General features: G+C 34.9%; 3 protein-coding genes across 3 annotated transcripts; 2 read left to right on the top strand and 1 right to left on the bottom strand.

The window, feature by feature from the left end:
- The first annotated feature begins 59,261 nt into the window (after positions 1-59,261).
- On the top strand, positions 59,262-59,885 carry LOC149530837 (histone H4). Its single transcript, XM_089810781.1, has one exon. It carries the CDS (start codon positions 59,333-59,335, stop codon positions 59,642-59,644), a length of 312 nt encoding a protein of 103 aa, XP_089666907.1. The 5' UTR covers positions 59,262-59,332; the 3' UTR covers positions 59,645-59,885.
- Positions 59,886-82,975: 23,090 nt separating this feature from the next.
- Positions 82,976-83,540, top strand: LOC149530836 (histone H4). Its single transcript, XM_089810602.1, has one exon. It carries the CDS (start codon positions 83,053-83,055, stop codon positions 83,362-83,364), a length of 312 nt encoding a protein of 103 aa, XP_089666728.1. The 5' UTR covers positions 82,976-83,052; the 3' UTR covers positions 83,365-83,540.
- Positions 83,541-146,373: 62,833 nt separating this feature from the next.
- Positions 146,374-275,934, bottom strand: LOC149530835 (uncharacterized). Its single transcript, XM_089809285.1, has 4 exons — positions 275,240-275,934; positions 206,842-207,327; positions 147,306-147,821; positions 146,374-147,125 (listed from the first exon to the last, which is right to left on the bottom strand). Exons 1-4 carry the CDS (start codon positions 275,684-275,686, stop codon positions 147,042-147,044), a joined length of 1,533 nt encoding a protein of 510 aa, XP_089665411.1. The 5' UTR covers positions 275,687-275,934; the 3' UTR covers positions 146,374-147,041.
- Positions 275,935-276,604: the final 670 nt, after the last annotated feature.

Genomic DNA, 276,604 nt, shown 5'->3' with positions numbered 1-276,604 from the left:
AATTCTGTTGATTGTATATTTTACATATTTTGTTTTATTATTAAACACAAATCTTCCTATTTTTGCATATTTAAGATTTGATTAAAATTCAGTAGGGATAAATAAGAATCTGAACATTCAATATCACTTTGAGAAGTAGATCAAACACATGTTCTGCTAAAATATTGGATGAATAGAACAGAAGATTGTTGTAGGTGACTTTTATTTAGAGGAAACATGGATCAAAAACAACCACTCCTAGTCCATAAACCATGTTTGCGTGCTTAATTGCATGTCTCATCTATGTTAAGTTTATACATGTAACGTTTGGTTGAATGTTTGTAATTTGAGTTGAGGTTCTGTAAAATCTTTCTACTAAATTATAAATGTTCTAACACTAAAACATTGTATTTCATGAAATAACAATCAATCATATCATATTGTTCCATTGGTGCAAGACAACTACAAGCATAGAGGAGTGTTGTGGGCATCTTGGTGTCCTTAAAAATATTTTGTTATGTAATAAGGTCCTATATAGACGATCTCATAGTTTATGGGACGTAATAAGGTCTATTGAATCAATTCTTTTGATTATAATGCATTAGGACCCTCGAGATCAAACTTGGTCAAAGATCATTCAAGGTGCGTAGAAGAGGGTCAAGCTTTGTTAGATGCTCAATTAGACCATTTGCAACTTGTCTCTCATGTCCCTAGTCAAGTTTGCACAAGGAGTTGCATAATTGACGCAATTTTGAAATATTGTCAACATTGTCAATGTTACGGTGCAAGGCACCTAAAAGCATAGAGGGGTGTTGCGGACATCTCAATCTCCCTAAAAATGTCTTGTGATGTAATAAGGTTCTATAGAGACCATATCATAGTTGTCATGATGTAATAAGGCCTATTGAGCCAATTCTCTTGATTGTAATGCATTAGGACCCTTATGCCCAACCTGAGTCAAAGACAATCCAAAGGTATGTAGAAGAGGGTTAAGCATTGTTAGATGCTCAAGTGGGTCATTTATAATTTGTCTCTTATGTTCCTAGTCTAGTTTGTACAAGGAGTTGCATAATTGATGCAATGTTGCAATGTTGTCAGCATTGACAAAAAGTGTAATCAAGCAACCAATAGCTAACTGATTTGAATTTCTATAAGAACTAGTTACGATAGTTAAAATAGGATGTTATAAGACCAAAAAAATTATTGAAGGTAAATGTAACTCGAATATTTTTATATCTCTTGCAATTTGATCATTGAGTTTCCAATGACAATTTTATATTTCTTGTACTTTGTACAGATTAAATACTAATTGGTAGAACAAATCCATCATCATGTTATTTATTCCTATCTATTACCTCTCATTTACAATTAATTTGACCCCATTTGGTGAAGAAATAAGGGAGATTAGTCCATCTTGGTAAAAATAATTTGCAAACCCTAAGGTCTTGGAGGAAAATATCTTTTTTCTAGCATTCCACTGTTGGATTTGGCCAATTCTCTATGGAATGTTAGGGTTTCCCATGTATTTTAGGATGCAATTGGTTTAAATTCGGACCTTGAATTTTGATGTCATGCCCTAGACTTGGCATTTGAAAGTGACAAGGTAGGAAGAATAGAAAAGAGAGTTGCAGAGGGTTCAAATTGATTAGTTGATGTGATCTAATTGTTGTTTTTGTGTCCTTAGGCATGAGAAGACATGAAACAATGAGTTGTTACATTGGAGAATTTTATTAGTGAAGGAAACTATTAGAACTGATATAATCTAGCCTTGTAGGCTTAATTTGGGTACAATTGTGTTGATTGGGTCAACAACAAAACCCAAATTCTATTTTGTCATATTTTGTAAAGAAGCCAAAAGGGTATCCGTATATGCTCTTAGTTTGGGCCCCTATTTGGTGTATTTGCACATTAGAGGCAAAAAAGGTGAATTGGAGGAGTGATTTCTACTAGGTGATCTCCTAGTAGGGCATGTTTTATAGGTGATGCTTTAGGAAACTTTTGTTCATGCCAAAGGGTTAGGATGTGTTGGATGGAATGTTGGAACTATAGGGAACACCCACACAAGACTTTACAAGTATGGCGATGAGATCTTGATATGTTAAGCGGTTGTAACAACCCACCAAGGAACCCAAAAAAATTAACCTAAAGTTTCACCAAGTTTGCCAAACAATTTTTTTTTTAAGATAACAATTAAACAACAACAAATAAAATATAGTGGAAGCATTAACCCACATACATAACAACCATTATAAAATAGATTACATCTCTCAAGAGTCCCATGACATTGAATTACATTTAAGTTTAATTAATACTAAATCCAATATATAGCAAATCCACACCAAAGAATAATTACAAGCACAAATCCAATTATATAACATGCGATTACAAAGGATGCCACTTGGCATAATCAGAATAATTAATCATCCACCATACAAGTCATAGGGTATGAAAAGCTCAAAGAATATATACATCATCAATTATATACAACATCTCATAAGATCTTTGATAATCAAGTACAATACAACAGAATATATCAGAAATACAAGATCAAAAAGAAAGGTACATCTGCACAAGCACATCTAGTAATGACATCCAGTGATCAGATCTCAATGGTATAAGAAAAATGCACTACCACCCGACCTCATGGAACCTAAATGGCCCACTCCCACCATGTTGAGGAGATAAACTCAAGTCCCATACGAATATCAAAACACAAGTCCAAACCAACGTCTAGGTCAAGGAAACAATTGAAAGAAAACTATCTCAAAGGGCACCAAGACACAAGTATCAACTAATCCTAGAGGCAACAAAGACACATGGGAAATCTACTATGTAAGTGGGCAAGTGTCATTGCATGAGCTGACTCTAAGGTTATCCTGGCAACCTCTCTGGACTTTGGCCCCCTAGTGTCTCTATGCAACACCAGTATCCTTTCATACAGACAAGGCATACTAACAAAGTAAGGTTGCAACCAAGCATCCTCTCTACTCCCATCCTAGCCTCTACTAGCACTCAAGGCACATGCGAGGAACAAACACTAACTCTTTTTAATTCATTTTAAACCCATTTAATGAAATGTTATCACTTATTAAAACAACTTACAAAGGGTTACTGTTGGAAATGATTGAAAAGATCATGAGGAAAATTGTTGGAATGATCATATGGAACTGGTAAAGAATGTTCTCAATCATTGTTTTGTCATTGATGTCAAACTTGCTACTTGCAGGAATGACAAATTGCTTTAGTGATCCAAACACTATCAATTGGTTGATTGACAAGGAGGAGGCAATCAATAAGATGTAACTAAAACACCTAGAGAAAGGTTGAAGTTATGATATTGTAATGAAGTCCAAGGATCAGCTAAGTCATTGATGAAAAAGTGTATTGATGACATACTCTAAGACACAGAGAATAGGCACATTGAAACATATCAAAGATTTAAGGTTTTAGCTAAGTCATTTGTGAAGACTAACTAAGATCATTAAGGAGCCGAATAGATTCCTAGTTGAAGCCGAGCAAGTGTCGAGTGAACTTCAGATGACGAGCAGAATCAAGTGCCGAGTGCCGAACAAAATCAAGTGCCGAGCAGAATCAAGTGCCAAGTAGAATCAAGTGCCGAGTGCCGAGAAAAATCAAGTGCCGAGCATATACAAGTGTCGAGTTACACTGATGCAGCAGCATCCAGAGGTATAAGGGCAATCCTGTGTCACCCAAAAAAAAAAAAGTACTTAGACTTAGTTTCTGTTTCATGTGTTTTCATTTCTAGATACCCATTTGGGTCAAATAAAAGTTTCAACTCTCACAATTCCACTATCAGTGTTCTAAGATAGAGTATTCGAACACCTTGGGATACGTGTAAATGCAAAAAAATAGGAGTATGTAATTGAGCCATCATTTTGGTGAACTAGGAGGTGTAAATTGGCCAGATGGATGTAATTGCAATTTAGAGCATTCCAGAAAAAGAATCAGGTCAAAACGCCCCACGGTTTGAAAGTTATCGCAATTTTTTGATTTTTGGAGACCTCCTAAGAATGCTTCAAAGTCAGGTTAGAGGCATTAAATGACCTCAAAAGGGGCCCAAAATGGGGAACAAGTGAAGCTTGTCCATAGGGCTATAGAGCGCTTTGAGAGCTTTTCAAAAATGTAAACGATTCGTCAATCGGAGCTACGGTTCAAAAGTTATGCCTCCCGGAAGTTTGGTTACCATTTTTGGATTTTTCTAGATTTGCACCAACTTCTAACATGGCTTCTGGAGCCTTCTACTTGGTCGGTGGATGCCTACTAGCACTTTCTAGAATGTACTCCTAGTCCTTAACCCTCCGGGGTCTATTTAAGGACATTTTTGGCATTGTAAAAGGCAGTTCAGAGTGGAAATTGAGAGGAGGTACCAAAAGGAGAAATTATCTCCAGTTTTGTGCTATTGTAAGCCCTTAAATGACCTCGAAAAGGGCCCAAAAATGGGGAACGAGTGAAGCTTGTCCATAGGGCTATAGAGCGCTTCGAGAGCTTTTCAAAAATGTAAACGATTCGTCAATCGGAGCTACGGTTCAAAAGTTATGCCTCCCAAAAGTTCGGTTACCGTTTTTGGATTTTTCTAAATTTGCACCAACTTCTAACATGGCTTCTGGAGCCTTCTACTTGGTCGGTGGATGCCTACTAGCACTTTCTAGAATGTACTCCTAGTCCTTAACCCTCTGGGGTCTATTTAAGGACATTTTTGGCATTGTAAAAGGCAATTCAGAGTGGAAATTGAGAGGAGGTACCAAAAGGAGAAATTATCTCCAATTTTGTGCTATTGTAAGCCCTTAGGGCATGTTTTGAAGTCTATTTTCTCTGTACTGAATGTACTAGCTTATTTTCACAGTTAATACAATTTCCCTTTTCCTGTTGTGTCCATTCTATGCTTGGGTTGTGTCCCCATCAAGTGGTATCAGAGCTGGTTTTCCTGAGTGTGTAGACAGAGCATCGACTGTGAGGCAGTTTGCACCAGGACTGTGTGGTTGTGGGTTTGAGTTAAGAAGATGCCTCCATGAAGAGAGTGTGGTGGAAGGGTCAGAGATGTTAATCCTAAGGAGGTTAGAGCCCTCCAAAGGTAGGTACAAGCATTGCAGGAGGAGCTCCGTAGAGGAACAAATGTTGTTGCAGGTGACGATAGTGAGAATGACAATGAAGAAGAAGAAATTGGACCAGAAGGGGAATTTGATGGGGAAGTTCTGAATCAGGTGGAGGAAAGGCTTTTTAGGGCCATTACTAAATTTGGGAAAAGACCTACAATTGATGTGGGTGTATTTTTAGGAAATCTGAAACTAGATGAGTTGATCGACTGGATCAATGAACTGGAAGAATACTTTGAGTATGAGGATATCAGGGACCCAAATAGGGTTAAGTTTGCAATTGCCAAACTGAAAGGCCATGCCAAAATTTGGTGGCAAGAGGTTCAATTGGAAAGAAATAGAAGAGGAAAGGAGAATATCACAAGTTGGGATCGCATGGTGGACAAATTAAAGAAGCAGTTCATTCCTGTGGACTACGAGCTTGATTTGTTTAAGAAGATGCATGGGCTAAAGCAAGCAGAAAGATCAGTCAAAGAATATACAGAGGAGTTTTATCGACTTTTGATTAGAGCAGGGCATGCAGAAGCAAATAAGGAGAAGGTTGCTCGTTATATCAGTGGGTTGCGACCTAGTATCCAGGAGGAATTAAGTCTGGTAAGAATGATTAGCATTGAAGAGGCATACCAATTTTCCCTACGAGTTGAAGAGAAGCTGAATAAGAGGTTTGAAGGGAGATAAAGAGGGCATGGTCAAGGAGGAAGGGGAAGCGGTAAGTCATCTGGAGGTCAAATGAAACCCAAAAGAAAAATGAAGATGTGGGTACTAGCAGGAACCAAAGGAATGAGGGTTTCAACCGCTCCCATGATCAAGACTTTGGAAATTAGAGAGGAAGAGGTAGAGGATGTGGACAAGGAAGAGGAGGCTTCCGTGGTACCTGTTTCCATTGCAATGAAGAAGGTCATCGTGCCTTTGAATGCCCTCAACGATAAGGAAGGACAGATAGGAGAGCTGAGGGTCAAGCTAGGGTTGCTCATGTGGATGAGGATGCACAGTCATCACATTCAGAGGATGCAAAAAGAGGAGAGAGCTCGGTAAATGAAAGAGTTCTATTAAGTGGTGAGATTGAACCAGGACAAAGGAGGAGTTTGTTTCATACCAGGTGCAAATGTGAGAAAAAATGTTGTTATGTGATCATTGATGGTGGTAGCACTGACAACTTGGTGTCAGAGGAGATGGTCTCTAAGTTGAAGCTCAAGAGGGAGAAACATCCCTAGCCCTATCGAATTGCTTGGGTGAAAGATGAGCATAAGGTCCTGGTAAGTGAAAAATGTCTCGTGAAATTCAAAATTGGGAGTTACCATGATGAAGTTCTCTGTGATGTTATTCCAATGGATGTTTGCCATCTATTGTTGGGTAGACCATGGTAGTTTGATAGACATGCAGTACATGATGGTCATGCAAACACATACTCTCTAACAAAGGATGGAGTTCGCCACAAACTGAAGCCCATGAAAAAGGAAGGTGAAAAGGTATGTAGCAGTGCTAGGATTTGTCTTGTTGATGGAAGAAAGTTTTTAGATGGAATGAAACATCAGCGTATGTGTTATGCTTTGATTCCTAGGAAAGAAAAAGAAGGTAGTAGTGAAATACCACTTGAAGTTTTAGATTTACTAGGTGAGTTTGGAGATATTATCTCTGATAATGTTCCAGAAGGATTGCCACCAGTAAGGCAAATCAGTCATCAGATATATCTAATTCCAAGAGCTAGTTTTCCTAACAAGGCTGCTCACAGGATGACTCCTACTAAAACAGAGGAGCTAAATCGACAGGTTCAGGAGCTATTGAGGAAGGGCTTGATTCGGGAGAGCCTAAGTCCATGTGCAGTACCTATAGTATTGGCACCAAAGAAGGATGGAGAGTGGAGGATGTGTACAGACTCTCGAGCTATAAATAGGATAACCATCAAATATCGGTTTCCTTTGCCAAGAATGGATGATCTTATGGACTGCTTGAGTGGAGCTCAGTACTTCACAAAGATAGATCTCAAGAGTGGTTATCACCAGATATGGATTCGAGAAGGAGATGAGTGGAAAATGGCCTTCAAGACCAAGGAGGGTCTTTATGAGTGGTTAGTCATGCCCTTTGGATTGATGAATGCCCCAAGCACCTTCATGCGGCTTATGAATGAGGTACTTAAGAAGTTCTTGGGAAAATTTTTTATTGTCTATTTGGATGATATTTTAATTTTCAGCAAGACTTTGGAAGAACATTTATTGCATATTCGTAGTGTCCTTGAAAGGTTAAGGGAAGAGAAACTGTTAATTAATTTGAAGAAGTGTATCTTTGCAAAAAGGGAGTTAGTCTATTTGGGGTTTGTTATATCACCTGAAGGTCTCAAAATGGATCCAGAGAAGGTAAAAGCCATCTTGGAATGGCCTACTCCAAGGTCTGCTACTGAGGTAAGATCATTTCATGGTCTGGTTAGTTTTTACAGGAAGTTTATTAAGAATTTTAGTGGCATATGTGCACCCCTAACTGACACAACAAGAGGGGATAGGAAAGAGTTCAAATGGACTACAGTAGCTGTGAGAAGTTTTGAATTACTGAAGAAGGTGGTGACAGAAAAACCTGTGTTGGCACTTCCAGATTTTAGAAAGGTGTTCCAGGTGGATTGTGATGCTAGTGGCAGCACTATTGGGGCTGTATTGAGCCAAGAAGGTAAGCCTATTGCATATTTTAGTGAAAAATTGAATGATGCAAAGAAGAAGTATTATGTTTATGATCAAGAGTTCTATGCAATAGTTCAGGCCTTAAAGAAATGGAGGCATTATTTATTGCCAAAGGAATTTGTTTTGTATACTGATCACCAGGCATTACAATGCCTAAATAGCCAAGGTAAATTGAATCAAAGGCATATGAAATGGGTAGAGTTCTTGCAGAGCTATACATTTGTGTTGAAACATAGAAGTGGAAAATCTAACAGGGTTGCAGATGCACTAAGCAGGAGACAGTTGTTTCTTACAGTAATGTAGGTTGAAGTAGTTGGGTTTGATGAACTTAAGAATCTGTACCCTGAAGATCCTGATTTTGTTGAAGCATGGAAAGCTTGTAAAGAGCCTGTTGCTATAGATAGAACTAGGTGGTTAGACTATCTGATTCAGGATGGTATGTTATTCAAGGGCAGCCAATTGTGCATTCCAAGGAGTTCCATGAGGGAAAATCTAATTAAAGAGAAACATAGTGGAGGGATGGCAGGACATTTTGGTCAAGATAAGATGATTGCCATTCTTAGAGAACATTATTTTTGGCCTCAGATTTCACAAGATGTGAAGAAGTTTGTACAGAGTTGCCAGCTTTGTCAAGTTGCCAAGGGATTTAGCCACAATACTAGACTATATCAGCCATTGCCCGTTCTATCAAAGCCATGGGAGGACAAAAGTATGGATTTTGTTCTTGGATTGCCGAGGACACCAAGGGGTAATGACTCAGTATTTGTGGTGGTTGATAGGTTCTCCAAAATGGCACATTTCATTCCATGCCACAAAACTCATGATGTTGTCCATATTGCAGACTTGTTTTTCAGAGAAGTGGTAAGACTACATGGTCTTCCAAGGAGTATAGTTTATGACATAGACACTAAATTTGTGGGGTATTTCTGGAGAACATTATGGAAAAAGTTGAGAACAGACTTGAAATTTAGTTCCACACATCACCCACAGACTAACGGCCAAACAGAAGTGGTAAACAGAAGTCTGGGCAATTTGCTGAGATGTGTAGTTGGGGATAAGCCCAAGGGGTGGGATTTGATTCTACCACAAGCCGAGTTTTCTTACAATAACCCTGTAGATAGGAGTACTGGTAGATCACTATTCCACATTGTATATGGAAGTAGCCCAAGGACTGCGCCAGAATTGAGGAATATAGAGCAAGGGGAAAGGACAAGTGCTAAAGTTGAAGAATTTGCTGAACATATCAAGCGTCTACATGAGGAGGTTCAAGCACACATTACCAAGATGAATCAAGAGTATAAAGCTAGGGCTGATCAAAGGAGAAGACATAAGGAATTCCAAGTAGGGGATCTAGTCATGGTACACTTACAAAAAGAAAGATTTCCAGTCGGTACTTACAACAAGCTGAAAATGAAGAAATTTGGCCCCTGCAAAATTCTGAAGAAACATGACTTAGGAAATGCATATGAGGTGGAGTTGCCAGATGGTATTCACATTTCTCCTATTTTCAACATTGTAGACTTAACAGAGTATCATGATGATGGTGTAGATGAGGAACTGATGTTAGAGCCATGTCCAATTATTGCTTCTAAGAAGGAGGAGATAGAAGACATTCTAGATCATCATGTGGGTAGGAGCACCAGAAATAGGCATTATGAAGAGTACTTGGTCAAGTGGAAAGGATGGCCGATAGAGGACTCAACCTGGATTTCAGCAGCTAAGGTTTCCCATTTGGGATTTCTTCTACCATTCATAAAGTGACAGGGTCACTTTTCAATCTACCTTGGGTGTCTGATGCAGGAGCATCCAGAGGTATAAGGGCAATCCTGTGTCACCCAAAAAAAAAATGTACTTAGACTTAGTTTCTGTTTCATGTGTTTTCATTTCTGGATACCTATTTGGGTCAAATAAAGGTTTCAACTCTCACAGTTCCACTATCAGTGTTCTAGGATACAGTATTTGAACACCTTGGGATACGTGTAAATGCAAAAAAATAGGAGTATGTAATTGAGCTATCATTTTGGTGAACTAGGAGGTGTAAATTGGCCAGATGAATGTAATTGCAATTTAGACCATTCTAGAAAAAGAATCAGGTCAAAAGGCCCCACGGTTTGAAAGTTATCACAGTTTTTCAATTTTTGGAGACCTCCTAAGAATGCTTCAAAGTCAGGTTAGGGGCATTAAATGACCTCAAAAAGGGCCAAAAAATGGGGGACAAGTGAAGCTGGTCTATAGGGCTATAGAGCGCTTTGAGAGCTTTTTGAAAATGTAAACGATTCGTCAATCGAAGCTACGGTTCAAAAGTTATGCCTCCCGAAAGTTTGGTTACCGTTTTTGGATTCTTCTAGATTTGCACCAACTTCTAACATGGCTTCTGGAGCCTTCTACTTGGTCAGTGGATGCCTACTAGCACTTTCTAGAATGTACTCCTAGTCCTTAACCCTCCGGGGTCTATTTAAGGACATTTTTGGCATTGTAAAAGGCAGTTCGGAGTGGAAATTGAGAGGAGGTACCAAAAGGAGAAATTATCTCCAATTTTGTGCTATTGTAAGCCCTTAGGGCATGTTTTGAAGTCTATTTTCTCTGTACTGAATGTACTAGCTTATTTTCACAGTTAATACAATTTCCCTTTTCCTGTTGTGTCCATTCTGTGCTTGGGTTGTGTCCCCATCAAACACAGAGATGTTGAGCATTAGTAAACCAATAGTGCTGAGTTGATGCATTATTTTGAAAATCGAAGATTCGCCAGATCTAAGCCAACAAGGTTGTTATCTAGAAATCTGTGAATTAAATGGAAGATAAGAATGATGAGCTAGTGGCACAGAACACCATGTAGAACGTTTTTGGAGAATACAACTGGACTCTAGACTAAGTTTTCTAGATAAGAGCAAGATATGGGGTAGATACATTGTATCCTACCTAATCCATTTGAAACCCTAAAGTTGGAAAGGGAGAATCGAGCGGCAAAGGCAAACCAGATTTCTATTTAAGGAATCATAAGGTCATGAAGAGACAGAGAAGAGGTCAGGCATGAAAGCATAAAGTGCTGAAGGAGGTGCTAAGGAGGAAGAAAGTACAGTTACTCTGCTTCAACAGATGACCACAGATATGGATGCATTGGTATGATGAGTAAGAAGACTCAAGGAGACGAAGCTTGAGATGACAAGCTGTAAGAATTGAAGTGGTTAAAAGCCAAGTTAAAGGACTAAACTGAAGAGTGATATGAAATTTGCAAAGTATGTTGTAAGTTGTATCAGATCAACAATCCATTATTGTTACTCTCTAGCAATTGTAACAGATAGTTTAAATCCTATGGACTTAGGTTGGTTTAATAGCCATGTTGTAAATCTTTTAACAGGGTGACATTCCAAGTGAATGTTCTAAAGTCCTTTGATCAGGCCCATTCCTAACAGTATGGTGAAATCCTCTAACAAGGTCACATTTAACAGTGTGTTGTAAGCCTTTAACAGGGCATCACTTTAGAAGAGTGAAAATCAAGCAGCATGTTACTGGTGGTTTTTCCCAAATTGGGTTTCCACGTAAATCACTGTGTCATGTGTTGATCTTGCATGTTTTATTCCTGCATGTTGATTTGTCGTAACTTGCTAAGATGGTTGATTTAAATTTGGATGGATGAAAAGTTTATAGACTCATTATAAGTTGTGAAAAAGTATTATTAGGGCATTTGGACCTTGAATAACTGATTCACCCCCCCCCCCCCTCTCAGTTATTCTAAAGAATTCTAACAATACCAAGGCAATCACTCTGGGCTCTGGCCTCCATTGCAAGCCACCTCCCAACATACACATAGATTAACTACCTTAGGCTCATAAAAGTATAACTCATAAAATCATAGTTTTCACCTCAGTCCCTTACAAGCGATTGGAAAACACCTATAGAAAAATCTCAACATCACCTCAGTCCTATACAAGCAACTAGAAAATACCAAAGGATAAAACACAATAATCACCTTCAGTCATATACAAGCAACTAGAAAGCATCAAAAGGTAATTGATCAAAGACTCAAAGGTTACACCAGAAAAGTCACACCATTCGCCTCAATTCTATACAAGAAAATGGAAAGCATCAAAAAGACAACTGAACACATCTCATCATAGAAACACGTGACACATCACTATGGTCGGGTATAAAAGATCGTATACATAACATCATCACAGAACAAACCCCCAAGCCTTTGGTAAACATTCTGATTTGGTCAAAGTACTAAGTCAAACCCAAAACCAACAACTGTAAACCACACATCATATAAGTCACAAAACAATGCAACTTTCATAACTCGTTTGGTTTTGAAAATACTAAAGTTCAATTTTTTACTAAAGGTTTTCAAGTTTTCATTCTTGTTTTCAGGTATTACAGATTCACTAGAGTTCTCGAGTCTACAGGAGTTTCAACACTCAACAAATCATAAAAAGTTGTTTAAACATAGTTTTCATAGTTCACTTCGTTTTTAAAAACACATGATTTGATATACAAGTAGGATTTTAGTTTTCGTTACCAAAGTATCAAAATTACTAAGATCTTTGAATTATCAAAAGATGTAAAAAGGTTCCCCTAGTAAGACGAAAAATATTTTCATACAAAATTGAACCGTCGAGTAAAACCCAATTTTATGAAAACATCTCATTCTCTAAGTTGAATTATGAATTATCAATTGCTTTGCAAATATATTTTAAAGCACAAGGTAATCAATAAATTTTTTGAAGAAGATATTATTAAAATTTCAACATTAATATTATATTATTAAAGATAATAATGATTAGTTATTAATAAAATAAATAATATTAAATTATTAATAACAAAACAATTACTAAATCTTATTTAATAAAATAATACTAATTGTAAATAATAATAATACTTAATAACAATTAATATTTAATATATAAAATCATTTATATAAAATAACATATATTAAATATTAATATAAATTATTTAAAATAATAAATAATAAATAAATAAAACATATCACTCACCTTCTCTCGTGGGTTGCACTAGTAACTAACTGCCTTGGGCAACCACGTACAACAAAGTCGTCGGCAACATGGAGAAAGGAGGAAGGTGGGTGGAGTGGAGTGGTGGCCCCCACCCACTATTTCATTTTATCTTATCTATAAAAAAATCAAAACAACAGCTCCTCCCCCCCTCGGTCCATAGAAAATCACAGGTTTTAACCATTATTCATTTTAAATTTTTAATAAATTTTGTTTTATGTTCATGATAACTTTGCAAATTTCGTTTATATATATATATATATATATATATATAAAAACCCTTCCTGTATTTAAATTTATCAAATTACGAAACTGTAAAATCTACTAAACAAGGTTTCAATCATTCCATTCAATTACAGATGCTTTTGAGCACAAACAACAATAAAAACACAATCAAGAGTTTCAACCCAAATAAACTCTGAATACAAATTCATCTAGACACGAAGAATACAGAGAATTCAAAGAACAAGAAAACTACTACATCACTCCATAAGATCCTACCTGGATCTAATGCTAAACAACAGATGCACTGAGCTATTTGATGCCAGACAATGAACACACTGAGCTCACAAGCAATTTCCTCCTTTTTCCTAAAAAACCCTCTTCTCTAAAAATTCGCTCCTCCAAATCTCGGTATGGAGAAATGAACTCTACTTTCCCAATAAAGAGTTTTTCCCCAAATTAGGGCTTCGATTATGCAATCATGCAAAACCCTTTTCCTTTATTGTTTTTACTATATTTTAATTTTCATGCACCAACTTTTGCAATTTAATTCAAATAAACTTTATTAAATCAATTTTTCTCTGTTATTAAATTACGAGACATTTTAAATCAAATATTTCTTAATTTTTTGTTTTTTTGATAGGTAATCAGTCAAAGCATAGATTATTTATTATTGTTGTTGAGATTAATTATTATTATTATGTGTTAATAACAAGTAGATTCAAACCCAAGATCTCCTAGATGAGAGGCTCGCAAATTACCAGTATGTTGTAGGCTCTTGCCGAAATATTTATTAATTTAACTAATACTATTATTTAGAGTTTATTATTAAAATGAAACTCTTAAACATTATTATTAAATATAATTACGCCACAATTCAAACTTTAATTAATTCTTTAAATTTAATTTATTTATTTAATTAATTTCTCAATTAAATTAGTATAATTAAATATTAAATTTTCTTTATAAAATTTCCATTAAATTAAATCATTAAAAATTCTTTTAATTAGATTTAACTATAGCAGAAAATCATCACAAACCCACAAGACTAAATATGAAAACCCATTATAAAGTACAAAATACTAGACCAAACTCAAGGGTCAAAATCATGAATTTATGTCACTTGACAAATTCAAAAGGGTAGACAACTCAGATACTTGTCCTACTTTCTAGGACAATTGGCTTAAGGTTAGGATTTGGACTCAAGCATTATCTCCCCACTTATACCTTTGAGATATTGTAATAGGGCACGCTCATCTTGGCAATTCAGGGAAGTCGATGCCCAATACCTACAATCTGCATAAAATCCACGCATGTACATACACATATAATCTAAACTAAATAGGAAATGATAGGGAGTGGTGCATCATGTAGATCCCGACTAGTAGGTAACTAGAACTCCCTCCCTCAACCGCATTAGAAACATCAAACATAAAGTAAAACAAACAAGTACACCATACACATGAAGTATAGGGTAAGTAACCATAGAAACTGCATATAAATCATTCATCTAACTAACATCATGAATAATTAAAATTCACTTAACTAAACATGCATATATCATTATCGAAAGGATAAACATAAACACATGAAATAACTAATAGTTCATCACATAAATCAACTAAGTATGAAATAACATCTAATCAATCTAGTAACCAAGTACCAATAATCAAAAAACATAATCATCAAACTGGCCTAAAAGAATCAACAATACAATCTAAAAAGTAAACTAGGGGTAGGTATTACAAGGGTAGGTTATAATTGAAGCCTTCAAGAGGAGAAAGGGTGTTGGGAGAAGTTGCAAATCTGAAGGCATTGGAATTGCTTGAGAGAACATCAAAGAGTATTGAAGCCTTTTGAGAAGGTTATATGAGTGGACCATTAGATGGTTCTACATTGAACCAAAGATAAAGGAGAAACCTAAATGATCTTAAGAACTAACTTGGGTCCTCTACATCATATTGGTATCAGTGATAATTTCTAGTGCTTGGTTATTGTATGCCAAAAGAAGAGTGTGAAGGTGAGGTTTACATTGTTGGTCCATGCACAGGTGAATATATCAAGAGGTGGGGAGGACTTCAAAATATTTCACCATTCTTCCTTCACATCGGTTTGTTGTTAGCGATGACTATAACTCAACTAGTTCTAATTAATCAAAATTAATTAACACGAAGATAACATCATGCAACACAAGTATTTATCTTGTGGAGATCCAACTAGGGTGAAAACCATGGTGTGTGAGATGATCCTCACAAATTATTCATTCTCCTAAAGTGCACACAATCAAGAGCTTACCTATGTTAAAGGACTACAAGAACACTTTCATGTCTCACCCAATTAAGGGATTTAGCAATGACATGCGATAGTCTTGCCCAATTAAGAGCAACCTGGCTAAAGAACTTTGGAACCCAAACTAATTTGTCACCCTATTAAGGGATTTGAATACAAAGAACTTGTTAAAGTTCACCCTCAATGGGATGTGTTATAGTTATAAATCAACAAAGATCTTGGCCTAAACAAAGTAGCTACTATATTTAGCTAGATATAGACCACCTGGATACACTTGAACCTGTATGTACCTTGCTCTTCTCTCTCTTGGCTCTACAACTTAGACATAGTCACTTTGTTTCTTGGCTCTACTAGCTTTACCACTCTTCGTTCATAATGTTGTTTGGCACATTGGCTCTTCTTAACACAATATCTTCTAACACCCTATTTTTTAATCTTTTTTGTCAACCTTCTCCTTTCAAGATTACAATTCTCAACTGTGTGGCTTCTTTCTTTTACACTCTACAATCTTAGTTGTTATTTCAAACTAAAAGTCTTATATATGATCCTTGATCGTTCAATGTTGAACCCTACTCTGATAATTCAAAATTTGAATTCTCTAGCTATGTCTAGCTTGAATTATTGTCTCTGTCATGCATTATTCTTGTTAGATGTACCTTGTACAAACATAATTCATAGATTTTAAATGACTTTGATAGCTTTCTCTATTGGAAAAATTCATTTTATTATTATTTTGGTTGTCCTTGATGTGACAATACCATTCCTATTAAATGTAATGTCAAGTGAGATGATCCACCTACTTTGTGACGTGGCAATCATGGGCATCTTTCCGATGCACTTCATCCCAATGGTGTGACTCATCCTTTCTTCGTGTTGGCTAGTCATACCAACTGGTCTACTTGCTTGACAACACCCTTCATATCCATACATACTTAGCATGATTTTGTCTAAGTGTATTTTTTTGTCATTGCCTTGGCTTGGCTTGTCCTTCTTACTTTTTTGGTCACATTTGTGGACTAGAGTCACACTTATGTTCTCACAAAGCTTCACTAGTAATGAATTCATAATAGTCAATTTTATGTCTTGACCTTGACATCTAACACTAGGTAGGATGATGACTAGGGCCAAAGGCTTACCCAATTACCATGCAACCTCATTGAGTTAACATAAAAGAAGAAAAATAACCAAGAAGCAATGCCATAAGGAGAGAGAACAGTAAATCTTTATTAATTCATCAATTTAATCCATACATGTCAAGTTGTAAGGCCTTTCCCATTGTGGCCAAATAAAAAGATTCAATTTCATAATAGATTCTCACATATCACGTACGATTTATGATCATCTAGACTCCAAAGTCTAACTCTACCCACCTCTAAGTGTTCTCTCTGCATACTAAACCTAATACTCAACCCCTTTATTTATACTTTCCAAAATAGGTCCACACACTTCGTAATGATCGATCTCATACATTGAATTCAAACACTAAATTAAATACACAAGCCAACTCTCAAAGAATAACCAAATAAACAACTCGGTGAATAAAGGAACAAGACATCACTGAATAGACTCAAATAAGTCACTGAGCACACTTGATGAATGAAGGAATAATCACTCGATGAATGAAGCAATGGATCAATCAGTGAACATGTGCACCAAGCCAAATCAGGACAACTCAGTGAAAGAAGACAAATAGAATCCACCGAGCCAATTGTAATAACAACTATCGAGCAAGTCCAACAATGTAACTGAGAAACTCAAGACAAATAAGTAGGATAACCAAGCATACCAAGATGCTTTTGCATCAACATCAATGATAACCATATCATAACTGGTCATGTTGGTACCTTCATTAGTCTAGTTCCTTAGAATTTTGATGGTTATGCCAACAATCTCCCCCTATGGCATTGATGAAAATACTTGACATTGACACTTGGTCACTTCAATAAATTTGGATAATATCTATGGACTACTTCATACTTAGTAGGTAATATAATGACTTTACCTTGTTCTCTTCTTATTCAAAATCTCCCTCCGAGCTGATGCCTCATGCTACAAGTGCCCTGCTTGCTTGTTTTCCCCTATCCGCTCCTCTTTTGACTTCTCCTTTCTTCTACCTTACATTGCCTTTCTTTCTTCTCCACTATTTCCTTCATGCTTATTCTCCCCTATGACTCCTCCTCCCCTTTACTTTTTTTTTCTTCTCTCAATCTTCTTCTCCCCCTTTGACGGTAATGCCAAAGGCGCACATAATGTTTATGTGACAACTCCCCGTGTGGAGCAGTCCTACGTGTTCTTCAATCCATAATATGATTAGTCATTTACAATTCATTAACTGATGCATCCCCTTAGTGTTCTATTTTAGGATTTTGATGGGAGTAGTACCCCTAACCTTCCCCTAATATACTTAAAGATATCCTTTTGAAGAGGTTTTGTGAATATATCAGTCAGTTGTTATTTAGTTGGCATATATTCCACCCTTACCCCTTTCTCTTGCACTTGCTCTCTTGGGAAATAATATTTTATTGATATGTGTTATGTCTCTGAGTGCGTAACTAGGTTCTTTGATATGTTTATTACACCTATGTTATTGTAGTTAATAACCACTAGTTCATCTACTTTCTCGTTACATCAAGTAGTTGTTTAATCCAAACAACTTGTGAGCAATTCATTATTGTTGCTACATACTTTGCTTATGGAGTTGACTAAGATATGTAGTTTTTCTTATTGTTGTCCCATGGCACCAGTCTTCCTCCAAGAAAGAATGCAACACTAGTTGTGCTCTTTATGTCATCCCTTTACATAACAACTTGCAATGTCCAGTCTATTGTGCACCACAACATACCTTAGGATCCTTTCCACAACAATCATGTGTAATCCCTTTGGACTGGCTAAGAATCTAACCACTATTTGAACATCTTGTAATGTCTAGTCTATTGTGCACCTAATATTATGACTTACTAATCATAGATCAATACAGACTTCATTTACTTCTAGACTCTCATCTTCCTTTGATAATTTATAACTATTCACCATTAGTGTGCCTACCAATTTGGCCTCTTCCAGACCAAAAATTTTCAGAATCTCCTTCACATATTTTATCTATCCAATGAGGATTCCTCCATTTAGCTAGGACACTTGCAATCCAATGAGGAACTTGATTTCTCCAATCATGAACATCTCAAATTCCTTCATTATTTCTTATACCAACTTTGTGCTCATCTTGTCATCTCCTCCAAAGATGATGTCATCTATGAATATTTATGCAATCAAAAAACCAACTTCTATCTCATTATTTAATGGATGTTGTTATTGTCACTAGTTCTTACAAATCCAATCTTGATCAGGGATGAATGCAGTCTTTCATACCAAGATTTTGGCACCTTATTTAGTTTGTATAGGGCTTTTTGTAGTCTACATACTTGATTATTTCCTTCTTCAGTCTCAAACCCTTTTGTTTGTTCTATGCATAACTCTTCCTCCAGAACTCCATTTAGGAATGCAAATTTCACATCCATCCACTTTGAAATTCTTGTATATTATGAAGGCTAAGAGTATCCTAACTCCCTCTAGTCTTGTCATTGGTGCAACTTTTTCTCCATAGCTTATGCCTTCCTCATGTGCATACCCTTTGCAGATAAGTTTACCCTTGTTCATGATCACATCTCCATTTTCATTCATTTTATTTTTAAACGCCCCATTTGTGCTTATGACATTCTTGTCCTTGGGTTGAGTCACCAAGGTCCATGTATATTTTTTTACTATTTGATTTATTTATTCTTTCATATCTTTTCTCCATTCTTCATGCATTAGATATTCTCTTGTAACTTTGGGCTCCATGTGTGAGAGTGCATAGATTGTCTCTCTCACCTTCCTTCTAGTCATCACTCTAGCATCCTTGTCTTGGATGATTTGATTTGTTGAGTCATTTCTCTGGACATACTTAGCTAGCATTGTTTCTCCTTCAAGTGATTCTTCTCTTTAGGTAGAATAGATTACCTTTGCTTTGTTCACATGTACCCAATAGCCTACTTGTCTTGTTAGGAATTCTACAATACCCTTTTTTAAACTCAAACTTATAACCCTTATTGCTTAGTTGAGCTACACTTAATAGGTTATAGTTGAGACCTTCTACTAGATAAACATCTTCACAATAGTGACGTCATTTAGGGATATAATGTCATTACCTACTATTGTGCACGAAGAGTTGTTATTGAATCTTACCATTCCTCCATCGTACTCTTCCACTTCATGGAACTTGCTCATATCACCATTCATGTAGTGAGTGAAACCACCATCTATGATCTAGTCCTTGCTATGGATGTTGTTTGATACTAGGGCTCTTTTCACCCTTTTTATGTTATAGAAATGAATGTTATTTCATCATCATCATCATCCTTGTGTAAACTGGTTGACCCCTCATGAGTCATGCCTTCTTCAGTGATTTAGTAATGCTTCTTTTCTTTACCTTTGAAGCTTGTCCATGTTTTGCTCTTCTCTTTCTTGATAGGCTTAGGACATGTAACGCCTTGCCAAGGAACCCACAAGAAATTAACCTAAAGTTTCACCAAGTTTGTTAAAAAATTTTTTTGAAAGATAATAACTAACAACAACAAATATAAATATAATAACATATACATGAGCACATACCATAAAACAGATTACAATTCTTAAGGGTCCCATGATCTTGAATCACATTTAAGTTCAATTAATACTAAAACCAATATATAACACATCCACATTAAAGAATAAATACAAGTACAAATCTATTTAAATAATATACAATTATTTTGAATTCCACTTGGAAATTGTCGGAATGCAAAATCATCCACTATATAGCTCACAAGGTATGAAAGGATGAAAGAATATACATCATAAAATAGATTACATCATCTCTTTAAGACCCATGAAATAAAATACAATACAATAGGTATAACCATCCATCATAGAACACAACAATAGAATGAAAGAAAATGCAGAACAAGGAACTTCGACCATGACATCAAACTGACTAATCTCAATGGTAAAGTAAAAAGCACTACCACCCGACCTTGTGAAACCCAAAAAGGTCCACTTCCACCATGTTGAGGAGATACTCTCAAGTCCCAAATAGGATAACAAAATCACAAGGAAAATCCAACATCTAGGTCAAGGAAATCCTAAAAGTAATCTATCTCAAAGGTACCAAGACACAAAAGAACATCTAAACCCAGAGGCAAACAAAGACATGTAGGAATCTACTATGTAAGTGGGAAAGTGTCATCACATGAGCCAACTCTAAGGTTATCTAGGTAGTCTTTTAATACTTTGGCTCCCTAGTGTCTCTATGCAACATTAGTATCCTTTCGTATAGACACTTAGGCATAACTAACAAAGCAAGGTCACAACCAAGCATCCTCCATACTCCCATCCTAGCCTATACTAGCACTAGAGGCATGGGCGAGGAAAAACAATGACTCTTAGTAATTCATTTTACTCTCATTTAATGTAGTGTTATCACTTATTAAAACAACCTACAATGGGTTACTTGTCAACCTCTTTAGGGCCTTGGCCTCCATTGCAAACCACTTCCCAACATGACATACAAATAACCTACCCTAAGCTTAGTAAAAGCAATAGGTCTCATATGACCATAAATCATTCATCAGTTCTTAAATAAGCAACTGGAAAAAAAATTTGACATTATTACTGATCATAATCACATATTCCACCAACACGATCATCCTAACAGGACTAATCCAAAATCAAATCCATCTCATAACACGACATCACCAAACAAACAAATCACCTTAGTCCTATACAAGCAAGTAGGAAGCAATCAAAGATAATTGATTGAAGACTCAAAGGTTATATTAGAAAGTCACACCATTCAACTCAGTCTCACACATGAAACTGGAAAGCACATCAAAACATCTTATCAAACTTATCATAGCAGACACATGACACATCCCCCTAGTCAGTATAAAAGATCGTAATCAAAACATCATCATGACATCACAAAACAAAACTCCCAAGCCTGTGGTAAACATCCTGACTGGTCAAAGCCAAGTCAACCCCAAAACCCAACATTAGTAAACCACACATCACATACAATGCATACAAAATTCATTTTCATAATTCATTAGGTTTTGGAACACACATAAGTTTAATTTTCACTATGGTTTCAAGCTTTCATTTTCCATTTCAAAGTATAATAAATTCGCTAAAGTTCTCAAATCCATACGAGTCTCAACACTCAACAAAGCATAACAAGTTGTTTAAACATAGTTTTCATAGTTCAATTTGTTATCAAAAATACAAGATTCCATATACAAGTAGGGTTTTAGTTTTCATAGTTCAATTCATTATCAAAACATAAGAGTTTGGTAACCATACACATTACATTTTTTGTCTTTTTAAAGTATGTTAATTACTAAGGTTTCAAGTTTTCATTTTCTAAAGAAAACACAAGATTTGATATACAATTAGGTTTCCAGTTCTCATATTTTCAAAGTATTATACTTGTTAAGGTTTTTTGAATAATCAAAAGATATAATAAATTTCCCTTAATAATAGAAATTATTTTCATATTTTAAATAAAACCATCAAGTTTTCTCGAGTTCACAATAAGATTCCTATTGGATTCAAATATTCATAATAATTGAATCCCTTCTAGAATAACATTTGTCATGAAAGTATCCTTAATTACCAAAGAAGAACATCTATTCATTTATTTTAACATATATTTATTTAGATAAAATAAATAAATAATAAAAATATTTATTTAAACAAAATTATTATCAAAATATGATAATAATTAATCATTAACTGTAATATTTATAAACTTATTAATAAAATAATATTTAAATATATTAAATTATTAATAATATTAATTTAATAAAATAACAATTATATAAAAAATATAATAAAGAATTAAATCACAACCTATCATGCTTGGAAAACGTGAATTTCAACCTGTGATGTAAGATCGCATAAGCCCTGATGGGGAAATAAGATGACTTGGTTGCCAAGGGTAGTCGCTGCCTTAGCAATGTGCACTACCTTGGCAGCATGTGCTGCTACAACAATTGTTGCTCTTGTAGCTGGTGGGGGGGGAGTTCACAGCCCCTCTCCCATTATATATATATTGCCCCCTTCCTTATCGAATTTACATAGTTGAAAAAATTGCAGTATTAAAACCAGCAACATGAAATTTAATGTATTCATATGTATAAAATTATTAGTTTATATAATACATATTTTTTAATCAATATTCAAAGAAGATCTAATAGGAAGATTGTGAACAACCAAACAAATTTGTATATTAAATTCTGATTCTTTTCCAAACCCAGTCACATTAAAATCAATTTAAAAACATAGATCTTTAAACTTTACAAGATGAGAGTTTTAAATCATCAAATTGTTTCCAAAGGTTTCCTAAAACGAAAAAATGATAAATTTGCAAACCAAGGGTTCAACTGAGAGGAATTTTGAAAAATGAAACACAATAGACACGGAGAAGACATGAATTTGAAGAACGAGCAACTACTGCACAAACTCACAAGATCCTACCTAGATTTGATGCTAAAACGATGAACACACAAAATATGCAAGAACCTCCTTCCTTTGGAAAACCCTTTTCCTCCAAAATTGCTCCTCCAAAACCCCGGTTATTGCAAAATGAACTCTAGATCTCTAATAAAGAGTTCTCCCCTAAATTTAGGGTTTTGATTGTGCAATCATACGAGAAGACTTGTTGATCTTTATCTTTTATTATTTTATAATATTTAAAATTTCATGCACAACCTTTTTGCCATTGAATTAAAATATTTTTACCAAATTAATTTATTTCTCTCTTTAATTAAATCATGAGATATTTTTTATATAATATTTATTAATTTAACTAATAATATTATTTAGAGTTTATTATTTAAAATAAATTATTAGTAAATTAAATAAATATAAATACGCCAAAATTAGAACTTTAATAAAATCTTTTAATTTTAATTAGTTTATTTAATTAATTTATCAATTAAGTAAATATAATTAAATATCAAATTTATTTATAGATTTCTATTAAATTAAATCATTAAATTATCCTTTAATTTGAATTAATTACAACTAAAAATCACAATAGACTCGCAAAACCAAATATGACAACTCAACTAAAGACAAAGAACATAGTCAAACTCTAGGGTCAAAATCATGAATTCATGTCACTTGACGAATTCAGATAGGTAAGCAACTTAAATACTTGTCCTAATTTCTAGGAAAATTGGCTTAGGTTAGGACTTGGACTCAAGAGTTATCTCCCCACTTATATTTTTGAGATATTGTGATAAGGTATGCTCATCCTGGCAATTCAGGGAAGTCAATACCTGGTACCTATGATCTGCATAAAATCCATGCATTTACATACACATATTCTAAACTAAATAGACAATGTTAGGGAGTGGTACATCGTGTAGATCCCAAGTAGCAGGTAACTATGACTCCCTCCCTCAACCACATCAGGAATGCCAATCATAAAGTTAAACATACGCGTACACCATACACATGCAAGAATGGGGCAAGTAACCATAGAAACTGCATATAAATCATTCCTCTAACTAAGATCATGAAATAACTAAAAGTGATTAAATGAACATACATATATCATCATTGAAATAATCAGAAACACCTGAAATAACTAAGTGACTTATCACATATATAAATTGAGTATGAAATACATCTAATCTAATTTGGTAACCAAGTACCGATAATTATAACCATAAACATTAAACATGTCTAAACGAATCTGACAATACAATAAAAAAATTCAACTAGGAGTAGGCATTACATCATTTGGAAGAAAAGTGTCCTGCCTTTTTGCAGTTGAAACATTTGAAAGGGAGCTTACCCTTGTACTTATTTTTCCTCTTAGTGATTTTTTGGCTAATAGAGCCTCTAGATCTTCTTGGTTGGCTTCTTCAACACAAAGAATCTCAAGGTCTCTTCGATATCTAGAAGTAATTTCCACCTTCTTTCCTTTCTGAGGTGCAATAGGTACAAGTGAAGCTTTGAATACAACTTCATCAATTGATTTTTGTCACAATCGCACAACTCAAATGGAGTCAACTTTCTCATCAAGGCATTGAGAGATACCTCGACCTTTTCTATATATCATAATTATGAATGGTTGAGACTCTTATGGCATACTTGGGTATCAAGGTTCTCAATAACTTTCTCACTGCATCATCTTCTTGAAGTGTGCTTCGAATGGATTTTATTGCTAGCATCACATCCTTTGCCCTCTTTTCATATTTTTTGATGTCTTCTCCTTCTTGCATTCTCATCTGATTGTACTTCCTCTTAGGCTATTAACTTTAGCCTTCTAGAAATGCATGTCTCCACCATAGATGATCTTAAGCTTTTTCCACATCTCATGATTAGTCTCAAGATTCTCTACATCTGCATACTCAACATATGATAGGGTGTTAGCCAAAGTATATACGATATCTAGGTGAATATCCTTTTCCTTTATTTGATTAGCATTGAGTAGAGCAACTGGTTCAACATAATTGGTCTCAATGTGATTCCATTACCCTTCTCCAAGATTTCTTAGATGCAGTCTCATCTTTCTGGACCACATGCTATAATTTTCTTTTGAAAAATTGTGTGCTTCTCTTTTCATCATCTTGATCTTTTACCTCGAGTTGTTAGACTCTTCTTCCTTCAGAGGTCCTAAACTGTGATACCAATGTTTGTTCCACACATAAGTGAATATACTTGGGGGGCGGGGTAGTCTATACATTGTAGATAAGTTTAAAATATTTCATGTCATTTTTTTGTTAGCGATGACTATAACTCAACCGGTCAGGATTAAGCAAAAATAATTAACACTAAGATAACATCACATTTAACACAAGTATTTAGCTCATGAAAACCTAGCTAGGGTGAAAAATATAGTGTGTGAGATAATCCTCACAAAGTTTTCACTCTCTTGAATGAGCCTAGTTAAGAGCTTATCTATATTAGTAGATTGCAAGGACATTGTCAAGTGCCACTTGGCTATGGGATTTAGTAAAGACCTGTGAGAGTTTTGTGTAGTTAACAAAAGCTCGGTTAAAGGACTTTGGAACATAAAGTAATGTGTCATCCTGTCAGGGGATTTGAATACAAAGAACTTGTTAAAGTTCACCCTCAACATGATTTTTTTATTGTAGTGATTATAAAACAATAGATATCTTGATTTAAACAAAGTAGGTACTATATTGAGCTAGATGTAGATCAACTTGATACACTTCAACCTTCCTATACCTTTCTCTTCTCTCACTTGGCTTTGCAACGACACAATCACTTTGGTGCTTGGTTCTACTAGCTTCAACACTCTTCATTCATAGTGTTGTTTGACACATTGGTTCTCATCAACACACTATTTTCTCACACCCTATTTTTTACTCTTTTTGTCAACCTTATCCTTTCAAGATTATGGTTAGCTTAGCTTTGGGAATTCTTGCTTTTACACTCTATGATCTTAGTGGTTATTTCAATTTGCAAGTCTTTGATATAGTCCTTGATCGCTCAACTCTAAACCCTAGCTTGAGAATTCAAAATTTGAATTCTCTAGATATGTCTAGCTTGAATCCTAATTTCAATCATGCATCATTCTTGTTAGATGTACCTTGTACAGATAGAAGTCACAAATGTTCAATGACTTCAATAGCTTTCTCTATTGGTAAGAATTCAAATTTGAATTCTTCTATCCATCCTTGATGTGGTAGTACCATTCATATTAAATGTAATATCATGTAAGATCTACATGCTTTGTGACTTGGGAGTCATAAGTATCTTGCCTTTGCACTTCATCCTATTATTGTGACTCGTTCTTTCTTCATGTTGGCTAGTCATACCAACCTATCTTCTTACTTGAAAACACCCTTCATATCCATGTTTACTTAGCATGATTTTCTCTGTGTGATTGCTCTTTTCACTACCTCATCTTGGCTTGTCATTACTTGTTTGATCATACATGTGGACTGCAGTAGGACTTATGTGCTCACAAAGCTTCATTGGTTGTGACTTCATACCAATCAATGTTCTATGTTGACCTTGACATAAATGACAATTGGATCATAATTGGTCATGCTAGTACCTTTGTTGGTCTAGACCCTTACACTTTTGATAGTTATGCTAACATATACAATACCTCCAAAGAAGGAAGATCATTCTAAAGAACTCTTAGAGATAGAGAAAATGATAAGAGAGAACTGGAAGGTTGCTATGACAGAGGAAATAAAAAAAAGTTGAAGTGTAAAGAAAAGAAAGAGGGAAAAAAAGACACTAAAGATAAGGATGAAGAGGTGAGAGGGATGAGGACTACTATCCTAGAGTTGGCCCCATATTAGAAGTATTTCATGGATGTGTTGAAGGTAGTATAAACTAAACCTAAGATAAACATCCCTACCTTTAGTGGAAAATTGAATGGTAATGAAGTAGTAGAGTGGATAGATGCCATGGAGATTTTTTTTAATACAGATAAATCACAAAAGACAAAAAGGTAAAGATTTTTGAAACAAAGTTGAACTTATATGCACTAGTATAATGGAACTATATCTAAAATGAAAGGATTGGGATGTTCAATTCATGGAGTAGGATTATATCCTTTAAAAAAATGCCAGTAGACTATAAAGTCCAAGGAGATTACATAATCTAAGACAAAAAGAGATAGACGTGGTTACTTATGAAGAGGAGTTCCACAAACTAATTTTAAAAGATAATCATTAAGAGGATGAAAAGGAGATAATTTCTAGGTACACGAATTACCTTAGATTCAACATTCAAGATGAGATGAACATGGTGATTCATATAAATCTAGATGAATGCTTTCAATTGGTCTGAAGGCTTGAGGAGAAGTTGAAGAGAAAGGGAGAAAAAATCCAAACATGTTTTCTTTGTTGTGCTCACCATTATTTATGAAAAAGATAAAATTCAACAGAGGCCTTCACTTGCTGAAAATAGAGAAATTACTCCAAACAAATCCCTTGTTGAGGAAATCGAATCCTAAGATGCACAAATTTTAATAGAAGATAATGATGAATGAAGAATTTGTAAAGAAAGACATATGAATTTAGAGCAATGCATTGACAAAGGAAAGCATGTTTCTAGTCCAAAAGTCCAATCAAATGTTGTGATACAAATCCCAATTTGGCCAATAAAGAGTATGCATTAAAAATTTGCTTGTAGCACTTATAGATCGTGGCTAGATTTATAGGCCAAAAGTCCAATCAAGTATTATGGCACAAAATCAATTTTGCTAAGCACATGTACAACTTATATTCTAATTAAATAATATCTAGCTTCTACAAATGATGATGTAGGAAAATAATCTTTAGCTTGTATAAATGCATATTACTAAGTGAATGGTGAGATTGGAAATGTGAATAATAATTATGACATCATCTTAGGAAATTGTCTAGCATCTCAAGTCAACCATGCAATACAAACAACAATATCTAGAAAGCTATGGGAGCTTCAAAAGAAAGTGAATAGTTTCACTTGAATGAAATTAGCTTGTGCCTGCTAAGTATATGTGTTTCTCTCATGAGAGCTGAAATCTGTCAAGAAACACAAAGTTTTTGAAAAGGGAGTGAACTCATTTATAAGGCTTGAGTAAATGCGATTGAAATAAACTTGAAGAAAATATGTATTGTTTACGAGTGATCATCATGGAGATGTGATTGAAGTTTGGGATCATCATCAAATACATCCCTTCCAAATTTCCTAGAATTTAATGATAGTAAGTTGCAAATAAATAATTTCATGCTAACACATCTTCTCACATTTTTATTTTCAAGTTATGTCTCTTTTCACTTTGATGGTGTAATGCTCACTCCTATGTTGCTTTTCTATTCAGTTTGCCAAACTCTTTTAGGCCTATTTCATGCATGTGTTAGTTTCAAATATATTTGATTTATAGTTATATGGCATTATTTCATGACTTCAATTACATATATATCAATAAAGAATTACATAGTTGATTATTGTTTGCATGTTATTTGATGATTATGATTACTTGCACAGTAATGATGCTTTAATGATTCTTAATTAGTAAATATGGTTTCTTTCATGACGATGTCGTAAGCTATGTTTATAAATGATAAATTGTTATATGTGAGCATGTGCTGATTTGTATACAAAATTTATTATAGTACTTACCCCATACTTGCATGTGTATGGTGTGCATGTCTATTTAATTTTCTATCTGATGTGGTTGAGACAAGGAGTTGTAGTCACTTGCTAGTATGGATCTACATGATGTACCACTCCTCGTTAGTGCCTATTTAGATTATGTGTGTGTACATACTCATATTTTATGCAGGTTGCAGGTATTAGGCATCAAGTTCCATGAATTGCCAAAATGAGTGTGCCCTATTGCAATAACTAAGGTAAGCTAATGATTTGATTATGATAGCTAATTTTGATATTTTGCTTCTTAAACATCAATGTTGATGTTAGGGTTATGTTAGATTCATCAAATCCTTCCATCCTTTTTGTTCTCCTTCTTCCTCTAGAAATTTCTAATCAAATCCTTGTCTTTGATCGTGTAACAAACTCTCCTCATGCATTGAATATGCCAACTCATCAATCCTTGTCTTCCACACACTTTGAATAATTCACAATTCCCATTGTGTTAGCCTCAAAATCAAATCTTTCTCAAACTTTAACTTTTGTTGTCACTTAGAAATCAATGTGCTCTTTAACTTTGTCATCATTGTGCAACTCAACACACAGTATACGTTTTCACTCGGCATCAACATTCTTTCTCAATCATTACTACACTTGATCATTACTACATTCCTTCATACATTTTCTTGGTAATAACTAACACTAAACTTGAATTGTTTCACTCAACTTCTACTTAAGTTCCTTAATCTTCTACTTCAACTCCTTCATTGACTGTGCAATATTGATACTTAGTCAAGCTTTTCCTCTTGACTTGTTTCAACTCTTAGCTTCATCCAACTATCTTCTACACTTCTTGTATTGATTGAACAACACATTATCTTATCAAAGACTAACTATTCAAGTGCCCATTGTATTTTCATGATACTTAACACATCTCAACTCAATCTTTCACTAGGTCATCTCATGATCTCTTCTTTTCAAATTATCTTCATCAATCAAATGATATGGCACTCTACATTGTTACTAAATGTCTCTCTAATTGGTTTGACACTTTGTCTTACCAATAGGTTTGACATCAATGACTATACAAAAATTGCTCCAATTGTAGTTTCCAACAATATCCCTCTTTGGCATTGATGGAAACACCTCATATAATTCACTTAATGTACTAGTTACCCTACAATATAAATAACTTCAATATTGCATTATTTTTTTTCCTCTTAGTTTGTGTTCTCTCTTTCTTAGTTTCATTCTTATTCTCATCCAAGTAATCTCAGGATGCTTCCTCTATCAGTTCAGTACATACTCTTCTATGTAGAAACCTATGTTTTCCTCTTGAAAAAAATCATTCTCTCCCTTAGATATATGAATGGTGACTTTGATGTAGTAATCTTCTCAATAATACTCTCCCTCTTTGATCTTATCAATGTTGTATGGTAAGTCAATCATGATAATCTCTCCCTCTTTGACAACAATGCCAAAGACATACCATACACACATCATGTCGCTACTCTGACTAATATAACAATTTCATCTCAACATTAACTCCTTATAGTTTCAACTACTGATATGTTAGTTCCTTGCTTCTCTTTTTCACAACTTTCAGTAGCTCCTAAAGTGTAACCTCCTACATCAATTTGTAAAATATTATGCTCGTAACAATTGATGCAATGCAACATCTCTGCTTGATTTACTTTAGGTGGGGGAATAACCCCTAACTCCCCTCTCGAATACTCCAAAGCATTCTTAGGTAGTGCCTTAGTAAATATGTTAGCTAACTGCCCCTTTGTGTTTAATATTCTAGTCTCACTTCTTTATCTTGTACCATCTCTCTCAACTAATGATACTTGATCTCAATATGCTTAGTCTTTGTACGCATCACAGGGTTCTTTGATATGTTTATAGCACTTGTGTTATCACAATAAGTCACAACAGGTTCAATAACCTCTTCCTTCATGCCTTCAACAATTTTTTGATCCATACAATATTTGAACAATTCAATACTCTAGTAACATATTCAGCCTATGTCGTAGATTGTGAAGTATATTTTTGCTTCTTGCTTGTCCATGAAAACAATCTTCTACCCAAGAAGAAACTTGTGCTCTTATACCATAGGCCATAGAATTATGTTCCTTTCAAATATCTCAGTATTCTCTATACTATCATCATATGATTTTCTATGGGATTAGCTAAGAATATAGCAACAATTCCAATAGCTAATGCAATGTCATGCCTTTTATGTATAATATATTGTAGTTTCCCAATCATTGACCTGTACAATGTTTGATCCAACTTAGTAGAATCATTTTTGTTTGAAAATTTATGTCCTGTCACCATTGTTGTCCCAACTGGTCTCGAGACTTCCATACAAAAAGTCTTCAAAATTTATACGATATACTCTGATTGAGTGATGAAAATACCTTTGTTCATCTAAAAAACTTGTAAACCAACAAAGAATTTAATCTTTCCAAACATTGACATTTCAAACTCCTTTTTCATTCAGTCAGCAAATGACTTGCTCAATGAGTCTTTTCCTCCAAATATGATGTCATCAACACAAAATTTAGCTAGCAATATCTTGTGTTCAACTTCACTTTTCAGATACAAATTGCTATTGTCATTAGTTATTGTAAAACCAACTTTCACTAATTAATTGTGTAAACTTTCATACCATGCTCTAGGGGCTTGCTTCAAACCATATAGAGCTTTGTGTAACTGAAATGCCATATTCCTTTTTTCTTGGATCAACAAATCCTTTAGGTTGTTCAATATAGACTTCTTCCTCTAGAATTCCATTAAAAAATGTACATTTTACATCTATTTGGTACACTTTGAATCCTTTGTTAGCATCATATGCAAGCAAAGTCCTCACTCCCTCCAACCTTGCAAGTGGGGAAAAAGTCTTACAATAATCAACCCCTTTTGATGCAAGAGCATCTTTCATGGGAAAATTATTGAAAAAAAATTATGGAGGAGAGCGAAAGTGACGAAAATTAGAGGAAATAAATAAAAAGGGCAAAAGGAGAAAAAGAAAAAAAGGAGGAATTTCTATTTTCGAGGTGCATAGGTGGCATAAAATAAAAAAATAAGAAATTAGTTGTCATTCCATTAATCAAGGTGTGTAGGTGGCATCTTAGAAGCTTGTGGAAAGTTTCTTAAAACTTGCATTTAATATTTGTTGTGATCCATAAAGGAAATGTAATTTTCTAATTGGGCCACATGGTGGTGCTTAGTTGTAATTCTAGAAGGTTATGGAAGTTGTAGAAGGTTGTGGATATTGTGTAGGAGGAAATTCTAGAAGGTTGTGGATAAGTCATGCATGGGGTGGTAAGTGCCTATTTAAGAAAGGCATATGAGCATTTCTAATCAAGCTTGAGAAGTGGAAGCTCGAGAAGGAGAAGCTTGAGAAGGAGAAGCTCGAAAAGTAGAAGCTTTGGAAGGAAAGCTTGGAAAGGTGAAAGTTGTGGAAGGTGAAGCTTGGAAAGCTTGGAAGGCTTCAAGGTGTGAAAGAGAAGGAGGAAGTGAAGAGTGAGTTTTCCTGAGTCTGTGGATAGAGCACCGAATGTGAGGCATTTTACAGCGGGATTGTAGTAGAGTTGTGAGTGTACACAGAGCGCCGAATGTGAGGCAGTTTACACTTGGATCTTGGATAAAGTTGGAGAAGAGCTAGTGACTGCGGTTTAGAAACAAGGAGGTTGCTTGGTGGCTTGTGAGCACAAGTTGAGATCTTGGAGGTTTCTACCAGAGTGTGGATCTGGGCTAGCTTGGGTTTGGATTGGATCTTGAGAGATCTTGCAAAAATGTTATTGTAATTGCTAAGGATTTTCAAATTTAATAAAATTTCTTGGGAAGCATTTTATCTCTCTTTTTCTTCATATTGTTGCATTCTTGGTTATGAGTTGGTAGGGTGGCGTGGCCCTTCATCAGTGGTATCAGAGCATACCATCATCAGTGGTATCAGAGCATATCGTCATCACCTTCTTCTTGTGCATATACCTTATAAGCTAGTCTTTCCTTATTCCTTGTGACTTCACCTTTCTCATTCAGCTTGTTTTTTAGCACCCACTTAGTACCATTCACATTTTTAACTTTTGGTCTGGGTACCAATGTTCATGTTTTATTCTTCTCGAATTGTTTAATTTCTTCATTCATTAGCTTGATCCAATCTTTATTCTCCAAATAATATTTTACAGATTTAGGCTCAAATTCACACAATAAGCATTTGTCATTCTTCAATCCTCTTCTTGTCACGAATCCTAAATCTTTATCTCTAATAATTTGTTTTGGTACATGATGTCTTCTCACATGCTTTGTCAATATAGGTTCACAGCTTGGTTCCTCTTGTTGTTGTTCACTAGATTCTGCATGTTCAATATCTTCTATTGTTTGTGGCTATACCTCAGCTTTCTCTGTTTGTCGATCGGCAGTCACAGTCAGTGACTTGGCTCTTATAGCTTGATACTTTGCAGACTACTAATGCTCAACAAAGCTCTTCTATAGAACCTCACAGTGCCTGGTTGATGATGCTTGGTGGTCACCTTTTCAAGTTCAAGGTGCTAGGTTCACCTTCATAGATATAGACAAACTCTCTATAATCTTCGAGTTTTTTTTTACATTCTTCTTTATTTTTCTCCTTTTCAGTATCTTTCAATATGTAGAATTTTCTTCCAAAGACTTTAAAATAATTTACATTTAGTTCATACCCATACCAGAGTTCAAAAGGTGTTTTGTTTGTTCCTTTCTTTACTTGAACTTAGTTCAAAGTGTAGGCTATAGTGCTAACTGCTTCTCTCAAGTACTTTGTGAAACATCATTCTCCATAATCAATGTTCTTGCACAATCCATAGTTGATCTATTTCTTCTCTGTGTTATACCATTTTGTGGTGGTGTCCTTGGTGTATTCATTTGCCTCTTAATTCCTTTGTCATTACAAAATATGTTTAACTTATCTAAAATGAATTCACCGTCTCTGTCTAATCTCAAACATTTTAGAGTCTTTCTTGTTTCTTTCCCAAATCTAGCAAGATACCACTCAAACATTTGAAATGTGTTAGATTTTTCCTTAAGAGTCATCAAAGTCATCATTCTATAAAGGTCATAAAAATAAAAATAAAAAATTATCACCATAATAGCTCTGTATTCAAATAGGACCACATAAGTTAGTATGAACCAACTCCAAAGTACCACCAAAAGAATAGATCTTGCTCTTGAAACTAAACTTTGTCATTTTACCCATTTGACATTGTTTACATGTCACTTTATCATGTTTGCTTAATCGTGGTAACCCTCTAACTCTTTTAATTTTACTAATGCTTACCAATTTGTCAAAGTTCGCATGACATAACCTCTTATGTCATAATCAAACATCTTCACATTATACAAATAGACAAGTATCTTCATATAGGTTTAGATATAGAAAGTTACCTCTTCTTTTCTCTCCAGTTCCAACTAGTTCACTAGTAGTACGATAAATCTTTTTCATCTTGTTCTAGAAATGAACTTTGTAACCTGAACTTATCAACTGTGCTACACTAAATAGTTTATACTTCAAACCATCAACCTGATATGTATTGTCACATTTGATTTTCATTCAGTTTAATTGATTTTTAACCTTTCACATAAAAAATTGCATCATTACCAAACTTAGCACTACTTCCATTATAATGTTCCAGCTTATCAAACTTACTTGTATCACCAATCATATGATATGAGCAACCACTATCAATTATCCATCTATCATTCTTACTCACATGTGAGATCAATGTATTTTTCTCATCTTCATTAGAATCATATTTCATTGCAACATAAACAACTTCCTCATCATGATCATTAGAATTACTATCAAAACCATCCTCTTCAACAATATAGCAAGATTTCTTACCTTTGTCTTTATAAACTCTTTTGTCTTTTTTGCTTATGTCATCTCTTCTTCCTTTGTAGTTGAAATTTTTCCTATCCTCTTTGTCATCACTATCAACGCAACTCGCAATAATATGACCAAATTTGTTACATGTAAAATAGATAATAGGAAGTTTACCTTTGTATTTGCCTTTTGCTCTAGGAAGTCTTCACTCCAAAAATTATTCAAGTTCATCAAGGTCTTCATCAGATCTAGTGTCACTTTCTACATTCTAGCTTTTCATCTTTTTTTTTAGATCTATCAAGGGTTAGTTGGGATTTAAATGTGGATTCAACACAAGTAGGGGAATACTTATCAAAATTTGATGATTCAAATGCAGTAAGTCTACCAATTGGACTATCCAAGGTTAGATCATTACCAAGTGTATATCTCAGTACTTGAATTACAAATACTCTGATTGGATAGATAGGAAGTAAAGTCCTCAATACCTTACTTATCACAGTCTCATCAGTTATATGTTTTCCAAATCCTTTGATAGCATTCACCACTTCTTTGATTTAGCTACAATACTGTGCAATATTCTCACCTTCCTACATTCTCATGTCATCAGACTTTCCTCTTAAGATTTATGCCTTAGCTCTTAAAAATTTATTGTTTCCCCTATGGATTTTTTCCAACTTGTCACACATTTTCTTAGCAGTAGTGCATTCCTTCACATCATCAAATTTTTCATAACTGAGGGTTGTTGAAAGTTCAATCATCATTTGGTTGTGCTCCTACTTCTCTTTCATTTGTTCAATTGTCATAGGTTTGGGCACCTCAATGTATTCATTGTCCAAGTAGTAAGATGTGGAATCTCCAATAATAGATAAGTGCAATCTCATCAACCTTTTCCATGTTGGAAAGTTCTCACTTGTTCCGCTTAGGTATCTCTCTCCTGAACATCTTGATCTTTGAATTTAGTCCTTTCAAACTTTCCTAACAAGCACTAATGCTCTAAGACCAATTGTTATAACGATTTAGAATCTTCAAGTCCAGATTTACCAATTCAACTTTTAACAACTTCAAACATATTAATCAAACTCATATACCCACTTGGTCTCTATAGAATATCATCAGCAATATCTTAACTTTCTATCCCTATATGTGTCGACTGCTAGTAAATAAACTACTGTAAAATATAAAATGTGTAACAATAACATCCATGCATGAAAATAACACTTTGACGCTAGGATTTAATGTGGAAATCCAAATTGGGAAAAACCATCGAGTAACATGCTATCAATTTTTACTCTTTTGAAGTGAGCTTGGTTAGGAGCCAACCCTATTAAATGTTAAACAACACAGTGTTAAATATGACCCTATTAAAGGGTTTAATCATCCTATTGGGAGTGGCCTGGTTATAGGACTTTAGAACATTCCATAAGAATGTCACCTTGATTAAAGGATTTACAAAATGATTATTAGGTCAACCTTGATTAAAGGATTTTGAACTAATAGAATGGTTAGAATGTAATAGTAGGTGTGATCTATAAATTACAACTCCCTTTGCAAATTAAGATCTCCATTCACTCATTTTCTATTTCATTGAGTGGCCTCTATTGACATATCCATCACTGATCTGTTTGGCATCTCCTCAAGCAATCACACTTCTCATATGTTGTTCTCCTCTTCACAATTTTTCATTAAGATAGCCAATCAACAATGAACCAATCTTAAAATTCATTCCTTATGCCTCCTTAAATAGGCAATTTTGATCTTTTTCAGCTTAAACATCATTGTTGATCTTAGGGTGGTCACATTCATCAAATCCTTTCATCCTTTTTGTACTCCTTCTAGAAACTTCTAATCAAATCCTTGCCTTTGATTATGTAATAAACCCTCCTCATGCATGAAATATGCCAACTCATTAATTCTTTTCTTCTAGGGACTTTAACTAATTCAAAATTCTTATTATGTTAGCCTCAAAATCAAATCTTTCTCAAACTATAAATTTTATTGTCACTCGGCAATCATTGTGTTCTTTAGCTTAGTCATTGTGTGTACAAAAATTATCACATTAATATAAACCATTATTCTTGATAATTCCCATGTGAGAGAGCATCTCAAGAGGTGGCTTATAGCTCTTTATCTATGATGTGCAAAGGCTATGAGATGGTGGCTCTAAAATGAACCAAGCTATGCAACCCTTGCAAGGTGCGTCATAGAATTAGAGATTCAAATACGAGAGCAATAGTGCTAGCATCCAAGAATTAAAATGAATGCAAGATCTAAACTAAATGAAATACAAGAGCTAACAAAAGAACTAAGCTAAAGCATGAAGGAAAATAATCTAAAAAGTATGCCATAATGCAAGTAGAATGAGAGCTAAGCTAAAATGCCAAAATGAAAGAATGCTCCAACTCTCCAAAAGCTCCAAAATCAACTATAAATCCTATAACATAGCATTAACTTGAGAGACCTAGAGTAAAGAATGAAGACAGAGCACCCCTTTTTAAAGAAAAATGGACGGTTGAGATTAAAATCCAAGAGGAGCTTAATCAAGGGAGGAGAATGAATCTTGAGTGATCCATGTGCACAAGCATCTCCACCAATTACAATCAATAGTTGACTTTTTAAAGGGTTTGAAATATGTGGAAGAGAATTAAAGTTATTTTTAAAATAGAATATTCCTCTCACATAGAAAATTGTGCATTCATGTGTAGACAAAAATGTCTTTTATTTTATTCTGAAAATAGGAATAATGCTTTATGTGTGCACACTTAGGATAAGTGGGAAGTGGGGAATTTTATTTAGTTAAAAGGGAACATGTTCTTTTAATTAAATAAGAGACTTAGGATATAGTGGTCAAACCATAGGTTAAAATCGAATAATTTTTTTTTAAAATGATTTGATCAAGAATAAGTGATAGATAAATTATGCAAAATGGCTAGAAAGGGAGCTCATAGCCTAGATGACCATTTTTGGGTGATTAAATTTTCCCCTCTTTAAATAATTTGTGATTAATCTAGGAATACATTATGTCAAATAATGAAGAAGCCAAACAAGTAACAGAGATATCTGACTCCGAAGAACAAAGTGCAGAGAGAGATAGCAAATCATGAATGCACAACCTGTTAGCAACAAACATTAGAACCCAAGATGAGAACTAATATGACAAGAAAAGCAAGTAGAAAGATTAAGATAAAATGGAAGGGTCGAGAATAGGCTCATGAGAACTATATAGCCATGAAAATAATCAAATCCAGAAAACTTAGTATTTTATATAGCCATGACAGAAAATAATTTTGCAACAATGATAGAATATTCCCACCCCCTCAAGATTGAAATCAAAATGAGATAGAGGAGATGTAGGAATGAGATAGATATAATCAAAACAAGATTAATGCCCATGATGATAGAAAGCAATTAAGACCAAGGATAATGACCACCAAGTAGTGATATTATGCCCCAATTTGACTAATTTTGACCAGAAAGATAAAACATAAGAATTAGGTCAAAACAAGAAGATAGGTCAAATTAAATGAAAGAGAAGAGAGGAAGAGGGTAGAAATGATGAAGTAATGAAGAAATGATGGTTGTCGTAGCAAGATTTGAAGATTAAGCTTCAATTAACTACATTGAAGAAGGAATAATTTTGACAATCAAGATGAACCCAAAATTTGATTTTGATCCTGAAAATGGATCCAGAATGTCAAAATTATGTAAGAGGTTCAAAAGGGCAGATAAATGTGATGATAAGATTAACCCTTTTGATCATAGGATAACAAAAAAGTTGAATGAAAGCCAAGAGAAGAATACAAGTTCAATAGAGATGAAGACATGGTCGAAAGAATCAAGAAGATGAATGTACTTAGCCAACGTGTCCATGAAAGATAAGAGGACTCTCTCGACATTTAAAATGAAAAGCTAAGCTAAAATGAACCCTAAATTGAGAGCTAATATGCAAAGGTTCAATTGCAAGGGTTATATAAGTAGGTCCTAGTTTTTTATCATCGAGCCTTGTTTGGAACATTAGAAGATCATACAACCATCACTAGGATGACCTATGAAGATATGAAATAATGATCTATATTGGATTGAAATGTGGGAACCCAACCTATGCATCAAAGATATATAGGTCAAGATGACTACACAATTAAATTACATAGTCTTAATGTAATGAGATTGTGCTTTTATCGAGACACAAGAAAGTCGAGTTGACCATAAGTACCTACGGGCAAAAAAATAGACAAGGATGATACATTGTAGATCTTAAGTGTCAAGTGGGACAAGCAAGATGATTAAGACACCTAAGGTCGACAAGGTATACCCATAGGCAGAAAACATGCTTCATGCCCCTAATCCTCTAGTCCATGACATCCTTGAGAGATTATTAGGGAGGGAACACTCAACAAGGAAATTTTCATAGACAACACACAGAGAAAATAAAGTTCAACATGTCTCAACAAGTTTAAAGTTGAAGTGTGTGTGCGTAAGTTACATGGCCATTTCTTTAAGACTCGCATATGATAGTGAGAAATATCGTAGCATCCTAGATTGAAGGCAAGATATTCGAAAAGTGACGAGTAACACTCGATGTTAAGGGGGAAGTGTTGAGAAATACTATTTTAGATGAGTTGTTAGAGGAATCCTAATGCACATGAAGACCATGATAAGTGAAGCATTCGTGCCCTCTAGACAAGGACAAGAGTCAATTTCAAGTTAGGAAATGTAATGAGTGTGAAGTGAGACCAATAGACACAGGTGCAAGGGTCTTAAATAGTGTCTATTTCCAAGTTTTCACCACTTGGAAGATGTTTTCAGGATTTTTTTATTTTTTTGTATTTTTTAAAGAATTTTTTTGGTAATACATCAAATTGCCTATTGCGAGGTTTTCACTAAGTTGATCATTTTTTTAGGACTTTTTTTTTAAAGGATTTTTTCAACATCATACAAATATTTTTAATTTAAAGAATGAATTAGAGATTACTCGCTCTCAAGCAAGATCACATCAATTTGTTCCATTGTCGAGCAAGGTGTAGGACATGATGGAGTAGCAAGCTAGTGGATGAGCATAGATGGATAAGAAAGGAATACAAAGTAAGTGAAAGTGATCCTCAAGGATTGGCTCCTCAAGAGTACCCAAGCCAGGGAAAGATAGCCATATGAAGCAAGTTTTGGATAAGCAATATAATAAATGAGCAAGATAACATATAGGATAAGCAGTGGAAGCTACTAAGTGAGATAACATATAAGATAGTCAGTGGAAACAAATAAGTGAGATAGTATGAAAGTGTATATCCCAAAAGAGTGGATATGCCAAGAGGCTTATGACAACCATGTTTTTCTTTATATGATCAAGACCAAGGAGTGAATTGGATAGGATAGTGATAGGATAGAGCAATAAGAATGAGGGTTAATATGTAGGCTACAATTGAATGAGAAAGATAATAGAGAGGTTGGTGGATAAGACAACCAATATGCAAGGATAGCTCAACATTGTCAAGATCAAAGAGAGAAGATTGAAGATGGAAGTGTTGGAAATAATCAAGACTAACAAGGTTACTAAGAGGGGAGGGGTGAATCAGTAACCCTAAAACTTTAATTCAATTTTTGCATAATAATATTTTTACCATTCATCCATCTAATCTACTGTATGCATGAAAAGATAAACATTTGTAACACATGAACACACAGATTTGGTGACCCAGAAACCTTCCAATTAGAAAGTAAAACTAGGGTGGGGATGATACCCACAAAACTTCAATACTGCAGCATAAAGTTGGTCGGTTAAGGCTTACAATGATCACTTCTGATGATCTGCCCTATTAGGAGCAAGTAGGATTGCTAGATCCACCTTGTTAAAGGATTTACAAACATACAATGAAGTATGCACTCTGTTAGGAGATTTACAAAAGATTGTTAAGTCTACCTTGTTAAAGGATTTAGAAAACTGATTCACCTATTAGGATGAAGCAGTGGATCTGATTGCAACTGATTGCTGATAAGATCCTTTGTGCTCTGATCACCTGATGTGACAGATATATCCTTTCTGCATCAATGTTGACCTTGTTGTATTCCTTTGTTCTACTAGTGATTCACTTTCCCTCTTCTCAAATTATTGCAACACATCATAACCATCCATATTCAACATCTCATCATTTCAAATGATATATACCATTCCAATATTTACACTGGCAAGGTCGGCCAAACACAAGTGAACAAATATTATTGAGTCGACCAGATGGTAGAAAACTCGGGTTCCACAAACTGACTCGGTGACCTTCTGATACTCGGCATCCACTATAATACTCTGCATTATCATGCACTCGGTAAGAGTAGAGGCACGGTCCATACTAATCATTCTAAGTAGCTTAGAACTCGATAACCATTGGTGACTCGATGAATATTGTGCCACTCGATAGAAACTGAATCCATTGATAACCTTCTTCACTTGGTAAACACTGATTTCTTCATTTAATTTGTTTACTCAGTAATCATTGATTCCTTTGTTTACCTTGGTCACTCGGTAAACACTAAGTTCTTTGTTTACCTTGATCACTCGGTAAAAACTAAGTTCTTTGTTTACCTTGATCACTCGGTAAACACTAAGTTCTTTTGATGACTCGGTGAGCACTGACTGCTTGGGGAACATTGTTCTGCTCGGTAACCACTAACTGCTTGGAGAACACTGTTCTGCTCGGTAACCACTGTTCTGCACGGTAACCACTGTGAACTTGGTAAATACTGCTGAGCTGCCCATATGCTCAGTTTCCAAAGGAATGCTTGGTATCAACTGTTTACCTGCGAAATTTATAAGGTAACCACTGAATGCTCAATGTGAATTGTAGACTAGGTGATGAGCTCGGTAATCATTCATAATCGAATAAGTGTTGTGACTAATGACAAATATATCATAATTCCAACAATCTCCCCCTTTGGCATTAGTGACAAAAACACTTATGAGCCAAAACTTATATACAATATCTGACATACTGACAACTGATTCTGCTGAATTTACATGGCTTCCTTACATATGACTCTCCCATACAATATACACGAGCTATATGACTTTTATTAACAGTATCTCTTTGTCTGTTTTGTACATTTATCTCACCAATAACTCTTTCTGAGTATCTCTTTCTCCCCCTTTTTGACAATAATGCCAAAAAATAAAATAAAAATGTATTTACATAGAAACACCAAAATGTGAGATAAACTTTGAATGTACCTGAAGAATGAGTGCAGAGTCTTGTCCCAATTCTCTTGCAGGATTTTGCATGTGGATAGAGCTATTTGAACTTCTGCAGAGAGTTCAATCACATGGTTTGCAATGGAGAAATTGTTGTCATGGATCAATGTTTTTGAATGGGCAATGTGCTTTTGCATTGTGTCCATGATGGGAAGGATCATATTCTGAATATCTAACAATGTAGATCGGATCCTTGACTCTTCTCTCAGCAATTTTGCTTATTTTTCTAACAAAAATTTGATTCTGAGGTGATGAGATGAGGTTGAACTGGAGTCAAGCTTCAGGTTTTGTGCGCTTGCCTTCAGATCCTCATCTATCTTATTCAATTGTTCTCTTATCTCCTTAGTATAATCAGTAACATCACAAAGCTTAGCAAAAAGAGATGTTACATTATTAAAAGAATTTTCAATGTTGGCCAAAATTGTGGTTAATTCAACCTGTTTTATTGCTATGCGTTGAGCAATGTGCTCAAGCACCTTATTATCAAATTTATTTTCTACCTTCTCCATCAATTTTTCTTGACCGGAGGTATCCTCATTGAATTTATTGACTGCCTCTTCTAATTGTAGCAAAATGTGTTGAGTAGAATCTACATCAATACCTATAGCCTCTGTAATTATATTTTTCGCTTCATCAATAATTTTAAACTCTCTATCTCTCTCATTCCTTAATTGTTTCTGCTTTGCCTTTAGTTCTATGCGCTGACTGAGCAGTCTTAGTTCATCAACTGAAGCAGTATCCGTATCTATCTTTGGAATGACAATTTCAGTATCCAAGTCTACATCCTCATCAATTGTCTTGCCTGTAAGCAGAAGTTTTAATGGAGTCTTTGGTTTTTCTGCTGTACTAACATCTTTGTCTTTGAAAACAGAGACAATGGTTGATGAGGTTGGACTGTCTGTCAAAACTGGAATAGGACCAACTAAAGGAAGACTGAGAGAGGGGCTAAATGTATCCAAAATTGATATACTTCCTAGAATTGATGTGCATACCGAAATATTTACAATTGAAGAGCTTACTGGTGCAAAAATTGGTGCTAATGTAGCTGAAGTTGACAAAATTGGAGAGCAAACTAGAAAACTTATTGTACATACTGCAGGAGTAATAGATACTTCTGATGTGGTGACTGCTGCAGTGGATGACTCAGTAACTGAAGAAGTTGCCTGCAGCTCGGTAGATGAAGTTGAGGTATGCAGCTCGGTAGATGAAGTGGTAGACACTTCCATTGATGATACCTAGAGCTGAGATGTGGCAGGTGCAGATGATATATCTGATGTAGATGCCAAACCTGCTGAAGCTGACTCCAACCTTGATGATATCACAGTTTTAGGTGGAGAGTGAGGAAGGGATGCAATAATTACTGCTGCAATTTTCACCGGATCATCTTCCTCCTTATCTGCCTCTTCAGCTTCTTCCTCCTTGTCTTCTTCCTCTTTATCTTCCATCAGTGCATGCAGCTCTCCTGGTGAGACTGTGACGGATGGAGTGCTATCAAGCTCATCATCCTTGATTTCTACTGGGTCTACATTGGGCTTATGTAGATGATAGATGTTTTTCCACATGTTTGTAGCATCATTTACAACATGTTCAATGTCTTTAATCAAAATCAAACAAGTGTGGAATCTGATCATCATTTTACCTTCATGGTTTTTCATTTCAGCTTTTACTTTTGCTCCAGTGAGACTTGGTCGGAGATTCTTCAGAGATTGCTCATAAATATCTTTTACCGTTTGGGTGGCTAATTCCCATCTCGGTTGCAATCTCTCCAATAGTTCTTTTGAGATTTGAGGGGCAATCTGGTCTGGGGAGTATTTCCATTTACCCATCTTGCTGAGTACCAGTTTCTCAATCTACATTTTCTCAGCATCAGTTCTAGTTTCAAATTTCAATGCTTTGAAATTTGTGATGCTAGCTCCTTCCTCCAATTGTTTGAGCCTTTGCTCGAATGTGGGTGCAGGCCTAACTAGTATAGGTTCCTGCTTACCTTTCTTGGTTCTTCTGGTGAATATTGCAGTAGGCTTCTTCTTGGGTTTGGTAATGATTACCTTACCTTTCTTCTTTGGATGTTCCTCTGTAGATTCTTCTTCTCCTTCTTCTTCACCTTCTTCTTCTTCTCCTCCTCCTTCTTCTTCTCCTTCTTCATCTTCACCTTTTCCCTCAGTGAGCATAAGAGGACCGGTAGAAGTTTTCAATTTGGCTATTTTCCTCTTACCCTTACTTATGGCCTGTGGTAGCTTGATTTCAAGCTCAATTCTAGCCTTAGCTTCTTCATAGGTTCCAAAAATTTGTTGCCTAGGGTCTACTGGCTCATTTACCAGTGCTTCTATAATGTCTCTGGCTTCATCAATAATTACCTCATAAGGAAGAGGTTTTACCCATGCAACTCGGGGTCTGACTGCTTGAATGTATACCTTGTCACAGTCAACCATGAAGCACACATCATCTTTGCAGTCCTCAACAAGCTTAGGAGATATTCTAAATCTGTTATTCATCCTTTCTTTGAAGTTTTCAAAATAATTATCCATAATACTATCAAAATTTTTACCCATCTCTGCTACAAACTCATTTATTTGATACAAAACTGGAATATCTTTTCTCCATACAATTGTACCTTTTGAAGGGAAAAACTTTTGTACATAGAAAAATAAACAAACTAACAAAGAACCAAATTTACAAGAGTTGGTTTTTGAGGTCCTTATATTGTCCATGTTTTTATTAAGTTGTTTTAGCAGCACATCTGCTAGATCAAACTCCATATTTTTCTTTACAACCTTATAGGCTAAATCTACGGCCTCACAGGGCACGCTATTCAATCTACTGGAACTATACATCTCAATTAAATAAATTCTGAATCTTAACTTTGCATCAAATACATTGTTAGGTTTTAATCCTCTGCCATCCCATTCGGCTAGGGTTAACTTCTGAAGTTCATCCCAACTTAGGGTTTTAGTTGATTTTGATTTGCTTAACATTGGCAAACCCGTGATCTTATGTATCATCTTCTTTGTTATTAAGACGGGTTGCTCTAACCACAACTGACCATTATGCACATAGCTTAAAATGTATCTTATCCATTTCATTTGGAAGTTCCTTGGCATGTGTGGGATATGGGTCAAACCTTTGGTTTCCAGATGTTTGAACTCGGGTTTGAGGGTTCCATCCACACACAACTCGGCTAGGGCATTATCCATATCTAGTGTCCCTATTTCTTGAATAGTGCATTTGAAATGAGTACGAATGTCGTTTATAAGTAGTACCTTTGGTGGAATTTTTGATTGGGCTCCACGTGGGTCGAGCGATTCAGCTATGGCGGGAACGAGCTTGAAACTAGGTGCTTTCCATTCTACTCCCTTCACAAGCATTTCAGAGCCTCTCTTTGCCTTGCAGATGCCATTGCTGCTCGGTGAGTGAATGATTTTGTTAAACAAATTCTTCGCTGGAAAATCACTTCAAATCGCTTGAACTCACTTTCGCACTCTTGGAAACTCTTCTCTCTGTATATTCTAAATTCGCGGTGAAAAATGAGATCAAACTCTGCCTTTTTGATGAAAAATTTGCCATTAATGCTCGGGTACGAAGGTAGATGAGATGACCTAGGGTTTGTCAGACAGTCACCAACTTGCTCGGTAAACCTTGCAATTTGGTAAACAAACAAAACCTTTCACATTATCGACCTAACTCGGTTAAGTCTGAAACCAACCTTGCTCGGTAGATGCACCACAGTGAACTATGTCTTGTATCTGAAATACTGATTTGTCATTTGCACTTCTACATTCTAGAACTGCTTAGGATATTGATTGAAGATGCAGTCCCTGATCCCCTTTTGATGAGTCTAATTAGAAATGGTGGAGTCACCCATTTTTTAAGTGACATAGCCATTATTTGAATTTTTTGGCTCGGTAGATTTTGGTATCCACTATTGTCTCATCTATTTTCGAATGTTGTCAGCTCTGGCTTTCTTTTCATCTTCAATTCTTCCTATATTCATGCAATTCTTGGATATATGACCAAGTTCGGTACATGTATAACATCTTATAGTAGTATTTTTTTTCTCTTAGGTGATGCCTTGCACAGTTTATTCCAATGTGTCCATATTCTCCACAATAGTGACATCTACACCAAGTATTGTAGTCCCAACCAAATAATGCATTGACAATTTGTTCTGCTGGATTGAATGATTTAGATCTACATTCAGATGCCTTATGACCTTGTTTCTTGCATTTGTGACATTTGCCCTCAAACTTTGGTTTCTCTTTGCATTCATTTGCTTTGTGACCATGTTGATTGCAATTGTAGCATTTACCATTGAATTTTCTTTTACCATTGCTCCAACATCTGTTAGATGTATGACCTAACTTACCACAGTGATTGCAAGTAGGTTTTTGATTCTTTTGGGTGCCCTGTTTGGAAGATTCACTTTCTTCATTGTAACCAAGGCCTGCTTTACCTTTTTGTCTATGAAGATTCTGCTCACTTTGCAAATTCAATTGATCCATATTTGCTTGAGATTTTATCATCCTTTCATTGACTTGTTTTTCAACATTTAAGTCATTTTTCAAACTTTCATTGATTTGTCTTTCAGATCTCAAATCACGTTGTAAGCTTGCATTGATTTGTCTTTCAGTGATTAAATCATTTCTCAAACTTTCATTCTCAAATCTTAGATTCATAATTTCTTCATTTGCATTAGATAGTTGTCCTATAAGATCTTCATGTTGAAGGGATAGATTATTTCTTACCTCTAAGTCTTCATTTGCCTTGTTTCTCTGTTCCAAAACTTCACATAACCTGATGGATTGGACTTCTTGTTCTCTTTTGAGCTTTCTTACTTCTTCCTGCAGAGAACCATTCTTTGCTAGGAGTTCCTTGATTGCTTCATTAGCTTCATTTGAACTGCTTGATGGTAAAAGGTCTTCAATCCTTTCTTCAATATACTGATGATCATTCATTTGTCTTGCAAGTTCCTTCCTTCTTTTCAGAGATTGAGAAAGATGCTCCTTTGCTTCATTGAATTGAGTCATGGCCAATTCCAGATCTAGCTTTTCATTCTCAATAGATTTGTCAAGTCTAAATATCTCCATTGTCCTTGATCTTTGCTCAAGCTGTCAAACTTTTATCCTAAGAACCACAATGCTCTGATACCAATTGTTGGAAATAATCAAGACTAACAAGGTTACTAAGAGGGGAGGGGTGAATCAGTAACCCTAAAACTTTAATTCATTTTTTGCATAATAATATTTTTACCATTCATCCATCTAATCTACTGTATGCATGAAAAGATAAACATTTGTAACACATGAACACAAAGATTTGGTGACCCAGAAACCTTCCAATTAGAAAGTAAAACTAGGGTGGGGATGATACCCACAAAACTTCAATACTGCAGCATAAAGTTGGTCGGTTAAGGCTTACAATGATCACTTCTGATGATCTGCCCTATTAGGAGCAAGTAGGATTGCTAGATCCACCTTGTTAAAGGATTTACAAACATACAATGAAGTATGCACTCTGTTAGGAGATTTACAAAAGATTGTTAAGTCTACCTTGTTAAAGGATTTAGAAAACTGATTCACCTATTAGGATGAAGCAGTGGATCTGATTGCAACTGATTGCTGATAAGATCCTTTGTGCTCTGATCACCTGATGTGACAGATATATCCTTTCTGCATCAATGTTGACCTTGTTGTATTCCTTTGTTCTACTAGTGATTCACTTTCCCTCTTCTCAAATTATTGCAACACATCATAACCATCCATATTCAACATCTCATCATTTCAAATGATATATACCATTCCAATATTTACACTGGCAAGGTCGGCCAAACACAAGTGAACAAATATTATTGAGTCGACCAGATGGTAGAAAACTCGGGTTCCACAAACTGACTCGGTGACCTTCTGATACTCGGCATCCACTATAATACTCTGCATTATCATGCACTCGGTAAGAGTAGAGGCACGGTCCATACTAATCATTCTAAGTAGCTTAGAACTCGATAACCATTGGTGACTCGATGAATATTGTGCCACTCGATAGAAACTGAATCCATTGATAACCTTCTTCACTTGGTAAACACTGATTTCTTCATTTAATTTGTTTACTCAGTAATCATTGATTCCTTTGTTTACCCTGGTCACTCGGTAAACACTAAGTTCTTTGTTTACCTTGATCACTCAGTAAAAACTAAGTTCTTTGTTTACCTTGATCACTTGGTAAACACTAAGTTCTTTGTTTACCTTGATCACTCGGTAAACACTAAGTTCTTTGTTTACCTTGATCACTCGGTAAACACTAAGTTCTTTTGATGACTCGGTGAGCACTGACTGCTTGGGGAACATTGTTCTGCTCGGTAACCACTAACTGCTTGGAGAACACTGTTCTGCTCGGTAACCACTGTTCTGCACGGTAACCACTGTGAACTTGGTAAATACTGCTAAGCTACCCATATGCTCGATTTCCAAAGGAATGCTCAGTATCAACTATTTACCTGTGAAATTTATAAGGTAACCGCCGAATGCTCAGTGTGAACTATAGACTAGGTGATGAGCTCGGTAAGCATTCAGAATCGAATAAGTGTTGTGACTAATGACAAATATATCATAATTCCAACAGGAAGAATTACACACGATGCTTGTTTACCAGGTTTTCATCAAGGTACTTATGCAAGGTGCCACAAGAAGTGGTTTTCACTATAGGATAAATTTATTTATCTTTACGTTGCTACCAAGGTTCCTATTACCGAGTTTTCACCAAAGCACTTATCCTTTTTTTTTGTCCTTTTTAATTTATTTTTTATTTTTTTGAAATAGGTCAAGCTTTTTCAAGTTAGATAGTGCTCCTATAGGAAAGATAAGTCATGATAAGCCAAGACCATAGATAAGTATGCTCAAAGATGTTTATAGGGTTAAGGAAGAGAGATGGGAGTAGGATAAGTATATGGAGGATAAGAGAGCATACCTTGGAAAGCTAGAAGGAATATGGATAGTAGAAAAGAATAGGTTTGAAAATATTGCATAAGGGTAGGTGAAAAAGTGACAAAGATCAACATCAACACACACCTTGAAGGGTGATGGAGTGACGAAGAGAGCATGGAGGAAATAGTTTGAGGTTTAGACGTATGAGGTAGCAGAATAATTTTGGAGGAAGATGGAGTGGAAGCCTTCAAAAGCTTTTGAGGAATATGTTTGGAAGGAAATGGAGTGGAAGCCTTTAGAAGCTTGAATGTCAACTTAGATTATGTCTAATATTCAAGTCTTTCAAGAGAGACTTGGGAATCCATATAGCTTTAGATTTTTCTTTGGATGCTTTAGAAAACATTTCTTCAATAATGGGTTTAAGAACCCATAGTTGCTTTGATTTAGCTCTTTGGGTGGTGGACGTTTGTGGTCTCTTGAATAATTGTTCTTTCTTTGTATTCACATGTTGATTAGATAGGACATAGTGATCTTCATTTGTAAATGGATTCTTGTGTTTGTTCTTAAGTTGATTCCAAAAGACTTGGGATTTTTGGATGAATAAGGAAGGTATGATTGGTTTAGATGGATAGATTGATGTGAAAATTTCAAGGATGTGTATCTTTTTTTATCTCGGGGTATAATATGAGAAGTAGGGGATGAGCTAGGAGTGAAAGTAGGAGATGGAGCAACTTATGGTCCCGATATGGATGAAAGCTTGGAAGGCTTTAATTTGGATGGATAAGGACCAAGGATAGATTTGAGAGATGCAAATGGATAGTGAGTAGGTATATCAACATCTTTAGAGTGAGCAATGTGACCATGGCTATCAATAGACTCATGAGTAGCTATGATAGGAGCAACACCTTTGATAGGAGCATTTGAAGCTTGAACATGGTTTTGAAGTGGATATGGAGATGTAAAATATGAGGGGACACTTTGATCTTGACAAGTTTCTTTGGATAGTATAGGCATGGTGATTTTTTCTTGATCTTCAATAAGCTCAATGGAAGTAGTGGAAGTGGTATCTTTGTCGTACTTAGGATGTGGGTAAGGCATATAATATGGAAATATGACATTATTAAGGAAATGAAAGGGTGCTTGATCTTGATCTATCTTGAAAATTATAGCTTTAGCCTTTCAAGAGTTCTCTTGACATGGAGCCGCTTCTAAGGACAGGGGAGAATGTGAGGTGTGCATGGTAGAATATTGAAGAGATAGTGAATGATTAGTTGAAGTGGGAATAGTAGGCATAGAATCACATAAAGGTTGATGATCTTTAGTATTAGTAGCATGGAAAAGGTCTGCAACCAAGTGTAGATTACCTTGAGTTTCTTTTAGAGGTAGCCCTTGAGGATACACGTAGTGAATATGGAGAGCATTAGGTTCTTTATTTGATGGAGGCATGTTAGAAATATTTGAAGTTTTAATAGGTTCATGAGTGTTGAAAGAAGTAGGGGTGTCAAGGAGACCACTATTAGACATAGGTTCATCAACACGATCTTGCTCAAGAGAACTATCCTCATCACATGAGTCATTAAAGATATCAACAATTTTTTCATCAATAAGATCTTGGATTTTATGTTTCAGCTCAATGAAATATAAAGTACTATTCTCATTATGTTGATGATGAGCACAATAGATATCCAAGAATGGGTTTCCATATGAGCTAGACTTAGGCAATGTGACGAGCTTATTGCCAATAAGTGTTTGCAAAATGTCATCATAAGAATCTTCCAAGAGAGTAATATTCCTTTCGAAAGCATGTCTATAATAATTTTATTGGTTCTCAAGTGAAAAACACACATCCATGTCTTCATCATATTGGTCAAATATATTCTTGTCATGAAAGTTTGGCATATGCTCCAAGGAGCTATTACTTGCTTGTTTTGCAAATAGGTCTTTATATCCAATAGATGAAGACAATTGATGTCTCAGAGAAGATAATGTAGACCTAGAAGGATATGACCTAGGTGTATATTGAGAGCTTAAGGGAAGCTCATATGATGATTCCATTCTTTCCTCTAACCTTTTCTCAATTTTGGACTTTATTTCTATCATGCACCTAATGAGATGAAGGTAAGCAAGATCGTCTATTTCTTCTATTTCCTTGTATTGAGTGTACAAGTATTGAAACTCTTTAGTGGCATGGAATAAATCGTGATCATTTAGACTTAGTTGAGGTTTGGTAGCACAAGGCTTGAATCCCATAATAGTAGATATAAAATAAAGCACGAAGGAGACTAGATGAAGCTAATAAGGTGACATGAGATAACTTGATGCCCAAACTAGAGAGGTAGAGTGTTCACTTGTCAAAGAAAGGTACCAACGAATGAGTGACTTGTCAAGATAAGTGTCCAAGAAGCTTACGACACTAGTGACTCAAGTAAAGAGCTAGACAAGAAGCCAAATAGCCAAGTAGATAGATAATGAAAAACAAGTGAACAAATCTCCCAATCAAGGAGTGTAGTCAAGAGATCAAGGTGACCTTTTCAGCAAGAAGAAATTCTTAGTATGCTAGCATAGGCCACGAAGATAGAAAAGAACAAGAATGGAAAGACTAAGAACCATTTTAATCAAGTTCAAGCACTAGAGACATAGAAAAACAAAGTCAAATGATGGAACTCCCCTTGGCCAGCAATGCAAAAAAATGTTTGCACTTGATGTTTTGACTTGGTTCACAAAGTTTGACAACAATTGATAGCATGGCGAGTTTGATGTTCAAAAGAAAGTTTTTTCCAACCAAGATAGTGATACATAGAGTAATCTTCAAACAATAAAGCAAGGGACAAAGCAATCTTGCATGATACAAACATATGCGAGGTCTAAAAAGGAAAACCCTAGAGCTATCATCATGTGTATGTTCAAAAGAATTTCACGGGTCTAGCACATATGAAAACACATCAAGCAATAGCTACCTTAAGGACATAACTTAATACTTAATACCTTGGCCCACAACTTGATGTTCCCTTGACTCACAAATTGTAGTTATCCACATGAATAGATATTGGATTTGTCATGGATGGGTTACCCACATCTAAAGGAACACACATGGTGAGTCAAATCTTGGGGTGATCTAGGTAGTCTACTAGGATCGATCCTTGCACCAAGATATTGAGTGACAAATAAAGGCAACATCTATCTTAGGTTCTTAGTAAGGGATTTCATTCATAGCACTCCTCTTGCTCCTGATACAGGACACCTTATCATATGATAAGTAACAGACCTTGCGAACATAAGAGTACCTTGAACATTCTCTCCTAGTGATTTCCTCATGGTCATAATCCCACAAGGAATTTCATTAGATAAAGACAAGTACTACTTGTATGAAGGTTTTGTGTCCTTGATAGCCTTGAGTTTATAGTGGGTTGGAAGAGCCAGGTTTGCTTGTTCCCAATTAGGTCATTCCTCTTGATCTCTCAAGAGCAGGCCCGCTAAAGAATTCTAAACTAAAAAAAGACAAGTAACACCAAAAACCAAAGTTACAAGGGTTTGCACCAATGAAATACAAGCTTCTAATGCTTTCTCAAGACATTCCAAGCAATTTCATGTGCCCCTTACTCCACCTTGGCATAACAAATGGGTCAAGATTTATGATTCACTTAAAGCTGAAGAGCATACTCTCCTACCAAGTGACAAGCTTTAGTAAAGAAAGTAATTATGTACCTATGCAAAAATGAAATCTAATTTAAAATAGCCAAGCACAATAGACACATGAAAGCATGAAATGAAAAATGAACTTTAAAAAAAAAGGTTAGGGTAGCCCTACAAACACATTAGTAGCCCTTTAATCTTTGACAAGTGTTCTTTTCTTTTGTGTTGGCAAGTAAGTGTGCAACCCCTACAAAAAAACAAGATTAGGGCATACAAATTAAGTAAGACCTGCAACACAAAGTGGTTAGTTTCCTCAAAAATCCAAGTTGTCTTCCAACCAAGCACATGAAAAAAAAGTGCAAACTACTCACAAATGCTCTCTTTTTTACTTTTTGCTTTTGACCTAGTAAAAAAAAATTGATTTGTTTTCTATTAATTCGGCTCCAAAAATAGAAATAAAAAGAAGAGACCCCTACTAAAAACCAGAGAGCTTTCCAAAAAATGCAAGAAATTCAGCAATATCTCTTCATTTATGCCCTAGGGACCCATTTTCCCAAAATAGACCAATTTGTTCAAATCAAGTTATTGAGATCTAATATGACCTCTAAATTCAAAATACAAAGAACTAACCCCCTGCAGAATTTAAAGACCTTTCCAAATATGTAATTTAAAAAAAAAAAAACTTTGATTTGCAATTAGAATTTTTTTTCATGAAAACAAAGAAAAAATCATAACTAACACAAACCAAATCAAATGATCTAAAAACTGGACTAAGAAATGAGTAATCCATTCCCAACCTTAAAATAAATAAAAATTAGAGTAAAACTCCAATTAGTTTAGAAGATATGATCGAATCTTTAAAACCTAGGGTTTTGGCCTTCAAATCAATCTGCACAAGGGTTAGCCTTATAACCAAAGTGAGAACCCTGCAAAATCACTTGATTAGATACAATACGTTGTTGTAAAAAATAAAAAATGAGAAATGAAACTAAAATGAAAGTAAATGGAGCTAGAAACTTGATTCAAGCCCCATAGTGGGTGCCAAAAATATGTGTACAAAAAGTGTCACACTCCTATAAACCATTATTCTTGAGAATGCCCATGAAAGGGAGCATCTCAAGAGGTGACTCATAGCTCTCTATCTATGATGTGAAAAGGCTATGAGAGCAAGAGTGCTAGCATCCAAGAATCACAATGAATGCAAGATCTAAACTAAATGAAATGCAAGAGCTAACAAAAAGAGCTAAGCTAAAGCATAAAGGAAACTAATCTAAAATGTATGTCATAATGCAAGTAGAATGAGAGCTAAGATAAAATGCAAGAATGCTCCAAGTCTCCAAAAGCTCCAAAAGCACCTAGAAATTCCACAACATAACATTAGCTTAGCTTGAGAGACCTAGAATAAAGAATGAAGAGAGAGCCCTCCCTTTTAAAAAAAATGGACGATTGAGATTAAAAGCCAAGAGGGGTTTAATCAAGGGAGGAGAATGAATCTTGAGTGATCCATGTACACAAGAATCTCCACCAATTACAATCAATAGTTAACTTTTGAGAGGGTTTGAAATGTGTGGAGGAGAATTAAAATTATTTTTAAAATAGAAGATTCCTCTCACATAGAAAATTGTGCATTCGTGTGTAGACAAAAATGTCTTTTATATTATTTTAAAATTAAGAAATGATTTATGTGCACGCACTTAGGATAAGTGGGAGTTTTTATTTAATTAAAAGGGAGCATGTTTTTTTAATTAAATAAGAGACTTAGGATATAGTGGTCAAACCGTGGGTTAAAATCAAATAAATAATTTTTTGATGATTTGATGAAGAATAAGCAATAGATAAATAATGCAAAATTGCTATAAAGGGGGCTCATAGTCTAGACGATCATTTTTGGGTGATTACAGTAATCATTGTACAACTTGACACACACTATACTTTCTCACTTATTACTATGCTCAATCATAACTACATTCTTTCATACATTTTCTCGACAATTACTAATACTTAACTTGAACTATTTTGCTTGGCTTCTACTTACATTCCTTAATCTTCTGCTTCAACTCCTTCATTGACCGTGCAATACTAATACTCGGTTAAGCTTATCCATTTGACTTGTTTCAACTCTTAGCTTCATCCATCTATTTTCTACACTTCATGTATTGATTGAACAACCCATTATCTTGTCAAGGACCGACTATTCAAGTGCCCATTGCATTTCCATGATACTTAACACATCTCAACTCAACCTTGTTAGAGAAAAAGGTTAATTTCATTTCATTTATTAAATTACCTTTTCTCTCTTCTTAAGATTTCTCCTTTATGATTTTTTGCATTCAAATTTGATAATTAATTAGTAATTACTAAATGAATTTTACCTCTTAGGCCTTCCCTTTTAGGGTTTTGATCTCCTTCACAAGGATTGATCAATTGTAATTTCATTCATTCTATTTTGCACAAGTAAATTCAATCTTCTTGTTTATCGAGAAAATCCTTCTCTCTTTGCCTTTCTTTCTTCTTTGTAATAGGTTATTTGCATACAAGATATCCAAGGATCTATGAATTTGTTCATCATCAAATTCTACATGGTATCAGAGCCTTGCTTATGACTGTCTGTTCTTGTTTGAAGAAAAAGAAGAACGAGGGTTTGACAAAATAGATCAGGCTTTATTTTTATTTCAATTTTTTTTTTTTTTTTTTGTTTGTGTAGATAGGGGGTCTCTGACAATCAGAGCTCTTTGTGTCCAACCAAACATCACAGTTGGATTTAGAAGATGTCAAAACCCCTATTTTGATATAAAATTTGTCCAATTTGGACATAGTTGATTGGTAAGGCAAAAAAATTGCTCACAAATCTAGACATGCTTCTTGAGGCAATGATTTATTTTTTTATAAAAAGAAATAAATCAAAAAATAAATTAATTTTTTCTCTAACACCCCCCCTCCCCCCTGAAAAGAGAAACATTGATATTCCTTCTACTTCTCACAGATCTTCTTCATCATCATCCTTTTAGTTAGACGATAAAGATACAAAAAAGGGTCATGCACTGTGTGCAACTATTATTCCTCATTCTTCTAGATGGGTACTAAATTTAGATGCTTCACACCATATGACATCTTCTCAGGATTTGTTCTCTTCTTTTGAGGCTTCTCCTACTCCACACATTTTTATGGGGAACAACATTGTTATGACTGTATGTGGGAAAGGTTCTATTGACATTGATGATGGTACATTTCATGATTTACTTTGTGTTCCATCTCTATCCTCTAACCTTCTCTCTATTTATTAGATTAGACATAGTGGGACAGGGAAGACAATTGAGTTTGCACTGGATTTAGTGCATGTCAGAGATAGTGAGACATGTAATATTATTGCTACAAGGATTGTTGATCATGCTTCTCTTCTATATTCCTTCTCACATTTTGGTCCACCATCTCCACTATTGGAGACTCACTTTTTTTTCACTAGATTCCATTGAGGTGAAGTTAGGTTACTTGAACTTATGTGTTGTTTCTGAGACGAGTGTTGTGACTTCTACACCTCTACCTCCTGTTCAAATTCCATCTCTTGCAAAGGTATACTCTTCAACATTGCCTATTGTTGCAGTTCCAATCATCAAGCCACCTATTGCAGTTGTTGAGGATATATTAGAGGACACACATCTCCTCTCAGATGGTAGATTCAACTCACTTGTTATTTCACCTCCATTAAATACATGAGTTTTATCATCCTTGTCCACTACCTTTGTTTCCTTTAGATTGTAGCCACATTGGTGTGTTCATTGACACAAGAGTTCTTCCATTATTGGGGGGGCTATGGAGTCTCAAGCTTCTATCATGGAGTCTTTCATTGTACTTATGGTCTTGAGAGATTCTCTTGAGACATTTCATTTGTGCATCCTTTTTCTATCTCTTTTTGGAGTGAGTTTTTCCCACTGGGTTTTCTCTATTTCTCCATTTCATAGAGATTTGATTATGATTGGGTACCTCATAAGGCCTTGTTGTCGGGACCCAAGTTTGCTTTTTGCATTGCATTGTAGTTTCCTTGCTCTTTCTGCATTGTCTGTAGCTACATTGTTGCTCATCTTAAGGGGGGGTGTCAGAGAAAAATGTTAATTAAATTAATTTTTTAAATTACATTTTCTCCTTTCTTAAGATTTATCTTTTGTGTTTTTTTGCATTCACATTTGATAATTAATCAGTAATTATTAAATGACTTATACTACTCAGGGCTTCCCTTTTAGGTTTTGATCTCCTTCATAAGGGTTGATCGGTTGTAATTTTATTCATTATGTTTTGCACAAGTAAATTCAATCTTCTTGTTTGTCGAGCAAATCCTTCTCTCTCTACCTTTCTTTCTTCCTTGTAATAGGTTATTTGAATACAAGATATCCAAGGATCTATGAATTTGTTCATCATAAAATTCTACAAACCTTTCATTGGGTTCTTCTTTTCAATTCCTCTTCATCAATCAAATGATATGGCACTCTATGTTGTTTGTAAATGTCTCTTTAGTGGGTTTGAAACCCTGTCTTACCAATAGGTTTGACATCAATGATAACACACTAATTGCTCCAATTGTAGTTTCCAACAATCATTAGAAAAAACATAACTAAGAAGGTGTTTAGTTTTACACCAATCTTACATTTACTATAACAACTCTTATTTTTCATTAACTTAAATAATTACCTATTATACGTACATACATATTGTTAACTTGTTAAATCAATTTGACAATAGTTTATATATATATATATATATATATATATATATATATATATATATATATATATATATATATATATATATATATATGAATGATAGGTCATGGGTCGAAGCCTAGATTAATTATTATTTGTTAAAGTTAATTATTATTATGTGTTCAACTCAAACTGAAGACCTCCTGCATGAGATGTCACAAGTTACTATTGTGTTGTAGACTCTTGCTTACTTAAATTATTTATAAGTCCTTGACTATACATGTACGCAAGGAACTAATATTTTGGTTGCCCTTGTCAATTAATTTTCATAACCCAAATTATTGCACTTCTAAAGTTTGAAAGCAAATTTGTTTTAAAATTAATTTATAATCAATGATTTATCATTTTATATTGGTTGATCTTCATTTCCTTGAGGTTTTATTATTTTTTCAATTAAAAAAAGTCAAAAAAGTCAAAAATCTCACATCCTCTAGAAATTTTGGTGAAGCTCTAGAACTAATCAGCCAAGCTCCTTTCTGACAGACACAACGGGTGTTGTAGAATGAAAATTTCAGAGCAATTACTGCAAAATGTAAATTCCACTTTCTGTAGGTCAAACCACCAAAAATGAGAGATTCATTTTTTTGGCAAAGTTGGGACATGAAGAACTCCTATGAAAATTCATGTGTGCTCAATATATGCAAGAAGAAGAAATAAAAATCCCTTTTTGAAGCTTTTGGCATTGACTTATGTCATGCTTCTGATTCTTGCTTTGGTTTTTATTTTAGGTTCAAATGAGGTTGTATATTATAATTAGTAGTCATTCCATCCTAGGAACTCTCAGGCTTTCCTTTTATAGGTTTGTGGTTAGGGTTTATTCTCGTGTTCTAACAGGGAAAGCTAAATGACATTCTTTTTCACTTCCTTGACATATAATATATCATTGCATTAATATAATTTGGTCTCTATTTAATATCTTGGGAAACCTAAGGGAGGCAAATGGTTGAGAGCCGAATTTTAACGCTCTTGATTCACTGCTTCACCTATTGTAGTCAAGCGAGAATTGAGAAATGGGATGGGAAAACTCAACAAGCAAAATGCCTACTAGAGCCATTTTTAAGAAATGAGACTCAAGCCATCCTCCATTAAAATAAGTTGTTGCAACAAAAACCAAAATATCCCTAGTGAAAGAATTCTCAGAAACATAATCAAAATTAGATCTGGTTTGATATTCGTCTAACTCCTTTTACTACTAGTAGATGAAGACCCTTTGTATGCAAGAGAGAAAACCTAATAATACTTTGAACCCCACTCTTGGACATTGCTGGGAAAGTACAAATTTTCTTCATTTTGTTCTAACAATTGCAACAATGTCTCTCCAAAAGATGGGCACAAAACCAATCACCTTAAAACATAATGTAGTGTACTTTTTCTATGACAATCTAAAATTATTAATTTTAATTTAATTTAAATTCTATTTACATTATATTTTAATTCTAATCTTTTAAAACTTTTTATTATATTCGATTTTTATATAAGAATGAAAATATCATCTTTGAAAATATTTTTAATTCTAAAAGGATTTCTTTTTTTAAAGTTTTTTATTTATTATATTTTTACTAATGATTAACTATACATGAACTTTTTATTATAGATAAATGACCTAAGCTTTCATGCATCGTAAATACATAGATACATTTGATAATCAACTTTTCATTCCAAGTTACATTTTTCCACCTTCCTTCTACATGGTTCCCTTCTTGCACTTATGTTAACAATAATCATGAAACATAAATACAAAGAAGACGTACAAATGAAATTTGAACTATATATAAACTTTTTTATTAATATTTAATATGTAATTTTAATTTAATTTATTACAATAATGTAATATATAATTTATTGAGTTTAGAATTATATTATCAAAATGTGATTATTTAACTCCTAAATGTATAATAACTTTGAAATTATATATTTAATATTTTAACAATAGATATATATCTAATTTCTTAAAATAATTCTTAAATGTATTAATAAATAATATATGATGATATATATAATCTAATTTAATAATTCAAAATATGGGTTTTATAAAAAAATAAAAAATTCAAACTAACAAATCATATTTTTAAAGTTTAATTTTCAATTGATAAATATATTATCTTAAAAACATAAAAAATTGATTCAAATGAAATCAAAATTAAGGAAAACATATAATATATAAATTTTGATCTTTATTCTATAGTCATATAAAATTAACAATCTCATATTTAATCGATCCTAAATCAATTTCACATTCATCACTTCTAAAAGACAAGGCAGTTGCCGTTCCAGTTTGATCCTTCCAGCTTCCTACACCCAATCACCTTTTAGATTTGAAAATCCAATGGCTGAAAACTCATCGTGACTTTTGCCACGGATCATGGGGAACGGACGGATCCGACGGTTCAAACAGATTTGGATTACTTACTATAAAATAGTGAAGCGTCATTTGAACTTTATTCTCATCAATTACGTTTTGACCAATCCAATTTCGACCGAGAAAACAGATTTCCGGAAGGAAGAAGCAAAAATGTCAGGAAGGGGAAAGGGCGGCAAGGGTTTGGGAAAGGGAGGCGCAAAGAGACACAGGAAAGTTCTTCGCGATAACATCCAGGGCATCACCAAGCCTGCCATCAGGCGTCTTGCCAGGAGAGGAGGCGTCAAGCGTATCAGTGGATTGATCTATGAAGAAACCAGGGGTGTTCTTAAAATCTTCTTGGAAAATGTGATCAGAGATGCCGTCACATACACTGAGCACGCGCGGCGCAAGACTGTGACGGCCATGGATGTTGTTTATGCTCTCAAGAGGCAGGGCAGAACTCTGTACGGCTTCGGTGGTTAAATGGGGTTGGATCGGAGGGTTTATGGTGTACTTGGAGCAACAATTTTGCGATGGATTCCAATTTGATACCCTCAGATTGTTAAACTATATTTGTCTTTTGTTGGATGCGTGACATTTAAAGTAATGTTTGTCTTATCTGATCATAATGTGTCGAATACTCAGAGGCTTAACGGCGATATTGGGACATATTTATTAATGAATCAAATATAATGCTAGCAGAGATGTGAAGATTGTTATTAAACTATGTCTACCTTCTGCTATTTTTGGAACATCTTTGTAAATGAATTCAATGTAATGCTAGCAGAGCTGTGAAGATTGTTATTAATTTAAATCCACCTTTTGCTAATTTTCATTTGGTGTAAATGAAATGTTTGCTTATCTGATCATGATATTGAAAAGTAGTAAGCTCATTTCTTCGATCGACGGTTCCAATCATCTGACAGGCGTGGAAGAACATCGCAGTCATTTACACAGTTAGATTTTAAAACCATTGTTCATTCTGCCGACCTCGACATCTCAACTCGTGTTGACGATCTGCATTTAGTGGACAAGATTTACCAATACGACTGTGAGCGTGATCGTTAATTTTCCACTTTCTTTTGGACTGTTTCAGAGGGCATTGAAATGCTATGTTTTTCTTTTCTTAAATTTTTATATTGGTAAAGTCAGTGTAGCGAAAACCAACATTTTAGCCAATTTGCAGAGATTAGAGTGTGAACCAACATTTAAGTTTAGTTAGCATCTGACAAGAATTTTACCTTTACATTGCCATGAATGCATAGACTACAATTCATATAAGTCTGTAATTGTTCAATCTGTATACTTCTGTTAGGGTTGCATTTTTCTTGTTAAATTGTCGATCTCTTTTCCTTTTCTAATTAATCTAATGGTGCTGGTCGCAACTGCATCAGAGGCTATGGCCAAGGTGCTTCTATCCCGTCCAATTCACAAGGGACTTGATTGAGGCTTATCCAAGTTTTCTGCTATATGCAGAACATTTAGGTCTTCAAATCAACACTATTTCTTTTCTTGCATGATCTCTATTGGATTGAAGTGAAAACAAATTGTTGAATGCTTGTATATGATAAGGTTTTCAATCTCTTCAATGTTAAGTGCTATTGCTGGCCGTGGGAAGAGAATGAGAGTGTTCTAACGTGGGCGAATAACAAGTGCATGCTGTATCACACAAATGTAGTTTAAAGCCATTGTAGCACAAAGAAGTAGACTAAATTTTCACAACAATCGCACACAATCAATAAGCTATTTTTCTTGATTGCACTTTGTAAACGATTAAATCATTTTATCTATTTAATTTATATTAAAGAAAAGAATGGAATACATTTTAGGATGTTGTATGAAATTGACCTGTACTGTGTTTAAAGATATTAGACTTGTATGAAATTGTTGGATACATCTACTAATTACTAAAGCCATCTACATGAGATTACAACAATTCATACCACACATTCTATCTTCAGATCAAGGTGCATTTGTTCTAGGTAGAGAAACAATGGAAGGTGCATTAGTGGCCTGTGATCAAGTTTGTTGGCAGTTCCATTTCAAAGTCTTGTGTAAATTTGAATTCTTAGAAGCACGGTGTAAATGGTTAAGAGTTTGCATATTTGGAGCTTGGTTTTCAATAATTATTAATGGGGTATTTGTGGACTTTTTTCAATCCTTGTAGGGACTAAGGCAAGGTGACCCTCTTTCCCCATTTCTATTTATTATAATGCTTGAGGCTTTAAGTGGAAATATTCAGTACAAACATAATATTGGTCTTTGAAAGGGTGTTCAAATCATAGGTAGATGACACATCACTTTGTGGGGAAGCATCTATTCAAGAGGTATAGCAAATTAAGGACACTTTGGATTCATATACAACTTTTTTAGGGTAGAAAGTTAATTTGTAGAAATCTAAGATTTTCTTATTTAAAGTTGAAGATAGGGTTGCTAGCAAGATTATCAACATTCTAAACTTTCTAGTTGAGCAGCTACCTTTATCATATCTAGGCCTCCCTCTCTTTATGGGATCTAATAAAGTGTGTTATTGGTCTTCTATTATTGAAAGAATTAAGAGAAGAATTCTAGAATGGAAAGCTTGATGGTTGTTGGTTGCGGGTAGGATACTATTAGTTAAAGTGGTTTTTATCTTTGATTCCAAATTATTACATTGCAATTGTCAAGGCTCCGGCTACAATTGTCAAACAAATTGAGAATTTGATTAAGGACTTCTTGTGGAAAGGAAATTTGACGGAAGATAATTTTTTTTTGTTAGTCTCATTACAAGATGTGGCACAAACTAAAGCTATTGGAGGGGTAGGTATTGATGACTTGCATCTTAGGAATAAGGCTTTGGGACAGAAATTGATTTGGCAAATGTATACAAATCCAAACAAAAAATGGTGTAGGATTATGCAACAAAAATATCTTGACAATGAGGATTCAAAAAGAGTACTATCTTAGATCCTCCCAAAGGCTCCGTTGTTTGGAACTTCATGATGCACTCTAGAGATATAGTATAACAATACATTTCATGGAAAGTACAGAAAGGAGAGGATATAGACTTTTGGAATGACTCATGGCATGGCCTTCTTGCTCTTGCTAGCTCTCAACAGGATGTTGAATTAATCAATATTTGCTTTGTTTGGTGGGGAAACAAACTTATTGATTTTGTAGATTTGGTCGACAGATTTTCAAGAAAAGTTACATGGAAATATCCTACTAAGTTACCACTATATGAAAATCAAATAGGAATTCTTTAGACAATATTTAAGGATAGGGAAATATATTTATTTGAAAGGGAAGACTCATTAATTTGGGTTCCTACTAAAGATGGAAAGTACTCAATCAAAGAGGGCTATAAAGTATTATAGCAAATTCATAATGTGAAACCTCTGCAACGAGCTTTCTCCCTTTGTTGAAATAAGTATGTCCTTTCTAAGGTTGGGTGTTTTGCATGGTTGGCCTTGAAGAAGAGAATTCTCACAAGTGATAGACTCCATAAATTATCTATAGCTTTACCTTTCAGCTGTGTGCTCTATAATGAAGTGGTTGAAAACATTGATCGCTTGTTATTGAATTGCTCCTTTGCAAATGAATGCTGGTCTTTTGTTCTCAACAAGTTGAACTATAGCACGCTCTTACCATAGTCATCGTGGGACCTCTTCTAATCATGGTCGTTTCTTCACGTGACATCTTTATTTAGTTGCATTTGGAAATGTATTCTGACCATTGTTGTATGGGCGATTTGGTGGGAGAGAAATAAGCGCATCTTTTGTAAAGAGAAAAACAACATTAGCGAAGTGGTTAATGCAAATTTATCATTAGTCAAATGCAACTTTTCTTCTCTTCTTGGGATAGACAAATTGTGAAACAATGTAAGGGGATCATTATACCTTTTGAATCAATACCACAATGGAATGTTATTGCTTCTATAGATAGAAAAAAAGTAAAATGGTTTCCTCTAGCTCAAGAGTTTGTTAAAATAAAATTTGATGATGTCTCAAGAGGTAATTTGGGTCCCTCGGGTATTGGTATTTGCATTCGTGATCAGGAAGGCAGCGTGTGTGCAATTAAATCTTCTCCCATTCCTCAAGGAACTAATAATAATGTGGAAGTGCAAGCATTATTACATGGATTACTATTAGCTAAACAAGGGGGTTTTAATAGGGTGCACATTGAAGGTGACTTCATGTTCATAGTTAATGCGTGCATCAAAAGAGATATGCCTAATTGGAAATTAACTTATATTTAAAATCAAGTATGAAAATTGATAGACTCTTTTCAAGAGGTTCACATATCCCACATAATGCGTGAAGGCAATCAAGTTGCAGACTTATTAGCAAATTGGGGATGTGATAGGCTGCACACAAGTTGTAGACTTATTAGCAAATTGGGGATGTGACGGGCTGCACAAGACTCATTATGCCCCAAAGATTATATTGATTTACAAGAGCAGCCGGTTATGCTGTTGACAAAGATATTGCTACTACGATTTAGGAGCTTGGGAATTAGTTAAGCAATGTCAAATTTTGGTTGTCTCCAAATGTAGAAAGCGATTGGGTATTCAGATTTTTCAATTATGGTTTGTGATTTCCAAGGATGCCTAGTTGTACCATTTAAATAGTTGGCTATGCTTGTAGCTTTTATTTTTATTTTCTCTTTGTAAAGGGATGAGGAAGCAGGGTTTTCTTTCTAGTTCTTTCCCTGTGGAGTTTTTCTAACTAGTTATTAATAATATTAAATCTCAATGGCTTTGTCCATTCTTTTTTTAATAAAGAGAACTGTAAATAACCGAGGTAGTAAATTATATGCAACGTCACTATTTAAAGTTAATTTTCCACTCTCTTTTGAACTACTTGCTAAATTAATTGGTTGATTGGTTAAATTAGTTTAGTGTTATAAGACCCAGAGGCTATTTACTACCTCAATTATTTACAATTTTCTTATAGTAGATGTATCCAACAATTATATAATTTTAAATAGTGAGGTAGTAAATAACTTAACTAGTAAATTAGTAAATTATATCTTCTAGTCCATTAAGCCAAACTCTATAGGAACAAGCGCTTCAGAGGAGTAGGAGTCGCTGCCTTCTAGTTGATTTAAACTGGTGTAATTGTCTCCAAGCATGTGCTGGAGCGTAAGCATAGTTAAGTATGTCCTTAATTATTAAATTTGTGCCTGTCCAACAATTGAATTTACAGAAGCAAAGGCATGAAGTGCTTGTATTGTATTGTAAAAACCTTTTATCTGTCACATTAGTGTTGTAAAGTTTAGATGAGTAACTGGTAGTAAGCCCCTCTTTATATCAGAGTAGCTTTGCACATAAATTTTAATAATGTTATGGGTCTAACTTGAATAATGACATAGCCATGATTTTTCCAATTTTTTTTGGAGAAACATCGCATGCTCTACTAGTGAGAATATGGTCATCGTACTAGTTACATGGTAGTTGCATTGACAAGGAAAAGAAATTTATTTTGTTATGGCTTTGTTTTCTCTAATTTCTCCATTTAAAAAAAAAAATTCTTGGCTAAAATATTTATGCTAGGGATATTACAAAGATAATCAGACTCCAGAACAATGACCAATGGAATGCTTTCAATAGCCGAGGACAAGGATTCGATGTTGGGTTCAACAGGGAGTCTTGAAGAAGGTTGGGAAATGGCTTTTTGTTTTAGCTTGCGTAATCTACTTGTTCCAACTATGAGTCAAAATTCTGGTCTACAACAACGGTGTTATTCATGAGGGTTACCAGATGCACTTGATTTGCATTTCCACGTTGATGCGAAAAGCCTTCGACTTTCTTGGAAGGAAGGGGGCTCTTTGTAGCTATAACGTCCAGTCAGGGATTATAATAACATGAGATAATATGCCTAGGGCTTGTTTGTTTGTCGACTTAGGAATAGAAAATTAGAACGAAAAATTAGAATAGGAATGGAAATGTGGAATGAAAATGGAAAAGAGCAATCCCATTCTTGTTTGGTTAACTTGGTATTTGATTGGGAATATGTTATTCCCTTGTTTGGTTGTACAAAAATGAAATAGGAATAAGGTGAAGTTTTGTATTTTTAAAAATAGATATAATAATAAAAATAAATAAATTTAAATTAAAAAAATAAAAATAAAAATTTAACCATTTTAAAAAATTTAAAAATAAAAATTTTAGACTGGGAATAGGAATGACTCATTCCAATAACAAATATTTTTTGGAATGGACATATGCTCATTTTAAGGGCAAAATTGGAATATGTTTGCCAATTCCCTATTTCGATTTGGGGTACCATACAGACAATACATTTCCTATTCCCATTCCAGCAAACAAACGGGCCCTTATTTTCTTCTTCTAATACATACACCCCATGCTTATCCAAGCTTTGAAGAAAATCTGTGCAGAAATAGTATGTCTACCCCTTGTAAGGACAAAACATTCTGTGCAAAATTGATCAAAACCTAGGTCCACTATTAATAGAAATAAACCCTGTTGATGATATTCGTTTGTAAAGCACAAAAAAATGGTAGAAAAGGGGAAACGTCCAAACTTCCGTGTCAAAAGTTTGGCAAACTATTGTACGAGACACTATTTTACATGCATTGGTGCCACAAATTATGGCACTCAAATGGGACAAGGGTTACAATATACTTACTTTGTGTTCCCATGTGGCTATTTCAGTGCATTTTGTACTTATATTTAAGCAGTTTAGTGTTCTCATGAAAATTTAAAAGTGTCTATAAAGGATTATTTAGAATTCTAGCTATTTAGTGGAGCGACTATTATTTAGCAATTGAAAATAATCTATGTGAAAAGAGGAGGGGCTGAAAAGAAGTAGTCATTGCTTATTGCAAAAAATGCCACGTGATTCCACAAACCTTTTTTTCCCTCTTAAAAAATATTTTATTTCTAATTTCATCTTTGTAAAAGTATTATCTAATTAATTAATTCAGACTTTAAGTTTCCTACTTAAAAATAAATAGCAAAATATATGTTCATGGGTCACAAGCTCCACAATTATTTCCTATAATTGTTGAGCAGCCACTGCTTATCAGCGGCATGGGAACATGCTCTTAGCGCATAATTGGTGGTATTTTTCGATAGATTTCTTTTGATGGTTTCAGGAGAACAACATAGTATTCCTGCATAGGTTTCCATTTCAACCCTTGTAATGTTTGAGTGCATTTTGTACTTATATTTAAGCATTTTGGTGTTCTCATGGAAATTTAGAAGTGTCTATGAAGGATAATTTAGAATTCTAGCTAGTTTAGTGGAGCAACTATTATTTAGCAATTGAAAATAATCTATGTGAAAATAGGAGGGGTTGAAAAGAAGCAATCATTGCTTGTTGCCAAAAACACCACGTGATTCCGCAAACTTTTTTCCCTCCTTTTAAAAAATATATTATTTCTAATTTCATCTTTGTAAAAGTATTATCTAATTAATTAATTAATACTTTAAGTTTCCTACTTAAAAATAAATAGCAAAATATATGTTCATGGGTCACAAGCTCCACAATTATTTCCTATAATTGTTGAGTAGCCATTGCTTATCAACAACATGGGAACATGCTCTTAGCACATAATTGATGGTATTTTTCAATAGATTTTTTTCAATGGTTTCAGGAGAACAACATAGTATTCCTGCACAAGTTTCTATTTCAACCCTTGTAAAGCAGAAGGCAAAGAGAAGGAGAGAAGAAGGAGACGATAAATCTAGTATCTAACCTCCAGATTCTGAAATCTTAAATTATTTAATCATAAGTCCAAAAGGTTGAATTAATTAGGACAAACGGTCTGCAAGAACATCAGAGTTGAAAAACTAAACCTAAGTTCCAGATACAAACAAGAGGAAGGATCATGGCTGCGTGAAAACAACAGACTTCTGCGAAGGGGCAAAACGAATTTTGAAAACAAGAAAACTTTAAACAATATTGAAGGGAAAACCTAATGATTTGATCACTTGATATCACCCTTTGTTGAAGCACTTTGTGCAATGAACTTACCCAACCTGGATCAAGCAACCAACTAATGCCATGGAGATAGGTTGATTGTAAGGTTGTCCATGCGAATATGCATTTATTTCATAGATTCCTTTCCCTATCCAATTATTCGTATGTGTTATAGCTGTCAAAAGTTGAGATTTTTATTTATTAGTTTCATTTATAAATAGACAAAAAAAAGCCCAGCAAATTCATGTCATTCAATCACAAAATAGGAAAACATGCTCAAATTAATATTTATTAAATAATTGAATACTGAACATTAGCATTTTTAATCAGGTCAAGTCAAAAAATTAATTGAGTGTGAATTCGAGAAAATTAGTTATGACTAAAAATGTTCCTTGTGTTTAACAACTGCTCACTTAAATCACAACAAATTAAATTAATACTTATCGACACATGTCTCAATAATAGTTTACAAATTTTTTACTATGGTGCACAAATAGACAAATTGAGAATATTAACTTATTAAATATGATTAAATATGTAGTTATTTGTAATCCAATTTAGCATATTATATTCACATCAAAATTTTAGGTAAATATTTTGAATGATCAATTGGATTAAACTAATTGTAAGAATTATAAAATAATAAATTATATAATTTAAATTTAATTTTAAATAAAAAATAAAAATAATATAGACTATAGTGAATTGTGATATTGCATTCAGGATTTAACTATGTAATTTTTGAGTCAAACTCATTGACCTATCATGAGCAGTGATTCACATGAGTCCATCTTTCATGAGAATAAATTGAACACTTAACATTCATTATATTTAGGTGATGGTCACATAGTATCGAACCTCTTGGGAGGTCACCCATCCTAGTACTACTCTAGCTCGAGCGTGCTTATAGAGTTCCCTCCATAGTTAAACTCACTTTGCTTGCAAACCCATTTGCTTGATCCAATAAATTGATATCCATTTGCTATACATAGAGAACTTATATCCAAATCTAAATATAATTTTAATTTTGTTTGATCTAATGAAATTTTGAGAGATTATAAATGATTAAAGTGTTGTTAAGAATATTACACTAATTACAATCAATGTTTTTATTAATTTGATTGAACTAAATTAGAGTTAATTTAAAATGTACTGGTAATTAATAAATAGACTAAAATATATTAATGTCTCAATTAATAGATTGCCTACAAAAGTAAACATTTTTAAATCACTATGACAAGTTTTTTATATATATTTAGTGAATCTTGACATAAACATATCACAGATATTGTTAGAAAGTGATTATACATATCGAAATTGATCAATGTTCATTTCATACTTTCTATTAATATACTAAAAGTGAAAATATTGTCATTTATAGAACTAAATATTTAGATCTAAAATTTATTTATTTTTTATGCATAGTATTTCATCAACTAATTAAGATTGAGGAGAAACAAGATTGTAAAATATCAATTGATATAGTTAAAATTCATTAATATCCATTTATTGCATTCCATTAATTCAAAAAATGAAATTATTTACATTTGATACTTACATTTAAATTGAATTATAAACTTGTTTGTGAATTGAATTTTTCATAAACTGAAGTGAAGATTGAGGAGAAATAAAATGACTATTAAAAATATTTTAAAAATACAAATCATAAATTGAATATTTATTTGTTAATCTTAAATATTTAGTTTTAAATACAGACATATAAAACTTGCTTTAACAAACCTAGTTTTCAAAGAGTAATTTTTGTTGTTGTTGAAATTTTAACATTCAAAATGATAATTAAAATTACAATATAAAAAAATATTAACTAAAAATTAAATTATTTCACATTTTTTGAAACTAGTGAACATGGAGATCCAACTCTCTATTCTCCCCCAAGATTGCTAACTTTGAAATATTTTTTAAAACCTCACTAATAGTTCTTTAAAAGTTTTAAAAAAATTATTTTAAAAGTTAATGTGCATTCTCAAAATCTTGGTTTAAAAAATGTAATATGAAAATAGCCTTTCGGGTCTTATAACACTAAACTAATCTAACCTATCATGTTTGAGATAAATATTTTTTATAACATATGAATTGCACAAATAAATATTAAAACTATAGATATGTGTCAATTACAAAAAAAAATTATGACTTTGATTGTTGGAAACTAATTTAGTTTTGAGTGACAGTGAATACAATTATATATTGTCTATGGTAAATACGATAATAAATGATAAACAAAAGAGTTAATAATTTAGCACTAAAGGCTTGAAGGTTTGATTCGAGTTAATTGTTATGAAGTACAAGCACCAATTTGCTTTAAAAACATATTTTTAACATAAAAAAAGAATTGTTTTTAATAAAAATGTCCCTTAAAAATATAATTTGTGAATCAAGAAAAGGTTGAAAAATAGATCCAATTTCTGCCATAATTTGAAGCAAAATATGGGCAAAACTAGTGGCAATTTTTATAAAACATAATAAAAAAGGGTAAAAATGCACTCTACTCTTGCTTTAGCATATTAGGGGAATTCTTGCCTAAATGCGCAGTGTTTTCAAAGACATAGTGAACACTTCTGGAGAACAAAATATGCTCTCCCTTTTTATAAATCTGTGCTTCAAATTCAGGTGGGAGAAGATGCAAATGATGGATAAACTATGGTCCGATTACACAGGTCAAGAAAGAGATAGAGCATATCCAAAATAGATCATAAACATTTTGTCCTTACAAAATCTAAGCATCAATAGAGGGAACTACGGTCTTCAAACCCCTTTGGCTCTCTTTGGAAGGAAACAAAGGAAGTAAGGAAGATCAGTTCCACATTGTCGTGACAATCTGAAAACAAGGAGGATGCCCTAACTCTAGGACCTACAAATATTCTCAAATGCTAAAAGAAAGTATTGCAACATGACTGAAAGGCAATCCATTTATCAAGCCATATGGTGGAATACGCCCAGAGGAGGTGTCAAGATCAAGGCCTTTACGCTTGCTGGATTGGTCAAGGGATGGAGGCATGCCATGAGATAAATTAGTTTAAAAATATGTAATACCTACCCCTAGTTAACTTTTCTGATTTTATTGTTGAACTCTTTTAGGCTAGCTTTGTGTTTATGCTTGATAATCAGTGACATTGTTTTCCAGATAGTTGGATATCGTTTCATATTCAATTGATATAAATATATAGAGTTACTTAGTTATTTCAGTTATCTCATGATTGTTCCATGATGATATATATGTTCATGTAGTGACTTTTAGTTATTTAATGATGTTAGTTAGATGAATGATTTTTATGTGGTTTCTATGGCTACTTACCCCATACTTGCATGTGTATGGTGTTCGTGTATGTTTTCTTTATGTTTGACGTTTTTGGTGTGGTTGAGGAAGGGAGTCGTAGTCACCTGCTAGTTGAGATCTACACGATGCACCACTTCCTGACATTGCTTGTTTAGGTTAGAATATTGTGTTTGTACATGCGTGAATTTTATGGAGATTGCAGGTATGGGGTATTGACTTCCTTGAATTGTCAGGATGAGTGTACCCTATCACAATATATCAATGGTAAGAGAGGGGAGATAAATCTTGAGTCTAAATCCCATCCTTAAACCATTTGTCCATATTAAATCAAGTTAAAAGAATAATTGAATGATTTAATTTAATGGAAATTTTATAAAGAAAATTTGATATTTGATTATATTAAATTAATTGAGAAATTAATTAAATAAATGAATTAAATTTAAAAGATTATATTAAAGTTCTATTTTTGATGTGTTTATATTTATTTAATTTAATGATAATTATTTAGGAGTTTTATTTTAATAATAAACTCTAAATAATATTATTAATTAAGTTAATAAATATATTATTAAAAAATGTCTCGTGAATTAATTAAATAAAAGAATGAAATTTAAAGATAAAGTTATAGTTCTAAATTTGGAGTGTATTAATATTTATTTAATTTAATAATAATATATTTAGGAGATCATTTTTAAATAAATGCTAAATATTATTATTACTTATGTTAATAAATATTTTTATTAAAACTGCTTCAAAAATTAAACAAAGAGAGAAAGCTAATTATTTAAATAAAGATATTTTATAATTAAATATCTAAAAGTTGGTGCACGAAAATGTAAAAGATAATTAAATATTAAAACTAATTGATCAACGAGTTTTCTCATGTGATTGCACAATTAGAGCCCCAAAATTAAGGGATAACTCTTTATCAGAGATCTAGAGCTCATTTTGTGATTACACAGGTTTTGGATGAGCGATTTTAGAGAGGAGGGATTTCAGAGAAGACAGATTTCAGAGAAAAGGGATTGTTTTGTGTTCTTCATGCGATTGTTGTTTTAGAATCAGACCCAGGTAGGATCTCATGGTTTATTGGTAGAGTGGTTTTTTGTCCTTCGAATTCCTATCTTCTCTGTGTCTATTGTGTTTTTTTTTTCAAAATTCTTCTCAGTTGAAACCCTTGTTTGCATATTTATTGTTCTTCAATTTTAGGAACTTCTGTAAGCAATTTAATGATTGAAAACCTTGTGTGTGGATTTGGTTATTCATCATTATCAGGAAACATCTGTTTACAAATTGGAAATTAGAAAACCCTTGTGTTAAAACTTATTGTTCTCTACTCTTGAATACATCTGAGAAATAAATTAAATTGAAACCCTTGTTTGATTATTTTGGTATTTCGTAATTGGATGTTGAAATCAAGATTTTGGTTTTGAAAAGAAAACAAATTTTATTTTATAGATTTGAACTGTTTGGTCTGGGTTTCTTTACTAGATTCCTATTGGAAAAAATATATCATATATATAATTACATAGTAATTTATAATTCCTATGTAATTATATTATTAAACATATTAAAATGAACTGAGGGGGAGCGTTTGGTTTTATTTTAAAATAATAAATAAAATTTAAATTTGTTTGGGCGGACGGGGGCCACCAACCCCCCACCCCCCTTTCTCCCTCCTCGTTCCTCTTTTCCGTTGACAACGGTACTGCCGTTGCATGGTAGGTACTGCTGCAACAGCAACTTGCTACGACAACATTGCCATTAGGTCGACGTGCCTTTAAAAATGTTAGGAGTTATTTTAATTTGATTTAATTTTTTAATAAAATATATTTATTAACAATTTTTAATTAATAAATATTTTTATATATAGTTTTTAATATATTTAAAATTATTAAATTTTAAATAATTTTAAAAATGTTTTATTATATATAATGTTTTAAATTGTTATTAATAAATTAAATTATTATTAGACATAAGGTGTAATAATATTAATTAATTAATTAATTATGTTATTATGACTTTAGATTATATGTTAGATTTAAATGACTAGTTTGGGGATGGTTTTGTTTTAAAACTAATAAGGTTATTCGTGAATTAATATAATTGTGAATTAATTATTTTAAATCTAATAATGATTTAATTAAATAATTATTGTTTTGTGAATTGGGAAAGATTGGTAAACTCAGGTTGTGCTTGATAATTCAGTTTAGTCATGAAAATGATTTTTATCACTAGGGTAATTTTATGAATCGAAAACTTTAGTAATTATTATACTTTGAAAAGACAGAAACTGAACTCTAATTGTAATCAAGAACTTTAGTGAATCTGTGACTTAAATGAAATGAAAACATAAACCTTTTATTGTAATCGAAAACCTTAGTCATTATAATACTATGAAGCTAAGTTTAAGCAACTTTACATGATTTGTTGAACCGTCCAGGATTCTGGTAAACTTGGGAAACCTTAGTGAATTTGGTAACTAGAGCAATGTAAATTGAAACTATATTCTTGTATATCTAAATCTTGTGCTTGAAAGAAAAACTAAAAACCTAAAATCAATAAGTGAGAATTAAACCATTGCATTTTCAAAACGTAATGAATTGAGAAAATGACTTTTGTATGTACTCTTTTTATATGATTTGTGATTTTATTGTTGGGTGTTGGGTTGACTTAATACTTTGACCAAATTAGGATGTTTACAAGAGGCTCAAGAGTTTTGTTTTGTGATGTCATGATGATGTTTTGATCATGATCTTTTATACTCAACCATGGTAATGTGTCTTGTATGCTTTATGAAGTGTTCTGATCTATTGATTGTTATTGGTTTCCAGTGTTCTTGTGTGTAACTAAGGTGAATGGTGTGACCTATCTGATATAACCTTTGAGTCTTCGATCAGTTGTATTTGGATTGCTTTTCAGTCGCTTGTATAGGACTGAGGTGTTTGTATGATTTGTTCTTGGTGATGTCATGTTGACATGGATTTGGTTTATGTGTACTTGATTTTGGGATTAGTCCAGTTAGGATGATCGTATTGGTGGAATTCATGATTATGATCAGTGATTTTTAGTACTTGTCAGTTGTTTGTTTAAGAACTAATGTATGGTATGTGGTCTTTTAAGATCCAATAGTTCAATGTCACGGCTGGGGTTCCCTATTCTGTATCTCTTTCATCCTATTCTTGTGTACTATGATGGATAATTATATATATTGTATTGTATTTGATTCCATGGATCTTATGAGATGTTGTAACCTATTTTTTTATGATGTATATTCTTTCAGCCCTTCATACCCTGTGACTTGTACAGTGGATGATGGTGCATTATGATTATTGCAAAGTGGCATTTGAGATGATTATATATTATTTAAATGGAATCATACTTGTATATTATTATTTGATGTGGATTTATATTATATTGGATTTAGTGTTAATTACAATTAAAGGCGATTCATTGTAATAGTACCCTTAAGAGTTGTAACCTATTTATGTGTTGTTGATGTATGAGTGTATGTTATTGCTTCTGCTATTCTATTACTGTTGTTGTATGTTATTATCTTGAAAAAAAAATGTTTGTTAAACTTAGTAAGACTTAGGTTAACTTCTTTTGGGTTCCTTGGCGGGGTGTTACAAAACATTCTAGGTAAGCATGTTAACATAAAATTAATGGAAAATAAATTTATTTATTTAGCTTGTGATAAAATAGATGTTAAGGATGAAATTTTGTATGGAAATACTTTAGCTTTCAATGGTTATCTTGTTAAATTCCTAGTTTGGAGTCCCATTTTAAACCCACAAAAATTGGCTAAATTTGAGGTAGAAAAAGCTATCTTATTGCCAAATTTGCCAATTGAATTTTTGTAAGAGGACATACTCAAATTAATCGGATATATTTTTGGAACTTATGTAGGTTTGGTAGAACCATATTTGGCTGTGTCCATGATTCCAATTATTATAGTGAAAATAGATGTTAACACTATTGAATTTAAAACCTTAGATACTAATGTTGATGATATAATTATGTCTCTTACCATGATTAGTTGTAAACCTCTTCAATAGTTATTAGGATTTAGCTTTGTCTCAAACCCATCTTGGGGGTAATCAAAGGAAGGCAGAAAACACTCAAACTATAAGGAGTGATGAAGAGGAGAGACTCTTGTTTCACCAAGATGATAGGGAAGAAGAAGGGAAAATTGGAGACTATCATCACCACCTCAAATCAATCATCATTGTTTCAAATCAAGATGATGTAATTGACCCTCTAGAGGTTCCACCCCAATTACTAGTAAGCCAAAGTAACTAGAATGTTATGTAAAGCAAATATTTATTAAGTCAGGCAACTCAATCTCAAGGAGATCAAAGTGAAACCCCAAAAAGAAAGGAAGAAGAAGTTAACATCTTGATAGAAGTCCTAAATAATATGGTAGTTGAAGATCTTATGAATCAGTTCATTCATGAGATTTGTGATGAGAAGGAACTCAAGTTGTAAAAATCTATTTTGATCTCTAAAATCCAGGATTTAGAGGACATGGAAAGGGAGACAAGCCCTGGCATTTTTGTCAAAGAAGGGTTAGTAGAGTTGGTTGAGGATTTGACAGGTACTTGAGGATTAGGGGTCATCCTCCTAAGTAGGGGAGGTCCTGATTGAGCAAAGTGTTAAGAAAGTGAGGGCATAAATCCTTGCAAGAATTGTGTATAAAAGATGAGGAAGCTAAGGGTCAGATTAAATTAATGCTAGGAAGGGGAAATTCCTTCCCCATGTGCCATTAATGTCTTAACTTGGAATGTTAGGGGCCTTAGTGCCCCTAACAAGGAACAACTCCTAAAATGTTGCATTACTAACACTAAAGCTGATATAATTATTCTTTTGGAAACACAAATTAATAGTGAAGAAATGAATAAGTTCACAAGATCATTAGGCTAGAGAGAGATAAAAGATTCCCCTATTGAAGGGACTTTTGGAGGTCTTTCCATAGTATGGGATCCTAGAAATGTATCGATTTCATCTAGAGAAATTCATAAAAATTGGATGAGTGGTAAGGTGAAAGGAATCAAATCTAAATTTTTCTATAGGTTGTTTAATGTCTATGGTCTAATGCATAATGAAGACAAAGTTAGGCTATGGAAAGAGCTGGAAGATAGACTAATGTTAGAAGAGGAAGGTCTATCTATTCTAAGAGGAGATTTTAATGCTATTCTTTGATCTTTAGGAAAGAAAGGAGGCAACAAAAGCCTCTCATTAGCATGCTTTTTAAAAAAATGGGTAAACATGTTAGGTATTTTGGAGTTGGCTAGATCGAACGATGCCTTCACTTGGAACAATAGAAGGAAGGGGTTCAATAATATTGCAAAAAGATTAGACAAGTTTTTTTTCTGTCATAGAGATTTTTCAACAGTATCAGTTTCATTTCAATTTGATGTTAAACCAATGTCATGATTGGATCACTATCCTGTGGAGCTTAAAATTTTGGAAAATAAATGGCCTAGAAATTGTCCTTTCAAATTCAAGCATAAGTGGCTCAAAAGCGATAATTGTATTAATCTTATTAGGAGATGGTGGGAGAAACAAAAGTCTTGGGATCCAAGATGTTCCAAGTAGTTAGTAAATTGAAAGTAATCAAATGCAAGTTATAAACTTTTTGGAAATTATAATTCTTTGAAAATATATTTGAGGATAAAATAACTCTGGAAGACAAATTGGAATCATTAAACAAGGAAGTTATGGTAAATGGAATGGGAGAGGCTCAATTCCTTGAAGAAAGAAAGCTTATGCAACAATATGAAGAAGTTATGGCTAAAGAAGAACTTTTCTGAAGGAAATTTTTGAGAGAAACATGGTTAGAAGTTGAGGATAATAACACCAGATATTTTCATAATATCTCTAAGTAGAGAATATATATTAACCAAATTACTTCCGTTAAAGGAATGTGTGGTAATTTAAAGAGCTCAGTTGAGGATATCAACTTAGAAGTCATTTCTTACTTTGAAGGTATTTATAATAATGGTGTAAGTTCTAGTCTAACAACTCAGAGGAGTGTTCTCTTTAACATCCCAAGACTAGTCTTTGCAAAACAAAACAAAATCTTGTTGCAAAAGATCACCAAACAAGAGGTTGAGAAGTCCTCACAAAAATGAATCCAGACAAGTCTCTAGGTCTTGATGGTTTTCCAACCTTTTTCTTTCAGAAATGTTGGGACTTCGTAGGAGAAGATGTAACGAAAACCTTGGAAGGAGTAAGAAACTACAACAAATTGCTGAGAGAAGTCAATAATACTTTTATAGCCCTTATTCCTATAAAGGATAAGGTATAATCTTTCAATGATTTTAGATCCATTGCTTTATGTAATACTCTTTATAAGATCTTTACTAAAATCTTGGCCAACAGACTTCAAAATATGATGTCTAGTCTTATAAGTGAGGAACAAATAGGTTTTGTTCCAAGAAGATCGATAAATTTTGGCTTCATTCTAGCCCAGGAGGCTATTCATTCGGTTTAAAATATAAGTTACCCAGTATGTTCATCAAATGGAATATTATAAAAGCATGTGACAAGGTAGACTTGCACTTTTATGCAAATGTCTTGAGGCTTATGGTCTCTCTAAATAATGGATAGAGTTAATATTTGAATGTATATTTACTCTAGAAATGTCTATTTTAATTAATAGCACCCCAGTAGGCTTTTTTAGTATTGCTCGTGGACTAAGATAGGATAACCCTATTTTCCCCTTTCTATTTATTCTAATGGTTGATGTGTTAGGGAGGTCAATTATGCAAGTAAGAATGGAAGGAGTCATATAAGGTATCTCAATAACCAACAAGGAGGATTGATCTGCACATCAACATTTTGTAGACAATACAATTTTTTTTGGAGAAGGATCGAATAGAGAGGCCTATGCTTGGAAGGATATTTTGGGTAATTATACCAAGGTGTTAGGTCAGGAGATTAATAGAGATAAATCAGAGATCTTTTTCCTCAACATTTATACCAATTTGGAAGCTCAAATTTGTGCCATTTTAAACTTCAATAAAGGTATCTTGCCTTGTAGATACTTGGGTCTTCCTCTCAATTTGGGTCACAATGTTTCTAAACTATGGGATCCCCTTAGCAGAAAAATTAAAAGTAAAAATGGCTGGTTGGAAAGGTAAGTGGCTTTCCTCAATTGGTAGGAAGACTATGGTTTCAACTATTTTATTACTGCAACCTACTTACCAGCTTTTATGTTTGGATCTCCCAAATAATAAAGTGTTTGAAATTGAAGGTCTGTTAAGAACCTTTTCTGGAAGGGTAATGCAAATCAACATAAATTTTCCCTTCTTTCTTGGGACCAAATCTGTAGGTCTAAAAGTCTAGATGGAGTTGGTATCAAGAATATCAAACGTCAAGGAATGGCCTTAGGAGCAAGGTTATTATGGAGGATGGTTAGGTTCCCTAACCTCAAATGGGTTAGGATTATTTCCCACAAATACCTTTCATAACCTAATCCAGTCAATATCTTTATGGAGGTCAACCCTCCCAAAGGTTCAAGATTTTGGAATTTTCTCTTGAAATGCAAAAATATTATTCAAAATAAGCTCTCATGAAATTTAGGGGATGTAAAGGAGGCTTGTTTTGGGAAGACTCTTGGGGTGGCTATAAGCCCCTTGTTCATTATCCTTCCTTGCTAAAAGCCAGATCATATTTGGCAGAGAGATGGCAAATGAAGGTGAAGGACTATGTGATTTTTGGAGAAGATGGATTGCATTGGAAATGGAGAAATCTTTATGTTGAAGACATTCCCTTGGAAGAGAAATTTCTTCTTCATTCAATTCTAAGACCTAGAGTGATCTCCTTTGACGGAGAGGATGATAAACTCATTGGGGATGGGAGCAAAAATGGAGAGTATATTTTAAAAAATGGGCTATTTGTATTTTGAATCTCTTCAAGGATTCCCTCCATCTCCTTTCCCTCTTTGTTTGTGTTGGAATAAGTTATGCCTTCCCAAGGCAAGATTTTTCTTATGGATTTTCCTTCATCAAAGGGCCCTTACAACATAAAGGCTTTATTTTTTTGGGATTTAGTTGCCTAGAAGATGCCTGTTATGTGAATCTCATGAGGAATTTGTTGACCACCTCTTTCTTAACTACCCTTACTCAAGCTCATGTTGGCATTAACTATGTTCGCAACTGGGAGTTATGTTGGCTTTTTGAAATTTGATCAAGAGTATGTTGACTTCTTGACCTCTACTGAGAACGAATAGTATATATAATAGTCTTTCAATTACGTCTCCTTCCATAACCTTCCATAATTCTATGAGAAATATAGAAGGAGAGAAACTGTAGAATCTTCCAGGATAAGAAGATATTTGTTGATCAATTAAAGTAAAATACTGAAGTCTCTATCATTGAATTAACTAACAACAAATTGCTTAATTATCTCCCCAAATGCGCTAAGATGACTCATTGGGATGAAAGGATGAGAGGTAGATGTGTTGGTTTGAAAAATCCTTCCTTTCTGGGTGATGGAGAGACTCTAGGTAAATTAAAGAGATTAGAATGTGTTTCAAAGGCTCCGTAGGATGACTAATTCAAGCTCAATTTCGATAGAGCCTCTAGAGGAAATCTAGGTCAAGCAGGTATAGGGTGTTGCACATTGATCAAGATTGAAGCAACTAATTTTTCCAAATACATAGGTGAAGCTACTAACAACTAGACAGAGATTTCTATTATAGTGGAGGGCCTTTGGTTGCGTAAATCCTTAAATATTAAAGTTTTAAAAGTTGAGGGGGATTCCGCCATCATAATTAATTCCCTTAAAAAAGGTTCCCTTCCTAAGTGGCTAATAGATGCAAAAATAGCTATAGCTTTTAAAATTTACAAATATTTTAACAAAATTATTTTCAATGATATCTATTGGGAAGGTAATAAGTGGGCAAATGAGTTAGCTAATATGGGGATTCATGCCTTTCTAGCATCAAATGTTTAATTATTGCCTCATCTTCCTTATTAATTTTAGTTACAAGGCTCAAAAAATATGGTAAGTACAAGTTGTCTATTGAGTAGGGAAAAAGAGATATCATTAGTTTTTGCACTCTCCCCTTATTGAATCATGATTATATTTGCAAGCTCTAAATCTTTGCGAACTTGGATATATGAGGTCATAAGAGAGACTTTTATTACTCCCTTTAAGTAATTGGTAGAAGCCTCCCCTCTTTCAAGCTTCTTGCCTTTCTTACTCTCTGTTGATCAGATTTTGAGATGTATCAGTTTGATTGATTTGTAGAAGTATTTAAAAAAATTTGTTTTGTGATGTTATTTATCATCTTAGGGTGTTTTGATGTTTATTAAGTTCGATGTCTTTCTTTTATGTTTAAATGCTCCTTTAAGATTTTATGGGTTTATGATCCTCAATCTCTGGTTGATGGCCTTCTCGAGTTTCTTGTTTTTATCTTTTTAATAGTATCTTTATTTAAGTTTTCTAACCCCTAACAAAGAAATATAGAGTGTGTCTATTTTGGTTAGTGTTTCTCTGAGATTCTAGGTAATTTAAAACACAAGAGCGGAGGCCACAACTAAACCGAAGTCAGTGGGGTTGAAAACAAAGTCGTCAAAGAGCACAAGGTTCATTCGACAAACTGGGCATGACGTGCTTGAGAAGAGCCAGATGTGTTTGAGAAGAGCCAGCTGTCAATACACTCTGGATGGAAGGCGTGGCCACACTCAGGAAGCAACCACAACATCTCATCTTCCTAGAAGTCTATCAGACAAGCTGCGCAATCAGAACTAGGGTGTAACTGAAAATGGGGGAACTCTCGATGACCGCACGATCTAGACCTCGAGCGGCTTGCTAGTTGAGGATCACAAGGTATTACTTATAAGATCAAACATAATCACCTAGGTAAGGGAAAGAAATGGACCTCTTGACTTTCATTTTGGGCAAACAATTTTAATAGGAGTTCTTGCCCACAATACCATGCCAAGCAAATACTGTAGAGGATACATGTGCATTACAAAGCTGTCAATACATTCCTCATCCCTCCTCGCAGATAAACAACTTGTCAGCATTTGTCCAACAAGAAATCTCCTTCTTAAGTGGAATCATTAAATGTCCCTTTATTTATTTATTTATTAATATTCTCGTTACTTAGTTTTGTCTTTCATCCATTGGTTTTCTTATATAATAAAAAAATTAAATTGGCAAGAATCAAATAAGTATATCTATATTCAACAATATGCATAATAGAAATGGTTTAAGAACCTCACTTTAGTTATTTATTAATATTTGAATAAATTAGTTTTGTCCTTCATCCATTTATTTATTTCATCAAAATAATAATAATTATTAAATTATATATATAAATATTTTGGATCTTGTGGCCCTTTAGTTATTTAAATAAAAGTATATCATTGTTTTAATGGAGTACACATTTTTTTATTTTATTTTGTAAATGAGTGAGTTGTGCAGATTCATAATTTTCAAATGTGTTTATTGTGGGATAATAAGATATCTGTTATAGATTACTTAAACATAAATTAATTATTTTAGACTAGACATTTCAATACTGATAATGATTTTTAAGGGATGATCAATTATGGGAAAGAATAAAATGGAACTCCTGACATTTCAAAGAGCAATGACTTCCATAGGGAGGTTGAATGGCTATTAAGGAGTTACTTACAAATTGGAACAAAGGAAATTAGATGCTGTGAACATCAATAGAAAAACACATAGACATATAATAAATGCCTTGGGCAACCCTTCTTATTTGTTCTAACTACCCTATTTCACTAAATTGCAAAATAGAACCTATAACATTCCATTCTAGAATGTTATAATTGCTTAGCTATCGTCTAAGTAGGGGATTGGATGGAAAATCATTATCAATCAATGAAAGTGAGGAGTTTTCATGCACATCTTGGAGACTAGATCAACAAACAACATTCTAATCGTACACAAAATATTGCTTACAAGGGAAGGAAATGAGTTTTGTATTAATCATTTAGAGTCTTTCTTCAATGTCTATTAGATGAAGTGATAGGTGAATATTGTCATACATGAAAACACTAAGGTTGAATGGTGTCTCGATTTAAACAAAGAATGATAAAGAAGATAAATGTAGATCTTTTGATGCTTGTTTGGGTGGAAATTTGTAAAATTTAAGGGATTCCAATTGGAACATTAGTTCTACAACATTACAAGGAAACTGGAATTATGGATTTACCTTATCAAGGTTACTTTATATTTAAATGTTGTATTGTTGATCCATTCAATCGATTAAGGGAAGCTTTGGGAAATAGGGGATGAATGTCAATCAAATGATTGTGAGGGGAGTTAAATTTTTTTAGAAGAAACAAGAAGGGGATAATGGTTTAAGAAAACCAGTAGACGGATTTCAAGGTATAGACCACTAGAGTTTTTAATTGCTAGTTGTCCACCATTATTACAAAAAATAAATTGAAAACATCTAGAGGATGGGATAATATCTACTACATCAAAAAAAAAGTGCACAATATGCTTATCTGTTGGGCTCAAACCAAGATAATTATTATATCATAGATCAAAAGTGTGCAAAGAAAGTAAGGATCAAAAGGAACTAGCGAATTAAGACAATTATAACCATGTTTATGGAGGATTTGAACTAGAACATGATGCTCAAGCAACAACTTCTCACAACTTCCATGTGCCTTGTTTGTTCTTCAAACTAAACCACACTCTAAAAGAATTGGTCATCATCATAGTCACTTAAGTCTGGTACCACATCTCTAATTTCCACTTTGGTTGCTTTCCTATTTACATATTGCATGACATGTATCTTTATTTTCTACCTTTTATATAAGTAATGTCAATGCTACCCTTTCTTGGTCTATGGGTAATTATTTGAATGCTATAGTATCTTTCATTTATATTCATTTGACAACTCCTCATTTCATTACAAATTTTCACTTGAATTCAACCTATATTATTTTCTTCAAGTCAATTGTTATTTACCTTGGAGGAAATGTGCCAAATAGTTCTAACATGGTTTTTTGTTATGACTGAGATTATAAGTCACTTCTAATCCTTTGGTCAACCAACACTATAAGAATCACAGTCATCAATTTAAACCATTACCTTCACGATCTTGACCTTATAATTACCATATTACTTCTAATTTCTTAGATTATTAGTTTACATATCATCCTCTATAATAATAATAATGAAATTTATCTGATTTTCCATATGTACGGTAAATAACCTTATGTACACAAATCTAAAAATATAAGACCAAGAATTCTTACTCAACATTCCACACCTCACTCATTGCACTTACCGTTGCTTAGTTCACACTTGCTAAATCCATTTGACACTACTTCATGTTTTAATTGAATTATTTTTGAATAAGAGGGTACATTAAGCTACGTCGTCTTTGGGGTAGCAAACAAGACTAAAATAAAATAAAAAGATACTGAAAGATGTCCGTTCCCGTTCGATCCTTTAAGCTCGCTAGAACCAATCAGCTTTTAGGTCTCGAAATCCAATGGCTGAAAACTCATCGCGACTTTTCGCACGGATCATGGGTAACGGACGGTCCAAATAGGGGCAGATCAACAAACCAATTTGCTATAAAACGAGGAATTACTCCCAGAAAGATCATTTGCGGGCAGTTGTTCTCAATTTCTTCGACATCGAATCATAATTTGAAGTGAGAAGGAAAGATGTCTGGAAGGGGAAAGGGCGGCAAGGGTTTGGGGAAGGGAGGCGCAAAGAGGCACAGGAAAGTTCTTCGCGATAACATCCAGGGCATCACCAAGCCTGCCATCAGACGTCTTGCCAGAAGAGGAGGCGTCAAGCGTATCAGTGGATTGATCTATGAAGAAACCAGGGGTGTTCTTAAAATCTTCTTGGAAAATGTGATCAGAGATGCCGTCACATACACTGAACACGCACGGCGCAAGACTGTGACGGCCATGGATGTTGTTTATGCTCTCAAGAGGCAGGGCAGAACTCTGTACGGCTTCGGCGGTTAAATAGGGTTTGGATCGGAGGGTTAACGGTGTTTTGGTAAACAGTAGCTTTGCAACGGAATCCAATTTGAAGCACTCAAATCTGTGAAGATTGTTAATCCGTGTCTGCCTTTTTTTGGCTGCATGGAGTTTAATGTAATGTTTGTTTATTTGACTATAATATGTCGAATTCTTTTGAATCTGAGTTATTTTGAGTCTAGTGATGTGTAAGGATGATTCTTGTGGAATGTTGCTGAAAAAACAATGTATTCGAAGCCATTATAAGGCATTCGGTGGCCTAATGTATCGTCAAGTTTCAGAGCAGGCATAAAATTACTGTTTTCATTTCACCTGTAGATCAGATAGTCTGTGAAACCATTCGCGAGGTTGTCAAAATTAGATCATTACTATTTTAATTTTCGCAAAATGTTGTCTTGTTTTATTGGAAAGGATACTTTTTTAGGAGGCGATCACAAGAGTTGTAAGCGGTAGCAAGCTCCAAATTATTTTGGAGAGCTAGTGAAGTAATGCACATGAGGCAGTGAGGTTAAGGTTACTTTCGAAATAAGAGATGCAACTATCCAATGCATAATGGTTGTAGAGGTGTCATAGTTATTATTTAATGCATAATGGTTGTAGAGGTGTCCTAGTTATTATTTAATGCATAATGGTTGTAGAGGTGTAGATAAGTGAGAATAAGGTTAAATAGTTCTTGCTTAATGCATAATGGTTGTAGAGGTGTATCATAATTATTACTTAATGCATAATGGTTGTAGAGGTGTAGAGGAGTGAGAATAAGGTTAAATAGTTATAAAGTAACATTGTGAATGCATTAATTTTTGTTTAGAAATGTATTTGTGATTTGATAGGATGGTTCATGTTTTGTTGTCAAATTTTTGTTTTAAAAATGCATTTGTGACTTGATAGGATGATTTATATTTTGTTGTTAAGTTCTCGTGTTATATTATTATATCTTTGGGCATTTAAGTTCAAAAATAAGAGGTTAAAATTTCCAATATAGCACTAAGTATTTAATATCATACTATGACCAATACATATGCTTTAGACAAATTTGAATATTTTATATTGACAACTTAAAATATGTGCAACGAGGAAAGATATTTATATCAATATTTGAGTTATAGAACTTGAAGAAGTGATGAAGCATTTGGAGTATCACATTATATGTTTAAGCATACCATGCATGCTACTAGAAAACTATTAGTAGTTGGAAAAACTCCTCTAATTATGTATTATTCTCATCTTGATTATCAAATGGAACTCACATTATTTTTAATCATTAGCATTGAATAAAAATCAGAATAGAGATATAAATAGAGATAAATAGTAGTATAAAACAATAACAACATAAACATATATGTAGAGAAAAAAAAGATAAAGAATATAGAGGAGAAAGATGAAGAGAGAGTAAATAGTAAGATAGAGTGATACTAACACAAGTTGTGTGTGAGAGAGAGAGAGAGAGTGAAAGAATTAAATATATATATATATATTTTTTAATAAAATAAATAGTTAAAATAAAACCATGGTTATAATAAAAAATTAAAATATATTATATTTTAATTAATGAAGCTAAGAATTTAATTTTTATATTAAAACTCACATTTTTTATAAATAAGAAATAGAACATAACTATTTAATTTTAATACATAGTTTAAAAAACTTAATAATAATTTATATATCTTTTAGAATTGAATTTTTTTTTGTGGTTTTTTTTAGTATGTGTTTTATATATATAACATAATTATTTATTAAATATTAAAATATATATTTAAATTTTAAATATATTTAAATTGAATGATAGTGTTTAAATAAAAAATATGAATAATAATAAATGATATAATTTATAAATTGTAACACTTATCAATTATACATATTACAAACAATATTATAAAATATAATTAAAAATAATATTGTTTAATTTATTTTTATAAAAGTAAAATAATAGTAATAATTTAACTACTTTTATTCAAAAAATAAAGTTTTAAAAAAATTAGAAATTCAAATATAAAGATATAACATATTGAAATTATATTAAAATAATATATTTATTCATTTTATATATATAGTGAAGTATAATTCAAATTTATGCATTACATGAAGTTTTATGAATGAGTCATATCAAATTGTAAAAAATAGACATCAATGTAAAATTAATAATATATATATTTAAAATAAAAAATAAAAAATATTTAGCTTTATATTTGAATTTGGTATGAAAAATATATTGTGATAATTAATACTGATTAGACATGTTGTGTGAGGTGGAAGATAAAATGATTGAAAAAAATAAATTTTATCAATTTGTCACAAATGTAGAAAAGATAAAATTGTAATTAATGCATTCATTAATGTATGATGAAGTTGTTAGAAAATATTTGTATTTTTGTTAAAGAAAATTAATTTTCGCCCCCACCAAAAATAGTATGGACCAATAGAATGAATGAAAAATGTGATTTATAAAATAATGAAAAATTAGAGAAAGATATAAACATTTGAAATTTCATATAATCTTTTAAATTTTTTGATTTGATTGGTCAGTGTTAATGTCAAATTAAGTATTCTGCTCATGACAGGAACTAATAATAAATGTGTTTAAAATAAGAAATATATACATCAACTAATATTGTTTTTTTTTGTTAAAAAGTTTATCCACTTGTCACAAATGTGGAAAAGATAAACTTGCAATTAATGCATTCATTAATAGAGGTGGTAGAAAAATGATTATTTATTTTTAAAGTTTATCCACTTGTCACCAAATGTGGAAAAGATAAAGTTGCAATTAATGCATTCATTAATAGAGGAGTTGGAAAAAATATTTATATTTTTGCTGAAGAAAATTGAATTTTTTCATTGCCTTTTTCATTATCAACTAATACAATTTTTCAAAAATTGTAATTTTCAATTTTAAAAAAAATGCAAATTAATATAGCTTTTGCAAACATTAGTACATCTTGAAATTTTTAGATTATGTAACTAATATGCAACCTCATGATTCCATTAGTTTTGTGTCAAAGGTAGAAACTAATAAATGGACAAAAACACCACATAGGGGAGAGGACTCACTATTTGAATGTGTTTCAATAGTTGTGATAGGAGTTGTTCACTTGATATTGATACTTATTGACTTAATGCCCATTTTTTTTAAAACAACATTGTGCTAATAGTAGTACAATGCTAATTACCTATAATTGAATAAAACATACCTTTAATTATAAAAATTAACCAATGATGTGATGTTATATTTGTTGTTCAACTATGGGTGCCCTCTATGGGTGCCTTTTATGTATGACCATCGGTGTCACTTTTACTTGGGCTGTTTTGGACAACTTAACAAAAAGCATGTTGATGTGGCATCATAATGGGTGATTTGGACTTGAAACCTTAGTTATAAGTAGGTGACTCACCAAATAAGCTCTTGTAAAAAAATGGGAGCAATTTGAAATTTTTATGTAGGGTTTTGGTAAGTGTAAAGTTAGGGTGTTCAAGTACTAGGCCCTCTCTCTTATAGAGTATTGATAATTATGTTGACAATGTCATAGTGAGTTTTCATTTTGATTATTTAGGTTTTATTCATTTGTGCAATGAATGTGAGGTTTACAATTTGCTTGTTGGTGGGTAAAAAAGCTAAGTGGAATATTGAATATTGTAAATAAATGGTTGTAGCTATTGAATGCTGTAAATAAATGGTTTTAGTGATTGATGAGTTTGAACATAGATCTTGAGAGTTTCTCAAATACATGCATTGGGTTTGGGTAGATGACACTTTTAAGATTCCATAAATTTGATAAGTATTGAATGGTTCAATGGGCCCTTGGTTTATTGGTGAAGTTCAATGACTCCCAAAGAGTTCACCACAGAGAGTATTGTTGAGTGCAAGGTTTGAAGACATCATATGGGATGAGATCTTGCCCACTAGGGATCAAGTCTTGTTGAGTGTAACGTTCAAAGACATTATAAGGGATGAGACTTTGCCCACTAGGGATCAAGTTTTGTTGAGTACAAGGTTCAAAAACATCATAAGGGATGAGGTTAGGGTCATGCTTCAGGTGAATTTGGTAGTGTGGATGATGTAATCTATTTTATAAATGTATATTCTTTCAACCTTTCATACCTAGTGACATGTATAGTGGATGATTGTGCATTTTGAATTTTATTGCCAAGTGACATTTGGAACAAATGTATATTATTTAAATGGACTTGGACTTGTAATTATTCTTTCATGTGGATGTGTTATTTATTTGACTTAGTATTAATTAAATTTAAATGTGATTCAACATCTTGGGATCCTTAAGGAATGTAATATGTTATGTTTTCTTATGTATGATTGTATGTTATTGCTTCCGCTACTTTGTTGTACATGTTATTCTTTAAAAAAAAAAAAAAAAGATTGGCAAACTTAGTAAAACTTTAGGTTAGTTCTTTTGGATCCCTTGGTGGGGCGTTACATACATCAATGGTTAACATGCAATGACATCAATGTGTACATCAATGGTTAACATGTTGAAGGATCCCCATCTTGAACATACACATTGACCATACATATTGAAAGTATCCAATGCATGTTGAAAATACAATGACATCAATGGTTAACATGCAATGACATCAATGTGTACATCAATGGTTAACATGTTGAAGGATCCCCATCTTGAAGGATGCTCGTCTTGAACATACACATTGACCATACATATTGAAAGTATCCAATGCATGTTGAAGTAGATGATAAAATTATCATACTTAATCTCGAAGGATGCCTATCTTGAACATACACATTGACCATACATATTGAAAGTTTCCAATGCATAAAGTAGATGATAAAATCATCATACTTAATCTTGAAGGATGCCCATCTTGAATATACATATTGAAAGTATCCAATACATGTTGAAGTTACTTAAGCTATAAATCAAATTACAACTCAAACATGTTTAGAACATGTTGAATTTACACATCTCAAAATTGTAAATAAGAGGGGATGTTATATGTGCACTAAAATAATGAACCTATAAATGACAACTGGCTTAATATATTTCAGTTATCAAAATTGGACCTTGTTTAACATAATGATTTCATAACCACTTCTCACAATAGAGATTCAAATCATAGACCTACTATAGAGTTTCATTTCATAGACTTAAAAAAATCATTTTTTAAATTTTATCTATGATTACTAATATTAGTATCGCTAGAATGCAAGATATATAACAAAAGCTAAGGAGAGAAATAGTTCATGAATCCATTGTGTAGCTAAATTTTATTTTGATATGTAGAAAAGTATATCAAGTATTTCTTGTAGGTTATAAGGTACTAATACTAATATAGATTGTTGAGTTTGATTAGTTAGTGATGCTATTTTTCTATTAGTGTTAGCAAAATATGTAGAGTTGTTATATTATTAAATTCAATTAGAAAAATGTAAATTATACAATTAGAACTTCATATGGTTTTCAAAGTAAATAATTAACATGTTAAATTGAATAAAAAAATTTCAATAAAATGAGTTCTTTTGATTGGAGCTATGTACCACTAAGGTCACATTGAACTCTACCTTTTAATATGTACTCTCTCTCTCTCTCTCTCTCTCTCTCTCTATATATATATATATATATATATGGTTGAGATCGCTAATTGCTTGTTCCTTAGCCATTGAATAAAGGGACAAACTATTGAGCAACATCGTTCTCACTATCCCTTGCCAACATTCATCTTTCTATATCTCCACACTTTGTGTTGTATCTTCCTTACAATGCATGTTGGCAACAAGGAGTGACCTTTAAGACATTGCAATGGTTTTTGGGAAAAGAACAACACCATCTACGCACAAATAGTCTTGGGGATCCCAATCAAAGTTGAGCTATGCAACTTGTACTATGTCAAGAACCCCAAATAACACATAATATATGGAATTCCTTTCAACATCAATGATTTCCAATAATTATTTGAATTAGATCTTTTGGAATTTTAATTCGAACCCTATGAATATTTGAATAGTATTATTTATAACTATGACACACTATAGGTAAAAACACAGTGTGCACTTTTGTACCATTTTAACTTTACTTTTACTCCAACTTGGACATATTCTTTGTTGTCTTTTTCTAGTACTTAGCCTACCAATCTACCTTCTTTCTTGAGTGTTTTCTATACCCTTTTCCAAGTCTCACTAAATGCATTTTTTAATTTAGTATCAAAATGTAATATTAGTTTTATCCTTAGTTAATCAAATAATAGTAGAAGGTCTAATAGATCAAATGTTAAAGTTAAGGGGTTCACCACTTAGTATGTTGGTTAAGTGGTGGTGTTGTCTCCACCTAGGTTCATTGGGCCATTGTGAACATGAGCTTTTGACTTTGCTAATGCAATGTGTTTGTGGGTTTGGGCTTTAGCTTTGTAATAAGGTGATGATGTCCCCCGCTTGTGGTTTCATTGGGTCATAGCTATAGATTAAAAATGCCAGTGGCACCTATATCACATTACAAAGTTGACTCAACACTTCAAAAAAAAAAAGTTAAGATGATTTACAGAATGTAATGTTATTAAAATAGATATAATAGAGCCCATGCAAACTATACATATGATAGTTTATAAGAATTCCCACCTAAATAAGTACAACCCATTATATTATGTTTAATTTTTCTATATAATATTTCTACTTTTAACATCAATCAGTTTCTAAGAAATACATAAATTAGAAAAATTCTCTCTCTAGGATGATTTCCTTAGTATTAGTTCTCATAGCTATGACACACCTCTAGAGGACTTGTGCAAAAATATAGTGTATGCTTATGTACGAAGAAAATATCAAGTATATTATATAATTTGAATTGGAGAAATTCTCTACACCCTCTTTTGCAGTGCTTATAACTTAACAAACTACCTTGTCCTTGAGTGATCTCATGCATGTTTCCAAGTTCTACATAAATGTTTTGTATAAGTTTTAAGGGATGATTTTCAACATCACCCCTTTCACAAAGATTTCCTCTCATTTTTTTTGGGATAAGTGTTGTCAAAGGGGACAAATCCCATTACAACATAACTCCTTAACCAACATATCTACCAATCTCACTTGACATTGGCCAAGAAGGATATCTTTGACCAACACATCATACCCAAAACAGTCAGTTCTCAACCAATACTTCCCTATATTGTGAGTTCTATGTTAGAATATCATCCCTAATGAAAACCACTCCTTTCATTTATTTTTAAATAAATACTATGATTACTTTTTAAAAGAGTTTACATCAATATTCTCCATTAGTTCTCATTTTAACAAAAGGATGATAGTATTATTTATTTTCTATCTCCTTTTAATGCTTTCGTAAATTTATTTTAATGAGGAAAAAATTCCATAACAAAAAGTAGGCTCATTTATTGTAAAATAGTTAATAAATCATAAGATTTTTTTATTATCAATGGTAATACATAAAGTGTATAATAAACTTACAAGTTTCATATCCTAAGCTTTTTTCAACTGCATATGCATTAAGAAAGATCAATTTCAACCACTTTAATCAATATGACTATGTTTCAAATTAGATCATTTTACCAAATAGTAATGAATGCATCTTGTAACTAAATCATTTTTATTTTGGTATAAATAAAAGATTAAAACTATGATTTTTATATGTTATATTCATTTATATTGATAAAAGATTGTTGAATTCAACTTGACATATTTGCCTATTTCTCTACTAGTATGCATACATGCCTATTATGTATTGTGTATGGTAGTCACATAATAAAATCATCTCTATTAAATATGTTACAATAAGTGAAATTGAGTTGATGAATTCAAGAAATATTATCTCCTACTTATCAATTGATGAGCTTAAGGGGCTTTCTAATGAATGGTTCATAAGGCACACTACTTGGTGAAGGTTTTGCAAATGGGGTTGCAAGCTTTGGGTTTAACCATGGAGGAAACTCTATAGTTAAGCACACTCAGGCTGGAGTAGTATTGGGATGGGTGACCTCCTAGGAAGTCTCGGTGCTTCACCCCTGTAAGCATCACCTAGATCCAATGAGTGCTAAGTGTTCTATTTATTCTCATGAGAGATGGATTTATGTTTAATCACTACTCATGAAACACAAGTCAATCAGTTTGACTCAAAATCACATAGTTAGCTTCTAATAGCAATATCACAATTTGACTTGTTGTGGAAATTATCTCCTACTTATTAATTGATGAGCTTAAGGGGGTTTCCAATGAATGGTTCATAAGGCACAACACTTGGTGAAGGTTTTGAAAATGGGGTTGCAAGCTTTGCATTTAACCAGGGAGGAAACTCTGTAGTTAAGCGGGCTCAAGGTGGAGTAGTATTGGGATGGGTGACCTCCTAGGATGTCCCGGTGCTTCACCCCTATGAGCATCACCTAGATCCAATGAGTGCTAAGTGTTCCACTTAGTAGCACAAGAGATGGATTCATGTTGAATCACTACTCATGAAACATGGGTCAATGAGTTTGACTCAAAATCACAAAGTTAAATCCTGATAGCAATATCACAATTTGACTTGTGGAAATTATCTCCTACTTATCAATATTAGTTCATTCATTAAAATGTTACCTACGGTATTTGAAAAATAAAATGGAGAATTTAAATGTCCAATATAATATTATTTTATAATTTAGTTTTGTACAAAATTTAAGTGGTTCTTATTTATTTATTAGGTTTTGGTTGATTTTATATATTAAACTTAGTTTAGTTTAAAAGTTACTTTCAAAATTATATATTATCAGGGTTCTTTTTGACACTAAAATTGGACCATTTATAAGTTTCATCATGTCCTTTCATTCTTCGAATCTAATTGTTAATTTAATTGATGTAAATTTCTTCAAGAGTTGCTAAGGTAGATTGTTGATTATCTTGAAGCAAATGTTTGATGGTTGTTGGATCAGTTATTGTGTTGCTGTTGATGTAAACTTGATGGTTGGCTATGAACTATTTTCCAAGAAGGTAAGTTCTTTACTACATAGGTGAAAAATCAAGTGTGCTATTGATTTGTTTGATGAGTTGGCATGCATGGTGGATATGTAAGACTCATCGATGTTTCTAGTTGTTTTATATGTGATTTTATGTATTGCACACAAGTATTAAGGGAATTATGATTAATAGAAGTGTGACAATACAATTGGGTTGATCAGTTTATGATATACATTGAATGATTTTATTGATTTATCAAATCTATGATATCTCAGGAGGCGAGATTCATGATTTATGATAATTACACAATTGTTTGATCATGGTTTGAGTTTTGTATGATTTTTTTTTATAGGAAGGCATGTTTTGAGTTGATTAATGATAATATAGGAAGGAAAATAAAGAACAAGTTGAATGTTTGTGTTTGATCTTGAACCGACAACACATAGGCCATTCTAGTAGATCTTTCACAATGAAAAGTTGGTTAATGACATAGAACCAATAAGTTTTAAAAGTTTGGTTATACATTGGTAGCTGCGAGTTTATTTATTAGAAAATATAATATTGCTAGATTTTCATTATTGGATTAATGTGCGATTCAAGTGGTTGATCATGTGGTACTAGCTAATGATGGATTAGGGTTTAGCAATATATTTTGGTTAAGATATGACTTATTTTAGGTGTAAATAATTTAGGTTAAGGCAATAGAGTGACCTAACATTGAAAAGTATATTTACATGGAAGAATGTTATTTTGCAAGTGTGAGAGTGGATAGTAAGATCAACAAGGGTTGTGCGATGAAGATGGTAGTTGAATATTTTCTAAGAGATGTCGATGGTGAAATGAAAAGGATATTTAAAAGTAGTATAGAAGTGCTATTTAGAGATTACTCTAATTGGTTAATCCAAAGAGGCTATCAAGTTTAAATCCTCTAACAAGGTCACTCGTAACACGATGAGCAAGACCTTAATAGTTCTGAAGTTAATTCCTTTAATATAGTGGCTCATTAATTTGAGTTAGAAAATCCTTTAAAAAAGTTAATCCTATTAGGGTACATATATTAACAACTATGAGGTTAATCCACTAATCAGGTGACTTCTAACATGGTCTTCTCTTAACCAACATCATTGTAAGCTCCTAACAAGGTCAAGCCTTTAACAAGGTGCATTTCAAAAGAGTGCAAAATACTTGTGGGTATTAATTCTCCTTGTGGGTTTTCCCTTTGACTTATTGTTAGTTTCACAAGTTAATATGGAATGAATGAATGAATAGATAGATATTAGATTTGATATTGGTTAATCAATTTTGTGAAGCCATAGTTAAAGTTAGAATTTAGTTTATCAATGATTCACCCCCTCTCATACATCTTGGACCTTAAGTATATTAACAATCACTTCATATATTTTACTTGATTATAGATTATCATTATTGACACTCTTTACAACCCTTATTTTTCCAATGTTGTCACCAATTTGAGATATATGTAGTAGGTATTTCAATCATGTATACTTCCATTATGGGTTCCCCTTATGCTACCTGATCATTTGATCTTATTCCATCCTACAAAGTTAGCACTTATAATTAGATGCCGAGTTATGCCTTATTTTGGTGTTCTTAATATTTCATGCTCGTTATGTTTGATCCAACAACCCATCTCATCAAAATTTTTGATATATTTTCATCTTTACTAACCCCATTCAAATTTTAGTGCATTTTCTCAAGTACAAAATGCCTTGGTGATGTGTGCCTCAATATAGAATTCCTCGGGTGGTGTGCACCCAAGTACAAAATTCCTTGACTAGTTTGTACCCTAAGATTTGGGCCTAGATTCAAATGGGTGACCCATTGTGACGTTTTAGTAGAATATTAGATCCCATGTCAACCTCCTCTAATTTTTGAATCCTAACAATTTGTGAGAGGTATATAAGTGAAAATCAAGTGAGATCCTACAATTCTACATCCAAACAATCAATATAAAGTTTTCAAGAACCCAACACATATTTGAAGGCAATTTACTACATTGTAGTTAACTTCTCTCCCATGGTGCCTAATTAGAGGAGTTTCCAATCAAGAAAGAAAATCCCTCAACCATCCACATACATTCTTCTTTAGAAGCGACTACTTATCAAGCATAACTGAAGGATTTGATCAAAACAAATCCACAAAGCCTTCGAATACCTACATGCAGAAAACCTATCACAAAAGAAAAAGACGAGAGGAAGCAAGGGTTTTGCTCTAAAAAATATGCTAATGTATTCTTAGAAATGGCAGAAGAGAAAAATAATTACCAGAGTTCAACCTTAAAGGTGAACGAAACCCTAAAGCCTAAGAAAGCTAGGTTGCACATTAATAATTAATAAAAGAATTAATTATTAATGCACCTAAGAGAAAGCTTAAGCACTAAAGAGTAATAAATTGACTAATTAAATCAAAATGATTTTAAGTAGCAAGGAAACAAAATATTACTCTAACACCCCCCATTAAGCTAAGTGAAGGGAAAAAGTTAACCTAACACAACTATGAAAGCAGGAAATGGGTCCCAACAACAAGGCCTGATCAGGTACCCAATAAAAGGAAATCTCTGTAAATTGAAGACAAAGGAGAAAACCCAGTGGGAAGAACTCCTCTCCAAAAAGAGATATTAAAAAAAAAAAAAAAAAAAAAAAAAGAGGCTCAAGAGACTCTCTCAAAACCATAAGTACAACCAACCCCCCATGAGAGAGATGAGACACCAAAGCCCCCCCAGAATGATGGAGCCCTTGTAGAAATGAACAAACCAATGGAACTCCAATGCGGAAGAAACAAGGGCACAAAACAAGGAAACCACTAAATGACTAGAAGGCCTAGCTAATGCTCAAAGGAGAAAACATGAGGATCCTGAAAAGGAATCCCCAATGTAGGTGTGCCGACACTGTCATGAAAGAGGAGATGAATGTCCTATGTAGAATTTGCAACAAGTGCACCTAGAGGCTCGATGAATGGAGCTGGAAGGTCCGACAGAGTAGAAGTAGAATCCTACTGAAGAGAAAAAACCTCAACTAGATGTGGTGTGGTAGTCAAAACAGTGATCTCAGGAACAATATAAAGGTTCAAGTGTCCTGACCGCACCACATGATGCTCTTGCGAAAGAGAACAACTGCGCTCTAACAATGGAGATGGTGGACCAAAGTGCGAGAAGGTGTAGAGACGGGTGGTATGATCAATTATCCCTGTAGCAATAAGGCCTCCTTTGTACTATCCTGAATGTAGACTGAATCTGCAGTGAACTCAATTGTCTTCCTTGATCCACTGTGTGTAATCTGATACATCAAGAGAAGGTTAGCAGATAGAGATGGAACATACAATACATCATTGAATGTTCCATCCTGAATACGAACTGAACCTTTTCCGCAAACTGTTAGGGTAGTTTTATTCTCCATGAGAATATGAGGAATGGGAGAAGCCTCAATAGAGGAGAAGACCCCTTGAGAAGATGCCATATGGTGAGAAGCACCTGAATCCAGTATCTAAGGGACCTGGGAAGGGGATGCAATGGATGCCTGTAATGCATGACCCTGTCCAAAATTTGGTGTAGATGTCGAAGAGATGGAAGAAGATTGAAAGGCAGACCCATGTGAGGTAGAAGAGGATGGAGATGAAACAATGCTCTTTCGAAGAAGAGCTTGCAAATCTGCAATCTGTTTCTCATAGCCCATCAAATGTCTTTTGAAAACAATGTGACTCATCATGAGGTCCCTTCTGATAAAAGGAACAAGTAGGAGTCCCAGTCTTCTTTTTCTCCTTCTTTGAAGAAGATGATGAACTAGTAGAGTGTTGAGAAGAGAAATCTGATATCTGCTTCGGCTTTTGCTTCTATGTATCCTGAGGTGACTTGGTAAGCAATGCCTGTGACTGTGAAACTATAAGTGAATCCATCTGAGTGAGCTTGGAATTCTCACGAGTTAACCTATCATAGATTGTCTCAAAAGAGGGCATAACCTGTCGTGCACCTAAAGCATCCATAGTGGAGTAGAAGGTAGAAGTGAAAATCTAATAAGGACCTCAAAGCTTTGAGAGAATCATAAAGATACACTCATCATCTGACTTTGTCTTTCCAACAACCTATAACATAGATCAAAGAGACTTGAATTTCATCAAGAAGTCCTCAATGCTGGTGAATGATTTAGGAACCAAGGAGGTAAACTCTGCATCTATTTGTAGAACCCTAAACTAATTCATTGTGCCAAACAAGGTGGAAAACTTGTCCCACATAGCCCTGGGTGTAGCAAACCATCTAGGTGAAACAATAACCCATCTGAAATATTCATTGCAAAGAGGCCCATTGCCTCATCCATCTTATTGCACTGCATAAGAACCTCATAAGGCCTCTGTAGGACTGGCTGAGCCGCATCGAGGCATGACCATAACCCCTTTTCCATAAGCAATTTGGTCATCTGTCCTTTCCAAGTATGGTAGTTGTGAGGTGTAAGGTAGGCGATATAAGAGTTCGCCATTGAGAGAAGAAGACAAAAGTAGAAGGGTCAATTCTGAAGTAAATTACAGAAAGGAAAATGCACCCCCCACAATGTAATAAATTGATCTCCAACTTACAAATTGATTTCATAAAGGAGAGAAGAGGATAAAGTTTCAGATATGAATAAAAAATACCTAGTACCAAACATTGATGAAAATACTAAGAATCTGGAAAGTGCTCGAGAAGAGATTTTTGACACTTTTTTTGAAACGAAAAATGAAGCTATAATGAAGAAGTTATGCCCCCTGGAAGATAGAATCCATCAACAGACTTTAGGCACCAAAATAGGTATTAATCTGGAAAAAAATCCCAAAAATTTCTTCTCCATTATCTCTATCTTGGAACCAGCTCTTTGACACTTCTTTCGGATCGAAAAAAACCCCTATATGCTCAAGATATTGCAAAAAAACTGATAGGGCCCTCGGAAGAAGAGAAATTATATTAAAAAATAAAAAATAAAAAATAAAGAAATCACCATCAGAGCGGCGACAGAGTGGAGCAAGGGTGGTGGGGAGGCAGAGCTCAGCCTACACAACACCACAACACTAGAGTGGAGCAGGGGTGAGCGGCGCTCGAGCGGCTTGACAACGGAGGATTGCGACAAAGATCGGCAACTGGCGTTGAAAAAAAAAAGGGCATTGAAAATAGAAAATCACCGGGAGTTGATAGCCTTTTTGGAAAACACAAAAGTGGCTAGAAAATGGCCTATGGCCATTTTTAATTTTAATTTTTTTGAAAAATTGCTTCTTAGAGGGTGCTGGAGGTCGTAGGACCTTCTAGACAATTTGTTTTTTGCCTCCCGGACCAACGTTGTCCAAAATGGACAAACTTTATATGGAAACAGGGGTTTTGACTCCTTTTGGATCCATCCATAACATTTGTTTGGCCTCAAGTAGATCCAAAAATCAGTAACCCCCCTTATTTATCAAAAAATACCCAAAAACCTCTAGATCTGTTCTGTCAAACCCTCATTCTCCTTTTTCTCCAAATAACAAACAAGTTGTAGTAGATTTGGCTCTAATAGTATGAAGGATTTGATCAAAACAAATCCACAAAGCCTTTAAATACTTGCATGCAAAAAACCTGTCACAGAAGAAAAAGATGAGAGGAGACAAGGGTTTTTCTTCGAAAAATATGCTAATGTATTCTCAGAAATGGCAGAAGAGAAAAACAATTGCCAGAGTTCAACCTTAAAGGTGAACGAAACCCTAAAGCTTAAGAAAGCTAGGTTGCACTTTAATAATTAATAAAAGAATTAATTATTAATGCACCTAAGAGAAAGCTTAAGCACTAAAGAGTAATAACTTAACTAATTAAATCAAAATGATTTAAGTAGCAAGGAAACAAAATATTACTTTAAAACATAACAACATTGAATATCTATGAGGAGTATTTGTATATCTACGTATTTGTGGAAGCATCTTTAATTCCTTTCTACATTCTAAGGTTTGATAACTAAAATTAAAACAAAATACAAGCATGTTTATAAATATGTCTGATCTCAATATCTATTTATGAAGGCATACACATTTACAAGGTACATCTACCATTTACCTTTACATTGACATACTTTCCTTCAATGTAATTTTATTTCAATTTCAAGGTTGATTCCTCAAACGGGGTTTGACCAAGGTAAATCTCTTTCCAGAACACTTTTCTTATTTTTTGTGTTCATGAACAAGTGACAAACCTATGAGGACTTAATTTGGACAACACAGGATCTAATAGATCATCCATGGAATAAAACACCCAGGGAAATCTATACCCCGTTAGTTAACTTCATATTAAAACCACAAGTCATTAAATAGTCTTATGATTACTATTTTAGATACTTAAATGCTATTTGTAAAATTTTATATCAATATGTATTTGATGTAATTTGTCACATTTTCTTATTTAGCCTTCTAACCCGCATCTCCCTATTATATTTCTCCAAATCCAACTCATCTTATATATTATCATGAAGGGTAATTGCATTGACTTAGAACTCAAGTCCTACTTGAGCCTATTAGGTTATCTTCCTTCTAACTATGCATCATAAAAAGGTGGATCAACCCTATCTACTTTATTTCACCCCTCTATATTTTTCTTATCATATATTTTGGTGAACCAACTAATAACATTTTCATTCTAATTTTTGTGTTACATATCTTTTGTACACATGATCATTTTATGGTTAGACTAATAATTTTTTGATCATTAGATATCTTTTGATCCTTAGAATAATCACTTTTGGATCTTTAAATTAATCACTTTTTTGTGGATCGATACAAAGACTATTTTTCATGGTATTGATCCCACAAGCTACCCTATGTGAAATATCTCATAAGCTGCTCCATGCACATAATTTCATAAGCCACCCCATGCACAAAACTTTGTAAGTTTCTCCATGTGCAAAAAAATTGTAAGCTACCCTATGCACATAATTTTGTAAACCTCCCCATGTACAAAAAATTTATAAGACACATTATGCAAAAAAAATTCAAGGTAGAATTGAACAACATAATACAACTTGCTAGACTTTAAACATTCTCTATCTCTGTCTCTCTCTCTCTCTGTCTCTCTGTCTCTGTCTCTCTCTCTCTCTCTCTCTCTCTCTCTCTCTCTCTCTCTCTCAGATGAATAGAAATAACATAACATAGATTGCTATCATTTTTACTCTAAATTGTCTATCCTCTCCCACAGATCACCTAAAATATGTAATATCCCCTCCTTTGAAGATACAATCTAAATAATAAGTTATAATAATAAAATGAAAATAAGAAATAACTATTTATATCATCATAAATCAAAGATAAATATATATAATAGAACCCACCAATTATTGACGATATCATTCTATAGATGGATATTGCCAAGCATTAATATTATTATGAAATATATATATAAAACCAATAAGGAAATGCCTCTAACTAAGAATATATATAAATTTCTTTTAACTTGGTCTAATATATACATTATATGGGGACCAATCCTTACTAAACATGCATCGTGGATAGGGCACCACCTTTCTTAGAAGGCAGAACCACTCTATTTAAGTGGTTAGGCCAATGGGATAAAGACACGAGGAGTGAGAAATATAAAATATAGAACTTGCATAATACAGGTCACCGATCAATTATTAACCACCACTTGCAATAACATTTGGTCAAGCATGGAATAATGAATAAATTATCCATGATTATTATAAAGGAGATCATGACAATAATCCTATTTATCACCAAAAATATAAGAGAAAATATGAAGATAATATAGGGAGATCGAATCCTAGTTAGCACTGGGGTCTAATAGCCTAAAGAGAGGTGGAGCATGATAATTACATTGAGCAAGGGATATGCAATATTTTGGAAGGGAGATTTAGTCAAAACCATTCAATAAGATGTTATGGTACACAAAGTAAAAAGGATAGGCCACGTAGGTAGAGGATTGTAGTTACAAACACTGTCCAATAAAGATGATGGTACACCATAGTAGAGGATGCTAAGAACCCAAGACACCGATAGAGTTTAAAGGTAAGTATCCATTGTTTATTATTAAGTGTCTTTTCATTATATTATGAAGTGTATTTATAGTATGTATTCAAATAAACATGAAAACATGTAGAAATTTAGAAAGGTAATGATATGTGAGAATATGGTGTAGCAAAGATAACATCTAATAATAAAAAAGAATTAATGGATATGTAGCAAGTTAGTAATGTAAGTTCTTGTAATTAATTTCCATATTGCTAGTGTAGAGATTGTGCTCATCTCTATATGAATGGTTACGTGCCAATGTAGAGTGTGAGGTCATTTTTGTTAAAGTATGTAGCTTCGATCAGACAAACACTATGAATAACAAATCTGAACTATATGCATATATACATATCAATAGGACTTACATATTGATATCTATATACACATATTGTCAATACATAAGTTCGATGCTATTTTGATATTATTTTTTGAATACAACTGATGCACTCATATATATATTTCATTGATAAAAGTTCACATGTTCATATGATTATCGGTTTGACTAGAAATATCGATCCTTATTTGGCATTATCATTCATGCAAGTATTATGTGTGAGTTATACACTAATAAATTGGTGTAATATTTGTTGGAGTTGATGAAAGCCAACTCCAAAGACGCCCAAGATCACCTGCATGCAAAAACCTGTCAAAGAGAAGCCAAGGAGAGGAAGAGCATGGAGCAAGGGAAAAACCCTACACGGACATGAGAGACCACAAGATATTGAAACACAATGAAAATGTATTTACAATGTACAATGAAAAGTGATGTTGTGATAATAATACAATGAGGGAGCCCGAATATAAAGAGCTCCAGGAATCTTCTAGAACAAGCTAGAAGATGCTAGGAGATAAGTGTGACAACTAAGCATACATCCACTTGAGGTGGAAAGTCCTTGAACAATGTGAGAGGATAAGTATGACTTAGGAGATAAAAAACTCCCGTATTGTCAACAACTTATAACAAACTCCTAGACTACAACTAATAAATAAATGCATTTACCTAAGTAAGCTTAAGTTAATAGAATAAATAATTAATAAATTAATTATTTACTCTAACAATATTAACCAATCTGCATTAGCAATTGTTATTGTTAACTAATCTATGTTAAGATATAAGGGTGAATAGTCACGACCATTCAACTGCATACCCTATCATAGATTATTTATATCAAATCAATTCATTCTTGTAAGTATCAAAACCAATAAATACAAAGCAAGATCTGGAGAACAATAAGAATTTTGTGATTGAAACATTCCTTATCTTTAGCAGTGTAAATACATTTGCAACAATCCTTTGCAATTCAACATGGTATCAAAGACAAGTTAAGAAATCACCTTAAAAGAGGAAGGCTACCAACTATGAAATCAATACCATATGCCTCATAGATTGTGCCCGAGATGGTGTGAGATTATAGGTCCTCATGTTTGCCCTCTTTGATGTCTGCAACAAAAGAGTATTTGTAAATCTGTAGGATGTTTTGCATAGATTTAGTTTCGATAACACTTGCTGAGTAGCATTTGGCCTAGATGCTTCTTTTCACAAGAGAGAATGATATGTTCGTGCTCTACATTCATAGTATGTGGTTGCATTACTTTCATTGATTTCTAATGTGTGGAAAAATCAAAGTCTATAATTTGAAGCTTCTAATGAGATTATACTCTAATATTCTTAGAGTTTTGAAGGTTTGATCATAGAGAAGCCTGCTATCAAATTGATTATTTAGAAATGAGATGCATAAGTCACAACTGAATAAGGTCGCTAGTCTATGATATACAACTAGGAAATATTTGACATAAGAGTATAATGTCAAGGTGAGATATTATTAATATAATAAAAAGGCTATAGAGATTTAGGTTGCACAATATTTCTAGCATTAATACACGACATGTTTGAGAACTGACTTAATTTCCAAAGAGAGAGTTGCAGATTGATTGCCTTCTTTAAAATCTCAATGGTAGACATGATTTATTAAGAGCAACATGAGACTTCAAAATTTTTTGAATAAATAAAATATATACTACCATAACATTGGTTCCTATTGAAGGGAGTTTGGACAAGAATATATATTTGTATATATCTTTCTATAGGGAGTAGCTAGAGCATTTGATTAAATTGATCTTCAAGGATAGATGGATACTTAAATTCCTACATTCATGTGACTAAGTTGATGGATGAAACATTTATTTTGAAGAAGAAAATAACATTACATTAGAAGAAACCTTGGACAAGGAGGTCAGAAGGCTGATGAATGTAGCTAGGGCTTTAGAAGGAAGCCAAATTAACATTAATGCCTGATGTAGCCAAATTAGGGGATAAGTCCACAGTTAATTATAGTCACTCATGCTACTAGGGAATCATACTAGTACATTTGTGTATGGAAAGTTTCTCTTGTGAACAATGTGGTATTTATTAAAACTAATAAATGTGCCTAATGATGAGTCCTTTGGAACAAGATATTTTCAATGATTAGAGTATTTGAGTAGATCATGAATCTATGACAAATGAAGTAGCTTAAGGATCTACATCTATTAGAATCCAATGATATTGATTTAGAGGGAGTAGACCATGATGAGATGGTTTTTCTAACTTTCAATTGAGGTACATTATCACTGAAGAACAGATGGCCAACATTCTCAGCAAGCCTCATGCTAGAGAGAAGTTTTGTGTACTTTTGGTACAAGCTTAATATGTTGGAGAATGAAGCCTTAGCTGAAAAGGAACTTCAACATCAATGATCTATTACATTTATCTGTGTATATTATTTCTTTTGAGAGAGAAGTTTGAGGAGAAAGTCATTATTTTTCACCCAATAGATTGAGTCATAGCAGATCCACCCTCTAATATGGTTCATGGTGGATGTCATGTGTGTGATGACATGGCAACACCACATGAGATAATCTATGGTAATTCTATGTAAAATCTTTTATTGTCATGTGTGTGACTCCATGACTTTATGGGCCCCCAGTGTACATTTTTGAAAGGTGACAATCTCTTTGAAAATGTACACTTGTATTCAACATTGTAAGGTGACGACTTTACAATGTCTACTATCACTACGAATATCATGTTGACTTGATATTCATGGAAATGTCTTGATAGTTAATATCCCATGGACTCATTGATAGATATTGTGCTAACTTGATATAGTTTGTGTATCAATATGTTCTTTATGAGATAATCATGGTAGATATTATGTGCCATAATATCTATGGATATGTAATGATAAGTTATGGTAGACATCATGCGACATGATGTCAATGCACATACCATAACCAAGATATATGAATATCATGCTGACTTGATGTTCAATATACTCCCTGATATCATGAGTGAGGTGATATCTAAATATGCCATACTTAGTATCTCTTGAGTATTTTGATGGATATCATGAGACGTGATACCTATTGTAGATCATTATGTTCTCTCTGATATAACACAATGAGACACCATGATGTGTTATGGTAGACATCATGAGACTTGATGTCTAATCACATACCATAACCTAGATATACATGTAAGAAGAATATCATGTGACTTTACGTTCTTAAGAATATTATATTTTTTATGTCACAAGATAGGTGATATCACTCTTCCAAATAAGGTGAACTTATTGAAATATATATTTTGTCTTCCCTAGCTAATTAGAGGGAGTGTTAAAGTATCTAGCTTTGATCAGACAAACACTATGAATAAAAAATCTGATCTGTATGCATATATACATATCAATATGACTTACATATTGATATGTATATACATATATTTTCAATACATAAGTTCGATGCTATTCTAATATTATTTTTTGAATACAACTGATGCACTGATATACATATTTCATTGATAAAAGTTCACATGTTCATAAGATTATTGGTTTGACTAGAAATGTTGATTCTTATTTGGCATTATCATTCATGTAAATATGATGTGTGAGTTATACACAATAATGAATTGGTGTAATATTAACCAATCTACATTAGCTATTGTTATTGTTAACTAATCTATGTTAAGGTATAAGGTTGAATAGTCATGACTATTCACCCACATAACCTATCATAGATTATTTATATCAAATGAATTCATTCTTACAAGTATCAAAATCAATAAATACAAAGCAAGATATGGAGAAAAATAATCATTTTGTGATTGAAACATTCCTTATCTTTAGCTGTGCAAATACATTTTCAATGATCCTTTGCAATTCAACAATGTCTATATGAATGACTAAGATGGAATCTCATAGTGCCAGTGTAGAAAGTGAGATCCTCATATAAATAGCTATCGTACCAGTGTGAGAGATGAGTAACCTTGTATGAATGGATAGATGAGGAATGGATAATATTGTGTTAGTCCATTGGACTAACACCATGGAGATTAAGGGAATCTTTATCACAGGGTAGGTGAGGCATTAAGGTCTCCATCTGACAACCACAACTAAGATTATAGACCATCCCCATGTGCCAAGATATTATGATAATGTCAACATATGCATATGTGATTGGCCTTGGATAGAGGATGTCTTTTCCAAGAAGAACCTTAATTGGAGCACTCCATGAGAAGACGAGAGAATAGATAAGGGTTAGGAATCCTAATATGGAGACGCCATCAAGGTTGGGGTTAAATTAGAGGGTAGAATAGTATGATTATATTTTTTCTTGTTATTTTTCTAACAATTTTTTTAGGCATTACTTATCCCAAGATAAACCTAATAGTGGTGACATTACAACATAACGTAACTCTCTAGACTATTAGATTCAGGTCTCTCTGTCTTCTTTCCATGCTGTAGCAACCTTTTTAGTGGTATGGATCATGGACTGTAGTTCATCCTTGGTGTATTCTCTCTTTATTTTTCCAAGTGAACGCTTATTCCCTTGAAATATATTCTTGAATATAATTCTAGTGCATGAAACATTTTCCTCTTTGACTAGTTGATTTGGGGTTTAATTTTTAGAACTAACTCATTTTGTTTGTGTACTTTATCTTTTCCCCGCATTGTCCATGGTTGTTTGAGTTGAGATCCTTCATTTGGGGGTTCATTTCCTTAAACTTAGTGATATCTTCACTCTTTGTAATTTTCCCATAATCATCACCCCTTCTCTCTTATTTCCTTTACCATGAGCATGAGGTTGTTTCATCCTCATGCTGAAGTGGAGGTTAAATGTATAATCATAAAGTGTAAAATCCTAACATTTGTATACAATTTTATGACTTTTTAGCACCAAACTTAGTGTTTTTTCCATAGTAGGACTTCATTTAACATTAAATGGACACATAAATTCAAAATTGAGTCCTCTTTCATTTCAATATTCTTTAAAGTTGAGTCAGGTCATTATTGCTAAGTGTTCTCTATTGTCCTCCAATCAAATAATCTAGTCATCACCTAAGCCCTATGTTACCATTTGTGACCTTCACGTTTTTCCCCAATCTCAGACTATCTATACTCTATAATATAATATCCCTTAATTATCTAGGACCCATGGTCTTGATTTTGGCTCTGATTGAGTGGAACATAACACCTAAGGTGCTATTTTCGTAGGAACATAGTGCCCAAAACTATTTTTTTCCTTGAATATTAGACCCAAATTGGATATGAAGTCATGTCTTGGTGGTTTAATGAGATATTTGAATCTATAGTCAACCTACTTGAGTTTTAATCCCTAAGATGTTGCAAGAGGTATGTAAACACATTATCTCTCCTTATTTTGGGTAACCATGATCAAGATTATCAAGCATTCACATTCGTGATAAATAAATTGAGTTCAAACAATCAAGGAAAGCATCCAAGGTGTTCTTCTCCATGAATGAAGCTTCTTTCTCTCATTGCATGCCTATTTAAGGAGTGTTATATCAAGGAAGAGGATAAACCTTCATCTAATTCTTCTACCTTCTCAATAAAACATTGTGGAAAATTGTTACATCCATTATATAATGTTTTATCTTTCATGATTTTATTTTAGGTTTTTGTGCTAAGTCAACGATATTGAATCAATATATTTGATCACATTCCAAGAAATATTTTTTTATCATCAAGGTATGATACAATTTCTTCTTCAGATCTAGCCTATGCTATATGAAAAAGTACTTTACTGGTTTTTATTTTATTTTGAAGGTTGATTCCTAACATAGGCTTGAATAAGGAAATCTCCTCTATCCACCCTTATTACTTATTTTTTTTTATACAGGTATAAGTATCATAACTATCTGGATATCATCTAATATGTATAGGATATGTCAAGAGGTTTTTAATCACATTCATACAAAACTCATGGTAACCAAACACCCAAGGAATATTATTTTTGGGAAGAAAATAACTAATGAATTTTGTACCTAGATTATCACCTTCATATTCAATCTTCAAATCAAATGGTTCTTAATAATAATTTGGTTTTATACCAACTTGCTTATTCTAATGATTAGGTTGGCGGGTCACAATTTGTGATGAAGGTTTATGACATGTGATGCTTAATGTTACATTTTTATATGTTATAATATACTTGATCAACCCTCTTGCATGTTAACAAAACATAATTTATATATTTGAAGTTGTTCTTATGGGTTTGGGTTGTCACATATCTATTTGTAGTACACTTCCTTTGTCTTGGAATTTAATGATCGAATAAGCCAACTTGTGGTTGGCAATCTTCTATAAGTAGGGTGTAGGCCTTATTTGAGAAGTGCTAGGTGGTTGACAGAGAAGGATTAGAAAATGATAAACAAATTAGTAGAAGCAATTCAGATAAATAGAGAAGTATCATAATTTTGAGTAATGATCAACTATAGACAGGTTGACGAAGGTTGAGAATGTATCTGTCTTGTTTGTAGCAATGAAACTGGCAATGGTGATGTTATAGCTTCACTTGTAAGCCAACTTGGTGATAGTATAGTTATACTTATTCCTTTTATATTCATTCTTTTCTATTTGTTTGGGAAATTCAAAAGTGCCATAATCCCACTGCAAGTTTAGACATCCCTTCTAGGGAATCTCTTCCCTTGACTGTGTTAAGTGGTATCAGAGCCAATTTATACATCAAAGAAGAACAAACACTTGGGATCCAATGTCTCTAACTTGCATGCCTTATTTTTATGGAGTGACAGAAGCTAATGTCCCAATCTACATCAAATGAGGGTTAGTGAAAGGTAGCTAGAGAAGGACACATTACTTGGAGGAATCAGAGATCATACTTTTGTACCTGGTTGTGGAGTAGTAGAAGAATCGATATGGCCTATACTTGTGGAAGGTCACACAAGGAGGGTTGTTTGGTTGAAAATTTTGATAGTTTCCTAGTTACCAAATAGACCTAATTGCTTGAGGTAGATTGCTAGCATTGATCAGATTAGGGAAATCACACTTGTAATCAGATCATTAAACTTGAAAAATTTGAAGATTAATACCCTTTTAAACATGTCACCTAGAAGGAGGATTCCTAGAAGACAAGAGAAAATGATGGATGGTTTTAGAAATCATATAAGGTCTGAGATCTAGAATGCATTGGATAGGGATAGGAGAAATCCTGAGTTTGAAGATGAATTTAAAGAAGTTATTGAAGATATTAAGGTAGTTGAAGTTGAGATTCATGTCAAGGAAGAAAGATTTTTGAGAGTAATGGAAAAAATGGGTAAGATTCACAAATTTGACATTGTATGATTTTATAGTTCTTTATATCTATAGGAATTGATAGATTGGATTAATAAACTAGATGATTACTTTGATCTTGAATATGTGAGAGATCCACCAAGATTTAGGTTAGTACTAACTAAGTTGAAGGGTCATATTGCCTTATGGTAGAAAGAATTTCAGAAAGATAAGGAAGATAATGTAGAATCTAAGATCACTACATGAATATTGATGAAGGGTGGTCCCCTTAGTAACACATATACATACAACAAAATGGAGAAATAACAACAATTTGCAAGAACATAAAATGAGCTTCTTATCATCTCTAATAAAATAGAATTAAAATATTCATAAATATAATATGCAAAGCTACATGGACATTTTCCTAACAATATTTTGTAGGCCAAAGCCACCATATTATATCTAGAACTGTCCTAGACAATCCTACATGCCTTCTTCATATAGGCAAATTTTTACCACCCAAGAAGGTGCTAGAAATTTAGTACCAAAATTTGAGGTTGACCAACCCTAAGATATTATTATTCATATTTTATTATATTAGAGTAGATCCCAAAAAATTTCAAAACTCAAAAGAAATTTTAAAAAGAATTTTATTTTCTTTGATTTCATGTGGCACAACTTCTGGAGATCATAACTTATTGCTAGTTGCTCTAATTGGATTGTTACCCCATTTTAGAAATTCCACAAATAGTTCTATAATTATTAAATTATATAAGCTCCATCTAATCAAGGTCTAACACCTTTTTAGAGCCTCTAAATCCCTCAAAACCAACTTGAAAGTTTTATATCCTACTGCCAATAACAATTTTTTTCAATACCTTCACAAATAAATATGATCTTACAATAAAAATTTACTGGCAGTCTGATATATCTAAAATTAACCTCTAGGAAAAAAATTAGAACATTATGAGCTCAAGAAACTTTGCATTGAGGTACCTCTTTTTTAAAAAGACAAAGCAAAAATATATTTTGGTGATGCAAGATTGCCCTTACATCCAAGATGCTCGTGCATAAGACACCTAGGGAAATTTGAGAAGTGACCCTGTCATGTCATAGGTGTTTAGAGGAAAACCAAGATATGTCCCCTTCCATTTAACCAAATATTCTTCATATGTCTTGTTTCTTGTATTTCTTCCAACACACGTCTAAAATGTCTCCAATCTCTTTTGTAATTGAAGTAGTTGCTAGTGTTGAAAACATAAGAGGAGTAACTGAGAGGGGGAGGGGTGAATACACATAACATAAACACTATTGAAAATATTGATGCTCGAAAAACATACAAACACTTTGTTAATATTGATATTATGCTGTAACTCGGTAACCATTGAAATAACAACTGTAACTCGACAAATGCTTAACAAGAAAAAATTAAGATATTATTTGTAATTAACCTTAATTAACTTAGTTGCATACATATGAAAGAAATATCATGAACACAAGTGACACCAAGATTTAACATGGAAACCCAGTTTGGAAAAAATCACTAATTGCAACTAGTTACTGATTTTCACTCTTATAAAGTGAGCCTTGTTAGGAGCCAACCCTGTTAAAGGTTACAAAACACACTGTTAGGTGTGACCATGATAGAGGATTTAATCACCCTATTAGGAGTGGCCTTGTTAGAGGTCTTTAGACACTTCATTCTAGAAATGCCACCTTGTTAGAGGATTTACAAATAGCTGTTAAGCCAACTCTATTAAGAGATTTAGATCACTGCTACAATGGTTAGAGAGTAACAATGAGATGACCTAATTTATGATGCAACTAGATTCCTGATTACAAATCTCAATTCTGGCTTGAATACTTGATCCTTCCTGATCAAATGTATCTTTGTAGCTCCTCAAGGATATTTTGATTATCCTTCTAATTTTCTTCCTCTAAGCATCTTCTATTCTTCCATACACTTGCACACGTTCAATCCTCAACTTTACCTTATACTTATATCATATCCATTATCAAGTTGACTTAAATACAACTTAGAATAATTAATATTCATCTTCTCAGTTAGCTAGAACCAACAAACAAATCCATTAAATTCAATATGCCAAAATAAGAAAATCCTTCGTTAGCCAACCCTACTTAGTAGACACTAACTCAAAATATTTTCTTGCAGTAACCGAGTGAACTCAGTTAACACTGCATCTTTACAAAGTTCCTTTGGTAACCAAGTGATCTTGGTTAACACTAGTTCTGTTCAATAATTCCTTTGTTATTCGAGTGAGCTCGGTTAACACTCAACTTCTGCGAACTTCTCTTCGATGCCTGAGTGAACTCACTGGAATGCTCGACAGACACAGGAAACTTTCTTCATCACTTGAGTGAGCTCGACATACATTGACTGGTAAAGATAGGACATTTTGTGTAACATCAAAGACAATACACAATTAACCAATTATTTTCAACAATCTCCCTTGTTGGCATTGATAAAAATTCTCCCTCTTCATAGAACTTCTCCTTATAAAATTTCTACGAATATGACATCAAAATCTCCCTCTCTGACATCTTATTCCAAGGACAATATTCAGTGAATAGCAATGTACCTCATGTACTGATTCATATGCAATCTGCCCTTTTTAATATTGCATCAATTGACTGATCTTCAACATGCACTAGTTGATGCATCACTAAACTTCATTTAGTGAGCTTCAGATAGGGGAATAATCCCTAACTTATCTCTTAGATTAAAAAAATGTATCTTTAGGTAATGACTTAGTGAATATGTCTGCAATTTGTTCTTTAGTATTCACATATTCCACTCTTACCTCTTTATCTTGTGCCAATTATCTCAGAAAATGATATTTTATAGCAATGTGCTTGGTCTTGGTATGCATCACAGGATTCTTTGATATATTAATTGCACTAGTGTTATCGTAGAAGATAACCACTAGATCCTTGATTTCTACCTTCATACTTGCCAACAATTGCTTGAACCAAACAACATTGGAATAATTAACTGCTGCTACAACATACTCCGCCTCTGCTGTAGACTAAGAAATACAATTATGCTTCTTACTTGTCCAAGATACTAGTCTTTTACCAAGAAAGAACACTTCACCACTGATGCTCTTCTTGTCATCAACACTTCTTGCCCAATTTGCATCAATGAAGGCTTTCAAATCTAAATTGCCTCCTTTCTTGTACCATAATCCACAGTCTTTAGTACCCTTTAGATACCTCATGATTCTCTTGATTGCCATCATATGATTTTCTTTAAAATTTGCTGAGAATCTTGCCACCATACCAACTGCTAATGCAATATCTGGCCATGTATGCGCTGCATATTGCAATTGACCAATCCTTGATTTGTATGTAGTCTGATCTACCTCCTTGGAATCGTCATTCTTGGAAAGCTTATGTCCAATAGAAATAGGTGTTCCGACTAGTCTTGAATCTTCCATTCCAAAATTCTTTATTATCTCCTTGATATATTGGATTGAGTAATGTAGATACTATCTTTCTTCTACTGAATTTGTAATCAAACAATCTTTTTTATCTCTCCAAACACAGACATTTCAAATTCTTTACTCATCTCTTCTGAAAATGCTTTACACAAGTTATCATTTCTAGTAAACAATGTGTCATCCACAAATATTTTTGCCAACACAATCTTCTTGTTTGGTCCTTCTTTGATATATAGGCTGCTATTATCATTTGTTCTTTGAAAACTAATCTTTATCAAGTAGTTATGAAGTCTTTCATACCAAGCTCTAGGAGCTTGCTTGAAACCATACAATGTTTTGTGTAGTTTACAAACCATATCCTTTTTGCTAGGATCTACAAAACCTTCTAGTTGTTCTATGTAAACTTCCTCTTTAAGAATTCCATTCAAGAATGCAAATTTCACATCCATTTGATAAACTTTAAATCCTTTCTGTGCAACATAAGCAAGTAAGGTCCTTACACCTTCTAATCTTGCAACAAGAGTAAAAGTTTCACCATAATCAATACCTTCTTCTTGAGAATAACCTTTTCATACTAACCTTGCTTTATTTCTGGAAGCTTCTCCATCTTCATTCAACTTATTTATGAAAATTCACTTTGTGCCTATTACATTTTTATCCGTGGGTCTAGGAACAAGAGCCCAAGTCTTATTCCTTTCTATCTGTTCTATCTCTTCATTCATTTTTTGAATCCATCTTTTATTATCCAAAGTATCTTTAACCGATCTAGGCTCAAATTCAGTAAGCAAATATGTACCTTTCAATTTTCTTTTTGTCATTGTTCCACTAGACTTGTCTCCAATGATATGATTAGGTGCATGGTGCCTTTTGACATTTCTTGCTAACACAGGTACTTTGGATTTAGAAATTTTTCCACTAGCCTCGCCATGACTTTTGTATCAAGCTCGGGTCCCACTATCTATGACTCGGGTCCTTCAGACTGAATTTGTTTTGGCAACAACTTGGTAGCTTTTGATTACGACTTGGGTCCTTTAAACTATGAATCAAGTTGCACTGGATGCAACTCGGTAGCTTCTGGAGATTTTGGGGACTTGGGAGGTGAAGTCTCATGAATTCCAATTAGATTTGACAAAGTATCAGGTTCATAGAAGATAAAATTTCTGTAATCTTTAGGTTCTTTGCTGCTCTCTTCTTCACTCTTTTATGCAAACTCATCAATTCTTACATGTTCACTTTCTATGATCTTATGAGTGGATAAATTCAAACATTTATATGCTTTACTTTTGCAAGAATATTCTTCGAATATGTCTTCATCACCTTTGACATCAAATTTACCTTTCCTAGATTCCTTCAAGATATAACATTTGCTACCAAATACTTTCAAGTAAATTACATTAGGTTTGTAGCCACACCATAGTTTATAAGGAGTTTGATTTGAGTCTTTCTTTAGCTATACTCTATTCAAGGTATGCACTACAATATTGATTGCTTCCTTCCAGTATTTTATTGCAAAATTCTTTTCTATCATTAAAGTTTTTGCACAATCCATGATGGATCTGTTCCTTCTTTCAGCTATACCATTCTGTTGTGGTGTACTAGGGGCTGATATTTGTCTTTTGATTCCTCTTTCAGTGTAGAATTCATTGAATTCCTTAGAAATGAGTTCACCACCTCTATCTGACCTCAAACACTTTAGTTTCTTTCCAGTTTCCTTCTCTACTCTTGGCAGATACCACTTAAACTTTTGAAATGCTTTAGACTTATCTTCCAAATACATTACAATCATCATTCTAGAATAATCATCAACAAAAAGAATAAAATACTTATCTCCACTATAACTTTCAATTCCAATAGGTCCGCATAAGTCTGTATGAACCAACTCCAAGACTTCTTCAGAATGATAGTTTTTACTTTTAAAACTTGTCTTGCCCATTTTACCAATTTGACAATTTTTGCATAGGCCCATATCAGGTTTCCTCAAACTAGGAATACCTCTCACTCTTTTGTTTTTGCTTATCTTGATTAGGTTATCAAAGTTCACATGACATAACCTTTTATGCCATAACCAACTTTCTTCTACTTGAGCAATGAAACATGAATTTTCACTAAGATCTAGGTAGAATAAGTTACCTTTTGTTTGGTTACTAGACCCAACTAGATTCCCTTTTCCATCTAGTAGCTTGGCCTTCCTATTCATGAATTCTACCTTAAATCCAATGTTATTCAATTGTACCACACTCAGTAGATTATGTTTTAGTCCTTCAAACCAATAAGAAATATCACATCTAAGTTCATTGGTTAGTGATATAAAACCTTTTCCCTTTATGCAACATGGTTCATTGTTTCCAAATATCACACTTCCACCATTATAGTATTCCATATGTTCAAACTTTGTTTTGTCACCAGTCATATGATGTGAACAACCACTATCAATAATCCATGTATCATTTTTGCTAACATGAGAAATAAGTGCCATTTTATCTTCTTCATCACCAGATTAATCTTTTATAGCAATATAAACCATCTCATCATCATCACTACTATCTAAATCTTTAGCCATAAAACAAGATTTCTTATCTTTATCCTTGTAGTCCTTGAAGTTCTTGAAATCCTTCTTTCCTTTGAACTTGCTATGTGTCTTTTCATCTTTGTCTTCTCTGTTTGGACACCTTGCAACAATGTGACCAACTTCTTCACAAGAAAATCAAATTAATTTTTTTAACCTTTATACTTTCCTTTGCCTTTGGGATACCTTCTTGCAAGTAATGCTTCAATAGTTTCAAGATCACTGTTAGAACTATATTCTTCTTCACTTTTAGATTATTTTCCTTTTAAACTTTTAGCTTTCTTCTTGAGTGACAACTTGGCTTCAAATGCAGACTCAAGATCGCTAGAACTAGGAACATAATTATCATAGTTATCTAGCTCAAATGTTGTCAATCTTCCAACTACTACATCCAATGTTATATCATTCTTTGGATTGGATCTCATTTCTTGAATTGTTGATACTTTGATTGCATATATAGGAAGAAGTGTTCTGAGAAACTTACTTACTACTGTCTCATCTTCAATCTTTCCTCCTGAAGCTTTGATTGCACAAACACTAGCTTTGATTTTGTCACTGCAATTTGCAATATTCTCATCTTCTCTCATATTTATTTGATCAAATTGTCCTATGAGACTTTCAAGTTTATCTCTTCTTACATTGTCATCTCCTCCATAGATGGCTTTTAGCTTGATCCACATCTCATAAGCAGTTCCACAGTCATTTACTTCATCAAATTTGACATAGTTGAGAGATGAAGCAATATCAATAATCATGATGTTATGACTCTTCTTCTTTGCAATTTCTTCAATAGTCATAGTTCCACCAGGTGTTGCATATTTGGTGTCTAGTTATTTTAGGCCTGAATCTACAATGGTTGCCAAATGTAGTCTCATGAGTTCCTGCCATGCCTTGAAGTTATATTTGTTAAGCTTAGGGATCTCCCTTCTGTAAGACATCCTGATCTTTAGCTTAGGTCCTTGAAACCTTCTCTACAAGAACTAAAAGCTTTGATACCAATTGTTGGAAATATAAGAGGAGTAACTAAGAGGAGGGGTGAATCAATTACCACTAAAATAAATCCTAGATCTCTTAGATGCCAACACAGGACATTAATACTACTAATAATATTGATGCTCAACAAACATACATGCACTCAGTTAATATTGAAAATATGTTGTAACTTGGTGTGCTGAAATAACAATTGTAACTCAACAAATGCTTAACAAATAAATCTTAATTTGGGTAAGCACAAGAAGTTGGGTCTCACTGAAGGCATAAATATACCATCAGGGCACATTTTCAAAGAGAAGAGATTGGAGGTTTTGACTTTGGGCGAATGCCACCATCTATCACTATCACAGATCACACTCCATCCTATTCCAATGATGATGAGGTTCTTGTTGACCATGATTCATAAGTTGAAAACCTTAGGAATCCTACTCCACACATCCTCAAAATTCCAAACAATCCTCCAAATTATTCCAAATAGCCTCCATGCATACCCACCAATACTCCTTATCATACCTCTGACAAGGGAAATCCATTTTTGTATTCTTCCTTACCTCTTTCCTATATCACATCCACATATCCCCCACATACATCATTTATGTCTCCATCTTCCTCCATAGTCATATCCCAATCTCCACCTTTCCATAGGAATTCCACTAGCTACATCCCTTGTCCAAATCCACCACCCTCATATCCTCCACCCCATTTTCAAAATCCTCAACTCAATCATAGTTATGCAATGCATCAAACTAACTTTCCTACTCTTTCCAATCCAATTCCATCCACTCCATCCTTCATTACTCCTCCACCTCAAAATATAACACCCAAATCTCCAAGGAATTTTACAAAGAATCTAATAGAAATTGCATCTCCTAAATTTGATAAGTCAACTCATCTAATTCCATCATGTGAATTTGTTAGTGATAAATCCTTTCCATCTTCCACGCCCATCATTCTTCTTCCATCTCCCCTAGCTATCATCCCTCTTTCATCCACCCCACTTATATATTCCCTTCTATCTCCTACCATCATTGAAACACTCCCATCCATTGAATCCCTCCAATTCCTATCCACATATGCTCCTCCTAACATTATCCAAACCCCATCTAATGAACCTCATGAGTCCATCCTCTATCTACGCATCCCTATTGAATAAAATCCCATCCATCCATCGACCCCATATGAAGAGTTCATCCATACATCTCCTATGACACCATCCACTCTCAACTAATTTTGTTAAGATCATGTCCAAAATATCCATTGGCATAAATTATCAAGATCCTACCATTATACACACTCCATCTCACAATCCTACCATCCCACTTATTCTCCCATATGATCCATTTTTACCATGTACTCCATCTAAAGAGTAGGTACCATCTCCTCCATATCAAGATCCATTTCCATCCACCCATTCAAAGAAATATAATAAAACCCCATACTCTCCACTTCATGATCATACATCTCCTATAATCCATGGAAATACATATACAAAAGAAAAAATAACTATCATACCCAAAAATTCTACTCCTCCACCTACTAATGGACTCACATCTTGTGTTCTAACTAATGAACATCATGTTGAAAAAAAGAAATAAAAGTGTATCTATAGATGTTCGTATCCCTTCTACCTCTTCACGGTTCCAAGCCATTTTATTTTCACTCCAAAGTTACCATCCATCTTATTCCACATCCATTTTGGGTCCTTATCCCACTACTACTTTCCATCCCTCCATTTTGGGTCGCTATATCACTTATCTAAATCCTTCACCCGTTCCATCCATTTTGGATCCTTATATACCTAATCCAAATCCTTTATCTCCTTCATCTATTTGTGGTCCTACTCCTTCCTCTCTTCCATATTTTTTTGGTCCTTATCCTTCATTCCTTTCATCTATTTTGGGTAATTACATGCATCCATATCTTGTATTCCAATTCATCTGTACATCCTCAAATTCACAAGCTAGATCATCAAAGGCACTGATCCTTGAATTCCTTCCAATCTTCAATCTCTATCATTCCATCCATAATCTCTCCGCATCCTCCATGCTCTTGTTCCCATACCATGGCTAATAGAAGCAAATTGAATGCCAAAATAAAAAAGCATAAATCCAAAAATACACAAAAATCCAAGTATCAACATGTCCCATCTAAAATGCATGTTCAAGAAGAGAAACATCTGACCCAAAAGAAAGAAAATTTTAAAAGGCCACAAAGACCCAAAATGAAAAATTCAAAAATCATGTGGATACCCAAGAAACTCATACAATAAATGCATCTTAAAGAAAAATCTCAATTGGCATCCATTTCTACTGCTCAAAAATATCACCCGTTCATAATTTATTTGAATCTCCATATAAACATCCTCCATCCCCCCAACTCATTCTTAGTCCTTGTGCTTCTCATCCTCCATTGCCAATCCTCCATCTTCCAACTTTACTTTTGGTCCTTATATTCCTTCTACTCCATTTTCTCTTTAATCTTGTTCAACATCATCTTTCCCACTACTTCATCACCCTTCAAGGTGTGTGCCAATGATTATCTATCCAATTCCCTCATCTATTTATCCACAAGTCTTACGTATGCCCATCTATTATTTGCCAACTCCCACCCACCATTCCACTCATTTAATCCAATCTTTTTCATGCTTCCTTATTCACCCATCCTACCAACATCTATGAGTAAAAATCCAACAAAAAAGAGTCAAAATAAAATAAAATTGTCCAATGGTGAAAACTTGGCAAACAAGCTCCTTGGACAAGTCCCATGATAAAAACTTGGCAAACAATCATTATGCGTAATCCTTCCATCCAAATGCTTTGCACACCCAGGGCCAAGTTCTTCTACCCACCATACACATCCCATCTTCCTACCATACCTACCACATATTATCCATTTCACCTCCTCCATCCTATGGATCTTGATAAAAAAAAGGCCACCACCACATATATATGCTTTTGGTCACCTTTTGACTCTTATTCTCCCATAACAATTTCTATCCACCTATCCTTTATCCACCCATTCTTCCTTACATATAACCCATTCCCCTCTTTTCATTTAGCTCCATCCATCTCTATTTACCTCCCTCACTTTGTTGTTTCCCTATCTTCCATCCTATCATACCTCTCTTAAGTCATTGTCATGCATGACATATTATAACTGGGGGCATTGTATTCCTTGGAGACCCTATCCTATCCACCTTCCATCTTATTCTTGTTCCATTCCCATCTTTATCTTCCAATCTCTATCTTCTCGCATTCCTCTACCCAAATCTTCCTATCCACCATACCTTTTGCTTCCATCCTTATGCCTCTCAACATCTCCTCCATCCTTTCACCACCTGGCATATCCCTTGTCATTATTATCTATCTCTATGCTATCCCCATGCAACCCAATACCATCCATTCATATACTAAATCTCCTATTAGTCTACCATCACATGCCCCATCCCATTCTTCCCCTCTAGCTATCTAAAATGTGCATCAATAAACCCATCTAGTCATACCCTTATCTTGTTTCTAGCCTTGTTGAAAGCCTTGGTCAAAATGCAATCATCATTGTTGGGATGCATCCTTCCCAATCCTTACCATTTTTTGAGGTATACCATTTTAATTATTGACATCACCCTATCCACTATTAGTTTATCTTGGCTTTTTAACTTGACTGAAACATCACCATGAATATCCTTTCACCGCAAAAGATCCATCCCGTTCAACCTTCCACCTCTGTATATAGCACCAACATATCCTCACCACTCTAAATAATTCTTGTACAGTGTCATCCTTCTAAATATCTCAGTCAGTTTCATTATACATAGACCAATTTCATGTCATCTCATATTAGATCAAGTCCTCTAGTTCTAATTGCTCTGCACTTCAAAAAAGTCCTTTTGTGAGATCCTCTATCACTAAATTGTTGTCCTTAGAAATTCTAGTTTCTATTGAATCTAAGTGCTAGGTTCTACCCTCCTTGTAGGATACATCTTTCCTCTTGTTAGACTTGGGTTCCTCAGTGTTGAGTCCTATTGATCTCTTTAGCACATGGTTATTCTTTGTCAATTTACTCTTTCTTTTGATGTTGGATTTCAATTTCGGTTTTTGATTATCTTTTTAGAAAAATTTGGTTATCTCATCCTCAAAGTCACCACGATCATTCATATCATGGTGTGTTGTGAATGGGGCAATCAAAGTGCAAAGTCTTGATTAGTCTTTCATCAGTCCCATCATATATAGCCTAGTCTCATGTCAGTTCATGTTAGATCAGGTCCTTTAGTTCTCACTACTCCACACTTCAAAGAGTCCTTATGCACAATCTCCTATCACAAAAGTATTGTCCTTATAATTTCTAGTTTCTTTTTGAGTCTAGGAGGTAGGTGCTATCGATAAGTCCTTGCAGGATACAACTTTCTTCTCGTCAAACTTGGGTCCACCAATTTTGAGTCGTACCAATCTCTTTGGCACATGATTATCTTTTGTTGATTTACTCTTTCTTTCAATGTTGAATTTAAAATTTGGTTCTTGAATATCTTTTCTGAGAAATTTGGTTATCCCCTCCTCAAGGTTGCCACGAGCATTCATATCATGGTATGCTACAAATGGGGCAATCAATGAGCAAGGTCTTGATCTGTCTTTCATTTTTTCTTTTTTGCCTATGAGTCAGTTGGGTATAACCCTTGCATATCCAAACATATGATCACTTATGCTTACATGGTGCACTTGGGAAATATTGCTTGTTTGTGGGTTACCCAATGTCATTTTCACTCTAATTCCTATTGGTTTTCATGTGTGATGCTGGGGCAATCCTTGTGTATTTTTTTGAGTTAGTCCTATGCAAAATGACAAAAAGGCCTTGATGTTCTTGGTTGCTAGTCACCGATATTGCTATTAAATTAAGTTCTCAACTACATGATGATTCTCCTCAGAAGAATCCCACTCTCAAAGCTTCAAATGGATTCCATCTTATTCCCCCATTTCACAACAAGGAAACAACAAAAGAGTCATTTTTTATCCTTATCAAAATCATCCTATCAACATCTATCTTACATCCTTGTCCCATTTTGAAACCTATCCAAAAACTCTAGAAAAATCCTCCAAAGTTTTAAAAATCTCATCCATTCATTCACCGCATCCTAAGGATTCAATTTCAAAAGAAAAATCTCTCATGTCCTCCATCCTACCTCACAATTTTTTCTAATTTGTACAACTGATCTCCCCTTGTCTTGTACTCCCATAGTGAGAGCATGAGCCGCTTTTAAACCTCTTTCATCCTTTGTGCATCCTCCATCTCACCCCAATTTTTTAACTTTTTGAGATGTCGTCTCATCTCGTTTTCTCTCCTATTCGGCTTCTCAAGGCGCATCACACATTACAGTCTTTTATCAAGAGTAGGGCAACATAGCTGCTATAAAACCTTCTTCGTGTCATCTATTATTTAAAAACATCTTCAAAATAGTCTTGTACCAACACTACATTGAAGAGGGGCAAAATGTAGATACCTAAATTTGATCACATAAATTTGTAATAAAATTTAGTCATCTTCTAAAGAATATCTTAATTAAATATTAAATATTAAATTATTTTAGTGCTATCGCCTAATTAATTAATATTATTAATTAATTAATTATAGACAAATTAATAAATTAATAGACAACCAATAGTCAAATTTATTAATAAAATCCCCTTTCCTCTATTAAATAAAATAAATGCAAAACTGATTTAATTTAATAGTCAACAACCCCTCTCTATTTAATTAATTTAATTAATTAGATCCCTCCATCCACAAACTAACCCTTCAACCTAACAATTACCCAAACTCAACTCATGTGCCAAATACTCCTCTTTTAATTAAATAGTTTATTTATTTAATTAAATCCCATGCACCAAATATTTCTCTTTTAATTAAAAATTCATTTATATAATTAAATCTCATGCACCAATAATTCCCCTTTTAATTAAATAATTCATTTATTTAATTAAGCTCACCCACCAACATTTTCTCTAACAAATCCATCCACCTCCCATATCATCCAGTCAACTGCGCCACCTTACCCACCTTAACTGAAACACATCACCTCCTCTTCCATGTCTAAAATCCCTCTTTAGATCACTTGCATAAACTAAGGCATGATTTATTCCCTCTAACTCAAGCCCAAGTCCACTCTCACGCCACATCTCCCTCATCCATCTCTAAACACAGAAGTTCATCTTCTCCACCTATAACAGTCAATTAAAGCCTATCTCACACCTCACTTAGTTAACTATCCATCATGAATTCTTATCTCCTCCTCACCCAATTTCCTATAAATTGAACCCTTTGCTCCTTACAAATCATCCACCTTCTGAGTAATACTATTATACCGTTTTGAGATCTAGTTACTTTTAAAATGTTGGTTGGTGATACTAAAATTTCCATGCATTTGGCAAATCCATCGATTATTGAGCTTGAGCATCGGATTTGAGCACACATCCACGATCACGATCACATCTACATATCAAGGAGGCTACACAGAGACACAAGTTTGCATGTTTTGTTATTTAGTTTCCTTATTGGTTTATCATATATGTTTGTTAATTGATTTAGTTTGTTATATATTTGGCTTTGGCTTTATATCTTTTGCATCCTAACTCTAAAACGTACAAATTCTGGCAAGGGAAAACAAAACTCAGTGGTACATGGAGCAAGTGAGAAAGACGAGCTTACTGAAAGATACTTTGCACCTAAATGGGATAATCTCTAATGTTTAGGAGAGTTATACTAAGAAAAATGAATCAAAGCCTATGTAGAGAGGGAATTTTTTAAAAATTGTTTTAAAATCAAGAGGTAAATATTGTAAAGTGACAATATATGAATTATTGATAGCCTTGTATAAAAGGAAATGATATAGAAGTTAGGATTGAGGGACCCAAACATCATTGTTGTTATGAAATAAGTTGGTTTCAAGATGATCATATGGTGGAAGTAAAAGAAAAATGTTGGGTTAATTTCAATATTGGACCATACCGAGATGAAGTATTGTGTGATGTAGTTAACATGCGTTCTTGCCATGTTTTTTGGGTAGACCTTGGAAATATGATGTTGGTTCTATTCATGATTTTTGAAGGAATGTTGTTTCTATCATCAAAGATGGAAGAATATTTTTTTCACTTCCTTTAAAGGAAGAAGCAATGAAAGCTAAGAATCCAAAGCTAAGAATCCAAGTATGATGAAAACTTACACCTTAGAAGACTAGGTTGCTTTAGATTAGAAGGTGATGAATTTGCAGGAGATGACTAGAAATGTTACTAAGGTGGTACAGTTGTTGAAGAATCAGATGAGTGTACATGAACTAGTGAATTTAAAAATTGGTAAAAAATATAAAATATTACAATAGGTTACTAGTGATATGTTACCAGATGAGCAAAAGAACCATGCGAGTAGATTGGAGAACTCAAACTTGTTGAACAATAATAGAGGTGGAATCCAACAAAAAAAGTTTAAGTAGGCATTAGTTTGTGATTGTAAAACTAATAAAGACCAAAAAACTATACTCATAGCAAGATTTATTAGAAGAGAGGTTTTGGAAGTAGTAGGATTAAGATACTTGATGATGGAGTGCATTCTTAAGGATTTGTGGATTTGTAGTGTTGACACAATAATTTCATTCCTAATGAAGAGGATATGTGGGTCAAGAATGAATACGAGATTCATGTTTTAAATCCTTTTGGATGTTCATAATCTCCTCTTATGGAACATATTATATTCACCTAGGGTTTCTAATGAAGGAGCATGCTTGGGTCATTGGAAATCTTGCATCACTCAAAAATACATCCTTTTGGTTTATTTGTTCAATATTCATTTTCTCTTTTTTGGTTTGTGACCGATCTAGTTATGTCATTTTCTTATGTGATCCTTATAGCATGGTTTAGGAATCATGGAGATCCTACATCTAGCTTTACATCTTGTTCTAATATTTCTAGATGAATTTATCATAAGATTCATTTGGTCCTATATCAACTTTCTTGTTCTAACTGTCAGGGTGGCGAGTTGCATCTTGCGTTGAGGATTTATGACATGTGATGCTTAATAACACATTGTTATAGGTTTTAATAAATTTGATCAAGCCTCTTATATTTTTCATGGCATGATGTATTCATTTGGGGTTGTTCTTATGGATTTGGATCCTAACAAATATGTTTGTAATACATTTCCTTTGTCTTGAAATTTTATCATTAAATAAGCCAACTGGTGGCTAGCAATTTTGTATCTAAGTAGAGTAGTAGTCCTTGTTTGAGCAATAATAGGTGGTCAAGAGAGAAGAATTAGAGAATGATAGAGGAATCGATAGAAGCCACTAAGATAACTAGGGTATGTTGAAGTATCATAATTTTGAGGAATGATTAGTTGCCAATATGTTGATCAAGTTTGAGAATGTATTTGTCTTGTTTGCAGTCGTGCATTGTCAATGGTGATGTAATATATGCTTTACATACCAAGTTTGATGCAATGAGCACCACAAAGAGTGGTTTAGGCCCACAAGCCTCTATTACCCCCTTATGATCATCTTCAAAGCTTCACAAGTTCTCACACCCTTCTAAAGTATCCCAAAAACATGTTCATGGGTTCAAACAAATTAGAAGATTATCTCTGACCCCAAAGATCCACCTAGGCTTGATTTTGGGTTTAGGGCCAAGTTCCCTATTTTGAGGCAAAAATGGAAATGGGCTCTAAAATCCATAGCTATGAAAATTAATGATTTATTAATATTCACATGGACATAAGAACAATAATCAATCATTGAGTGAGTTTCCAAAGATTCACAATGTTATTTTCTACAATTGACCTAGTAAGTAAACCCATTAGAAATTATGTCAACCTAATGAGTTTTTGGACCTTAACTGTGAAACTTTTCACACAATGATACAAAATAATGGGGATTAATGATACACATTTGGATGTTCTATTAAACTTGAAGAGATTTGTTCCTGATGTTGAAAGCGTGAATGCTGATGATACTTCTATGGGGGAGTATTGTAGAAACATGATTGGATCATTATCATGATGATATGTTACATTCATGACTCTGTTTGTCATTGATGTCAACATAGTAGTTTTATGTGGTATCAGATAGAAGAACAATAGAAATCTCAAGTTGGTACAGACAGATAGTTGAGTATTTTCATTAAGCGAGGTTAAAGAGAGATAATACTAAGTGTCTAGTATATGTAGTTAACGTCAAAAGCATAAGATATTAAGTCTAGAAGAAGTTATGCAAGTTTGAATGAAGACTATTCTGAGATAGAGTTTATAGAAGCATATTTTGGTAAACTTATTATATCTCTTAGCAAAGTTTTTATCCTAAGAATCTGAAGTTACAAATGTGTAGAAGATATGTTGGAGATGACATGGCTAAGCTCGCTTGTTATAATGTTACACGTACAGAAAGTTATTCAAGTTACAAGGTGAAAGATTAATGTTATTGCTAAGTGTAACATGTTCGTAATATGGTCCTATAATAATTAATTGAGGTGTAATAGCCAACTTAGAGAATTGTTTTATGGATTCAGTATAAAGGAAGGGCATTTTTCTTTATCATGTATGGAAGCAAGTGAATGATTATAAGCAACGCAAAGAGTAGAATGCAAAGATAAGCAAAGCAAAGCAAAGTTGGAGAAAACTTCATTGCCGAGGTTTTATTGTGAGATTCGAGGTTTGATATTTGGATCCAAGGTTCCTGACCTAGTCTACAAGGTCTGACAGTGATTGGTTTGGTTGATAGGACATAGGAAATAAGTTTAAAAATAGTACAAACAATTATTTTGTAAAGAATAGTTGAAATATCAGTTGGACAATGAGTTCAGTGGTCTTGCCCCAGAAGCTATTTGGACATTGGGTCCTTTTGCCTTCTACAACTCCTAATAGGGTTGGCACAACTACTAACAGGGTTGGAATCTCCTGACAAGGATTTAAAGTCTCCTAACATGGACTCATATGCACTAAATGTTGTAATATACTCCTATCAAGGTCCATCCTCTAACAAAGAATATTTATATTAGTACATCATCTTGTGGGTATCATTCCCACCAAGGTTTTCCCTTTGATGAAGGGTTTCCCTAGTTAACATATTTTGTGTAATTGTGTATGTGCATATTAGTATGGTCATTGTTTACTTTGATCGAACAGTTAAGATTATTTAAGGTTAATAAATGTTTTACATTATTGGATAACTGATTCACCACTCCCCCCTCTCATTTATCTTGGTGGACTATTGTTTCTAACAATTGGGATCAGAGCATCAGATCCTTGAAGATAAAGTTTAACAACTTTGGGAGATCCATGGAAAACATATTCAGAAAGGATAGTTCGAAGTTTGATGGAACAAATTATGACAGCTGGAAGGAAAAGATGAAGACACATCTATTGTGTATGGGTCTAGGATATTGGATCTGAACAAAATCAGAAAAGATAATTATTGCTAAAATTTTGTTGGAGACTTGTAGTGAGGATGAGAGAGAACTTTTCATGTGTGGCATGAGAGCTAGAGAAGCACTATTGTCTACACTTCTTGAAATTGAGTACAACTAGGTAAAATCACTTGATATTTCTCATAAGATTTGGAAAGCTTTGGAAAATAGTTTTGAAGGTGATGAACATTCTAAGAAATTGAGGCTACAAAGTTGGATTTGTGCATTTCAAGATGTTAAAATGATGGAAGATGATTCTATAAGAACATATGTAGGCAGGATATTAGAAATTACAACAGGTATCAGATCTCAAGGAGGAACTAAGGTAGATAATGAGGTGATATGGAAGATATTGAAGAGCTTAATACCACCATTTAAGAAAGAAGTTCAAATGATACAATTGTTGATCTCTTGTACCAAAGATTTCATAAAGGAAAAATTACTTGGGAGACTTGAAGCAGTTGAGAATGAGCTTAGATAGTCCGAAGAATTGACTAGAACAGAAACAACTTTCAGTGCCCTAAATATTTGACCTAGCATATCAAGGAGCACAAGTGCTCTAGGAGACTTTTCAAGTAGTAGTAGATTTGACGAGGACAAAAAGATACAAGGAGTAGCCCTTCTGGTAAGAAGAGAAAAAGGATGGTAAGATTTTTTTGAAATGTTGGACTTCTAATGAGTTTGGTCATTATGCATCTAAGTGTTTGTATGCAAATGAAGAAGATGATTCTAATGAACAAGCAATAAGTGCTAGTGATGCTGAAATAGGATTTGTAGCAATTAAAGAAGAAAGTCTAGAGAAAATGGCTTTGGTATCACATGTTGAAAAGAAACCTGATTGGATAATTGACAATGGTTGTTCAAATTATATGACTAGTGATATGAACAAGTTTGATGACTTCAAAAGTCATGATGGAGGCATTGTTAGAGTTGGAAACAATGAACGTGCTATGTTAAAGATATTGGATCTATAACTCTAGATGGTAAAACTAATACTGAGGATGTATATTTTGTTGATAAAGGTTATTAATTACAGTTCATAGTGAAGACGTGCATGATTAGAGACAAAGATGGAAAGGTAATTGGAATAGGAACCAGATCTACAGGTAATTTATTTCAGCTGAATCCAACTGAAATGACATGTTTGGTTGCTGAGGTAGATGATAGTTGGTTATGGCATAAGAGATTTTGTCATATAAACTTTGATAACATTGTGAAATCTAGTAGTATGTTTGTAGTTAGAGATTTGCCTGTATTTCCAACAAGTGGTATCAGAGCCTTGGTTCTCTGGAAAGGAAAGCTTTGCAACTTTGAAGAAAGATCTTGAAGATGGAAGTCTAAAAGTTGGGAAAGACTATTGAGAATCAAAATATTGAAACCCAACTTTCCCTACATCAGCTGAATGAAGCAATAGATGAATTGAAGCGATCATTGGAGAGAAGGAAAGAGATAGCTATTGAAGAGAATGACACACAATACCAAGTGATTGACACTACTGAATTATTTGCAGATGGAAACACAAGTAAATTTGATGCAACAATTGCAAATCTGATGGAAAAGAATGGAGCCCTAATTGAAGAGGTTAGAAATCTAAAGATAGAACAGGAAGTCCAATCAATATTGCTATGTGACGTGACCGAGCAGAAAAAGAAAGTTGAAGAGGACAAAGTCATGATTGAAAATGACAAAGGATACTAACCAGTAGACTGGAAGCGAAGACATTAGAGGTGAATAGGATTGCTCACATGCAACTAGAAACGTTGAATCAAATGATGATTGCCAATCATGAATTGAATGGAAACGATATTGAAATCACAACAGTGAAGTTGCAAAATGAACAACTGAGGAATGATCTAAAAAGAGAAAAAAAAATTGTTGAAAGTTTCAACAGACCTAGTGAAGCCATCAAGTATTTTGAGCAATTGATGAGATCTCCTAGATCCAACAATGATACTACTAGATTGGGTTACAAAAATATTGAATAAGGAGAATCATCCAAAAGTGGTGAACAAAGGAGCAACAAAGGTAAGAACTCCAAACCTACTTGTCATAATGTGAAAAATTAGGACATACTGCTAATGTTTGTAGGAACAAGGCTTCAAATCAGAATCCTAAGTAGAAGTTCATGGGTCACTACCACAAGTGAAACAAACAAGGACATCAAGCACATGAATGCAAGACCAAGACACTGAGCAAAAAAATATTTGAAGGATACTGCTATAACTATCAAAAGTACAAACATAAAGCATATGAGTGCATATCCAAGCCCGAGTGGTCATCAAACAAGCAGACAAAGGTAAAACACAATGACAATTCTTATAATTGGGATTATAATACTAGGTATAGTTGTCACTACTGTCAAGGCTATGGACATGTTCCTGAGAATTGCATAAAGACACATTTGAAAAGTGATTACAGTAGATGGTTAAGTCAGACTACATGTTTTAGTTGCTTAAAGACTGGTCACATAAGCAAACATTGTCCAACAAAGTCAAAGGCACCAAGCAGTGAGTTCAACAAAGGCAAAGGAAAGATATATGTTTAGGAAGTTAGAGTGCAGGTGAACAAAACATGGAAGAAGGAAGATTGCAATACATCAAGTTCATATAGGATCACTTCACCCAATGGGTCAGGTGATCACACCATCCCCAATTAAGAAATCAAGAGGTATGTGTGGGATTAATATTTAAATGATATACCATACATCAGTTCCAAGGATTTAGTTATGAAAATATTACATATGCATGAAGAAAGTTGTAAAGTGTTGTTTAGAACTTGGAAAAAATCTTTAAGTTTTGTTGGTTTTCATGTTATTGCTAAGCATGAAAAGTTTGACTTAAGTTGCCTAGTGAAATCTAGTTGATGCTGAGCTATTGTAGGTGATAGTGTTGGTCGAGCTTGTAGTGTTTTTTGAGTGTAGAAGGAATTTCATGGAAGCTGAGTGAGTCAGAATTGCTATTATAGCCGAGCTTACAACTGTGTAAGCATTGATCATTAATTGTGAAGTTTTAAGGGCTATATGGTCAATTTTTGATTCATTTGACACCATTCGAATTTGGAGAGAGCACAAAGAGCTTAAGGTGAATTGAAGAGATCGTTCCAAGCATTTTTAGACTCGATTCAACCACTATTTAACACTATTCAATAGAATTGTGAAGGTATTTATCGTGTGTCGAGCTACGCTATTTGAATTTTTGCAAACCCAAGGTAATTGATATGACGTCTAGTTCTTCTATTGCTAAGGTTAAAAAGGGAAAGGAAGTTTTAAATGTTTAATTAATCAATAATGAGATTAGACAATTGAACTCGAGCAATTCTTGACATTGCATACAAACAAGACCCGTCTAGTGTGCTATCCATGATACCACCACAAGTTTTAATGATTCAAGATGTAAGATGTTGTTACACATGTAAGGTGGGTAGCATAGGTGACATGGAGATCAGAGACCTATAAGGAAAATCATGTGAAAATAGAATATTGGAGGAGGAATATAAGATTGTAGAAAGAAAAGGGTTAACTCGTGCTCTAGATTTCCCCAACGTTTTCAAGACAGAGTGGATACAGATTTTTTTGAGTAGGATTCATGACAACTCTATGTGGTTAGAGGATGGATGTATCAAGATTACCAAGAGGATTGTGTAGAGGGTAATAGGGTATCCAACCCTAGACAAACCTAAGACCATGAGAAGTAATGCAAAAAAGGTTATTGAGAAAAACATAGGGACAATATGAAATAAGAGAGTAATGACAACTAACACCATCACAGATCCCCTAATTACTTTTGCAGTAAGGATAATTGCACATAAATTCTTTCAATCCAACAGACTGAATAGTGTACCTTGTATTGTTGTTGACGTAGGATACAAGATAGTCAAGAAGGATCATTCTTATGACCTTGTCGAGTTACGGTTACAACAATTATAAGAAAACTTGGGAGCCATAAAGAAAACTAAGAGTGCACAGTGCAAGTTTGGTTCAATACTTGTTTGTTTATTTTTCTACATGCAAAACACATTTCCTTCTTTCGGTAAAGTTGCATGGAAGACAAATAGATCTATTGCAATGTATATAGGTGAATACATTGAGAAACTTGGAGAAAAATTTGAGTTTATAATGACTAGTTACTTTGATGACTTTAAGAAGTCAATGAAACAAAGATAGAGAATTCTAGTGTCACTAGTTGAGAAACATTTCAATGATGTTTGCTTTCTAGTTGATATTGACTTCACATATGTTCAGTTGCAGTTCCAAGGGGGAGATGGCTCAAGCCTCTAGGTTATGAGATAAATGTGGATGAGGCATCTGCAACAATTACTGCTTTACTGGCAGAAGAAGTAGATAAGAAGGCTACAACCTTTGGTAATTATGATGTAGCCAAGTCAAAGATAACTATGGACTTGAAGATTACCTCTGTAATAAGGAAGAAGAACAAAATTGTTAAGAAGCTCAAAAGAAAATTTGGTGAAGGGGCAAAAGAAGATGACAATGAAGATGATGATAATGATGAAGAAGGTGAAGATGTACAAGTCCAAGCACCACTGGCCATTACTCAAGGTCAAGAAGACTAAGGTGGAGAGGAAGCAGAAATTGAAGAAGGTTTCAAGGGAGAAGAAGCCAACGAAGCACTTGTAACCAAAGAGAAGAAGAAGAGAAAAGCTAAAGCTTCAACAATTAGCAAACCCAAGAAGGTTGTAAAAACTACACAACTTAAGCTTGCAGTTCCTGCCACTAGGGCCAACACAAGAGCTACTGCTAAGAACGTTCAAGAAGTGGAAAAGGAAAAAGGAAAGAGAACCAGGACAACTACACAAGAAGATGAGTCTGAGAAGAGACAAAGGAGAAAATACATTGCTCCAGTTGAATCAGATGAGGAGAGGACAAAATCTGATGACAACAACCAATTCAAAGTGGTAAGTCACATTCCTTCTTCTAATTTGGACAACTTGCATGAGAATATAAAGAATAATGTTGACTTATCTGAATTCACACATGTTGAGTTTGACAAACTTGGAAAGAATGAGATGAACCAAGTGGAAGAGTCAATATATGCCATGATGGAAACATTTAAGAAGACTCCAATTGAGCTTTCCAACTCTATACCCAAGAGTCTATATGACAGAGTTGAGCAAAAATGGCACTTTAGTCTCAATGCAGACAGGCAAATCAGAGAGACTACACAAGCAAGTGTGATGCCAAAATTGGATAAGGCTACAATGACAAAGGCCATTAAGAAGTACACAGGGAGATTTGCTCCTAAATATAGGGCATTCAATATTTTGCAAAATGGCATTGGGGACATTGTTCAAAAATCCACCCAAATATGGAAAATAATATATGGACTAACAACACCTAAGGTAATTGAGCAAACACCTGTTGAGGTAGGTGAAGACAAAGGTGAGAAAGAAGTAATTGAGGTTACTAAAGTTGACACTGAAAAATATGCACATGTGGAAGGCACTGAAAAGAATACAGATACATAGGCAACAATTGAAGTTAAGCAACAAATAGAAGAGAGTATGCCAGATATACTAGTGTCAAGTGTCAGTCCACAACATGTGATAAATGCAAACACATATGCAGTGAAGATCAAGGATGTTTCTAATACTGTAGCTCAGAATGTCAATCCCCTAATAGAGGAGGATATGAAGAAGATATTTCTAGACACCACCACCAAGGCACAACTATGCAGTCATCCTGTATTGGTGAGTGTAGATGAAATTGAGAAGGCAAAAAAGACATCACTAGTTCAAACAGGTCAGGAAGATACTTTTGTACCTACAACACAAACTCAAGGTGCAACTAAGATTGACAAGCAAGAAAAGGATAAGACTGAAGAGTTAGTATTGACTACCAAGCTTGAGGAGCAATTAGCAATACAAGCATTGGTTACTTTTCCAGAAACTGCTACTCGTCCAAGTCAAGCTCTTCATAGGCCAAGTGTAGAAGCTACACCACTGTAGTCATCAAGGCCTAGTGCTAGCACATCCAAGACAGATAAAGTTACATCATTTCGTGATGTCAACTTGGATGAAGTGATTGTGTTGCCAAAGTTTGATTTCTAAGACCCCTCAATTTATTGTGGTACAACCTACAATGCCCATTGTAGTGTACCAAAGGAAAGAGACAACAATGGAAAATATCAACACAATGGTGCAAAGTGTGTCAATACAAGAAGTTTCTACAAAAGATAAAGATGGGACACCAATTCAAACAGGTTAGGATGATACTTTTGTACCTACAACACAAACTCAAGGTGCAACTAAGATTGACAAGCAAGAAAAGGATAAGACTGAAGAGTCAGTATTGACTACCAAGCCTGAGGAGTAATTAGCAATACAAGCACTGGTTACTTTTTCATAAACTGCTACTCCTCCAAGTCAAGCTCTTCATAGGCCGAGTGTAGAAGCTACACCACTGTAGTCATCAAGGCCTAGTACTAGCACATCCAAGGCAGATAAAGTTACATCATTTGGTGATGTCAACTTGGATGAAGTGATTATGTTTCCAGAGTTTGATTTTGCAACAATCACTATTGAATAGATGAGAATACTTCAGGATGCTCTTGCAAGGAAAAAGCACCAAGAATTGCTCAGAAGAGAGCATAGGAAAAAGCAAACATTGCAATATATCAAGGACATTTTTTTTGATGCATCCAGCTTGTCTACACCTAAAGAAGACAAGCCTATCATGGAGCAGTTGGCAAATATAGTGAAGAAGATAAATGATACAAACCTGGATTCAAAAGTTAAACTACTTGAATGGTCTAAGAGGAAATTTCAAGGCAAAGTCAATGAAAAGATATCAAGTGCCATTGCACTTCGTCAGGTTAAATTAGCAACCAAGATTGATAGTGTAAAAAAAGTATTAGAGAATATTTTCTCTCTTTACACCAAGTCATGTGATACAACTCTGTTCACACAAGAAGTGTAACAACATATTGACACTCTAGAAGGAGATATGAAGCTAACAGTCATTACTCTACCCAATTCTCCAACTCAGAGTAAAAAACACTTCAGGAATTTGATAAACTTCCAAGGTCAGTTGGCAGCCTTGCATGCTCAAGATGCAAACATTTGAGCTACACTGATCAGTATCCAATCCATGTTGACCCCACACATGGATATACTACACAAAGAACTAGCCTTTGCAGAAATGGTGATGAAGAAAGATCCCCATCTTTCTACACACAAAGGCTTAGTTCACCTTGCTGCCAAGTTATCTATCCAAATCAAATCATTGGAAGTAGCATGTGATAACTGGGATGCAACTCTGAAAATAATACTTGAGGTCCATAAAACTTTATTGGACAAACACACTATACATGTATAAGCCTTTGACATAAGTGTCAAAAAGGGGGAGAAATAAGTTAGGGGGAGACATAAGTTTTAGGGAGAAATAAGAAGAAGAAAAAGGAGTCAAAGATAGAAACATAGTACAATACAGTTCAACATATGCATATTTACTCAGCAGGAGTATTGGTTCAAATTCGGAACAACACAATCAACTCAAGGGGAGTTATAAGATTTTGAGGTATGACTGTTAAGTCACATTTTGCAAAATTTTGAAAATTTGTACATATGCCGAACAAAGATAGTAAGTATCTAAGTTATGCTCATAAGTTAAGATCATTCATGCATGACCAAGTGTTTTTGCCACTCATGTCAAAGGGGGAGATTGTTGATCTCAGATTGGTTTTGACATATGAGTGTGTATACACTTAAGTCATTTACAAGTTAGAACTTAGTTCATGGCGAACAAGTAATGTAGGCTGAGTGTAACATGTCAAATAGTGTGTGTCGAGTAAACGGTTAGTGCCAAGTCACTCAAGCGTCAAGAAGTCAGTATGTGCCGAGTCATTCAGATGTTGAGTGAACATTGAAGTTGTAGTTGATGCTAAGCATCAGGGACTTCTGATGCTGAGTAAAATAGTTTTGACATAATTGTTTGTAATGGCACAAACTACTATGCCAATCAGTTAAAGGAATGAATTGAAAGGCTAGAAGGATGAATTACAATCATTGATTCATACCTAACCCTAAGTCACCCAAGTCTTCTTAAGGATGACAAACCCTAAACTTTGTATGAATGTGGAAGGAGTGAAGAGAGAAGTTTGCATGCGCAAACAAAACATTCATAGTGGCTAAGGAGTTGTGAATGAGAGATATATTGCAGAATCAGTTAGAGGAGAACAGAGGAAAGGAGTTAGAGGATAGAAGTGATACATTTGATCAGTGAGGATCAAGTACACATAAGAAAATAGGTGATATGTTATCTAACAGCAAAGTGCTAACCACAAGATCATTGCTGAGCCGTTCTAACAAGTGAATCAGTTAAATCTCTTAACATAGTAGTCTTAACAAGCTATTGTAAATCCTTTAACAGGGTGTTTACTTCTTTTTAAGTCGAAGTCCTTTAACCAGACACACTTCTAACAAGGTGTTGAAATCCTTTAATAGGGTAAGATCTAACAATCTTGAAAGCCTTCAACAGGGCAGACCTTTCACAGAATAGATCATGTCTCACGATCAAACATTGTAACCTTCATAGGATACACTTTACAACTACAATACTGAAGATTTGTGGGTGTCATCCCCACCCCAGTTTTACCTTCTCATTGGAGGGTTTCTAGGTAATCATATCTTATGTCATATGTGTTGGATGTTATTTGCTTTCATGCCATGGATGAATATGTTTAGCTAGCTATTTCAGTTTATATGCAAATTGTGAGATGGATCTGTGGTGAATGATTTTATGGTTGAAGTTTTGAAGTACTGATAGTGAAAAGACATGATTCTGAAAATGCTTGGAGTTGCTTGTTGAATTGAATATTTGACCAGTATTTAATATTTCAGATTTGATAGAATATTATGAAGGAGGTGATGGAGATGAAGTTGTAGAAGCACAGTGGAGTATTCTAGTAGCTAGTTCGACTACAAAGGAGATTGAGGAGATACTGGACAATCATGTTAGAAAAAGTACAAGGAACAAAACTTATGAGGAATACTTGGTCAAATGGAAAGGGAGGGTAGTAGAAAATTCATCATGGCTAGCAAGGGAGGAGGTTAATCGTCTTGGCTACACCTGAGACATGACAGAGTCACTTCTCAAATTACCCTGGGTGTCTGATGCAGGAGCATCCTGGGTGTAAGAGCAATCTTGCATCACTCAAAAATATTTTTGTTTTCAGCCTTTTCTATTTTAATAAGGACTAGTAGACAGGGGGGTTACTATTTATGGGAACTTGCTATTTTAGTAAGTTTTTCATACAAGCTCAGAATGTTCTCGTTTTATACATGAAGGTTCATTTTAGAGTTATAAGCCTACCATAAAAATCTCATTGATCCATCTTAAGTATCAAAGAAGTTATTGCGAATTTTCGGTGGAAAATTTAGGAGAAAAATCTTCAAGCTCATCATTGAAGGCCTCAGATTGCCCATATGAGATCTGAAAACTCGATGGAAGAGCGCTTACGTGGCTCCAAGCCTGTAGATTAGGAGTTGATGTTTCCGAAAAGTGGTTATAATAGCCAATTGGAGCAACAATTCAAGTGTTATGGCCTTCCAAAGTTGGGCTACCCAAAATTTCTAAAATAATTGTCAAAGATGTATTTGGCTGACCCTGTATGTATTGTTAGGGTATGTCGACCCTAGGTATTAAGTTTCAATGTCTAAAACCTTCCTGGTTAAAAAATTATCTATTTAAGAAAGGTCCGAACATTGTCTAGAGCATCTCTAGGTGGTAGTTCACAGCTTAGTCTTGCAAACTACTATAATGAAGGCGTTCATGTGGGTTAGCATATTGTATTTGTGAATTCTGTAATTCCGCATTTGCGGCAATAATAAGAAGTCCATATTTTTTCTCGCATTTGTTGTTGTTTCTTTCTTTATGTTATGGTTTATGGTATTAAGGGGAGCACCCTTCACCAATGATCCCTTATATACCAAGAAAAAACAAATTCTTTGTGATTTTATTCGTCCATTTGCTTAGAACCCATGGAAATTTTCTCCAACTAACACGAAAAAGTCAAAATGGAAAGTCTAAAAAAGGAATTAATCATACTCCAACATGTTCAAGTGGGACACATCAAAATATAGCAGTGGTTGTTGGATGAGAGAAGGGGGAGGAAATCCAAACACCAAACTAATTGCATACCCCTAGCTTGAATTAGGGTGTGGAGAAGCTATAGTCAGAGGGGGAAGAATCATACTCTTTCCCTAAAATTGCAAGAGAAACATACACTTTGGTACTGATTATGCTCTTCATCTTCGTCTACAAGAATCTTCCCATATTGTGAGCAACCTATTGACAAGGCCAATTGTTCTATTAGAACAAAGACCACATAATACTATCAAGAATTGATGCAAATACATCACCATCTTGAAGAAACTCTCTGGGACATAAACCGCCCATTAGAGCTAATACATCCCCCAAATCATTATTTCCAATAGTTTCTCACCCTCAAGGAATTCATCCAGTATTGTTTTCCCTCTAAAATTTTCTAGCATACTGAATGATTGCACTAGGTTCACTGTGTTAGAAAGAAATATGGAAATTAATTGAGAAGGAAAAATAAAACTTTTTTCATAAGGATACGAGATTTCATCACCTAATTTTTTGTTAATGCTCCATTTGCAATAATGCAACCCATTTTGAATGCTTGACCAAGGTAGAAATCTGCAATATGGTCCTCAAATGGTCGCTTCCCAAAAGCGACCTTCAAGTATACTTTGTAATTCTTAGGATTGTACTCCATTGCTAAGAACTTAGAACCTTGCAAGGAAGCTGCTTGTTATAAATTGATTTTAGCAGAGATCTTGTTCACCCTTAAATTAACAAAAGCCACTACAAATGATGATTATCAAATAGTTTGGAAACACATATTTTTTCAAACGGACTTAACAAAAGCAATCATTTTAAGGGGATCTTTGTCATCGTTTTGATCCTTCATATGTGATTCTCTTCTCTACCAAGACACTCGCAATATGAAGTGTCCTTAGACTACCATGAATAATTAATATCCCAAATTCTTGTAAAATGTTTGTACTGAAGGATGACATAAAAATAAAATTAGATCTTCCAGATACTTATGGAGATAATTATTTCTGAATGACTAGGACAATAAGCATTGAAATAATATTATGAAGTTTCCTTAATAACCATTGATATAGAAAAGGCACATATTCATGTGAAAACATTGTGCAATTCTAATAAAAGGTATTGACGCTATTCTTCCCTATAAAATTTTCATCCTCAACAACTTTGGCTAATGAAGGGAATTCTACTAACTTGCAATTGTCTCATGGAGGGTCAACATCATTTTTATGACAACCCATGTTAGCAAGAAGGTGTGCAGATTGTCTCACAAAGGCTATTGGTTTTGATCAAGGACAAAAAGGGGATGTTGTATAGTAAGATGCTTCCAGCCAGACGGTGACTATGGTGCTTGTTGGTTCTAGTCAGAAGGTGGATGTGGCGTTTGTTGGTTCTGCTCAATGAAGAATTTCTAGTTCCACACTAGAAGGTTTTGGTCAGCAGAGTGCTAATGGCATTCGTGTTGCTAGTGGTTCCGCTCGATAGTCTATTGGTGGTAATGTTGTTGCTAACTCTGTGGTAGATGGAAGTCATGTTGTATTTGATATGGCTAATCCAACGAGGGTAACTAGCATTGGTACTAACCAGGTGTCTGTTTTTGGATTCCATGTTTTAGATTCTTAGGTGTGGTAGTCTAAGGCTATGATGGAGGATAACTGGATACTTGTTATTGGAAAATATTCTAAAAAGCCTCCTCTTCAATTGAACATGACCCTTCAATCTAAGAAGGGAGGTAAATAAAAATCTTAGCTCTCCCTTTTGGGTGGCAGCTTGCAAGTTCTTGCTGTTAAAAAACCTATTTGGACAATGTGGATGTAATGTCTATCTTTATAACTTGTCGTTTCTTTTTGGTTTAGGGTATTGTTACTCTTTGCTTTTGTATTGGTTTTGTTAGGGCTGCTAGATATTTTTGTTAATTTGTGGCAGCTTGTGGCTTATTTTGGGACATTTGTATGGGGTTTCAGGTCCCCTCAAAACCTATTTTTACCTTAATCCAAAAAAGGAGGTTTGTAGATTTGTTTTCCTGTTTGAGTGTATGTGTTAAGGTATATGATAAAAATGATCCCTCAAGGCTCATGCATGGTGAAGAATATAGGTTTTCCAATTAAAATTTTGTCTACTCATACATGCATTTTTTATAACCATTGAATCTCCTTTAATATAAACAATATTTGGATTTCCTTTGGTTTTACTATAAAAGCATATCCTACTTCTACTTCTTTTGATAGTTTGGAGCATCTCCTTTTCTCCTACCAGTGTAACTTTTGGTTCCTTTTGTTTTTTTGATTTGGATTAGGTAGTGGTTTTATAGTTAGTTTTGGGCATTCTTGCTTATGGAGCATGTGTTATTCATTTCATCATGATGTGCTTTGAGGCCATATTGCCATGGGTGATCCAAAAGTAGATGACATGCATCCATATCTGAACATCACACACTATTTTGTCTTTATATTCCCTATGGAGAATTTTACCCAGAATTGTTTATCTACTAAGGTATGTTGACCCCTAGTGAGTTGTGATACCTTATAAGGGAAAGCATGAGAGATTGTGTGCAAACTTAGTTTTTCAACCATCTCATTAGAAACTAGATTTTCAGTAGACCCTGAATCAACAATCAAATTGTAGACCTTACCTTGTCTCTTGCAACTTGTTTTGAATATTGCCATCCTTTGGGGCGGTTCTTGTGTATCAGGGACCTTTAGCAAGGTTCTCCTCAACATCAAGAAAACCCTCTCCTCTAAATCCAAGTCTTTGTTTGGTGAGTTTACACTTTCATCATTATCTTACACTAGTTGTGTCCTGTCACACTGGGTTTTTGAACCAGCCTTCTCTAGAGACTTATGGACAGAGTGACCCACTTGGTTACAGTTATAACACCTTACAGTACCTCTTCCACCAAATCTATCTCCGTTGTTTGATATTTTTCCCCTATAACTTCCTCTTGCATTACTTCTCCTTGTGAACATTCTTGATTTGGTTCTCCATGAGGCCTGAAGCCTTGTCCTCCATTGATGCTTCTTTGCCCTTATTATTTCTTCATCTTCCTCTATTATTTTGTTAATTGTTTCTCCTTAACCCTTCTTTAACCTTTAAGGCTATTTGATAACATTTATGTACTATGGCAGGGCATAATTGATTTAGTTCTTCTTGGATATTCATCCTTAGGCCATTCACATTATAGCACCTTAAAGTGCCTATGTTGTTTGATATTTTGCCCATATAACTTCCTCTTGCATTACTTTCTCCTTGTGAAGCTTCTTGATTTGGTTCTCCATGAGGCTTGAAGCCTTGTCCTCCATTGATGCTCCTTTGCCCCTATTATTTCTTCCTCTTCCTCTATTATTTTGTTAATTGTTTCTCCTTGACCCTTCTTTAACCTTTAAGGCTAGTTGATAACATTTATGTACTATGACAGGGCATAAATAATTTAGTTCTTCTTGGATATTCATCCTTAGGCCATTCATATATCTAGCCACCTTAACACATTCCTCTTCTGTTGTCCTAGATCTCATGCAAGGCTTTTGAAACTCCTAAGTATATCCATTGACATCCAAATCAATCTGTCTAAAGTTCTATCTCTTCCTATGCAATTGAATCTCATAGTGTTCTGGCACATATGTTTCCCTGATCTTGGAGACCATTCCCTTCCAAGAGATGATCAAACTCTTTCCTTCCTTTGTCTTTTCAATCTAGACACAATTCCACCATGTGAGGGTTTCTCCTTTCAACCTTGACTTTGCAACTTTTACCTTTTGGCTATTAGTAAATCTTTCACATTCAAAGTAACTTTCTAAGGACTCTACCCATTCCATTACAGTATCAACATCCATCTTTTCACTAAAATTGGATAAATATGGTCTTCCTTCCATGACCCTTACTGGCATGGTTTTTAGGAAATTGAGTAGTGGTCTTGATTTTACAAGAACATCCTCCTCTTCTTCCTGCTCAAGGGATTCTTCCTCAACATATCTTTCTCCTTTAACAAAGCTCCTTCCTACTACATCTATCCAGACCTTTAACTTCTTTAGTTCCCCTCTTAGCCACTTATTCTCTACTTCCTACTCTTGCATTTTCTTAGCAAGTTTTGTATTGGTCACCATTATTGACACTGCCCCTTATGACTTCTTAGTTGACATAAAATATTCATTCATTTCTTTATCATAGATCAATATTGTGCTATGATACCACTTAACACAGATATTATTGCAAAAACAATAGCAAGCCTCTATTACCCCCTTATGACCACCTTCAAACATTCACAAGTTCTCACACTCTTCTAAGGGATCCCAACAACATGTTCATGAGTTAAAACAAATTAGAAGATCATCTCTAACCATTCTACACAAAGATCCAACTAGGTCTAGTTTTCGAATTAGGGCCAAGTTCCCTATTTTGAGGCAATACATGGAAATGGGCTCAAAACTCCATAGATATGAAAAGTAATGATTTAGACATGTTTAGAATTGATGCAAATACATCACCATCTTGAAGAAACTCTCTAGGACATAAACCACCCACTAGAGATAATACATCCCCCAATTCATAATTTCCAATAGTTTCTCACCCTCAAGGAATTCATCCAATATTATTTTCCCTATAAAGTTTTCCAACATATTGAATGATTGCACTAGGTCCATTGTGTTAGAAAGAAATATGGAAATTAACTGAGAAGGAAAAATAAACCTTTTTTTGTAAGAATACAGGATCTCATCAATTAAAATTCTTTTTATGCTTCATTTGCAATAATGCAACATGTTTTGAATGCTTGACCAAGGTAGCAATATGAATATGGTCCTCAAATGGTTGCTTCCCATAAGCCACCTTCAAGTATACTTTGTAATTCTCAAGATTGCACTCCATTGATAAGAACATAAAATGTTGCAAGGAAGCTGCTTGTTATAAACTAGGTTTAGCAGAGATCCCGTTCACCCTTAAATTAACAAAAGCCACTACAAATGATGATTATCAAATAGTCTGGAAACACATTTCTTTTTGAACCAACTTAACTCCAAGTAATCATTTAAAGATGATCTTTGTCATCGTTTTGATGCTTAATATGTGATTCCCTTCTCTACCAAGACACTCATGATATGAAGTGTCCTTAGACTGCCATGAATAATTAATATCCCAAAGTGTTGAAAAATGTTTGTATTGAAGGATGATGTAAACATAATTAGATCTTTTAGATACTCATAGAGATAATTATTTCTGAATGATAAGGACAATAAGCATCGATATAATATAATGAAGTTTTCCCTTATTAACCTTTGATATAAAAAGGCATATTCATGTGAAAACATTGTGCAATTCCAATAAAGGACATTGAAGCTTTCTCCCTATAAACTTTTAATTCTCAACAACTTTGGCCAATGAAGGAAATTCTGCTAACTTGCAATTGTCCCATTGAGGGTCAACACTAATTTTACGACATCCCATGTTAGCAAGAAGTTTTGTAGATAGTCTCACAAAGGTTGTTGGTTCTAATCAGGAACAGAAAGGGGATGGTGTTGTGTTGTAAGATGCTTCCAACCAGGAGGTGACTACGGTGCCTATTGGTTCCAGTCAGAAGGTGGATTTGGTGCCTATTGGTTTTGCTTAATGAAGAATCTCTAGTTCAGCACTAGAAGGCTCTAGTTGGCAGAGTGTTGATGGCATTTGTCTTATTGGTGGTTCCACATGGTCTGTTGGTGGTGATGTTGTTGCTGATTTGTGGTAGATGTAGATCATTTTGTATTTGATATGGTCAATCCAATGAGGGTAACTAGTGTTGGTCCTCCCTAGGTGTCTATTTATTTATCCTCCATTTTAGATTCTTAGGTGTGGCAGTCTAAGGGTGTGGTCCCATGAGGGGGGCTGCAGGATCTGTTTTTGTGGATTGGGTGGTCCTATGAAATTAAAAGAAAGTTTGCTACAGGATTAATTGGAATCTTCTCCTCAAAAGTAGCGGCCTCTACTTTTTAGGGTGCAGATTTAAGTCGGTGGAAAAGATGGGGGGCTAGATATTGCCCCACCAGCTTAGGTTTGTCTTGTGCCACTTGTCAATCATATACCAATTTCTAATTTTTTATCAATAATTTTTTTAAACATATTTATTTATTAAGTGAATTGAATATGTTAAAACAAAAAATATCATGAGACCACCCGCTTCCATAAATTACGAGGCTTAAACTTTTTAAGAATAACTCCAGTACAAAATTCATGGGACCTCCTACTTTAAAATAATCCTAAAAAAGGCAAGAGCCTACAACACAACAGTAAATTGTCAGTCTCGTATCAAAGAGGTCTTGGGTTCGAATCTACCCGTGCTTAATAAAATAATAATGACTAATAATACATAATAATTAATCTTGGCTTTGGCCTCTTACTAATAAAAATATAAAAAAAATCCTACAAAAATCTCTAGAGTACCCACTGAAATATTTTAGGAAGTCCCCTCCATGGGACCACACCCTAAGGCTCCATGGTGGAGGATGGTTGGATACCGGTTACTGGAAAACATTCTAAAATGGTCCCTCCATTTGACATGACCCTTTGTTCTCAAAAAAAAGGGAGGTAAAAAAAAATCTAAGCTCTCCCTTTTGGGCAGTAGTTTGTTGGTTCCTATCTTTCAAAAACCAAGTTAGACAATGTAGATGTAATGTCTATCTTTATACCTTGTCCTTTCTGTTTGGCTTAGGGTAATGTTACTATTTTCTTTTGTATTAGTTTTCTCGAGGCTGCTAGACATTTTTTGTTAATCCATGGCAACTTCTAGCTTATTTTGGGACCTTTGTTTGGGGTTCTAGGTCCCCTCATAAACTATTCTTGGGTCCTGATTGGGTTGTTTGGGTAATCTTTGAATAGCTTTTGCTAAAAAAGGTAAGGGTTTCAAGTCCCCTTAAAACCTATTTTTACCTTAATCCAAAAAAGGTCTGCAAATTTGTTTTCCTCTCTGAGTGTACATGTTATGGTATATGATAAAAATGAATCCCATAAGGCCCATGCATGGTGAAGAATATAGGTTTGCCAATTAAAAATTTGTCTACTCATACATGCATTTTTTTATAACCATTGAATCTCCTTTAATATAAACATTATTTGCATTTGATAAGTAGGAGATATTTTCCACATGTCAATTTGTAATATTGCTTCCAATATTCAATTGTGTAGTTTTTGAGTCAAAACTCAATGATCCATATTTCCTAAGTAGGGGTTCATAATAATGAAAATAACACTTAGTCCTCACTAGATCTAGGCAATGCTTACAAAGGTGAAACACTGAGACTTCTTGGGACGTTACCCATCCTAACATTACTCCAGCATGAGCATGCTTAACTACAAAGTTTCCTCCATGATTAAAGCCACTTTTCTTGTAACCTCATTTGCAAAACCTTCACCAAGTGTTGTGCCTTATGAACCATTCATTCAAAAGCCCCATAAGCTCATCAATTGATAAGGAGATATTTTCCATAGTAAGTCAAAGTGTTATATTGCTATTATAATTCAACTATGTAGGTTTTGAGTCGAACTCATTGACCCATGTTTCATGAGTAGTGGTTCGCATGAACCCAACTCTCATAAGAATGAATGGAACACTTAACACTCATTAGATCTAAATGATGCTCATAGAGGTGACGCATTGAGACTTTTTAGGAGGTCACCCATCCTAGTACTACTCCAAATTGGGTGCACATAACCACAAAATTTCCTCCAAGGTTAAGCCCACTCTGTTTGCAACCTCATTTGCAATACCTTAACCAAGTGTTGCGCCTTATCAACAATTCATTAGAAAGCCCCTTAAGCTCATCAATTAAGTAGGAGATATTTTCCCTAACAAGCCAAATTGTGATATTGCTATTAGGATTCAACTGTGTAGTTTTTGAGTCAAGCTCATTAACCCATGTTTCATGAGTAGTGGTTCACATGAACCCATCTCTCATAAGAATGACTGGAACACTTGGCACTCATTGGATCTAGGTGATGCTCATAAAGGTGAAGCACTAAGATTTCTTCGAAGGTCACCCATCCTAGTACTACTCAATCTCGAGTGCGCTTAACTATAGAGTTTCCTCCATGGTTAAGCCTACTCTGCTTACAACATAGGTCAAATCATCAAGACTTCCTAGGAAGTCACCCATCTCAATCTTACGCTAGCTTGAGCACACTTCTACAAAGTTTCCTCCATAGTTAAACCCACTCTACTTTGACCCATGTTAAAAAGTACAGTGGGTTTAACCATGGAGTAAACTATGTAGTTAAAAGTGCTCAAGCTAGAGTAGTACTGGGATGGGTGACCTCTTGGAAAGTCTCGATGCTTCACCTCTATGAGCATCACCTAGATCCAATGAGTGCTAAGTGTTCCATTCACCACTACTCATTAAACATGGGTCAATGACTTTGACTCGAAACCTACACAGTTGAATCCTAATAGCAATATCACAATTATTTGCATTTACCTTAAACCTATTTGTTCTTGAAATTGTTGAATAACTATTTATCATTGTTATTCCAAAATTCATTATTTATTCAATAAATTTTAGAACTTATTTTCTATTAAACTATTGTTCAAAATGTTGTCTTATATGATAATGTATTTTCTTAAGTTAAATATCACTTAACAATGTGTATTACACAATAGACTCTAGGTTAGTCTTTCGAGATGAATGCTACTATACTTGTAACATATATTATGTGTTTAAGTGCTTTCAATTATTGTGCACTTGCTTTTGACTTTAAGGGTTTAAAAATACATTCATAAAAAATATTTTCAATCCAAAAACACGAAAACAAATTACACACCCTTTTAAACAAATTAAGAAACATAGTTTTTACTCTACTCATCATAATTGTGAACCACTCCAAAACATGGCAAAAGTGGTTAATGCCAAGTGTGTCGTGTGCCACATTAAGCTACAAGAAAAATTTCGCCATTTAGAATTAAACATCAAATATTGAAAGGAATTATTTACATTCAAGAAAGTTTTTGAGAGTATGTTTATATTTACAAATGCATACCCTACTAATGTGAAGGTAGGCTGGCCGTTGTACTATATAAATATATGAAGTGTCATGCTGAAAGATATGAATTAAACCGCTAATACACAATGGATAATATATCATTTTGGGATGGTGAGGGAAACAGACCAGATTCAAGGCCTAACCAAATATACACGTTATTGACAAAGAATTTCATTGCTACCTAACTAAGAAACAAACAAAAAACTGGCACTATTTTATACATTTTGGGTGTCATTCAAATAACATCAAAACATGTATGCTTCCTTGATTATGTGCCCTCTTGGTTCATTTACTGGGAGCTAGATTCTCCATTAAATCTCCATGACAAACTCCACTTCTCAACTTGAATAATTAGCATATCATGTAAATATTTGGCTTCACTAGTGACTACCATATGTTGTCCTTTAAAAAAAAAAAATCATATTTATGATTACTTTTGACCATAAGGCTTTCTTATAATTATCTCACAAATCATGCAGATACAAGGCAAATGTATTGAACCCTTAGCCTGATCGTCAAAACATTAAATATTTCACGCGAAACTTGTCTAAAATTGCCAATGATGTTCTTACTCTTAATGGATTTGTATCGCTTCTGAGACGCAAATATAGACCTCTAACATCAACACTTAATGGTACTTTCTACCAATACTGAAGAAATTTGAGACTAAAAGTGAAAATGTTATTTAAGTGCACAGACAATAATATGCTCATTATACATTCTATCTTCATCATTATGTAATTATTGGGAATGTATGCCACTGCTGATTTAAAAGACAGCTTGCATGCTAACTTAAATTTGAAGATAGTTCGTGCACTAACTAAATTTTAAAAGAAGCTTCAACGATCCCAAGTATAAGAACTGATCATCAGTTCAGAATGGAATAGAAAAATCTCTTTATACTTTGCTTTCGAACTTTGGTATAAAAATTATGTTTCCCTTGGAGAGACCAGGCGGACTGTGTTGCAAATAATTTCATGTCATGGAGAGAAGCAAAGCTTCACAGATGACAGTATTTGATATAACACATCATAAAAAATGCAAGGCAGTATGCATGTGTCTTTATTCAATAAAAGGTGTCGTCAAAAATGGCTTTATAATGTGTAGCCAGTCAATGAGTATTGAGGCATGTTGGAAGATCTTCAAGGCCATCAAAGAAAATTCCAACGACAGTTGAACTATAGCATTAACGCCATAACTCAAAAAGGAAGAGCTGGAGCATTACATATAAACTAAAGATATGAGACTCCTCTCTTATTAGAGTATGAACTCAGTTTAGAAATGTGTTGAAACAGAAAGAATACTGTTGCCAATCATTGGAAAATTCAAATAACAACAGCAGTAGCATGCTAAATGATTTAGAGGTCCCCATCCTGTATTTGTTTATGAGATGAATGAACAAATGGATGGGAGTACATCTCTCTATCAAGCACAAAAATATTGAAGTTACTGTGGAATGAAAATTAATCTTGTAAAATAATGTCAGTATGTTATTTTTAATGTAGTAGTCTAGAACTGTTATAGATTGTAAGGAACATCTAGTTGAAGTCGACCAGCACATTCAATTGCATTTAAGTTCCCCAATATTGGAAATGGATTTATATTCCTTCTTTCAAATACAAGGCCGACTGTAGACCTGCTCAATCATAGTATCATACAACCTCTAAATTGAACCACTGGCCATATTGCAAAAATTCTTAATCACCTCAGTCACTAATCCAAAAGAGAGGAAGGAGTAGGTTCAGAGTAAAACTTCATGAATATGTATGATTTTTTATTAGGAAAACTAGAAGCCGTTCTCATACCCTATAATGGAACACTTGAACCCAAAAGTAATTCAGGAATTGACTAAACATTTATCCAATACATAAAAAACAAACCATGAATCAACCAAGTTAGACCTCATTTACAGAACATAACTACTACAAGAAATATACAACCAGTAGCTACCAGCAACCAAGTTCTATTAATGGCCATTCCCAACAATGTCTTAGGGAGAAACAGAGCTCTAACCATATATTTGTAAATATGTCTGCCATGAATCACAAAATTTCAAAAACAGAATTGACTGCACTCTGCTTTATTTGAGATGTGAAAGAAGACCACCCAATAGCTACAAGCCATAGTTTGGCATTGGCAATAAAATTTGAAGGCAAACCAGCCAACAGTTTGAGGTTTTATTTGTATACTGAAGGAATGCCAGTCAATAACTGGGGGATGGCTATTTTGCAATATACTTTGAAGGCAAGCCTGCCATTTACAGTGGCATACCTCTACTTCGCTACAAATGAATTGACATGACAAGAAATGTTTGTTGAGCCAACCATCCCAAAGATCTCAATGAAAATCGTTTAATATTGTTGAAAAAATTGAACATTGCCAAAAAAATGTTCAAATATTCTTTTGAAGAATGAAGCATATATAAACTTTGGAGTGTTGAGTTAGTGTTGAACTGAGGTAGTAGACATCAGAAGGCAACAAAACAAATTCACCAAAGTTTGTACCTGAAAGCATCACTGTATGGACTATCCATCTTGATCATCTGATCCAAACATGGCAATGAGAAGGGCAAGATTGCTTTGTCGAATGTATCCAGTCTAAAAGGATGTTTTTCTTCAAGTTGGAGAGGAAAAGCTTAACTGTATGCCCTGTTTTGCTCGATCATGATCAAACTGCCGTAGAATCTGACAGTAATTAATCTGCAAGTTCAGAGCAGCAAATGTACTGAGCTTGAATATTAAATTATTAATTAATTCCATCATTAGGAAACCTCATATTCTTCCAACAGCAGGTAATTATATTAAAACTGGACATATTCATTGTTTTAATCAAGGGCTATATAATTAATAAAAATTTCACAATCACAATGAGGAGCTTACCTCAATGCGAAACAATTTAGTTGGAAGAATGATACCAGCTCCAGCAGAATAGCGGAAAGACCTTCCAAACTCTCTAAGTGACAATGACTGGTGCAAGTCACCTGTTAATTTTGTAAGATTCCCAGCACAAGCAAAGCAGTGCCCATGAATGCCTGCATCCCTAAATAGTTTCAGAGGGAGATCAAATGAGAGGTCTGCAAAACCAGTGACAGCAAAATCCCCTCCCAGTGAGTCCCTTCCAGAAGATTCTGACGTATCTTCTGTTGTAGGTGCATTAGAATTGAGTCTCCTCTCGTCAGTTGGACCAACCCCTCTAGATCTAAATCCCAAAAGGCTTGTGGGACCCCTTAAACTGCACACTGGAGAAGAATGACCTCCCATGAAAAACCTATCAGAGACAGGTGTTGGTAGGTTCTTAAATCCTTTCCCCCATGGTAATATAATCCCCGCAGAAAGCCCAACATTGAGAGCTGCATTGTAAAATCCCAAAGGAATGGCATAACGAAAATCAAGCTCCTGTTCAGTTGCAGACAATCAGAAACCAAAAGAATAAATTAGATACAAAATATACAGAAGTTAAAAGATTACACCATACAAAATTTGAAGAAATAATTACAACTATTGATATCATCAGGAGTTTTCTTCAAGCTGTCCCATTAGTTTCAAGTCAAACATTAAATATTCAACAGTCTTCTTCAAATTATGTCTCAAATGCAAGCACTGTCAAGAAAGAATTGAAGCGAGTGGGGTAGCCAGAATAAACTTCTTGACAGTGAAGTCTACAAATTCTTAGTTATCCTACTATTGTGTTGACAGGCATTTTTATGCCCTGTCATGAACAATTAATCACACTATTCCTAGAAAGCATTTTAAATTTAAAATAAACAATGATCAAAACATTTTAACATTTATACAGAATTATCAAGAAAATAACTTGTTTTCTTTAATTTAATAGTAAATTTCGAAGCATCTCTCTTAATTCTCATGTATATTATTTATCATTTTAAATTTCTTACAATTCATTCATTATTTTCCAAGGCACTTCATCTGTGCAGAGTCGAAAGATAGAAAAGGGTGGTATTATCAAAGACAAATTTGGCATGGTCCTTTGCGGCAAAAACTGAAGCAAATTAAAACATTTAAACACTTTAATGGGTTCCACTGATCAATATGGTCCAAAAAAATGTTAGAAGTGATCATCATACTCAGGAATAATTGATCACTCATTATTAAAGTCAAATTATTCAATATTGGAGAAGAAAATGTGTTATTGAAATTTTTAACTTTCAGGTCTTGTGCAATTCTATAGATGATTATACATTTACCCAAAAAAGTATCAAACCAGGGAAAGAATTGTTTAATAACTGAAATCACAAGATAGAGACTGCCCACAATAAGATAGCATTGTTGATGTTTGGTAGCTTCAGTCAGTTAAACCTATGAGGCTATAGTACAAATATACATATATAAGTGTGAGATATAATATAAATCTATATATCTATATGTGTGTGCGTGTATTAATTATATATATTTAATTTATGAGATATTATAATTTGTTATTTTATTAATTAAAATGGATAGACATGTCTCATGAGGAGACATGTCTCTCCATGTGTCATTTGCAATATATATAAGAGGAGATTGATGCATTTGACAAGCATATACCGAAATGGCAATGCAATTACATCTACAAGTGGTCCTAAGAAATCAACATGGTATCAGAGCCTACTCGTAGATGAATAGAATGAAAAGCACTTCACATGCTTATAGAGCTTAAGGGGTAGAGAAGAAGGATTTGTGATGAAAGAACTATTTTGAGCATGCTATATATGTGTTCCTAGATTTGACTATGGAGTCCGGTGAGGAAGGGCTAGTTCGTGATGTGGTTGAAGAATCGACTGCAACGTCGGACATGAGGCTAGAGCAATCCACAGACTCAAGTGATTATAAATCTCTCATTCGAGTGATAGTAGCACTTGCGATTGTGGGCACAAGCTTCACTGTGAAACTTGGTACAAAGTATTAACAACTTACCTTTTGGTGAAAGTTGGGCACTTCAAAATTATTTGGACCTGTGGTGTAGAGATGTGCATTGATGATAGGAGTTTGTTATGTTTGGGGAGCAATTTTAACATTTTGGTACTGGAAATAATGTTGATGCCCAATGGATGAGAGGTGGACACCACTAGGGATGCAAATATTCTTGCCTTGCTTTATGTTTTAGTCAATTTGGGTATGCATATTCACAATGTTTCAATTGCCAGACCCCGCCTAGTTGGCATACATAAATCCTTCAATCGAAGGAAGGGAAGACACGTCAAAATGACCATAGGAAAAACATAGTAAAACTTGTGCACCACGATTGATATCGAACATACTGCCATACTGAGAGGGTGTTAGATTGATTCACAAATGATATTTTAGGGTGAACAAAAATAAATACATGTAGCCTGTTTTTTTGGAGGCTTGTCCCAGAAGCATTAAGGTCTTCAATAATGGAAGCTCACGTGGAGCGTTCCCTAGAATCAATTTACAATATTCTAAATAGATAGAACAAGAGAGATAAATAGCGACTGAACAAGCTCATACAAGTTGCATCGCCAATGTAGAGGAAATAGAAAGGAAGTAGAATCGGAATCAGTCAAAGACACATTGGCAATTATAAGATGTGACCCAAACCTACGGATGTGATTGAAAGAATTGAAGACAATGAACATGTATTGTAGAAACAATATGGGAGGAGCCCACATCATCGATCTCAAATGTGGTGTGGGCACAAAGGGACCCTCCATCAACAAGATAGATTTTAAGGTGACAAACTCATGGGGATAATGAGGTAAAATCGAGGTATGATATATTAATTTGACATTTTGATATTAACTAAGCTATTCTATTTTTTAAAAGATGAGGAAGTATATTGTTATTTTTAAATATATAGTTAAGTTATCAATATTCTTTTATTGATAATGAACATTTCATAAATATTCATTCATATGTTTATTATGATATAGCTATTATAATTAGAAGTGTAGTTGATAACTGTTGGAGTTGAGGAAAGCCAACTCCGAAGACGCCCAAGATCACCTGCATGCAAGAACCTGTCAAAGAGAAGCCAAGGAGAGGAAGAGCATGGAGCAAGGGTAAAACCCTAAACGGACATGAGAGACAAATATGCAAACACAAGAAGAAATGTATTTACAATATACAATATGTGATATGCTATGAAAAGACAATGAGAGAGAGGTCGCTTATAAAGACCTCAAGGAAGCTTGTAGAACAAGCTAGAAGGTGGTAGAAGATAAGGATGATAACTCAGCACATATCCACAAAAGGTGGAACATGCTAGAAGGGAACAAACTCCCGTGTTGTCAACAACTAACCACTACATGCATTAAATACAAAATATTAAATAAATGCATTAACCTAAGTAAGCTTAAGTAAACAGAATAAATAATTAATAAATTAATTATTTACTCTAACACCCCCCCTTAAGTGCAACTTAGGGAAATACCTTAAGCTCACAAAACTAAGATGAAATGCAGAATGGGTCCCGACAACGAGGCCATGTTAGGTACCCAAGTACAATGCAAAAGAAATGCAACCTTTGTACACAAGGAAAGAGAGAAAACCACATGGGAAAAACCCTCCCCCAAAAAGAGGTAACCTAGTGAAGAACTGAAGAAGTCTCCAACTAGGGAAATGTTCCCTAAAACAGGAACAAGGAGTGATCATGAAAGAGCATCACTGAAGCATGAAGAAGCCGCAAATCTGCCAAACTGCTGATCTGAAGAACCTCCATGGAAGAAGAAGGCACAAACCAAGCGTGTCTATATGGTAGATGATCCATCTCACCGAAATGCATAGGTAGCCAGCCACTGCAATCGCCTTGTATATAGGATCAACCACTGAATACATAGTTCACACTATCGAACCATCGAACCACGGATGCATTAGAACAACAGCATAACCCCCCCTTAATGCAAACGCGATGTGATGACAGGTAACTGAGAAGGTGGGCCAAAATCTCCTGCAAACGAACCAAGAACGACGAGAAAGGGAAAGAGGTACAGACACCTACAAAGACACGGTCAAACGGACTCTGCATGGGGCTAATGTCGTGGAAGGGACACTCACTTGACAAAGGGAGAATGCCTAAAACAGCAAACAACTATCCCCCCATGGTGCTTTATGAAAATAGGGCATGTACAACTGACTCAAAACAACGTTCATGACTCTCGGAATGCAAAAGTGACACTTTATCTCAGTGCGATACAAAAAAGTGCTTCAAAATGATAGCTACAATGATCAAAATTGAAAACAAGCTGCAACAAAACAAAGTACAGCTAAAAACAAGAGAATCCATGCCAAGAAAACGATCCTCGAGCCTAAAACACTCAAAATATCCACCATATAGCAAAAATGCCAAAACTATGATAGAAAGAGCATGGGCCAAAAACGAAGAAAAAGGACTACATTTCTGAAAAGGTGATAAAACCAGCTTTCCAAAAATATAAAGTTTTCAAAAAACGGGCATGGGACGCAAAAGATATACTTGCTGGAGTAAAAAATACAACTTTGGACTTTAACTGAAAAAATGGGCAAAAAAAAAGTATCAAAACTTAAAAATACCTGCACCAATGTCTCCGTCTCGAAACCAGCTTTCCAGCGCTTCTTTCGGATCGGAAAAATACCTCCGTATGCAAAAGTTATGGCCAAAAAACCACAAGTAGGTCCAAAATGACCTTAGGAGAGGTGCAAGAAGCTTGATGCAGATGACGTCATGCTGACGTCAGCAGTCCGCTGCATTAATATTGACGGCTTGCGGCCCGTCACAGCAAAAAAGGAGGCCACGTGGCAAAATGCTGATGTGGCAGGGGCCACATGGCAAAGTGCCACGTGGCAGCCCTGCCACGTGTCACGCGGACGACAATGCTGAGTGGGCGTTGATGACTGTGTTGCGGTTGCCGAGTTGTTTGTTGACGGAGGTGCTGCTAACACAGACGGGCGGCACAAAGAGAAGCAAAGCCGACAGTGGTGGAGAAAGATGGTGGTGCCGCCGTTAGAATTTGGGCACGGGCGGAGATCAGAATAACGCCGCCGGTGGAGACGCTTAGGTGGAGCCGCCGATGACTAGGGAGCCGCGGGCGGCGCGCTCTGCACGAATTTTTTTAAAAATATTTTAAAAATATTTTCAAGCCTGAAATCATCCGTACATCCGTACGACAACCCTTGATGTAAAAAAAATTTGCCTCCCGAAGCTCTGTCTCCAAAATCAGCAAGCTTTATATAAATCCTGACTGCAAACGGCCTTTCGGATCCAATGGTGATGTCCGTTTGGTCCCAATGTGCTACGAAAAATTGTTGATCCCCTGATTTGAAGAAAAAATGCACAAACAAACTAGGGTTTGTGACTTCAAATCATGGCTTCAAAATTCTTCAACGAAGCAGCAACAGGAAGGCTCTGATACCATGTTGGAGTTGAGGAAAGCCAACTCCGAAGATGCCCAAGATCACTTGCATGCGAGAACCTGTCAAAGAGAAGCCAAGGAGAGGAAGAGCATAGAGCAAAGGTAAAACCATAAACGGACATGAGAGACAAATATGCAAACACAAGAAGAAATGTATTTACAATACACAATATGTGATATGTTATGAAAATACAATGAGAAAGAGGTCGCTTATAAAGACCTCAAGGAAGCTTGTAGAACAAGCTAGAAGGTGGTCGAAGATAAGGATGACAACTCAGCACATATCCACAAAAGGTGGAACATGCTAGAAGGAAACAAACTCCCGTGTTGTCAACAACTAACCACTACATGCATTAAATACAAAATATTAAATAAATGCATTAACCTAAGTAAGCTTAAGTAAATAAAATAAATAATTAATAAATTAATTATTTACTCTAACAATAACTATATATATATGTGTGTGTGTGTGTGTGTAAAACAACATGAATTTTTAATAATCAATATACTTTTATTGATAATGAACATTTCATAAATATTCATTCATATGTTTGATATGATATAGATATTCTAAGTTGCACGGGTACCTCCCCCCCCTCCGGACCACGTACTGGTTCGAACTGGTTCGTGGTTCTGGTCCGGTTCGAACTTGGTTCGACCTGGGTTCGTTTTTGGAGGCCTGGTTCGATCTGGTTCGAACCCAGGAGAACCACATATAAAAGAATGCAAAAATTAGCATGATCCAACCTGCTTGCTTATAAGTAAATTATTTACAAGTTGCACTTCTTTGGAACTATCTGCTACAATTCCAGATTTAAAGGTTAAAAACTTAAAATGCATCCCCTTCTTAAGAGAATATTTGTGAAAAATGCACTACGAGCTTTACACATCAGCCATGTCGTATATTTTACAAACTTCCAGTCTTGCAAGGAAAAAGAAAAGACTTGAGTAATTATGTAAAAGTTAGATCTCTAAAATGTTTTTTGCAGATTGATATTGTCACTTAAAAACCCAAGAAATATACATAGCAACAAGCCAGGAACTCCGAGAAAGGGCAGAGAAGTATAGAAATGTGAAGTTTTATTTACACTATTATGATAGAGCTGGTGCAAACGGGTAGATTCATAGTATCTCCTATTTTTCTAAAGGATCACCCTCTTGTATTACTTGTTCACAATTTTGTGTCAAGCTGGGGTGCAATGGCAAGTTAATTTCTAAAAGATTAGATTATATTTGCTATTTGCTAATATAGGCCATTACGATCATCAAGCTCCCACATACATACAAAGCTCGTGTGGAATCAGGTGAGCTACTAGGAAGCTTCCCATTTCAACAAAATAATATATATTTCTTTTCTAAGCAAAAAGTTATGTGTAATGTTACACAATTAACTGATACCTACAGGCAACTACAAACATATGTTTGGAAGTTAAAATAGCAATCTAATATTCTTACATCCTAAATTCTCAATGGGCTTCGTGACTAATAGATTCCTGCAGAATTAGGACAGCAAGAAACAAAGGGAGCATACAAGAGATGTCATTTTATGTTTATATACTTCATAAAAGTGAAGCACAAATAAATTTACAGATAAAAGGTTCAGTGGATGCTATTATCATATCAAAAATTAATGTATCTTGGTGATGAGGATTCTTTAAGAGCTGTTAGGACTTTCTGTTATAAACCTATATTTTGGTGGGTCAAATGTTTTATAGTAAAATGCACTTTTTGTTTCCCATATATATATATATATATATATATATATATATATAATAATTTTTACATGGTTTTGTACTAACGAACCCAAACGAACCCAAACCCCTTTCCAAAATTTTGTCGAACCAGCGAACCGGTTCTTGAACCCAAACTTGGAACCGAACCGCAAACCGGCAACTTAGTAGATATTATAATTAGAAGTGTAGTTGATAACTATATATATGTATATGTGTGTGTAGAACATGAATTTTTAAGAAATAAGTTATACAAATAATGTTTAATTAAGAAATGATTGATATTTTATGAGATCAATATAATATCTTAAAAGGTGAAAGAAATTCAGTATTATATGTATGATTATCACATCAGTGATATCAATGATGGAGGTGTGCATATAAGTATTTATTTCTTAAGTATTACAATTATTTGTTCATTATTCTCATTCTCTTATTTGTATTTCTATATGTACTATAAGAGTTGTGTGGCTTGATCTTTTCCTCCAAGAATTTTACTGTAGGAAGAGGAAATTTGAGATTCAAAGGGAGCCTGACATTTCATTAAAGGCAACCTTGAAAGGAGGGAGTCTGGCACATCAGAGCGGATAAAGGATATATGTTTCAATTGATCTTTGAAGATCTTGCTCATATCGGATTCAGAGGGAGTCTCACACTTCATTAAAGGCAACTTTGGTTGAGGAGCTCAGATGATTGATTTTCAGAGGGAGTTCAAAAGCACTTATGTGTGACTATATGAATTTAATGGGCCTACCCCTTGCGTACATCATGAGGAAGTGACGACTTCCAAATGATGTCACTTGTATTTGCAAAAGTTATTGAAAGGTGACGATCTAACAATAACTTAATCTATTATGATGGATATCTTATGATGTCTATGCAGATCATGATAGATCATACTTTGCATGGTAGATGTTTATATGGTATGCATTATGAGAATGGGAGTGCACATACCTTATGAACATTTAAGCACCTAGTGAATGTCAAATGAGTTGACATTTATAATCAAATGAGTTGATATTCAAAGTCAAATGAGTTGACATTCCAGAAACCATTTTTTACATTGAGGTAATATGTTCATATTCTTGTTTATCCTCCCTAGCTAAGAGGGAGTGTTGATGTTTGGTAGCTTTCGTCGGTTAAACCTATGAGGCTATGGTATAAATATACATACATATATATAAGTGTGAGCTATAATATATATATATATGTGTGTGTGTGTGTGTGTGTGTGTGTGTATTAATTATATATATTTAATATATGAGATGTTATATAATTTTCTATTTTATTAATTATTATGGATAGACATGTCTCTCCATGTGTCATTTGCAATATATATCTTTAAGAAGAGATTGATGCATTTGAAAAGCATATACCGAAATGGCAATGCAATTACATCTGCAAGTGGTCCTAAGAAATCAACAGGCGTAACAGTAAATTAATCTTGTAGAATACTTTAAGGTCAGTTTATGTAAAAACAAGCATTGCACCAGCAAAGTACCCTCTGTCAATTTTTTTTATAGCAGCAGCAATCATTTAGGTAGAGGCATGAGCCTCCTTAAAATGAGATATTAAATTGATCTATATTTACATCAATCACATCAGATCTACTCAACTTCACAGGCAACACTAAGTCCTCAAATAATATTTCAAATGAGAGACCATCAGATGAAATGCAGAAAGAATGCCAAATGAGCACGAACATGAGCGAAGCTAATTAAAAGACCACCATACATGATCTTCTGAAGTAGCCACAATGGTTTATACCATTAGATCAAATAGGTTCTTGTCAACAAAAAGATGAGCCAATCTATCTCCAAGGTATACAACCTTTACCTATAATAGAAATTCAACATGGCACTGTATTCATTGCATTTAATTTTTTAAACCTAGAGATAAGAGGCAACAAATCTTTGACATTTAACTCCACAAAAACCACAATCAAAATTTAACAAGCTTCTAGCAACATCTAAAGATGTGTAAAGAATAAGACCAAGATGTGTAAACTGTAATGATAATCTTGGAAGAAAAAACTAGACAACTAATATATAAAAGAGAAGGCGGAAAACAATGTTAATGTTCAACTCCATGACCAACAAATGTAGTTCAATGCAACTCGTAGATATATCTATTTTCTCCCCCTTGCTGTTTGTTCCCTGCCCTCCAAAACTAAGAGCTAGTGCTCAAAGGCTAAACTAATGAGCAAGCTGCTTAAGGCTGACAGTGTGTTGAAGGTAAACTCTTCATGGGAGATGGACTTCTCTAAGTTAGCTGGCTAGGAATGAAAAGAGGACGCTACTTTCCAATCCAAGTAGATTGTTGCCGCTTATGGGAAAACATTCAAGATGAACTACATTTTCAGGTATAAATCAATAATTGGTAAATATAAAACTATTCAAATGAAAATAATCCCTAACCACTCAAAGCTTCAATTAGAACTATGACACTAAAACAAAACCATTGGAGGAAAACCCAAGCTATAATGCAAACTGTCAACAGTTAGCCAAGTAGAGTGGGAGGGCGAATATGGGAAAGCATTGAAGAGGAACTACATGTTCAGGTACAGATCAATAAGTGGTAAATATAAAAGTATTCAAATGAAAACAATCCCTTAACCACTCAAAGCTTCACTTAGAACTATAACACTAAAACAATGAAAACAAAACCATAGGAGGCAAACCCAAGCTATAATGTAAACCATAGTTTAAATATTTGGTTTCAGCAATATCTTGGCCGACCCAAAAATTTTGAAAATCTTGAAATTGGCAAAAACTCAGCAATAAATCAGCACTTTTATCGAACATTTGAAAATATACAATTTCTTAAAATATTCTTAAAAATGCACACATACACACCAAATCAAATTTAATATTTTATCATTGTGAATGTATTAAAATTTTATATACCAGATTAGTAAATACACTTTAATGTAAGTAAGTGTATTAAAATCTATTAGAAATGATAATTCTATTAAAATTTATTAATCGCGAATCTATTTAATTTTAATATTTTATAAATCTGTTAAAAACTAAAAAATTTAAACACAGTAAAATGTTAAATGTTAAATGTTTATTAGTTCTTAAAAATGAAAATTATAATATATAACAGTATCAGTATTAAATTTTAATATATAGCAGTATTAAACTTTAATATATAACAGTATTTATAATTCTACTGTTTTTGTCACATATTTATAAATATTGTTATTTAAATTTATATTTTATATTTTATATTGCATCTGGTTAAAACTTAGAAATTTACATTTTTTTATATTTAGTATGTACTATTAATAATAATAAGTATATAATAATTATATTTTAACAAAGACAACATTTATTAATTATACCTATTATATACATATTTTACAGTTCAACAAAAATACAAAAACACATTAAGATTTACAAGCAGCTGCAAAGTCGATTCTCTGGAATACAAACAAATTTGGAAATGATGTTCAAAGTCAAATAAATTTGCAAACTGCCATTCAGAGTCAGACTGTGCATTCAGAACTTCAGATGCAGACAACAATCTGTCGTCAAGTGTCATTGTGATTATCAGAGTCCAGACTATTCGCCATCGACTATTCCAGGTGCAAAAAAGAGATACTAGACTATTCGTGTTATCAGCAAATAAAGTCAAATCGGTTCTGATAAAGTAAAGAAACCCTAAAGGTTCAAATTGATTCTAATAAAGTCAAGCCTGCATGACTTTTCAATGATATTAATGGCCGAAATTTGGATTGTACTGCATTTTTTAGAGGTATAAATCGCAGCAATATTATAGTTTATTTCGGTGCCGATATTTGTGGCGATAAAATTGTTGCCTTATATGTTCCATGAAATATCACGCTTTTGGCGATATTTCGCCCTCTTTTTGAACTATGATGTAAACTATCAACAATTATGCCAAGTAGAGTGAAAGGGCCAATATTGGAAATTGATGATGTACAGTGGAAACCAATGTTGTTATATGTCCACATTATTGCTCCACATAAAATACTAAAAACAGAATTACCAAAAATATCATAATCCAATGTTATGATAGGAATGACACAAGAAGTAATAATTCCCATAGAATATCCCAGGCTAAGTAGTAAAAACAAAATAACAGAGTCAGGATACTTCCAGTAGAACCTCTCCTAGATGACAAATCTTTAGAAGTGATGAGGAAACAGGTGTTCTTATGTCATGGAGTGAGCGCAACAGATAATAGAATGCTTGCGATGTCAGTTAGTAAGTCCACAATATTAGGCATGTGAAACAGAAAATTGATATATGCTAGTAGCAAGAGGTGGATTGAGATCTCAATTCACTAAGAGAACACCTTTTTTTGTATGGACCATTTGAGATCTCTTTCAAGTTTTGCTTCAACTTTACACATGTGATGCAGGTGCAATCTTTATTTTAAGCTTGTTTGTTAATCAAGAAACTTCTAGATAAATAATCTAAGGTGGTGAGGCTCTCATAAACCTTGGAATAGATTAGTTCCAATTATGTAATAAGAAGTTGAGACATTATAGGGATGTCATTAGATTAGTTTCAAGCTTAACTTAGCCTATTTGATAGTATAAAATAAGCCTCAGTGCAGCTTGCAAGCATGATAAGTAGTGTATGGTAAACCATAATGTAAATAAAGCTGTTGTTTTACATCCGATTGTTTTATTCGGGTTCTTTTTCTGTGAGTCTTTTGGTCTCTGCTATCATTTTTTGGAGTGTATTTTCTAGATTGCATTAGTTGGTATCAGAGCCTGTCAATAGCTTCTGATGAGATTAGACGATTGCGTATTAATCTACGCCAGGCTACAGCTGATCACACTAGTCAAAGTGTTTGTTACACTGTTACATGAGGTCACGTTGTGAATAAAGTATAACCATTGTTCAATAGAAGGAAATCTTCTTGGATTTATAATTTTGATTGTTGAAGATGCCAAGTTAAGGAGATCATAAGGTGCTGATTGTTAGCCGACTGGATGGCTCCGGCAGTGTTTTTGTAGCCGACGGTCCGGCGGTAAATAGTTTGTAGCGGATAGAATAATGGTGGCCGACGAACTCCTTCGGGAAAGTTCGGCGGTAGTATTTATATCCCGTCCGGGATCATTGTAAATGATCATTGATCTACTATTGCGAATAATAATATAAGTTTTGTTGTTCATGTTCTATTGTCTGTATGCGTTCATTTTCTTTACCTATACGGTAAACATTTGGCGCCGTTGCCGGGGAGTATGAGTTACGTCGCCAGCACCACACTTCTGGGACGCCCCCTTCTCTCTAGATTTTCTATAGTCTGTAAGTTGTCTCCTAATTTTGTGAGTCGTCAGGAGACGACTGTTTTTTTTGGGGGGGATGGTGTTAGCCAACTGGATGACTCCGGCAGTGTTTTTGTAGCCGACGGTCCGGCAGTAAATAGTTTGTAGCGGATAGAATAATGGTGGCCGACGGACTCCTTCGGGAAAGTTCGGCGGTAGTATTTATATCTCGTCCGGGATCATTGTAAATGATCATTGATCTACTATTGCGAATAATAATATAAGTTCTGTTGTTCATGTTCTATTGTCTGTATGCGTTCATTTTCTTTACCTATACGGTAAACACTGATTCAAAGTCAGATCGTTGTTGAAGTCACCGCTTGTTGTTTGGTATCAGAGCAAGTCTGATACAGCCGCTGGGTGAGGAATACATTCGCAGCCACGTGAATAGCATACAAAAGGAAGTCTTTGCAGTTTGGTAATTTTTGATGAGGACCCAACGCAGAGATCAGTGCAAGAAAAAAAGAGAAATGTTAAGTTATCTGGCGTCACTGTGAAGGTGCAGACATAAAAGATCAGTCCCGGTAAAATGCTCATAAGTTTCTTGTTTTCCAACGAAATTCAGAAATTCAAAATGTTTTGGAAAGCTGGGAGAGAGGAGCATCAAACCCAGAAATTATTTTGAATAATTCATTTCAGCGAATGAGCAGCTTTCATCACAAGGTGATGGATTTTACTGCAATATATAGGAGTAAGTTTTATGAATTTAAATTTAATACTGTTTGCATATTTGAAATCTCTTTTCTACGTGATCCATTTTATAAAAGAGGACATTTTGATCTTAGTAAGAATAAAAAAAATTGTATGAGAAAAAGATTATTCTTCAGCCCACTACCATTATTGTCTGAAAATAAAGAAGTCCCAGCAAGTGTGAAAGAAGACCTTTGCCTAGAGATGGCATTCAGAGTTCGTGGAAGAAGAGGAGGTCGAGGAGGAGCAGCTGCAAATGCAGAAATCCTAGAAGAGATGAGACGCATGCAAGCACGACTGCAAGCTATGGAACTTGCACAAAGAGGAGGTATTGATATGGAAGATATCAGTGACGAAGAAGAAGCTTAGGAGGCAGAGGTAGAACCTGAGGAAGAAGGATTTGAGACAAGATTCATTAAAGCAATTACCAGAGCGACTTCCAAACCCAAGTTGGAAGTGCCTATGTATGAAGGTAGCCTGGATGCTGAGAAATTGATCGATTGGATCAGTGCAATGGAGAAATACTTCGAGTATGAAAGTGTCGCTGATGACAAGAAAGTAAAATTTGCAGTAACAAGACTAGAAGGTCATGCATCCCTCTGGTGGGATGGAGTACAAGATGAAAGAAGACAAAAAGGGAAATTAAAGATCAAGAGTTGGGATTGGATGATAGCAAAGCTAAAAGGTAAATTCCTACCTAAAGATTACCAGGTTAATCTTTTTAAGAAATTACAAAATCTTAAGCAAAAGGAAGTGTCAGTTAAAGATTATACAGAGGAATTTTATAAGTTGACCATTCGAGCTGGTCATATTGAAGATGATACAAAAAAAGTGGCTCGATATCTCAATGGATTGAGATATAATATTCAAGATGAAATTAATCTTTTATGTCCAAGAACAGTGGAAGAAGCATACCAATATGCTCTCAAAGCAGAGGAGAAGCTGTCTAGAAAACAAGCGCAAAGCTCGAGAGGGAAAAGTAGGAACTATAGAGGAAGAGGATCATCAAGTGGTAGAAACCAATGGCAAGCTCATAGGGAAGAAGCTAGTAGTTCACATCACCACGAACAATCTTCCCCAAGTAATGATTCCTTTAGAATCAGAAGACCCTATTCAAGAGGTAGAGGTAGAGGATTTGTTGGCAAATGTTTTAAATGTAATAAGTATGGACATAGATCTTATGAGTGTCCAGAGAACTCTGTGACAAGCCAAAAAAGTGCACACATTGCTCAAGCTGAGGAGGAGATTGCAAAATCACTTGTTCATACAAATGTACCTGAGGTTGGAGAATCACTGCTCATGAAACGAGTCCTACTTAAGCCGACCAAAGAAATTCAAGAGCTAGTACAAAGGAAAGCATTATTCAAAACTACCTGCAAGGCCAAAGGTAAATGTTGTAAAGTTATAATTGATAGCGGAAGTACTGACAACCTTGTATCCATTGAAATGGTTGATAAGTTAGGCTTGAAAAGGACAACTCATCCAACCCCATATAAGGTGTCTTGGCTGCAAAAAGGACATCAGGCATTGGTAATGGAACAGTGTCAAATAGAATTTCAAATAGGGAGTTATAAAGATAAAGTAATATGTGATGTTATGCCTATGGATCTCTGTCATATTCTCTTAGGTAGACCTTGGCAATTCGACAGGAAGGCAATCCATGATGGAAGATGTAACACATATACTTTTGAAAAAGATGGACATAAACACACACTAATACCTCTTAAGGATGAAAATGTAGTTGAAGAGGTCAGTCCTAAGGTATTAATGGTAAGTGGGAAAGAATTTTTGCATCAAATCAAGGAGGAGGTAAATTTTGCTCTAATTGGGAAACCAAAGGTAATTCTTACAAGTACAAAATTGGTTGATTTACCTTTGGAAATTCAAAATATGTTAGATGAATTTATTGATATTGTTGTGGATGATTTGCCTAATGAGTTACCACCAATAAGAAGTATCAGCCATCATATTGATCTTATCCCTGGAGCTAACTTGCCAAACAAAGAAGCCTATAGAATGACTCCAAGAGAGAATGAAGAGATCAAAGCCCAAGTACGAGATTTGCTTGACAAAGGGTCGGTCAGAGAAAGTCTAAGTCCCTGTGCCGTTCCTACAGTATTGAGTCCAAAAAAAGATGGAGGATGGAGAATGTGCACAGATTCTAAAGCCATAAACAAAATCACCATCAAGTATAGATTTCCTTTGCCTCGTATGGATGATTTAATGGATTGCCTAAGTGGTGCTAAATATTTTTCTAAAATAGATTTAAAAAGTGGATATCATCAGATTAGAATAAGGGAAGGTGATGAATGGAAAACAGCATTTAAAACTAATGATGGGCTTTATGAATGGTTAGTAATGCCATTTGGTTTAACAAATGCTCCAAGCACTTTTATGAGATTAACGAATGAAGTGCTTAAGGAATTCATAGGAAAATTTGTAACAGTCTATCTTGATGATATTTTAATCTATAGTCAATCAAAGGAAGAGCACCTTCAACACTTAAGATTGGTTTTAAGTAAGTTGAAGCAAGAAAAACTTTTAATCAATCTTAAGAAGTGCATATTTTTGAAGGATGAGTTAATTTATTTGGGTTTTGTAATATCTAAAGATGGATTGAAAATGGATCCTAAAAAGGTTAAAGCCATAATAGATTGGCCTACTCCAAGAAATGTTTTTGAAGTCAGACGTTTTCATGGACTAGCTAGTTTTTACAGGAAGTTCATAAGAAACTTCAGTGGTATTTGTGCTCCAATTGTTGAAACAATCAAGGGAAATAAATAGTTTTTCCAATGGACTAAAGAAGCAGAAACAAGTTTTTAGTTACTCAAGAAAAAGATTACTGAACAACCTATTCTAGCCTTACCTGATTTTGATAAACTCTTCCAAGTTGAATGTGATGCTAGTGGAATGGCTGTAGGTGTTGTTTTAAGTCAAGAAGGTAAGCCAATTGCTTACTATAGTGAAAAACTAAATGATACAAGGAAGAAATATTCTTCATATGACAAAGAATTTTATGCTCTTGTTCAAGCTTTGAAAAAATGGAGGCATTATTTAATGCTCAAAGAATTTGTGTTATATACTGATAACCATGCTTTAAAGTTTATTAGTAACCAAACCAAAATAAATCAAAGGCATGTAAAATGGATTGAATTTCTTCAAAATTTCACCTTTGTTATCAAGCATAAAAGTGGTCAAACTAACAAAGTTGCAGATGCTTTGAGCAGAAAAAGTTTGATCATACAGAGCTCTGAAATAAGCATAATGGGTTTTAATGATCTAAAGGAGATGTACAAGGAAGACATAGACTTCAAAGAAGCATATGAAGCGTGTGTGAATCCTCTTAGTAAGGATAGAAGTCCTTGGATGGATTTCATGATACAAGAAGGTCTTCTGTTCAAAGGAAGTCAACTTTGCATCCCAAGAAGTTCCATGAGAGAGAACTTGGTGAAAGAAAAACATAGTGGTAGTTTAGCAGGACACTTCGGGCAAAACAAGACACTAGCTCAGTTGAGTGCACACTATTACTAGCTAGGTATGAACAAAGATGTTAAGAAGTTTGTAGAAAGATGTAAAGTGTGTCAACATGCCAAAGGAGGTAGTCAAAATGTAGGTTTATATCAGCCATTGCCAATTCCCTCTAGGCCATGGGATTCAGTAAGTATGGACTCTGTACTTGGTTTACCAAGAACTCAAAAAGGGCATGATTCAATCTTTGTAGTAGTTGATCGCTTTTCCAAAATGGCTCATTTTATTCCATGTAGAAAGACAAGTGATGCTACAAATATTGCCAATTTGTTCTTCAAGGAGATAGTTCAGTTACATGGACTGCCTAAAAGCATTGTCTCTAATCGGGACACTAAATTTGTAGGACACTTCTGGAGGACTCTATGGAAAAAGTTGGGTACAAATTTAAGCTTTAGCTCAGCTTATCATCCTCAAACAGATGGTCAAACAGAAGTAGTCAACAGAAGCCTTGGGAACATCTTGAGAAGTTTGATCAATATGCATCCCAAATAGTGGGACTTGGTACTTGCACAAGCAGAGTTTGCATACAATGACTCACCTAATAGAAGCACGGGTATGAGTCCATTTCAGATTTTGTATGGTATGCATCCTAGAGGAGTATATGAGTTAAGGAATTTGGGTAAATTGGAAACAAGAAGTGCCGATGGTGAAGACTTTGCAAGAGCAATGCAAGATTTACATGAACAGGTAAAAAGGAAACTTGAAGAAAGTACCATCAAGTACAAAATGAGAGCTGATCAGAAAAGAAAAGAAATCAACTTTAATATTGGTGACCTTGTTCTAGCTCATATTAGAAAAGAGAGATTTCCAAAGGGTGAGTATAATAAGCTGAAGGCTAAGAAAATTGGCCCTTGCAAGATCTTAAGGAAGTTTTCTAGAAATGCACATGAAATAGAACTTCCACCAGGAATTGCGATTTCTCCTATATTTAATGTTGCAGATTTATACCCTTTCAAATGTGAACAACAAACAATTAAAGCACCTGGAAAAGATAAAGAACAGATTGTTGAGTGGAAACAACAGTTACCCAAAGAAACACCCAAGCAACCCGAGGAAATTGTGGACAAGAAAGTGGTCAAGAAAACCAGAGGCAAAGAATATTTCCAATACCTAGTCAAATGGAAGGGCCATCCACTTGAGGATGCCACATGGATGACAGCTTCAGAACTATCCAAGCATGGTACAAATATTGAAGACCTCATGGACAGGAGTTCATGAACAAATCTTTTGTTTCTTGGGAGTCTGATGCAGGTGCAATCTTTATTTTAAGCTTGTTTGTTAATCAAGAAACTTCTAGATAAATAATCTGAGGTGGTGAGGCTCTCACAAACCTTGGAATAGATTAGTTCCAATTATGTAATAGGAAGTTGAGACATTATAGGGATGTCATTAGATTAGTTTCAAGCTTAACTTAGCCTATTTGATAGTATAAAATAAGCCTCAGTGCAGCTTGCAAGCATGATAAGTAGTGTATGGTAAACCATAATGTAAATAAAGCTGTTGTTTTACATCCGACTGTTTTATTCGGGTTCTTTTTCTGTGAGTCTTTTGGTCTCTGCTATCATTTTTTGGAGTGTATTTTCTAGATTGCATTAACATGTCTTCTACATTTTTCCAGTTCATGAGTTGGCTCATAGGTTAGACAAGACAATTTAACCGATGACAGACATGCTTCAACCACTGCATGAGTAAGGGCAGTTCATGCAGCTGAAGGTTTTAAATGCCGCACAATTAGGACCTCACAAATGGGGAACTGGTTAGTACCAGATCCTCCCTAGCCAAAATAAATAAAATCATCATCTCTTTTTGCGTCAAAAACTAAAATTCAGTTATAAGCATCCATGCCTTTAAATGAGAAACTTCACCCAACTGGGGGAGACTCAAGTTCATTGAGCAAGAGGGGAATTTCAGCTATAAACCCTCCAAAATAGGATAAGATAGATTTATTTGGCCTCTACTAGACGTGAAATCTTGAAATTTCAACAGACAACATGTCAATGATTTTGAGGCCAATATTTCTCCTTTACTGCCTTGATGGAATGTTCTTATCTACTCAATTACTCCTGCAAAGAAGTCCTTCCAACAAGCATCTCCTCTTTCCTTGAACTTATAAATCCTATACTGAATGATCTTCCTTATTGGTAAAATACAATGTACCAAAAAAGCCTTTCCATAACTAGAAGCAAATGATGGGAAGATTTAGATTGTAGGTTTCCGTCAAATTTGGTAACTTCTTTTACCACTTCAACATCTTTGAAAAACCTATAGCAGATGCAAATGAAACACCTCAACCTATATCCCTTTGTATTGTCCGCTTGGCTCTTCAGTATATTTACTTCCTGAATTGTAGCATCATCCTCGAAGTGCAGGATTTTGTTTTCTTTTTCTAATACCTGCAAATTTCCACCCCACCAACACATCTTCCTTTCCTATGATACCAAAAATTGTTAGTTAACATTTAGATTGATAAAATTGAAATTTACACCAATTACACAATTACTCTCACCAAGTATACATGAGCATTTTCCCCTCTACATCCAGTTACATAATACACAATTCAACTTGATTCTCTTCACTTTTTTAAAATCTCTAAAATCTTCAATAATACAAGCTAATAATGCAACCTAAAATGAAATATCACACAAACTAATATAAAGCATCGTGCAAACTACACATATGCAATCTAACCTCATCCTTACCAATTGTCGCTAAATGAACTAAAAAAAATATAACCATGCATTACATCAAAATACTACAAGTAAATATCCTTCCTAGCAAGTCTGTTCATTAGATTCTTTAATGAGAGAAAGTGACATAAAGAACTTAATGAAAACTTGAGCGGAGTTAGATGGTTAATACAGATGTTAAGAAACTAAAGAAGAAACTCGTTTCCAAATATGAACATGGCCAAGAAGGCAACCCTTCCAAAAGGAGGACAAACATGGGTATATCCTACAAACCTAAGGTTAAGTCACTTGTAGGCTTCATCCTAAAATGAAAGAAAACAAGCCTGTCAATATTCTCAAGGCATGACCAAGAGCTTGGGCATTACACTGTTGAATTGTCTTTTTGTGACAGATCATAATAGAAGCATAAAAGTTCAAACCCCCTCAAAACATGCCCAATGCACATGCCTTAATATGTGGTCCAACATTTCTAATCTATAAACAAGTATGAACTTAATAATATAGCCCACAATTTTCAAAGGGACGTCGTTAAAAGGATCTTATAGCACTGGTGCTCCAAAAGAGGAATTTTCGTTGAAAGGTGAACCTATGAAGCAGGTTTCAAATTCAGACATGGGCTAGTAAATTGAACTCTCAAAAATAAATTGTTGTGATGTCCAATTGCTCTATATTATAGTAATGCAAACCAAGAAAGAACATCCCAAGAATTTTGGAAATCATAACAATAGTTTCAGTAAGGTTATCAACAAGCTATCAAAGATAACAAGCAAGCGAGATAAAACATAAATGAAAAGAGAAAGAAAAATTACATCATAAGCAATCCCAGCCATCAGCAACATGAATGCAAATTCTATTAATTTGAAATGATAGCACCTAGGGCTAAAACACCTATAGGCACATTATATTTATTCAAATTCAAACAGTGACCACAAGGGGAGCTCTTTAATTTCACACCACAAATCACCACCTTTAGTGAGTGATAATGCACCGGAAAAACCCAATGTGACTACAGCGCTAACATCCTGGCAAATCTACAATCTAAAACTTAAAAGGAATCTAAGACTGGATCCTATCTAATGCAAACAAAGAAGCAATGTACAAAAGAACAAATCTAAATATAATTCAGAGGAGATACAACAAAAGACACAAGATATACCCCATGTAAACCAAGCAGCAAAGCACACTCAATGTGACACATTATACGAATAGGTTACACTACACATCTAGTATCAATGCTCCAAAAGAGATCTTCAACACTAAATCTTTGAGGCAACATGAAAACATAACCTTGCATAAAACTGCCCATACAATCTATATGCCAAGCACTCAATTTATAGGTCAGGGCAATCCTATAAAGCACAAGCGGTTTCCCAATCATGAGCGAAATCTTGGTCCAACTAAACCAAGTTGGACACATGCATCCTCCCTCTAACTCCCCCTATAATGATTAGTAACTTATCTCATGAACACAACTGACTGTTAAGACCAAGGGTGTCATGCACAATAGCCAACTGCTCAACATGGAAGCAATAATATCTCTTCCACACCTATTACAAACAACTAAAAATATTTGATCATCATTCTCAACAAATTGCTGGTATGGGCAATTCTGTTACATCCCCTATTTTGTTAATTTTAAATATTCTATACAGACGTTGAGACTTCATGCGAATTGCAGATGGTTAAATTGGTTATTCGTTATGGTTTCATGTGAATTGGAAATGGTTAGTTAATATGGTTATTTGTTATGGTAATTTTGATTGCATTAAATGATTTGGAGATATGCTATTACCATGTTAAATTTCTTCTTGCAAGAGTGCAACGAAGAGGGGAAGCATTGCCAGAAAGGGAATTGGGCACGAGGGCACCAACCAACCATTGAGCCAATAGAAATGAGTCCTAACCGCCATGGCCATGGGAAAATGAGGTAGGCAACCAAGCGTATATGAAGCGTCGACCATGAGCTAACCAAGTCAACACATTTAATAAGATATATGAAAGTATTCACTTGAGCATTGAAACAAATTAAGAACAATTGTTACCTTTAAGAATGGGTCAATCTCAATCCTTCTTGTAATGACAAGAGATGTTCTAGTATGATGGTACCCTAAGTCACAAGGTTCGCTGAATTTTCGGCTTCAAATTCAAAATTTGGCGAACTTAGAATTACTTTTAAAAATTCGTATAAATTTGTGTTAAGTTCGTACAACAAGAAAAAAAATATGGTTCACCATAATACAAATCATTTGGTTTCACAGCCTAAGCTTTGTCGCTACTATTGTTTGTTCTCCGCCTGAGCCGATGTCACTACTATTGTCGTCTCTTCTCCACCTGGCTGTCGTCATCAGTATTGCTTTCTCCGCTTGGACTGCCATCGCCACTATTGTTGTCTCTTTGCAAGCCAGCCACAAAAACTTTTGACGGCAGTAAACAATGAGCTCTTTTGTCACAATAATGTGCTTTTTCTGCACTTTGGTTGCAGACAACGATTTGGCAAAACTCATTCAAGCTTTTCACAGGAAGAATAATATATTATGTTTTTGTTTGGATGTTTACGATACATTTAATTTTATGTTATAATTCTTATTAATATTAGAAGATTTAAGCTTATTTATAATTATAAAATTTATCTTTATTAATTGTGAATACAATATTAATATTTTGTATATAATTTATTTATTATTACATTAATGTGTCAACAATTAGAAATTTGATTATTTGGAAAGTTAAAATAAAAAACTAATGAATTTATATTTTTTGTTTTAATTAATATAATTGGTCATTTTACTTTTTTTTTAAGTTTAATGTTTTATAAAATAGATACTAGCATTATTTTGATTTTTAGAAGTCAAAAGAAGAAAATGAAAATAAATTATTGGATATCCTATTATACATATTTAATTATATATATATAAGGCGAATTTAATATCGAATTTTTTTTGAATTTTTATCCTTGCCGAACTTCATCTGAATTTCCTAGTTGTCAAACTCGAACTCGAACCTTGTGACTTAGATGGTACCCATGATACTTACATACATTTGTACATGTACACACATGTATAGGTATGTATGTGTATAATCAAATATGATGTATGTGTATGTATATTTAAAATACAACGTATACACAAAATACATATATTTGGAATATTACATATATATGTATATGTGTTACATATACAAATATAGGTAAATATAATAAGTACCATCATATTAAAACGTAAGGGGTGAATTATTATTCTATTTTTGTCAATGCAATATTATTTTAAAGTCCAATGAACTTTTATTTTTTCGGCCCTTCGAATTTACAAATCAAGAATATAACTTATGTGCCACCTTTCAAGTCACCTTGTACAACTCCCTTTCGAAGAAATATAATTTCAAAAGCAAGTACAGCTCGAAGAAAAAGGAAAGCAAGCCATTCTAAACGATGTGACATTTCTCTTCTTCATACCCAATGATTTATTATAGCATTAGCAGGGATTTAAGTATATATACCTGAGGAGCTGATCCAAGCCAGATTCCAACAGTCGAGACTAGACACACCTGTGCATTTGCAATCTGCCAGGTTGGACATCTTTCTGTATTTTTCCATTACATTTCTTATGACTATGCAGTTCTAAGATAGAGCTAGTTTTGAACAAGGATTTAAATATATTTTGAACTGTGCCAGTAGGTTTAGGCCTATAAATGTTTGATCTCTAAATGTGCTTAAGCCTTCCCATATGCTTGAATTGATGATCAGAATCGACCAATTTAATGTGCATGTAGTCCGTCTGGATAAGATTTGATTTACCTGTTGCTTATTTATGTTGTCTTTCAAAACTTCAACAAATTTGGAAAAGACCAAACTGTGCACTCTTATACAGTGGTATAAGTAATATGCCTTTGAGATAAGATGAGGCGCCTTTACATTTTGTAAATGATATTATTATTGTATGCCATGAGAATCTTTAATATATCACAAGGCCCAGGTTGGGAATAGAATTTATGACTGTGGTAAACAGAATTATCCAAGATTTAAGGACAGCCTCACCCATATCAAGGACGAGCAAGCATGGTCAAGATGGAAAGTGTGGGCTGATATCAAATGGTTTTATGAAATCTTTGCAAGTCAAGAAATAAAAATCAGTGACAAATCAATCATTACACGAATTATAAGAAAACATAAATGGTAAACCAAGTCAGCTCATGGGTGGGCAGTAGGGTATAGTCTTGTTTGTCAAGTTAGGTGGTGGGTGATCAGGTACAAAGTACCCATGTAAATCCCTGGCCAGGGTAGATTACTGGAAAACTTGCTATTGCAATTACTAGAGGTCAAGATAACTTGCAGTCGGATGGATGGGGCTGATGTGAAGGACTCCACAGTCTAGCCATCTATATAGCCAACATTCTTAACACCATGATGCTCAAGTGAGAAGATGAGGTGGTGTCCCTGTTGATGGAGCCCTATTTTTTTACAAAAAATCAGGGCCTCCATTTATGACGTTGGAGGTTTGAAAATGGATAGTAATTGAAGTCAAATAATCTCATAACCAAATACTGGTCAGCGAAAATGATAAAATCAAATATATACACAGTACAGTTCACATCTGTCTTTTAATTCCAGTCACTTTGAAGTTGTGGTGTAACTCCGTAATTAAGGGTTGTGAATGGACGTATAATGCTTCTCTAATCAGCAAGGTGACCTGCTGAAGTATCCAAAATCTGTAACAGTCATACTCTTGTTTTGATACTGTCATTTGAAATCTACTTTATCATAATCATTTCTAAAAGATTGTAATGTGTGATCCTTTTTCAAACATTATTGCCCACCATTGGACAGGGATTGCATATCCTTGGCTTATGTCTGATCATCAGAACATTGTTATGTCATAAAAGTAACAGTTCCTTGGAATTTGTTTATCCCTTACAACCATCCCAAGGACATATTGCTCCATTTAGAAAGATGTAATCATGGCAAACATGTATCATATATCAAGTGAGCAGAATTCTCTTGCAGAATCATTCATCCAATGCCTGATGAAAGACAAAATGAACAGCTGGAGGGATTTGATGGCATAGTCTGAAGAACTAATACAAGATATAGAAGTAGACATGAAAGATGTTTTCAAATTAGAATAATTGTGCAGAGATATTTGTTGTGTAAGAGCATAAGACTTCCGATCAAGAGGAAAACCAAATAAGCATCCATCTTCTAAAGCCATGATGGAGATGGTAGTGTGCCAAAAATAAGAGTGCCTCATAAATATGAAAATTCTCAAACCAGTGATATATATAAAGCAAAAATCATTAATCCATTAGCAAGAAAGAAACCCGATGGTAAAGGAAGTGAATTGGTTTTCCAATCATGTCAGTATCAATGTTGTGTTCATCAGCAGATAGTATTGATTAGTATTAGCAATCATTATTAAACGTACAATATCCAGTAAATGAAAAGGAATCTCCAAATGTTTGAAGATGTAATGTCCCCTTTTTTCTGGGACATTATAATTCAGTGTTGCTGGCTCACTTCACCTAGGTTTCAGGGCAAGAAGGTTCTTATGGGGTTTAGTTCGAGATTTGACCTAGACATTTCCAGTTTCGGACCCATCTGAGCAGTTATGGTAGGTTGTCTGGATGTTTACTATTTTTAGTAAGTAAACAGAGCTCAGTGTTCGTGATATCTCAGTGTTGGGTTGGAAGCATCTTGCCGAGAGCTTTCCAACGAGCTATTGCACGTGCTTATCTGAGTTCATTCGGTCAGTTATTTTAATGCCTAACGATTATATGGTTTATTGGCCAAGTGACTTTAAAAGTTCATTTAACTTGTCACTCTATTTTAAAAAGTACTATGTTCATTTAAGTGACTAAAGGGCAAAAAAGTTGCTTTATCCCACATTGCTTAAAGATGCGTGCATCACTTTGGGAAAAGTGATAAAGGTAAAACAAACTCTACATGGGAAGATATATGAAGAATATAATATTTGAAATAAATATTAATCTGGGAGCTAGAAACAGTTGCTGGTTATTTCTTCGAGGACACAAACCCTTGAAGAAGTATCTGAAGGTTGGACGCAAACCTAACCTTCCTACAGGTTTTATCTACATTTCCAATTTGACTGTTATTTCTGTTTATAAGATTGGATCGTTTGAATTGTTGCATGTTATTGTATTGCTGTTGTATAGTACAGTAACATTGCTTGGCAGCTATTTGTATTAACTGCTGGTTTATGTATGCACTTTCTGATTATTGGAGAAATAAAATAAAGTTCTTTGAGTATCTTTGTATGCAAATCTGCAGGTTACAAGTCGTTTAAGGCTCTGAAATTTGTATCAAATATTGTTTGCTGTTCGGATTTAAAATCTGCACATATATATCACGGGTTTTGGTAAAATAACCAAAAGGGGATACTACAGAAGATAACCGGCAACGATGAATATTCTAGAATTGGGAAGCAAAGAAGAAGTCTTGGAAACGTTAGTAGACGATGTCTGTGTTTGACGGAAATCTTCCCAGGTCCCTTAAACTAATTTAAAAATCACTGTAACATTCAACTAAAGGCCAGTGTGATGATGAAATAATGAAGTTTTGTATATCGTGGATTCATGAGATTGATCTTTCAAACATAAGAATGATTGGTCCTTTGACCTTGCATGGAATTTATAGTCTAACTCTGTGTTCTCGTAAGACAAGGATTCCATCAATTGTCTTTGTGGAGACACCGCCACAAATATTCTCCAAAATATAAAAATAAATAAGCAAAGCTCGTGAAACCAAAATCAAAGACATCAAGTCTATCAACTCAAGCAGGCATCGACGGTGGGAGAAAGGGATATAGAAGAATAAATGTTTGATGCAATAAACATATCTAGACATCATTGTAAGCAAAATCTTATTAATATATTGAAAAGCGGTGGAGTAAAGACTTTATCTTTTACATACACTCATAATTTCAAGAAGAATCCGATAAAGAAAAAGAGACGCATTGCGTCAAAGTGCCTGCCAATAGTTATGAAAGAAGGAAATTAGAGAGTGAAATATATGAAGAGAGAGTTAAAAGATATATTCCTCGTAATAGTTAGAAAAGAAGAAAAATAGAGATTCATATATATGAAGACAGATTGAAAAGAGAAATAATGATAATAGAGATTTATAGATAGAAATGAAGGATATGAAAAGATTTAAAAGAGAGAGAATGATAAGTTATTATAGGGACAATGAATAGAGATAGTTGGAAGAGAATTAAAAATAAATAAATTAAGGATTATGTTATTTTAAGAAATATTTAAATAACAATTACAAAATTGAGTTAAATAAATTAAGTATTTATTTCTACCTTTTCCAATATAGATTCAAATATTAAATTTTAAAATATAATTTGTGGACTACTTGATCCAAACCAACAAAAGAGTTAGTAAGTTTAAAGAATAATATTGATTTTACAAATTTAAAAATGCGAAAAAGAATTAAAACAAGATTGAAAAAAAATAGCTAGTTAAACAGTGTGTGAAAAAAGTTAGCATGAAAGTAAGGGACAATGTAAAACTAATAAATATATTTAAAATAGAAAATATAAAACATTAAAAACTAAATTAAAAAAAAATTGTAACAAAATTTATAAATACTTTTAGTAAAAATTTATCAAATAATTATATTCTTAAAAATATACTTTTGTTATTTATTAATTTAATTATAATTTAGAATAAAAAATTTAATTTTAAAATTAGAATAAAATAATTTTAAATTATTATGAAGAAAAAAAATGTATTTTTAAATGACATGATAATTAGTTTTAGAGTAAGATTTTAAATAAACTTAAACTCAAAGATATTAAAAATAATAGATTGATATATTTGCAATCTTTGCTAAGAAAAATGATTTAGTTATTATCGATTACACATGCATTTATGTCTTAGGTAGTGAGGTGGACGATAAAATAATTACTTTTTGGAAACTTTTGAAAAAGATAAAGCTATCATTAATGCATGCCATTATTGTTGTTGGAAAAATATGTGTATTTTTGTTAAGGAAAATTGATTTTTCTCCCTACCAAAAATAGTATGGACCAATAGAATCAACACAAAATGTCATTTATAAAATAAAGGAAAAAAAAGAAAAATAGATATACACATTGTAAATTTCATATAAACTTTTAAATTCATTGATTTCATTGGTTAATCTAATTGAAAAATTGCATTCAATGAATGCAATAGTATCCTGCGTTTGGCAAGAACTAATAAGTTCATTAATATTAACTATCGGTGATTACAAGATGAGATAAAAGTACATAAACTTATAATCAATAGATTTGACTATAGAGTTGGCACTCTTTGATTAAAAGATGTGACTCCCTATTGGGAATTGAAAAGATATAAGTAGGGGATATTTTGTTCAAATAAGACATATTTGACATCTTTTATAAGAACAAAAACATTTATTATATGGAGGAATAAGGAGCAACATTATGACTTTGCAATATAAATTCTATTATTTTCTTTTTATAATAAAATAAAATGTCTTTTGTTTATTTTTAAATGGCATGGAGATTTAAATTGCAGATGAATCGTCCTCTGTAATTATTATTTAGAATTTTGTATACAATTTAAATGTCGGATAAGTGGACAAGGTCATTTAGCATTTAAATTCAATCATCACAGATAGTGTGAATATTTAATTGTTTCTGTATCTATGTCCAATTTGTCTCCCTACCAGAGGAGTTAAAGTTCAATTTGGACTAATTTAAAATTGCATAAATATTTGATCTGTCACATCTTGATTATTTAATTGGTGGCAGTATAAGTGCATAAGAACATTATAAAGTTGTATGTGAAAATTCATTGAAGTTGACTCTATTGCCTGGATGAGTAGAGGCACTGGTCTTTTTATTATTGAAGTCAAAAAATCTATATATTCCTTCCTACAAGCATCAAATTCATTATTAACAAACATTATACAAAACATCCAACCATTATTCAATTTCATTTTGATCGAGTTCAAGGACTTTGCCAGTCGGAGAATTCCAAAAGCTTAAATTTGTTTTAGAAAAGCTCTGAACCAAGTGATCAGGTTCAAGGAGAAGATCTACCCGCCTAAGTGTAGTGGAGCCTGAAGTGCAGGGGAATCAAGAAGTATTCCCATTCATTGGCTAGAGCTGATTGAGAAGTCCTATCGGAGAAGTGGCAAGCTCATGGATTTCCAATCTGTTGTTTTGGGAACCAACATTTGTGTCTGATCCCATGTAGGGTAAGGTCATTCTTAGATGAGAGCAAGAGGGTATACGTATGGTCCATGGTTGGGAGGTTAAGCCTCTAACAATGCTTCTCCTCTCCACCAAATGCCAAGACTTACACAAGACAGATCAAGACTACATGCTTAGTCATTATGGTAGCGGGTATCTTTCCTCCTTTCATGTTTATTCGAGTTGAATTAGTTACGAAATTATTCATGTGGCTGTTGCATTTATTTTCTTTTAGATATATAAAGTATTGCTCAACTGCATCAAGTAGGAAGCTCTCTCTCTCTCTCTCTCTCTCTCTCTCTCTCTCTCTCTCTCTCACACACACACACACACATTGTGTATTGGTTAGTTATGATGGCTGTCTATAAAAGCATTAGTTAGATAATGATTTCTCAATTCCATCTATTAGTTAAGGCAATACCTGAAAATCAGTTAATCTGTTAAAACTGTTAATCCATGCATGTGAATATGTAAACTTGCTGATTTGGATATTAAATGAAATGGTAAATATAGGGCTAGAAATATTGATTGTTACAAATTATTTTTGCCCTTGGGTGTGGTACGATTGGACACACATGCCTGTGCATTACAGACACACACACACACATGTATATGTATACATACATAAAAGCACACAAAAATATATATACAAAATTCTAAAACTAGATGCATTTGACACTATGAGACCTATGGATCAATGTCAAGTGCCAAAACTGTACTGAAAAGATAAATATTAAATACCAATTAATAGTTAAATATTCAATATTCATCTTTATCAATTGGCATTTAATAGTGATAGCTTTAGCTGTCTAAGTTCTTGATTCTAGTCTCCACTTCCAAACTCCCTCATTCTAATCAAATTTCTTATATGACAAGAGATCCCACTAACCATTGGGGGTGGATGAATGAAGAACCTAATGAGTTTGAGGGGGTGGCAATGATAACCTACACAAGGTGTTAGATATGAGTGAAACCCAAGAAGAGAAACTGAGAAAAGAGAGTGAAGATAGCAAAATGATTTTTGCATTGGACAAAATGATGCTCTTATGGGTATTTCAAGGCTTTTGGATGCAAAAGAAGGTCAAAAGATGTCTTTCTTTGTTGCTTTAGCATTCGACACCCTTGGGTTTGCTTGGTATATACCTTGGCCATACCCAAAGGTCTGGGTATGTACCTAGGGTGTACCCAGAGGAAAACCCATACCCAAAAGTACCAACGGTGTAGGATGCCCTACCTGGTAACATAGATTTAGACTTGAATCTATTGTTCGAATGACCAAAATTTCAAAGTTGCCACACAACTTGAAAATTTGTGAATGGAACTTGGAACCCTATATTTTGTTTGTTATTAATTTCAATCGCAACCCTATTATTTTGTTAAATGAAATGGCCAATTGTCTTTAAATTTTATAAAATATGTTCCAAGCAATAAGAATGCCTTATATGTGAATGTTATAACAATAAAGGAGCTTGACAACATGTTGTTTTGCAAACTAAAATCTCCTATCTATCCTTGCAACTCTAGCCTGACATTGATGTTCATGGATGGCAGAAAATGATAATAGAAAAAGCTGAAAACTGTCATACATCTGCCATTAAAACCCTTAAGAAATCAAGAAAAACAAGAGGAATACCTGTTATGGATGTTCACAAACAAAGAGAGATGATGCTCTTTATATTGGTGTGGGAAAACCTATGAAATCTCCCAATAATATTCACTTGAATGCTGAAAATCCTTCAGCGATTGTGCTTTCCTTCAAACCCTTGCTTCAAAAATGAAAAAACAAGACGAGGGAAGAGTTTTTTTTTATAGAAAATGAAGAATGCTTTCTAATTCTAAAGATGCTTTTCCACAATTATCCAACATGCCTTGCAGTTTCCACAAAATCCTAGACTTCATAACATTTTGGGACCAAAGAATTAAAGAATGTGGACAAGTCGACCTTATGAAAAACGACCATCTCGTGTAAAGGCACTTGGGCATTTCTAGCCTCTAGAGAAATAAACTCATTACAAAAAACAACAATGCAATAAAGTGTTGTATGTACATAAAAAAGATCAAATCAAGACACCACTGACCATACCAAAGCCTAAAGGAATTTGATCACATCATTACAAAATCGAGATGCCGTCAAAATCGAGATGCCGTCAACTACGATTTCAATGTGATATAAGAGCCTTCATGAATAAACCACACTATCTAATCTTTCTAGGTGTAATCTCTACTTATGAAAGGTTGGCAACTGACTTCTTTAATATAACTTTCTTACGTTGATTACATGGCAATCTTGTTTGCATTTTAATCATGATTGATGTATAATCCTCTTCTCACAAATTGAAATAGCTAGGGCAATTAGCAAAGAAATGAATCAGCAATTAATGGAAATCATAGCATCTAGGTGGTCTACAAAAACAAGTAGAGCATTCTGGCACACATACTAAATCTTCCATTAAGATTTAGGGTCTATGATTGATTAATACATGATGTATTTCACAATTCATCGAAACCTTACTTACCCTAGTATGCCCCTGGCCCATCTAGACCATGCCTGTGTACGAATTGGTACTTGGTCTAGGTCCAATTTGCTTGTTGGTCCGGGAAGAGTTCAAAAATCAAGGACCTAGTTTGACCTTGCTAGCTATCAGATCGAACTTGGGCAAACCATGTCCAAACATGTCAAACCAAGCATGAACTTCGATGAACTAGGAACCGTGATGTTATTTAAGCAACATATTTTTGCAAATTTTATTAAGCATTGTCATCCTTAACCCTAAAAGGTGGGAATGAAAGGCTTATATTGGCTTCTATTTCTTATTTGTGGTGTGCAAGTAGGTTAATTTGTCTTGATAAATAAATTTATAATCCATGAGTTGAACTTGAAACAATGAGACTTGAACTTGATGTTATAATGTAATTTTAATGTTTTGAATCTTTGATGTTGTATATGATGGTATGATCACGATTCATGATGTTATGATTTCAAATTTTAAAGTTTATGGTGTTTTTATTGTTTAAATCATATGATTGTATGATACTGTGTGACATTCGAGCTCATGCTTCTAGGCTTCATATATATATATATATATAGTCTTTACATGTTTTTGTACAAATGAACCCAAACCCCTTTCCAAAATTTTGTCGTACTGGTGAACTAGTTCTTTGAACTCGAACTTTGAATCAAACTCGAACCTGCAACTTAGATCATAACACATTCTTAACTTTTGCATTATTGGAAGTAGTTGAAATTCCAGCAATCACATGAGAACAATACACATGTTTTTTGTCGTCGTAGAATTATGATATCTTTCAAAGTGATAAAAAGAAGAATGATTATGGCCTTCAGATCCAAAATATTTGTCAATGTTAGCCCACTGGGTGAAATGTTTATGGGCATAAACACCAGTGAAGTCATTTAAGAATAGTATCTTTGGTGGCATGCCTTCTTAATTGTGTGTGCCTAGAATACATGTTCTCATTGTAATTGAGCTCATTGATCCTTGCAAGTGTGACTTTTAAGTGTTGGCTCCTGCCAAGTTGCAATATCAAATCTAATGACTCATTTATTAGGCAATGATAGGTTGTGCATTATGTGATTAGTTTTGGGATCCCAACACTAAGTAAAGGAAGCAATAAATGTTGAGGCATGTGCAATAGGTTTGTTTGTGGCTATTATGTGCACAATCCCTTCCCTGTCTAGAAGTATGCTTGCACACATCCATTCTATTCATAGCTAATCCAGACAAATCTTATATCCTCTTTTTGACAATACATATGCCTAGGAAAGGTGATTTTGTAGCATCTTACTATGTAGCTATTATGAACACCCTCTCAAAAGCTCGTGCCAAAAACTCTAAGATTCTCATTTTCACTGAGAATTCTTTACATTATGTATTGTTCAATCACCACTATCCATATATGCAGGAAAGGTAGTTTTGTAGCATTTTACTATTATGAATGTCAAAGGTAAAAATGTAATATCCCTAACTGGATATTTTCTCAAAACCCTTGAATGAACCTCATAAATTTTTAAACAAATAAATTAATGCAATGCATTTCAGATTTCCCCAACAAATCCCCAATAAATAACCTGATAAAAGAAGTCTCAAAATATTATTGCAATGTATTGAGTTTCCGAGATCACTGCAAATGGATTGGCACTGTCATTTAATTTTGGTATGTGTTTTCCAAATGGCAGCCACCTCTTGTATTTGTATGGGGAATAAACCAAGAGTAGACATGTCCCAAGAGGGGCATGTCTATTCATTAATATAATTAATATCATTATTATATTAATTAATCTCATAGATTTATCCTGCCAAAGCTACCAAACATCAACACTCCCTTTTAGCTAGGGAGGATAAACACAAGACATATATTACACCATTGGCAATGATAGGAATGACATAGAAGATTTCCATTATTCTAATATCACATTTGATATCATGAGTATTGGTTTTCCAGAATATCGACAAAAGATATTTACTCAAAAGGTTTGATATCACATCTAATATCACGAGTATTAGTCTCCCAAAATATTAATCATATTCACCAAATACTCAAATAAAGTTTGATATCACATCTGATTCATGAGTATTGGTCTCCCAAAATATCAATGATATTCACCAAGTACTGTGAGCAATGGCCCCCAGAACATCAATTCGCATGATATTCACCAAGTACTCAGTGTAATGGCCCTCCCGAACATCAATTTGCATAACATTCACCATGTACTCAAAAAAATGTTTATAAGGTATACGCATTCTCATAATGCTCACCATATAAACATCTACTATGCAAACTATAATCTATCGTGATTTGCATAGACATCATAAGATATCCCACATAATAGAAAATTAAGTTATTGTAAGATCGTCACCTTTCAATAACTTCTGCAAATACAAGTGACATCATTTGGAAGTCATCACCTCTTTATGATGTACATAGAGGGTAGGCCCATTAAAATCACATAGTCATGAGGTATATTCATGAATTACAGTCCTCTTGACTTCTATAATTCATTGATCACTGGAGAATCTATCTCAACATGGTTTACTCCCTCTGGATCAATATGACCAAGATCACCGAAGGTTGACTAAATCATATCCTCTATATGCTACCTCTCTTTCAAAGTTGCCTCTAATGAAATGTCTCAATCTCCCTTTTCCTACAATCACATTCTTGGAGGAAAAGATCAAGGCACATAACTCTTATCTTTATCTTTCATATTGATATAAACATAATCCTTTTAAAAAAATAGTTAGAAATCAATCAATATCTTTTGTATTAGGATTACACATGACTTTATAGTCCAACTTTGAAATGCACACACACACACACACACCATTAAATCAATTTAATTTATTCATTAAACTACTCACCGAGCTTTATGCTCATCCACATATAAATAAATTACGTTATAATAATATATAAACAAATAAACAATAAAATTATAACATATCAGTTGGTGGGTCCTCCTTCATGTGGCCTACAAACTTACCTAGCCTTTCCTCTTTATGATGCATTATTCCCTTTATAATATATCAATCTATTTGTGCTATGTATTAAGGGTTCCATAACTCACGTTAGAACTCGTACTCTAGGGAGCCTTCCTGCTTGGATACAATGTGTCAACATAGGTTGTTTGCTACGAAGCCTTCCCATTTAGATATGTGCAATTCACATGGTTATCGTGCTAGGGTGCATGATCCGGTGGTTCAAGCACTTATAGCAATGTCAATTCATTCCATACAAGCTTCAACTGCATTCTTTTATAGTTGGGTCAAATTTGAACGTGCCCTGTTAAGCCAAATGTCTGCTATAAGGTACAAATAACATTATTTGTTTATAATTTCATGTGCCACTACTATAACAAGGCAATCCCTGAGTTTGTTTTGTATGTTTTTGCATGACATAGTAATATGTCTTTTCCGCTTTGTTCTCCCTGGTTATCGTTGACATGGGCATGCCTTAGATGCCAGCCTTCTTACTTTTCGCCTCCTCTATCTCTATTCCTTATTAAATCTCTTATACACGCCAGGTAATATAATATAATATAATATAATATATATATATACACACCTTTGGATGTAATCGATTGTTTTTATTTTTGTTTCAATAGTTTTGTTTCAATAGTTCGTATTCAGAATGGTCGTTATATATTCTTTTCCAATCCAATGACTATATGTGTCTATTTTCTAGTGGCTCACAAGAACGACAACACCCCTCAGTTTGGTTTTGGTTCTTCCTAATTTCAAATATTTATTAGAGGCTTTCATTTCTGTTGCGCGATTCCTCTCCACAGAGAAGAGCCTTTTGAAGGTGTCATTCCCTTCCAAATGGGAGCTTTTGTGTGTTTCCTCTCTGCAGCGAAGCATCAATGACCCCCTACCTAAAAATACTTACAGAGCTTGACCATTCGTTGCAACACATCAAAGACTGATAGTAAGCAGTCAATGGTCATTTTACATGGAAGCACTTAAGACAAAATGTGGAACATAGCGTAGCATATCACAACAGGGGTTTTGTTTTACTATTGAAAATTCATCTTCCAATCAAATAGATAGATAACTCTTTTGCACTTCATCTCATTCTCACTCTCGAATTATCAAACATTACCCAGCCTAATGAAATTCACATTTACTACCATCACATGATCTTTGGCTATAACATGGGCTTTCAATGTTTCATGAACATACAAAAAAAATTCTGAATTATTTTGATGGTTTCCCATATGTACTGAATTATATAAGAAGTCAAGCATCTTATTCATTAGGCCACGAGTGCTCCAGATGAATGATATATATAATTTGTGTTGCATGAGCAGTCGCAACCAACACAATAACGTGAATATGTTAAAAACTCATAGGTCTGGGAGGAGATCAGACATTACTTTTACTCTGTGTTTTCTTCTATTCCAAACTTTATCTACTTATTCTCTGACCTTAATTACATTTCCAGCCTGGCTCTAAAACCATGCTGAGTTTCCGAGATCGCTGCAAATGTATTGGCATTGCCATTTAATTTTGGTACGTGTTTTCCAAATGGCAACAACCTCTTGTATTTGTATGAGGAATAAACTAAGAGCAGACATGTCCCATCATGGGACATGTCTATTCATTAATATAATTAATATAATGATAATCTTAATTATATATATGAACCATTAATATTAATTAATCTCACAGATTTATCCTACCAGAACTACCAAACATCAATACAATGAATCTCAAAAATACGTTTTCAAATATATTATTTCAATAATGTTCTTCAATTAAATAACCAAGAAATCCACTCATAGATACAATAACTACAGCAAGATTAGATACTAGAAAAGATGAACCTGGAATAAAATGTGAAACACCTACATGATGTCTCCAACCGACGATGGGTTTTCGTCAACTGCCCAAGCTTGAGGGCTTTTGTCCTCTTACCTGCTGAAAGTTGAAGCTTTTGAAAACAACTCTCCAAGAGAGAAAATGAAAAATTCAAATCCCAAAATTAAGTATGCTGAAAACACAGTTACCCCACCCTTGGGGGAGGGGGGATGGTAGAACAGAGGGACAAGTTTACAAGACAGGGGGACAGAGGGGCCTTAATTTGGGGACGGTGGCAAGGGACAGGTTGGGTTGTACATACTAAGCATATGGTACTTAAAATGCTAGTTATGAAAGATGTATTGCAATATAAGATACAAAAATGTAAAGGAGTAAATACCTGAACATTGCATTGAATTGAAACATCAAACATTGAACATAAATAGTTGAATCGGCAAATAGTCAACACCAAGATGTCCCCCATCCTCGGCAGAGGTGGCGAAATCTCATGGCACTGTTGGGGACGGGTGGATGGAGTCCCCAAGTCCTCAATGCGTCCCCATCTCCGGGATGTGGGGCAAAAAGGAGGGGGATGTGTCCCCATGTTACCATGGCTGGAAATGAGCTCCATCCTCCCTTTGAAGCACAAATAGGTGACTCTTCGAATTCCCATTTATGTTTCTCTATTTCGTTTCTAAAATAATGCATTTCCCCCACTTCACAAAATAAAGTGCCCATAGATAATAAAATGACATTAACAATATGAACTTAAGTTATAAAGTCACTTAATAATTAATCGTTAAATCTTAAAACATTAAAATCTCTAACCAGACAGACTCGGATATGCACGTGTGATAGCTTGCTGGAAAGGTCTTGACAAGACGCACTTAGTCCAACCCTGAAGTGTCAAAAATATTGAGCCTCCTATCTTACTAAAAATTGTAAGTACTTGGAAACCCCATTGAAACAGCCCTGATTAGCCTGCAACTGAGATCACTTAGGCCAAATACTGCTCTAATTGTAAAGCAAACCAGGTTTACCCATGGTACCAAGACAAAACGAGCTAATAGTGCAACAAAACTCATTAGCTATGATGGAGCCCCTAATTTCTGCAAATTTGGGACCTCCATTTATTATAACATTGGAAAGCTATGTATCTTTGTTTCAGATTGATCCTGCTATTGATTTTACCTTGACTTGCACATGAAGAAATTAGTCATCCCATCATACATAAACTGGGAGATCATCTGAAAGTAAGCAAAAACAAAAGACATTGAGTATTCAATATAGAGACATTGTGTCTTCTAGGAGCAATTCTTCGTCAAGATCTTCACCCAACTTATGAAATCTGGAGATGATTAAAGCATTTTCAAGCATACTCATATTGGAGGTGACATAAATTTGCCAGTTGATTATTTACAAGTCTAAGAATCATGGTATCAGTATTGAGGCTGTTTAGATTCAAAGTGGAAGCTTTATTGAATAAATCCAAGAAATGGCGACTATTAAGGGGAAAATTGAGAATGCATCATGGTATCATTTCACAAACTGAAAACTATCTCCATTATCATAAATGAGCAAACTGTTGAAAAGAAAAACTGTCAGATGGAAAAAGTTGCAGTTCTGTAAACAGCCTGGGAGATGACAAAACCAGTGAGTAGGAGAGGAAGACCATTCAGCAACTAGCCCTTTTGAGGTAGTAAAGAGTGTTACAAGAAAAATTATTATTCAAATTCCTAAAGGTAAGCAAAGGAGAGTTTCCATGATGCTGATATATATCAGTGTTGTGGATCATTGATGTGCTGTTGGGATACAGATTTCTGGAGCAAAAATCAAGCATAATCTGGGAAGGATTGCAGTTCAAGGATAGTAATCTATCCTGTTGTACCGAAGAAAGACAATGACGTTAAAAGCATCAAAGAAGTAACAGAGTAATAAAAACATTAAAAAATGTTCAAACAACAGCAGGACCATGGAATATGTAAATGGGCTGTCAGAAGTTGAAGTCTGATTTGTTTATTTCAATAAACTTCAAAAATCAGATCTAGTAATGGGGCCATTAAACTAAAGATGTCATTAGGAGTTAGAACCATCTGCATGCGTACGGCTACTGGTTTGGAATTAGAGCCACGTCACAGTTGAACACATCTGAATATATGTTGACAAGGAACAAAATGGAAAATTTAGGCAATGCGGTCTCAAGCTGAAGAGTATCTGGAATTACTTAATGAAGAATAGTATGCATCTCACACACATATATAGCAGTGAATGACAAATCAATGTCATCACTTGCGATGGAAATGTTTTTTTTTTATTCCATGCCAGTACCTGATGAGATTCAATACAATGCCTCATACCCCGATAGTATGAAAGAGATTGAAGGACGTGTGTATACAGTAATAAGAGTTACATATCACCGAACAAGGAGTGTTGATGTTTTTGCCCAGATATTAGATAAACAGCAACAAAGAAGAGTAAAAACAATATACAAAAGACTCAGAATATTTATCCTCGGAAAACCCTTCCATTTGAAGGGAAAAACCCAGCCAGCCACACCAGCAAAATATCTTTTATTGTCCTGATAATAAAAAAACAATACAAAGCTTTCACTTGATTCAATTACAATACACCAAGCAATCATATAAATAGATTGCATAAGACTCTTCATCTTACACGCGAAGGTCTTAGATCTTACTAGAATGTCAAAAAGAGGTCAAGAGTCTTTTCTATAATATTAACTTAAATACAATCACAAATATCTCTTTCAGCTGAAGATGACCATAATGGTCATAACAAACATATTTTATCACAGATAACGATCTCTATCGCAGCTACAAACTTCAAGACTTCCTCTTAGCAAGAGAGATCTTTTAGTCAAGAATGCACACATAGCTGCAAAAAAATGCTATAGTCACATATTTTATCTCGCCATAACATAATCTACCATAGTTACTTCTTAAGCACATAGAATGGAGTCACCCTCATGACTTTCACCATGCCCATTGCAAAGGGTAGAATGAAGGCATTTATTTCAGAACTTCTCCAGAGAAGGATACATTTCGACCATGCCTACTTGTAGAGGGCGATCCATCGTACCTACTCACAAAGGGTGGAACAAGGGCTTTCACCTCAGATTTCTCCTAGAGAAGAATGCATATCCACCATGCCTACTTGCAGAGGGTGGTCCACCTTACCTACTCAGAGAGGGTGGAACAAGGGCTTTCACCTCATACTTCTCCCAAAGAAGAATGCATTAATAACTAAGATTTTCTCTTAACAGAGATCCCTCTCAGCAGAGACAACTTTAATAACAACGTCTCCCTCTTAGCAAGGACAGCATTTAATAACAGAGTTTCCCTCTCAGCAGGGACAACATTAATAACAAATACTTCCTCTCAATAGGAACAATTTGATAACAGTGACTCCCTCTCAGCAAGGATAACTTTAATAATAGTGTCTCCCTCTCAATAGGGGCAATTTTAATATTATTGTTGTCACAAAGGTTTGCACCCTTGTCCAAAGTTTTTACCTAAGGACAACCTTGTGAAACATGGAAACAACCTCCAAGCTGTGGGACTTGAACTATGAGGTTGAGTCTCCGGAGAAGGCCGGCTTCCTTTACCATCAGGGTGCACCTAACTACTCTTGGAGAGGAAAAGGGAGAAGGAATGCATGATAAGCAAATCTACCTATTCTAACCTAAGGGGGTGATGCACCAAAATAGAGTGTTCAACCAATCCTTGCCCATACATGCACTATTGAACCATCATGACACCAAAGGATATACACATTCAGACTTGTTTTAATCTAGCAACCACATGCAGATCAGAAAACCCAGATGAATGACACAAGGAAGAGAAGATTCACTTATATATCATTCACAGGCCAAAAGAGATACAGTCATGTAGATCACAGATCTCTACAAAACACCAATGAGAGGCAAATAGTTATTGCACTTTCACATTAATGGTTGAAAGAGATAAGGCAAAATGTCATACAGTTCAGAGGCAAAGGGAATTTACACATGAAATTGCAGAGCAATATCAGAGAAGTCAGAGAAGAGTCAACCAGAACAAAATCTACAAAAATTCCCTTTATAGTTCAAGCATAATTGAGATGTCCTCTAACTGAAATTACTCTACAACCACTGCCATTAAGTCCTACTGAGAATAATCATGCAGATCTGAAGAAAATCTGATCTGAGTGCAAATCCAGATGCAATGATATCTGATCTTTGTTGGAACAGGGCCCTGAGAAGACAGAAACGGCGCCATTAAATAGTTTTGACCAGGTAGATGGATCAATCGGGGAAAGATAGAGTGTTCTCCTGCGTTCACTGAGTTCAGCATTTATCCAAGAGTGGTTGGCATTGATCACAAGGATTAGATTGCGCAACAAAACTCAAATTCCTCTGTTTCTAGCCCATGAGTCAGCATGATCAATCACCTAACTTCGGCACTAGGATGAGCCACGTGGACCAACGATCTCTTTTCATTTCGCCACCCTGCAAAGTCTCCACGCGGTTTGACCACGTCCTTCTTTACTAACTGTGCCACCTCCTCAAATCCTAACCGCGATGCGACCACCAACCACTAGCCTTAACCAGGCTACCTTGCCGCAACGTATCTCCCCGGGCCCGTAAGGACACATGGTGTTTAGGCGCTTCCCCTCAATGTTTAATCTTCATGTACTTCCATATTGCGAGCAAGCGCTGATCGTCGATCTGCAAAAAAATCAACGATCGGGAAAGCTTCTCTGTATACTGCGCCTGTCCATGAAAACCTGGGCCCACGAAGACACTCGGCATTCGACCTGGTCTGACTCGGCATTACCTCGGCATACAACTGGCGCCACCTGGAACAAAACCGACCCCACAAGGACACGTGGCAGCAAGGCGCATGCCTGCATTCCTTAACAGCTCTGCATCTTTACATTGCGGGCATGCACCAGCCACTGATCAAATCGCATTGGACGGTGGAAGGTGGAACTAGGAACATGAGAGGTTGCGAAACAGGTGTCACCAGGGCACATGCCCGCATTGTTTAATTTCTTTGCAACTCCTTATTGCGGGCATGCACTAGTCGTTGATCCTTAAAGATCTGACGGTGCTCGTAACACGTGCATTCTGAACCTTTGCGAATACCCACCGTGATGTCATCCGGACACGCGTCACCAAAGTGCTTCCCCGCACTGTCAAAAAGTCTGACGAAGCTCAGAATGCGGGAAAGCAGGCACCAATTGAATTGCCAGCTCAGCCTGCCACTTCCCATCCTGCGGCCCACAGAAAGAACACGGACCCACCGATCCACATGTTGCAAAGGGGCTTCCCCGCATTACATAAAGGTCGTGCATTTGGAGAATGCGGGGATGCGCCCTCGTAGATCGCCAAGGATCTGACGGCGCGAAAAGCGGTAGAAAAGAAGGTCCGTGTGATCGTTTTATTTGGTTTTTTGCATTTTAAATTCCCAGGCATTAAAATAATAAAATAGTGGGAAGTAGCCGTTGGGAGGGCTCAAGTGTTCGAATTCAAATTTTAGGCGGGAGGCAAAAAATGGTAACAATTATCACAATAAGATGGATGACTATTGCATAAACTTGCAAAGGATTGGGCATCTCCCTTTGTCACGTAATCTCCCTTTGAAGTTGAATAGTCTCTCTCTAAAGATCATTGTTGTTACATCCTAGAACCAATAGAGATTAAATTGACATCAACTTATCAATGGTAAAAGAAATCACTATTGAGAGATATAATAATAAATACTTATCTCGTTGATATCTAATCTCAACACACACACACAAACACACATATCTTCTCATAAGGGATTTTGACTGTGAAATGCTTCTTGATAGCCTAGTCTACATCCTAGCCAGTAAGTTTAGAGGCGTTGACCATATCACAGATGACACAAGTAATCCAATCGAGCTCTTGAAGCTACTTGTTTGTGGCCTTGTTCGCACTTGAGCTTGACAACTAAATGCTTTTGCAACATCCACAATTACAACTTTCAGACACACAAAACAATAATTGACACAATCCCCTACACATTTGAGGCCTCCATGATCGAATATCAATACCTTTGAGGCTAAGTTGACCAAGAATAACTTCAAAACCCCTTTACCTTCCATATTGAGACGTAAGCAAATCCCCACACCAAGATAAAAAAATTGTGATCAAATTATTACAAACACATCCAATAGTCGGTGTCAACGAATATGAGATTAAAGCTATTGTAGTAAACCCAACAACTTAATCAATCAACAAATGCATAAAGTAGAGCCTGGTTGGCAGGTACATTGAGAAGATATTCAGAAGATGGGATACGTTGATTTAGGAGGTGTTAGGCAGTGCAAAAATATTTAGAAGTGTGGTCACACCAGCATATAATCCCCAAGCAAGTTCCAATCCCATTCAATAAAGAAAACAGGCTGCCCTAATCGTTCTCTAGCAGCGACAAGAGGCTTCCAACAAACACTGCGCTAGGCAATCCAGCCTTGGGACTTACTCATGATTCTCATAAAAATGACAAGAATTTTCAATAACTCTTGAGCTCCTTTTGACATTCTAGTTCTTGTATTATATCAGCAATCATGCTCCTTACATAACCCAACAGAAATAATAATAAAACTGAAATACACCCGATACGAATACAAAGCGGCCATACAACTCAACACGACTGCCACGATAAGAAACAAGTGATGTCATTTCATCAAGGATTTAGTAGTTACAAAAGAGACCAAAGAAAAGAATGAAAGATAGAACTCCGCTCTTGAATTGATAAGCAAAAATAGGGCAACACAACAATGCCCAATCGTATGACAAGTTCCCCTTTTCCATGACTTAACCCAAAAAACTCAGTATCGGGTTGTGTTATTTGATGGCGCATGTATCAATGGTACTCTCTGCAAGTTCACACGGTGATAGATAAAAGGCTATTGGCTTTTTCTACTTCCAGACAACCTGCACAAGCTCCAAGACCAATCTCAAATTGGCATTTAAGTTGCTACATACTCTACCCAATCTTCATCGTAAAAAAATGATCAGGTAATAAGAAGATAAACAATAGCCGACTGATTGTCGGCTTTAAACTCTGGGCAATCAATAAGGTAGCATAAATGAGCCAGTATACAACGACCACTGGAAAAATCCTTAGCAGAAATGAACCAATATATAGCCCAATCCAGATCTTGTGATTATACACAAGCTCTTCCCGCCCATGCATAAGATAAAATCATGTTCCTTGAAGATCTCGCGAAGGGGCCCAAAAACCATGTTTGTGAACATAGCATCATAGACTATCCACCAAATGAACTCTACCTTGGGACACAACAACATTAGTTTCTAGATCAAGGGCAACTTTGCCCAAATAACTGAAGTTTTTGAGTCCAGATGTGTCATGTTGTAGAAAATCTCAATACCATGAAGCTTGTAGTAATAGAAGAGATGCTTCACAAATCTCGACAAGATCTTGGCTTGTTTCACAAGCTTCTCTACTCCAATGGTGCTCTTCAACATCATTACAAACAAGGACAACCACATCATTTTGGCATTATTAAACCCTTGTACGACTCCCTCACCCTACACTCTAAAAACACCTATGTAAACCTAAAAATATACATAAATTTGTGAAAAGGAAACTTCCTTAATTGTTGTTATTTAAGCTAGGCTCTGATACCATGTTGATATTTTTGCCCAAATATTAGATAAACAAAAAAAAAGAGTAAAAACGTTACACAAAAGACTCAAAATATTTATCCCAGGACAACTCTCCATTTGAAGGGAAAAACCCAGCTACACCAACAAAATATTTTTATTGTCTTGATAATAAAAAATTAAGTACAAAGCTTTCACATGATTCAATTACACTATACCAAGCAATCATATAAATAGATTGCATAAGACTCTTCATCTTACACGCAAAGGTCTCTTTGAGTCCCAAAAATAAGACCCTTCAAATTTCCACATATTCAACACTTCACATTTTCATACACATGCCACTTCGCATGACGTATGACACATGTCTTTTGCATAATATTAACTTAAATATAATCACAAATATCTCTTTCAACTGAAGATGACCATAATGGTCATAAAAAATGTATTTTTATCAGAGATAAAGATCTCTATCGCAGCTACAAACTTCAACAAGGAGGACTATTTACCAGGTTGATGTGGCGCCAAGTTTGGAGATCTATGTGAGATAAAGTTGGACAACCCATTGGCAATAATTTTCCTTGGAAAAAATCCCATTTGTAAAGCACGGGTCAAACAAGCAACGAAAAAAAAAACATGAATCAACAATAAAGACGACACTACATCAAGCAGATAATGATGAATAGTATACTATCATTGCTAAGAAGAAAAAACTGATAACGAAATTGGACTTTTAAAATATAATTGTTAGAGAGGTTGACATTCAGAAACCGATAATTTCTGTCCAAGGTGTTTAGCTTAGTTGGTTGAAGCAATGAGTTCTCATTGTTGACACGTTGGTTCAAATTCCAAGAGTTGCATCTTTGTGGAATTCTAAGTTGTGACTCTTTCTTTTTAAAAATAAAAAATAAATAAACCGATAATTCCAAGAATGTAGGATTAATAAATTAAGAAGGTAAACACATGGTGGCGTGATTAAGCATAGCCGACTACAACGTTCAATTAAAAACAAGGATATAAATGAAACATTATAATTTAATTAACTATGCATTTTTTATAAGGTGTGATTTATTTTAAAAGGACATGACTTTTAAATTTGAAAAGTCACACTTTTTATTTATTGTTGAGATATAAATAAGGAAAGAGGAAAACATATTGTAAAAAACAAACACATTCAATATTAAACATTCCACATTCACATATTTATTTGTCTTGAGGAATATGGAATAGAATATGACTTTGTAATATATTCTAAAATGATATTTTAATGATTAATAAAAGCCTTTGTTGCTTTTTGATTATTTAAAATGGCATAGAGAATTAAATTGCAGTTGATTAGTCCTTTATAATCATTTTTTTTAATTTTGTAAGCAATTTATGCCAGATAAATGGGCGAGGTCATTTATGGCATTTTAAACCCGATTCTCGTAGATACTGTGAAATATTTAATTGTTTCTAAATTTGTGTCTGTTCTATCTCCCCGACCTTAGGAATTAAATCGTCATCTGGACTAGTTTAGAATTGCGTATATATTTGACCTGTCACGTCTTGATTATTAAACTGCTTATAGTTTATGTGCATAGAACATTATAAAGTTGTACATTATAATCTTCATTGTAGTTGACTCCATCGCTCGAATAAGCCAAAGCACTGGTCTTTTTATCATTTAAGTATTGGATTTATATTTGAAGTTAGAAAATCTATAACGTCCTTCTTGCAAACCTCAAATACATTGTTAAAGACCTTATACAAAAGATTCATTTCAAACTATCACATTAACTCCATATTAATCGAGTTCAAAGACCTCGCCATCCGAAGAACTCACAAAGTTAAATTTACTATAGAAAAGCTTTGAACCAAGCAGTCAGCATTTGAGGTGAAGATCTACCCGCCTAGGTGTAGCGGAGCCTAAAGTGCAATGGAATCAACGTGATTCTCGTCCTTTGGCCAAAATTGATTATGGAGTTCTATGGGAGAAGTGGTAGGCTCTTGGATTTCCAATCTGCGGTTTTGGGAATCAATAGGCCAGAAAAGGGAACATAACAATCCTCCCTTCCCAAAGATTATATGCCCCAAACAATCCACATTTATAAGCTGGAACCAAACGTCAAGATCCTAGATCTGCCTCAAAGACAATACACTATCCAACCACAGCTCTACACCAATGTAAACATCTCTAACCCCAGAGTTGTAAAACAACTCAATATGGATCCAAGAACCAATAAACTAGATATCTGACATTCAAAATGCCTCATGTGTATGCTCAATCAGGACAACCTATCACACGCTGCTATCATAAAAGGAAATGCTCACTACCCAATTGAGTATGTCACTCTAGTAGTAACTACATACACCTCTAATATCAAAAGGGGGCAAGAGCTCAACAATATACCAATTAGAATGCAACATAACACTCCTCCCAACTCCTTGATCTGTGACCATCCCTATAAATGTTCCAATTGGATCCTAAGTGCACACTTGTATGATATCCTTGATATCACAATCTAGCTTATGTAATACCTGCGCTAATGGAGATGATAATTTTTGCCCAACTAACACAATCACCACACCACCATTCTAGAAAGGGTAGGGCAATCTAATAGTATGTATCACATGAGTGAACATCTTGGTAGAGAGCAACTCAAAAAGTTAACTTGGCATGCCTGCATCAACTGTGTGAGTATATATACCATACCCACTATCCAAATCTCGCACCCACAGGGAATCCATAAATATCGAAACAAGACCAAGAATATCGTTAGACTCCTGCCGCTCAACTCTAACCTCACCTTCACCATGCCAAAAGTGGTGAAGCCTATCACTAGAACCCACCCAAGCTTTACTGCCAACTTTGTCAATACTCAAATCGCAAAACAAGTTGCTCTCACATCCATCAGCCATAAGGAGATACAAACCATTGGAAGAATCTTCAACCTCACAACCACATTTAACCTCTGCAAGTCTCCTATGAATGTGCTAACTCTACAAGTAAATTAAATGGTAGCAACTGATAGTATAACCACCTTGTAAACCCATTCTTGTATGAGACATAAAAGTAACCAACCCCTTCAAATACATATTATTAGTGGAAAATTGGTTGATGTCCCTGTAAGTGATCTCTCATCATCATCTAATTCAAATACTTGCAACCTCTAATCCTACTTGTGGAGATCGCAAACCACCATCTGATAACAAATAATACCAACTCTGAGCAAATCCACATTTGTGCTTCATCAAATCCTCCTCGTGTGGATCAAACAAAAAGTGATGAGCACTCCTCAAGATATAGTCACACTATGTAATCTCAACCTCAGTCAATGACTCATCATCATAGTCTGCGCCCCCTGAATGTGGATGAAACCTGTCCATGTTGATCAACCCACACGCTGTCATCACTAACAACATCCTCAACAGTCATATCTAAATGTTAGGCTGAATTAGAGTGCGCCAAATCTGATTTCTAATTTAACTCAGCAATCTGATTTTCTGCTTCATGAAATGCCACTAAAGTAGCCTCAAGGGTGTCCTTGGCATTCATGAGCACATATGTACATACATCTACTTTTGATTCCTTCTTCCTTAGTTCTTCTGAGTAAATATGTGTAAGGTCAAAGAGATGATCATGATCTGAAAGAAGGTGCAGGTCATCTGATTTCATAGTTTCCATACCTTCTTGTATATCTCCTCTTTAAGTCCCCTTTATTTCCCCTCCATTTGTTCATTCCAAAGGTGCTTTTCAAACATCCCATATATCTCATCAAAGCGTGATAAAGCATTTATCTTCAGTTACCTATAGTTAATTCTCCAAAAAAAGGTGAACTAGTAGGTGTATAAGATAACTCAAACGCACAAGAGGTTTAAGAAGGGTTTCATTATACATATCCAAATCATCAATGTCAGTCTTCATAACTAGGTGCGAAAAAGAATTACAGATGACACTGTGTTCACAAATAAATTCCTATGCTCTGAACAATCGAGAGGCAGTAATGCTTCTCAAACTCTCCGTAGCTGATGACCAGCTTTCTCAGATTCCATCCGGCAAGACAGCGGCCGAAATCTGGACACATCTCAAAGGTCTTCATGAGACTTCCGACAAGAGCAGAGCCTTCTTTCTGAAAAACACTCTGTTTTCTATTGTCATGGATGAGCGCACCTCGCTCCAAGCACACCTGAATCGGATTCAAGAAATCCGTGATCAGTTACTTGCCATCGGTCGCAAGATGGAGGAAGAGGATATTGTGGTAATCACTCTTCGGAGTTTACCAAATTCCTATGAGCATTTTATCGAGACTCTCAACATCACATCTACTGGTGTTGTTCTAAAGTTCACTGATCTCTGCACCCTGCTCCTTCAGCTAAAAGACCCGCAGATCATGTGCAGTCATCTGTCTGGTACATTGATTCAGGTGCTTCTCGACATTTCACTCACCGCAGAGACTGGTTTACTGACTACCAACCTTATTCAGATTCTGTTATCTTTGGTGGTGGAGAAGAGTACACGGTTGTTGGTAAAGGCAACATTCAAATTCAGTCTGTTGGGAGGAAGCTCATATTCCTTGATGTGTACTACGTTCCAAGGATGGAACTAAATCTACTCTCGGTCAGTCAGTTGCTACGACATTCTCCACACTTGGCAGTCACCTTCAATTCACATCAGTGCACCATCACTGATCGGGCGACTAAGTCTACTGTTGCAGTTGGTCTTGAGGATCATGGTCTTTTCAGACTTACTGATTCTGGTGATTCTCAGGACTTAGCTATGGCTGCTCGGCGATCTTCCATCAGCACACTTTGGCATCAGCGATATGGGCACTTAAATGTGCATTATCTCTCACAACTTGCTCGGGATGAGCTTGTTCTTGGTTTGCCAGAGATTCAAACCCAACACCTTGGAGTTTGTGACGCATGTTAGGCTGGGAAGCAACATCGCACACCTTTCCCCAGTGGCGATTCTTGGCGAGCTTCTCAAGTACTTCAGCTTGTTCATGCTGATATCTGCGGCCCTATGGCCACTCCTTCTGTTCTTGGGTACAGGTATTTTCTGTTGTTTGTAGATGATTTCAGTAGAAAAGTGTGGGTGTATTTCCTTAAAAAGAAATCCGATGCATTTACTGTATTTCAAAAGTTTAAACCCTTAGTTGAAAAAGAGTCTGGGAAATCTATTATTACTCTTAGATCAGACAATGGGGGGGAATTTTGTTCTAATGTTTTCTCCAGCTTCTTGGATACACATCGCATCCAACGCCAGTTCACCACACCCCACACGCCACAACAGAACAGTGTAGTTGAATGTCGGAACAGGACAATCACCGAGATGGCTCGTTCCATGCTCGAACACAGACATGTTCCTAAGCGTTTTTGGGCAGAAGCAGTTAACACTGGAGTTTATCTGTTGAACCGGTCACCCACAGTGGCGGTCAAAGGTAAAACTCCGGAAGAGGCCTGGTCAGGTCGCAAGCCCAGAATCAGTCACCTGAAGGTTTTTGGCTCTCTTGCTTTTGTTTGGATTCCTGATGCTTCATGCACCAAGTTGGATGCCAAGAGTCAGAAACTGATGCTTGCTGGATATAGCAATCTTCACAAAGCCTACTGCCTTATTGATGTTGAGACATCTCGTCTCATATATAGCCGCGATGTAGTCTTTGATGAGCAGCGAGGACCATTCATGCCTGTTTCTCTTGTTCCTGATCCAACAGACCAGCCTATGCAGGTTTATGATTTGGGAGTTCGGCTTCCATTAGGTCCACCTGATGGGAGGGCTCCAGTAGCTCCTACAGCTCCAGTCCTGCCAGTGATACCTGTACAGACACCTCCGGCTTCTCCTGCAGGATCACCGCGTTTTGAAGATGCTTCACCTGAGTTTGATCTAGATTCTTCTGATCAGGATCCTGCTAATCAAGCATCTCCTAGTACTACTGTTGGTCATTCTCCTCTCTGGCCTAAGTGGTGGGCTAAGACACTTGTTGATCTTCATGATGATGAGCTCATTGATGGGAGAACTGCTCGGAAAAAGAGCAAAACTACAGATTCTGTTAACTTCGCTCTTATGGCCAACATTCACAGTGTGTTTGAACCTCAAACATATTCCGAGGCTAAAGGAATTCCAGAGTGGGAACAGGCCATGCAATCTGAACACCACAGCCTGCTGAAGAACAACACTTGGGTCCTTTCTGATCTTCCCCCAGGGAAGAAACCCATTAGCTGCAAATGGGTCTACAAAATCAAATACAAATCAGATGGTACTTTGGATAAGTACAAAGCTCGTTTAGTAGCAAAGGGCTTTTCTCAGCGTCAGGGCATTGATTATGAGACCTTTGCTCCTACTGCAAAGATGAGCACCATCAGACTAGTCCTAGCCATGGCAGCACAGTTTGGCTGGAAGGTCCATCAGATGGACGTAAAGAGTGCTTTCCTGAATGGTGATCTCCATGAAGAGGTCTACATGACGCAGCCTCCTGGTTTCAAAGTTGCTGGTAAAGACCATCAGTTTCTCAGATTGGTAAAAGCTCTCTATGGTTTGGAGCAAGCCCCTCGGGCATGGTACATCAAGATTGATACGTACCTCAATGATCAAGGCTTCAAGAGGAGTTCTTCAAACTCAAATCTGTACATCAAGACTACTGATAGTGACATCATCCTTCTGGTTATCTATGTGGATGATCTGATCATCACTGGCAGTTCGGCATTTTTGATTCAGGGAATCAAACAACACTTATGCCAATCTTTTGATATGACTGACCTTGGGCTCATGCATTATTGCTTAGGTGTTGAAGTTTGGCAAGAGTCTTCTGGTATATTCATCTCTCAGTCCAAATATGCCAGGGCCTTGTTAGACAAATTCCGAATGCAGGATTGCAAACCTGCATCTACACCTATGGAGAAAGGTCTCAAGTTATCAGCCAAGTCTGATTCTCCTTCCGTTGATGATACTACGTATAGGCAACTAGTAGGCAGCCTCATCTACCTATCTGCTACTAGGCCTGATATCAGCTTCGCAGTCAGCTATATTTCACGCTTTATGACAACTCCTAAGGCTGATCATTGGATGGCAGCAAAGCATGTGCTTCGTTATGTGAAAGGCACTTTTGATTATGGACTTCTGTATTCTCGGAGTTCTAATCCTAAACTCAGTGGGTTCACAGATTCAGATTGGGCAAGTTCTGTTGATGATAAAATGTCAACATCTGGATATGTGTTCAGTTTGGGATCCGATGTAGTCACATGGACCAGCAAGAAGCAGCAAGCAGTTTCTCTCTCTTCTACAGAGGCTGAATACAGAGGGACTGTTAAGGCAGGATGTGAAGCTGTCTGGCTTCGTCGGATGCTTGGGGATATGCAGATGTCACCAACAGGACCGACTACTCTGTTTGTTGATAACGAAGGCGTTATCAAGTTAGCACGGAATCCAATCTTCCATGAACGAACCAAGCATGTGAATGTTCATTGTCATTACATACGACAGCTGGTTGAAGACGGGACTATAGATCTGCAGTATGTTCCTACCACAGATCAGACTGCAGACATTCTCACCAAGCCTCTTGGTCCTGATAAGTTTGTCAAATTCAAAGGACAGCTTGGTGTGTTAGATAGATTAACCATTAAGGGAGGGTATTACAATAATAGATAAGACGTCTATTATTAGTTAATGGTTATCTTGTAAATATCTTTAGCTTTAGTTTGCTTTCGTTTTTTGCTTTCTCTGGAATAGAATGTTTCTATTCTTTACGATTGTTTCCTAAGGAAACATCGTCTCATTCTTTTGTATAAATTGACCTTTCGGTCTCTGTTATTAACAAGCAAGTATTTACCAATTACCTCGTAATAGGGACAAGAATTTTCCATCCCCAAATTTGTTTCCTTTTTTTGGAAAAAGAGTATGTTTTTGAAACGACACTTTCAGAACAGCAGGGTACAGGGGTACGACTATAAGTCCCAAGGACAGTTTGGGGACAGCTAGAAGTCCCCTAAACTTCTAGCCGTCCCCTATGGCTTAAGCCATTTTAGACTATCGGTGTTAAAAAGTAAGAAATTTTTTATATGAAAAAAAGGTTGGTTGGTCTCGAAGACACGCAAACCACATTTGACAATATCAAAACCTAATCTAAAGATAAAATAAGCAAAAAATGAAAAAGAAGTTCATTTTCACATTCGCAAAGGAGAAGAGCACCAAGAGGAGCAGCTGGTCAAGGAATGAACAATAGTTGAAAGAGGAGGTTATGACATCAAATTTACTTGATTTAGACTCTTAGACATACCATCTATTGATTATGGATAACTATATATTAGTGCGAACTTCAATATTTACTATTTAGTAGTTTAGTTATAGTATTTACAATTAAATATTATGGACAACTGATTATAGAGTTGGACTCTAATGTTATTGTTTGTTGTTAAGTATTTTAGCTATAATAGAATGTCCACTGTTTACATTTCAATATTTTATGTCATTTCATGCATGAAACTTGGAGACTCTGGGCATTTTTGTTATATGTACACCATATTTTTACAATGAAAGTAGTTGAAATTTGTTAACTTTTGATGTATTGAGCTTCTAAAATGTTTGAAATTTGTTAACTTTCTATGTATTGAGCTTCTAAAATGTCTATAGTGAATGGTTTATCAATGTTATGATATTCATATTTGATTCTCTCTCTATAAAAATATTCCTACTTTTTTAATAGTCATCTCTTAATGTTCCATCCCCTAAATTTTGGCTTTGACCTGTACCTATACCAGAAACACATCCCCATCCCCTATAATGTCCCCGTCCTAGAAACTCCGTGAATCATGAAGCATAGATAAATTCACAAGGAGAATCCATACCATATGTAGAGACCATTAAGTCGAAATTAAAATCAGCATCAGCACTCTCAAAAGATATCCAGTACTCATCATTGGTTGATTGAATAGTCTTCTGTGTTATCATCATGTTCATCAAGAATACTAGTGTAGGCACCCCCGCAAGAAACCTCTACCTTCGTACTACCAATCAATAGACCTATATCATGTTTAACATCTTCTAAATGATCATGAGAAGGCTGTGATTTGATGGTAGTTGGCTGCTCTTCTTTTACAGAACTACCAATAAGCTGATTATTGTCTCCCTCATACAAAAATCTGCACCTGTCTTTTGCAAGAAGATCGTTGGCCAACTCGTGGTGCTTATTATTTACCACATCATTCTTGTTTTGAAGCTTTGGATGAATGCCCATATAATAACTGAAGGGTAGTTCTTTTTGAACCTGTAGAGGAAGTTTGTTATACTCATCATTTATGCCAAGTATTTCAGTTCTTGCATGCGGTTGAAAAGTTTGGGCTAACTGTTGTTGTATCTTTACAAGATCTTTCTTGACTTTTTCAAGATCATATATCTTTTTTCCTATCGTAGATTCTCCTAATCTTTTTCTCAAAAAATTGGCATGCTGGAACAGGACCTTCAATAGCGTTGTTCAAATTTGACTGTAATACTGCACAAATCTGAATGTAACTGTGATATCACAAAACGAACTGACTTCACATTTCCACGCAAACTAAAACCAACTGTCAAGGTCTAACTCTGAAGGTTGCTCAATTTATTTTCAAGTGTTACCCTTAAACATCTCAGCATGAACTAACCAGCAGGCTAATATATTATGCAAAATTTCAATGGTAATACACTTGCAGGATTCAGATTTAAATAAAAGTTTGCACATACTGACAATGCACTGTTTGTTACATTTTAAACAATGATACCAAGCAATATGAGTTCAGCCTCTTCATTCGCAATAGACATGTTAAAGGAGGGATTCAGTGTTGTTAATCCAACACTTTTAGCAGAGCATCCAAACAGGCACAAATCTGACCCTTGGAGACCTCCAGCATTTGCCTCAATCAAACACTCCAAGCCAACTCATAGGAAGCTCAAAACACAATACCTTTAGCAGTTCGACTCAGAATGTAAAAGGGCTTCTACAAGATTTTCTGAATAGTCTTTCCAATTTCTGTTTCAAGAAACTCCCGCAAGCTTCATGATGGCAACCAAGTCATATGATTTCTTCCTACCATTTCTCTGCAATTTAAAAGATAAGATTTCGTAATGCAAAGAGAAGCCATAATTTGGGTCAAGCATCTGTGATACAATCAAAGACTTCCACTCCAACTAATGGTTGTCAGACCAATGTCTTCCTGCAACTTGCAGCATATAGGTGCCATAAAAACTTATTTCCAAATTAATCTCAATTTTATTGCAATATGCCGGAAATTGCAATGTTCTACAACAAATTAGAAAACTCACCCACACTTTAGAATAACTGCCACCCTCTAATGCTTTTCTTTATATAGTTGGGACCCACGATAATGCATTGATATTATATTTAGAAGATTTTGGGGCTATAAAGTATTACAACCAGAAATATTTAAAGTGACCTTATATCAAATGAATTCCACCCGCACAATATATCTTGCCCAATTATAGTTTGGGTTCATATCAAAGGCAGCTCGATAATTTATATTTTCCCCTTCCTAAATGAACATTTGTACCTCTTATTATATATGATCCGAGCCTTGGCCAAAAATAATAATTTTTCATCCCATTGAAATCATTGACAGAAATTTTAGACTGCACAGCCAAACTTATGCCAAATATTCTTCACGTCAAATGAATTAAAATATCATACTTGCAATAATCCAGTAGCAACACCAAATTCTCCATGACTAATATTTGCCCTGCATAAAGTAAAATCTGGTGCCAAGCAACTTTCTCTGAAGCAAAGCCAAAGTCTGTCATCTATATTCAAAGAGTGGTAACTCTTGAAACAATATTATTCACGAGTGACAAAATACCATTGCAATCAATGGCTTATACATGTGCAAATTTCAAGTACAGTTATGACTGGATTCTTGCGTATTGAGCATTCACTTTACAGTTACGCCTTCATTGATAAAAATGTGCAATTACCAAACAGTAAGTAACAAGTAGGGATATATTAAACAAACATAGCATGAAATAACTGTTGGCAGTGAGCCAGCATCCCTCGCAGGATTTGCAACATGGCTTAACCACCTCCTGTGGTTCTATAAGACTATTGGTTGTATCGGGCATTGACAGGTTGATCTTTTGGTACAACAGCAATCTTGGCCTTTCTAAAAATTGGTATCAGAGCTTGGTCACAGGTTCGAATCTCGCAGGCCACGGCAAGTGATGCTGGGAGGGGGATTGTTGGCAATGGGCCAACACCCTCACAGGATCCGCAACATGGCTTAACCACCTCCTATGGTTCTATAAGACTATTGGTTCGGGCATTGACAAGTCGATCTTTTGGTGCAATGGCAACCTTGGCCTTCCTAACAATAATGCCTAGGTTTATTGTGCTTCACAAAAGTGCAGTGCCATCATAATTCTTGCTAGAAGAAAACCAGCTTAACTGGGATGTAAAAGAAATTGCATATCATTTACCATGCATATTGTTCTTCATAATAATTTAATGTAAGAAACAAAATTACTCTACATCCCTACAAGTAAGGGAATTTCCCAAATTCTCTTGATGCAAGAAAAACATAGCATGACAAAAGTATAACACCATAGTGGCAAAGCAATGTGGAATGCAAAGAGAAACAATCACGTGCAGTTTTATGTACCTACCAATGCTGATAATAATATAATTTGGCATATGATAAAAAAGTAAGAAATAAAATTACTTCATATTTCACTGAATATATGGGACTCGGGTCAGGGATACAAGTTTCTGAGACTTTTTTGTCAGAGAAATAATATAATTTGGCATATGATAAAAAGGTAAGAAACAAAATTACTCTATATACTACACCAAGTTTCTCAGGGTTACAAGTTTCTAAGACTTTGTTTTGTCACAGCAAGGGACAATTGTGTATGTGTGCACGCGTGCGCAAGTGTGCCAATGCATGTGTGTGCATGTGTGTGTGTGTGTGTGCATGTGGATACATGTGTGTGCACGTGTGTCTATGTGTGTATGTGCATGCATGGGATGTGTGCGTGTGTCTATGTGCGAGTGTGCATGCATGCGTGTGTGTGTGTGTGTGGGTGCATGTGTGTGTGCTTGAGTGCGTGCGTGAGCATGACTTTTGAATTTTCAAATATATCCATGAATTTCAAAATTACATAGCAATGATAACATTGCATTATAGTTACTGTATTTTAAATAATGGTACTTTGCAATCAAACATTCAGATAGACTTTTTCATTATATAGTATACAGTACCATTATAAAGTAGGCTATAATCTATTTGCATTCTTTCTATTAGATGTTCTAGTGTTTCGTTAATGGTCATCTTAGTTAAGTCTTTAGTTTATTAAGTAGTTTCTATTTCCATCTTTAGTTCACGATTGTTTCTTTTAGAAACATTGTCTTTGTAAATCTATATAAGGAGCTTTAATCTCCTTTGTTGAATACAACCATAACAACATCAATTTACCATAACATGGTATCAGAGCAAGTCGATGGGATTTCATAAAATTTGGCAAATTTTTTAAAGAAAATTTAGACCTCTTCTAATCTGGAATTTTTTCCACAAATTTGTTTTTCGATTTTTAGAAATAAAAATCGCTGGAGGTATTTTATGAAACTTTTGTTGTTCATCTTCGTGGATTTTTGCTAAAAATCACAAGCCTGGTTGAGGGTTTTTATCCCATGATTTCTCGGTTGCAGCAAAATTCTCTGTTTTTTTAGGGTTGTGTCTACTTGCATCTTGCTTGCATGTGTTGGCTTACCATGTGAAGTCTCATGTTTTGCCACCCTTGAAAATTTTTTGATGGATTTGCATAATTTTTTCCCTTAAAAATATTTGAATGGGTTTTCTATAATTTTTTCCTTGAAATTTTTTCATTCTGTAATTCACAAAGTTGCAAGGGATTCCGTTGTTCGTTTATAATTTTTTCCTCAAAAATTATTTGGCAGGTTTTACTGTTTTTCCTTTAAGAAACGAAGCTTTGTATTGCCCGGTTTTGATTGATTTTTCACTTCAAAAATCATGTTGGGTTTTGATCAATCTTTCACTTCAAAATTCATGTTCGGTTTTTTCCAATTTATCTCCTAAAAAATTAGACCTTTTTGCAGTCTATTTTGGGGCATCATCATCTACAAAGTTTGGAAGATTTGGTGACCTTTTTGCAAAATTGTGCGAGCTATTCTCAATGTTTGTCTCTGTCTCTAGGGAAGAGCAGCTTCGTTATTCAACATCAAGTTGGATATTTTATGATGATTTATGGTCAAATGTTTTGATGATTCTGGGAGGGTTTGTGGCAGACTTATCTCAATGGCAAAGTCATTGGAAAGCTCTCGTCTCATTTTGTAGAGCATTCAAGAAGGGGGCACCCTTGTCTAATCTTTTCTGGATGAATTTTGGTTTCTTGGTCAATTAACATTTTAAAGATCTAGAGAGGGTCTCAGCAGCAGCAAAATGTTTTGTAGAATTTGTGACCAAAAAGACAGTCGTTAGACAATGAACATTAATAGAGGATATTAGAATATTCTAGTGTTTCTTTAATGGTCATCTTAGTTAAGTCTTTAGTTTGTTAAGTAGTTTCTATTTCCATCTTTAGTTCATAATTGTTTCTTTTAGAAATATTGTCTTTGTAAATCTATATAAGGAGCTTTCATCTCCTTTGTTTAATATAACTACAGCAACATCGATTTACCATAACACTTTCTTCCTACCATCATCTGTTTGAGAGCATGAACATTGAAAACAAAGGAAAAGGCAAATACTTTGCGATAAACCCTGTATCATTCCCATCATAAATTTTATAATGTTGTATGACCCCTAGGGCCTACAAAAGGGTTTAATAAAAGAGTTCGGTTTTTTTTTAGCCATCGGAAATGGTGAACTGTCCTCGAGTTGGTTAGGGAACGGTCAATGGCTATCAGAAATGCATCAACCATTTCCAGAGTACCTGAACGCATTTCTAATTTTTCAAGTTGGTCAGGGATGGGTTGGAAATGTCCCTAGTCGTCCCCTCGTCCCCAAAACCGAGACCATTTCCAAGACCTTGGATTCAGGGGTGGAACCATATCCCCAAGTAGCATAGCTCTATACCCCTACAGGAAACAGACTTTCCCAACTTCTTTTACATGTTGGATTGACTTTATTCTTCTATGGTAGTTGTAGCAAAATACATTTCAGATTGCATGAAATCTTTCTTTTACTGAAAATTCACTTGCCATGAATTATACCAAAACTTGTTTCCTATACCCATATTTGTGCTCCAAAAATCCACTCTAGGACTGTTGAAATGTGATGCAGTGCATACAAATTAATATCTCTATGACTTTTTTTAAAGAATGTATGTCATGCAATCTAGTATGCATAACTATTTGATAAAAATAATATGTACTCTTCTCATTTAAAAGCTTTGATATTAACTCCAACAATGTTCTTGTCATCCTGTAAAGATTGATCGAAGGAAATCATACACATTGCACTTCAGAGCATCATTTGTTGAAGATCATTCTACTCCTTTTTTCAAGTAGAAGAAGAAAAAAATCACTCCTTCAGAGTTGATATTGCTTAAGGGACTTTCTGGTGCAGCTCTTACAAGACCGCCTAATAGTCCTATAAATTGATACAATTTGAGGAAATAAATTAAGACTGTCAAACTCTTTAACTTTTCTTGCTCAAAAGTCTTGTCAACATTTTTTATCTGAATCACTCCTCTCACTTTTGCTGTCAATTGTTTGCATTCGGGAGTGGCATTAAAGTACAAATAAACTCTGGCAGACAGACAAGGTAAACACAGTTGAGAGAAAGAAATCGATTTTATTTCTTCTTGTTTTCTAATTGTTTATTACATTGTATATGCACGCACTGTGAAACTCGAACTTAATTTCTTGCCCAAAAGTATCTCAAAGTAATTTATATCAAACAGTTCACTTTTCTCACATTCAATAGTAAGAGGTGTGGCACAACAAAAAAAAAACTGGTTAACAGACAAGGTAAATAAAATTGGAAAATTGAGAAGAGTGGTAAAAAAACATTCAATTTGTTTCGTGTTTTCTAATTGTCTATTACTCTTTCAAGCTGTGCATGCGAGAACAAGAAATTGCTACAGTAAATAAAAAACTTATATTTTTGCATACAACTACAGCAAACCTTTCAAGTTAAAAACAATGGGACCTACAGTTTTAACTTCACGCAGCACAGCAGTACATAATCTACATATGCAGAGAAGACAACAGAACAAAACTAACAATAGTTCATGGAAAGGTTAAAATGAAATATAAACCAAACTTTAAAGACGATATATTTATTGAATTCATTATCCCCAAAGTGCATATGTAGTAGGTAACAAAAATTTCAACAAAATAGAAAGCCAAATTTAAAAGAAATAGTGTGAAAAAGGGAAGCTCGCACAGAATGGCAAATTACAGGGGATCCTTGGCATAGGTATACAAGTTGGCAGCTAACAGTTAGCAAGAAGACTGATAAAGTTAGTAACGAAATGCTGTCCCAGAAAAACGTAGGCACAAAAAAGAAGTCAAAGTCAAGACACAAAGAACTAATTATTATACATTTAAGTTTTTAACACTCTTCTACAAAATTCCCAGCATAAAGCAAGAAAAAAACCAAGAAGAGGAGGAAACAAAAAATGAAAAACGCACGATGCTGTCAAAATAAGTACATGCAAAAGACAATTAAATCTCTGTCATACAACATACATCTCTATGTATTTAACACCCAATCATAATTCCACCTCAGATAGAAGTGTACACTTTAACAAAAAATTAGCCCTATTCTGGTTCAACACAATATGCAAAATAAACTTTTAATTCAGCAGCTTTGTTGTGCCTAAGATGGTCATTAATTAAATATGATCACAAAAACCAACACAAATAGATACGTGGAGCAAAATAGTTCTGATCTTGACAATTAACATCAAAATATGAATATAAAATACATTAAGATGCAAATATAATATGGAAGAAGAAAATTCCACCTGGCGCACAAACCGTAGAAGTCGGCTATCTGGACCAATGCCAGCGATTTGCGATGTAGAAGCAAATGCAAAACCACGAGTTGGTCTCACAGGAGAATCTCTTTCATCAATTTTGTAGGTGTACTTTATTGAAGAAAGCAAAGTGTGACCCAGTTGCCTCCGTATTGACCTAGAGGCTCGATGAGAAGGATCCACTAAGGAACGCCAAGTGAGATTGTAAGTCAAATCATGGTGTTCATCTGTAACCAATCCAACAGAGAGTCCAAATAGTCTCTCTTTGTAAGATGACCACTTTACCCAGTCTTCTGTAAGTAGGGATAATCTGGTCAATAACACAGCTGGTAACCCCTTAAATCTAGGATAAGACAATCCAACACTCATTTCTGATGTCTTGTCCCACCCATAGGACCCTGTGCCATCCCAGGTCTCTCCATATCCAAGCCAATTTTTTGATTTCAATGAGCCCTCGACCGTCCAAGTCTGTGCCTACATTTCCTTACACATAATATCACATGAGTAAAACATGGATTAAAACATAAAATACAAATTCATTTTATAACATCCATAATCATACAGAATTATAGCAAATGCTACTCATACATGTGCCACATCTTTTACAAATACTAATTTAGAACCTCAAGTAAAAAAAAATTGCTCAAATATATGCCATTTAAGGTAAAAGTAAAGGCATTTTCATGTCACTGCCAATCAAGACACCAATTTGGTGTGAGACAAGCCTTGTGGAACCTGACAACAGAATTGTTTCTAGAGTGTAAAACCTACTCATAGACGGTGCCACATCTTTGGAAAATACTAATGTTAGAATCTCAAGCAAATAATTTTTGGCTTAAACAGTTAAACAAAAGGCACTAAGGTAAAAGTAAAGGTATTTTCAGGTCACTGCCAAGCAAGAGACCAATTTGATATGAGATATGCCTTGTGGAACCCGACAAAAGAATTATTTCTATGGTGTAGAACCCTGCCCCTTCTAATTTCAAACATGTGAACACCTTTATAGAGTGCACGTGCCATCAGCACCAGGCTCACCCAAGATGCATTAAGTTCCTCTGGTTTTAAAAGTCAATAAAAAAGGCTGAAACAACAGCTATCTCATGGAGATTCAAACTATTTCTGAAATGAACAAGGATCTAGAACATTAAGCATGAAATGGGAGGACAATTTTCTTTTTGTTTCTTAGAATTTGATCAGGAATTCAAAGACAATATCTAAAATATTTGGGAGAGGCAGATTAAAAAATCAAGAATCATTAAAAGCACATCATGGAAAAACAATTCCAGTCCATAAAAGGACAAGAAACTTCCCTGAGAAGGTATAATCAACAACCCAGTTGCTTAATAGGCCATTTAACTCAACGAAAAACAGTCTACAGCAGTTACGCACAACAGGTTCGATTCAAATGAGAGCAAAAAGTAGTTGACAGGTAGCTATTCTCAGATTTGAACACAAAATGTAAGACCTAAAAATATACAGATAAAATTATAATATAGAATACTGCCAAGAAGTGAAAAAACAGAATTGATACAAAAATCATAAACTAAAAAACATTAATAATACTTTTTGATTAAATCATTATGCTCTCCATGGCAGCAAAAACCTTGTTATCATGTTACTCCTTGATTGTGACCAAGAAGTGATGAAACATGTTGTAGATCAAATCTTACAATCACAGATCCAAAAGAAGATTGGTTACTTTGAATTTTCCACAAATCTCCAGTATTGCAAACCTCATTGTGAAAGGATCGCTACTGATGTTAACAAGGCTCTGAATGTTGTCAATTACCAAGTGCTATATCTCCTTTGTGGAGTCATCATCATATGGCACTCGAGTTGAGATCCTCGGAATCTCACTTACGCAAGAAAATAGTTGCCAACTCGATTTCCTTGTCAGAGTGTCTCAAGAATCCTGGTTGTCTTAAGGCAGTCTCAGTAGGAGCAAGGACTTGTTACATGAACATTGAAGGTGACTTATCCACCTTACTACTCAAGCATGCCTCCAATATATCAAATGGGATGTCAACACCAACCTTGAGCTCCTGGCCATTTCTTTGTAATGCCTTCAACTACCACTGGCTATCGCTTCATGCCATATTATGATCGACAACCTGAACTTCCCAACAAGCTGGCAAGATCAAAAACTATTGTACCACTTTAATGTCTCGCCTCTGCTGATCAGTACAAGCAACCATCCTAAGATATAATTGGCGTTGAAGTCGTCAAGCAATTAGTGGTTGATTAATGATGTCTTAATCCTCTGCTCAATAGTCTTCTGATACAATTTGATATCTTTAAAACAATAAAATATCATAAGCTTTTCTTATATTATCAAAATATATCTTCAATCAGATTTGAAGTTTAGTGGCATCTAATATTTGTTACCTAGACCACGCCAACCAACTTCCTTGCAAAGATGATGGCAATGGAAGGAACTGCCACGACAATATTGTCTCAAATGCTTTGATCTTAATGATGTTGATAATGTCTCTTGCGAACGAATGTTATTTATTGTGTTAGTCAAGTTTGAGTATATGACAAGCACTAGCTCTTGATGCAATTTACTCAACTATGATACTACAATGTCATCTCTATAGTTCACTTCAATCAGGGAGTATGTTGTTGAATACAAGCCCCATATAGAATATATGGCACACAAAATGATCCTAGTCATGTCTCCAAATGGAGGAGAAATTAATGCAAAATGTATCAAAGAATGTGAAAGGAGTGTCGCTCGCCCCTCCTATAAGGTGATGACTCAATCACTATCAAGTGTGTATGACATCGCTTAAAACTCCAAGCAACGACTAGCTTCAAATGTTGTATCTCAAAAATCAAATCGAGTTATGAAATTGTGATCACAATGGTGATTATTGTTACCAGCAATGCAGCCATAGATATAGACAATGGTGATCCCTCGTTAATATCAAAATTTGGGAAAATCGCCCTGAGACTTGCGAATTCAATCTCACCAAGGCTTGCAGTATAGTAATTGTGATGTTCGGATTTATCAATATATCCTGCGTTTGATCCCTTGTGATTTACTTTGATATCAATCAGGATTGAATAAGAATTATGTTGTTATTGACTATTCAATCTCACTTTGTCTAGACTTATGTTACCATCTTCAAAACTCAATGATCCAATACCCACAGATATGCAAATATATACAAGTTAGTATATTAAACTTTGGTTACTCTGTCTTCGCCCAAGCAAGGAGCCAAGTCAACACTATTAAGTAAAGTCCACAAACAACTAGAGGGAGCAAGGGGGGGTGAATCAGTTGTCAACAAATATAATTAAATCCAAGCTTATAAAAACTGATCACCAACAACTAGAACAATGATGCACAACAATAAGAAACCATACACCATAACACAATGATTGTGTTGACTAGGAAAACCCTTGATTAGAGGGATAACCCCAATATAGATGGTACCCACAATACAATGTACTAATACATGAATTCCTGGTGAAAGGATGCGACTCTGTTAGGAGTCAAATACAACTCATTTGGTACACCAGTCCCTGTTAAAGGACAAATCCTTGTTAGGAGACCTTGAACCTTCCTAGAAGGTTCTAACCCTGTAAAAGGTTAATAAAAACAAGTAGACCCACTAACCAAGTGCTCTAAGAAAAGTGAAAGATCTTTAAGGATAACTTATCCAATAAGCATGAACTAACTGATCTGCAACTTACTTGCCAAAACAGTTCCTTTGATGTCCAATAATCATCCAAACAAATTCCTTGTTGTGCTCTGATAATCCAGCATCAAGGCTTGCATCATGTACCCAAACATACCATATATTCAGTTCACACACTCCAAACAAGGAACATATCTTTCCTTTATGTTCTTTACAAATAATTAATTAGGTCAGCCTATTAGAGCTTCCCCAATATACAATTAATTACATAAAGCCATGCTAAGGCATACACACCTTCATAAGCATATATACAACCATTACAAGAGTGACTCACACATTAAAATGAGAATAGAACATTTGCCAATGGTAATTCACACACTACATCAACACAGTGGGCTGCTGGTAAAATGTATTGCACGTTACACACCAGTGACCTTTCCAAAATAAGTCCAATGACTTAAAAGTTTGAACATATGTGCACAAACCAGTCTTCTACCATCTTCCATACTCGCCAGCATTAATTCCTTCTTGCCATTAAGATATAGCAAAAATACTATAACTGGCTCCATCACATATTCCTACTCACTGGTTTGCTACCAGTCTTCACAAACAAACTATCACTCTTCCAGAATATCACATAAAGTACAGAAAACATAGACATGATGTCTATACTCATTCTTCTACACAAATCTAAGCTCGCATATCCAAATCTGTCAATCACTGTTTGCGTTGAACTGTTAAGTAGCCTGCAATAATAGAATCTAAGTCTGTCATGAGCCAAAGAATATATGTAGGCATCAATGATAAAACATGTCACTAATACAACATCTCTGCAAAACTCCCAAGCGCCAATAATGTCCTCTATTCCTAACAAACACAAGGTAGTTGATCTTTGAACAAAACATTTGTTATTGTTGATGACCATCAATGACAATTGTCTCGCCAAAAAATTCAGATTTAATCAAGAGCTATCCTTGATAAACAATACCAGCTTTAGATATAAAGATTTATACCAGCAATAAATATTTGTAATTAGGTCAAATAAATAGAATATATGACCATAAATCAAATTTCTGAATACGGAATATATAGCGTCAGATCTGCGATAATGTTGACGATTGATTACATAATTGTCTCTAACAAAGACTTCACGAATTTGGTGATATCGACAAACTAATTTAAGGAGTCCACTGAAACTACAATTACAGGCTAGGGAGCATATTGCACCTCCAAAATTTGAAATCAGGGATCCAATTCCAATCTGAAATGAGAAATACAATCGATATGAGACAATCCACGATGGTAACAATCGCTTCCCAGAAGACAAATAAATATGAAGTTCGCACCCCCATTAAAAAAAATGACATGTCAGCCCAATACAATTTTGAAAATGTGGTCCCAAATAGGTCCACAAGCTACATATAGAACCGGGCCCAAAAATATAACATTCTTGATTTACTGAGTTGAAATATTAATTTGGAGAACAGTTTAGAGGCTGTACTAAAAGATTTTGCATTATTCCCTACTTGGAATATTTGAAATTTCAGACCATGAACAGCCCATCATATAAATTCCCAATTCTGGATCCAATTTTACAGGCTATCACCTGAGTTTTTTTAAGGTAGAGCCACTCATTTAGAAAATTAGAAGTATAGTTCCAACCTGCTGACATACTAGGAGAAGACAAAAGGAATAATGAATTTCTTATACTGTGGGAGTAAGTCTAGATTTATTGCTGCCAACCTCAGGTGCCATGTGAATCAGATTTAAATATGGACCATGAATTCAAAACGTTTAAGATGAAAAGTTTCATATCAGATGCTTTAATTGCATGAGTAACACACAGTAGAAGTTAATGCGCCATAATAAGCAAGACAGGGTGAAACACGTATAAAAAGCAAAAGGCCTCATGACCATAGTTTACAACTTGAAGTCAGCGAAAATTTAAGCAGGCCAAAGTCTTGACTTGCACTTCAGAGTCAGGACACGTTAGAAAATTGAATATTCAAAATTTGCATAAATTCATAAAATAGACAAAATCCAAAGTTGCATGGACACATATTGGGATACAAATATGGATACAGTATTGGATATGGATACAGCCATTTTTGAAGACCGCTTACATTGGTACAGCTGGACATGATATTCATCAAAAACACATGCACATATATTTCACACAACTTTCTAAGTTTAGACGAGATTTTCATTACTTTAAAAGCAACAGCTGGATATGACATTCATAAAAAACACATGAACATATATTTCACACAACTTTCTAAGTTTAGATGAGATTTTCATTACTTTAAAAGCAACAGCTGGATATGGCATTCATAAAAAACACATGTACATATATTTTTCACAACTTTCTAAGTTTAGATGAGATTTTCATTACTTCAAAAAGCAACAGCTGGATATGACATTCATAAAAAACACATGCACATATATTTCACACAACTTTCTAAGTTTAGATGAGATTTTCATTACTTCAGAAGCAACGGCTGGATATGACATTCATAAAAAACACATGCACATATATTGCACACGACTAAGTTTAGTTGATATTTTCATTACTTTAAAAGCAACAGACACCTAAGTGCTCCATAAATTATTATGGATTTGATTTAACAATCTGCAATTTACAAAATAATATCAAACCAGGATCTATAATAAATCACCAACAATATCATTCAAATCTAAATTAAGATGAATTAAAGTAACATTTGAATATAAATTAGAACTGAGAAATATCTAAATAAATTCAAATTTAAATATAGAAAACTAAAATAAATAAAATAATCTAAAATTTAAAAAAATGTTATAGATAAATAATTGTATTCTAAAATAAAATAGTATTCCAAACAAGCAGAAAAATGAAAAAAAAATTGCACAAATGAAGTTTCTTTAATCAAGTTTAGGAAGTTTTATGTCAAACTTTTGAAAATGAAATCACACAATATTCCTATACAGCTAGAATACTAGAACTTTTTTGGCGCGTGGATACAGTATTTGACATGCATCTGAACCATATTCGAATCAAATACGGTGGTACAAAGGGGAATGAGTGTATCCAGCTAATCAGATAAAATCACATACAAAATTGCATTCCCCTGCTAATGGGCCAACCTTTAATTATTCGAAGCAGAATATTGTCAATTGCAAACTGCCCAAGGACAGTTCTGAAACTAATTTTGATGGAATAGCCAGAGGTGATCATAGTCAAGGAGGTAAGAATGTGATCATCCAACAGCCCGGATTGTTTTATCAGAGGCAGGCCCTTCTAGTTAGGTTCCAATTGAACAACGAAGCAGAGGCATTGGCCATTTGGAAGCTCTCAAAATGGCTGTCACCTTAAAGTATTAAAACTTAGAAGTGGAAGGAGACTATATTAATAGTTATTCCAGCTATGAAATAACTATCCAAAGGTTGGAGATTGTGAAATATTACACAACAAGAATTTGTTAGCTCAAGGCTTTGAGATCATTTCTTTTGGGCACTGTTTTAAAGAATGGAATCAGGTTTTTGATAATCTAGCAAATGCTGTCATTGACTAATTCCAGTTTCGTGACTGAAGTCAACAACCTCTCTGACAAATAAGAGATAATTCCTGTGCTTTGGAAGGACACTCTCCCTTACAAAATAGGTTTTATCTCCTTCTCGTTTGGCCCCAACTATTTAAAAATTGGATAATCTGGAATTTTCATTGTTAGCAAAAAGCATGAGAATTTGGACCGCCCCCACTTTTAATCAGTGCCTGCCTTTGAATTTCAAGCCACCGTAATTTCAATTTTGTTTTGTTCTCTTAAATCTGTAGGTTGCAGGATTATGAAACATAGCTCTTCACTGGGGATTTTTTTATAGGCAGGCCAGTTTCTGACCACCACATCCATAGAATATTTGCAGTCCTAATTCAATCACTCTCAACTGTGTCAAACAGTTTTTGGGGGATGAGAGCTATTGTCATATTAAATGTATGCATACCAGCGCCTCCACTGTTAAAGATTGTATAGTCAGGCTAAGCAATCAGACTCCTATACACAAGAATTTAATTTTCAGCTGTTTTAGTTTCCAATTGTGATGGAATCTTCTTCAGCGACTGCTCTGAGTTTATAAAGCCAGAGATGGAGGAAACACTTGTATCCTTGCAGCACAGGGAGCAAATTTCATATTTAAATCATATTTCTTAGTCCCTACCAAAATAAAATGCAAAATTGGCTTTGTATTGTCAGGACTTGGCCCTACATCTGATTAATCTCCATGCGGTTCTCTGAAATGGGAGTAATGATGCTTCAAGCTGTCTAAACTTTAAATCACTTTAGAAAAGTGAAATCTGTTGCAACTCGCATCACTCTTCCTTAGGTCTAGAGCTAAGCTGCATCCAGACTCAGAGAAATCAACAATGGTACGCTCATGTTGATTTCCACTTCTAGGTGTGAGCGTATTTTGCTGTATTAATTTTTGTATGGTGTTAACTGCTCATTGTGTTCTAACTAAAAAAATGTTCTTGTCCTGGCCATTTTAGCTCTAAATGTTGTATGTGGTCTCCTTGTTTTTCGTCAGATTTTCTGCCCTATATTGTTTTCCTCTTTATTAACTTTGGATGAAATCCTCCGTAGAACAATCAATCAATCTATTGAAAAAACTTGTAAAATGTCATCATATAGCTTATAAGAGAATTCAGAGAAAATATAACACTTTCTGTTAGTTAGGCTTAACAGGAGTACAACAAAAGTCAGAATGTTGTGTGACGTTTAAACAGCATGACGTGACACTACAGATAAATAATATGCTTCTCCACCAGAAGTTCGCCATTGACTGCTCCATCATATTAGATGATAAAAACTCCGGTTCAAAACAAATTCATCCACAAACATATCATCATCAAATGTAGCCCCACCTAATGCTTTTGCTTCCTCTACCCTTCAATTATTTCTCTTAAAGTTAACAATCTGCCCCTCCGTAAAAAAGGGTTCCATATCTCAGCCCCACATTCAAGCCAATTTTGACTACAGCTAGGAGACAGTATATAGGAAAATATTAAATGTTCATATGAAAATATGGAAAAAGCATGGATATATACACTTAGGAACCTTAACGTATAAAATCTGTGTTCAATTGAGACATTAATTCAACAATTCAAGCATAATTAGTAATTCAGAATACTTAATTCGAAGTGCTTCCAGAATTCATTTTCAATACGCATGTGATGAAAAAAAAAAGTTATAAACTTCATTAAATGCCCAAAGGCTGCACAGCTGCCGCAGTTTCACTTTCAGTTACAATATGAAAATTTCAAATCAAAATACAAAAAAAAAAGTACACTCCTAACCTTAATCTGCATCTCCCAACATTGTGTCAAAATTGAAGTCCTCATGTGAGTCATTTCCAATGTGATGGTCTACCTCATCCAACTAGAACACAACCAATCCCTTTAATCTCTCCACCTCATCAACCTAGGTAACGTCTTCAAGATCAACATCCCAATATAAAGCTAGAGACTTGTGAATACTCTACAGGCTAACAATTCTCAAGTCGAAGAGACTATGCACGGCCACTAGCTTCTATGCTCGTCTAAAGTCTATTCCTCTTGATGGAGTGGATAAAGCCATGTGGACCAATTCCTTGTTGCAGCATAAAAACTGGAAACTTGTACACATGCAAATTCCAATAATTTTAAATTTTGGTGTATCTCTCAATTTGAGCTAATATAGCTATATCCAACCTTCCTAAAATCTAATTAAAGATGGACCGTGAAGAATTGCAAAATCAAGGAATTGTAGGAATGAACTTTAGTCTCCTCCTTGGATACATCTTGTCAATGGCCAATGTGAACCCATCTAAAACCTCTTGGTCTTCACATGGAGGCACCCTTCTATCCCTTTGTGCATAAAATGTGGGCTTCAGAGCAAAGGCTTCCATTTGAAGCGAAGTGTTCATTGTAATGGGCCTAATATGTTGCTCATATAATCCCAAAGTAGGATCCTTCGCCGAAATTGGATGTTTCATCTACCTAAGTATGCTCTCGATGTCTCACATATCTCTCCAAGACTGAATTTGTATCAGCAAATCTAAAGTATCTACCATAGGTGAAATGAAAGAGCGATAACATCTGCCAAAAGCTAATGAGAAATTACAAAAACTTAATTAACGATTTAATTGACAAGCTAGAAAGTTCAAAAGTTGTAGCATTGGACAATAAACTTAAATATTAAAATTAGAATTTAATATCAAAATCAGCAATGTCATGCCACATAATGGACCACCAATCCTCATCAAGGTTCTTATTTTATCTATTTTCTTTAGTAGAGTCCAAATGTAATGTCCTTGATTTACCCCAAAATTCCCCATTAGGGTTTGGATTGCACTTGGGATTGGCAATCTCTAACATTCCCTACTAGGAGATGTTGTTTTCTAAGATTGCTGCAAATGTACTAACAATTGTCATTGTATTGATTGTGTTCCAAATCCAAATGAGGGCTTATAAATAAGAGAGGAGGATACAAGTCTCATGAAGAGACGTGTCTCTATAGTTAATCATCACTAGTTAACATATTAATATATTAGTGATATAAATAACCATATATAATATATATTATATACTACTTTATATATATATATATATATATATATATATATATATATATATATATATATATATATATATATATATATATATATATATATATATATATATATTATGAACATGGATAAGTATATATAGGAAATGATGATTGCCAATAACAATAATGTATATCAGATCAAATAAATCCGACTTTAACACTCCCTCTTACCTATAGAGGATTTGCAGAACAATTATGCTCTCAAGTATATGAAGAGATATCATCTCAGTATGATATTCAATTCACTATTAGGCTAAATTTCTCAACACTCCCTCTTTAGCAAAAAGGAATTCAAGCAATTATAATACAAGATTTGAACACCACTTAAAGTGTGGTCTATAACAAATTTAAGTTATGGTGTCCAACAAGATCTGGCCCGAAGAACCATAACAATTGATTTTCATGGTGTTCGAAAAAATCCGACTCAAAGAACCATGATGAGTTGATTATCAAGGTGGCAAAATTCAGCCCAATGAGCCATGATAAGTTGGTTATCAAGGTTTCTGGCAAAATTCGGCCCGAAGAACCATATGATAACACTTGCTCCAACACATTTACGTGCTACAAGTTAATATAGTGTATCTAGGAGATAGATCAAACTATTGATAAGGTTGTCACCTTACAATGGTTACCTTCTAGTTGATACATTCGTTATCATGACTTCCAGCACTCTGGAACAACTTAATGAAGCTTGTAATGATAATAGGTCTACCATTCATAAGATCGTGACCTTACAATGGTTATATGTGAAATAGTAACCACCATGAACCAAGTCAAAGGGTGGTGCAAAGGCTCTCACCTCAATTCTATCTCATTCTAGAAGAACGCATTACAAGGAATTTCACTTAAAACTTCTCCTCGTAGAGAAGATACCATTCACAGAAGATTGCACCTCAAAAATCTCCCTCTAAACAATGATCCTAGGAAGTCAAGTCTAGTAGTTACTCCCTTAGAGGCTCTTTTCCCCAAAGGATTCTTGTCAAACTTACTCTGAATCTGATATCAATTTTTTGATTTTCTAGTGATAAGTCATCACTTCCTCATGATATACATAGGAGTAGGCGCATCAAAATCATGCAGTCACACACACGTATTTCTAGACTCCCTTTGAGTATCAATCTTCTAAGCTCCTGCGTTGCCTTAGAAGAAGTGTCATACTCCCTCTTAATCTCAATCATCAAAGATGTTTGCTTAAATAGCCTCACTTTATCCATCTTGATTATCAAGGTCTTTGGAGCTACTATCATTAGATTGAGTCTGCGCAATATTTGGTAGCATATGTAAAGTACCAACCTTCTTTCCTTTAAGAACTTTCTCAAACATGAAGGAAAATATCAAGGACAAATAACCCTTATAGTATGTATAGAATTACAAATAAGAGAGACTACAATGAGTAGATAAATGTAAAAAGATAAGAATACTTATTTGCACATGAAGATTCAGAAATTGTCTTCTTAGATTATTTGAGAATGGAACATCTCCCCTCTAAAGAAGGTTCAAGTGGGAATGGAACATCGACTATTATTCCCCCCACAATGTAAAACTCCCACTCATTCTTATATTGTTAAACAATTTTGTATCAAATATGACAATTCCTTTCTAAGTTCCAACTTGCTCTTTTCATCCATTGAAGGTCCAAACATCACATCTCCCCTCTAAAGAAGGTTCAAGTGGAAATGGAACATTGACTATTATTCCCCCCACAATGTAAAACTCCCACTCATTCTTATATTGTTGAACAATTTTGTATCAGGTATGACAATTCCTTTCTAAGTTCCAACTTGCTCTTTTCATCCATTGAAGGTCCAAACATTCATTTAGCTTAATAGTAGAAGCAAACATGTCCTTCCATTTTCTCAAACTCATCCACAATACGCCAATATCTTGATTGAGTATGATTGTGCCACATGTATGAATCTACAACTCATACATCGAGTTTCAATCATCAAAGAGAGACTCATAGATGGTTCAAATGAATTCTTAAAAGCTTCATTAACGTCTCACAACAACTCAAATTTCCTTTGTTCATGCAAAGGTATTTGTTTGATCTTTTGATCAAAACTATATTATGCACATCTTGCAATCTATGTATTCCAAATTTGTATCATTGATGAATATCATATGTTGATATTATGTAGACTTGAGGTAAATTCATGAATCATGGTCCTCTTGATTGCTACAATTTATTGATCACTGGAGATTCCATTCCAACATAGTTTACTCCCTCTGAATCAATATGACGGAGATCACTGAAGGGTGACTGAATCATATACTCTATATGCTCCCTCTCTTTCAAGGTTGCCTCTATGAAATGCCAGGCTCCCTCCAAATCTCAAATCTCCCTCTTTCTGTAATAACATTCTTGGAGGAAAAGATCAAGGAAAATAGCTCTTATAGTAATAAAAATCAATTAATAATTATTCTAAATAATGTTATTGATTTTAAATATAAAAACATTAGAATTTTGATTTTCTACGTAATTCATGATGAGATAATTTTATTCTTAGCTTCACCTTCTGGATATAATGATAATTACTTTAAGTAGAGTTGATCAATTGAGTAACAATACCCATCTCCCATAGTGACACTAAGAGTTGCATTTAACTCCATCATGGCAGCCAAATAGGAATGTATCCATCTCTTATATTAGCACTAGAAGCTTATGGTCATCCCTTCATAAGAGATTTTATTAATCTTTTCAATGAATTATCATCTAGTAATATCTTTTCTTTTAAATATCAATTATTAAATAAATAAAAGAAATATGCCTGTACTAAATGAGAGTTCATAATATATAATACTCTTATGGCCTGTTTGGCTGTTGGAATACAACAAGAATAGGAATAGAAAATTAGAAATTATTTTGTATTCTCTGTTTGGTGCACCAAATTAGAATTGGGAATAAGAATACGTATACTCATTTTGACCGCAAAATGAGCTTATTTCCATTCCAAAAAAAACATGTTAGTGGAATAGGCCATTCCTATTCTCAATTTGCATTTCTCATATTGCATTATATTTTGGAATTTGTGGTTGTGCAAGAAGGGAAAAAAAACATTTATGAGTCGGAAGATTTCCCATCACTAATTTGACAATGAGTTGATTTTTACTATGTCTATATTTTTCAAGGTTTTTTCTCTATACCCGAGATCTTTGTTTTTGCAAGCAGACATCACAAGTTTACATCTGTGCAAGTGCAATTACAGGCGAAAATTTGCTAAGAACACAAACAGGGAAAACATAGGGCATCGATGTGAATGAACACTAGCCAGGAGAGGGAAGGGGATTGCAAATAAAAATGGCTTGCCGACTGTTGTTGCCATGCACACATCGGCACGACTTGGTGTCGAGGTCTTTCTTTCTCCAAAATTTGAGCAATTCTAAAAACTGCTAAATATAAGTAATAAAGTCTTAAAATCTACAAAGAAAAATCCCATTGTAACAGTAATTATTCAAATCATACAAAAAAATCTTGAATATGTTACTTGTGTAGGCTTCGAGTCATCTTCCACGCCGGCATCAGGTTTATATTCCAACTAGGGTGCGTGTCTCAATGCTTTTATCTCTTCCAACATTATCATATGCAAAGAAGTAGAGCTCTCAATTTGTTGGGAGGAATGAAGAAGCTCCAATTCAACTTCCTATTCTGAGATTTTATGATTATGAGTACCATTCCAACCTTCAATTTCTCCTCCTCCAGTCTCGTTGCAATTCGTTGCATAGTTTTCGTTTGTAGTCTTCTGAAGCAGAAAGGAGATTTGTGCTTCTTATACATTTCAAAGTCAACATCAAGGCCACTGACTTCGATGTGCAACAGCTGATTTTATGCCATGGCTAATTTCATGGATGAATGTATTCATTATATTATTGGAAAAATTAATTTAAAATTAATAAATTTAAACAAAAAGATATATTTCTTAATCTTATTCTAATTCCAATTTCGTACAACCAAACAAGGGATTAATTTATTCCCAATCAAATTCCAGGTGAACCAAACGGGACTGGAATTGTCATTTTCCATTCCCTTTCCCCATTCCCATTCCCATTTCTAATTTTCCAATTCCTATGCCTACAACCAAACGGGCCCTTAAGTTATGAACAATATATAATCATACCTCTAATGTTATATTCTACATCCTTACATCTTCGTTGCCTTAAATTGATCGCCTTTGTCGATCTCTCTTATATGAATAACTCTGCATCTTCTACATATGATAAGTATAGGAATAAGATAGAGTTGAGTCACTTTGATAGGTGGGTCCCCAACGTACCAGAGCCTATGTATTTAATATCCTTTTATTTTAGCAACACTAATGTCTCTTCTAATGCAATGCCTAGTCTTAATAATTTGACTTAGACACATGAATTAATCCATGATCACCTGACAACCGAGTCTCATCCTCCACCCACTATTTTCTTGAATCTCGTTTTTCTAACTTTCTGCCTCAATGTTTCTCTGTTGTTTTGTCCATAGTCAAGGTAGTGACGATGCATAGAATCTGTGAGGGAAACTGCGTGGGCAATTTGAATTTCAATAGTTACGCTCCCGGTACACCCCAAGGCATAACACTGGCTTCTCGAACTTTTATGTACAAAGTCAATTTATTGATTGGCATGAGCCTGTACAAGATGTGCTATGGAAGAATGCACGTCTGATTTGGAAAATGCGTAGTTTTATTGATCATTTTTTTTACATATGCCAAATCGATCTATTTGATATGAATCATTTTATTACTTCGATTTATTCCCATAATGATATGGCTTGTAATACCATGTTCACTGTACTAAGGCAACTGAATAAAGCTATCAGTTCAAGATATAGTAGAGAAGTCTACTTTCAAACAACTTGGTATTCCATGTTGTTGTTGTGTCTTTGTCGCAGGTCCTCCTTCCCCACATGGCGGACCCACTATCTGAACATAACTGTGTTTTCTTTTGTGCATACTAATTTTAAGATTTAGAGACCTCAATAAACATTTTTGAGGCCAATTTAAAGTGGTTATTAATCACACGTGCTCATAGAATCTGGCATCTTGAGCATACATCAACCGGCACTTCCTTTGGCGACACGGCTATTTCAATCATTTTAAACTATTTTACAAACACCATCTTAATAATCCAATGACTTTGCAGTGGTCATTTCCACAGGGAGTTCTGTCCTCGTGTGTTAATTTAACGGTCAGCATGTTTGATCAAACACTCTCCTTTGATATCACGTATATTTATCCAATTTTTTTAAGTTAATTTACATGCATTGCCCACTATAACAAAATAATAATAATAAAACAATGTTGATTGCATAAGGTATGTGCACGCCTCAGGGCCTTTATGCTTTTGCTGCTTTCTACCAACACGAGATGGTGGTACCTTCTTCTCTTTTTTTGCTTCGATTTGAGGAAAACTGCTACTGCTCTTTGATTTCGTTTGTTGGTTCTGACTGTACTGATTTCCAGTCAGTTTCTTCTAACCCTCACTTGGTATGACAGTCGTTCTGGCTTTTGCCAATCTGCTATGAGGCTGCCTTGAATGTTGACTCCTTTTGGTTTTGTCTATTCCACTCATAATAAAACATTCGTCTCTCCACCAATCACTGTCCTATCCCCCTCCATACAGGGCCTAAGTTAAGTTGATGGCATGAAGTATAAATTATAACTACTCAGAAAATAACTGCTAGACCAACCTGTTTTTTTTTAATTTGTTACATTTGCAGTTGGCTCTGATACCATGTTGTTTTCTAAGATCGCTGCAAATGAACTAAGAATTATCATTGTACTGATTGTGTTCCAAATGCAAATGAAGGCTTATAAATGAGAGAGGAGGAGACATGTCTCATGAAGAGACATGTCTCTACAGTTAATAATCACCAGTTAACATATTAATATATTAGTAATATAAATAACCATATAATATATATATATTATATACAATAATATATATTATGAACATGGATAAGTGTATATAGGAAATGATGATTACCAATAACAATAATGTATATCAGACTGAATCAATCCGACTGAAGCTACAACTTTAACAGGAGGTTGCCAATTCCCCAATATTAACATACATCACTATGCACTTAAATCAAATTAAATTAAAAAACAATCACTGATTCAGAATACATACTTGAGCTCTGATTCCGTACTCCTCTCCTAATTAATAACCTTAAGGAAGATGGGGGTTTACTTGTCTTTAGGGCACTTTTAAACCAAACTACAAGCAGGCTCCCTCAAGCTTTCTAGAACACATATGCCTACCTATCTTGAGAAATCTCCCGCAAGGATTTGTGATATATGTCCTTGCCCCATCATGGGAGTTACCTCCTACATTGTCACATATATGTCTTACCCATAGATACATTACAGAATTGCTTGCTGTCACGCAATGCTTGTCAGCAATGTGAATAACTCATTTCCTTTCTTTTCTCTTCCTTGTGAAGAATATCAAATATATTTTATAACTTCTGATTCTCTATTTAGAAATAAATAATTGATTTCTGATCCTTATGATCATCTTAATCCATTCCAAGTTCCTCTTTCAGTGCCTCCTTCAATGAATGATGGGACTGCCTCTACATACTCTGTGTTTTGAGTGATAAGACGTGGTAAAGGCATGTCCCATATCCTTTCATAATTATCATCCTTCATAACTAATCGTGTTTCCTTTATCACAGACTAGTTACTCCTACCATCGCATTATTCCATAACACATTAGTCCTTTACTTGTAACCACTGCCATATGTTTTATGAAAATTAATCTAAATCATACCTAAGACAAATTGCCTTCTCTGATAGATATTATTATCCATAAATAATTATTCAGTATCCCACTACTATCCATAAGAAATGACTAACAATTGGACAAGTCAATTCCTTTAATTTGATATTGCCATTAGTCTCCACGATAATCTCTGCAAATGATGGACATGTATGGGAACATCATATATAATCAACTACAACATAGTCACTCTCAATATTGTGGTATATTACCTATTTTATCATATTCAAGATGTATTTCTTAGCAATTTCCATTTCTTAATAACTAGTCACAATTGTTAAAATAGTAATTGCTTGATATTATTGATAAAATTAAATGTACATATATAGGTGATTACACAGTTGATTCTTCCTAAAGAAACAATCAAACTATGAAGATTAAATTAGAAACAAATCTAATCTACCTAAACATACCATATTACCCATTAAATTATATATGCATATATTATTCTAATACCTCCCTTCATTGTCAATCTGTCAACTACAAGAAGTTGCCCCTTGAATTTTACAAACTTGTCAGGGCCCAGAGACTTGTTTAGGACGTCTACGGTCTGATACTCAGTTGGAACATGATACAATTGTATCAATCCATCCTCAACAAGCTTGCTGATGTAATTATAGTGAAACTCAACATGCCATGTCCGCTTAGTGAAGACTGGATTTTTGGAACGTTCAAGCACCCCTTCATTGACAAAATAGAGGTGAACAACCTGCTTGAGACATGTGCATGTCAGAAAGCATTCGTCGAAGCCAAACTGTCTCACAAGTTGCTTTTACAGCTCCTCGATATTTAACTTCAGTCCAAGAAAGAGCTATCGCTTGTTGTATCTTGTCGGTACATGTGACTGCACCAATTCCCATACTGAAGACAAACCCAGATGTAGACAGAAGCTGTCCAATAATGTTAACCTTATTTTCTAATATAGCTATGCTATCAAATATTAAATAAATAATATCGTCAAGATAATCAATTACTAATATTTAATTAACCAATATTTATAGTCCCTTCAATAACAATAATAACTATATTATTGTGAATACAATAACATAGTTACTAAAAATAATATAGTTATATGATAATTATATAGTTAATATTATAATAACTATAATTTTATGGAATATAATAACATAATCAAGAAACGATAACATGCTAAGGAAATGATACAGCTGCACCTGTTCATAAGCGATCTGTGGATCACATACAAAAGGAGAAGTTTACAGTCATCAGCGGATATATGGAACACTACAAACTCTTATACCAAATAAGACAAAAATAATATTTGGAGGAATGAACCAAACATGACCAATAATGCTATGTAATATCTATATCAAGATTTAGTAGACAGACAAGAGTAACATTGGGGTCCCACATGACTGATAAGACAAGGGTATCGTAGAGAGCTTGGACCAGCAGTGACTACAAGGCAAAGACCTTGAGCCAATGCCATCCAACAAAAAGGTTGTACCCAATAATAAGGATAGCTGTTTTAGTGTTGAAAACATAGCATAGGGGCATTACTAAGGGCTTGGATATCAACCATCTTAAGGTAAGTAACTATGGTATATTAATTATGTTTTTCTTCTCACATTCTTATGAAGTATATTATTTAAGTTTGTTATATCACTAATATCTTAGTATATAAATAGTAAGCATTTTAATAAATATGGAAACATATATATATATATGTGAAAATATATGGGGATAATATTCTTATTCAATAATGAGATATGATAATTTCACATTATTAAATGTAAAATTGATGTGTAACAAGATAACATATAATTTCTTGTGGATCTAATTAATTAATTAAAACTTCCATAGTGCCATTGTAAGGACCGCACTCATCTCTATATGAATGATTGTGTGCCAGTGTAGAGTTTGAGGTTGTCTTTATATGAATGGTTAGATGGAATCTCGTAATGCCAGTGCAAGAGGTTAGTGTAATCCTCATATGAATGGCTATCGTGTCAATGCGAGAGATTAGTACAACCCCATATGAATGGATAGATGAGTGATAAATGGTATTTCATAGTGCCAGTGCAGGAGCTTGGATCCTCGTATGAATTGCTATTATATCAATGGAAGAGATTAGTACAACCCTATATGAATGGCTAGATGAGAATTATATCATTGCCAAAATATTATGATGAGTCAACATATGCATATGGGATTGGCCTTGGGTAGAGGATGTCCCCCCAAGAAGAACCTTAAGTGGGGCACTCTAGAGAAGACGGTGGAACAACTAAGGGGTTAGGAACCCCGATCTAGAGACGTCTTGAAGGTTGGGGGTTAGAGGATAGAATAGTATAGTTAGACTTATTGTTGTTTGAATTTTTAAATGTATTATGCAGCTATTACTCGTCCCAAGCTAACCCTACTTAGTGGGGACAATAGAGTGTCCTTCACATACCTTAGCACATTCTTTGTTGCAACTCGATGTTCACCTCTAGGGCTTGTCATGAAGCAAGAAATGTGGCTCAGAGTAAAACTAAGGTCAACTCTAGTGGCAATGAAATAGATGAGACTATCCACTAGTTGTCTGTATGTGAATTCATCAACCATAGGTGAATCTGATTTGGTAGACAACTTATGTCCTTTCTCCATAGGAATAGATCCAAGTTTGTGGTACTGAATTTGAAATTTATCTAGCAAACTCGTACCATGCGTCGACTAAGATATAAAGAACTTGTCATTTGTCTACAAAACCTCAACGTCTAAGCAGTAATAGAGAAGTCCCAAATTTATCATGTCAAGGCACTGGCACAAACTTAGTTTCATTTGCCTACTCAAATGTACTAGTAATAATCGGTTCATCAACATGGATGACAAGTAGAAGAATATCACCACTAATAGATTCGATATACCAATTGGAATCAAGACTCTTAGGAAAGCTTTGATTGCTGAGGTATTTATCAATCTTTGTGCACCAAGTCTGAGGAGCTTGTTTCAAGCCATAGAGTGCTTTCACTAGCCTCCATACTTGGTATTATTTATTGGCAGCCCTAAACCATGAGGTTGTGTTATATAGACATTTTCCTACAACTTGCCATTGAGAAATGCACTCTTAATGTCCATTTGATGTACTTTCCATCCAAACTACGTTGAAATGGTGAGGACAACACAAACGGTGCTTATTTTGGCTGTGGGAGCAAAAGTCTCCTCATACTCAACGCCATTTTTATGTGAGACCTTGCTAGCAACTAGTTGAGCCTTGTACTTATCCAAGGTTCATTAGCCTTGAACTTAACTATATATACTCAATTGTAACCACGTCTTCTTCCCAGATTAAAGATCAAAAAGGACCCAAGTTTTGTTCTCCAAAAGGCCATGGGATTCAACTTCTATAACATGTTCTTACTCATGTATTCCTTTAACCTCTCAATACGACTATGACCCATTAAATATTGTGAATGTTGGCCATATGAGTGAAATTAATTGTATTTTGTTGCTTGCTCTATTTCCTAGCTGATCTACCCTAAATGAGCTCATCATCACATAGATCGGAAGGACACAACACCCCCCCCCCCCCGTTTGATGTACGAATTATTATTTGTTGACCTGGCTCTTCTTCTATGAATGCCTTAACTTTTGAAACATGTTAAACACATTTCGTTTTTGTTTAAGGAAATACACCCACACTTTGCAACTAAAATTATCAACAAAAAATAGAAAATACTAGGACCCAGCAATTGAAGGAGTGTTCATCAATCCACATACATTAGAATGAACCAATTGTAATACCTTAGCAGCTCACCAAGTATGCAACGTGGTTTTCCAACCTAACAAGCCCCACAAACTCCATGTTTCTAAATCTGAATCTCAAGTAAGCCAAAAACTAGAACCTCTCAAACCAATTCAAGAGCTAGTGTATGTTTAGATGCCCACCTCGTTGATGCTAGAGATTGTTGATGAGGAACTTCCGGTTGCCATGGCAAGCTCCTAAGAACCCCCAATGTCAACAAGCCTATAAAGACAATGATCCTCAATACCCATCAACGATACTAAATTTGTGCATTGAATATCGCATCCAGTGGAGGAGAGTGTCTCATAGTATGGTTGATAGAGAGAAGGTTGAGTTCCATGCCTTGAACTTAGTATATATTGAGGATAATTGAAGTCCTTCCTATATATTGTATTATTGGGTTGCCCTTTCCGACATCAGTATACTCTTCCCCAAAAATAACTGAATTAGTGAATGGTGCGTGGTAGTCAATCAACCAATCTCAACAATGAGTTAGTGCAAAGAAGCACCTAAGTCAATGTACCAACCAAACAACTTGATGTGATCTATTAGACATTTCCATAAAGGCATATAGGAAAAACTCCTACTTTGTGTCCTTAGTGTGCTCTACTACATTGGCCATCTATTGGAACCCTCCCTCCTTTTGTTAAGAAACAAAATGGTCCCAACTATTAGTTTTCTGAGATTTCTTGCAAACGTAATAAGCATTGCCATGCATTTGGTATGTGCTTTCCAACTGCAATCTCCACTTATATTTATAAGAGAGTGAGAATAGACGTGTCCCTTTATGACCCTTCATGTCTGTTCCTTATCATAATTTAACTCTGATATATATCTTGATGTAATTTATCTGAGTAAGGCTGCAAAACATCAACACTCCCTCTTAGCTAGGGAGGATAAACACATGACCATATATTACCTCAATGTAATATATGAATATCTTTGATCAAAAGATATTCAACATTTTGATATCATGAGTATCGGTCTTCCAAAATATCAACCTATGATATTAACCACTTACTCAATAAGGTTTGATATCACATCTAATATCGTGAGTATTGGTCTCCCAGAATATTGACATTCGATATTCACCAAGTACTCAAAAGGTTTTTATATCACATCTGATATGATGAGTATTGGTCTCCCAAAATACATGATATTCACCAATTACTCAAAAATGTTTGATATCACATCTGATATCATGAGTATTGGTCTCCCAGAATATCAATGATATTCACCAAATACTCTTTGAGTATGGCCTTCCAGAATGTTGAGATGAAAGATATTCACCCAAATACTGTGAGTAATGATCTTCCAAAACATCAAGTCGCATGATATTTACCAAGTAATCTGTGTAATGGCCCTCCAAAACATCAATTTGCATAACAGTCACCTTGTACTAAAAAAACGTTTATAAGGTATGTCCACACACATTCTCATAATGTTTACCATATTGTAAGATCATTACCTTTCAATAATTTCTGCAAATACAAGTGCTATCATTTGGAAGTTGTCACTTCCTCATGATGTACACAGGGGGTAGGCCCATTAAATCACATAGTCACGAGGTATATTCATGAATTGCAATTCTCTTGACTGCTCCAATTTTTTTATCACTGAAGAATCCATCTCAACTCCCTCCGAATCAATATGACCGAAATAACCAAAAGTTGACTGAATCGTATCCTTTATCTGCTCCCTCTCTTTCAAGGTTGTCTCTAATGAAAAGTCACACTCCCTCTAATATTCAATCTCCCTCTTCTTGCAATAACATTCTTGGAGGAAAAGATCAAGGCACATAGCTCTTTTATGCTCCCATAACGAATCTCTTTATATTGGACAAGCATTATATCAAATTTATTAAATATCGTGAACAAATATATAATTCAAATACAATTATGCATATATATAAATGAATACATGTATGCAAATATATATAACATATTCAAACTTTCAATTTATATGTTAATTTTAAATAAATACACATAAATAATAAATCATTACTGCTTTACACAAGAAAACTTAACACAAATTAATCAACACGATTAACTTACCTCAATACTTACCTTTTCTATACTCGTAGTTGAATGGTCTAGACCACCACCTTTCTAAACATTGGGATGGAGTGTGTATTTAACCTTAAATCTTTATTTCAATGTACTCTTAATTATTAGAGAATGTGTTTAGAAACCCATTTCTAAGCCACGTCATATCCATGTTTGAGGATTATGTTTACTCTAATAATGTAATTTAAGTAGTTATCGTACTAGGGTACATTATCTATCAGTTCAAGCACTTATGTCAAGATCCATTCATTCCCATGACAGATGACGTGTCAACTGTCACCTTCTTTTCAAGGGTTTCGATATAAGTGGTTTCTTCCTTTGATGGTGGTTGATATACTTTCAACAGTGGTTCTAATTGGTATGGATCCAATATATTGGAACAACTTTGATGCAAGTCGCCAACAATATTTCTTAATACTCAATGGCACATGTCATCCCATGATATTTCAAGTTCTGCGACTTGAAACCATTTATGATCTTTTGGTATCATTGTAGAGAACTCCAATGGCCTCATCGTATCTGCTTGGCAATACATAGAGATCACAAGAAGCTAGACTGCCAATACATAATACCTTTAGGAATTATCCTCTATATTAATGAGCATTGATTCACTTTGGAGATATTCATATATCATCCACAACGCTTGCAACTTGTGCTTTGAATTTCCAAGTATACGCTTCTCAATCCATTTTATGTTGAAAAGAGTATCAAAAAACACCTTGTGTGAAGGAGAAGTTAGAGAGATGAATTGAAGTGTTGACATGGTCCCAATTGATTTCAAAGAAGACTATGATCACCAAGGAGTAGTATACAATCTTAATCTTAGAGATGCGAGTTGGCACACAAGAACAAAGGAGATCTAGTCGATTGAGTGGAAACCTTGTAGAGGTGCCTATTCAGATCTTGCAAAGAAGAAAAAGTGTCGCACAAAATAAGAACTCCATGTTCAGACTTGAAATAGTCTAATGAGTTCGTAGAAGTCATAAGTGTGTTGGAGAGGATCTTGGAATCTCGTGGTTGTATCCAAAGTATGCAGAATACATGACTTGGAGATCTCAAATGCTAGATGGAAGGTAGAATATTGGTTGCAAAGTGCGGTCAAGGGATGAGGTATGTGTCACTCGTGTGATGCAAATATTGGTGTCGCTGCAATCAACCTACATTAGGAGCTCTGGCAGTTGCCACATTGGGCATTCAACATATAATGTTCTAGTTATAGCGATCAATGGAGACATTTCATTATTCGCATTAGTTGTAATTCGATAGCATAGAAACATCAGACGGTTTTAATTACATTGGCAATGATATCGCAACATCCATGACATAGTTAAGTCTTCTACTCTTAACATCTATGAGTATTCATACTAACGATGTATGCAAAACTTGTTGATTATTCCTTACTTGTTCGGTGCCTAAGAATCATCCATGTTCAAATTTGACAATGACCATTGGTGAGGATTTTATGATTACAAAGGGATTTGTTAGAGCCTTCATGGGATGTTGAAAGGTTCATTCAACATTTAAACCTACTTTTCGTTGACAGTGAGCAATGCTTTCTCTCTAAATTTGTTTGCTCCTTATTTAACAATGATTAGTAGATCTACCTTCAAGTCGTTTAGACTTTATAGAAGGAACCTTGCTATGATACCATATTAGTTTTCCAGGATCACTTGCCGATGTAATAGCCATTGTTATGTATTTGCTATGTATTCCAACTACAGACTCCCCTTATATGTGCGTGCGTGTGTGTGTGTGTGTGTGTAGATGTAATAGGCATTGTTATGTATTTGGTATGTATTCCAACTGTAGACTCCCCTTATGTGTGTGTGTGTGTGTATAGATATACCTTGATGTAATTTATCCAAGTAAAGCTACAAAACATCAACACCAACAATCTTCCTTTATGTAACCATACTTGTGGCAATAATTGTAATGAATGTTTTTCTTCTTGGAATTGTTTTCGAATAGACCTAGGCCTTTCTACTAAGAGAATAGAATGTTCCTTTTACTTAAGCATAGGAGTGTGTGGTAAAGGTTGTTCTGGGGAAGACTAACTAGCACCGCTATCGAACTGTTGTCTCCATCGATCCTGTTGCAGACGTTTGGAACAAAGATCTGGAAACTTCAAGCAAACATTAGTTGAGGTAGTATTTAATCTCTCAATAAAATGCTCATAGGACTTTGGTAGACATTTCAAAGTGATTATTGCAATTTCCTCTTCCTCCATCATTCGACCAATTGATTCCAAATAATCATGGATGTCCATGATTATTGTAAGATGTAACCTATAGGTACATCCTCTCATCCAATATGGTCAAGAAAATCATGTTCTTCAAAAAATATGCACAACTCTTGTCAAACATTTCATGTAAGGCCTTCAATAATCTCATATTTCAATAGTTATCTTGTCAAAGGGTACCAAAGGTAAATGATCGTTTGTGACTAACAAATTTATGAGCATCACGATTTCGTGATTCTGCTCATCAATTTTATCATAATCTTGACCTGTCCTTGTAGAACGAGTAGACTTGCCTAGAACAATCTAGTCAAGTCATTGATATTCACAGTCGTTGAACTTCTAGCTGCCTTCCAACATTATCTTGGTCAACAAGCCATCTTTCATGCTTTTCAAGGAACAAAAAACGAGGTAAAACTAAATAGTCTTGACTCTAGTTGCACAAATCCCAATGCACAAAAAATAGCGATAGATTTTGGAGCACAAATTCCAAGGCAAAATTAAATGAGCATCATGAAAATCTAGAAATAATTCTGCAAAACCTGGGGTAAAAAATAATTACAGTAAAACCCTAGCCACCCTATGACATATTAACAGACACTTAATTTGCCAAAATGATTGTCAATTTTTAAGAAACAAATTCAAAGCTAACGATTTGCTGCATAAAATCATGCAAAAAAAAAAGAACGTATAAAAATATTTGTAGCGTCTATATAGACACCAAGCACGCAATGGAAATCAAGTCTAAACACAAGAGTTGTGAGGGCAAAGATCAGAACGTGAGTGAAGACAAAACAGCAAAAAACACTAGAATGTGTGAAGACACCAGATCGTGTGGATAAAAAGAACCTTTGTTATTAAGTCTTAGATACGGACGCAGTAAATAAAGGGAAGCATGAAAAAGCAAAACCCCTTGAAGAAAACTTTTGTAAATATAAATGCAGCAAAAGAAAAACGACCCTATCATATGAACTACAAATAAAAAGGGTACCCTGATTTTGGGAAAAGTGGCCACCAAGAGCAAAACAAAGACAAACGTAGATCGCGCAACTCCTTGAAGACACGGATTGTGCTTTTAAATTCCCAATGCAAATGGAAAACACTTGTCATCAAACCTATACACACTCACAAACACCAACTAGGAAAAATTGGCAATAGAAACTAGAAGAAGTCCCTTGCATAAAAGAACAAACTACAAGACCAAAAAATTGTCCATGATTTAGATTACCACCTTTATACCATGTTATAATGGTAATTGCTTGATTTCATTAAAAAATGAAATGTACATATATAGGAAATTACAATTTCAATGTATCTAAAGAAACAATTTAACATAGAAGACTAAATCGGAAACAAATCTAATCTACCTAAAAATACAATATTAACCATTTGATTAATATGTAAATATTATTCTAATTATGATAGCATCTTAGTCATACAATGATTGCTCTCCATGTTATCGATTCCTTTCAAATGCAGTCTCCATCATGATAATCAATATATAAGAAGCATTTGGCAGCCACACCAAATAAGACCTATAATATGCTCATAGTTTCAAAAGGTGGATTTGACATCGAATTAATCCAACTAATCCACTTTATCTTCACCATTATCAATTGTAGAGGCTCATGCACCTCAAGCATCCTCTCAAACAAAATGAAGTACCATACCTATATTAATTAAAAGCAATATAAGGCTCAAATGTAAATGGAATACAAATGTTTTAAGTTTCAAAATTTTATTTTCCATATATTGAAACAAAATGAAATGCCATACACTATCTCAACTAGTTTAAGGAATTCCTTTGAAAATGTCCTAAAAAGAGCAAGTGAAGAGTGGCGATTATCAATGTACATTTGAATGTCTCTAGCTTTTACCACCACTTGATTCACCCAATCTATTTGTCTGTCTTTCAGTATATTGTTCAATGCATGAACAAAATTTGGGGTCCGAAAGGTGTACTTGTAATTAGCTGATTTGCACACATGTTTAGATTTGGTGATTGTGATCACACAAAAACATGAGGGCCCAACCTCCTATATGATATTTCTCAAAATAGTGAAGTGGAAGTCTCTATCCTTGTGCTTCCTTGAACATTAATATTAATTACCTGCTAGCCCATAGAATTGTCGGGGCCCTCCCACCATAATATTGATATTCATGATTTTGAGAAAATAAGAACCGGCAAGCCATGTGACTATGATATTGATGAATGCCTAATGTCTAACACCAATCCACCCATCCATTACAATAAAGTAACTTGTTCTCATCCAACTTTGCCTTATTTCCTCCACTAGCACATTAGGCTTCAAATACTCTTTCTTTTGTTGTTTTCCTAGGATAGTTTCTGCAAATGTAGTAACACTGTCAATGTGATTGGTGATTTTCAAAAGCAGATTTAGATCTCATATGAATATGAGAGGAGACCACATGTCTCTTCAAGAGACATGTCCCTATGGTTAATAATCATTTAGTTAATAAATAACTATATGCATAACTCACCTTTAAGCATATATATAATATTAATATATTAACCATATATGTAATATATTATTATATAATTATATATAATACGTAATATATTACATGTATAATATATATCATATATATAAGATATATCATATATATAAGATATATAATGCATAATATATATAATAAATATTATATTATATATGTACAAGATATTTATCTTAGAGATAATTTACCATCAACGAGGTATCTTAAGATAAAATTAATCCGACAGAAGCTACAACAAAGTCATGTCTAGAGACATGACTCTACATGACCAAAGGCTACATAGGCTCATGTCCCTATTTGATCACTGTTAGTGTATAGGCAAATACAGTTAGTTTGCTTCTCAATCGACAATCATGTGGTGGTAAAACAATTACATTCTGGAACTTCATAATTGTAATAATCTAAGCTTAAAATTTTATAGTCAAATGCTGCTGTAAAGTTGAGAGAATTTTTTGTCGAACAGTTCTCAGAGACCCTGGGTATGTTTTGATACCTCTGTAATAACACTTCTTAACTTGGCAGGACCAACAAATGAGAATCTAACTAAAGAACTTCTGTCAAACAATTTGCATTCATTCCATTAGAAAACCATATGTTCATAGTACCACATGTTACAGCAAGAAATACTTAATGTTATGTTATTAAATTGATAATGCTAGGCTGTTTGGACACTGCTTACGATGAAGGAATAAGAAATAAACTTCAGAGATTATAATCAACATTTTATAGAAGAAATGAGTTGATACAGTGCACCTTCAATACACTACATTGATGGTGAGTCTTTTGCTGACACCTGGCAACGTGATGAAGTAATGATACTGAGCGGCCCTTTTCTTACCACCACCACTACTGAGAACCTTCAACGTACAAGGCTTTTGGTCCGCCGTAACACACTGCTGGTTGTTATATGTAGCTACCCATGCATGTAAGCTCTACTCAAACCTTTTACCACCCGTCAATCTTATTAAGATAATATCTTATACTTTCTATAATAGTCAACTACTTGTCTGTAGTCCGTCTTTCAGTCTAGATAGGAATGTTTCCTATCCCGTCTTTTTTTTCTTCAGTCCAGATAAGAATGTTTCCTATCTTGTCTCTAGTTTTGTTTCTAATTCTGTATTCAGTCTACGTTGTTTCTTTTAGAAACAACGTCCTTGTAATTCTTTATAAGGAACACATTTGTTCCTCTGTTAATTAATCAATCATCCGGAAATCCGTTAATCTGCCAACTCTTCTTGAATCTTGTAACATGGTATCAGAGCTATTACTTAAATTTTTTAGAAAAAATTTATAATTTCTTCAAGAAATTATTTGTTTAAATTTTTTCAAAATTATTTCTGTTGAATTTCTCTAAAACCCGCTTAGGGTTTTCGGCCTAGAGAAATTCCCGAACTCAAGTCTGCCTGTGTTTGTTCAGCACACTCTAGCCCCATTCGTCCATGCACATCGATCCTTGAAGAAAAATCTACCATTTTTTATCAAGAAATCTGAAGTTTTTTCAAGCTTTTTTCAGCTAGGGCCTTTTTTTTCGAAACCCTAATTTTTGGGGTCGAAAAAATATTTTGTTTGCAAATCTTTGGTGAGTTTTTCGAGAGCTCCACTGGGTTGTCGTCTGTTTTTTCTAGGTGCCTCGATTTTTGTGCCTCAATTTTCGAGCCAGCAGATCCAGAAAACGACAACAGATTCCTTTTGGGTTTTTCGAGCTCTCTTCTGGGTCATTCTTTGATTCTTCTGGGTCTTTCGTATTTTTGCCTCAAAGAATATGCCTTCACAGATTTTCACAGTTTTTCATTGAAAAACGTGCCATGGCATCTCTGACAAATATTTTGCTCGAGCATAATTCCAAATTCAATGGTCGCAATTATGGAACCTGGAAGCAGCGCATCATCGCAATCTTCGAATATCGAAACACCGATCAACTTGTTCTGGGTGTTACGCAGCGTCCGACTTCTCCGGGTCCTGATAAAGGCGAAGCTGCATTTTTCACCTTCTGAATTTGTTTCTGAAATTTTGGGTTTGTTGATTTTCTCCTCAAAAATCATTTCAAGTTGTCTGTAATACGCAAGGTTGTGTGAGATTCTGGGTTTGTTGATTTTCTTCTCAAAAATCATTTCAAGTTGTCTGTAATACGTAAGGTTGTGTGAGATTCTGGGTTTGTTGATTTTCTCCTCAAAAATCATTTCAAGTTGTCTGTAATACGCAAGGTTGCGTGAGGTTCTGGGTTTTACTATTTTTTCCACAAAAACCAAGTTTTGTAATTGCAACTTATTTTGAGTCATAGCACTCTTCTGGCAAAGCTTCTTGGTTTCAGCATTCTGTAGATCCAAGAAGGGTCTCAATTATCCCAGAATGTTCCGACATTCGTACGTTGACCATTAAGGGAGGGTATTAAGATAATATCTTATACTTTCTATAATAGTCAACTACTTGTCTGTAGTCCGTCTTCCAGTCTAGATAGGAATGTTTCCTATCCCGTCTTTTTTTTCTTCAGTCCAGAGAGGAATGTTTCCTATCCTGTCTCTAGTTTTGTTTCTAATTCCGTATTCAATCTACATTGTTTCTTATAGAAACAACGTCCTTGTAATTCTTTATAAGGAACACATTTGTTCCTCTGTTAATTAATCAATCATCCGGAAATCCATTAATCTGCCAACTCTTCTTGAATCTTGTAACAAATCTATCAACCCATGTCTGGTTTATCGTGATATAACCTATATTGTCGGCTATCTCAGATTAGATTGTCGTATTCGATCAGGCCGACCATGCAACCCATCCACGCAAATACCACTCGTGGATTCCTTACTACCAACCGAACTCTTGTTAATGCTGCTAACCAGGCACTTGGTTCCACATTAATACTAGCTTGTTTGGCAACCCCACGGCTAATACAATCCGTGATTAAAATCTTACCAACCTGTTTCCTACCCGACAATGACTCAACTTAATATAATCTGAACTTAGATATTATTGCAGCTAGTAATTCGCACTTACTCAGCAACTGAGATGACTTGCAAAAAAAACCTTCATTAAATCCATCCACAAATTAAAGTGTTCAAAGAGAAGTTGGGGCTACGTCCAACGTCTCGCATTTGCTCCAAGGGTTTGCGTCCTCAAAGCAACTAGTCACATTTAAGCAACCAGAAAATACCAATGTGTTGAGTTCATAAATTCTTGTGTGTCCAAATCCCAATGCGAGCTCCTTCTTTTATAACCTCGAAGTGAGGGAAACACAAAGAAGCAAGGAATGTGGGATAAAATACAATTTTCGTCCTGTAGTCACTTAAGTCACTTTATTAAGTAAATAACTTTATAACATAAAGTAACTTATCCACAGACTTTAATAAAATACTTAAGTATATAAAATAAACCTCTGATGTGACTGGTAGGCATCCTGTTAGCGAAAGTCGTTAATCTATCCGGATGTGGAGATAGATTAACCTGGCACCAAAACAATAGAGCTGAGAAGGGAACATGACAGTCCTCCCTTCCCGAGATTGCTTGCCCTCAAGCAATCTCAATGCTAGGTGCTGCAATATAGATTCAGCTTCCCAAGTGGCGTCCTCATATGGTAAGTCTTTCCATCGGACTAGATATTCCCTGACAGTTTTGTTACGCAGCTTCCTCTCCCTAGTTTCAATCACTTCCTCTAGCACCAAAATTAGCTTACCCACCTCATCAAGTGAGGGAAAACTCTCTAAAGGTACAATCTACTAGCCCATAGCCTTCTTGAGGCATGAAACATGAAAATCGTTGTGGATTCGACTGTCACCTAGCGAATCCAACTCATATGCGACCTCTCCCACCCTCCTAGTGACACAGTAAGGTCCGTAAAATATGGGCTTAAGTTTCTCTGACCCACTTTTCTTCAAGGAGCTTTGTCTATATGGTTGTAGATGAAGAAAAACTCTCACCCAACTCAAAATTCCACTCAATATGATGTCAATCAGCATATAACTTCTGCTGGTTCTGTGCCTGCTGAATATTATCTCTGAGAGCTCGGAGGATATCCTACTGGTCCTCAATCCAGTCTTTGGCCAAGGGCACCCTACTGTCCTATAAGGCAATAACCATAAAGGGCATGAAAAGGAGTCATCTGAATGGACATATGATAAGTGGAGTTATAACAATACTCCCCCAAATATAGCCACTTAACCCAAGCTCTCTGTTGGCCTGAAATGTAATTTCTCAAGTACCCTTCCACCCATTTATTCACTATTTCGATCTGACCATCCGTCTGTGGGTGATAGCTAGTGTTGGGAGTCAACTCTGCACCTGTCAATCTGAAAATCTCCTGCCAAAAGGTGATGAGCAACCTACTGTCTCTGTCACTCACAATAGTCCTGGGTAACACATGGAGATGAAAAACCTCTCGAAAAAAAACTCAGCTACCTGAGAGGCTGACCAATCCACGGCGATCGTGAAGAAATGCACGTACTTGGTCAATCTGTCGACCACCACAAAGATGCAATCCCTGCCCTGGACCCTAGGCAACCCTGTAATAAAATCCATGGAGATGCTCTCCAATCTCTGAACTGGAATGTAGCATCTGGTTTTCCCAGGTCTAAATTAACATCTAACATACTCAAGGAATACAATTATAATTTCAATTTCATAGGAAGGCAGTTTCATCATTCATGTTCATGTGAATATGATTTACTCTTAAAAACAATTATACAAAATTTTCTTAACTAAAAACTTGAATTACCATCAAATGAAATTACTACAAAAAGTGAAAACCACATACCTCGGAAAAATGAGTTCGAATCAAACTAGGGTTGCCTCTGCAACCACATGGGTTAGTCCACAAATACACTATAACAACTTCATATGACAACTATCATCTAGAAACTGCTTTCTTAAAATCAAATTAAATACTTATATTATTACTTACCACTGTATCAAATAGGGCATTGTTTACCTTCGGTTCATTTAGGGCTTCTGATACTGCTATCTCACTTAGGGCTTCCAATACCACGAATTCATTTTAGGGCTTCCACGACCACAGATTCAATTTAGGGCTTCCAATACCACGAATTCATTTTAGGGTTTCCGCGACCACGGATTCAATTTAGAGCTTCCAATACCACTGTATCATTTAAAGTTCCAGCTGTCACTCAATCAATTAGGGCTTCGAATTTCTTTTCCTTCCGATTACTTATCTGTGACAGTTTCTCAAGATTAGATAAATACTTATATTCAATATTCATATAAATGAAAACAATTCACAAATCAATCCAGGTGTAAAGTAATGATAACAATCATATACTTCAATTTAATCTTACCTCCTCATAAATAAAAATGATAATACCTGTTTCCGATTAACAATTGAATGCATGGCTTATCTCTGTATGACGCATATCCGACATCTTGAGAGAGGTGAAACATTGTCAAGGGCTCAACCACTCAAACTCGGACCACAACATATCCCCACACAATCTCTAATGAGAAAGGCCCTCCCTACCCAGAATTGACAAGGTACATCTTACCATCCACTGGGCATCATGGTATACAACACACCATACGACTTTGCAGCAGGAGATCATAGTAGCAGGAATGTGCATGAGCTATTAACTCATATTTAAATGATAACAAATGTCATAACTGATTACTGTTTCATGTTGTTGTAGATTTCCTTTATCTCACCTCATCACCCATTTTCTTAGCTACACAGTTGAGCGAGTCCTGGGTGTTTGGAATCCTCAAACAACTGGTTCTGTCTGTTTTACATGCTTCCAGCATTTCATTGACTGTGATTACATAATTATGTTCTTTAAAGATCTCATGTTGAATGTCTACTTAATTAATTCCATCACTTCACCATAACGCCTGGTGAATTTCATCGTGTTTGGATTTATTGATAATATTTTCATCTTTGTATGGCATGAATGAATGTATAACTTCCTAAGCTAAATATAATTTCTCGCAACTTACATTGCACTTCAATCTCTTATATGCATAATTGATACACTTTTATGAATTAAGAATCATTTACAATATAAGAACAATTTTCAATCACTAGAAATCAAATACTGTTCACCATATTTCAGTCTGTGTTTATATTAGTTCCATTACATTGGATTTTTCATGATTTCATATTCATCTCCAGATTGAGTAAAAATGGAATAATTTAGAATCTAAACTTCATTGCATTTCCTTGGTGTTCTGGGTTCAATATCTCTCTCTCAGTTATGTATTTTCATATCAGGATGAGATTGATTTTATCTAAGATGATAACTTTCTTAAATATTTCTGAGAAATTTTACATATTCCAATATAAAAAAAACTCAGATCTGAATATATATCATTGCAGTAAATAACATAAATAGCAGCCGGCAGACCTTTCAAGGAAGACGACAAACTTAATAAGGAGTATGATAGACTTGGGTATAAATTAACACTTTGCTATTCTTAGGATAGTCGGAAGTCTTTTCCAGGTACACCACAATCTTGAAGGGAAATATGCTCTATTATCAATGCTCATATCACAAAAAGACAGACGACAGATTCTAATGAAAAACAGTCGACTTCAAGCTCAATTCGCTATCTTAAATCTCAGGAAAGTAGACGCACTTGCAATTGAGAAATTGATGAACCTAATTACAGTACAGGTTTCACATACTTATAATGAAAATGACCAAATTCTAATCCGTTGGTTCTGCAATAATAAAATAAGAAGGAAAGCATAAACAGGTTGATGAATTGGATTAAAAGTTTTACTTGACTCCTTCCCTGTCACCTGATTCTGAAATTGAACTTGTATTTATGTAAACCGTTGTCCTCAATCAATCACCCGTGGATGATTGTATTATTTTGGCAATGCAAGATAAGCCGCCGAACTAGTTCAGTCGCAAAAGACAAAGACAAGAATCGTGATGGCTAAGGAATTAAGAGAGTCAGCTCCCTAAAAACTCAGAATTACTCCCTCACATTAAACACATAAACAATAACATATAGACAGATGAAAAGAAGAAGTTACGGGTTGCACACAAAGGTAAGAATTATATCAAAATACAATCAAAGAGACTATTTAAAAGAGATGCTTGGCTCTTGTGGGCTACCATCAGTTACAAGAAGCTATTCGAAAAGACTCTCAAATCAATTTAAAGAAAAATAAAGAAAGAAAGGAGGGAAAAGAAGGAAAGAAAGAAGATGAAAGGTTTAAAGGTTATTATAATTAAAATCTAAAATGTACATCACTTATTTGATTATTAAATTATAATGGTGCTCAATGATTTTATATTTAAAAGAACATTTATAACAATTATTAAAAATACTACGACAAAAGATAATTTAAAACCCTTTAAGATACGTTTTTATATTTTAACTCAATTATTTTATTTAAATTATTTATTTAAATAACTCATGCAATTCCACGGGTGTATCCTATTTCAAATCGCTAGGTCCTTTACCTGTCTGCCAGTGATGGCGATGCCCTGCCTAATTCTTTTCTGACAATGCTTCCACCCCTTCGACATGCTCCTTGCAAGGAATTTCTCTGTAATTAAACTATAAATTATAAATAATCATATAAGTTAACCTTTCATCTTAATTCCATGAATTTGCAATTAACAATCAACTAACATGTCATCTGCATTTGAAATCATAACGACCAACTAACTTACCATTTTTCCAGATTATATCAAATTAAACTATCAACTGACTTCATGCGAACCTCAACGGCTATATTTCAAATTAGGTAAAAAACTGGGATGTAACATAGAATAGGGAGAGGCTCAAGTAAACCTATAGGAAAGCCCTATTCAGACTTGTTCTACTGACAAGTCTGGCACTCTCTAACATGCTGCAATACATCCTCCTTTAGCCCCTTCCAAGAGAATCTCTCCCTGATCTGCCTGTAGGTTTTAAAAAACCCTAGGTGCCCTGCTGATGGTGCATCGTGTATGGTGTGCATAATATCCCCTTTTAGTTTAGATTCGAGTACTAGGTAGATTCTATTTTTGTAATATATAACATCATTCATCACCTTGTACCGCTTGTCCTGAAGTATACCATCCATAATCTCACCTTGTACCGCTCGTCTTGAAGTATACCATCCATAATCTGACATGCGTAAGCATTTTTGGAATACTCCACTAATAGCTGGGACCTCCAATCCACTGAAATCTCAAAAATGGAGTAACACTCTAGCACTGGGGGTCTTGGGGAAAGAGTATCAACAACTATTGTATTTTTCCCTTTGACATACTCAATGTCAAAATCGTAAGCTTGAATCTTGCTGACCCATTTTTGTTGCCTTTCATTCAACTCCTCCTGCTCTAGGAAGTAGCATAAGCTGTTATGATCCGTCTTTACTATAAATTTACTTCCCATCAAGTATTGCCTAAATTTAGCTAAGGCATGCATTATGGCCAGCATCTCCTTATCATAAGTGGAGTATAGTAACTCACTGCCCCTAAGTTTCCTACTCTCAAAAGCAATAAGATGATGGTCCTGCATCAATACGACCCCTATTCCGCTTCTCGAAGAATCACACTCTAGAACGAAGGGTCTAGAAAAATCAAGAAGTGCTAGCACTGGACATGTACTCATCACCTGTTTCAGTTTATCAAAGGCTGCCTCAGAATCTTCTGTCCAGCTAAATGCCCCTTTCCATGTCAGACCGGTAAGGGGTGTCGCTACCTGGGAAAAACTTTGGCAAACTGTTGATAATAGGAACAAAGACCAAAGAAACCCCGCAACTCAGACACATCTCTCGGTGGTGGCCAATCCAGGATTGCCTGTATCTTATCCTGATCTACCTTAACCCCCTCGACACCAATCACATGGCCCAAATAGAGAATCTCGGTTAACCCAAATTTGCACTTAGACTCTTTTGTGAATAAAAAATGTTCCTCCATGAGACTAAGGACCTCATCCAAAAGCTGCAAATGTTCTTCCCAGGTCTTGCTAAAGATTAATATGTCATCAAAGAAAACCAACACACTCTTCCTTAGCTGTTCTTTGAAAATATGGTTCATGCATGACTAAAAAGTGGCTAATGCGTTAGTGAGCCCAAATGGCATCACCAATAACTCGTAATGTTTGTAGTGGCATCTGAAAGTTGTCTTATGCACATCCTCCTCTCGGACTCGTATCTGGCGGTATCTTGATCGAAGGTCTATCTTCAAGAAATTAACAGCCCCATGAAGCTCATCGAGTAACTCAGCAATACAAGGAATTGGATACCTGTTTGTAATGGTTCTTTTGTTCAAGGCGCGGTAGTCTATACACATCTGAAGGGTGTCGTCCTTCTTCTTAACCAACATCACTGAAGAGTCAAAGGAGCTAGAGCTAGGTCTGATATGTCCCATATCTAAAAGCTCCTTGATCATGTTCTCTATCTCTTCCTTGTAGTGCCTGGGATGGGATGACGAAAAGGAGTGGTAATGACGGGTTTGGCACCCTCTTCTAGCTCAACGATATGCTCAAACCCTCTATCTAGTGGGATTCCTGGAGGTATATCCTCAAACATCCTCCTATGCTTGTCTAAAACTATTAGAATGTCACAATGATACTACTGCCCTGTATCCTGTGTCTCCTTTGAGAAGATGAAGCACTATGTCACCCACTCTATATTATCATGTCTCAAAATGGCCTCCATCCTGTGAGTTGTAATCAATTTAAGTCCACTATCCGGTATGGCTTTTAGGACTACTAATCAATCACCCTATGAGAATTCCAACTGCATGGTCTCGTGATCAAAAGTATACCTGCAAAGAGTCCTTAACAACTGTCTACCTAGAACGGCATCCAAACCATCCAAATCAACAACGTAGAAATCAATCTCCAAAAGATAATCGTCAAACTATATCTAAAGACCGGCTACTTTCTCTGTACACCTCAAAACTTCACCGCCTACTACCTTCACCTCAAACTCGGGTATGTCAACTATCTACAAACCTCTCCTAGATACCATCCGTGTACTAATGAAATTATGAGAGGCCCCTGTATCCAAGAGGCAAACAATGTGTTGACTCTTAACCACACCCTTCACTCTAAAAGGATGACATGTTCGATCACTAGAAAGAGTGGCTATAACTAGAGGTTGTTCCGTGACGGCTTTCTTCTTTTTATCATTAAGGGATTGCTCTTCAACTTCTTCTTCCTCGCTGTCCTCAACATCTTCACCTTCTTGTTGCTCCCCTTCATCCTCTAAGAGAACCTCAACACAATGTATCTTGCCTTTACCAAGGCATCTGTGATCGGGGGTCCAAGGCTCCCTACAAGTAAAGCACAATTTCTTCCTCCTGAGTTCATTACGCATTTCAAAATCCAATCTAGGAGGATTTGGTTTCTGCTGGTTTTTGTTTCCTTGGCTCGATGTAGATCCTCTGTAAGGTTTCTTTGGAGGCTGTAATATCGATGAAGGTGAATCTAAATCATGAGCTATCTTGATCGCGTCATCCAGGCTATTTGGTTTAAGGACCTTAACCAAACCCCTAAACCTATCCTATAACCCCTCTGTGAATAACATCACCTTCCGCTGCTCTGACATATCTGGCACCATAACTGATATACGTTGAAACTCGTCAATGAACTTATCCAAAGATCCACTCTGATGTAACTGAGCCAAATCCCTATAATAGACTTCAACATCTTTCCTGTCAAAGTGGGTAATCAGCTTGGAGCTGAAAATCTCGTATGAAGTTATGAGGCCATGATTCTAGGTGACTAATCCATGATGCCACCAATCATACGTAGCTCCCTCTAGGTGCATAGTTGCAAATCTGATGGCTTCCACTTCAACCATGGGCTTAAGTGTCAAATAGGTATCCAGCTTGTGAATCCAAGCCCTAGCGGATGTCTCACCATTGCCATCAAAGGTGGGGAGAGTTAGTTTGTTCATTGCGTGTTTTAGATCCCTGTTAGGTGTTCTCGGTCTTCTATCTTGCTGCTGCCTATCAGTCTCTCTTTTCTGATTTAAATACTAAACAAAGATCAGATTTTGTTTAACTGGATCCAGAAACAAATCTCACTCATCAAACGTTGCCATAACATTGTCCTGTAATAAATTTGGAGCTGCTGGTGGTACAGCTTCCTCTTCTACATTAAAAACCGGCATTAAAGGCCTTTATCGGTGTTATGTGTAGGAGCTCTAGCTGCTCGGGGAGATCCAACTATACTTTCGCCTCCACTGTGATGGCTTGGAGCTCTTCTATGGACCGAAGCAAACTGTTGCATAGTACCTGCTCACTACTGAAGAGCATTGGCAATGTTGTTCTGTCCATCTCTGATAGCCTGCAACATCTCTCGAACTTCCCTGTCCTGTCCAGTTTCATTATGTGTCATTTGAACGTTGTTTTCAGTTTTAGTAAGTCCCAAATGATCAACCTGTTGAGTAATATCAGCTTGTTCACCTGTTCCAAAAGTTATTTCCTCATCCACTGTAAAACTGTCTTCAATGTCAATATGATCTGAAGAGTTTGCTTGTTCCGGCTATAGGTGACTGAATTTATGTTGTCTTCTACTCATTCCTAGCTATCATTTTCGAGTAAAATGGTTTGCAAAAATTTGTTATTACCCACAAGATGGCAGGTCTTGTGGCTCTGATACCACTGTAATAATCCGAGCTTAAAATTTAATAGTCAAATGCTGCTGTAAAGCTGAGAGGATTTTTTGTTGAACAGTTCTCAGACACCCTAGGTATGTTCTGATACCTCTGTAATAACACTTCTTAACTTGGGAGGACCAACAAATGAGAATGTAACTAAAGAACTTCCGTCAAACAGTTTGCATTCATTCCATTAGAAAACCATATATTCACAGTACCACATGTTACAACAAGAAATACTAAATGTTATGCTATTAAACTGATAATGCTAGGTTGTTTGGACACTGCTTATGGTGATGGAATAAGAAATACACTTCAAAAATTATAATCAACATTTTATAGAAGAAATGAGTTGGTACAATGCACCTTCAACACACTACATTGATGGTGATTCTTTTGCTGACACTTGCAACATGATGAAGTAATGATACTGAGCGGCCCTTTTCTTACCACCACCACTACTGAGAACCTTCAACTTACAAGGCTTTTGGTTTGCCGTAACACACTGTCGGTTGTTATATGTAGAGCAACCCATGCACGTAAGCTCTGCTCAAACCTTTTACCAGTTGTTAGTCTATCAGCCCGTGTCTGGTTTATTGTGATATAACCTATACTGTTGGCTATCTCAGATTAGATTGTTGTATTTGATCAGGCCGACCATGCAACCCATCCACGCAAATACCACTTGTGGATTCCTTGCTACTGGCCGAACTCTTGTTAACGTTGCTAACCAGGCACTTGGTTCCACGTTAATACTAGCTTGTTTCGCAACCTCGCGGCTAATACTATCCGTGATTAAAATCTTATCCAACCTACTTCCTACCCAGCAATGACTCAACTTAATATAATCTGAGCTTAGATATTATTGCAGCCAATAATTCACACTTACTCAGGAACTGAGATGACTTGCAAAAAAAAATCTTCATTAAATCCATCCACAAATTAGAGTGTTCAACGAGAAGTTGGGGCTACGTCCAACGTCTCGCATTTGCTCCAAGGGTTTGCGTCCTCAAAGCAACTAGTCACATTTAAGCAACCAAAAAATACCAATGTGTTGAGTTCATAAATTCTTGTGTGTCCAAATCCCAATGCGAGCTCCTTCTTTTATAACCTCAAAGTGAGGGAAAAACAAAGAAGCAAGGAATGTGGAATAAAACACAATTTTCGTCCTGTAGTCACTTAAGTCACTTTATTAAGTAAATAACTTTATAACATAAAGTAACTTATCCACAAACTTTAATAAAATACTGAATTATATAAAATAAACCTTCGATGTGACTGGTAGGCATCCTGTTAGCTAAGGCCGTTAATCTATCTGGATGTGGAGATAGATTAATCTAGCGCAAAACACTAGAACTGAGAAGGGAACATGACAATAACATAATAGTCTCTTCTGATTATAAGAGCCTCATTAGTTAAGTAAAGTCATTTATAAATAAATAAACATATATATATATATATATATATATATATATATATATATATATATATATTCTTATCAACAATATGAGACATAAAACAATGTTCATATAAATCATGAATACAAATACTCAATGTAATGAGTATATCACTTCGACTCATGATATACTTCAACACTCCCTCTTAGCGGGGGAGAAGTGACAAAAACATTTTATGAGATATTAGAATCAAGGATATCTATAAATAACATATTATCTGACTTTAACACTCTAAAATAGTGACTTGTCAAATAACTACAATCACAATGTTATGAACACTATCATTACATATATTATGATCTCTAATTGTTTGAAACAATATCTAGAGTAATCATAATGCTTTCGTTATCAATGACTTCCGACGTATTTGGAACAAAACTGTCACAATAACAGGCCTATTATTTGCAAAATCGTCATCTTACAAAGATTACCTTTTGTCTGTTCATATCACGATTTCCAACACTCGGGGACAACAACTTAATGAAGTATGTCATGATAACAGGTCTACCATTTATAAGATTGTCATCTTATAATGGTTACCTTTTGTTTATATATGTCAATGAAAGATCGTCACCTTTCATTACATATCATATGCGAAATAGTAACCACCATGAGCCCAGTCAGAGGGTGGTACAAAGGCTTTCACCTCAATTCTCTCTCACAAAGAAGAATGCATTTCAAGGAATTTCACTTAGAACTTCTTCTCATTGAGAAGATATCATTCACAAAGGATTGCATCTCAAAATTTCTCCCTCTAAACATCGATCCTAGGACGTCAAGTCCTCTAGTTACTTCCACATAAATTCTCTTTTCCCAAGGATGTCTGTCGAACTCACTCTGAATCAATTGTCTAATTTTTTGGTGATAATTCATCACTTCCTCATGATATACATAGGAGTAGGCCCATCACATCATGCAATCACCCACATGTATTTCCAGACTCCCTCTGAGTATCAATCTTCTAAGCTCTTGCGTTGTCTTAGAAGAAGTGTCATACTCCCTCTTAATGTAGAAGAACCCCATAATTTCAATCATTGAGGATGTTTGCTTCAAGAGCCTCAATTTATCTACATTGATCATTAGGGTCTTTGGAGCTACTATTATTAGATTAAGTCTGCATAATATTAGATAGCATATGTAAAGTACCAACCTTCTCCTGTAAGAATATTCTCAAACGTAAATGAAAAGATCAAGGCAAATAACCCTTATAGTATGTATAGAATTACAAATAAGATAGACTACAAAAAGTAGATAAATGTAAAAGATAAGAATACTACTTATCTGCACATGAAGATTTAGAAATTGTCTTTTTAGATTATTTGAGAACGGAACATCTCCCCTCTAAATAAGGTTCAAGTGGGAATGAAACATTGACTCCCCCACAATGTAAAATTTCCACTCATTTGAACAATTTTGTATCAAATATGACAGCTCCTTTCTAAGTTCCAACTTGCTCTTTTCATCCATTGAAGCTCCAAACATTCATAGATAGGTTAATTAAAGTCACAACTTTCTTATGATGTACACAAGGGGTAGGCCCATTCACATTGTTGCATGAATTACAGTCCTCTTGACTATTATAATTTATCGATCACTAAAGATTCCATCACATCATTGGTCTACTCCCTCGGAATCAATATGATTGATATCACTAATGGTTGACAAAACCATATCCTCTACCTGCTCCCTCTCTTTCAAGGTTGCTAGAAATGCCAGCCTCCCTCTGAAACTCAATCTACCTCTTTTTCCTACAAGAACATGCTCAGAGGAAAAGATCAAGGCACAAGGCTCTTATAGTACATGTAGAAATACAAAAATAAATAAGAGAGAGACTAATATAATGCTCAACTTACTCATTTATATATTGAAGACCCCAAATCTTACACTGGTTGGAAGCCATTTATACAAGGTCAGATACAATCCCTAATCTATAAGAATTTTATTCTAGTACTTTAAATATTAAAATTCAATGATCATGATTAGATTTGATTTCCTATATATTCGAAATGGAAATATTAGAAAATTCGCAAAATCATTAACAATTTAAATTCTTAAATAAAGGTTAACATTCACATGATAATTCTACTTACCTTGCTTATGTCAATGTTTGAAGGGGATTAGGTGAATATTCCCGAGACAGATGATTATATTTGGAGGGCTTCTTTATACCTAATTTGATATTTGTTACCATGCTCTTAGGGTGACATATGGGTTTGACCCAAACTATGGGTCAGGTAACAAGGGTCACTGAACTCAAAAAGCTCAACCTGAGCATCGGTCATACTTGGCGGTACCTTCCTGAACTATGTTTATATTGTGCACCCTTTCCACTTTGTTCATTCATGCTGGAAGGTAACGTGTGTTTTATCCATCGAAGCAACATTGTTCTTAAATGAAAAGGGACTGAACACGATCCTCCAAGATGATAGAGATCTATAACCCCTAACCACAATAGGCACAGATGAATTATGTCCTTGAATCCTCTATTTGGTACCTCCTCCAAGATGCTTTAAAAAAAAAATAGAATACATTCTTTTTTTTTGTTAACTTTGTTCAAACTTTTTATTAGAAAATAACTATTGCGATATAAATCTCTATGTAGGAACAATCCTTCGACAAAGTGTAGATAATCGATGATAAGACTATCATTTTGAGGCTTCATGTTATTGGTGCATGCCAGATAGAATCATCCTTACATTAGTTCACAAAATTATGCACCGCTTAATTTCTGAAATGAATACTTCAAAGTATTGGCATGAAATCCAATCGTCAACATTTAGTCATTCTCTAACAATGATCTGATTTGCTTCAAACCATAAATTTCAATGCTTGTATACTCTGGTGTCCCAACAATATTCATGATTACGTGCATGGATCTTTTTGTGTCTTTATTTCAAATGTAGATATATGAATCTCTATTTTATGCATCTTCCTCCCTATTTCATTTGGCCCTGATTTATTCCACATTCACATTTCTTCTCGTGTCTGTAAGCTTCCCAATATTACCCACCAATCTCATTGGGGCTGTCATTTCCCTTAACTCTTCTTATCTTCCTTTCTATTTGTTGCTTCCTAGCTATTTCATTTTGCAGATATCTATACCTAACGTATAAAGGTTAGTACTTGGGCAAGGCCCAGTTTTTCAAGAAGATGGTGCAACTTTATTTAGGCTTGACGTGCTCTACTACATTTGATGTAACAGGCTGACCCCATGCCCTTCAAAAAGATTTCAACAATTGACCCCCAGGCCTAGTCAATGTCCATTAATAACTTCATGTATTATAAGCACTTAATGCATTATAATACTCTCCAGTTTTGAAGTAATTAATTGAAGTTACATTTGCAGTTGGCTCTGATACCATGTTGTTTTTCTAGGATCGTTTCTACAAATGTAGTAACATTGCCAATGTGATTGATGATTTTTAAATGCAGATTTAGATCTCATATAAATATAAGAGGAGACGACATGTCTCTTCAAGAGACATGTCCCTATAGTTAATAATCATTTAGTTAATAAATAACTATATGTATAACTTACCTTTAAGCATATATATAATATTAATATATTAACCATATATGTAATATATTATTATATTATTAGATTATTATATAATAATATATAATGCATAATATATATATGTAATATATTACATATATAATATAAATTATATATATAAGATATATAATGCATTATATATATATATATATATATATATATATATATATATATATATATATATATATATATATATATATATAAGATATTTATCTTAACAATAATTTACCATCAACGAGGTATCTTAAGATCAAATTAATCCAACAGAAGCTACAACAAAGTCACGTCCCATAGAGACGTGACTCTACGTGACCAAAGGCTACGTAGGATCATGTCCCTATTCGATCATTGTCAATGTATAAGCAAACACAATTTAGTTTGCTTCTCAATCGACAATCATGTGGTGGTAAAACAATTACATTCAGGAACTTCATAACATAATAGTCTCTTTTGATTATAAGAACTTGATTAGTTAAGTCATATATATATATATATATATATATCAACAATATGAGACATAAAACAATGTTCATATAAATCATGAATACAAATACTCAATGTAATGAGCATATCACTTCGACTGATGCTATACTTCAACATCTCTAAGAAGGTAGTGTGTAGCATATAACTTGAGAAAAATAAAATTTGGCAATGGAAAACTTTGCATCTCCCTGTCCTTGCACATAAAACTTAGCTTCAATGAACCTTGACTTCTCATTGTCACTCATCTTCCTCTTTCCTCTTGGGACAACTTCACTACTGTCAACCTTGGGTGACATAGCCATAGATAATTGTCACACCTTGAGCCCCCATTTCCACCTCCATGTGCAATCTATGGGACATCTTTTCATTTTCTTTTAGTTTCAGAAAAAATTTAGCTTCATCGCCTGTAAAACCCAAAAAATGAGATTGACCCCTTGTGTAGCTGCCTCTAAGTCTTCCTTGAAGATGTGACAAAGCCACGCACTACCTCCCCCTGGATTTTTATGCGTTTTGGCCACAAGTGTAACAAGTTTGTGATTGATTTTTTTCTTTTTAAAAGGGGCCCTTTGCATATCTTTCTAATGTTTTTGAACGGCACTTAAATGGGTTTGGTTGTTGTCCACTACTACCCACAACACTTGTGTTTTCATTTCTTCCAACTACTTCCACTTCATTCTCACTACTACTATCACTCTCATTGATTTTCATATCTTTTTGCTATCAAATGCATATTAAACTGAAAAATGAGATTAATTTTTAGGCAGTTACATTGACCAAGTTTCTTAAAAAAATAAAGATAATTGAAAGAAGAAAATAAAAATATTCTAACTAAACAAAAGTGTCAAAATCTAAACTAATAAAATGCAATATTGACCATTAATATGTGTAAAGTATTATTCTAATACCCTCCATTAATGATCAATTTGACAACTACACCAAGTTGCCCCCTAAATTTGACAAACTTATTCGAGCTCCAACAATTGTAGAGAATGTCTACAGTTTATCCTCAGTTGAAACATATTGCAACTAGACTGAGTCATCTTCTACCAGCTTGCAGATGTAATGACAATGAAGCTAAATATACTTGGTATGTTCATGGAAGACCAGATTTCAGGCTGGTTTGAGCACCCCTTGATTGTAAGTGTATAAAAAAGGTTCTACTTGCAACATTTGCATGTTGAAGAGCATCCTTCAAAACCAGATTACATCACGAACTGCCTTATCAGTTCCCTGATATCCTGATTCAGTCAAGGAAAGAGCCACTGCCTACTACTACTTGTTAGGCTATTATAATATCCCTTTTCCGAATATTCTACTAAAAACCGAGATATAGACTTGCAGATTTAAAACCGAACAATAAACTGACACTTGATATAAATTTCAGAACTTAAAACAATTTGTAACCCGGAGATTTGCATCAAGGAAACTCAGAAAAACTTGTTTTATTTCTCCAATAATCAGAAGTACATATGAAAACCAGGAGTTAACTCAAATAACTCAAAATGCGCTACTGTATCATACATCAGCAATACAATAACGTGCAATAACTCAATTATCCAATCTTATAAACAAAAAATGATAGTCAAATTGGAAATATAAATGAAACCTGTAAGAAGGCTAGGTTTGCGTCCAACCTTCAAACGCTTCTCCAAGGGTTTGTGTCCTAGAAGAAAAAACCAGCAACTGTTTCCAATTCCCAGATTAATATTTGTTTGGATATTATAATCTTCATATATATCCTCTCAAGTGGAGATTGTTGTACTTTTATTACTTTTCCCAATGAGATGTACACTCATTCAAGCAATGTGGGATAAAGCAACTTTTTGTCCTTTAGTCACTTAAGTGAACAATGTACCTTTTTAAAATAAAGTGACAAGTTAAATAAACCTTTAAAGTCACTTAGCCAATAAACCATAAAATCGTCAGGCATTAAAATAACTGACCAAACGAACTCGAATAAGCTTGTGCTATAGCTCGTTGAAAAGCTCTCGGCAAGACACTTCCAACCCAACACTGAAGTACTGAAAATATTGAGCTCTGATTACTTACTAAAAATAGTAAGTATCTGGACAACCTGCCAAAACTGCTCCGATGGGTCTGGAACTGGAAATGTCTAAGCCAAATCTCGAATTGAACCCCGCACAGAACCTTTTCGCCCCTGAAACCTAAGCGAAGTGAGCTGGCCACAAAGAATTATAATGTCCCAGAAAAAGGGGACATTACAGCTATGCAACTACACCTATACCCAAGTTGAGCACATACCCAAAGGTGGATATTCTATCATTGACTAGACTTGGCCAATTCGAGTCAGTAAAAATGATCAGCTTTGCATCCTTTGCATCTGCTATGCAGAATGCCAAAATTTGAAGAGCCCTTCACATATCAAAGCACATACTTTGCTACAACCCATTGATCATCTTTTGGAGTTGTCACAAAGCTCGTAACGTAGCTCACAGTAAAACTAAGATCAAGCCTAATAGCAATGAGGTAGATTAGATTGCCCACTAGTTACCTAAATGTTCTTTCATTCACCACAGGCAAATCAGATTTGGCTGACAACTTCAGCCCTTTCCCCATGAGTGTGGAAACAAGTTTACAATCCTAAATCAAATACTTGTCAAGCAAGTACTTAGAGTGAGAGATAGAAATACTACCATTTGTCTGGAAAGCCTCAACACCTGAGCAATGATGGAGAAGCTCCATATCTATCATGTCAAAAGACTAGCACAAATCCTATTTGATTGTTGCAATAAAACGTGTTGAACTGCCAGTATGATCAAGTCATCAACATGGACAACAAGAAAAAGAATATCATCACCAAAGTGTTTGACATAAAGACTAGTAGTAGAGTGATTGTGCTCAAAATCATAATCAACCAAATACTTATGTACCAATACCATAGTTACACTGCCTTGGGGGATGAGAGGACGGTGGAACGGGGGTAGAAGTTTTCGGGACAAGGGGACGGAGGGGCCTCAATTTGGGGATAGCGAGGGGGTGACGGCAAGGGACATGAGGGGGCTATATATATATATATATATATATATATATATATATATATATATATATATGGTACTTAAAATTCTAGTTATGAAAATATGTATTGCAATATATGATATAAAGATGTAAAGGAGTAAATACTTGAACATTGCATTGAATTGGAACATCGAACATTAAACATAAATAGTTGAATCTACAAATAGTCAACATTGGGATGTCCCCCATTCAAGGTGGAGGTGGCGGAATCTGGTGGCGCCGCTGGGGACGAGAGGACAGAGTCCCCAAGTCCCCGGTGCATTGAAGTCTTCGGGACGTGGGGCAAAAAGGGGGGGGGACGCGTCCCCATGTTACGATGACCAATACTGATGTACCAAGCCCAAAGAGTCTATTTCAAGTCATAGAGTGTTTTCATTAGTCTGCATCAATAATGTTCTTTATCAGCAACCTCAGAAATAGGAGGTTTCGTCATATAAACTTCTTTCTGCAACTCACCATTTAAGAATGCGCTTTAGGCAGTATATGTTGGAATTTCTATCCAAAGTGAGATGCAATAGTGAGAAGACGATGAATTATGCTCATCTTGGCAATAAACAAGAAAGTCTCCTCATAGTCAATGCTTTACTATTGTGAGAATCCTCTATAGCTACCAACCTTGCCTTGCATTTATCTAATGTAACATATGCACGATAGTTGACCTTGTAAATCCATTTGCAAACCCATTTACAATTAATAGATATCTTTGCAACTGAAAGAAAAGAAAGGACTAAAGTGTTATTTTTCAGAAGACTATGCTATTCAGCTTCCATAGCCTTCTCCAACTCAGGAATTCCTTAGCCTCTGAATAGGTTTGAGACTCACATATGCTATGGATGTTGGTCGAAATAGCAAAATTGACTATGTTTGGTTGATTGCTCTTCCTGCAAACTAGTTTTCCCTCAATAAGCTCATCATTATGAAGATCCCCTATATTCTAAGCCCACCACTTAGGTCGGAGAGATGTACCAACATTAGGTATACAAGGAACATCATCTCCTACAGTTGTTGGAACAAAGGCACTTGAATGTAGATCACAAGGAAAAAATCAATTTGTGCAAATCCAAGCTGAGTAAACTCATCATCGTCAGAGTCATAGTGATCTAAAGCCCTACCATCAGGTAATCCTAAGGGAAGAAAAATACCAAAATCAAACTGATCCTTACAATGAATAGTAGTAGACAAAAGAAAACGAACACTTGTCTCATCAACCACAAACAACACGGTTGAATATGAGACAATCTATATCTATATCAATCTGCCAGTATGCCTTATGACTGTCATCGAAACCAATTGACTTATTTTTTGGCTCTTGGAATGCATACATGAGTAGTAAAATTGAGAATTTTCTGATTGCCTACCTTAGGCTTTTCTCCTAACCAAGCTCTTTAGGAATCCTCTTCTTAACAGCCTATGTAGTGGATTGATCCAGAAGAAAAACGTAAGTATAAATTGCTTTTATAATGGTTCAATTTTGATGCTCAACTACACCAATCTGTTGAGGACTATATGGTGTGGTCAATTGGCACTTAATGGCATGTGCACCGCAAAAGGTGGAAAAATTAGACAAACAAAATTCTACCTATTATCTAACTTTTGAATAACAATCTAAGAACCTAATTCTTTCACACTTGAGGTCTTAAATTGCTGAAATGTATGGAGTGCATCTAATTTATTCTTAAGAAAATACACCAACATTTTTCTACTAAAATCATTGACAAATAATAAAAGGTACTTGGACCCAATAACTAAACGAGTAATCATTGGTTAACTTACTTCAGCATAAACCAATTGTAAAACCTTGGAAGCTCTCCAAGTGTCACCATCTGAAAATGGAATTTGATGTTGCTTTCCAACTTAATAGGCTCCGCAAACTCCATGATTTTGTATTTGGATATCAAGTAGCCCGATGACCAAACCCTTCCGAGATAACTATGAGAGCTAGTGCACAGTCAAGTACCCATAACACTAATGCCAAAGATTGTTGGATGAACTTTTGGCTACCAAGGTGTGCTCCAGAGATTCACTTGAATCAACAACTCTATAAAGACCATAATCCTCAAGTCCCATAGCCAGATTCACTTGAATCAACAACTCTATAAAGACTATAATCCTCAAGTTCCATAGCCACTGTAGTGTGGGACTCCCTATCATCAATGATGCAAGTATGAGAACTGAAAACAATATTCAACAAGGAAGAATGTCTCATAATTTGACTAAGAGAAGATGTAGTTCCATGCTTGGAAGATAGTATACATCAAGAAATAATAAACTTTTCCCTCGGCGTGAATTTGCATGTTGCCCTTATCAACAACAGTATAATCCTCCCCTCCAAAGATCACTAAATTTGAAAATCGTTCAAATTTTGTAAACAAATCTTGACGATGAGTAAAATGCAGAGAAGCCTCTAAATTGATATACCAGGTATAAGATTTCGCTGGATCTGCTGGTCTTTTAGCCATAAGGCATAGAAGGCAGATTCTTTCTAATCAAAGTACCCTACAGCATTTGCTTTAAAGTTCTACAACCTCTCCTTTGGGTTTCAACTTCATATTGAACTCTCCCATGGCATAGAAGTTGTTGCATTCCGTGTATCCATCTACTATATTGGCAACCTCTTGTAACCACTTGCTCTTCCTTATCATTGTGATGATTGCGCTCCACAACAAAACCTATACAAAAATCAGTTATTTGATCACTATAGGAGTGGGAAAAAGCCATACATAGACTAAGAACTCTTCATCAGAAGTTATTAACCATAATTGCTCTTCACCATAGCCAAGAATTCCTACAAAACCACTTGTGTAAATGCCAATAATGCTCAGTTACCCTAGTTTGTTGTTTTACCCTCCGGACCAGGCAAGGGTTCAAATTGGTACTTAGTTCAGGTACAGTTCAACCAAGGTTCTCTTTTTGGCATACTAGTTCAAACTGCGTCAAACTGGGCCCAACAGATGGCAAAAAAGTTTTTTTTCACATATTTTATAATATTTTGAGTTCCTTCACCATAGCCAGGAATTCCTACAAAACCACTACTGTAAATGCCAATAATGCTTAGTTACCCTAGTTTGTTGTTTTACCCTTTGGACCAGGCAAGGGTTCAAACTGGTACTTAGTTCAGGTACAGTTCAACCAAGGCTCCCTTTTTGGCATACTAGTTCGAACTGCGTCAAACTGGGCCCAACAGATGGCAAAAAAAGTTTTTTTTCACATATTTTATAATATTTTGAGTTCCTTAGCCCTAAAAATTGAACATGAAAGGCTTATGTTGGCTTCTAACACTCATTTGTGTTGTGCAAGTAGGTTATTTCGTCTTGAGCAAGAGCAAATAGGTGGTTGAGCAAAAGTTAGTTTGTGCGAGGAGCTGGAAGATTGGTTTGTGAGCTATAAGTGCTTATGCCTCATTCCTACACCTTTGCAAGCTTACAATGGCAACAAGAAGTAAGTCCTTGTTTCATTTTTTGTTTTGTTTAAGTTTTTTTTCTTTCATTTATCTTTCATTGCCAAAGATCTAGCCATTGTTTTCTCTCAAATTTCATTCTCAATATGTATACAATTTATTGCCATAGGAAAAGGAACTTTAATGGAATCTACCCCTTCCTCAGTAGGCAATGCCAATACCCAACAAAGAATAGAACCCAATTCTGATCCTCCTTTGTAGAAGTATGTGGATATTGTACGTCCTCTTCCAAGAGGTGGTGCTTTTCGTTGGAAATGTTAGGGTTGTGATGTAGAAGGAAATAATTCATATTACCATGTGGTGAGCCATTTGTGTGGATACCCTTGAACAGGAGTCAAGAAATGTCCTCAAAAAAAAATTTCGCTTGTGCCAAATTCATTAGAATTATTATATATTCAAGAGCATGAAGAAGCAAAAGAGAGAGAAGAACGTAGGCAAAATATCATTGATGGCAGTAGCAATAAAACTAAAAAGAGAGAGAAAAGGGAATGAAATTCACCACAGATGTTCTGATAGATCACCCCTTCTATACTACTTCAATTGCCCCTGATTCTCAAAATGAAGCACCCCTTACACACAAAAGAAAGGGACCACTGCTGCATTTCAAAATCAAAGCAAGGAAATTGTCGACATTAATGCAACAAGATGCTTGTATACAAATGAGTTGTCTTTAAATCTTGTTCGCTCTCTATATTTCATGAGGATGTTGAAAAGTGTTAATAAAGCTCCTGCAGGGTATTCAGATCCCAATGTTGAGAGAGTATGAACCACCTTGTTGGATCAAGAGTTCAAGTTGATTGATGAGCAATTGAAGCCCGTAAAGGATTCATGGATTGGAAAGAAGGGTAACAATTGTTTCAAATGGGTGGAAAGATGCTAGAAATCGTCCATTGATCAATGTTTTGCCGGTATACCCTAAAGGGGCAATGTTTTTTAAATTAGTGGATTGTGAGGGGCAAGTAAAAGATGGGCAATTTATTGCTAATACTCTCATCTGTACCATTGAAGAAGTCGGTGCTAGAAACGTTCTCCAAGTTGTAACAGACCATTGCTGATTTGTTGGTTGAAGAGAGATACCATCATATTTTTTGGACAGCTTGTGTAGTTCATTCACTCAATCTTATGCTACAAAAGATTAGGAAGAGTATTGAGTGGATCAAGGAGGTGTATGCAAAAGTTGAGGACATCCAAATGTTCATCACAAACCACCACATGACTCAAGGAATATTCAAAATCTTCTCACGTTTGGAGTTGCTGAAGGTAAGTGAACTTGAACTCAAGTTAGTATTTAATCTTATAATTTCTGATTTTTTATTGTGTACTATTTATTCTTTTTTGAAGTATGTATGTAATAGTTGTATTTATTTGCTCTATTTTTTGTTACAAGTTGCTAAAACACATTTTGCATCAAATGTAATCGTCTTGAGATGACTTACAAAAGTGAAAGAGGCACTTTCCAATATGGTAATCAGCAACAATTGGGCTATATGCAGGCAAAGCAACAATGAGAGGACATCCAAAATAAAGCTTGAGATATTGCATGACTTGTGGTGGGAATGTGTGGAATATCTCATTAAGCTCACGGAGCCCATTATGATCATGCTTAGATATGCTGACATAGATAAGCTTTGCCTTGGAGAGATCTATGATGGCATAGACTCGATGCTTGAGAAAATCAAGAAAATTGTAAATGAAAAAGAGCAAGTTCCTCAAGAGACTTTCTTCAAACAACTGCAGCAATTGTTGTAGAACGATGGAACAAAATGACCACTCCTCTACATCTGCTTTCCTATGCACTGATGCTCATATACCCAATATATTGATCTCCCAAGAAGGCTACCACCATATAGAGATTTAGAAGTGCCTGATGGATACAAGGCAAGCATTTGAAAAACTCTTTCTTGGTGATGATATGTGAGATTTAATTACATATGAGTTCATACGTTTTGTGGATGTGAAAAATCTAAGTAATGATGCTCTTTGTCATCGATTTAAGAAGGATGCTCTTTGTCATCGATTTAAGAAGGATGCTCATAGTTGGTGGTACCTCCATGGCCAAAGATTCCAAACGTTGCAGCCCCTTGCAATCAAAGTGATATCACAACTATGTTTAAGTTTTAAAAAATTACTATTAGTTTACTTTGTCTTCATAAATTGCTAAAAATTCCAAGATTCAATAAACATAATTTAAATTTTATTTTAATTGTTTACTTGGCCATGTCTTCATAGGTTGCTAGTTCATCTCCTTTGAAAAGAAATTGGAGCACATATTCTTTCATCCACTCAATGAAGCGCAATAGGTAGCAATCAAAATGAGCAAAGACTTTGGTATTTGTGTATTGCAACTTGCATCCCCTCTTGCACAAGACTAAAGAATGCAAAAAAGGGGAGATGAAGAGGTGGGATGTAAATTCAGAGTTGGTGGACTTGGATGCTTCTACTTCTCAACTTTTCATTGAAGATTTTGAAGATTCTAATTGCAATCCTATTATTGTTGCTGCCGATCCCATTGGCCTTAGCTCTATTGCTGAGTCAATTAATGTCGAAGAACTACGAGGAGAAGAAGAAGATGATAATGATGATGATGTTGATGAAGAAGAAGATGAAGAAGATGAATATAAATAGAAGTTGAACTTGAAACAATGATACTTGAACTTGTTATGAATCATGATTTAATTTTGATGTTTTGAATCTTTGATGTTGAACTTGAAATATATGATGGTATCATCACAATTCATGATTGTATGATTACAAGTTCAAAGTTTATGCCTATGGTATTTTTGTTGTTTAGATGATTAAATCATTTGAATTTATGATACTATGTGACATTCTAATTTTAACTTATGCTTCTAGGCTTCATAAATATGCATATATATAATTCTTTATAAATTTTACATGTTTTTTTACAAACAAACCAAAACCCCTTTCCAAATGTTTGTTGTACATGCGAACTAGTTCTTCAAACTCGAACTCGAACCGATAACTAAGCAATAAAGTAATGGTGTGGTTGTTAACATTGAACAATGATTATAACAATATTACGACTCAAAATTAGGTCCATCATTATCCTGTCAATGCCCCTATTGTGATATAAAGATACCATCATATCAGAACTCAACCATCTCATGCATTGTTAAAGAACACAACCATATTATGAATATGTCGATAGTTTGTTTTTGAATGTTAAAATATAGGAAAACTAAGGGTAGAAAAGATGGTTGTTACATTGTTCTTGCAGGAATTTATGCAGATCAATCGAAGACACAACTGGAGCGTACTGCTACTATGGAGGCCATAGCTAGCACTCATTTTGATGCAAAGTACATCAATGTCCAAGATCTAGAGACTGCTCATGACATGTGACAAAAACTAGAGAAAGCCTATGGTGGAGACTCACATGTGCACAAAGCTAAGGCAGATAGCCTGAAAGGGAAATTTGATAAGATGAAGATGATGGAGAATGAAAACATTGAACAATACAATTAAAGGATCAAAGATGTGGTTGTTGCTATCATAGGTGCTGGTGGAACTCTTGAGGAAGAGGATGCGGTAATCAAAATACTTGTAACTCTATTACCTCAATATGGTATTAGGGTTTCAAGCATTCAAGAAGTCAAATCCTTAAGTATTGGTGTTGTTACTTTGGATGCATTAATTGGCAAGTTGACTGCTTTTGAATTGAGTAACTTTGATAATAGTCTGCCTAAGATTGAAGTTGCATTCAAGTCATTTACGACTCTTGCTCTTGCAAGAAAAGGAAAGGATATTTGAAGTAATCCCTTTGCTTATTGCTCCAATGTTTATGAATTTTTTTTTGTCTGCCAAAAAGGAACAGGAGAAATTGGAAGTGTTGCTTGCTAGGAGGTTACCTAGGGGAAGTGGTAAATACAAAGGTATATTGCCTTTAAAGTACTTTTCATGCAAAAGATTGGACATCTTTCTTTCAAATACCCTGATGAGGTAAAGAAGGAAAAGGAAAGAAGATCCAAAGAGCACAACAAGAAAGCATGCTTCCTAGCCAAGGAAGGTGTTACCGATGAGAAATTTGATGGAAGAGATGAAGAAGAAATTGTCTTTGTTTTTCTAATGAAAGATCCCTCTGAAGATGGTGAGGAAGCATTAGTTTCCAATATGAATCACAATAAAGATTAGATAATTGATAGTGGTTGCTCTCATCACATAACTAGTGATGAAAGCAAATTCATCAAGATGGAAGAATGTGATGGAGGATCAGTAAGGTTTGGTAACGATGCTCCTTGTGTAGTCAAAGGTAAAGGATCCATTACTTTGGACAATAAAACAAATTGTGATGATGTTTACAAGGTTGAAGGTTTGAAATACAATTTGTTCAGTGTTGTTCAATTGAATAACAAAGGGTACATATGGAGTTCAATTGAGGCATCTGCAAGACATGATTGCTACTGGCGAACAAACGACAGGTAACTTCTTCCATCTGAATTTTACTGTTAAGAGTTGTCTGATTGCTAGAGTGAAAGATTGTTGGTTATGACATAAGAGGTTTTGTCATGTTAATTTTGATAATCTGATCAAAGTAAGATGAAGATAGTCAAAGGTATGCCTAATCTAGTAAAACCAAACAACGTAATGTGCAGAGAATGTGAGCTTGGTTAGTTAACTAGTTCTAGTTTCATCAATAAAAGTCATTCTTCTGAAGGAATCCTAGATGTAGTTCATACCAATCTGTGTGGTCCACTGGGAACTCAAAGTTATCATGGGAACAAATACTTCATGTCGTTTGTGGATGATTATTCCAGAATGATGTGGGTTGTAGTTCTAAAATGCAAATTCGAAGCTTTGCACATGTTTAAGATCTTCAAAGTTAGAGTAATGAGGGAGATCGGTAAAAGGTTAAAATGACATAAATCAGATAGAGGAGGTAAGTTTACATCACATTAGTTTACTGCATACTGTGAAGAACAAGGAATCATAAGGCAGATGTCAGCTCCAAGAACACATCAGCATATTGGTATTGTTGAAAGAAGAAACATGTCCATCATTGATTGTGTAGGGACATTAATGTTACAGAAACGTGTTGCTCGAACATTTTGGAGAGAAGTGATGAATACTGCAGTTTACACATTGAACAGGGTCCAATTGAAGAAAGGTACAAACAAAACCCCCTATGATCTATGGTATGTTTGTTCACCCTGTGTAAGTTAATTCACAGTATTTGGAATCAGATACTACATAAAGAAGGATGATCATACAAGCAAGCTTGACTCAAGAAGTGACAAGGGAATATTCTTGGGGTATTTCTACTAAGAGCAAGGCATACAAATGTCTAAACAAGAGAACAAACGTGAAGATTAATAAATACTCGTAACAAAATGATGAATCCAGCAAAAGGGGAGCTAAGATTTATCATCGCTTGTTTATGTGCAACTGGTTGAGCAGAATGCCAACGCAGTACAAACGTGAAGATTAATGAATACTCGTAACAAAATGATGAATCCAGCAAAAGGGGATCTAAGATTTATCATCGCTTGTTTATGTGCAACTGGTTGAGCAGAATGCCAACACAGAACCGATGGAAGACCAGGTGGATGAGCAAGAGTTGATCTAAGCAGTTGAGAAAGCACCTAGAGGGGAATCAGTGTTGCTAAGGTATGTAAAGTTGAATCATTCCCTTGATCAAATTATTGGTGACAAAAATGTTGGTGTGCTAACAAGAAGAAAGGCAACAAAAGGTACCTGTTTCATATCTAAATTTGAACCAAAAACGGTAAGAAATGGATTGAAAGATGATGATTAGAGAAAAGCTATGTTAGAAGAACTGGAACAAATTAAGAAATTACAAACTTGCACATTAGTGCCCAAAACGGTTGATAATAATGTGATTGGTACCAAGTGGGTTTTCAAAAACAAAATGAATGAGATAGGTGAAGTAGTCAGGAATAAGGCAAGACTAGTGTGCAAAGTGTATACACAAGAAGAAGACCTAGATTATGGAGAGACATTTGCACCTATGGCCAAACTTGAAGGAGTAAGAATATTACTTGCATTTGTTGCTTACAAAGGATTAAAAGTATATCAAATGGATGTCAAGTCAGCATTTCTCAATAGTATCTTAGGAGAAGTATACACTGAACAACGTGAAGGTTTTGCTAATTCAAAAGGCAAGAATATGGTGTGAAAGCTACAAAAAGTCTTGTATGGATTGAAGCAAGCTCCTAGGGCATGGTATAAAAGACTGCATTCGTACTTGATCAAGATTAGCTTCATAAGAACAAGTGATAACAGTAATGTGTACTTGAAGGTTAAGAGCAATGACAAGCTATTGATTGCACAAATATTCGTGGATGATATCATTTTTGGAGGAAATGATGGGATGATTGTTGCATTTGCGAAGGAGTTTGAAATGTTTGTGAACAGTGAGATTAAATCCTTCATTGGATTACAGGTATACCAACTAAAAGATGACATCTACATAAGTCAAACCAAGCATGTGAAAGAGATCTTGAAGACCTTTGGATTAGAAGACTCAAAACCCTTTGGTACTCAGATCATAATAGGTTGTAAAATGTCCAAAGAAGATGACTCAAAAGTAGAGGATAAGACACTATACAAATCGATGATCGATAAGCTACAATATGTGGTACACAACACACTGAATATAGCACAGGCAATTCGGTTACTAGAATTTCCTCTAATCCCAAGGAATCTCATTTGGTTGCAAAAAAGAGAATCTTCAGATATCTCAAGTGGACTAAAGATTATGGCCTGTGGTATGGACATAAAGGTGATTCCACATTAAATGTATTCACTAATGTTGATTGGGTAGGCAACGTAGATGATTAGAAGAGCACAAGTGGTGGTGTAATCTTTCTCAGTGATAGGCTTATATCCTGGACAAGTAAGAAACAAAACTATGTATCTCAATCAACAACTAAAGCTGAGTATGTGGCCACTGCAATTAATTCTGAAAGGAATTCAAGAGAAGGTAACTAACCCAATGGTTATCTACTATGATAATACAAGTGTCATTAACATCTTAAAGAACACAATGATGCACTCTAAGACCAAGCATATAGATAGCGGGTTCAGGGAAAGGAAGTAAGGTTGAAATATATGCCAACTAAGGAACAGATTGCAGACATTCACAAAGCCATTGTCAAAGGATACATTCGAGTATCAAAGAGGTAGGTTAGGAGTAATTCCCCACCTGAGTTGAACTAGAAGAAGATGCAGTTGCATTGATTCAAATGTATTCATTAAATATCCTTATGCTTTGTATTGATGTTTAGAGGCTACTCCTTAGGGGGGGGCAATTGTAATGAGTACTAGCAAGTCAGAATTAGAAGAACAAATATCATATATGTTTAGGCACCTTTGGCATTGTTGTGAAAGGGGGAGAGAGTGCACTAATAAAGGGGGAGAATAATGTGCTAACAAAGGGAGATATTATATGCAAAATTACAAAAGAGTGAAGTTCAATGTAAGAGGGGGCATCTGAAGAAGTGGTGAAAGACATAAATGAAAACATTTTGTGTTTCCTAGTGTTGATTGTTGATGAACACGTTTGTGCACAAAGTAAGAGCATTGAAGTATAGCAAGCGTTGCTATCAATGCCAAAGAGGAGGATTAGTGGCATAATTGATGTTGCAATCACAGGTTATGTTAGCATTATCATGGTACAAATTTGAATGCATGATGATCAGTTATTGGGTTGTGATTGATGTCAACTACTAACCTAATGTTTCTAGTATGCTGCCAAGTATAAACATGATGAGCAAAGTGTTACAATGGTTTTGATCATTAAGAGAGCATTAAGGATGTCTCTAAAAGTCCATGATATGACCACTACTGATGAAGTGAAGAAAGGGATGATCAAGTGAATTGACAATGCAACTGCTCGAACAATTAGTGACAAGTGATTGGTGATTTATTGGTTTGTCAAATCTGCGACGATTCAAGTAGAGCGATTTCAGGATGATGTAAACAAGGTAGTAAAGCTAATACAATTATGATCACAAATTGTTAGTATGATCGATGAAACAGTGACAGAATGGAAAGGTGATCGGTGAAGTAGTGACAGAGTTGTTGAACAGGTTAAAGAGTAAATGTGCTCTCCAACAATAGTCAGTAAATTGATGATCGATGATTGATGTTAAGGTGGCGATGTATTTAGTTAAGTCAATTATAATCCGGTGACATGAATACACAACTAGAGGTGATGATTTGGCATCACATTGTTTGATGTCAATGTATGGAGAAGATTTAGAGGAAGCAAGTGTTTGGTCAAAACATGTTTGAGCTCTTGGCATAAATTTCTAAGAATGGATTGGTGTAGTCTTGTAAACGTGTTTTGTGGTTTAAGATTTGTCTTATGGTAGTTGGATCTGAGTGTGAATTTGAAATACGTATTGATTTCAAATTCTAGAGCTTCATTAAGGTGGTGAACTTGAAAGTCCAATATGTAATCATAAAGGCTGAAACGTTTGTTGTCGTTGATCGTGGTCAAGCAAGTGCGGTGAAGGGCGCAAGGCACAGTCAAGCCAAGGTAGAGTTGAGTATGTTATAAAGTGTGTTTGAGCCTCAATGGATCTAATCAAGCAGAGGTAGTGCTATTCCACAAATCATTCTTTATGTTGTTTTGTAATAGTTACAGCAGTCAAAACCCCTTAACCGAGTCGATCCTAACCGGTCCTTTATTGTAAATCCTTTAACAAGATGGCACTTTAACTAGTATTTAGAGTCCTTTAACTAGGCTACTCTTGACGGGGTAAACCTCCTAAGATGGCTAAAGGTAAATCCCCTAGCAAGGTGGCACCTAATAGTATTTTTGTAACTCCTAACAAGATTAAGCTCCTCACATGGCATACTTCAAAAGAGTGCACAATTTGTGGGTATTAATCCCCTCCACGGTTTTCACCGAAGTTGGGTTTTTGCGACACCAAAATCTATGTGTCAATCTTGTGGATGTTCTTATGTGTTGAATGCTCTTATGTGCTGCTATTAAGTTGTTCTCAAGATAAAGGTTTAAAGGTTGAGAAGTTGACAAGATCTCAATGTCAATCTTGTGGATGTTCTTATGTGCTAAATGCTCTTATGTGTTGCTATTAAGTTGTTCTTGAAATAAAGGTTTAAAAGTTAAAAAGTTGATTATTTGGTTAATTACTATTTCACCCCCCTCTCAGTAATTTGATCCCTTAGGACTAAGACTTGGATTTTTCACTTACCCTACGTGGTCTTGGTTTCTTCCTTGACGAGTTTTTCTTATCATCTCAATAGTTTAAATTGTTATATCGTATTTGATTTTGAAGCTCTTTTCTTTTGTAAAGGCCTCTATAGTTCCCCCATTATATTGTAGAAAAAAATTAAAAAGGCAACCTATAATAATCAACTATTAGAACTTTAAAACCAAAAGCAAAAAGGAATCCAAATCAGGGAGAAACATTCCAGTAACATCTTGTTCTATACGTGTGATGGAGTCTATGCTTTTCCTTTCATATTCATGTGCAATATGAAACTCTTATTTCCTTCGTTAATGGGGTTGGGGAGTTGAGTCCCACAATAAAGGAATTATGGTAAAATTTCAACCACCACAATTTAGGTACTATAGGCTAGATTTTGATGGAGTATCAAGAGGTAACCTTGGCATATTTGAGGCTCAATGCATCATAAAGGATTGGAATAGGCAAGTCATATGCAGGGCTTCAAAATTAAAAATAAGTAAACTAGAAATCGAAAGAGACTCGTTTGTAGTAATAAAGGCCCTTGAAAAGAATCTAAACGAATTCAAAATTGAAGGCCCTCCTTAATGCAGCATTGAATAACACTACTTAGTTAGAAGACTACATAGCAGATCATGTATATTGTGAGGCCAGTGTTGAAGCAAATTCTTTGGCTAATTTGGCAACAAACAAAAGAGAACAAACTTGGATGGGACCCAATAGAAATGACACATGCTCTCCAGCTCCAACTAGACACCTGTCCAAACAACACAAGCATAAGACCAATGATAACAGAGGCTACAGAATACCACCACCACTCCACTGTGCTCATGAGCTACAAAGAAGCATCAACAACATCAACTTCTTAGCCCAACACAACTGCGAAGTATCCTCTAGAAAACAAGATAAAACATCAACCAGAACAACAAACAGACTAATTGCTCCAATTCAACTGATAAACCCACAAGATTGGAAATAACATCCACTACAAATGCTAACCCATCCAATCGCTCATACCTCAAAGATATTCGACATTAAAAAACTCATGCCAGCAACATGACCAACCCATAATATGCAACCTCAAGCTCTATGTGCAAACTAGTCGATGAAGACCAAACACATACAAGAAATCCCACTGCATAGGTAATGTCAAATCTGAAAAATCAAAGGCATAGCGAGTCTACTTATAACAACACACAGAAAGTGTAACCATGTAGTACCAAGAACCATCCACAAAAATATGCAAAATCATGTAGCAAAATTGCTGCAAAAAAAAACATCTCTCATCCAGTCTACACAACTCTCCCATGTTCTCCACATCCAACAAAGAAAATAGATAAATGAAGCACCATGTCATTACCAAAAAACAGTGAAGTACAACTGATAACATATGACCACAAAATAGTGACCACCATAGCTCCAATAGATCTCAAAAAATAATGTTTTGTGAACCCAAACATCCAAGAAAATAACCAAGACCAAAGAGAGAACTAGCAAATCATAAGCATGTACCATATGCTTCCACAAACACTTCTAAATGTCAGTTGTGCAAAGTATGATCCCCTTCACAACCCCAAGAGAAAAGCTATCACAACATCCAAAACCAATCAACCTTAAGAGATCAAACATGACATGATATCATGATTCTACATAGATGTAAGCCTCTCAAAGAAGACCAAACAATTCCATTTCCTTTTCAGAAAATCGGCCCACTACCATCTCCTACTATCATCATAAATGAAAAAAAAACACCTCAAGGAGATAACCATGTTATCCATCTTTCAAAGTGAATCCTCTAAAACCATCTAACTTTAGCTCAAGATCCATGGATATGAAAGAAAACATAAAGCACTTGAAAGTAACATTCAGTGATACCTCTCAAGTGATAAATTGTTGAGTAGACCACGAGCGGGGGATGAGAATGCTCCTCCAAGATATGCAAGTCACCGTGACTTATCCAAGAACAACCTCCTCATACGTCTCTATTAAACTCACGTCCAACCAAGATGTAGGCTCCTCGAACTTTCTACTGAAATATCATCAAGCGTATACATCTCAACAACATGTCTCTCATATCAAGAGAACTCTAGCCTCACCTAAGTCTCTGAGTATCCATGAGCACCTGTAATCAATCACTCCATGCCAAACTCCAATGCAACATATCACTATCATGAAGTATCAAGGCAATGATCAAAGTACTCAATACCAAGATCAATGCCAAAGCTCCAACCATGGAATCAGGAACATAAACATGACAACATGATCTAAAACATCTTCGAAAAGATAACATGATCATATCAAATGAATCTATCATGTCACAACTCTAAACTAGTAATAAAGAAAAAACAATGACATAAAAGCTACCATGATTACATATCAAATGAAAGCATAAACCACATCTCTACCAAGGATCCCTTAAATCCTAAAGATGTCAACATCTCCAATCACATGAAGATACCATCTCCAACTAGTGAAACAACAAATGTAAAAGACCCTTCTGCAGCAACAAGATCTAAGGCATCCTCCAACATTTGTAACACTAACAAAGATCATCCATCACCATGTGATGAAAAATACAGCCACTGCTAAAGCTCCCATTGAAATGTAATACCGAGCTCTCCAAGCATATGACAAACCATTCCCCAAATCTGAAAATCATCCAAGCACACACATCACACTGAGTGAAGCCAAGATTTCCAAACTAAGGAAATTCACCATGATATAGGACACCATAACCGACTATCCAAGTACTCACTTATCATCCACTCGCTCATCCCAAAGCAACCGCACCAATGCATAAGCAACCACAGACAAGGCCAGCTAAAAAGTTTGCACCAACACTGAACCAAATCTGGTGAATATAGACAATCCACATCCAAGTTAGCCCACTGCAATCAAATGGGTGGCCTACACACCTGACTACATGACTTGTAGATCCAATCATTGCAACATGCAAACCCACTAACACATCAGTGACACGTAAAAATGAGATCATATAGAACAATAATGTAGACAACATAACTCAAACACCAAATCAAGCACAAATCTGATTTGTCAATTATGTCCATATCGAGCGCCATAGTCCAAAATTCAAAAAAAACATCACCACAGAAATGTTGAGTGACTAATCACATACCAACATCTCCGTGCAGAGAAACACACCTCCTCTCTCCATGCACAAAGCATGCATGCATGTAGAACTACAACTATCTCATCTAGTTACACCCTAAAGGAACCAGAGTCTAGATAATAGCTCTTCAATAGATCCACAAAAAATAACAAGTTTCTCTTGAGCATGCAAAACCTGCAAAACCACTGTGTTGAAGAACACCCATGCACATCCACATCCACTTCTCATATGGAAATCTCAAAAGTATTAAAAAAACACCAAACGACTGAACCCAGAATAATGGATTATCACAGATGAGCATTGTCATAGATTTTAAAGGAAAATCTATAAACCCCTCAAATCCAACGAACAAGAATCCAAGCCATGCATGTACAAGCATCCAAGAAGAAAAACGTAGTACAAGAACTCTAGGTCCACTTGTAGACCAACTCCACAACCACTACTAGCACATGCATCTAACATAGATAGGTTATCCAGACGCTTCCAGATAATCCAATGATCAACTCCATAAACTCTACGCATTGCAGGTAACAAAAAGGAAACCTTCCAATACCCATGTATCAGGAATTATTTCACTGTCAATCAAGAGCTCCAGATCAATGTCATTTCAACATGACCAACTCTATTTTCTTTATCTTCACCGTCCTTCAAGTAATGTTTGTTGTCTCCTGAAAGACTAAATCAATTGCAAGACTTTCACTCATCAAAGGATTAATTATTTGCCAATTTCTTCAAAACAAAATCCTTCAAGCTTTGCAAGCTAAAAAGACTTAACAAAAGAAATACCCAAAACCAAAAACATTGTGAATCCTCACATCCAAGCAACATGCAATTCATAAAACTGAGCTCTAATATCAATTGAAGGGAAATGAAAACATACCAAAAAGCCATTTGAGATCAATATGCACATCCAGTATCTAAAGATTTCTTGAATAGCTTCTAATAAGCAAATACAAGCACATATTGCTATGCAATTAAAGAGGAAACAAACATACTTGATTTTCCACAATTAAAACCTTAAAGGAAAGTGATTACAATCTACAAATCTAATCAATTTCAGCAGCATTACAACATATAGAATTAATATTCCACAATCATGAAACCAGAAGAATGAGACAGAAAAGAAAACACAGATACATGTGGGGAAAATATTTTCAAGTAAAAACCCCACCCTCCAAACCATCAAGCCAATGTATTATTCAACAAGAAGTTACCAATACATTTACAGCCTTCACATGAAGATTTACATCTTGCTCCATCCTAGAGGAAATCTGGCAGCATAACCCGGTGTAAAGAACTTCTCATCTCTCTCTTACATCTCTTCAGCAACTCTTTGTATTTATAGAGTTTTCATACAAAAGGAAATAATTTCTAAAGCATCTACATTCAATGTATTTACAACTTATTTAGAAACTTTCTTTATGCACAACTCTTGCATAAGAAACAAAGCAAAGATAATAAAGCCCAAAAATACATACTCTTTTTTGCTCCAAGTTTATCCCTTTGGAAGATTTGGTCTTATTATGCACAACTCTTGCAAAAGAAACAAAGCAAAGAGAATATAGCCCAAAAAACACTCTTTTTTGCTCCAAGTTTATCCCTTTGGAAGATTTGGTCTTATTTAGCATCTTCCAAAAATGCATACATAAAAAACCAATAAAGAATCCTATGGTTGGGTCACCTTATCCCAACAATATTGTTGGCCATGAAGTGAGTTCTTGGTGACAACTTCAAGATTGTGGACAACTAGCACAAGGTGAACATAAGTATTTCTTCTAGATTTGTGGCATCGTTATTGCAACTCAAAGAGTCAAAGGAAACGGTTAGGCCTCTCTTATAAGAGCCAATAAAGAAATCATTCTTCGGTAATATGAACAACATGGTTCAAGAGGCAAAATTGGTAGCTTGGGATTCCAATGCCTCAAAACATCAACAGGTTCCTCAAGGCTGAGGCACTAGTTCAATGGTTCCCCGTTCTTGCATTTCAGAACCACAACCTTGATGCAACAAAGACATAATGCTGAAAAGGGTGCTTCTTCCAAAAGAAAGAAACGAATTTGGAACCGACCTACAGTCTTGAATGAATGTATGAATTCATCAACCAGAAACAGGAACTGGAATTAAGGTAAAATTATAGTGTACATTAATAATTATATACTGAGAATGTAAATCAGAGAGACTACTTAATAGCCTGCAATTTTATTACAGCTCGAAGAAACAGTAAATAGACTATAACAGTCAAAGAAGTCCAAGTTCACCTGGTTCTGCAACGTAAGGGCAGGAGCCTAAGGCAATATAAAAAAATATATTCTGATCAATATACAGAGCAGACTTATGCTGCAGCTTACCTATCAAAAAAAGAAAATATATGATATTTCTCATTTTTTTAATCTTTTCAAATAAGAAACACATGTTGAAATTTACTAATGTATACTTGTTCAGAAATCCCATCCCTTCAAATTTTCCCAATCTCATGCAATGAGAGTCTGCTAAGTAGATCACAGAGTTCTAAAAAGTTCGTTAGTCAGGACAACTTGAGACAGCTTTACGTTTCAAAGAGAATAAGCCCTTCAAAATCTATAAAACTTTCATATGAAACATTGGTTGAGACTCGTCAGATTGGACTTTGGACCTAATTCTTATTTTCAAAATTTCAAATCTAAGGGATAATTTCATATGAAATTTCAAACTTCATTGGCCAATTCAAAAATTCCTAAGAAAAGTATTAGCTATGTGAATGACTTTATGAAACAATATGCTTGCCTGAAATACATGAAGTACTTCCCACATGGTAATAGCCATGGGCACTGTAACCAGTACAGCAGATAAGTTTATAGAAAGGAACATGCAGATACATTGGGAATGAGCTAAAATACTTCCCAGGAATGTATTTAAGGGAGGAACTGGAAGCTTCTAACATAAATGAAGGGCCTTAAAAAGAGAGTGCGGCTTTAACATCAGCATCTTTGGGAGGAAAAATGATAAAGAAACCAATATAGCAGCACAAGGAAAAGACAAAAAATGAAACCAGCGAGAGAAGGGAGGTGGTATACAGGTGTCATGTGATTTGGCTAGGTTTATGGAATGCCAAAATTGTTATAGAAGCATATTGTGGCTCGCTTATGGACACCCTTCTTTGTCAAACTCAGAAGATTGTAATGAGAGCATCATTCCTATCAAAACAAAATTGATACAGACAAGAGTGAAAAGGCTTCTGATTGTTACTCTTTTTATATATGCTAAAACTGTTGAAGATAAAACAGAAATATAGAACAAATGAATGGTTTGTTCAGCTGGGCATACCAATATTTTACACGATGAATATATTGAACATGCAAACAACAACATGATCAATTGTTGGTGATGATTAAATCATTGATATGATTGAAAAGAAGGGTACTTGTAAGATAAAATATTGGTCTCATATATTAAAAAAAAAAAAAAATTTACTGTGAGTCCTCTATATAAATAACAAATAGGTTGCCAGACCCACTTATGTCCTGGAGTCAACCTCAATGGTCCTTGTGGCAACATCTACATTTCGATGGATCTGCCACAGCTCTCAATAGGTTTATGATTATATCAGATACCTTTGGTTTCTTAACTCATTTTACAACATCGTACAAAGTTATTTGATTCATGTCAGGTCCCATGCAATCACTTGAGCCCCTTATTAGACTTCCCAAGGTCAATCAACAGTGCCACCCAGCGACTTTTGGAGAATATATGGTGCATAATAATATCATTTTAGGGTTTGGAAGCAGATGAATCACATTTTAATGTTTGGAGGCAGATGAGGCAATATCCCAATTTATGTCCTCATCAACCTTAGTCACCTTAGCAGCTGTTTTCCTTACTTTTAGGATTTCCACCTGCAATGTAAATACACGCACGCACACGCATGCACACAATTTACATCCTTGGAATTTATTGAATAATAATGATTTTCACAGTGCTAAGTTTCCTATAATGATCTACTGAATTCACTCACCAGGTCATTGTCAAGATCATGCCATTGTGGTCTTATCTCCACCACTCGCATTCTATCAGTTACATGTTCAAATTCTAATGCCTAAGATATTAGATTATCCCTCATTCTGCATTTGAATTATCATGGAAGCCCTGTTCGACCAGTCCTCCCCACTGATCTAGGGCAATCTGCGCATACCTTGGATACGATGTGGTTGACCAGTAGCTAGACCTCACAACAAGGACCACCAATACCTTCCTACCTTAATCTATCGCATGGCCATCAGACCCCAAAATTTCAGTAAGCGATCTAACTCTTTTGGACTTCTAAAGGTCAGTACAATAATTGTTAAGAGAAATGTGCCTTTCAGAAAATTAGCAAATCTCTTTTATTTCAGTTTTGCAATATTAGGAATGGACCATTGATTGTGTCTCGACTCTCATGCCGGGGATAACCACAGACCCTGTAACAGATGGAAGTGATGGAACTGTGTTCATTCTCGTTCTCCTTCCTTTACCAAAAATTATAACCATCATTTCAAGGATTTCCTTGAATTGTTATTAAGAAAATTAAATTCGGCATTTGTGTGATTTAAGAAATCAAAAGTTGCATCCTTTAATCTAACATTCTTTATTTAACTTAAAGGAAAACAATCAGCCACTTTGCATTTGAGGTTTTCTTTCCAATTATTTTATTCCCTTTAATGAAGTCATTGCAACTAGAATAATTAGAAAAAGCTTGTGCTCTGAGTTTTCTGTTGCTTTTATCGACTATGGGTTAATCTAGTTTCTTCGCATTGTTTTGCTTCATCGTGTCAGTGAAGGCATTACAAGGTTTTTCCCACGTTAAAGACAGCTGAAATTGTATGTATTTGTGCTTTGAAAGATATTTATGTAGCCCTGAAAGTATTTGTATGGTGTTGAGGAGGTGTGAGGAAAATTGAAGAATCGAAATACCTGGGGTTTAGAGAAAATGCCGATGTCACCAGTGAAAGGACTGGTGTCTTCTTCAACCACTACGATGACATTGGCAGTGTCGGGAAGATCAGGGGGACCAGCGTCGAGGGTAATGTTGGCAGACTGGAAGATTCCCAACCTGTGGAGGCGAGCATTGGCCCGGGTAGCTGCCTGCACCAGCTCCTGCAGCGTCTGCGCGTTCCTTACTTCCTCGAGCTCGCATTCCAGCACAGAATCCTTAGTCTTTGTGTTACCTTTTATCTTAATGTCGTGAACGCGTATTGGTACTTTCTCCTGGGATAATCGCTGGATGAGTTTGTTAACTTGCCCTACTTTAACCTCCCTTTCATGCTCCTGTTCCTCATCATCGTCCTCATCTTTCTCTTCCTCTTGCTCTTTCTCCATTGTAATCTCGTCGGAGACAGAATGAGGAGATGGCTCTGCCATTGATGAGGACGCAGGGGAACCCTAGATTATTGTATGCCAAAAAGACCTTCGCTAATTCAAAACCTGCCACTGTACGCATATCACAGCGCTCATTTGAAAATACAATGCAACGTAGGTTTCTTACCTATTGTGATTTCTTCCTAGTCCCTGGCTTAACCCCATCCAGCGTTTTGCATTTTTTCCCCAGATTTAAAATTTAAAATACATGCCAGCAATGTATTTTTTTGCCTCATACTTATGAGGGTCGTACGGAAGCAAATATATGTTTTAGCTTTCAAGTATTAGTCGGTCTTAATTAAAATTTATAGTTTTGTGGTGAGGGTTGGTTTTCAAGTAGTATTGGGTCTCAATTAAAATTTAGTAGTTTTGTGGTGAGGGTAATCTTTATTAGTGGAAAGTTTAATTAAATGGACATTGTCTAATTGTGAAGTTTATGTTGTGGACATTTAGAACAAGAGACCAATGCGTCATAGTTCATGCCTAATGCATTATGGTTGTAGAGGTGTAGATGAGTGAGAATAAGGTTAAATAGTTCTAAATTAGCATTGTGAATGCATTATTTGTTGTTAAGTTCTCGTCTTATATTATTATATCTTTGTGTCAAGAATAAGAGGCCAAAGTCCCCAATATGGCACTAAGTACTTAATAGGTGAATTGAGCTTTTTGTTTTTCTCATAAAGCTTATGTTAAATAAGTGAATTTGGTTTTAATTTTTTTTAAAGAATTATGTTGATCTCTTAGAAGCTCTCTACTATTGTAAAATGTTTGTCATGTTATTTTTATATGAAAACTCACATTTCTATAAGAAAAAATGAAATGTATTGAAATATAAAAAGATTTTATAAGTAAAACTAATAATTGTTTAATTTTACACAATTAGAGAAGGTTTACTATTTAATGTTTTGTATTTCCAAATTA

Source organism: Cupressus sempervirens, chromosome 11 (genome assembly GCF_028749045.1).
Source record: "Cupressus sempervirens isolate cs-2001-9-10 chromosome 11, ASM2874904v1, whole genome shotgun sequence".
NCBI classification, from domain to species: Eukaryota; Viridiplantae; Streptophyta; class Pinopsida; order Cupressales; family Cupressaceae; genus Cupressus; species Cupressus sempervirens.
The sequence above is the reverse complement of the archived record's forward strand: the minus strand, read 5'-3'. Positions and strand labels throughout refer to the sequence as shown.

Bases quoted from the DNA above. Each gene is read 5' to 3' on its own strand.
- LOC149530837 (XM_089810781.1), top strand. From the start codon at position 59,333: ATGTCAGGAAGGGGAAAGGGCGGCAAGGGTTTGGGAAAGGGAGGCGCA.
- LOC149530836 (XM_089810602.1), top strand. From the start codon at position 83,053: ATGTCTGGAAGGGGAAAGGGCGGCAAGGGTTTGGGGAAGGGAGGCGCA.
- LOC149530835 (XM_089809285.1), bottom strand. From the start codon at position 275,686: ATGGCAGAGCCATCTCCTCATTCTGTCTCCGACGAGATTACAATGGAG. The intron at 207,328-275,239 runs GTATTTCGATTC...AAGGAAATGTAG, and splicing joins GCATTTTCTCTAAACCCCAG to GCACAGACTTGGACGGTCGA. The intron at 147,126-147,305 runs GTAAGCTCCTCA...CTGAACTTGCAG, and splicing joins CTAAATTGTTTCGCATTGAG to ATTAATTACTGTCAGATTCT.